Below are 288,358 nucleotides of genomic sequence, written 5' to 3' on the forward strand. Positions count from 1 at the left end.
ACGAGACCAAATCACCCATCCTTAGTAACAGTTGGGATGTGGCAGCCCATACACCACCTATCCCTTTATGCACAGGTCCCATCATGTATTTAGGAATATAAATTTCCCCCAGGCTGCATGAGCTGGTCAACTTCACTACTCAAAATAATAAACGATGACTTTCTCCTCTCAATGAACCTACCACGATCACTTATGGGCAGAATAGCTACAGTTAAAATGAGAATACTGGAAAAATACTGGAAAAATACTGGAAAAATACTGGAAAAATACTGGAAAAATAAGACACCAAAAATTCAACTGGCTACTCTCCAAAACAGGAAAACACAAGGAGGGCTTGAAGCCCCACATTTTTTTCCATTATTCCCAGCAAATCAACTTCTACAGTTTGTAAAGACATTCAGATTTTAGATTTACCATTTCTCAGCCTAGTCTATCAAACGTCATCTTTGTCTCAGAAGATTTACAATAGCAGAAAATCTAAAAGCCTGGAGGAAATTCCACAAAATCACAAACACCACTTTTGCACCTTCAAATTGTAATCCCATCTGGAACAATCCTGATTTTTCTAAGCTACAAGAAACCACTAAATTTCCACACTTGGTCTGATAAAGGCATCACATATCTGATACACATCTTCAGTAGTAATATCCTGGTTTCATTCACCCACTTGGTCCAGAAGTTCGGCATTGGGAGCAAACAATTTTTGGAATATCTGCAATTTAAATCATCTGATCAATCAAAACATTAAGACCATTAGAAATTCCCTCCTCAAAAAAGTTAATTTCAAAATGATGTAGAATAATATCACTGTCTGACAAAACACTATCCATACCATCAAGAAAATAGGAATTATCACTACTGCTGCCAACTTCTGGAACCGAATATGCTTCATGACTAAAAATGCCAATCTACAACTCATACTCTGTCAAAAAATGTCTAAAATGGGATTCACGTCAGACATCTGTTCACATTGCACGCAAAATAGCCCGGATAGCTATATTCACGCCACTTGGCACTGCACACCAGTTAAATATTTTTTGAAAGAAATCACTGAGCCACTAGTATGTGGCTGCCGCATCCCATTATCCTCTTCACTGTGCTTGCTAGGAGACATGTCAACAATTAATCAGAAAAACAAACTGCCGATTACTCCTTGTCAACTATCGTCAAGAAAAATATTTTCATGAAATGGAAGTCAAGGAATACCACACTGGAAAAACTTAATGATAGAATACATTTCAATGAAAAATCTAACCACCTCCATCATACACTATAACATCACTCCATTTGGTCATGCCAGTGGTCGGGGCGGCCCTAGTCCTGACTTTAATATTTTTGTTAGTGTTAAACGCACATGTTTATTGATTTTATTGTTTTGTAATGTCTGTTATTTCCCCTTTTAATTTACTTTTTGTCTACAGCTCACACACACACACACACACACACACACACACACACACACACACACACACACTGCAGCTGGCCTGTATTCACTGTTCTTGTCGTTCACTTGCTGTTCCGTTTATGTATTATAAATAAATGCATAAAAAATATTTTCTTGCCCTCCAAATCTGTTAAAATATAAATTCAGAACACAAATGTGATACATCTGATTTAGGTATCCGTCTTTAATCACAACATTTAAATATTTGGACAATTTAGTAAAATGAATGTACTATAAGTCTGTTTTTATATTTTTCTTTAATTCATTTTGGATTTGTTTCTTGCCATACCCCCAATCTAAGAGAAATAAATTGCATTAGTTCTGACTTCTTATGTGCATAACACTTATCCAGTACTTTGAATACATTGTTTCCTTAAAAAGGAGAAACTTGTTTGCTCTTGCAACATCAGAGAGTTTATGTAAAAGCTCAACCAGAGTCACAAACGGAAAAATACGACAATGCTGATTTCTGAGAAATGTTCTCCCTTTCCTGGGAGCATTTATTAGTGTCAACTTTGCAAGTCAATAGGTGTTGAGAACAAAACGGTCATATAAAGTACATGGATATTTTAAGGCCATATCGCTGATCAATGACATTAGAGTAAAAAAATTTAAAAAAAATCAGTAAAACAATGAAGTAGGAACATTGGATCAAATGAGTCAAGATCAATCATTCATTTCACTGGGAACATCACTGCTATGCCTTTGTAAAACACTGGGACATCCGTATCATTTCAGTAGCAGTTGATCTAAGGGAACATTGGGAATTTAATGTACACGACTATGTGGTTAAAATTGTAAACTAACCTTTAAGTATCAAGTTTCTGAGGTCATTACTGTCACAATAATTTATAATACAATTAATCTTTCAATAAATAAACACAACCATAATATTACATATTAAAAAAATGTTTGTGTTATAAATAGAATACAATAAATACAAAAATAAATTAATAAATAGATACATAAATATACTTAAAAAATAAGAAATAAATTAGAGCTCAGTCCTTTCTTTCAAAATGACTGTGGGGTTGATATCACTGTCGCGTGAGTGGGATGTGCTTGAGTTGATGATCATGGACCCCGTGTCTTTGACGTCGGGTACATGAAAAGATGCCACGGGACAGGGGCCCTGGACGTTATTGCACACGAGCCTCTGCAGGGAGGCGGTATTGACGATGTTGAAGCCCACGCTGCCTCCGAATGTGCTCGGCTTCCAGTACTCCGGGGAGCAGATGGGGTTCCCCAATAAGCCCTTGAGGGAGTAAGGGGCCCCCATCTCCACCATGGTCTCCCCAAAGATTGCGTTCGACCTGGGCTTCTCCACCAACAGACCCGGGTAGAGCTCCACAGCGTCGACGTGTCCGTAGAACTCCTCAAGCACTGCGGCCATTTCTTTCTCCCCTGAGTAACACAAAAGAGGACATCGTTTGAGTTATCTGGCTCCTTTCACTCACTCGGCAGCTGCAAAGCTTGCTGCTAGTCTAAATATGAGCTCAGTGTTTTGACTGATTCAAATCCAGCCCAAATAGTAGACGAGTGTATGTGCTGGTCTTTCTTACAAGCACACACAGCCTGATAAAATTAGTTTTTAATTAACGTTAAATCCTCCTTTCATTTTGAAACTTCTCGTCTGAAGCAGGAGGCCTCTCTCGTCTGTTTATGTGTTGCTCTCTGTGATGACAATCTGCTTATGTTATCTCAAGACTAAATGAACATCTGGTTCTCAGAGTCACGGAAATAAATTCCAACCCTCCACAGCTGCTGGACACTAAAACTAAGTCCATATCATTTCTTTAATATAAGTGATCGATTACTTTAAACTTCAAAAGTCGTTCAAGCTCACAACTAACTCCTGCAATTTAAATGACAATTTAAATGACAATGTTATCAATAATTTGGCCTGAGGCAACATTTCCTTACACTCACAATGATAATAACCTCTTCACTAATCCTCTGTCATCGTTTCCACCTGCAAGTACTGTACATATTGTGACTTCATCTCACCTGTAAGGTCTTCAAAAGAGCTGTAGGGCTTCAAGGAGAAGCGTGTCCTGTAGGCGTTCAGAGACTGGTAGCGCATTTGTCTGCTGTTTTCAATGGACTTAATGGCCACGTACACGAGAGGTCCTGGCACATTTCGGCCGCCGGCAACCTAAAAGAATTAATAGAGAGTCAGTAAATCAGCCTTAAAGCAACAGTGGTGTTACAAGCTGAATCTACATGTTGCTCAGACAGTTCTTACCCGTCCAGCAATCTGATTGGTAAACGACTCCACCAGGCTGCTGATGCCGTGCTCGGTGACTACGGAGGTGTTGAAGACAAACTGTTTATAGCTGTAATCTTTCTCCTCAATGTGGAAGCTCTCAGGCATCAGAGGGTGCCAGTGGTACAAGGTGTTGAACTCGGATGCAATGCGGTTCTGGTACTGGAAGGGCTGGTTGAACAACAGCTCGGGATCAAACTTGAGCTTGAAGTTATAGCCGCTCAGGTGCTGCACGTAGTCCTCGATCACAATCTTGATGGTCTCTCCTACAGGAAAAAAAAAAGAGGACATTTGTCATGTATAGCAGATATTATAGATGTTTGAAGTCCCTCTCCGCTTACAATGCGTGTTGCTTCTTGTAAGTTTGATGAGGAAGCTTGAAAGCACCAGTGCACAGACAATGAGAATAAACTTTAGGATTAGGAGAAATCTTGTCCAGCAGTTGATTTATGATTGTGCAAATATTTATTCTTCAAAAGTTTATGAATATTTCAATGAGGGAGTACATGTAGGTGTAAGAATTTTTAACGAGATTATTTGCTTTTCTGTGGAAAATCTATAGTAGACAAATAATTATTCAAGCAGTGTCGTTTATGTCTTAATTAAAATGTGTTTGGATGGGATCTTTAAATCATTCTGGTGATGAGTAATAGTTGGTGAAATGAAAAAGCAAACATATCCTCTTTCTAGTCAGTCATTTTTCTCAAGGTAGAGCTCAATTGCGCCACTGTGTACAACAGGGTTGCTGGTTGATGATTAACGAAACAAAAAGTACAACTTCCTCATTTCTTAACTACCACTGTAACTACATTAATACTAATACTATCACAAGTGCATTGGAAGCCTTTCTTGCTGTTGTTTTGACAGAATTTTTCCAGCAAAAGTTTTAAAAACTTTCGTACACAAACTCACCAATCAGAATTAGCCGTGTGGTCTGGAAGAGCCTTTCGTCGTCCCAGTCCGGGTGGACCTCCTTCAACACGTCACACACTCGGTTGTGTTCTCGTAGCCAGATGGTGGCGTACATCATCAGACCGGGGACTAGGCCGAACGCCTCGTGGCCCACAGCGAAGCGGTGAGAGTGAGGAACGTGGGGAGGGTAGTGCATCTCAGCACCTACTTCCTTTACTGTAGGGGGGTACACCTCTCCATCCAGGATCTGCAGCGTTACGCAAGAGAGGAAGCAACTTTTAGACACTTGTGGTTTGAAGCATTTGGCTGTTTAAACTACTGTCCATCGGTCGGTCTTCACATACCTGATATTTAAGCTTGCCATCCTTCAAGAGTCTGAGCTTGTGTTGCCTCTCGAGGCTGTCTCCATAAATGTGGTTGAGGTCCACCTGAAAGCAAACACATCACCATAAATACAAGTAATTCACAAATCTCTTTTCTCTCCTTCCTGACTAAAATCTGACAAGGCTTGAAACCTGCTGTGCTTACCCCGTGGCCTTTAGCTACAGTAAAAGCAGGTCCTTTCTTCATGTCAGATTTGAAGAACTGGTGGGTGAAATGCTGTGCGAAGAATGCAAACATCAGGCTGGTGCCCTGTGGATCCGGAATGAACTGTCTTCTCATTAGAAGTTTCTCAGCCAATAGCTTAGCATCAGGCAGCTCCTTTTTACCTGGGGACACAACATTACAGTATAAGCACACAGCACTATGACACAGAACCAAGCCGGTTTAACTTGGATGAAACACATTAACGTCATTGAAATGTGATGATTTACTTTCATGAAAAGCAACAATTGAGGTCAACTGTCATTGTAAATTCCTGATACACGTCCAATGTGGTTTTCTGTTCTTTAGTTTAGGCTTGTTGGGGCAGGTTTTTCTGTGCTCCCGCAGCACATTTTGTGTCATTCAAATCCAACATAATGTGAGCACTGCTCATGATGTAATGAGGCCAAGCTACTCTTGCTCATTAGTCAAGAATCTGAGAAAACTGGTTGTCCAAAGGCAGAGAGTGAAACTCACCTACTGCTCCCATAGGGGTTGGGCAATCCTCTGGCACAGGGGGGAGGGTCCGCGTATAGTAGGAGAGGTTAGAATATGCTTCCCAGCTTTTGTAACCATAATCTGCATTGAAGGTCGGAGGACTATCAATCAAGTGGGATCGAGCTAGAGTGGAAAAAAAGCATTTCATTATTAGTTACAACTGCTTCTCCACAAGCTGCAATACAAATTATTTAATGGGAAAATCCATCTTCTCATTTTGCATTCAGCTAGAGACACTTACATGTCAGCACATATCTCATGATGCCATCCCTGAGGAAGGAGATGTTGTTGATAATGTTCCAGAAGCCCTTGAAGTGGGTGAGAATGTAGTGGACAGTGTTGGGCGATGGCTTCAGGGATATTTTGACCCAGGTGAGAAATTCAGCTGTACAAGCCAAGAGGAAAAAGTTAATTGACCAAATTACCAGAATAAATAGATTCACATTTCACATTCACTTTTTGTGCCATTCATACTTACGTGTTGTGCAGTTTTGTCCATGATATCCTGTGCGAGTGCAATCACACTCGTAATTATCAGTTCCAAGCGCTGTGCAAACACCCCTGTTCTGACATGGCTCTGAACAACACTGGTTACCTGTGACAGACAATGTTGGACGTTTACTGACAGTTCACTTCAGGTACCAACTGTTACAAAAGCCTCAAATGTAATTGAACCCAAAAACTCTACAATATTCGTTATGCTATAATATAAACTTCTGAGCTAAGGCATACTTTAATGGTGTTGTTGGCTATCATATCCATTCAAATGCCATACAACATATTGAGTGGTGTATACTTGTCTTCTGATATAAAGATATACAAAATTACAAAAAAGTAATTAAAAAAAACGAATGCAAAACTTTAGACACCTAAAACCGAACTTTGAACAATGGTATCGTCTGTGTAATTTTCAGTTTCATCTACTTACCCCCTTCGCAGACAACAAAACCCAGAGCCAGGAGGAAAACTGCAAATGTAAATCTGTACATAGTCCAAAGACTTTGTCGGCTCTCGTTTTTCTTTCTTTCTCGCTCCTTTACGCCGCAGTGTCGCTGTGGGGCTAACAGTCTGAATGCCAACCTGCTCATTGGAGCACCTTTATATGCCTGGAGAAAGGGGTGGCGTCATTTAGTCTGCGCGTCCGTCCGTTTTTTCAATGAACAGACGCGGCTATGAATACATCGCCCACATACCAGAGGAATATTTGTTGTTTCACAATCTCAACTCCTCTACATTTCTAATGATGATGTTTTGTGTGATTTGACATCAAGCTGACTTTACCGGCAACGCTTTGGCAACAAATATTGAAAGTGCCAGCTGTCATTTGTAATTTGTATTTCTTCCCATACAAGGAAGGAGACAAGTTGTAGAGTTTGGGATTTTAATGTATCCTTATGTGCTAAAGACTGCAGCCACTTTTTAAACATTAAAGATACATTTCCCCTGAATATCTTAATTATTCAGACTACATTTCTACCAGAGGACGACTGTAATTCAAGATGATAATATGATTTCATGTAACAAGGGAAATATCTGACAAATGGAAATAAAGAGATTCTCCCTGTGTTGAGGTAATGCAATTAAAATGATTACATGTACAGTATGAAACCTCAAGAGCCACGGTCCCTGTTGGCATCAATGCCATGAGCTTTCTCCCTTATTCTTGTCGAAAATAATTATTACTTAAAATAGCTGTGCTTCTTGAGAACATTTGATGACAATACTGCATGAATAAATAGACACTTTATTGAATTATAATTGTGTCAAACCCAAAGGGTCTTCTGATCAATGTGTGTCTTAAAACAATGGTTGGAAATGACCAGCACAGTGATACAAATATGTTACTAATATGCTTATTTTAAGCGTCACCCCTCTGTCATGTTCTCAGAAATTCACAAAACAAAAAGTTTATTCTGTCAACACAGTCGGTCTTTACGCGCCCTCACGTGGACATCATTGCGCACTGGTGCGCGTTTGCAGAGGTGGAGAACTCTGGAGCCGACTGCTGAGTCAAAATCGGACACTTGAAGTTTTCCGTAACTCTTTCCTGTTCGTCATGTTTTAAAAATAAACATTTCAAACTGAGAGTTGTTGTTAGTCTTCTGCGTGTCGTTAGATTTTCGCGTAACTTGTAGTCTGGTACTGCAATCCTGCTGACTGCCGTGCGCTGTTCATGTATTGAGAAGCGCCTCCTCCTTCTTCAGTCCTGCAGTGTTGGATATTCTCGAGCATGACAATTTTCTGCATTTGCTCTACAGTTAAGGTACGTTTAAAGCTGTTGTTTTTCATTTACAGTGGATTTTTTGTGCTGATAGGACAGCAAGTTTGGAGAGGAAGGTCAATGCCAGTAACAGTTGTGGTTTAACCAGTGTCTTTCTGAGCCTTTCACTTTACGCAGCTCAGAAGATATAAGGAAACGCGCTATTGCCAACACTTACGGAGCATTACTACTTTATTAATTCGATTGGCAACAGCTTTTATTTCGCACTTAATATGGCAGACTAGAGTGAAGCGAACATCTCCATATTCATGAATATTTCTTTTTTTTGTGTTCACAACATTGCAGATTGATAGCTTACGCTACCATCCCGATTCTCTTACATTATCTGAGGCAATGCGTTCATTGCAGGTTGCAAACTCACCATCCAGCGTCTTCAGATCTGACCTTATTCTGCAGAGAATCAGGAAAAACCTGTTAATGTGGCCTCGTTTTTTTGTTTTGGCGAGAGATACCTTGTCATAACTTTGCAGTGTTATATTTTTTTTGAAAAAAGCAAAGTCATTCATAAGAGTGAGTTTTTTTTTCTTTGCTTCAACGACAGTTGGATACATTACTGTATGTCTTTAACCATAATCCAACCCCAGAGGTATACTTTTTGACTCACAAGAGCTATATTCTATCACTTTTTCAACACTTTGTCAATCAATCGGTTCCTAATGACATCATTGTTTTCTGTTTCTCTTTTAATTAGTGCTTTTGTAAATACCAATGTATTGGGGTCCTGGGAGCCCCTAGTCAAAACCACCCTGTTCTGCCTATGCAATTTGCCATTGTGTACTAATTTCAAGTATCACATACTGCAGGTCAGTCGTTTTGAAGGAGACAGACAAAGATGGAGCACACACGGATTTCCTCATGTGCACTGTCTATTTTCATTTTACACAATATGCAAATGAACTGTAACATTCCTAAAAAAACAATTATCTGTGCTTTTTCTTCAGATGACATTAATCAAATAACTTATAATGTTGTGAGAAGAAACAAGTTCATATTTCTGCTGTGATAGTCGTTTCTTACAGTAGTTTTTGGGGTCCCGAGTCAAAAGTAAAGAACGTAACATTACGTTCAATATGTTGGTAGGATCATTTACTGTAGCTGTTTTGCATCATGGTCGATCTCTTTCACTTTTTGCGTCCACACATGAAAATCTACTGTGGTGCTGTGGAAGCCTCTGGGTTAGGTTGGCACATACAGCACTCAGCAGACTGCACGCTCTCATTGTACACCGCAGAACAAGGGCAGAGTGAACTGGCACTTGCAAAAGTTGGACCACCGATGCGAACTACGTGCTCTCAGTCACCACAGTAATGATACGCTTTGGTGAACAGCTGAGAAAAGCCTTGCTGACCTTGATACGCTATCACCAGCACCGACACTCACACATACACACCCTGTATGCAAATTTCTTTTCAACATATGTCTGTCTAACAATTGTAAAGGAAAAGCCTGAATGTTGCTACAAATAATAATCTCACCACCTCTTCTGTAGATGCACACCATACATACACAGACTGTACTGTATTTTATACACACACCATCTTTGTTGATTTATATCCATCACCTCTGGTATTAAAGTTGCATTATTTACTTCCGTCTTTTTCTTTCTCTCTCTTTACATATGTGGTGTACTTACACTTACACAAATAGTCGCTATTGGCCCATGCCTTCTATCAGAGGTTTGTGGTTCAGCACACTTCCTCTTGCCCCTGTCAAGATATTTCTGAAGCAGCTTTGGCTGTTTTAAGAGAGTATGCTCCATCAAGAAGTTTCAGTAACATGCCTGATTGTTGATGGCGATGCAATGTTGTTGAAATCCAGTGAAAAAGTTTGAATGGTAATCTTGTCTGTCTGCTGAAGCTGTTCTCCTGCATTTGCACTGATGATAAACGTTTTTGTTTCACCTTCCAGGTTCCAAATGCTCCAGTTCTTGTCTGAGATGTTCTCATGAGTTAAAGTTCACATCTTGACGAAGGTTTTCCTGAGAATTACTCACCTGACAACACACAATGGCTTCCAATATAAGCGTGAGTATTGCCATGTACAGCAAAACCAAACAGAGATTCCAGTGGCTTCAATCATAGCCCAAATCACTCCATAGCAGGGCTTCCCTTATTGCTCTTTTTAATAGGACAGTAGAATAATTTCACTCGTATTGCTCCAAAGCAACAACTCAACAGCAAGGCCTTTTCATGATCACAGCAGCAGGCGGAAATGGTTAATGTGGGCTGTTTTAAGCAGCAAAGATCAGCGTAAAATAATCTGTGTGATAGCTGCATTCTCAGCCCTGAATGACAATTTCACATCTGTTAAAAGTCCCACAACACTTTCTGCTTTAAAGACTTGTAAATGGGGTTGAAATCAAATACACCCTCCTACATAAGGGTATGCAACAGTCAATCACACACAATCGTCCACTTGTGTCCCTCATGAAGAGTCACTCCTTAAATACAGTGAATACCAGATGTTAAGATTTCTTTAGAAAGCCAGAGAATTCTCACTGCCTGTCACACAAATCCAAAACAACTTGTTCATCCAACATGTGGGTTCAGTGATTGATATCTGTGAAGGAAGGACAAAGTAACATTGTTTAGACATTAATGACCTCCAAAAGATGTCTGTATTTTAACTGAAGTATCTCTTATTTTTCAACATTTAAGATTGGCACAAACTTCGAGGTGACCTTTAAACTTTGTTTGGGAACACTTTTTAATACAGCCCACAATTTACAGTGTAATTTTATTCTATAAATCAGACACCAATAACATACTTATTTAGGTACCCACTGGTACTTACATGGAGGTACAGTGGAGGAAAACAAGTCTATGGAGAACAACAACAATTTGGCATTTTAGAGGAAAGTACTAGTTGCCTTCCAGTTACAATGATCGGGTACAAACCTGCAGTTTGTGAAAAATATTATTGTATTTTGGAAATTATTAACTCATGTCACAATTACGATATGCTACCAAACCACGGGAGAACTCTGAGAGAACGGGTACAAATCTTAATTTACTAATCATTTACGGAGTACAGACTAAACTTGATGTACAGTTTATGTTCTTGGATTGACTACAGTGCAGGTGCTGTTCCTCATAATAAGAGATGAAATATATAACATACTTTTGCCATTTCTTCAAAGCAGTTACCAGTTAAAGCTTTATCAGGCAGAAATTCCAAAAATAGCCCTTCAGCATAATGCCATTAAAGTGAGAGAGAAAGCAGCTCCTCTTTGCTCTGTTTTTAGGCTTTAGAAAATCTAACTCATGCCTGGAGACTTTGGCCAATCCAGAGTTGCAGGAAGAGAGCTGCATTTGTTTAGGCTTTTTCTTTTTCCTTTTACTGATAACTGCTTACCGCAGCTTAAACATTTCACCGCCAAGAAATGTTGCTTTCACCTGCCAAAAACTGCCAGAACAAAGTTAAACAACTTGTTCCCTTGTATTCTCCTTAAGTACAAGAAGGCACTGGTCAGCATTTTATTGTTACCTGAACAAATGAACTCTATAAATCCCGAGCTTAATATTGTGAACACAGCTGGGAAGTTAACCCTGAACAGCAGATGTGATAGTCAGCCTGCCAAAACCCCAGATGTTCTCACTGATTGACCCGTGAATCCTGCATCACATTTCATCATTTCGTTAATGCAGAGGGGTTCATGCACCTACTGACCTGTGTGGAGGGATTCTCCCACATGAGACAGCTATCTGAACTGAATGAATGTTGCATTGCAGGTGGCTCAGCAGTTTTCTCACAAGTTCACAGTGACGGTGGTTCGAGCCGAGAACGTCACCAAGGGAGCGCTGGGTGACCTGTGTGAGTTTTGATACATTGCTGCCTCCATGCCTCCCCCATTTGCTTGACATTTTTTTCAGAACATGTTGCATGCATGCAGTAGCTATTTTCACTGGAATTGTTTCTATGTGGTTGTGAACTTTTCACAAAAAACTATTACAAATGTACACATGATTGGGATTCTGCTATTCAGTAATACTGTTGAATTTGTGTGTGTGTGTGTGTGTGTGTGTGTGTGGGCAGTGGACACCCCAGATCCATATGTGGAGCTGTTCATCCCAACGGCCCCAGAGAGCAGAAAGAAGACCAAGCACATAGACAACAACATCAACCCAAAATGGAACGAGACCTTTAACTTCATATTAGATCCCAACCTGCAGAACGTCCTGAAGGTTAAGACCTGCATTCATTGTCTGTATTGCACATTCTATCGCCGTACGGGACGACAAGCAGGGATGTAGTGGAGAGTTACATGTTATCATCATAGAAAGTAGTGTCAGAATGACTCGTCTTGGTAGTCATTAAGGTAATCTAAGAAAAAACGAATAAATGAAGTATTATTTTGAAAGTCGACATTGATCTTTGTGTAACTTCTTGACCAAACTGAACCGGACTTTAACACATACCAGCATGATAACTAACTATTTAACTGACAATGTTTACCCCAATCAGTTAACATTAATGGACGCCAACTATGTGATGGATGAGACGCTTGGGACTGCGACCTATGACATCACCAAGCTCAGCATAGGCCAGAAAAAGATGGAGCCTTTCCTCATTGGCAAAGTAAGAAATTCAACGGCAGCAGAGTGCTTTGGCTGTTTCACTATTATGAACTCATGTTGTGCAGGCGAGCGTTGGTAAAACTTACAGGACATTTAAATTCTAGTTCGGATTCCACGTTTTCCAAAGAAATGAAATATGTGAAGATGGATTACAAGGAAATGAAATGTTACATAGAATATGATATTGCATATTACCAACTGATGACATACTGCATGTGTACAAAGACTAGAATGTGGCAGCAGAATAACTCTTGACGTTTTGGGTGTTTGATTTTCACAGATTAATTAAATGATACAATTCTACACAATTATAAAGCGATTTATGACATTTCTATTTAAATAATGCAACAATTTGGGATATGATGATTTGCAGAAAGTTAACCATTCCTGTCCCTTTCCTTTTTATTGTCTTTTTCACGTCATCGATTTTGTTTGCAGAATTACCTATTTTGCTGCTTCTTTACTGGACGATAACCACATATTTTTGTTTTGACAGGTAACCAAAGTTTACTTAGAGATGTCACTAGAGATCTGGTATGTATTCCCTTTCGAAATCGAAATAAATGTATCAGTATATTTGATTAAGTTTTACAGCGATAATTGTTTTTCACAGTTCACTCTGTGATAAATCTAAAGGCACTTGTGTGTAATGGCGATACTGGTTAGATGTGAGTAAAGGCTTGTGAACAAATCCGTCACAGGTTCAACAATACACAGGAATTCAAAAGTGCAGCGGCGCAGTGTAAACTAAAATGAGCACTTAAAGCAGTGTGACTCAGTAACAAGAGGATACTTGTGCAAGATGACATAGGCTTAAAATGCATCACTACACAGGCGTGAGTGGGAGGATTTGGAAATGCCATACATATTTGAAGGGTTTATAATTATGAGAAACAGTAAAGGGTGTAGTTTATCAGTAGATGCGTGTTTCACACCAGACCATCCCAGAGGCAGATCTTCAGATCTTCAACTTCATCAGTAGTATCACATACACAGAGAGAGATCATATCTTCTATCTGCCTCTTAGCAGGAAATGTAAAACACAGTTTATTGTTTGAATTCCCACAATCAGATAGTATTAAACCTTATTTCCGTTGTTTGTTGCTGCAGTACCAATCTGGACCTGCGGTTCAGCCTGGCCCTGTGTGACAAAGAGAAGCAGTTCAGACAGACCCGCAGAGAGAGAGTGATGCTGGGCATCAAGAAGCTGCTCGACATGGAGAAGCCTTGTTTCCTCCCCAGCGCTCCAGAGGAGGTGGGAACAGAGCAACAGTCAAGTATTAACACAGATTTAACATGGCAACTCTAAAAACTCTTAAACAGGTTTCAGTCATTTGTGTAAATCTGTGAGGTGACAGCTTCATTTATTCAAGCACTCAATTTCGACATCAGTTTGAACTTCACACAATGCCTGATTATCAAAATGAATGTTTTACATGCGCCATGAAAAATAAGAGGCCGCTGTGTGCTGTCATGAAGGCAGTCAATGTCCTACTGTGCTTCTTACAATTAAATTATTTTGAAGTTTCAGCAAGCACGTTCATGCTAATTGTTTCCTGACTGTAGCTTCATATTTAGCGTACAGAGTGGCATCTCTTCTGAAGTGTATTTCCCAAAGGTTTAAACTATTCCTTTAACAAAGTCGCGATAATGAAGTGAGGCCTGTGAGCTCCAGCCCACAGCTACGCTCACATTTTGTACCATTTTTGTACCATGCTGTATCTAAAATACGTTTTTCATTATGTTGTCTCTGCTGGCCTGCCGCTCACCTGAACGCTATGCTGTGAGCTGCTGCTGCTATTTTTAATCATTTTAAAAGCCCCACCTCCAAAAAATGTAGGCTCTGAATCTACTTTCCCAAAAGGGAACATTGACATCATCACTCCCTGCTGTGCCGCATTGTCTTGTGAGTCAGAGCCTATAGATGCTAAATACCTTCGCTGTGCATATTTTACACTCACCGTCATAATTCATTTCACATGAGCTATGAGCTAGAACTGCTGTAGTCTCTTAACATTATACATTTATATTTTAAAAAAAAAGATGGGTGTGATATGCTCTCATTGAACAGATTCACTGTTATGTAGCACTTACTAGTTAAGATAACAAAATGTAAAAAAAAAAAAGGAACAATCAAGGAAATCTTTAAGGTCTGTTGTTCTTTGGTAATGTAATCAGACTTGCTAAATTCAAAACTGTGATTCACTTTTTCACAAAGTGTTTTCTCAGCTTATGATAACACTACGACATTCCTCCCACTGGGAAGCAAACCATACAGTGAGCCTCACAAAACTGCAAATTCTGCACTCCTGCTCTGCGCTAAGCTCAGTTTCATTTTCCCGTTGGTGTGGTTTTGGCTAGATGCCCTTGGGCCTGGCTGTAATCTTCCAGCCAGGCCTGCTCATGTCCTCAACATGTGCCGGAAGCTCCATAGGAATGAGATAACCAGCTACTCTCTTCCACCATGCTACAACACTTCTCAACGACCTATCCAGGATGACTCCTGTGGAAATATGTCTGTCAGAATATTCAGAACTGACCACGACACAAACACAGACTGCAGAAAGGAAGCAATGTTGCACAATGAGATTCATCAAATAGTTCAAAATCTAAAGGCACGAGTGAAAACATGTTGCAAAGGCGTTACGCAACTGGCTCCCTCACAGTTCAGAGGAAGTTACTCAACGTGAAAGAATGAGAATGAATGTCAGACTCATGCTCTAAACGGTGTAGTATGTAATTATGCGATTAAGCATGCTTTTGTCTTCTTCTTCCTCATATTATGACTGTCTCCTTGTGTGTGTGTGCGTGTGTGTGTGTTTGTGTGTGTATGTTGCAGGTGCCGGTGATAGCCATAGCAGGCTCAGGAGGCGGTTTCCGTGCCATGGTTGGCTTCTCAGGTGTGATGAAAGCTCTGTTTGAGTCTGGGGTCCTAGATTGTGCAACATATGTTGCCGGACTCTCCGGATCTACATGGTCAGTTTTTATTTCTCCTCTCTTTTTTACACCTTCTCTTCTACTCTGTGTTCCCTCCTCCTTTCACTGACAAACCTGCCTTCCTCTGCTGGTACGAAGCTGTCGTATTAAGCGAGCACCTCTGGCTTGTTTCAGTCTCCACCTGTATGTTTGTGGAGTGACCTACTGAATTTACTTTCCTTACAAAGGAATAACCTCCTTCATAAACCTGGTAAAAAGCAGTGCTTTTTTTTCAAGCATCTATTTACTGTTTTTTTTATCCCTTTAGGTACATGTCCGCTCTCTACTCTCATCCAGACTTTCCAAACATAGGCCCAAAGGACATCAATGCAGAGCTGATGAAGCGAGTTAGCAGTAACCCACTGAAGCTGTTGCTGCCTCAACACATCACCAACTACATCCAGGCCCTCTGGACCAAAAAGGCTTCAGGGCAGCCCGTTACCTTTACTGATATCTTTGGTATGCTCATAGGAGAGACCCTTGTACCTGCGGTAAGAACCGCCTTACAGCTGTTGTTTGTCTTCATTTTGATGGAATTACTTATTTATCCATCTCCTTGTAACTTCATGTTAAATGTCCTCTTTTCTTTGAACTGACGTCCCACCAATGCCTTATTTAAGCTTGTTTTTTATATTTTGCACTCTGTTTCTTCCCCTCCATTTTTTTCCCTTTTTTATTTGACTTCCACTTAACCAGGACAAAGACAACTCCAATGACCTGAGAGTGTTAGTGTTTATGACTCAAAGACTGTGTTCTCTCCCACTAGAGGATGGACACCAAACTGAGTGGAATCCAGGAGAAAATAAACCAGGCCCAGAGTCCTCTTCCTCTCTTCACATGTCTGCATGTCAAGCCAGATGTTTCAGAGCTCATGTTTGCAGGTAAATGTCTGTCCTTTTTGTAAAAATGCACGTGCCTTTATGTTTGTGTTGCATGCACAACACGTCCCTCAGAGAACAATTTTGCCGATATTTGGACCTTTAGATGATCAGATGGGTTTGGCCACATGCCAAACACCAAGCTCCGCCACCAGACAAGAGTCACGTCCATCAGCACTCGTTGTTTGCACTGTTCGCTAGCTGGGTTTACTGCGAGCTGCCGGCTCAGCCGTCGCCATGATGAGAGCAGTGTGGCGGTAACCCCTCAATCCTATGCTCTGAAATTGGAATTGTCGTTTTTTTATGTTTAAATGCTGCTGCTACAGTATCAACGTTTCAAATGAGGACAAAGAAATGTGTTTTAAACTGTCAGTTTGAAACACAAAGAAGCACTCCTGAAGCAAAATATACTGTGATAACAACACTTACAGATTAGCTAACAATGTAATTATGTCGCTGTGCTGACCAGAACAGCTGATATCAAGACTGACCGAACAATGCCAGTGAGGAAATTATGTGTGAGCTTGCGTGAGTGAATGGCAGAACAATGAGAAATAAACTACAGCCCTAGGCATGCAAAAGTATAGTCTTCCTGACTGAACTTACGCTGGAGCTTTATTTGGCGTAGAGAGAAATGTAGCCGGTGACTGAATAACCCCGCTTTGATCTTATTGACCCCTGTCATTCATCTTACTCTCTGTGATTATATTGTGCATGAATCCTGTTGTGCTTGAATCCCCGTCCGGTGCGGTGCACACTGCAGACAACACAGAGCTTAGCTCAGACTAATATTGAAGTATAATTACAAATTAGTTTTCACCAATTCAAATACAAATGATGTTTCTCCAATTTCAATTCAGTTGTCTTTATTCAGATTCATCTAACCTACCAGGAATTAACTGCACATGCATTGTAATTCCCGTGTAAAGATGCACATGGAGCAACGTGTTAGTCAGTGACAGGTACGTTTCTTTTACATTAACGCTGAGGCTTCAACCTGCAGACTGGGTGGAGTTCAGCCCATATGAAATTGGGATGGCGAAGTACGGCACCTTCATGACCCCCGACTTGTTTGGAAGCAAGTTCTTCTTGGGAACCGTTGTCAAGAAATACGAAGAGAACCCTCTTCATTTTCTGATGGGTGAGACAAAAGTTTGCATCTAAAAACAGTCAGAGCAGTTAACAAGAATACACCTACTAACAGTGTTGTTTTTCACTGTGTCAGGTGTGTGGGGCAGCGCCTTCTCCATTCTGTTCAACAGAGTGCTGGGAGTCAAAAACACAGCTGGTGGCAGCACCATGGAGGAGGAGTTAGGTAATCTTTATGTTCCTCTTTCTACGTATGCTTTGTTCTGAGCTGCACTATTTTGGTGAAGTGCAAATATCTCAATGAATTACATTTATTGTTGTTCTCTACGTGACAATACATTTTGAAATTGTGGATCTTGAAACATGCCTTGAACATATTCTGAAATATGTGTTTCGTCATGGGTACCTGGTACGTGTGTAAGTGGGTATAGGTGTTCTTTTCCCCAGATAATGCTTGTATGGTGCACCCGTCCACTGAAACTGATATTCAGTCGTGCCTGAGATCCTATTGCTGTCTGTATTTTCTTTCTTTTCATGGCTTTGTCTTCACACACCTGTAGGTATCCTCACACCTCTAAAAATAGCCAACCTAAAATTATCTCCCCAGATAATGTGACGTTACCACAACAGTGGGAAGGAAACTCTCCTGTGAAAATTCCAACAGCCAACCGTGTTTGTTGTGTTTGAATTCATTTGTTTGGGGTGACCTTTAAACCAGTTGTACAACCACCCAGTTTAAGAATGCTTTGTCGGGTGTATTGAGTTTCTCTGAGGACGTATTTGACAGAGATAGACAATAGACAGTGAATTTGACAACGTCACTTAACAGAACAACAGCATTCTGTCAGGTACAGTGCCGATATATGGTATAAATAAATAAATCGTGTTAAACCCGGTGAGTGAAGCTGTCTTGTGTCTTACAGAGCAGATCAAACCACAGCACATTGTCGGAGAAGACAGCCTGGACAGTGAAGACGAGCCACGTAAAGGTGATGTGCGCGATTCCTACGAGGAGCTCACAAACAGACATCGTGCAGTATGATTACGTTTGTTACGCTGAAATTGATATGTCTGACTTTGAATGGTGTCAGTTACCGGTACTATTTTGACACATGGGTTCGAGGGAAAGTCGACGCCTTAACACGTTTTCTTAAATTTCTTTGGTTATGCTACCACGGTTAGTGTGACTCAGCTACATCTGGAAATTGACTGTGGTTTCAGTCAGGCCAAGAAAAAATGCAGTAGTGCATAGAAACATCAGTCATTTAGAGTCGTACTTCTGACTGTATGATGACTGGAAGTCCAACATTCTTTCAGTTCTATTTTTGGTCTACTGATGGAAATTCCTGGCTCTTCATCAGCTAAATGCTAGTCAGTAGCTGTCAGTAGCAATTCTGGTGAAGTAGATTCAATTTCATTCTGGAAGGTCGACAGGTAATTTCTCTTTTTTTGTAAACTATATCTTATTTACTTGTATTACAGGTAATGCTTCATTGTCAGAGCCACATTTAAATTCTTTGCCACGACATATGATTTGACAGTATTTTCTCTGCCATTATTTTTGGTGCTCAGGTGGGACAGAGAACCAGTACGCAGAAGAGGAGTACAGTCGCACTGCTCAGGCTAGCTGGGTTCAACGAATGTTCACGTCACTCTTCAGTGACTCATCCTTATTCAACACAAGAGAGGGCCGGGCCGGGAAGGTAACTCAATATGTTCATTCCCCATGAAACCATGAAATTATGCAACACGTCATACAAAACACTGCACGTGCTCCAGCTGTATTCTCATTTCACTTTTCCTGTATTCAAATTCACAATAACCTTTTTTTTCTTTTATCTCACCCGTTGCCAGGTGCATAATTTCATGCTGGGTTTGAACCTAAACACCAGCTTCCCGATCTCTCCAGGCTATGAGATCATGTGCAACGCCACCACACCTGAAGACGAGGTGGACGCCGTCACAGGTAAGAAAGATTGTCACAATTAACTGCGTTTTCCAAGGAAATGAAAAACAGGACAGGACATGATGATTTTACATGTTCTGGTTTTGGTTCTTCAGTTTATTGTTAATCCTCTCTACCAATTTTTAGGAACTGTATTCAGTTGCAAAATACATCGATAAGCGCTTGAGCAACACTTCAACTGCGACTATTTACACATTTTCACAGCCTATTTACACATCTGTCTCACATAACAGATGTCTAGCAGCAACATAATCATTCATTTAAAGTTGTGTCCTTTTAGCGCTGGTTTGGTCTCCACCAATTCCTGAAGGAAACATCTGGATCTTTAACTCTTAAATGCTCCACTATGTTCATCGGCTAGTTGCTAAACTTGTCTGTCTGATGGTTGGTGCTGGGCAAGTAGCTTACAGTGGCCTTTTAGAACTTTTGTGCTGCAAATAGCTGTCTGCGCTGAGAGTGACGAGAGTCAACCAAAACAGTAAGGTTGGGGGCGGAAAACTGAAACAATGACGCGAAAGATGCCTCAATGTCCTTAGAGCTGAGGGGAATTGCAGAGTTGGGTGTTTGTTTATAACTGCAAGCTCCTTCTTTCACATTACATGAAGTCATTTTAGGCCATTGTTAATATAAAACATTATTTAGCAGCGTAAGGTAGCTTTACTATTGGTACTGAAGCCCTTCCATTGAAAATGACGTAGTTGAGTCATTACACAGTTATTTCGGTTTGATCAGTCATGTGGAATACAATTGTCCGATTTCCCAATCATGTTTCTGCATCATTTATTTGATTTAGTATGATTTTCTCAGACCCAGATGAGTTCAATCGTATCTACGAGCCTCTAGATGTGAAGAGCAAGAAGATTCACATAGTGGACAGCGGCCTGACCTACAACCTTCCCTACCCTCTCATTCTGCGGCCGCAGCGCGGCGTCAACCTCATTATCTCCTTCGACTTTTCTGCACGACCCAGCGACACCAGCCCCCCATTTAAGGTCCGACTCAACTCTTTTTACACTCACAAATTGCTAAAAACAATCTGTCCAGAGAGGGACATCATGAACATGTTTTTCTCATTTGTAAATGTATGCTACAGGAGCTCCTATTAGCAGAAAAGTGGGCTCGAATGAACAAGCTTCCATTCCCCAAAATCGACCCCAAAGTCTTTGACCGTGAGGGCCTGAAGGAATGCTACGTCTTCAAACCAGAAAGAGGCCAAAAGAACTGCCCGACTGTCATCCACTTTGTCCTGGTCAACATCAACTTCAGGACATTCAAGGCACCTGGTAAGTATGTGCATGGCGGTTTCCACAGCATGTGTGAGGAGGAAAATATGCCTTTGTATTGTAATATTGCTGCTGTTTCAGCGTCATGGCACATGAGGCATCTCTTCCTCGAAATTGCACACTGTAATTTCACCATATTCAGTCTGCAGCAGACAGTTTGTGTTCAGCCAAAAGTTGGGCCCCTCATTTGAATGACCCTGCTCAGGGTCTGTGTGGTCTCGTGGTGGAAATGGTGCGTCTGCCTTTAAGCATACCAGCAGTTTACTGAGTGTGTGTGTGTGTGTGTGTGTGTGTGTGTGTGTGTGTGTGTGTGTGTGTGTGTGTGTGTGCACATGCACAGATGTGGACTCCAATGTGTTAAGTGTTTTATGAGCTGCTCATTTGATTTATGGTTCCAAGGAGCCAGGTGCTGGTAGGGAATCTCTCGCTCCAGTGGGAGTGCTCTGTGTAAACAAACCATATAACATGAGTCCTGCAAAGACATACTGTCTTTGTAAGTCATCAGCCCACATACTTCGACTGTCCGTTTATGGACGTAACATAGGCTATTTGCACTCAAACCCAAAAGTCATGAGAAGGAAATATGCCATAAATGGACTTTCTGTTTGTGGAGGTTATACAGGCCATTATGAAGTCGGTTCACTATGGTATGCATGACATTTTTTTAATCAATTGACAGGAATATTATGTTATATAGTTGACAAAACTAGCTCATCTCGTGGTCTACTATTAGCATTTTTTGAGCTTTCAATTACTTCTCCTATCTTGTGAGCTGCATCAGCAGATGGGGTTTGCACAGATTTCCATTTTTCTTACCACTTAAAGGACTTTTAAATTATTGTTGACTTAAACGTTTCTATGTTTATTCTTTGCCTCATCGATCAGGGAGAGGTCCACAAAGTAGTAGGAAACATTGTACGTCTACAACTCCCCGAAAAACAGGCAAACTCCATCTGCTGATAGATATATGAAATTGGCTTCAGACAGGCTTATCAATCGTCCTTGAAGTGACCAAAAGGTTTTTTAAAAAGTTGACAATTCAACATTTGTCCCAAATAATCAGGTCTGCCAAAGAGTCAGTGGACCAGATTTTTGTGGATTCATTTCCTTCCTTTCTTACTTGTACTTACAGGTGTTCCCAGAGTGACAGAGCTGGAGAAGGAATTTGCTGATTTTGACATCTTTGACGATCCCGAGTCCCCATTCTCCACTTTTAACTTCCAGTACTCCAACGAGGCCTTCACCCGACTCCATGACCTCATGGAGTTCAACACTCTCAACAACCTGGAGGTCAGTTTTGTCCTCATAGTTTGCAAAGGTTTTTCACATGAAACACGAGTGATGTCTGCAGTTTGGAAGACTCACGGTCATCTTTGTTAATCCACAATCATTCAGTGTTGTCATTAGGGAAGTTTTACATTTTTGTTTTGTCACCATACAAATATCTGTTTGTTGTGCAACATCAAAACTTCAAAGGCCTTCAAGACCGGATACGACAAGTTTGGTCTCGTTCATAGTAGGTGTGTTGCTGTGAGAGGTCAGAATGACTTTCACTCACTCTATCTGAGTCACTTCCATGTGATGCAATGTATTTTTTTATTTCAATGGAAGGTCAGCTCATTCAGACAGACGAATACTTACTGTCAGCAGAGATGCCTCAGCCCTATGGATTCTAGCACAGTTAGGTAGCAGCACTCATTACAGCTTGATATTACGTCGATCCAAATTTATGTATGAGTGAGAATACCCAGCAACACCAAAGTTTGGTTATTCTTGCAGCATTAATTAAGATGGCCACGGCACTTGAAACATATGTGTGCATACTGATCTTTGTACGTTAAAAGATGTGTCAATCGACATTTTTAGCCATGCTGGTGGACGGCTCCAGGGATGGTAATGTCAGTTGGTCTGCTACCTTGGTCCAGATTGGAATATCGTTGGATGACCTAAAGACCTCTTCTTACAACAAACGATATTTAATGAAACCGCCCAACTTTTGATGTATGGCTTTAAGGCAGGGTTGGTTATCTTGAGAAACTACAGTGGTCACTAGATTTTAAATTTTATCCAACAGAAAAAAACTCTGCCCAGTGTTCCCAACTCTTTTCCAGGGAAAGCAGGTAGCAGCACTCTTTCCAAAAGTCCCTAAATTTAGCAAGAAAGTCGTCGAAATATTACCAATCTTAATTCAATGGATTCGAGATGGCATATATATTTTTCATTGACGATACAATATTCATTGCTACAGTTTGGCATTTTGTATTTAATCCCTGTATTTGTCCCCCGCAGGTGATTAAAGAAGCCATCAAGGATTGCGTCCTGTCCCGAAAGGAGAATCCCTCAGGCCTCTCCCTTCCCTTTTCCCTCAGTGCGATCCCGAACAAGAGGTTTCTCAAAAGAGATTCTCGGGGTAAAACCGTGGAACCTTATGTGAAATGACTACCACTAGCCTGATCTAAGACTAGGACATAGCGAACTTTCAGTCTTAAAGAAAAGCGTTTTCTTTTTGGAAAATGCCATCATGGTGATCTCTTTCCTGTACACTTTGAATCAAACTTTTAACTTTGCAAAGAACCATCGTGTGTACTGATTAAAGCCTTATGATTGCATTCATATTCAACAACACAGTGAGAATTTTCATCTGGCTTCATTTGCACGAATGTGACTTCTGGGGAAACTGTTTGTTTGTTGAACACAAACAGCTGATTTTTTTCTGCTGGCAGTGAGAGAGACTGGATGTTGAGCATCAACACTTATTAAACACTGCAGTGTGAATGGAGTGTTACAGCCAACATCTGGCTCCATCACAAACAGGAGATCGTTATTATTTACTGAAAATCCTGAACGATGTTATCTCTTAGTTCTTTACAAGTGAAAGAAATGCCCACTTCATTCACTTCAATTAAATGCATCACGTGAATTTTCTATTCCAGTTGCAACATTCCCAGGTCATATGGACGCCTCTTGGCTTTCATGCTGCCGAGAGCAAAGCTGCATTTGCACCTGTAGCTACTGTGACTCAGCCACATCTAAATCTAGCTTGGAGCTGTGTGAATGCACTGTCGAAAGCATCATCTGGACCTGTAACTGTTTGTCAGTTGAACTATTTCCATATTGACTGCAGAACATGCAAATCCCCATATTTTGTTTTGTTTTGTTCACTGGATGGCTTGTCTAAACATGTAATCATTTTTGAAAACATGGAAGAGGAGCTCGTAACCATTGGTTTTGTTTGATGGCAACTCCTAAACACACCAAGTGACACTCCCCCAGGATACCTCAAACATCTAAATGATGCTTAGAAGGACCACTCCCTGCTTCCCTCTAGGGAGCGTCTCATATTAAAGCCACCATTTTATTATAAACAAAACTTGATGCCATAGAAACGGCCCCGCTCTTTATCTGCCCCTCTCTTTCTTTGCTATCTCTAGGTGTGTTTATTTTCCTGATCATGTTTCAGGCTGCGTTTTAGACACGGGTTTTGTTTTTGCGGGCCATTTCCTCACCCATCAAACACAACTCGCTGCAGGACGCCTCCGACGGCCCCGCACGGTGAAGTGGAGTCAGGCTGGGTGGAGGTGGTGAGCGCGATCACGAGACACGCTCGCAGCTGAAAACGGCGTCTCTCGCCGGCACCCAGTGGAATTTTACACACTACACCTACACCTGCAGCAGTGGAGGCCAGGAATCTGACACGCTACACTTATACCTGCAGGGGCCCAAAGGCTGCACACAGAGCAGGGGAATTTTACACTGAAGCACCTCCAACCCCTATGCTCATGTTTCAGCCCCGCTGGTTTGGTTCATGACCCAACAAACCTATGGAAAGTGCCCTTCTCCTGATATCTTTTGTCACTTGTTTTCTGCAGTCAGCTGCATTGTCTTAGGTTTTCTTTCAAGAAATAGTTTTGGGAATACATTTATTCACTTTTGTTGACACCATTTGACACCATTTGTCTGTTACGTAAGAGTCAAAGTCATGACGTCACGTCTGATCTGGCTTCTGTTCTACAAGCTTCTGTTACTGTTACGTTTCTAGACCCTGATTGCTAGTGGTGAGCCGGTGTATTTTTGAGAGACCCATAAACAACATGGCTGCAGGGAGAAACTTAAAAAGAAAGAAAGAAGAACAAAGGGGGAAGGCAGCATACATGGCCTAAGTCTCTCATCAAGGTGAAGTGATTGCACCTGAGGGGGGCGGTTCCTTTCCTTTCTTCTCTGCCTCAGGTGTGATCATGTAATCTGATGGTATATGTTGTTTCCTTGTTTTCAATCTTTAAGCTAAATGTACCACCTGCTGTCTGTAGCCTTATGTGTTAAAGACAAATGAGAGTAGTACTGATCTTTACATCAATTAAGCACATTCTCACAAATGTTCAAATACTAATTCAAACTAAACTGAAGTTATACTCAAAGCAAAAAAACAACAAGCATTCATCTTTTTGATTGACATTTTGTCAAACTCTGTGAGCTATCACTTTTATTTTAGGCGTGGTCATTTTAAAAGCCCACACAACCTGTAGTAGTTTTATAATTCTCCTAATATTTGTCATATTCAATTTGTATGATTTCTGACAATGTTTACAAATGTTTAAGATGCTAAATGGTCAGTCATGTGATCATTTATGCGCATCGTAGGAAAAGGAGGATAATAAAAGAGAATTTATCGTGTGTGTAATGTTTTCTGTTAAAATATATCCTTCCTCCGAGATCGCTCCTGAAATAACACGGCAGATAAAGAAGTTCAGGGTCGCCATTCCAGCTGGTTTTGTTTCCTTTTGTTTGGATGATATTTTAAAAAACATTGGGTGGCAGGATTTGTCTTTTAACATATGAATTGTAAGTTTTCGTGTGTGTTGGACTGTAGCTCAAAGCAGAGATGTGGAATCCCAGCGTTTGTCTTCGTGGCTGCTTGACTGACATATTTAAAGCCTCAGTGATGTTGTCTCAGAAAACCTACAAATGAATACCTTCCAACAAAGCTCGTAAAGGGTTCTTTTATTGGAGGAAATAAATATTCTCTCACCTGTTCCTTTGTCAGATCGTCCTGTCTTACAGCTACAACAGATGTTTTAACTTAACTTAATGTTTTAAATTATTTTAACTCTGAAGCACATTTCAAATTAAACTGCATTATGTCATATCACACGACCCAGTCATTTTAAAACGGTTGTTTAATGTCTTCTGTTGCAGAGTAAACTTCTCTTAATAACTTCTTTCACTCTCTCAGCTTCACTCATGTATTCCTGGGAAAAAAACTTCTTTATGTTCATAGTCCATAAACGAGTTGTCTAGCTCATTAGCTCACTAAAGTGACAGGATTGAATGAAGCAAAAAACAAAATAAAAAAAAGACATGACAGTGTTGGCAGACCTTAGATATGGTGAAATATAAGAAATCCCACTGATGAGGTCTTCAAGGTTATCTTGGTTTGGGCTCGAAGACGACAATTTTACAACAAAAAGCGTGTGTTGCAAAAAGGGGTTGGATAAAGTTTTAAAGATGCGGTTGTTTACCAGACAGGGTCTAACAAAAAGATGCATTTGGTTGCATTATGGGAAGTTTGTAATTTGGGTGCACTGACCATTCAAATACAAATTGTGTGTTTCATACTCTATAAAGACTATTTTATAAATGATATTCTATTGTCAATGATTGTGTTCAAAATCTGTTCTCGCTGCCTCAAAGTCAGTCGGGAGCCTTATGATGACTGGTAATAATGTTGGGTGAGTGTAGGGTACACATAAACGAAGAACACGTCTGCAGCTGCTGAATCAAAACGCAAACGACTGAAGGCAAAAATCTGGCACAATGAAAGATCTACACACTGATATTTCCCAGTTGTTTTAGTTAATAGAGTGTAATAGATTTTCTTTAAGTCAAATCATCATTACAAAGCAGAGCAAACAAACAAACAAACAAACACTCATCATCAGGTGGTTGTGATCTGCTTAATTGAGAGTCAATCTACTCTCAGACTGGACCTGTCAGGACAGAGCAGGACAACACTGTCTGATACTCGCGCACAGGGGACAAAGCAAGCCTCTATAGAATGGCCCAAAACTGATGAAAACATAAAGATAAAGATTATACAGGCAAATATTAAATCCAACAACAAATTGAATGTATTGCATGAATGACATTAATCATCCACAAGAAACGATTATCGTAGAAACTAGGCTATCATATAGAAGAATAGGAGGCAGTCATATTAAATTGCCTAAAATAATTCAAACAACAAAAGCAATCTGGCAGTTGGCCAGGATTTGTATTGAGACGTACAACAGGAAAACTCTTGAGTGTTACGATGAAAACGTATTCATTAAGATGTCTGTAAAAGTCGAGTAGATCATATGTTTGCAAAACAAATCTTAAGGTCAAAAGCGTTTACTTTGAAAATAATTTATACTTTATAAAAAGTTAGATGACTCAACATGCTCTAACTGTGTAAATGTAAAGGGTTGGTTCATCAAAGTACAAAACAAATAACAACACATTTTTGTGTTACCTCAGGTGGTGTCTCTCACCATGAAAATAGTATTGGTTTTATTTAAGTTTTGAGTGTCCGTTTTAAAAAACAAAATATTGTCCCCGCTGTGAGCAATTCCATTTACCGCCAGTGTTTTGGGGAGGTTGCAGAAATCTCACACACAAAAGCCAAACCTGGACAAATAAAACCAAAACTGGGTTTCATGGGTTGAAACTAAAGTTAAGAGCGACGGTGTATGTGTTGTTTGTACTTTGGATTCATTGAACCCTAGAATGCACATTGAATTGTACATTTTATGTGCTGTAAAGAATTAAATCCTAAAATTATATTATATTATAAACGACACCAAAACTATCTGCATGGATACGTATACGTACTGTGGTGTATTCTATACACTAGAAAGAACATTTTCTTTGTATTTTCTTTGTCAGTGATTGTGTCCAAAGTCCTTACTAGCTTCATTACATTACATTACAGTCATTTAGCAGACGCTTTTATCCAAATCGACTTACAATAAGTGTATTCAACATCGGTATTCAAGAGAACTGCTATCACCAGAAGTCATAAGTGCATCTCCTTTTTTAAACAAGCATCTAAGAGCAGAAACCAGAGCAAAAGTACAGTGCAACAAACGGATATGAATACAATAAGTGCTCTGGATAGTACTTCTTGAAGAGGTGAGTTTTCAGCCTGATGAAAGATGGGCAGCGACTCTGCTGTCCTGACGTCAGCGGGGAGTTCATTCCACCGCTGTGGGGCCAGGACAGAAAACAACCTGTGACCGGGTCGATCGGCCCCAGGGACCTCTGAGCGACGGGGCAACCAGTCGCTTCCCTCATATCTAGTCAGAAGTCGACTGATAATGTGTTGTTTAACAAATCTGAAAGCATCGGCATCACTGTTATAATACTGCAAACATGTCCTAAGTAGCTTAATGTGATGTTACAAAGCAACACACCGGAACCACTTTCGCCTCCAGAAAGCAAGAAGCCGCCCACAGTCCCTCCCAGGCTGAAGACCTGCTCCAACGCAGCACCACTCATTAATTACATTCCCCAATTAAATCATCATCCAAGAGCAATATCCCCCTCATATGAAAGTACTTATTAAGTGCTTAGGATGCTTTGCAATGCTGTTCATCCTTTTCTCTGGCACGGAAGCACCTGGCCCGGCGCCCAACAGGTTTGACACTGAAATCAGTTTCTCGGAGGCTTTTTCAAAGCTCATCCCTTCTGCCATGCCCGTCTGTCTCAGTGCCCGCCTGTACGGCAGGAAGGTAAATGGCCTCAATTTGGAAATTTTCCAGGGCTTGTTAATTTGCACATTCACGTGAAGGTCATGTATGTGCCTGTATCCTCGCCTTTTGATGTGCTGAGTCATTCACATAGCGCAGACGGGTTGGGGCACCTCACAAAGCCCACAATGACGACACTCATGACCAATGCACGCAAGGCTGTGTGTGTGTGTGTGTGTGTGTGTGTGTGTGTGTGTGTGTGTGTGTGTGTGTGTGTGCGCGCGAGAGAGGGAGTGGAAGGTAGACGGATAGATTAGATTAGATTAGATTAGAAAACTTTATTAATCCCCAGTGGGGAAACTCATTTGGCACCCAAAAACTCATACATAGAGAGAAGGAAAATAAATGTGTATGTTTTCATGCATGAGTATCTATTGACTGTCTACAGGAGAGCAGTGGTGGGAGGTTAAATGAGACCCCTCAGTTTCCCAATCATGATATCCTCCTCTTCTAGTTGTGTTATTGAGCTTTACATCAACAGAGAGATGTCCGGTGCAGTGAGCAACACTTTCTTACTGTCCTGGAACAGACCAGTTCCTGAGTCAGATAAGTCAGATATGGTGTGTGTGTGTGTGTGCACGTGTGTGTTGGAGGGAATGGAAGGTCCAGAATGCGTAATACATAAAGTGATGATGGGCGCCTGGTTATGTTCTAAAATGGGGGAGCAAGCTTTGAAAGTTACATAAATGGCGGGAGGTCTGGGGTAATTTCAATCAAATAGCCTGCATTTCTACACCGCCTAACCTTTTGGATTAACCCTCCACTATATCCCAAATAATAATATCGGCAGGGCTAATGCAAAGTAGTAATAGCCACATTCCAATTAAAAGAGACAACTCCACAAACCAAGCCAGAAATCTATGTGTAGTTATGGATTCAGACCTCAACCTGAACAGCCATATCAAGACAATTACAAAATCAGCCTACTATCACCTGAAGAATATATCAAGGATTAGAGGACTTGTTTTTTTCTGCTCCACATATCTGGAACAAAGTCCCAGAAAGCTGCAGGTCTGGTGAGACCCTCAGCTCCTTTAAATCAAGATTGAAGACCTTTCTGTTTGCTGCTGCCTTTACTTGAACCAGATTCAAGGATATTAATCAATTTCCTGCATTTCTGAATTTCACTACTGTATTTTATTTCTTACACTGCTTTTTAGTGTCTTAATGACTGTTTTTAATGTTTCAATGAATGTTCTTAATTGTTTTTAAATCTCCTTTTTTTTGCCTTACGTTTTGATGCTTCTAATGGTTTTATATGAAGCACTTTTAATTGCCTTGTTGTTGAACTGTGTGATACAAATAAACTTGCCTTGTCTTTTGATTTGGAACTGAAAAATCAGTTCGGCATTATGGAGACAGCTACAAGCATATTTGTTTAGCTGATTTGAAGTTTGGCTGGAGTCAGTGGGCCACACAGGTTAAAGTATTTTCTTATGTTCTATTTTTAAATGTTAATATCGAAGGATTTCATTTAAATAAAACGCAGAAGGAGGTGACACAATGGTGTTTGAGCCTATAATGGCCCACTGATGAAAGTACTGCAATATTTATATATTTGCAGTATCATCAAATGGGTGTCAATGCCGACATTCCCGAAATAAATGCTGCATTTCTCAACAGTATGGACCTACTCAAAAAGACAAAACTATGCAAATAATTATGAAAAATGGAAGTGAAAGTATCAACAAAAAGCTAAACTCGAAGAACAATTCAACTCAGAAATAAATTCTGTATCAACCAGGACTGAAATCTCAAGGATTGCCACTTGAAATGTTTCTTACCGTCAGACTCCTGTGTGGATTGACAGACTTACGCCCAAAGCGACGGCTTCGACTGAACCAACTCAAAGGTTGGTCCAAAAAAATTGTATTACTTGTTTTTGTGATTTGCTGAAAATAGTAAAATGATCATTGACATAAGCTACTTAAATATAAGTACCTGATTGCAAGGATTGTTTGATGGCAGTTTGTTTTTTTTAAAGACAAAAAGTTGGGAAGCAAAACATTTTCTCCCCCTATTTGAATGATGGGAATCATTTCGCTGTACTTGCTCCATTGCTTATCCGTTTTGACCCCTTGAGGCAAATACCCAGCAGTCTAGACAGGTCAGATAAGGAAATAAAAAATTCCACTTCCAACAAAAAAAAGGTATCAATCAAACGTAGGCGTATCCCACTTTCCATACTTCCCAGAAACGGCCCGTGTGTGTCATAAACTAGTTTGTCTTGGTCAGGATCCACACACATACTACTGTGTGCCTGTTACCCTTGGAAACATCACAGGGCCGCCATCCAGACGTTAACATGAGTTCATATGAGTTTGATGAGTGTGTGCATTAGCGACATGGAAAGTGTGTCTTACTTCCTGCAAAGACTAAAATGCACTTTCATGTGACGCAGGAAAACCCTGACATCACGGAGTCGAGGAGGTGGTCTACATTAGTGGCCAAGTTAAATAAATACTTGCGCCACTGACCTAGTCAGTGGGTGCAGTGACTCAGTAAACACACACACACACACACACACGTACGTACACACACGTGCTGTTTGTGAAGATCATCTGTTTGGATTCCATCAGATAAAGCAAACTAAATCCTCATCATCATAGGGAGGAATCACACACTTACGACAGCACCGTGTGTGTGTGTGTGTGTGTGTGTGTGTGTGTGTGTGTGTGTGTGTGTGTGTGTGTGTGTGTGTGTGTGTGCGTGTGTGAATGTGTGCAATATTCTTGTACACATGTTTTTCTGGAAAGAGATATCTTTATCTCAATGAAACTAATTGTTAAAAATAACAGTTGCTGCTAAAAATGTACATTATGTAAATGGTGAAATAGTTTCACCGACTCTGTGGATTATTAAAATTGTTAATGGTCAAACTTTTTAGTATTCTTTTGCTAAAGGCAAAACCATTTGGTACTAAATGTTTTATGCGAGTTTATTTTTCTTTTTTCTTTATCCACCTCCTAATGATCCAGCATCTTAAAATATTTTGGCACCCAACTTTTACAGCAATTTATTGTATACTAATAAAACGTGAAACTATCTTGGAATATATGACTATTGTTAATTGTATGTAAAATGACAATAAAGTTGAATGTAAATTAGGGTATGGCCATGCTACTGTTCTTTTTGTATTCGTGTATGGGTTTGTTTGTTTTTTCCAAGGAATTTTTCATACCTGGCAGCTAAAGAAGACTCTGGAACAACACTTACTTAATTACTTAATTAATGACCTGCCGTTTCACATTTTGCCCGCTAGGGGCGATGTCGTATACGCGGAAGCAAAAAACAACACCCAGGCGACAAAAAGGGAGGAAGTCAGGAAGCTGCTTGCTTGTGACAGCCGTATCAAAGAAAAGCACAGTAGAGGAAAAAAAAGGCCGGACTTGAGCTTGTACCCTCGTCCTAAAAACTATACCGACATGTCGAAGAACACCGTGGCCGCCCGCTTCAGGCGAGTGGACGTGGACGAGTACGACGAGAACAAATTTGTGGACGAGGAGGAAGGAGGAGAGAACCAGCTGGGTCCCGACGAGGCAGAGGTGGACTCCCTCATCAGACAATATCCTTACATGATTAGCTAGCCGGTCTGTTAGCATGCGTAGGAAAACCAGACACAGCCAACAAAGTCTGCGTCTTTAGGGCTGCGATTTATCCGCATATTCCGTCTTTATGTGTCGCTTCTTGTTTGAATGGGCGTTTTAGTAAGCAGGCCAGTCACTGTCCAGACTTGCCTGGCCGTCACATTCCAGTCATTTCTGCTCCAAGACGGAACAGGCTTCTTTTTTAAATGTATGTACATGCAAGCTAGTATGGATTTACACAACTAACGTTAGAAGTTCACCATTTAATCGCATACAGCTTTAATTAACCGCCGTGTTCTTTGAGAACTCGTGCGACGTCGTTGTGTTTTTGCATGTTAGCTTAGTAAGAACAGGTGTTGCAGAAACAGAAGTTTGGCTCACGTGCTAAATAAATGTATTTTCTCTTTGGTACGCGTGTCTACGGAAAGGCTCGGAGCAGTTTCAGTCATGTAGGCCTTTATAAGGCATGAAAGTGCAGCACTTCCTCATTGCAGAAGACCGTTTCCTCCCATCATATGTTACAGTACAGAATAATGAATGTCTCACAATAACAATACTCTAAATAGGAACATGAAAACCGAACTGACCGGCCTTTATTTACACAAGTTGATTTAAAGAGGGATCTCTTCACAGCTGGTATGGAGAGGAGTTGTACAGTAAGTTAAAGCAATAACTCAACTTTCAATGCACACATGAACATGAGTATTGTTTCAAGACAGACTTGAAAAAAATGACATTTTCATTTGTATGCTTGTATAGAAGACAATGTTATTAAGTGTGTTTTACATTAAAATGCATGTGCAAGGACGCCAAGAACCCACAGCTATCCTAAAAACATACATCACACAGACAAACGCTGATCATAAACCTGCTTTGCATTTGGAAGTGGACGCTGTTGTCTCAGGTCATCAGGCAGGATCAGGATCTGATTCCAAGTACAGTTATAAAAACACTAGTAATGGCTCATGTATCATATTTGGGCTCGTAGCTCAACATTGTGATTAGGAGGCTGTGTTGCATCCTTAACCCTCCCCGCACAGGAAATCTCATGCAGGCTTTACAAGCCGTCTTGAAGAACCCGCCAATCAACACCAAGAACCAGAACGTCAAGGTGGGTTCGGTCAATAATGGTTCTTGTTCTTCTAATGATTCACTTTGTCGGCTTTGTCTTGGTAGTGTAGTTGATGGTGTGTATGGCCATTTAAACGTGGCGATGTCTGCTGATGGACCATTTTGAAATGCAGCGCTATACGTTTTTTCCTGAACTTTTACTGATCTGCCCTTTTTTTTCTTTTCAGGATCGTGCCGAGGGTTTGGTGCTGAAGGTGCTCAGCGCCTTTAAGAGCAGTGACATTGAGAAAGGGGTGCAGTCCCTCGACAAGAACGGAGTGGACCTGCTGATGAAATACATCTACAAAGGCTTCGAGAGGCCGTCAGAAAACAGCAGCGCGGTCCTACTGCAGTGGCACGAAAAGGTAAATGTTTGCACTCCTAAAAGACAAACTTTTGATGTATCAACTCTGCATACGGGATGAGCAACCAGAGTTTAACAGAAACTCAGTTTCAGATATATAAAAATAACCTGACCATATTGTTTTTTGTCCTGTGCCTTCAGGCTCTGGCAGCTGGAGGAGTGGGCAGCATCATCAGGGTACTAACGGCGAGGAAGACGGTCTAGAAGAGGAGGAGGATCTCTGAGGGATACAGGAGACCATGTAATCATAACAGATGGCAGAGGGACGAAGAGGAAAAACTAATTTAACCCAATGTGATCCTGCTGCGTTCAAAGTCCAATCTGGGTCACATTAGGTTTTAAAATTTGTGTTTTTCTTCTTTCGTCCCATTCATGATCACGGCCGACTAAATCATGTTCCTCACAGGGTGCTACAGAGAGCGTCACATGTGCTGCTTCCTTCATCTAATTACAGAATCCCCCCCCCCCCTCCCCTCCCCTCCCATTCTCCCCATGTCAGTCCTGCACACTGTGTGCTCGGTCCACACACCAGAGTTTCCCAAACTAGAGATAAATCTTAGAAAACACAATTGAACGCAGAAAACATATTCCTGCTCCACAAAATGTCTATTTTTTCTCTTAGCAATGATTCCTCCATTGACTTCCACACGAACACAACAGAGTGTTCCGGGTTTGCTCCTCTCAGGACAAAAACAACAACCTCACAGTATTTGTTTCCCATCTTGTATGATGTCATCAGTAGAGACTTCCTGATGGAATAAAAGCCCGATTGAGTCAGTAAATCCTCTCATTGCCTCTAACTGTTAACACTTAAGCAGTGGGAGGCTCTTAAAAAGCACAGTCACAGATGGAGTGGGGGGGGGGGGGGCACAATTTACCCTGTAGAGCGGGATGAGTGTGGGGGTTTGTGTCATCCATCCTTTAACACTGCCCCAGTTAAGGATTATTACCCATGATGCATCTCCACCACCACTCTTATTAATCCCATTTTACTGTTCCTCACATCCCTCCCATGTGCGAGTCTCTCGTGTGCAGGGAAGTATGTGTCTTTGCTTCTGTCCTTTCAGGAATGACGCGTCACCCTGAGAATCCTTTCTCAGCATTTATTTTGGTGTTTAACACAAAAAGAATCAGGATTAAATATTTTCCTCTTGGTTTTTCTATTTTATTCGCCTCGGGGCCAAATCCCAACCTGATCCAAATTAAGACTATTGCTTAAAAGTTTTGTGTGCTTGATTTGCAGGAGAGCCTAAGATAAAATAATTGATATTTTGTCTCTTATGCGATTTAAAAAATATATATATATTGTTTGCATGATCACACTTTTGAGTATTATGTCAAGCATTTCATACTTGTCTTTTGTACATGTTGCATGTCTCTTCTGGAAACATTAAGTGATTTTTGTGTTGAATCTGGGTTTAAATTAATGCTTGTTCATTCACACAGATCCGCCACACACGGTGTCGTCTGGCAGTAGGAAGTCGTATTATATTTCCATACATTTTATAATATGAGGAAAACTGGGAATGTAAAGTTATATCTGCCTTATCCGGTAGATTACGTCTGTTGCCAAATGATTTATTCTGCTTTTTGATGATTTTGTGGCTCCTGTGTATTAGAGAATAATGTTTAAGGCAATTAAGGCAAAGCGGTGGAGTGACGGCTATAAACAGTGTCAATGAACATACAAGCAAAGTGTGTTGTGGTTAAAAATACATGCCGTTTTGAAAACATTGTGTAAACGCAGCGATCGGAGGAATTCAGTTCCAGCATAATGTTTTTTTCGTGCTCATTTCCTATCAAACACAGGATGGATGTTGCTTTTTCTAAAGCACATCACAGCTGGTCTACTCAAGTGGATATTTAGACATGGGGTTGTTCATGTGTGAATACTGTCACCAGTGATGATTCATCCAGATATTCGATTCCTTTTCTAATGCAGTAAAGTTTTACATGTAAACAAAAAGGAGAACGGCCCGAGTTCTTCTGCTTCATGTATTTCTAGTGGGAGATGCTCGTTTATAGTGGCGGGAGCGTCCCAAACTGATGTACAAACTGCCTTACTCAATATCCCTTTTTTATGTTTGTGCTTTTTTGACAAAACTAATAAAGGTGTGACTGCTGATATCAACTGTTGTGACTTATTTTAAACAAAGTATGCTGAATACAAAGACAATCAGGGTTTATATTTCACTGTGAACAGTCACATATTTTTAAAGCTACAATTAGAAAGTTTTGAGACCCCCTTGTAATGTTGCAGCTGTATGTTACATTTAATAATTATGGAGGCCACTGTGATCTCACCCAGATCTGTCTCCCGACACAAGCTGGTCTCAGAGCTCTGCAGTCGGTTTCTTCAACCTCGTGTCCAATCAATTGAATTGACCACAGGTGGATCCAATCAAGGTGCAGAAACATCTCACAGATCACGATAAATGGAAGGCACCTGAGCTAAAGGTCTAAATACTTACGTCAATGTGATGTTTCAGGTTTCTTTCCTTTTAATAAAAGTATTGAGTGACACTGTGATGAGGGGGGAAATATAACAAATTGGAAAAAAAAGTAATGGTGTCTGAATACTTTCAGAAATCTGTGTAAGTTAAAGATAAAAGTAAAAATCCTTCAGCTTTACTTTTAAATTTAAGAATGATCTGTTCCTCCTAAATGTCTGCTGTACAAACAACTTCTTAGACGTGTTTCAGAGTAGACTACTAAACGTCATTGGTCATGATCAACGATTCGTTAACTGAAGCAAAATGATCATTCAGAACAGGGCAGTTTTAGCCCATTATGTTTTGCATTTAACTTCAAGATTTGACAGGATATTACACCTTTTTCATTTATCAGGAGTGAAAACATCAAGAATAATGTTTACATTATCTTTTTTTGCAATCACTTATACAGCTTCATATATTGAATTGTTGTACTAAATTATCCTCAAGATGTCCACCTGCTTTTTGTTTCAATTCCAGCTAATATTAGCATTATTTCATCCGCATTGATACATTATAAATATACAACATTGTTGGAGATATTAGAAATTCAAACAAATAAAATTGATTCTTAAAAGTTACAAGTAGAATTTTGTTATGGCCGACAAAAGATAAATCCTCGTCCGATTCTCTATTGCAGAGAATACATAAATGAATAATAAATAAATGATGTGATCACTGGAGAGTTACACTGGAAGGAGCTCGATCAATTCAGACTTTTTAAAGTATGAAATGCTTAATCAGGATCAGGGCTGTTTTATGAAGTAGCGCTGCAGACATACTTTATGCTTGATTTCAGTGAATATTCATTTATTACATTTTTTATTACAAAATTTATACAATACGTACAGTATGGCAATACATTATGAGAAAAAAACATATGTACAAGTCATTAAAATAAAATACATCTCGGTATCAACTATTGGATGGAGCAGTATATGGCACATTGATGATGTAATCAGTGTAACAATTAGATAGGGTTTGTTTTTGATGCACGTGTGTGTATATATTAGGCCGCTACCTGAGGATGTACAATATGTGACAGTCAAGTTTTCTATAGCCAAAATAAGCAACGTATCTGAACAGTCACTGCTCCACTTTGGTGACTGATGACACAAGGGCTAAACAAAAACTGCCCATTTTTCTCGTTCAAGCACTTCCCAATAAGTTAATAACAGGTAGATGTAAATAAGAGGCGAGCTACGATTTCTTGAGTAGGAATGAAGCCTACTTTTAGATCCTGCTGTGGACGCTTTGGCTTTGAGGAGCAAAATCTTATTGATCTTATCAATAAATCTGAAGGGGAAAATAACAAAATATAAATTGTTTCACTGAAAACGTTCTGACATATTGACGTGAGGAATCCAGGGATTAGAGCCAATAAATAGCCAGTTTCAACCAAGCCTCCTGTTGACCTCCAGTGGCCTGTATTGTATCCACTTTAAATCGACTTCCTTGTGTCTTCAGGGCTGTATGCACTCACTGGCCTCTCTCACAGTCTCTCTCAAGTCTTTTCAGTTTCTTTACTGATGTGGCTGCTCTTCCAAAAACCACACCCACTCACTCATTTAGGACGCAATTCATCTCCGCACGGTTGTCTTGTGTCGTTTAAAGTGCTCTCAGTAGGGGTAGGCAGAGACGGAGATATAGACGATAAAGGTAGTCTGGTACTCGATGCCTCCGTCTTCGCTGTAGGAGAGGGAACGGACCTTCATGCGGTACGTGTGGGGCTCTCGTAGAGCCCGCGTGGTGAACAGCACTCCCTTTAGGTTCTCGTCTCGCAGGGCAAACGGTAACGTGACGTCCCCGTCCACCACTAGGAACGTGGTCCTGGGGTGCATCACTCCGTCCTGTGTGTAGGCCACCAGTCTGATGAGGTCCTGGTTGGCTGCAATGCCAAAGGGAAGAGACAGCAGCTTGTACTCCAGGGCGTAAGGGCTCAGTGCACATTCCAGGTCATTTGGCGGGCAATTCTTCAGGCAAAACCTAGACGCAACATAGAGAGTTGAGTATAATGTGGGAAAAGCAGAGAAATAACTAATATTGTCTAGGATAGACAGCTAGAATCTTTACTAACCCCAAAGTCTGAGCACTAATTGTCTAAAAACCTTTGCAGATAAAACCCAAACTATCAGCATGATATCGCACCACAATCGGCATTCAGTTGCAATCTGCAGCCTCGCCGCTAGATGCCACTAAATCCTACACACGGGTCCTTTAAAGTTTGAAAATAACCGAAATATACAAACTGCTCCATAATTGCAAACCCCCTAAATTGAACAAACAATGAGTGGCAATGTATCATCACTTTAATGGATTAATCCTAATTGTATAAGCTAATTGAGTGTATTTCTGTGAAGGTTTACCCTGTGGCTGGATCCCTCTGGTAGTTCGGTGGACAGGGTGTATCAATACATTGGTAACTTCCTCTCATGTTAAAGCACATCTGGTTTACTCCACACTGGATGTTCTGCTCCAGGCACTCATCTACATCTGTAAAATACAGCAAACAGCTTCTCGTCAGTACAGTACACGCTATAATAACATTAAACGATGGTGATGGAAGGAAACGGGGAGTAGCTGGTGGTTCTCACCTTGACAGGTCTTGCCATTGGTCATGAGGCGGTAACCAGCAGGACAGAGACACCTGTGGCTTCCTGGTGTGTTCATACACTCATGCTGACAGGCATCCCTCACCTCACACTCATTGATGTCTGTTGGAGTTACACACGCCAACACACAGACAACCACAGAATGATGAGAGGGAAAATCTTACAACATAAATGACATATTAAGACACATTTTTAAAGCTTTCAGTTCTATATTCAAGTCAAACCCACAAGCAGCAAAGCAAAGTGACAGTTCCTCTATGAACAACTTTCATCCTCTCCCTCATCTCAACCCTGCCTGTCCTCCATTGTTACCTAAGCAGGAGCCACCCCTGGACTCAAACCCCTGCTGGCAAGCGAGGAAGCCCTGCTGTGAGGAACGTATGGGAGTCTCTCTGCGGCTCCGGCTCCTGTTGCGCCCCCTTGCGGTGGCCACGTGGGAGTGGTAGCTCTGAGAGGCCAAGTTGTGGTACAGTCGCTGGTAGGAGTTGCGCTCGGGAGAGGACTGTGATGTTCGGTAGCCAAATGAGTAACTTTCATGGCTGGGCAGACGCTCCAGACCAGCACAGGATTTGCCATCCCCCAGCAGCTGGCGTCCCGGCAGGCAGGTGCACTTGAAGCTGCCAGGTGTGTTGATGCACTGGTGGGCACAGGGCTGTGGAAGCCGCTCACACTCATTTATGTCTGCCCTCAGCATACAGAAAGACCAGCAGCAGGAATAGACAGACAAGAAGGAGAAAAAGGTGCAAAAGGAGTACAGAAGTAACAGGAAAGGTGGATTTAGAGGGATGAAAAGAACAAACGAGGTGGTGTGGGCCATGAAGAAAGAGGAGGGAGATGGAAATGAGGGGGAAAAAGGGTATATGTCAATTACCCCACTGTACAACAATACATTTCCATGTCCCTAAGACAGAAATGTATTGAGGCTATAAATACATTTGTCTGATTTGAATGAGAGACTTATCTCTTCTCATATCAAATAAAAGTAATGCTTTGAAGAGAACTTCAAATTCCATTTTAAATCTAGTTGACCTTTTATCTGAGTAAATAATATCAAATATAATTCACATTTGATATCAGGTACAAAATCCAATTCATGCCAGATGAATATTTGACAAAGACAGACATCAGCGTACAATGTTAATGATGTCACAGGGGGAACAGCGAATGTATGCCATTACAAAGCAACTCCAGGAAATAGCCAGATCCAAAACATAAAGGTCACAGTTTAAAAGTCAGAATTGGAAGAGAGTGAAATGGACAGAGTGACCGACAGAGATGTGAAGTCATGGTGCTGGTCTTTTTATGGTTGATGTGTTGCAGAAGGACACATTTATTTTCAGTTCCCTTCCTCTGCAATCCTTTCTGACCCTTTCTCTTCCTCCTATCTGACAGTGTAGGTATGTAGACGTAGCATCAACGTAGAGCTTTGGAGGACCTGATACCATGCATGAAAGCTTTGCAGGGTCTTTAAAGTGATCAGTTAGTCAGCGGTTTTAACTGCAGCATTCTAGAGATGTAAGCAAGCCCTGGCAGGATATAATGAGCTATGTTGCAGATGTCAGCGGAGTTATTTTAGTTTTTCAACAGGAGTGAGTCTCTGACACAAAGAGAGAAGAAGTATGCTGGTGGAAGCGGACAAGCTGACAGTGCAGTGCACAAATGTTTGACAGGTTCATTGCGTAACATGCTGTATGCTTTGGCAAATACCCTCAGCTCAACAGAAATACACACAAGAAAGTGGAAGTGCCACCTGCCTGAATACTGAAAATGAGGAATACAATATTGGATTTATGTTTTCTAATTGTTATAAGAGACATAACATGATGCACGTACCGATACAGGGCCGTCCCACTCCCTGAGATCTGTAGCCACGTGGACAGGTGCAGTGGTAGCTGCCTCTGGTATTCTCACAGATCTGATTGTATCGGCACTGATGAGTGCCATCTCTGCACTCATCAATGTCTACAGCACAAAGGACACAGAAGTTAATCCTGTTGCAGAACTAAAATCTTTCCCAGTCTGCACTTTATTAAATATTGTACTTCAGAGAAAGTTGAATTATGAATACTCACCTACACATTTGGTCCCATTGGCACCTTTAGTCATACCATTGGGGCACAAGTCAATACAGGTGTAACCACCCCGTGTGTTTTTACACTGCTGATCCGATCGGCAAACCCTCTGCCTGCACTCGTTTATATCTGGGTTGATCAGAGAGAGAAGTAGACAAGTGTTTTGTTTCAAAGGATGAAATTATATAAAAAGGAATAAAAAATAGTATCCCTATTATGATAATATAGATAAAGCACTATAAGGAGAGGCGAGGCTGTCTCACCTATACAGCGTCTGTTCCTGATTTGAAATCCTGGCTCGCAGGCGCATCGGTAGCTGCCAATCGTGTTCAGACAGTGTTGATTGCACGGATTGGACTCCTTGCACTCATTCACATCTAAGCAACAAAGAGGACAGTCATAAAAAAAAAAAAAAAAAGGTTCACATCAGCAACACTCACAACAAATCCTCAGTTATTCAATGCAGCTAGTTGATGTACCCCTGCAGCTGAGACCATCAGCTGTTCTCCTGAAGCCGCGCCCACAGTGCACGACACATCGGTACGAGCCAATGGTGTTCTCACAGTCCTGTCCATCGTGGCACACGGCCCCACCCAGTGAACACTCATCAATATCTACCAGAATGAAGAGCATTGAATTAGCTAAACAATGACCCGTGTGCGTGATAATAACGCTGAGAGCACTGATTAAGAAGTGATTTGTATACCCTGACAGGTCCTGCCGTCAGCTGAGATAGTGAGGCCTCTGGGACAAGAGCAGTAGTAGGTTCCCACGGCATTGTGGCAGGCATGGGAACAGGGGTTCCTTACCTCACACTCATTCTCATCTGTGGCACATAAATGATGCAGAAACAACAATATGGCAACAATCAGATAACATTTAAGCATACAATGACAAAGTTCTGCTCAGTTTGGATAAGCTGTTGACAGATATAAAGGCACTTTTCAAATCCACTATGTGACTTTAAAAGCACATTTTTAATAGACTTAATATATCACTATTATTATCGCGCGACTGACGACAATGTTGGTTCGCTGATTCTCTCTGAGATTTTGGGGTCGGAAGCGTTCTGATTTATGTTTGCAGTCCGAGTTTTAGTGACCCATCACGTTTGAGCAGGCTTTGGTTGAATGCAGGTAAGCAGTCTAGGAGCTTGGAGAGCAAAAGAGACGGAACCCACCAGCAATCGTCTGACGATGATTTTGATTTTTATTGCTTTAAAATGAGCTTGTAAACCGACTACTGGTGAAATAATCCGGTCGTACGTGTTGCCTCTCAAATCCAACTCCTGTCTTGCATCTCAAGTTGTTCATCGTTAACACCTGTAAACGATGAACAATGGCTACACCGGAACCCCAGAAATATAGCCCCTTGCCCCGAGAGGCTTATCCGTCGTCAGACCAATAGGCCGAGATTGGGGAGAGCATAATATGCATTAATAAACATTACCTGCACAGTAGGGCCCAGCAGACACCAAAGTGAATCCCTGAGGACACTGGTTACTGCGTTCTCCTGGAATAATAAACATTTCATCATTCAAGTTAAATTACATGCAGGGAAAAAAAAGCAAGATCACATTTAAGAGGTTGACTGGACCAAACATACAAAGGAAAAATCTACAGCCAAATATGAATTTAGCAGCCTTGTTGAATCCATCTCTCACCCAGTCAATTTATAATCCATAAATTCAGTAATTTCTTAGGACAGTATTCTCACCCTTGGCGATACTAGCTTGGATGCTATACTCCAACATCTCCTCCATGGGGTGGTACTGAGCGCTGATGGCTGAGGCATGCAGCGTCTCTACGAGGTAAGGCATCTTGCCCTTGGATAGGTTGTAGGAGATGGTGTGGTTCCAGGAGTAGGGCACACTCTCCCCGTCGATGCTGAACATGCGGGTGGACAGAGCGTACAGCTGGCCTGGGCCTGTCTGGATGTAATCCTCTGTGTAGTCCTGAGTCGAACAAAGGGAACATGCGAGTCAGCTTTAAAGTAGTTTGACATGTTATAGCTCCACACAATATGGCATCTGCAATGATGAAATGGATATGCCACTTGTAGTAAACTGGATAAAATTGAAAATACAGTATTTGTTACGCTCACAATGTTTGGTTTTTACTGCTTTTGCCTCGATCTTATACAAGTTGCAATTTATTACTAAGTAATAAACATACCTATCAAGAGGCCACAAAGTCTAATCACATGCATAGTTTATTTATTTACCTTGATGCTGATGTCAGCATGTGAGGGCAGCTGCAGGATGTGTCCGTTCACTGCCATGTCCAGTAACAACACTCCATCTGAGTCCAGGCCTCTTGCAATGTGAGTCATCCTCAGGATCTCACCTACCAAGATTACCCCACAGACAGTTTGTCAAGTTCCGTTTCACCCTGCTAGCATTATTCACATCCAAAATCATCAGTCAACATTTTCACAATTTCATTAACCATGTCATATTGTAGCAATAAAACAGACACACCAAGGCCTGTCAATTCTTACCCGTGGCAAACTCCACTTGTGTCTCTCGCCTGAAGATGCTTCCTGTTAGCGTGTTGCCATTGACAGCCTCTCCTACTTCCTGTGCAGTGCTCCAGTAGACAGGGTTCAGGATTGAGATGAGCTTTCTCATTGCAGGACCTCGAAATAAAAGGCACAACAAGAGCATATTTAATTTATGATTAGATTTATTGAGAACGTGCAAGAGAACAACTTAGGTGCTCTAGTTGCATGGAGGCAGGTACTATTTGCTGCATTTAAAGAAGAAGATTTCAATATATACGTCTATAACAGTTGGAAAACTGACCTAATGTCCTTGGTACATTAGTAATGGTGGCTTTGATGATCCTGCCACCGGACTTGCTGTCTGTGATGGTGGCATTGAGGATAGCGATGCCAAAATCAATATCGTTGATGTTTCCTATGATGCTTCCTCGTGCCTTCTGGGCTCCACCTGACAAAAGAAAGTATTCAAGAACATTTTTAGTGCAATGCTCAGTTACGAACATGCACAATTTGTATTGACAAAAATGCCTCACCTGGGCAGGCGGGGCTGTTACACCTGGACAGCTGAGAGGAGTCTCCTGGACACGGCCGACCACCGTTGCTAGAAGACGGGTGATTACAGAAACGGACACGTGTCCTCTCTCCACCGCCACAGGAAGCGGAGCATTCTCCCCACTGCTGCCATGAGCCCCAGTTACCGTCAACTGCAATAATATACCCAATATACAATAAGTCACCAAAAAACAGTTCTTGCATGCCTCACAATTTAGGACCATTTTCACCCCCAACACGGTCTTAAACGTGCTGACTCACCAGGACAGTTGGCTGTGCTGCATCTCTGTATCTGAGTATCTGCACCTGCACATGCTCTTCCACCATTGGCAGGTCTGGGGTTGTCACATGTCCTGTAGCGCCTCATCTGACCCCTGTTACATGTCTTGCTGCAGCTGCCCCAGCTACTCCACGGACCCCAGTTACCACTGACTGACGGTAAGAAATGAAAATGTCAAAGATAGAAAAGGAACAAAAATAAGCCAAAAAGAGCAGGTACGTTACTGGAAAGAAACCCAGAATCAAGTTACAAGACAGACATTTTTTACATTTAGATGTAAAGAATACATGTTTTTTTTTGCTGGAAAGTAAAAGATACTAGTTCGATTTTAGAAATGCAGCAAGAGTAACTAAAAGTTCATATGACTCACTGGGGCAGGGGTCGCTATTACAGAAGTCAATGTGCACATCGTTGCCTTCACACTGTCTGCCACCATGCTGAGGGACGGGGCTGGCACAGAAGCGTGTCCTCTCTCTTGTCCCGCCTCCACATGAAACACTGCAGGCTCCCCAGCTTACCCAGGACGACCACTTCCCATCCACTGGACAGCACAAGAAAAGAAGGAGGAGGAGGAGAAGCAGGTCACTTATACTGATTTCACACCATCCAGTAAAGAACAGACATATGAATATGGACTAAAATCTCTTTCAATTTGATTTTATCATTAAGTACAATCCCTGAGCCCTCACCAGGACAAGGTCTCTCCTTGCACACTTGTGTTTGGGTGTCTGTGCCCTCACACTGCGGCCCATCAAATGCTGGAGGAGGGCTGTTGCACAGCCGGATTCTGGAGTGCATACCCTTACCACAGCTCTCACTGCATGCGCTCCATGGTAACCAAGAGCCCCAGTTACCTGCCACTTCAGGAGTATAAACACAAAGTCAATATATACAGGCCTAGAGTCATATACTTAGACCCAGCGGTGGAAAGTAAGTACGTAAATAAGTGCAATTTTGAGGTGGTTGTACTTGACTTGTATTTCCATTTGCTGACACTTTATACTTAAGTACATTTTGTACTTCTACATATACAAGGACTATTTCTACACTGTGGTATTGCTCCTTTTACTCGAGTAGGATGTAAATAGTCCTTCCACCACAAACCGGCAAAATAAAGGAAGCTTGTTTCTTGAGACCTTGTGAAAATCAAGGCAAATAATAAAATCAGGCACAAAGCCTGTTCATTGTAAATGTGTGATTTATTACAGGCAGTCACACAATTGAGATGAATAGCATTGAAACATTATTTCAGTAAAGAACTGACTTTTGTATTTAGAAGATGAGAAAAGCGTGATTTTAAACAAATATGAGATGTTAAGATGAAACAAGCATTCCTGCCAGTTGAACCTCCTCATACCAACTATTCATACAGCTGACAGCCTTCTGCTGAACTACATCTGGTCACTCACCAGGACAAGGTCTGACACTGCACATGATGACCTCCACTGCCTTGCCCTCACAAGGCTTGCCTCCATGCTGAGCTGGAGGGTTACTGCAGGTCCGGACCCTGGTTCTGCTGCCCTGACCACAGATACGAGAACACTCCTCCCAGAGAGACCAATCAGACCAGTTCCCATCCACTGCAGAGGGACAACGGGAAAGATTTTGTTACCACATGTGCCATTTGGACAGTCTCCTGTACAAGTACTGAATCCTCTGATTTATCAAAGCACTCCCACCTGGACAGGGCTTTCCCTGACAACTGCGTGTTTCTGTGTCAAATCCTGCACAGTGGCGTCCCCCATTGGCAGGTAGAGGATTGTTACACTGTCTCAGCCTTTTTTGGGAGCCAACACCACAGGACACACTGCAAGGACCCCACTCTGACCACTCGGAGTAGCCCCCATGAACTGGAAAACAAATGACTGCACGTTAGAACAACACGTCTTTTGCCATTTGGTCCTTTTGGATGACTGTTTACTGTGCTTTTAAAATGAGAGTTGGCTCAAAAAATACAGCACAACGATAACAATCCCCACCACGTCCTGCTCACCTCGCACAGTAAGAGTGACCCTGGCCAGCACTGATCCCAGCAAGTTTCTGGCCACACATTCATATTGAGCTGTGTCCTCCTTCTGGGCACTGCTGATCCTGAGGGAACCGTTGGACAAAGCGGAGAAGCGGTCGTTGCCCAGCAGGGGTCGCCCCTGGTGGGACCACTGTATCACGGGGATAGGCTCCCCCTCCGCCTGACAGTTGAGCACAACTGTGGTGCCAGCATCCACCACCGTCTCCACTGGCTCCACTGTGATGGTCGGCGCACCTGGAAAAGGGCAGATCTATGTGATCTAACCTTTAAAAGGGGAATTCCACCGATTTCACACATTGAAATCAGTTTGGGAGCACTAAAAAAACAAAACCTGACGATGTCACTGTTTAAGGTGCAATACAAAATCACTGAAGTACGATGTCAATTTTTGCATTTTATTCAGAGAATCTGAATCAGAATCCGTTTATTGCCATTGTATGTTGAACATACAAGGAATTTGACATGACGGGAGGTGCGTAACATTTAACAACAATCAACAATGCAAAGTAGAAACAAATTAAATTTACAGAAAATATAAGACGAAGTAAAATATAAATAAAGTGAAATATAAGATAAAGTAAAATATAAATAAAGTGAAGTCGAGTGCACAAGCGGACAGGTAACAGGACTATAAACCAGTGAGATGTAAGGGACATGTCACAAATGTTACAAATGTTTCATGTCACAAATGCAAGACTCTACGCTAAATAGGACAGCCACAGATAAGACAGACACTTACGCTGCAAGGTCAGTGTAACACTCCTTTCCACCACTCCAGCATCATTTGTTGCCACACACATATAGTTGCCTGCATCTTCACTCTGTATTAAAGTTAATGAAAGCACAGTTCATTGTCATAATCACAAATATGTTTAAAAAAAAGTATATATATTAGGGGTGTAACGATACGCGTATTCGTATTGAACCGTTCGGTACGAGGCTCACGGTTCGGTACGCATGACGAACCGAATACGTTTGAATAAAAAAACAACAACAAAAAAAAAAAAACTGTTTTTAAAAACCTTTATTTAACCTTTATTTAACCAGGTAGTCCCATTGAGATTAAAAATCTCTTTTGCAAGATGTAACAATACTACATAACATTAAGGAGCAGTTTTTGTTTTTTATGCTTATGTGTTGCCAAGAAGACACCCCAGAAGACGGGTCACTCAGGTATAGTTCCATCATTGTTCAAAGTCAAAGAATAACTTTATGATGTTAGTTGTAATGAATGAATATATTTTAAAATCAAGTACATTTCTCTGGCATTTATAGTTTTCTACTGTACCGAAACGTACCGAACCGTAGCTCCACTGTATCGTACCGAACCCAACCGTGAGTTTTGGGAACCGTTACACCCCTAATATATATATATATATATACTTAAATGACTGTCTGAAAAGCTGCACAATATAAAAAATACTTTCCACTTAAAAGATATTTGTTTGCAGATAAAGACTTTGGTCTAACATTTGATGTAAACACAATTTCTTCACTTAGCCAACAGAGCACTTTCACTTTTAATCAACTTTTAATCAACTTTTAATCTCAATTTGCAGACGATTACACATGAGAGACCTCAGTTTAATGTGTTTTCCTACCACAGTGCCATAGATGGCCAGAGAGCCGTTGTACAGCTGACGAATGCGGTTGCTGATCCGGATGTTTATTCCACTCTTGCTCCACCGGATGGTGGGCGGGGGGTCTCCCCGAACCTCACAGTTCAGGATGGCATTACCACCCAGAGGTTCAATGCGGTTGGAGTGAAGGTCCCCATCGATGATAGGAGGCTCTGGAGACAGACAGAAGAAGTTGACATTATGGAAAGACCACTTGATTAGGATTGAGTCGTAAGTTAAATGGTAGCACTTTACTTTAAATCTCTCTGCTGAGCATTTATAAGCAGCATACTTCTAATACAATATAATGTAGTTGTATGTATAGCTATAGGGACATTTTTAAGTGGTAATGTACAATATTTGCCAACAATCTCTTCTACAATATGATATTTTACATTAACACAGCTGTGTTTTTCTATATTGTCATGCATCATCTGTTCATAAACCAGCCTCCACTTATGGGTGCCTTGTGCCTACAAAGGGGGCTATAGTTGTTAAACACATTGATTAACATGAATATTTGTGGTTTTACCTTTGACATAGACAAAGCCCAGTGACTTGATGATTCCTACGCTGTTTTCTGCCACGCAGCTGTAGGTGCCGGAGTCGTCTTTGTTCACTCGCTCTATCACCAGCTCACTGTGGCCGTTCATGTGGTCGTAGAGAACTAAAGCATGAACAAAAGGCAGAAAAAGACAATAAGAAAAAGACAATATGTCACATACAGCACAGCTACATAAAACGAGCATAGCTCTGATGGATTTTTTCCATTGATTTAAAACATTTTCCTAATCAATGGGGTCTTGCTGTACACCTGGGATGATGTTGTTGTTGAAGGCCCATGTGATTCTGGGAGGGGGGATGCCACTGACTCCACAAGCCAGCAGGAGGCGCTCTCCCTTGTTGAGGGCCACATCTCCTAGCAGCTCAGTGAAGACAGGGCGAGTATGTACAGACAGGGTTGTTGTCCGACTGTCCTGTCCGACTGCATTCGTGGCAACACAGGTATAACTGCCTACATCGTCAGGCTGGTACAGAGGGAGGGGAGATGAGGAGAGTGGGAGCAGAAAACAATCTTTAAATGCATCTTTTTGATGCAAGAGACCTAAACTAAATTTAACACAAGCTATTTTCACTTTCCAGAAATCTACAGACATAACCAAACATGTATAGATCATTTGTTGTTTTCCTTACATGAGCGATGTCTATTACCAGCTCTCCAGAGGGCAGGATGGTGTACTCCCCTGTGCTTTCACTGAGAGGATTACCGTCCTTCTCCCAGGACAGGCTGGGCTGAGGGACCCCCTCTGCCACACACACCAGCTGAGCCTGACTGTTTTCCACCACCGCTACCTGCTGCTCTCCAGCTTGAATGGAAGGTGGGACTGCAAAGAAGTCAATATCACATTCATTTTAGTCTAGTGAAGGTTTTAGAAAATATGCAAAGCTACTAATGCCCTCTACATTACATTTTATACATTTTTGAGGCAATTAACTGGATCGCTTTATTGCACATGGGGAAATGCAGTACACCAAAGATGGAAAAAGGCTTTGTTCTTCCTGCTTGCTTACACTCACAGGTGGTGTACCTAGTGAAGTGCTCATTCAGTGAAGTGAAACTGAAAACAAATGCAGTTAAAGCATAAGTACATGGGTAGTTACAGCTACATCTTTGCAATGGAAAGTGGTGCTTGAGATTGTATGTGAAATGTGGTTTTAAAATATTTGAAGATACCAATGTATCACATTCAGTTCGATCAGTTTCACAATATATAATGTTTGTGCGCTGTGTTCATTGATGTCGTTTGAAATACTGCACTAACTGAAACTTACTCTGTGCAGTGAGGCTCATCTCATGGCTGACTGTGCCGGCTGCATTGGCAGCAGTGCAAGTGTATCGTCCAGTATCACTTGGCTGGATGAAGGCGATCTGCAGGGATCCTGAGTTGAGCACCCGCTGGCGCACAGATTCACTCAGCGGCTGCCCGTCTTTATGCCATGTGACAGAAGGGGGAGGGGAGCCGTCAGCTTGGCAGTGTAGCGTCGCAGAGGAGTCCACAGGTGACAGATACCTTTGAGCCACGGAGCTGATTACTGGAGGGACTGCAGGACACAGCAAATGGAAAAATATTTAGAATATTTATTGACGTTATTCGGAAAGAAACAAAAACGCATCTAGGATGATGAATATGAATTTAGATGACTGAGGGGCTGCAGGTTGGAATTGAAGACTCATGAATGTTACCTCTGCGAGAATGTTTTAAAATAAGTTTGACGTTGCAGCTGAAAATTAAACTTTTCTTTTCAAAAGTAGTATTTAATGCAGCGCTATTGTCTCACAACACATGATTGTAAGGTGTTCTTATTACATCCCTGTACACAACTAATGAATATGACATAATACGAATGTTAATCTAGTTACTTGTACTTGAGTGAGTGCCTTACCTTGTACTCTGAGTTTGGTCTTGCCCAGCGCAGTCCCTGCAGGGTTTTGAGCCACACATATGTATGTCCCAGAGTCCGACACAGAGGCCTTATTAATCTGGAGACCACCATTAGGCAGCACGGTGAAACTTCCACCTGGCATGAAGCAAGAGACATGCTGTTATGCCTGATTACTTATGATGACTGACACACACACAGAGATATTAATTACCCGTGGTGGGTATATTGATGCCCTCCTTCTGCCAGGTGATGGTGGGCCTGGGCGAGCCTGTGGCCCTGCAGGGCAGAGTGATGGGGTTATTCAGGATCACATCCAGGGTGGAGGGATGAGACTGGATTGCTGGGAGTTCTGAGGAGAGGGATGGGAAAAGAGTGATGCTCAGAAAGATCTCAGGAAAAAAAAAAGAATAAAGTGGTACAGCAAAAGCATGCAAGAGTCTTATAACCGTTAAAGTCCTCTATTAAAAAAATGTAATCACTGAACATATATCACTAATGAAATCATCATCAAGCGAAAATGAATTATATTTCAAAACTATGATATGGAAAGCAGTTAAGTTCAGAACCATGATTATTTTTGCTCGTCTCCAGCAGGGAGTCTCTTGGTATATTGGTCCTCAGGATGTTCTTACCCTGCACTGTGAGCTGCACGTGGCGGTGGGTGGAGCCGGCAGCATTCTTGGCCGTGCAGGAGTAGCGTCCTGCATGACTGAGCTGAGCTGAGGGGATCTCTACTGGCCCTGAGCACAGATCATAACACACCAATTCAACAAAACTGACGAAGCTAATAAAGTAACCTGACACAGTTATCACTTGGTATAACCTCTAATGATGTATTAGATGACTCACAGTGGTAGCTTTCCTTCGAATATAGCAAGACCAGTGGAAGAATTAACTGAATACAAAAGCATTACTAATTCTCATAAAAGAGTTGGTGATTAACGTATTTTGCGAGCAATTTAAGTATTTTGGTGTCACTTTGTAAAATCATACCAAATAAAATGTGCGTACTATTTACATTAATCCTGATTCTGACCTGTGGGCAGGATGCTGTAGCCCTGTCCCTCTTTGGTAAGCTTCATGCCATCTTTAGTCCAGTGGATTGTGGGCACCGGGACGCCAGAGGCAGTGCAGGCGATGACCGCTGGGGACAGTCTGGTTACAACGAGCTCTGTGGGTTCATCTGCTGTAGACGGAGGAACTAGACGGACATAAAGTAAAACATGTAACAAATTAAATGTTAAAGAAGATTTACAACAGAAATATAAATCCAATCAAATCATGATATCGGAACAATTTCTCAACAAACGCTGTGTTGCTCACCGTGGACAGTGAGGTTGATGGATCTGGAGTCTTCCCCTGCCTCATTAGAGACCACACATTCATACACTGCTGTGTCCTCCACTGTTGGTGCTATAACTACCAGGGAGCCTGATGATAGTAATCTGGAAACAATAAAATAGACGTAGGCTCTATAAAAAGATGGAAAACTGAATAATATATACGGTATATATATATTTTAAACAGTGAATCTTACAACGAAAGGCTGAAGCAATAAAGCTATTAATGTCATCTAAGATGAGGAATTATAAAATGTTCCAGTTTTGTATTTGTCAGTCTTAACTCTTGAATCAGACACTGGAGAGGGAGAAAACCTGGATCAACCTGTACAAATTCTGCTTCTGGTCAGTATTGATGGCCCGCCCGTTTTTCATCCAGCTGACGGTGGGTTTGGGTATACCGGTGGCCTCGCAGGACAGCGTGGTCTGAACGTTGACTGTAACCGTCACATTGGTGCGGCTGTCAGCGATGGAAGGAGGGACTGAAAGATAAGAACCGACGATCACAAGATTACTGGGCGACTGTCTTTGTGGGTGATTGAGACAGTTTGAAGGTATTCATGCGTTTTGTTTTTGTATGCACATATTTACCACCCACCATATACTTGCAGATCCACTCTCTTGCGTTGTGTCCCAGCCTGGTTTGTTGCCATACACAGGTAGCGTCCGGTGTCGGTCACCTGAGAAGAGTGGATGTGTAATGACCCATCCTCTGCAAATGTGTACCTGCGCACATTTGTACAAACTGGATAAGGTACAGCACAGGGGAAATGCCAATAACTGAGCTGTGCTACAACATCATAATAATATATGATTTTTAGATTGTGGAACTTGGAAACCATTAATACATAATATTCATCAAATAGAACTGAAAATGCAATTGTTTTATGATGAAAATAGTACTGATTTGAGACAGAATCTGCAAAAAGGCATCATTGTTGCATAACATGTGGCTTTACCTGGCGTTGTTTCCTGCCAATACGGCACCATGTTTTCTCCATGTGACACGGGGCGGTGGCACTCCACTTACGATACACTCAAGCACTGCTGGCTTGTTTATGTGCACTGACACGGTCAGTGAGCCTTCCTTGATAGTTGGGGCCACTGAGGGCACAGGTGACAGATACATATTTGTTTACTCATTTGTAGCTGGGCATTGAGTTTTGCTCTGTAATTACAGAAGGAGTTGTAAAGAGAAAAAGAATCTCCTTTTCTGCTCTATAAGAAAGGATATAACGTATATCTATATGTACATTAGTTGTGGATACATGATGTTACTGTACCATTTACAGCCAGGTTAAACTGCCGCGTGGTCTTGCCAGCAATGTTGCTGGCCACACAGGTATACTGAGCTTTGTCGCTGAGCTCAGCCATGTTGATCTGGAAGTAGCGGCCACCAGACACAATACGCACACGGGCAGAGGCCTACACAAAGACAGTCATTTGTGAACACGTTTCATGAGAATTAATTGCATTGTGTGGATAGTTGTTTGTTTGTTTGGTTTCTGACCTGCAATGGTTGGCCATCTTTGAGCCAGGTCAGAGTTGGAGGTGGAACAGCATCTGACTTGCACTCCAGAGTCACCTGTCTGTTCTGCAGCACTGACACGTCCTGAGGTGTGCTCTCCCCAGCAATGTTAGGGGGAACTGTTACAGAAACAACAGAAAGAGACTGACATGGATTTTATAGCCCAATCTCATGTCACCGTATTATGTATTCATTACAGGCATGACAGTAGAACATATTTATTACCAATGTACAGATTGACTGAATCATCCCTTTTTGTACGATACGTTAATTACCTTTGAGTCAGAGATTGTTCCAACAATGTTATGTACAGCGTGAACAGCAATGTGTATTACACATCTGTGTTACCCACCATGCACTCGAACGAGGAACTCCTTGTCATCATCGCCTGCCGGACTGTTGGCTAAGCAGCTGTATCTGCCTGTGTCCTCCAACTGAGTACAAGAGACAAACAGCGTGACAAAGGGTGTGTTTGTAAATACAATGTGAAGCTCTACACTAAAATGAGAGCGCTGCTGTTCGACGAAACAGACCGTTCTATTTCTATATGAATTAACAAACAGCTAAGTTATAATGGACGAAAGAAAAACTTTGTCGCCAATGAGGATGCCAATGATTATGAAGAGACTTGAGATTGTAATATGCCTATGAAAATAACTTGGAAATTGTAGGCTATAGCCCAAAATTGCAGGACTTATACTATCATATACAGTATTTGATAAAAGTATGTTTTTAATTTTTTACAGATAAGAGAAAGATTCAATTAAAATTTAATATGTACCAGTCCCGTGGCACTTACCTGAGCCGAGGCCACGCGGAGCACCTCTCCTCCCCGGAGGAGGCGTAGACTGTCCGTCTGTGGGAGTGGGCGTCCATCCTTCAGCCAGGTCAGAGAGGGTGTCGGGATACCTGAAGCCTCACACTGAAACTCCAGCACGTTATTAACCACGACAGATACTTCTGCTGGTACACCAGAGCCCTTGATGTGGGGAGGGTCTGAAAATGAAAACATAAACCAAACGATTATTTATTTTCTTATCCATGAATCGCAGCTGAAGCTGGAGAATAAGAGCTTTAATGTGCTTTTACTCACCCAGAACTTTCAAGCTGAAGTGGCGACTAGCTTGGCCAGCGGTATTGTTAGCTACACAAGTGTAGCGTCCTGTGTCATTGACCTGGGCCTGGATGATTTGCACAGTGGTATTCAGATTGAGAAAATTGAGGTGGGGGTCAGGAATCAGAGTTACCCCGTCTTTGAGCCAGGACAAAGAAGGGGTCGGGGTCCCATCAGCAACACACAGCAGAGAAGCCAAGTTTCCTCTGACTACAGTCACATCCTCTGTGCTCCCTGCTCCGTCCAGGCCAGGAGGGACTGAGGAAAACAATAGAAGATACAGTTCATTGCCATTTATTGCTGAACAGTTTGCTTTTGTGATGTGGTTCTCAGATTGTACAAGCGAGGAACGTTTTCAGACTCACCATGCACCTGTAGGTTATAATGTCTGTTGTCCACTCCTGCTCTGTTTGACGCGATGCAGGTATAGGTGCCACTGTCGGACACCTGACTTCGTGTAATACTGACAGATACAAAAGGTATCGTGTTACATTTGAACTCTCACTAAAGGTGTAAAATAACCAACAAACTATTGTTTTTTCTTTTATGAAGGGTGAATTTCTACACCGAATTAATAGTAGGAAAACCTGCAGCAGAATTAATTCATGAAAAACATAATTGCGCAAGTCAACGCATAAGATTTCTTTGCAATTTTAACAGATACCAATTGCACCGATACCTTTCGTCTTACCCTAATATAACACACTGCTTTGCAATCATTTCAATTTATGTGCACATACAAAGCACAAGATGTTGTTGTTAACGCAGCACCATGTGCTACAAACTCTTATTGAGCCCTGTCCACTGACCTACCGGAGCACCTGTCCAGCAGAAAGAAGCCGTATGTGGGAGGACACTGGCAGAGGCAAGCCATTTCTCAGCCAGTTGAGCTGGGGCGGTGGAGAGCCTGCAGCAACACACTCAATGTTGACAGAACTGTCCAAAACCGTGGTCAACTGCTCAACTGTCTCACTGTTGCCGTCTATCAGAGGAGGCACTGAAAAAGTAAATGTGAAGCAAAGTCAGTGACATTAAAATAAACAAGACAAGTGACTCAGACTGTCTGTACTGGACAGTACAAGTAGTAAAATCAATTTGACCCACCATACACGTTCAGATTGAATATCCTGTCTTCCTGTCCTGCAGTGTTGGTGGCCACACAGGTGTACTTGCCACTATCAGTGGTGTGAGCTCCAGTCACAGTGAGTGTGCTGCCATCCGGACTGATTCTACACACAAAGGCAGCATCGCATCAGCAGTGACACCACTTTTATCATTAGAACATCATTTACCACTGGATTGGCCTGCTGTGAAATCCCATACATTTCCTTCTATTTAGTTATTTTCTTGCGGCAAGCATTACCTGAGCCCCTCGTCCCTCGTATTGTTGATGACTTCCCCATCTTTCAACCACTGGATGGTTGGAGTCGGAGTTCCCCGGGCTCGACAGACCAGCTGGATGCTTTCATTTAGCAGGACTCCCATTTCACTGGGCAGCTCTGATCTAGAGATACTGGGAGGGACTGAGAGAGAATTACTGGCCTCAGCACAATCCTATGAATACCATAAGAACAAATGAAATGGTAAATACATTTATCTGTATGATAAAATATAAGCTTGACAGCACAGTCGACACACAAAGCCAGACGAGAGTATGTCGTAATATTCTGAACTTATTTATAGTGGCTGAGGCTTTGCATGTACCTTGTATGGCGAGGTGGTAGCTCTTTTGTGCCTTGCCCTCCACGTTGGAGGCCAAACACGTGTAAGTGCCGCTGTCAGCAAGCTGTGACCGTGCAATCTGCAGCTTGCTTCCTCCTGAGAAGATGTGCATCTCCAGAGACTCGGAATACTCTAAAGAATCATATGAATGAAATTACAATGAGAACCTAGTCATCTAACGTTAGCCCTTTCCCTCATCCATACGTGTGTTTTTTTCTGTGTGAACTTGTAGAGAAGCAGGTCATTTCATTTAAATGTACGATACAGCTTAATAATGGATATCATTCCCAGGACGACATTAACAAACTACATTTTTGGGGGGGTTGTGTGATTCACAAAAAAATGTAAACTAAACGAAGGCGTACCGATGCGTCGTCCATTCTTCAACCAAGCCAGGCTTGGAGGAGGGATTCCAGTAGCATCACAGGCAAAGGTGACTGGGTTACTGATGGTTTCCACAACACTCTCCTCTGCTGGCCCGTCAATACTGGGAGGTACTGCAGAGGGAGGGAGGCGTTTCTTTAATATTATCTTGTAAGTGTTAAGCATTGTTTGAAAATTCAATACGTGTTTTTATGTTCTTACAGATATTTGAATAAATACATATATCGTGAGCTACCATAAATATTTAAGTGGAAGTTCTTGTCCACTTGTCCAGCAACATTGCTGGCCTTGCAAACATATTGTCCAGTATCAGACACCTGAAGAACAGAGCAGACATAAAAGCAAGATAAACAACAAAAATAATCGTCAGTTATCAATGAAAAGTCAAATGTGCCAGAAGCTCGGTCAGAACTCTTGTGGAAGTGAAGCATTCATGTCAAATGAAAGTTTTGACCCATCATCAGGCTCTGCAATGGGTATCAGGCTGGGTCACATGACATTCTCAGGCCCTGACTTAACAGCACCTTTAAGCTGCCTTTAGGTCCTACTCTCTCCAATGCAAAGAGCAGATACTTGCTCTTACATCTACACTGTATCTGCTTAGACTAAACTGCTGTGGCTGGCCCCACTGATGTGATGGGCAGGATCATTTTAATGTCAGTATCATCTTTATGTCATGGCCCGCTCAGTCAAGCGCGGTCAAAGTGTGGCTGTTACAAAAAACTCAAGCTTTCATCAAAATAAAAACAAAGAAAAAGACAGATCACAGTAATGTCCATACTGTTTGACTGGACATGCAATCGCTGAAAGATGTTGAAAACGAGAACAGACACAGCATTGCATCCATTCATCTCTTACCTCTGAGCCTTTGATCTCAAGCATCTGTCGTTCCGCCAGGATGCGCAGGTTCGCCGATTCTGTCGCCATCCTGCCGTTCTTGTACCAGGTGATGGTGGGAGGAGGTACAGCGTTGGACTCGCACTCCAGAGTTACTGATTTCCCAACCAGCACATTCACCACCACAGGAGAGTCCCCACTACTGTGCCGGATACTTGGAGGAACTGGAAAGGCAGAGGAGAGGGGAAAACATTGACCGTCAGTTTATGATGTAAAGTCAGGCGCTCCGTGTACAGTGCACACATTGTGGATGTGGACTGACCAAAAACAGTGAGGTAGATGTGTTTGAAAGCCTCTCCTGCTGCGTTAATGGCCACACAGCTGTACTTTCCTCCGTCAGATACTTTTGCTTTCAGAATCTGTAGTGTACGACCACCTGAAGGCACAAATGGACACAAATAAACATTCAGAACCTACTGTTATTTTTTTTCAATGTAAAATGGCTTCAATGTTCATTCTTTTAAATGTGATATTTTAAGCACCTGGCATGATGAGAGCGTGATTCGTGTTGGCCTGAATGGGGCCCCTATCATGTTGCCAGCTCAAGGTGGGAGGGGGGAAACCAGTGGCTTCACAAGAGAGAGATACAAAGTTGTTCACCACCACAGTCACAGTCTCGGGACTCAGGCCGATAATGGTGGGAGGCACTGAAAGGAAAAATACGAGAAACAAACGGTCGTTTTTATCTGAGAGAGCAGTCTTTAACAGTATTCAGGTGAAATCAGTTCTTTCTACATGAGAGTAAATGTAGATGCATCTTCAACTCACCTTTTCACAATTTGATCAAATTGAGCATTTAGAATGTAAATGTGATTCACATGCGACTCACCATGAACATTAAGGTTAAAATATTTTTCTGCACTTCCAGCCACGTTGTCAGCCGCACACACATAGCGCCCTGTGTCAGATACCTGAGCAGTCACCACCTGATGGTTGGGAAAGATGGAGACATGTAGAATCAAGTCAGAACACAGGGCAGACTTTAGAAAGTTGTGCATAAATAAAGTATTTATTGCATTAACCTCCTGTTGGACTGAATGACATTGAACAAGGGTTTCTGTGTGTTATATATATATAGTAACTTTAACTTGGAATGGTTTCAAACTAAAATGAACTACGCATGAAACAGAACATGTGCTTCCTGGTTGTTACCTGAAGTGTTCGCCCATTGGTCAGGATCCTATGTGGCCCATCTGAGCTGACTGGCTGGCTGTCCTTAAACCAGGTGATCTTGGGGGCGGGGTTTCCATCCACGTGGCACTCCAGTTGGGTAGTTTTGTTGACCAGGACTGTGACCTCATCAGGCAAATCACTGTCTGTTCCCCGTATGGTCGGGGGCACTGATGAAGGACAGAAATACACAATGAGAAACAGATCTATGTGAAAAAGACTTTCACCCAGCTCTGTTAAACTGACTGATACTTGTACCACAAAGAAAAGTGTTTTTACTCACATAATACTCGCACATCATATTGAATGGAGTCTTCTCCTGCTTCATTGACAGCCACACACGTGTATCTGCCTGAGTCTTCAGCCTGGGATCTGGGAATCTGTAAGACTCGCCCACCTGAGAATAAAACTGTCAAAGGTTAGTACGTATGAACTCATTCTGTCTTGCTCCACCTTTTTTTGTCTCTGTTTTTTGTTGTTGTCTATCTCACCTGGCAATATCAGTATTTTGTCATTGGAGGACAGCAGTTGTCCATCTTTATACCAGGTGAGTGTTGGAGGGGGTACGGCGTTGGTCTCACAATATAGAGAGATGGGATTGTTGAGTATCACATCTCGAACATCCCGTCCAAAGCCAGGGGAAGACGCGGGATCACCGACTCCACCAGGCCTGTTGAAATGAGGTGGAACTGAGTAGGGGGGGGGGAAAGGAAAGAGTACAAATGTTTAAGTCCTTCTTTGAGCAATTTGGAAACTTAATTTTGGTTTGTGGTTGGAAATATAATCAAGGCAATGGCTCTACATTTACCTAAAAGGATGTTGACATTAAAATAGATGTTTTTATTGGACAAGCCCAACATTTTTTTGCAGTTGTTTTCCCTTTTCGATATACTATTTTAGTATTAAAATAAAAACACATGAGAATACTCTGAGCCCATGAAATGCACAAATAGTCTCAGTTAATACATCGGCATCAGTCAACCCAGTTCACCTTGTATATTTACATCAAAGTCCTTCTCATCCTCTCCAGCTATATTAGTGGCGATGCAGGTGTAGCGGCCAGTGTCTGACACCTGAGCATGCTTGATCTGAACAATACGACCGTTGGCTGTTATGGACACATGGTCATCTGCACGCAGGATCTGTGGTAGAAACAGTAGTTGTGGCTTTTACAGGTTATTTTCTTTATTTTCACCCACAGTCTCCAATGGAATCAAATTAGATGTCTACCTGTCCGTCCTTGTACCACTGCAGTGCTGGTGTAGGAAACGCCTGAGCTGCACACTCCAGGGTCAGTGTGCTGTTGACCTTTATCTTGACCTCTTTGGGGGCCAGTCCTTCCCCTGGGATATCATTCTTATTGATCTGAGGGGGAACTGGAGTCAAGAAACCTGTGTAAGATTACACTCACATGTATATAGCTATGTTTGTATGATGATCCTTCATCCATCTTCAAGAATTTACAGGTTGCAATTTCCAAGTTAAATCTTTGTGAAGAAATTGATTACTGATAACTATCAGTTTACTTGTTACATGTTCATGTAAGCATATGAAATAGGCTGTGCAAGAACTGATATTTTCCACATGAAAAGCTTTGCGCTGTACTTTCTGGTAAAATAAAATAGAGCATGTAAAAAAAGATGCAGGAATCTCACCATACACCTTGATCTCATAGCGCTTCAGTGTCTCTCCAGCCTCATTAGTGGCCACACAGGTATATCTCCCTGCATCCTCTTCTTTAGCATTGATAATCTGCAGGGTTCGCCCACCTGTGAAAGTATGGGTGACGAATGACAAAAGATGCACCACACTACTGTGTTCTGTTTAGTTTGACTCGAGCGTAATGTACGTGTGATCTCAAACCTGGGAGGACTCGGATGTGGCGACTGGACTCAAAGGGAGTGCCGTCCTTGAGCCAGGTGATGAGAGCAGGAGGGTAGGATTGGACTTCACACACCAGAGAGGTGGGGTTGCTCAGAGTTACTGTCACCTCCTCTGCAGAACCGTCAGGACCTGACCCAGCAATGGTGGGAGAAACTGGCAAAAAAAAAGGAGGGACGCGCAGAACAATCAAATCAAAGACATGTCTCAAAGAGTTTGATTCATACTAGAAATGATTTTAAAGAGTTGTGTTTGTACCCAGGACATTGAGGTTGAAGTGGCGGTTGCGATGCCCGGCACTGTTAGATGCCAGGCAGCTGTACCTGCCAGTGTCTGCAAGTTGGGCCCCGGAGATTTGGAGGAAACGTCCGTGAGACGAGACTTGGTGGCGTCTGTCAGGCACCAACAGCTGTCCGTCCTTCAGCCATTTAATCTGTGGTGAAGGGTTACCTGGGAGATTAATAGGTGAGGTTAGGGATCAATGTATCTTTAATATAATCTACATTAAGGATCGATCAGGAGAATTTTCATCAGCAACACATGAGATTTGGAAGTCAACGTAGAGATGTCTGTATGATGTCAATTACCTGAGGCCTCACAGGTGAGCGTTATGTTGTGTTTCTCCCTGACTTTAGTATCCACCACAGTTCCCTCGGCCACAATGCTTGGTGGAACTGTCGGATTAGACTGAAAATCAATTACATGGTTCTCACTGTCTTCCAATGTATTAAAAAGGCTTTCACAGTGAGAGATACATGTTCATCACATCTCTTCAGATTGATGATAAATGAAATCAAAGGATCTTCAGACGAAAACAATGCTCACCCCTATAGACTTTTAAATGGTATTGAAATCTGTACACTGAAGTTGACATTTTTATTTAATATGATGCCGTCGAAACAGAATACTAAAGTAGGTATATAATATCATTACTGAGGATGTCGAGGTCAAAGTTCTTCCTCTCCTCTCCAGCGCTGTTAGACACAATGCAGGTGTACCTCCCAGCATCCTCTGCTGCAGCATGCATTAGACGCAGGCTCCGGCCCCCTAGAGATTTAACAGGCAAATTACTGACATGTATCTATTGTCATCATGGAATGTTTTCAAAGGCTGTGTCAGCATAAACCTGCCCCCTTTTCCACAAAAGACAATCACCCTGTGGATGTGTAAACAACATTTAAAGCCTGTTGAAAGTGAATCACCCCTCTTCGAAAACTGGGATCAATTACCAAAAATAGTTTAGACTCTGAGGCTCACAGCTGTTAAAACATTTACAAACCAGTATAATGAGATTCAAGACGAATTGCATCTGTCTTTAAACACAACTGAACAGGGTTCATGAGAATCTCCTGTGACAAACATTGACTCAAGGTAAATTCTACTTTCTACGCCTTAACAATCCAAACAATGGCATCCAATGGGTCAACTTGGCAGATGCATGCTACTTCTAGTTATGCACATCTAGGTAGTTTGCTTAAGTTAAGGGGCCACAGTTTAAGTTGGAAAAACCCAATACATCTGGTTAAATGTTTAAAAACACAATTCAAAGTAATTGCTACAGTTTGTCTTCTTTCCCAATTCTCTGTCTGTTGAGTTTGGCCCCAGTTGCAATAAGCCTATTACATCTTATTGCTGGTAATGTATTGCAACTGCTTGGCCTTTGAAACCCAGCTGGGTAGCAAAATAGTTTGAGTTTTACTCTTAAATTTAAACCATCATTCATATTGTGTGTTGGCTTGCTTTCCTCGAGTCTGTTCCTTCATGGATGGGACACTAAACTAAGAAGGAATTTTATCGACATTTGAAGACATCCAACATGACAGACAACACATGGGGGAAGAAGCTTGAAAAAACAATTTCAATTTGAAAGCCCAGAAAGTCAGACTGTAACTCACCCGAGAGGACGCGCAGTGAGCTGGTAGCTTTGATTGGCCGTCCATCCTTCAGCCACGTGATGGCAGGAAGAGGGATGCCAGAAGCTTCGCAGCTCAGCGCAACTGGGTTCTTCACGACAACACTCACATTTTCTGGCAACTGCGCCTGACCGATTATACTAGGTGGGACTGAACAAGAGGAGAGGGAATGAGTCAAAAAGAGAGAAAGAAAATTGAAGACATTGAAATGGGTTGTAATTCCCCAAACTTAGGAACAGAAAAAGATTAAAGCAAAAAAAAAAAAGAAAAGAAAACAGCTTCATACCATGAACACTGATGTCATGCTTGCTGTCAGCCTGTCCTGCCACATTAACAGCGATACAGGTGTAGCGACCTGTGTCTGACACCTTAGCATCTTTAATCTGCAGCAGCCTCCCCTCATTCTGGATCATTGCACCATGCTGGCCTGTGATAGGCCGTCCATCTTTCAGCCATGTGACGGCTGGTCGTGGTACGCCCTCTGCAGCACATTGTAGGGTCACATCGCCTCCTTTTGTCACAGCAACATCATCGGTGTTGCCCTCGCTGCGTCTAATAGAAGGGCGGACTGAAGTGAAAGAAGCAAGCTGAGTTGGTGCACATGCTCTATAGCGATATCTTTTTGCTGCATGATACAAACATGTATTCGTAAATTTGCACGCACGTACCATAAACCTGCAGGCTGTACTCCTTGGAAATGGTGCCGGCTGTGCTGGAGGCTGTGCAGGTGTAGGAGGCTGCATCTGTCCTCTCAGCGCTGGAGATCTGCAGCTGGCGACCTCCTGACAAAACCCTGAGCCGTTGGTCTGATTTGAGCTCAGAACCTGGGATGAACACAAAACACAGGTTAGGTATGGTGTTCAAACATGCAACCCTCATGACATCAGTGCATCACCCAATGTCCACAGTATATTCCTTTTTTCTCTTGTCGTCACGTTGTGAATCTACAAACTAAGATGCACTCACCGTCCTTTCTCCAGATAAGGCTGGGGGGTGGTATGCCACTGGACTCACACACCAGAGTGATGAGACTTCCTTCAATCACAGTCAGAGGAGACGCCTCCTCTGAGCCGCGGATACTGGGAGAAACTGTAATAACAACAAGACACCTAAAGGAGGCGCTCACATCTTATTCAAGCTACATGCTGGTGCATTTCACTGAGGGTGAAAAATGGAAAAAGGTACCCAAAGAGAATCTTAACAACTACAACAATTTCTACATAAATACATAAATATAATATCACACCAACCATCAAAACTCAACATAAAACAGTGTATGTATAACGAAACAAACAAGTCAAACACTGGCTTCACAAACATAGTTAGATACGGTAACAGGCTCATGCAGTCTTTCATCAAGAGTGGGTTCAGCAGAATAACAAAAGAATAGAGCCAAAAATGAAGTTAAACTCACCCCAGACATTGAGGTTATAGTTCTTCTCTGTTTTGCCGGCAACATTAGTGGCTTCACAGGAATACCTGCCTGAATCCTGCACCTGGGCACTATCGACCTACAAATAGATATACAGACAAATATACAAAAAACTCTGAATTATTAAGCCAATAAACTAGATATTTATTTCGTAAAAAAAAAAAGTACTTTGTACTTCAAGTTGATTCAAAACACTCCTTACAATTATTAATATAACTGTTTTATAATTTCTAACTCTGGCTGTACCTTGAGCACACTCCCATCCGCTGAGACGGTCAGACCAGGCTTCCTGAAGAGCGGGCGGCCATCTTTGCGCCAAGAAAGGGTGGGTGGAGGGATTGCATCGCTCTGGCAGTGCAGCTCCACTGGACCACCGAACATCACCGTGGCATTCACCTCCTCCCCTTTAATGTTTGGTGGCACTGTGGCAGACATGAAAGCAAGCTGCTGAAAACATTTTTCTGACAGATTACAGAGTATCATGGATACAAAATGAGACCATAAATGAGGTACGCATACACACTATTCAGATGCTCTTTTGCGTTTATTGACTTCGAAAGTCAGCCCGCTTGGCCATTCTAAATGCTGTAAGCTCTTCATATTACCTCATAAGCAAAACTGAATAATTGCTTCCTGAGATGCACAGGGTCGGTTAAGTTGGGCATCTGGTGCTCTTTAAGTACTAATTATATCTTGGGTTATGGCAGCATCATCAAACCTGTTGAACATTTGTTTGTGGTATTAACTATGAGAGTATAGCTTAATTTCCAAGAAGTTCATGAAACCTAATCTCCAAGGAAATTGCTAACATGCACTGAGATACATAACGAGGAGAATTCCCATAAGAATGTTTCTGTTCCCATGTGATTATCTAGGTATCATCACAATCAACGGGTGTCGCTGAGACCTGTTAACTAGATTTCCTATAACATTTCTGGGACCCTAATCTGAGCAACGAGGCAAACGGTGGAAAATGAAGTTAATTGACAACTTTCTGCAACAGCTCAGTATGACAATGTCTCTATTCTAACAGCAGACTGGATTCCTTAAATATAACATCTGCATCAAGTGGCAATTTCATTAATCTAAGCTTCTGAATGTCAGTACTTCATGAGACAGGACAGTCCTTTTTGGGTGAATCTGCCCTGATCTAAAAAAAGGCTGCTCGCCAATTTCCCCTACATTACGGTCATTGGGAAAGACAGAAACAGACCCTCAGCTCAGCCCAGGCCAGACACAGGAAGCTGCAGAAGAATGGTAGTAATTACCACAACAAATCTGCCTTTATTTCTCTGGACAAGCTCCTTTTGATCCTTCTGAGGAAACTCACGTAATCTGGATGTTTGTATCCCACATAGACATACAGCAACAGACACATACAAGCACAGACTTTATATCTAAACTACTTGTCTCCTATTTGCTCGGTAACATTAGACTTGTATAACAACTGATCTGCCATCAAGCACAGCTCTGTGTAGGGAAACTGACAAGGTTTATTGAAATGCTAAACTTAATCAAATCATACTTCCTCCCCATGCAGAGACTTGCTCAAGGTCTTGTTCAAATATTGTTTCAGTATTTCAATTCATGTTCCCTGCTGGAACTGATGCTCTGTTGAAAGACATACTAAAGTCGGCCAGAGCCATTACTCAGTAAAACAAGAAGGGAGCAAGGAAAAGACATTAAAGTCATGAACACAAAGTCCGAAGGAGAAGAATTGAATAATAAGTACTTTTCTTTCAACAGCACCTGCCAACAACTTGCCGAATCAAGCTAATGCTTAATAACAATTTTAATACCAAACGTTATGGGCACTTCAAAGCATCCCCAAAATATAATGCAGTGCAGCATTCGTTCAGTCTCTGTCATAATGATGATGGAGGTTATGTCATTGTTGGCTGAATCTGTGATTGTCAGCAAAACGTCACAGAATAGTAAAAACAATCCCTGAGCTGAAGAAGACATATTTAAATAGTTTTCAACACTTATGTTTGACTAACAGTCCAAAACAGATATTCAGTTTACTATCATGCAAGACATGGTAAAGATGAAAATCGTCACACTTTAGACGAGGCTCGTTCATCAAAATGTCTTGAAACATGGCTAAAACGATAAATCTACTGTCAAAACAGTTACTCATTTATTGTTTTGTATGTAAGCGTAAAGTATGTAGCTGTATATATATATATATGTTCAGAATTGTTGCCGTGCTGATTTACTCACCATAAACTCTCAGGTCGTACTCTCTATGCTGTTCTCCTCCGGCGTTGACAGCCACGCAGGTGTACCTCCCTGTATCACTAACCAGTGCACTGGTTAGAGACAGCACTCTGCCACCAGACAACACCTGGGAGGAACACATCAACAGGTCACACACAACACACACACAAATACATAAAAACACAGCAATCAACAAAAAAAACGACAGAATAATACCATGACACGTTTCCTGAAAATGTAGGCATATGTTGTATATGTTTGATTTAATTCAAGATAACAATTTAAGGAGACTTTATTCCCCATTTTGCCTCGTAAAAAAACAATTAAATAATCACAGTGATATGAGAATAATGTGTACACACCTGTATGCCATGTGACACACTTGCCACAGGGCTGCCATCTTTGAGCCATGTGAGGCTGGGCAGGGGAACACCGGTGGCCTCACACTCTAGCCTGGCAGCTTCATTCACCACAACTGTTACGGTCCCACCTCGGCTGGAGATGACCGGAGGCACTGCAAGGAAGGAAAAGGAAATGATTGCATAAATGCATGACAAATATTCAGACAGAGAAGTTGCTGGAGTTTTAAGTTGTTTTCAGAAATTGGATAAGGAGGTTGACAGAAGAGTATTTTAACCCTGTGTGACTTAGTCGTCTCCTAGAGAAACATTGTTATGTCTACTTATCTGATTTTATAAAAAATCCGCAAATCTCAGTTGAATGTATGTACTCACCGTACACCTGTAGGCTGTGGGATATCTCAGCAACTCCAGCTAGGTTGACCGCGAGACATCTGTATGTCCCAGCATCAGACAGTTGAGCTCGTTCAATCTCCAGCATCTGGCCACGCTTCAGCATAGTCAGGCCAGCTGCACTTGTCAGAGGTCGGCCATCTTTGTACCAAGTGATAGCTGAAGCACAATAGGTCATTCAAAGTGCTTTAAATAAAGCAAAAAAAACATGAAAATCAGATTTAAAAGACATCAGAAAGAAAAAGAAAGGAATAACAGATAAAGGGATGAAGGTTGGAGTGCAGAAAAGAAGACAAAAGAAAATGAAAAACAAAACCCTTGTTTTAGCCGTGATTAGCTTTGAGTTGGATCACATCTCAGAACTTACGTTTGTTCCAGATATTGGTGCACAGAAACTAAAAGCTGCTTCAGTATTTTTTGTTTCAAACCTCAGAAAAGTAAGCAAACACTGTCCAGGTGTGCTTAAAGGTTTCGAGAATTCAGAACACAGAAGCAGATGAGAGACGTGATGTATTTTGACCTATTTTACCATTTAGTGCTTTGTCAAAGTAATAGAATTTTATTATTTGACTATTTGTGGTCGTGAAATTTAATTTACAAACCGGATCTCTAATTTTGCTTTGGACAATGGAGCCTAAAACAAATATTTTCGCATGTAACATTTTCACAGATATCAGATTGTTGGAATGAAACACCTGCTGTAAAATGCAGACACAGCCAAAGAAAGGAGGGTTCAATAACACTGGAATGTGACTGCTTATCTGTACTGAACTTGTACTCAGGAGTGAAAGTCAGTGAGAAGAGAGTAAAGCTGCCTGTAGGGAGTCATCTGAGATACATTTTCTGCCGTTCCATTAATGGTTAAAGATAAGGAAAAGAGCAGAACAGCCAATTCAAACTGAGAGGAAACGTCGCCCTGGAGCCCGCAAGTGAGCACAGCAGGAAGGAGGACAAAGTTTGTGAGGCGTCTCACCAGGTAATGGGCTGCCTGTGGCCTTGCACTCAAGCTCAGTGGGAAAGCCTGACAGGATGGTCTGGCTCACGATCTCTCCAGAGTGGAGGATACTGGGCGGCTCTGAGGGACACACACAAGAACAGTCATTTATCAGATGATACTCTCCTGGCTTCACCTCGTCCCTTGACACAGAAACCAGGAGACGAGTGAGACAAGGGACGGAAACATGCAGAGATAGTGCTGTGTGTATCTCGAAGTTACCATGGACACTGAGCCGTGTGCGCTGTTGGGCTTCACCAGCTGCATTGGTGGCCAGGCAGGTGTATTTCCCAGAATCCTCTAGTCTTGCCTCTGTGACCTTTAGCATTCTGCCCGCTGACTCCAGCTGTGACAGATACAAACACATACAGCACACAGACAATTCAGACTGGTAACTACTACTTTTCATGTTAACATGTCAGCATAAAAGTGACTTCAATGCTTTGCCTGAACTAATGCTTCATTTCTGTATTCAGACATTTGCTAAAAAACACATCACAGGCCAAAAGTCAAAGACTCAACTGCAATTGACTCCCATTTAGAATAAAAAAACAAAACAAACTTGGCACAAACACTCAGTGACTTAAATGAATGTTGCCGAATATAACAGTGCCTTTTTTCCTTCTGTGTAGCATTGCATTGATTTTAATAACCAACCAAGGCCCACCCTTAAACAAAACAGTGTGTGTGTGTTTTAAATTCATGTGAAATTTAGCGACCGTTGAACATTTTTGAATGACTACATTGGTGCATTTCAACAGCATACGTCTGCATGTACTGTCGGATTTAACTGAGGCTGCGCCGACTTCAGTGGGATTCATATTCAGCCTATCAGCCAGTGGGATTCATATTCAGCCTATCAGCCAGTGGGATTCATATTCAGCCTATCAGCCAGTGGGATTCATATTCAGCCTATCAGCCAGTGGGATTCATATTCAGCCTATCAGCCAGTGGGATTCATATTCAGCCTATCAGCCAGTGGGATTCATATTCAGCCTATCAGCGAACCAACCTTAAGGTGCCCCTGTGTTGTGTCAACTGGTCGGCCATCTTTCAGCCAGGTAATGCCGGGAGGAGGGATGCCGCTGGAGATGCACTCCAGACTGATGGGCTTGTGGAGAACCACTGAACGTTCAGCCGGCCCGGTGGTTCGAATGGATGGAGGAACTGTGGAGATGAAAAGGATACAGTCATTCTCTTGATGACACTTGACAGCAAATTTGGAAAAAAGGACATCACAAAAAAGACAAAGTAGTATTTACCCAAGGTGGGAGTGTCTCTGTGGCTTGCATTTAAAGCACAAATTACATTTATTACAATTAATGTATGTGCATAACTTTCCTCTATATTCATTTGTTGTCAGAAAAATCATGTGACAAAGCATTTTAACATTTTACCATGGACGAACACATTGAAGTCCCTCTCGTGGTCTCCTGCTTCATTAGTGGCCACACATTGAAAACGAGCCGTGTCAGAAACCTGAGCGCGGGAAACGACCAGCCGTCGACCGCTGGCTGCTACCCGCAACCCCTCACCCTGTCTGACTGGTTGTCCATCTTTATACCACCTGGAAAAGAATAGTTTAACATGTGTGTGTATGCATTTTTATTTAAATCTGTGTGTCTGTATGCATGAGGTAGAGATCTTACGTGATGGCAGGAGCAGGTGTTCCAGTGGCTTGACACTCCAGCTCCAAAGGGCTGCTAACTATCACTGTGCTGTCTGTCACACCATCAGCTCCGTCAATGAAAGGAGGAACTAGGATTGAAAAAAGTGAATGTCTGTGTCGCTTTAAAGTAATATTTCAATGCATTTGACCCTGGAAAACCACAATAAATACCTGTGAAATAAAAAATGTATCTAATCTATTTGACACTCGAAATCCATGTCAAAATGAATTAAAAGCATATTTTTTACTCATTATAAAATCTCAACTTTGGAACTAGAATTTATTCCAGTCTTTCTCTATTTCTGCTGCTGCAAGTAATAATATCAAAAAAGGTCAGTGAATATAGTGTGCTTTTTGTAAAGAGTTATCCTGAGAGCAGGTGCCTGTTTCCCGTGTGAAAGGCCTTAGGACAGATTAATAGTGTGAGTCAAGTACTGACACAAGTTGTCGTGGCCGAGTGGTTAAGGCGATGGACTAGAAATCCATTGGGGTCTCCCCGCGCAGGTTCGAATCCTGCCGACAACGGATCAGTAACTTTTCCACATTGTATAGAACAAGCTGTCATGTCATTAAAATGATTAGGTTCGTTCTTAAATATGAAATACCGGAGAGAGGACTTAAAATCTGCACTGTGGATTCTTAAATGGCTGTGAAGTGAACACACTGCTGTTAATACTGTATAGTATACGGCAAGTACAGTACTAGTATGCTATTTTATTTATTTATTAACAATTTGAGCAACTAACTACGAACTAACAACTAACTAGAATTAAGACAAAAAAAACCTGTGCAAAGATAAGTGAGGTCCCAACAATTCTCGTTAGTTTGGGTCTAACACGCCAGTGACAATGATAAAAACATTGAGACATGAGTGTGTGTGTGTGTGTATGTGCATGTTGTCAGTTGGCTGTAGTGTTTCTGTACCTATAACTTTGACGTCGTATTTGACCTCCTTCTCTCCAGCGATGCTTGTAGCTACGCAGACGTAACGTCCCGAGTCTGACACCGTGGCTGAGAGGATTTCTATTTGACTCCCCTGCTCGAGAAGACGGACACTTTCACCATCACGCACAGGAACTCCATCCTTCAGCCATGTGAGGGAGGGGGGAGGGTGTCCCCCAGCCTCACACTCCAGAATCAGAGGCCGACTGAGGACCACTTTCCTCTCAGTTGGCCCGTTATCACCCCCTGCAATGGTAGGAGGCACTGGGGGGGGGGGGGGGGGGCATCCAAGAGAAACAGAACAAAAGGAGGAATAAGCTTGGAGGACTTTTTCACTTGACTGATATCTTACAGAACATTGTTTGCGCACCATCCACAGCTGTTTCAAATTATTCTTGACTGCTGCAAAGATATTTATGCTTTGTGAGTGAAACCAAAAGCCTTAAAGCTCTGATTAATACAATGATAAGCTTCAGAGCTCAGCACATATGAGAATGATTGCAAATGCAGACACACAATGGGAACTTATGTTCAGAGAGTTCCTCAGTTGAAAAACTAATTTCAATGTCCAAATGCGCTCTAGATATTTAAGAGGATTTTTTTTGAATGCTTTTGCTTCAAGCTGAAATACAGCAGCCCAGTAAAAAGGGATAATGTGTGTAGATTATTAGGTCTCAGATGTCAGGTTCTTACAGTAGACGTCCAGTTCATAGCTCTTCTCAGCGCTCCCGGTCACACTGGTCACCTTGCAGGTGTACTGGCCAGCATCTGACGCCTGCACCCGAGGGATCTTCAGGTAGTGGCCTCGCTCGACATACTGAAGTTGTCGGTGGGACAGGATGGCCTCACCGTTTCGGTACCAGGTGATGGTGGGAAGCGGCAATCCCCGTGCCTCACACTCCAGTGTTATCAAAGTGTCCAGCAGGGCTGTGACCTGTGAGGTTATGTTACCACCTTTGATGGAGGGGGGCACTGGAACAATGGCACAAAAATTACGAATCAGATATTTGTAATTCAGCTGTAGTTAGTCACATTAGGTTTATCGTATAAAGAGTAGGCTTTGCAAGTAGTACCTGACTGCATAGGATCTGTCAAAATCCACACTCACCAAAGACACTGAGGTTGAAATCCTTGGACTGTTTGCCGGCTGTATTCACGACACTACACTGGTAGCGGGCCTTGTCCCCAAGTCGAGCACTTTTTATCTTCAAAACCTGACCCCTGTTTGAGACCTCTAGGTTGGGATCACCGAGAAACACCAGCCTAGAAACATAAGTTTAACCCAGTTTATTCAATTTGTTTGATAATTCTTACCATAGTAGAGACAGTAAGTTCTCTCATATTAGAAGGCACTTACTTCCTGTCCTTGTACCACTGGATTGTGGGAAAGGGCACTCCTTGCACATGGCATTCTAGACTGATCTCCTGTTTGACAATGGCCGAAACATCTCGAGGAGAGCCTGACCCTAGAATGGTTGGTGGGACTGGGGCAGAGAGCGAGAGTATCATTGTATATTAGCTGACTCATCAAGAAACTGATTCATTGAGAAAGCACAAACAGTCCTAATTCTTTCCCCCGTAATTCTTGGGAGTTTCCATGGACACTGCACACTGCCCTCACTCACTCAATACGTCGAGGAAGAAGTCCTTTTCTGTGCTGCCAGCGATGTTGATGGCTTTACAGCTGTAGCGTCCTGTGTCTGTTGTGGCTGCCTTCAGTAGTCTCAGGGTTTTTCCCATGTCAAGAATCTGGATGCTGTTGCTAGCGACCACCTGTCGATCAACACCAATAAACTGAATCAAATTAAAAAGCAAAAACAACAGCAGAATTTAAGAAATACTGCTCGACAGTAATTATGGAGCTAATTACAAGACATCATGATAAAAGGATCTACATTTAAAAAAGCTGCAGCCTACAATTCAGGCAGAATGAAAGAGAGCGCCAACGATCCATTCAGCTGAGTAATATGATTATAAAACATGAAACGTTTTAAATTGTTGCTTAGAGCCAAGAAAATTCATAGTGCATTGTTCATTAGATTGCTCATAACTAACAGATTAAAGTAAGACAACTGATTTTCCCATCTGTGCTTTGCAGGAATAATTTGTAAGGCAGCCAAGGGAACAAAAAGCAGCCGGCTAACTGGGATGTTACAGCGAAGTCTGTGCTAATTCTCTGTTCTCGCATCAATTTATCATAATTACTCTGCCATTACAGCTTTAAACCATTGCTGCCTCCATGGCTGGCCTGGCTGGTCTTTGCTACAAACACACACGCATACACACAGGATCCACTGTGGTTTCAGGTCTGTTCTCTTGGACAGTGTACCCTGTGACCAGCGCTCATTCAGTCTTTATGAGAACTTAATAAATGAACGGAACGGTCATTATAATTTCTCAGTGATTTTATGGCGGTAAAGTTCGTAATCCAATCCTTGTACATGACCTACTCGACCACAGTATAAGTATAGGTTATGAAATTCATAAGGCAGCATGTTACCTAATCTCTCAGACTGTGTCTTTGATGGGAATGATGATGATGATGAAGATAGTGATAGTGTGTGTATTTACCTTAAAAATAAGTAACATACGTACAAAATCTTTTTTGTGTTCTAAACGTGAATGACGACTGTCAACATATTTTGTATAAAATATATGTGAACGGAATATTCTATGGGATTTCACCTACCGGGGTCCCATCCTTGTACCAGGTGATGACAGGGTTCGGACTTCCTATGACATCACACACCAAGCTGGTGGACTGGCTCAGGACCAATGACACGTTGCCAGGCGTTTCCTCGTCACGGAAAAACGGCGGCACTGCGGAGGTGTCAAAGGTGATTACCGAGCTTTAAGCATTTGTTTCCACGGAATCAAATGTATACAAAATGCAAGGCAAGGCAAGGCAAGTTTATTTGTATAGCACATTTCAACAACAAGGTAATTCAAAGTGCTTCACATGAAACCATTAAAAGCATAAAGGCAAAAGTAAAGGAGATTTAAAACATACATTGAAACAATAAGATAGAAGATAGTAAGACAGAAGATGCTTTTTAAGTGAAGTGTCAGCAAATATTCTAAAGACAGAAACAGTGGAGAACAGGTAAATCACCATTGACTTTGAGCTGGTACTTCCTCTCAGTGGATCCAGCATCATTGACTGCAGCACAGACATACTCTCCATTGTCCAGCGGCGACACAGCGGCCAGAATCAGCAGTGTACCGTCCTCCAGGATGGACACACCGGGCTCATTCCCCGTCAGTTCTTGGCCATTACGCAACCACCGAATCACTGGCTTGGGAAGACCTGAAATGGAGAAAAAGATAGTGAAAGGATAACAAATATACTATATTTGACAGAGTCATTATTACAGAGTATACTTTTATGAGAATGTTTATAATTACTCAACTAACTTTATCTTACTTTTACGATTTGGTAGTAGTGTAGGTACATTTTGTTATCCTACAAAAAGTGAATTATGTTCAATCCTCTTATTCCTCATAATATCAGCGGGTGGTTGGAAATGTTCCCTAACCTTTGGCAGGGCAGGGGAATGCAATACGCTGGTTTGCAACTCTCTCCTGCAGGGGACTATTAAAGGGCGGCTCCAACACCTCGACCACAGGGGGCACTGAAAACCCACAAACACATAATTAATGACAAATACGCACTCCAAAATACACGAACATACAGGACATTATGTCTCACTTTAGCATGTGTGCAATGGTTTGTGCTGCACATTTTTGTCATTTGGTTCGATCCAACTTTAACAGACATATACAACTCCGAAAACATTTCAACACAGTGCAAGGGTTTGGGATAAAGACATTAACAGAGACCAACCTTGCACAAGAAGCCGGACTTGAGCCTCGTCTCTGCCTGCAGTGCTGGTGGCTGTGCAGGTGTAGGGTCCTTCGTCAGCTAGCCCCACATTTCGTAGTGCCAGGCTGCCATCGGACGATACTGGGTACCTCTTACCGTCCTTTGTCCAGGTGAGGGTGGGCTCTGGGACCCCTCTCACCACACAGGGTAGCTCCACGGGGTGACCCACCTGAACCTTCATTACCCTGGGTCCCGCCTGGATACTGGGGGGCACTGCAGGACAGATGACAGAGGACCAGATTTAAAACGCTTTAGTTCCTCCTCTGCACCGGCATGTTATTTATCACACAGGTACATCGGCCTGGAAGTTTAGCTTCTATAGTATATGTGCTTCTGTCATTCAGTACGTCTAGACTGCAACTCTCTGAACTCTCATTTGGGTAATGTATGAGTATTGAATGGGCAGTTTTCAATGCTATTGTGGAAGCTTGAGTCTGTTCCACAGCGAGGAGGCCAGAGCACGTGTCCAGCTGCTGTTCACAGTGGACACGCTGCGATAATAAATCTACCGAAACTGGTTTACAATTAAAAGGAATTTAATCCCACTGATGCAAGCACGATTACAGTGAAGTACACTACTTCTATTAAATATTACAATGTTAACCCACTTTGGAAAAAACTCTCCTCTGGTCCCATGAGACACAGCCGTCCCTGGGAACCACACGCTAAAAGAGGCAGAGAAAAACGCTTCCTATCCCTGCCCTCATATCTGTTCGAAACTCCTCCCCTTCCGTTTATCCCAATTCCTATTGGCTAACTTCCAGGAGCGTATTCTCCTGTCTGTCTGTCCCTGGATTCTCTAACACATTCAATGACTGTCAGTTATGGTTTAATCCCTTCTATGATAATCCTTCAGTATAAACGTTAAACTCTGGCAAAAGCTTCATGTCTCAAATTCTACTTCTAGCTGCTAATCCTGAAACACTTTATGCTTATCTTAATTATGCATTTCCAAAACACTTATGATTATGACAAATTATGAATTATTAAATATGAATCATTAAACACTTTTATTATAACTACTAAACACACAGTTCTACGCTCAAATTTCTTACACTATTCAGCGATATCAGACAGAATCAATTACATGACAGCTAGGGATGAAAATCACAAATTTCATGAATATATCCAGAAAAGTTGATCCAAATGATTGTATGTTCATCGTGTGATGTTTTGATAGTCCTTTGAAATGTACCTAGACACAGTACACTCAGAAAAACAGGAATCCTTACATACAGAATGAAGTCATACTGCTGCTCAGAACCCTTGATAACAGCATAATTACATTTTTGTTTGTCTGCTTGTAATCTTTGAACTTACCCAAAACACTTAGCTCAATGGATAGTGTTAAGTTGCCAGCAATATTCAAGGCAACACACACATAAAGTCCACTGTCTGACACTCTGGTCTCCAAGATCTTCATAGAGCCGGAGGGAAGCTGAGTGTGCCTGGGAGGGACACATACACACACAAGCAGCAATACAATAAACTGTAAAGTGAAAGTCTGAGTGGAAAGTATTACGCAAGCTTCCCATTACAAAACAAGCAAAAAACACACTGATTTTTGTTTTCATTCAATGACTATTTCAGTCATTTCTGTCAACAGATACTCCATAATTCTTACCAATCCACCATCAACCATCATTGTAGGTGCAGTGGCAGTAGGTACAACAGATGACAGAGAAGAGTAAGATTACTCAGTCATCTTATAAAAACACAAACTTTACCCTGAGGCTATGAAGGGTCCAGAGACAGAGCACAGCAATGCAGACAGCATGGAGTGTCTTTTATAACTTTGAGCCTACAGACAGTCTAATATGATTTTATCGAATGTTTTGTTTATAGTTAATGTACAATATTATTCATAGGGGTTTACTTTGCGGCAGGTTCTGTATTTTAAGGTCCTGTATGTGTTTTACCTTGGAGAGAAAGGGGAGATGAGCTGCCTCTCCTTGGCCCAGCTTATGGTGGGAGGTGGGACACTGTGGACCTCACATGGTAAAATGGCGTCCTCACCCTCGATCACTGACATTTTCATCGGCTCAGCTGAGCCTCCGGCGCCACCAACATTGGACCTAGGACGGACTGGACATACATATACACAGAAACAGTGACTCGATTCAAAGTTCTTAGACATTAATGTGACAATTTCAGACAATGTTTAATAACCTTATAACGAAACAAACAAAGAGTAGATAAGAGAAAAATACTTTTTTTAATAAAGAGATTTTGATAAAATTGCCTCTTGTTGCAATGAGTGTTTTTTCCTTCCTCCTACAACCTACAACTCCTCCATCACCACACACAATACAACATGGGGAGCGGTTAAGAAGAATGTGGAGACAATTACCTGCTGAGCACTTGGAGCTCTGCTCATTTTCACGCCCATATGCATTTGCTATTGTAAGTGGGCCATGACTGTGACAGCCAAGTTTGGTCTTTAGATTGGCTTTACGAATCAACAACAGTCATTGAGGACACTGGATCTGCACATGGAGAAGCTAAACTACAGATGAGTTGTATCCATCAAGCCCAAATAATGGATATCAGATCCTGTTTTGTAGCGATCCAACAGCCAACACAGTGACATGACTTGTAATGTAGTTTGCCAGCTGGTAGAGGCTGCTAGACTTCTTGGCCATGATCATGATAGTAATAAATTGTTGACGTTAAATGCTACGTATAGCTTCTTCCTCTTTGCACTGACTTCATGCAGCCTTTAGCTGGTGATGAAGTTTACCGTAGACAGTGAGCTGGACCTTCCTGGCGGCGTAGCCGGCAGCGTTGGTAGCTGTGCAGATGAACTCTCCAGTCTCATTTCCAGAGGGGGAGGTGATGAGGAGGCTGCCGTCAGAATCCAGGGAGAATGCTGGACCACCCAAGTACATCAGCTCCCCACCCTACAAAACAAATCACAACAGCGAAAGGGCAGGGGCCAGAGTCGTTTCATTAACTCAGCTTCATTTACTTTATTTACACTTGTCACGGTGTCAGTGGTTTGACCTACTAAGCGTTCCTAAATGTATGGTTTGATCTTCTTTGCTGCTGTTGATTAAAAAGGCTGTAATAGAAATTGTATTCGTTATATATATATTATACAATCAAATAATTAAAAACACAAAGCAAATGTTAAGTCAGTGCCTCAGGATTGTGTTGTCAGCGGAAATCACATTTTAACAGCTGGTGCAAAACTTAGCAGGGTCTAGTTTCATGTGTCCCTCTAGCCCTGTTCACTTTAACAGCATCACTTTTACAACTCAGAGAAACTAGTGTAAAAGATGGAAAAGAGGGAGGAACTGTCCACATACACACACACTAACACACAAAAGTGCACATGTAAAGACTGAGCACCGCTAATGGACACGGGTAGAGCTGTTTTAATGGAGCGGCACATGATCGACATGCATGTAATCTCACACAGACGTTTATCTATCATGTGCTATCAATAGAGTAAGAATTGTACGACAACGCTGACCTTTGACACAAAACAACACAAGGACTTGTTCCCTTGTAGTTGAAAACAGTGCATCCACATCTGGACCATTTCAAGTGGAAATTGCTCACATTTCAAATCCAAATGAGCTGCATAAAAGCTTTAACTTCGCACCATGTTGTGGTGTCTAATCTGGTGATATTGGCCCAAAGTGTGACGCAACATGAGCAATCTTGGCTGTTGTACATTTTACCTGTCTGTTTTTTCTTGATTCACCGACATACTTTTCATTTGGTTTCACCTGATCTCCCTTTTATTATTTTGCCATTGATGAAGAGATGATTAAAGTCTTCAGTGGCAGGAAAATGGCACACCACTGCAAGCAAGGATAACTGGCTCTTACTTTGGCATATTTCATACTGAAACAGGTACTAAGACAGGTGATGCCAATCCATACCTTGGTCCAGGTAATGTCAGGGCTGGGTACTCCACTGGCACGGCAGGGTAGAGTGATGGGTGTGCCTTCAATTGTGCTGAACACCTGAGGGCCATACTGAATGGTAGGAATCACTGGAAACATAGGAAAAAAAGATTGTTTTTTTATGTGTGTACATACATTCATCAAGTATGTGTAAAATCTGGTTGTGACGATGAATTTCCTGCTCTGCATCTACTGAGCATTTGGTTCTCTCTGTGTATCATATGTTTCTTCTTCTCTTCCTTGTCCTTTCCCTCTCTCCTTCCTTCTCACTATTTGACTTGTTTTGTTGTTTGTTACAACTCTGGGAATCTGCAGAAAAGATCAGCCCTGGGAGGCTTGAAGCCTCTTCTTGGAAATGAAAAATGTGATTAAACAAACACAATCACACATGGTGTACACAATACGAATACAGTATTGCATGGTGGTCTTCTATCTGGAGCCTTTGCACATACATTGCATGATGTATGCTCTATGGAAAGTATATCTTAGAGGTTATGATGGGAAATGTAACTATACACTGACCTACATAGTGTAAATGTCCAGTGCTTTGTGTGTTTACAGATAGAAAGGACTGACCTAATTTCAAGAAGGGAGTCAGTGCCTTTACGTACATGCTGCGGACCATTCCTATTTAAGTTGGTAGAATCTGGCAATCACTGACTTTAATATAAATGGTGAGCAGATTTTCCCCTCTCACTGTGCTCCAAACTCTGCCATTACCCTCAGCTGCTCCTGGTTTTAATGCAACCTCAAAAATAATCCTAATCATGAGGCTAAGAGCCCTCTGCAGTGTAGAGGAGACATTTAAGCAGGGCAGTGAGAAACGGAGAAGGTAACAGAATAAAAGAAAAAGAAAAAAAACACATTTCATATCTAATATACATTTGCAATAAGCCTTTTTCACAGAAGTTTTGACCTGTCATAGCAGAAAAGCCCAAGTAATAATATCATTAACCATGGCTACGTCCCATGAAGTGACCCAGTATACACAATACCAGGAACCTGGAACTATAGTCTGTTATAAACAATGTATTAAATGTTTATATACTGTTTATAAATGTAAAGTAAAATGTCACTGTTTCAACAAGAGCATCATCTTTGGATTCTTTTTACTCTCCTTTTTAGGCACATTGCTACCGTTTACATCAAATAAATGGCACCAACTGCTGGTTTGTGAAATTGTGCGAGTAATTGATGATCTTTTTGCCCCTTTCATGAAACAGATGTTTAATGAAACATCACACAATGTGGGTCCAGTTAGTGCTCAAAAGGTCCACAAGGATTTCCATAATTTTTAAGCATGTGCATGTCTGTTCATAGTTTGTATTTAAGTTTTGTAAACTACCATAGACGTTGACAGAGGTGGTATGGTTGGTGGCCCCAATAACGTTTTCAGCCAAACAGGTGTAGTCACCCACATCGTCCAGCCGGACTCTCTCAATATGCAGACTGCCGTCCCTCCTCACTGTCCAATACTGGTCTGAGGTCACCTGAAAGATTTGTTGGTTGAAGTGGTTCAAATGAAATCATGGCTATTTAAAATAAAGACATGGAGGATATTTAAAAACTGTAAACTCTCTGTGTTCTCACCAAGCCGTAGTTGTGTAGCCACTGCCTCTCAGGCAGCGGATTCCCAGCCAATAGCACACACGGCAAAGTCACCTGCTGGTCCTCGATTACACCGAGTACAGCCGGACTCATCGCAATGACAGGCGAGACTGCAGATACCATGCAAGCAATTATACAGGGCTTATGTAATAAAATTATACAATTATACAATTATACAGGGCTTATGTAATAAAAACAAAAATCAAGGAAGCTGAGAAGATGACAGGAAAGTATTCAAGAAAATGATTAAGTAGATTCATATCAGCAGGGAGCTGTAAAAATCATTTGTGATTCGATGTTGTTGAGCTGTACAATATGTGGGTAGCAGCCTCTTCTGTGCATAGAGACCAAACACACACACACACACACACACACACACACACACACACACACACACACACACACACACACACACACACACACACACACACACACACACACACACACTCACACACAAAATGGTTTGGCTGTGTTCAGTCAGACAATGCTGATGCTGTGACAGACATACAGGGTGTTGTCAAGGGGAATTTGACGACCGCCCTGAAGGACCTGGGAACACAACCTCACACACACACACACACACACACACACACACACACACACACACACACACACACACACACACACACACACACACACACACACACACACACACACACACACACACACACACACACAAACATGCATATACACATGCATGCCAACTTTATTGGTCTCAACTTAATTTTCCAAAGAAGGTACTTTACATGTGCTTCTGCATTGGGTGTGTGTATTGGGTGTGTGTATCTCATGAGACAACGTTGTCAGTCGAGAAATGGGGCAGTAATACAGTGTATGTCATCTGGGTGGGTCTGTGGTTTCTAACTTTTGGCCCACATATAAGAGCTCAGTGTGTATCCACTGTAAAGAAAACCGTGAAACAGTAACAGTGGTTAACAAGGCCCATGTGTTCAAACACATCCACTGAAATGTGCTAATGAACTCACACTCACGTGTAAAGACTGAAACAGAGACACACACACACACACACACACACACACATCCACAAGGACATACAGCACATAGGCCCTCAACGGTACTGTATGCGGTTTTAGAAGATGTACTGGACATAAATGCATAATCAGCTAAAAGTAATGTGAGCATGTCTGAGAATGTATGTTTTTTATGACACACAGGCCTATCTAAGCACTTGTTCAGGTCAGCTACACTTCTGTATTCCTTCATTTACACATAACTTATTGCATGTTAGCCCATATCTAATTGCCCCTGGTGATTTTTAAGATAATTAATCAATCAAAAAGAAATCAATGACAGCCCAGATGGAAGTAAAACAGTACACAGCCTCATGTATTTCTGTGAATACTAGCTTTCATTTCAAGATTAAGAGACACTACCATTTAAGAGACAGTAAAAAAAGTCAGAAAGGCAAGACTTGCACTCACCCAGTCCAGTCACAGTGATTCTTGCCTGGGCCTGGATCCTGCCAAAGTGATTGTGAGCCTCACAGACATATACCGCCTCATCTTCCACCCACAGGTCTGAGAGAAAAAGGGATATTTATGTCGGCATAAACGTAGTGAATTTCATGTGTAATGTGTTTCCCACTCAAACACTCACTGGTGATATGAAGACCTTCCCTGCTCCTTGTAATAGTGCCATATGCGCGGCGCCTGTTGAAAATCGGAAGTCCATCCTCTCTCCTCCAGGTGACCTGTGGTTCGGGGTGGCCTTGGGCAAGGCAGAGCAAGGTTCCGTTGGAGCCGATGTCCAGCGCCACATCGGATGGCTCTCGGGTGAACTTGGGTGCGGCTGAAGCGATCGAGGTTGAAGACGGAAAAGGTCAAAGGTCAAAATATTTGGGGGCTATCCACCCATCTGTATTGCATTCTACAGACAATCAACCTGCCCATCATGTAAGCTTGGGTTGTTCACAACTGGTTTTAGGACCAGACGTACTGAACTGTGTGAATATGGAGCGTCAAATTATAGGACTCATAATAAAAATCGGTTTTCAAAAGTCTGCTTTGACTTCATAATGGCATTTTCCCCGATAACACTTGTATTTCCAGTCATCTTGGAATAAAATGTCTACAACGAAATGAAACTAATATCCAATAAAATGCAGTTATTATGAAAAGGAATGATGAAATAACATGATTTAAACAATGTCTTCAATTATTTTACAAATTGTTGGTTCATTTATATATTTTACACATTTATTTTTATAGTTTGTGCATGCACAAAAGTGTAGCTAGCCCAGTTAAAACTATACATGGATATTAACACACTCCTGTGTAACATTGTTTAGGTTTAAGTCAGACACATTGTGTCCCTGGCCGAGCAAAGGCATCGTTCATTAACTGCACCAAAGCAGCTGTGAGCCATGACACCCAATTCATTGACCGTTTAGGGTTTAAGGGTCTAAGAAGCACACCATGAAACAGACACCTGTAGCAACATTGCAACACAAGAAACAAGAAATGACTCCATCACTCCAAACTCTGCAGTCTGCACATTGACATCTATGGTAGGTTTGCACAAGTTGTAATCTTCCTATTTATTTTGTTGTTATTCAGGGTTAATTATTCAGATTGGTGCTTTTTACAACTAAAGTTGGTGCCACTCTCACCTCCTACATCAAGAGAGATCTTCCCTGACGAGGTGCCAGCAGCATTGACAGCTACGCAGGTGTAATCTCCAGCATCTACATCCTGGGTCTCCTGGATTGCCAGTAAACCTCCAAACGCGTCCACGTCCAAGCGGGATGATGAATGCAGCTGGACATCACCTAGAAATTAGACCAAACAACAGTGGAGGGTGGTCAGCTTAATTCTTATTTGGATTGTGTGATCAACTAGTGGGAAAAACTAAAAGTTTTTGAAATTCCAACGGGGCGTTATTTTAACTCAAGCTGAGCTTTTAATATTTTTTCATGGTTTTAGTCTTTTAATTTGTCCTGAATATACAAATGTCCAAATATTATTTTTGTTGTTTCCTTCTTCTGCTCAGGTGTTACCTTTGTACCACCAGATCTCAGGCTGTGGGATTCCAGACGCAGAACAGGCCATCACTGTGTTTTCTCCAATGCCGATGAGAATATCCCTCAAAGCCACTGTCACCACAGGAGACTCTAGGAAAGGAGAATCGTTGAACAGACAGAACATCAGCATGATAGAGAGAGCAAATGGAAATGCAGATGTGCATATTGAAGTAAATGTCAGTTTTATTTATTTCCATTTGACTGCATGTGCTTTATGTCATGCCATGCATTTTTTCTTTTTAGGTAGGTGTGAATGTGAGCGTTGCCTGTCTCTATGTTTGTATGTCCATGTGTTTGACTGGCGACCTGACCAGGGTGCAACCCGCCTCTCACTAAATGTCAGCTGGGATTGGCTCCAGCTCCTGGTGACCGTCTAAAGGATAATATATAGCCAATGGATGGATGGATGGATGCTTTGTGGCACTCACCAATGTAAGTGAGGATGGAGGTCACCGTGTCTGCTCCAGCCTTGTTGTTTGCCAGGCAGCCATACACTCCTCCATCCTTTTTCTCCATGTTTCTTATAACTAGCGCGCCATCAGGAGTCATCCTGTGTCTGAACACGCACAATACACAATTCAGTATTTTCATGAAATTTCCGCATGATCACGTGGAAGCATGACTGGAAAACTGGGAGACGTAAAGTAAAACTTGACATTTTTATTGATTGATATTATAAAATACAAAAACAATTGAGAAACGTCCTCAAATCTACTCATGTGAAAGGAGATGAATTCACCTGCTTGATGCCGTGATGAACATGTCATTGTGGGTCCAGACCAGGCGGGGTGGAGGGTAGCCGCTGGCCGAGCATCTGATCCTCATTTCCTCTCCTGCTGTAAAGGTTTGATTCCGGGGCTCTACTGAAACCCTGGGCACCTCTAATGGAAAAGATACAAGATAAGATAGAACTTTAATAAAGCTACAGAGAGGTACAAAGATACAAATTTGCCAGATCAAACAATTAATCAATATCAATATAATATCAATATCAATATAATTCAGTCACTCAGTTCACTTCGTATACTGTAATGATGATGATGTTTTGGACCTTTACATGCAAGTCAGGAACTTCTTACATCACCCTGAATGAAATCAGGCGCAGCGAAAGATGTAACAGAGCATAAACTTTTATTGTCACTGTAGCTGGATTTCTTCAATGTTTCACAGCATATCTTTCACCCTCATTTCTTATATATTGGTAAAACAGGCAGGAATATTGAACCCAGGCCCAGGGAAGCTGGGGAATTGGAAAAAAAATTCAATTGATTTATGTGTAACTGTAATTCATCCCTTCAAGGCCGTGTTTCCTCTGTTCTATTCCCACTGCTAGAAATATCTCCCGTCTCTGACCTTTCCAACCAGTAGAAAATACAGGGTGAGAACTAGTGGAGAAACAGAACGCTTCCAAAGCAAGAAAATAACGATCTGTGTCCATCTGAGATGCCAGAGAGGGATTTATTGTGTTATAATGTTATAACACCGGTGTGTTCTTAGTCTCAGCGCCTCAGGCCTCAGGCTGAACTGTGATTATACGACTCGGACGAGGTCAAAAGTAAGGGCGTCACAACAACTTTATTGACAGCCAAGCCGGCCTCTCTTCTCGATTGCTTCTTCCATCTCATGAGGTGGGCGGGGTGATATCTGAGTTCAGGAACAAAGAGGTTCCTGCGAGGGAAGACGCATTGTTCTACCTTAATGTTCAAGAAAGAAGCCTGTCTTCAGCACTCTGTTCATCACCTGCTCCATTTGTCCCTCTTCCTTCCTGCCTCGCTCATCTACATTCACTCCCGCTTACAATGCATCCTCCTCCCATTTCAACTTCCCCTGGTCTCTGACTACTTTCCTCTTATCACCAATGTGCATCCACAATAGCATTTTCAGGTTGCTTTCCTTGAGATTTCCTTCCACACTAAAACAGCAAGAAATCAGCTACGAATCCTGTTCATCCTATTTCTGTTGGCATGTGGCCATGCAGAACAAGTTCCACTGTGTTCTGTCCAAGTGTTGTAAGATGTCAGCAGACTTTACTCACTTCAAAGTGAGACTAATAACTAGGATGGGTCTCACCAGGGGGTAATTTGGAAACCCTAAGGGCTTGCTGACAGATGTTTTAGAGAGAAACAGAGATAAGGCCAAGAAAATAATCTGGAAAAAGCAGTAAGAAATTGGTTAAAGAAAAGAATAAGAAAGAAAGTAGTGACAGGATGATGTGAAAAATGATGAGCAGGTGAGGAGATATGAAGAGAAACATGATGGGAAAATGTTACGAACTCACTTATCAGTGAGACAAGCCAAATGACAGAGCTCCACTCCAACCATGTCTGCAGTACTGGTATTAAACCTGCAATTGTTCAATCTGATCTCTTAAAATCACAGGGAACTTTTCAATTACTCAGGAAAAATGTGTCAAGAGAAAAAGTCAGCTTAAGGTGAAGTGAAACAATTTCTTTGATGTTCTTTAAGAGATGTTTTTGTTTCAAAGCATCAAGACCTGGAAGGACATATAAGGAGGGATTTAGGCGACAGTAAGCAGCAGATGGTTTTTGTATTAACTTCTTCTGGGACTGATGGTTGTATGACAAAGTCAATACTGGATGTCCATTTGGATTGGATTGTGTAAAACAAAGCTTCTTCGCTGCTCTCACTTACTTTCTTTCAACCCTCTGTAACTCCTGGATTCTTGTCAATGGGTTCTGGCTGAAATCGTCTGTTAATGGCAGGTTTTAGTTGCTTTATTACATCGGCATTTCCTGGCCAAGCTCGGGCCGATGCTCTGCGGTGCTGGCCAGATAGCCAGAGATACTCTGTGCAACAAAGTGTTCCTGATTCAGTGTCAGTGAAGCATTAGAAACAGGACTATGAGAGCTGTCTGGAGATGGAAAACTCTACTTTAGCGCTGCCTGAGAGTCAGGCATAAATAATATTCACACGTCCCATGAAGCATTCGGGTGAATTATAGGGAGATGGTGTATTTGGGAGGGGGGGGGGATGTGTTTGCCAAGACTTCTGTTTCCCCAGGGTGTAAATCACGAACTAGAAAAGTCTGACAAGACCATGGAAGCACACGCACATACACCAGCAACAAGATGAAAGTTCAACTGTGCTCTTTTAGACCCAGTTGTTGTAGGATGATGTGTATTTGTCACTTCTCACACAATTCTGATCTTTAACCCCAGAATCATATCAAACACAAACTTTTCACCTTGCACGGTGAGGTAGATTCGCTCTGTCTGCGCCCCTCCTTCGTTTATAGCGATGCATTCATACCAGCCCGAGTGATCTGGGGTCACAGCGGACACCTGTAGCGAGAGGTTGGTCAACACGTGCACCTGTGGGTCCAGGCGGGCATCGTGACTTCCTCTCAGCCAGGTGAGGTTGAAGCTGACCGTGCTGACGACATGGCAGGTGAGGACAGCGCGGGAGCCAGGAGACACGGTCACATTACCCTCGACTGTGATGGCTGGAAGCGGCTCTGCAGGATGAGGAAATAATGTGGCTGAGAGGAACTTTACATCATAAAGAAAGCTAATCAGGGAGCCAGAGTTGTTACTTTCTTGCTATGAGACATGTCATATTTTCCAGGTTTGAATAATTTTGGAGCTGGACCTATACTTGGGGCAGGATTTCTCTGCATCTGCTGCTTCGATCTTGACTATTTAATCTGTCAACCAACTTTGTCACAATACAATAGAAAATTACTGGAGTATCCCTTTAAAAAAAAAGAGTAAATAAAATGTTATTTTTCACTTTAGAGGCTCTTGTCTGGGAGGAACATTCATCCTCTGCATGAGCAGTTAAAATAATCCATATTTCATCACCAAATGCAGCATATTGATGTCTTTCTAATCCTCATATGGTGCATTGTCTAAAACTACAGTGTGTGCTTATAAGTAAGCATTTTTTTTTAAGTTTGTAAATGTAATTTTTGAAACAGCCCCTATTAGAATGATGTTCATCTTCAGTCCTTTTCATATCCTAATTCTCTCTCTTTTCCGCCGTCTCTGTCTTTCCTTTCGTCACCACATTGAAAACAATCCCATCGGTCTCAGTGCGTCTTCCATCATTTTTCGTCAAGGGTGAGCCAAAGCAATGCAGGGAAAAGGAGAGAGAAAGAGAAGATGGGGGCGCGGAGAGGCAGCAGAGGCTTTGGCACTGATACAAGGAGGATGCTGGAGACTTAAGCATAGGTCCTTGGGATTAGGATGACATAACTTTGGCAACTGAGTGGCTATTATGTGTGTTTTTCTGTGTTCAAATGTGAAGTATGGAGGCCTGTCATACTCTTCAGAATATCACTGACAAAGGTTGGAGTTGTGGCTGAGAAGGATTAACTTCACTCAACTTTAGAGACGTCATAAGAGGTAAAAACGCTGGACAAACTAAGTCCCATCTCCACCTTTGGGCTGCCAACATGGTGGGTGTGTTACAATAATGAGTTACACTCAGACATTACACAGAGCTCTGCCTGGCTCCCTCTCTCCTTCTTCTGTTGTCCAAAGCCTCTTTCAACTACCTCTCACTCTCTTTTTCTCTGCACTCCACCTTCTTCCTTTATGCTTGGCATTCATCATGTTGATGGCGCTCCAGTGAATTTCACAAAGCAGGACGTTTTTTTGGAAAGCAAAATGTGGATAAGGAGACATGTGGTGTAATCTCTGGGGTCTCAAAATGGAAAGGGCTCAGTTGAAAAAAAAAAAAAAACCTCGCACTGTAGAGGATTTAGGAAAAGCCAAAAATGTATTTTTGTTTTTCCCAGCAGTGAAATTAAAAGTATACAATCACCACACAAGTCATTTATTACATGGATTATGAATTTCTCTGTGAGATCGTGAATTGTTACGCATTTATCATTGTGGTGCTGTTGTACTGAAAGTGTGAACCCGAGTCACAGCACAGCCTGGAACTTACTTACAACGTTATGTGTATGCTCACCTTACAGCATATTGATATTCTAATACTTATAAATCACACCATAAACCCCATGACATGATCGCTGTGAGGCATGGATTACAATATCATGGTAGGGTCAAATTTCCCTAAAGCTACATTCATTCTGCCAACATGCAGGTTCTCTGCGTGTGATCCACAGCAAGAGGCCTTGAACCCAGTGAAATGCAAGTCACATCAACTGCAACTTGGATTCCAAAGTGGAAGTGTGTGTTTGTGTGTGTGAACATGTGTTTCAACCTATCGAGCAGGACACAAACTTCTTGCTGCATCATTTCACTCAAAGTATTTTTGGCATCTTTATACAGTGAGTGTTGTTTTGTTAACATGAATCAGTACATTAAAGTCAGCCCTTTTTGATGTAAAAAATAATATCAATGTGTTTTTCCAAATGTATTATTGCATACTGGCAGGCTGCCAGAGTGCCGATGTTACACCATACGCATGCTGTAGCAGACAAAAGAAAATGCTATTTAATTTCATTTGGACTACAAATTGCTCACTTCCCTACACAAAACCCCATCACACACACCAATTACACTTGTTGACAGTCTAATGCTTGCCAGCCCATAAGTCTTACAATCTTGGCTCATTACACGCAGTGTTTATTTGTATAGCACATTTCAACAACAAGGTAATTCAAAGTGCTTCACATAAAACCATTAAAAGCATCAAAACATAAGGCAAAAGAAAAGGAGATTTAAAAACAATTAAGAACATTCATTAAAACATTAAAAAACAGTGTAAGAAATAAAAACTGAACGCTGCTTCTCCATGTTTAGTTCTGACTCTGGGAACAGAAAGTAGACCGGTCCCAGATGACCTGAGGGGTCGGGATGGTTCATAAGGTAGCAGCAGATCAGAGATGTATTTTGGCCCTAAACCATTCAGTGCTTTGTAAACCAACAGCAGGATTTTAAAGTCAATTCTTTGTTGGACAGGAAGCCAGTGCAAAGACCTCAGAACTGGAGTGATATGATCCACCCTCCTGGTCTTAGTGAGCACTCGAGCTGCAGCGTTCTGAATCAGCTGCAGCTTTCTGACGGACTTCTTACAGAGACCTGTAAACACACCGTTACAGTAGTCCAGTCTGCTGAAGATAAATGCGTGGACAAGTTTTTCCAAATCCTGTTGAGACATAAGTCCTCTAATCCTTGATATATTCTTCAGGTGATAGTAGGCTGATTTTGTAATTGTCTTGATATGGCTGTTCAGGTTGAGGTCTGAATCCATAACTACACCTAGATTTCTGGCTTGGTTTGTGGGTTTTAACATCAGTGACTGAAGCTGAGCGGTGATTTTCAATTGTTCGTCCTTGGTACCAAAAACAATTACTTCTGTTTAATCTTTGTTTAATTGAAGAAAATTCTGGCACATCCAGTTGTTGATTTGTTCAATGCAGTTACCCAGCCCTTGTATGGGATTATAGTCCCCTGGTGACATAGTTATGTAGATTTGTGTGTCGTCTGCATAATTATGATAACACACTTTGTTGTTTTCCATAATCTGAGCTTGTGGAAGCATGTAGATGTTGAACAGAAGAGGCCCCAGTATTGAACCTTGGGGAACACCACGTCATTTTAGTCAGCTCTGATGTGTAATCAGCTACAGACACAAAGTATTCTCGGTCCTTCAAGTAGGATTCAAACCAGTTAAGTGCTGTACCAGAGAGTCCCACCCAGATTTTTTGTCTTTCTAGGAGTATGGCATGGTCGACCGTGTCGAATGCAGCACTGAGATCCAGTAACAGTTCAGTAAGTTCAGTAAGACTGAACTTCTGCCATTGTCTATGTTCAAGTGGATGTCGTTGAAAACCTCCGAATATAGTAGCTCACTATACACTGCTAATAACATAAACTACAGCATAACAGTCCGTTGGCAAAAGTGAATACTGAAGTCTATGTAGCGAATCATTCTGACATGTTGTAATAGTGTCTTAATACATCATTTGTCTCATATTCTGCTAATTCATTTTAGCTCCAGTTACTTTTTGTTAATAATATGGTTACTAGTTGTCATTGTAGGACTCAACATAGTATATTTGTGCTGACAGAGAGTGTTCTGAGGACTGCATGTTGTGGCTGCTTGTAATCACACATGTTGAATAAATTGCCTGTTATCATCCTGTGACAGGGGGATTGAGTCTTGGTATGTGTGCTTACCTGATACATCTAGGAAGGTGCGAGCTCTCCCTGTCCCAGCGCTGCTGATAGCAATACACTCGTAGTAGTCCTCATCCTTCAGAGTTACCTGGGCTATCACCCATGATGCATTGTCGGACTCACTGGAATCCAAAGGAAGAACGTTCAATACACTATTTATTAATAATAATGTTAAATCCATTCTATCTGCCACTAACTCATCCCTCGATCTGGTGGAAATCCAATAAGATTTAGTCACACAGGGGGGCAGAGATGGAAATAATATGCAAGTTTTAACCTCCAACAGAGTTGGAAGGTGGGAAGGAAGCACAGTTTGGATCTTTCTGCCTGCTGAAGAGTAATCTCTCGGAAGGTTTCAATAGATTTGCATGACATGTGGTAACCATTGGCCAAAGTGTTATTGTTTCTCAGCATGTAATGATGGAACAGACTATCATATCGTCATCAAACTCTCAGCTGAGAGAAGAGGGGGCGAACCCTTCATCATTGTCCCAATCCAACACCACAGTGCATCTGTGGAGCTCATTTCCAGCTGGAACTTGACCGCATAGCTTTCCAAACACCTGCTAAGATAGTAGAAGGGCGGCCCATACAGCCTACTGAACAGATACAGTTCTGACTAAACACATGTTGCAAAAATTATCTTCTGAAATGCTTCAACGGTGGCTTCGACTTTAACAGATGTATTCCACGTCACAGTCATTATTCCTCTGACTTTAAACAGGTTGGCAGATGGGACATTGATAAAACAACCTCATGATGAAAGTACATCACATGCAACTGGCATATATTGACAGTTACTCAGTTTTGGCAGAGGTATGCACTTTACAGCATGTTTTTTTCTTCTTGATATCTAACTTTTGGGATTTTGCTTATATTTGAGAAGAGCAACAGAGTAGGTGTCCCTCATCTGTCTCGTAAGAGTTAGAATAGAGGGTTTAAGTAGAGTCTGTGAACCCCCTTTTAGCAAATTTGTTATATCAGGCTACATTTCAGCCCTGCTCACCTGAAAAACTGGTCCACCCCAAGTCGTCTCCCATCCCTGCTGAAGCGCAGAGTGAAGGGGATCAGGCTCTCTACCTGGCAGTCAACAGCCCCTCTCTGTAGGTAATAACCATGACTTATGGCTGGCATCAGCACCTTAGGGGCATCTAAAAGAGAGATTAAGGCAACAAAAACAATAAATATCTCAAATCACGAAATAATTCCACACAACTAAACATGGGTGACATCACTGACCAGGTATAATGCTTGAGAAGGAAACACTGGAGACTCTCTGGAACGTGTAACTGTCCCGGTCGTATCCCGTCACTCGCAGGAAGAAGGCCTCGTTGGGTGGAACAAACTCTGTGATGTTCCAGAGGCCGAATGGCTCGCGGTCAGGGTAGTAACGGATTGGCAAAGTTTTGATCACTTCGCCCTTGATTGACAGGAGCTGTAGCCTGTCGGCGCGAGCAGGAGGTGAAAGCCCGGTGGTGTTCAGAAGGATGTGTGTGGGAATACCTGGAAAGACGGTATGACATACGGTAAACTTTAATGTCCCAAAGCTAAAGGATAGAAGTGAGCACAACAGGTGAACTAAAGCAAACAGTTGTGGTGGTTTTAACAATTTGGTACGGTTGAACTCACTGACCTTGGACTGGCCTGCTGGAGGTCTTTTTGAAGTCCAGGGTGGGCTTTCTGGAAAACCCGACTCGGAAGTCAATGTTGCTGAGACCTGAGATACGGACTGAGTGTCTTCCTTCACTAGAGGTCTGTATTAAAGAAAGGGGACATATATATTTACAGGTATATATACGTGCAGGACTCGGGTTGTATGCCAGGAACTACTGGTTCGTACAATCTGTGTTTCTGGCGTCCATGATAAGATTCTGTCTTAAAATCCAGTGAAAGATCAGAATTTGTATTCAAAAAGTACAGTTTTGCGGTCACATCTTTATTATTTAAAAACAGTTTTTTGATAAGTGGTAGAGGAATGTTGGTACAAATTGATTTGGTCAAAAATCCCGGTTGACACATTTATATATAACTCAAGAAAACAAAAGATAGAAGAGTTTTCTCATCAAAGGCAGAACTGAGTGGTCTAAATGACAGACACAGCACTGGGACTGTTGTGTAAAAGCCTTTTGTACTTCAACCATCGCTGCATGTAGAGACAAGCCACTCTAAGTCTTGTCTGACTGTCGAATGCCAAACACCCGAGCATATAAAACATCATCAATTCAGAGATGACCCATTCAGTCTGACATTCATACTTTAATTAAACAAACACGACCACTATAATCACAGAGTGCATCATGTGGGGATCATCGCTTGGAAGTCCTTTGACGCACTGAAGAAATGGAGACAGAGTAATTACAATGAAATATAGGTTGGTGAGTGGTGGAAACTCCTCATCTGTGGTAAAACACCTTGGAGGTGTCACAGACATTGACTCACAATGCAGAGTGAGGTATGCATACCTACACTGTCATTTGCAATTGCCTAAAATGAAAGAGAATGTGTGGATTAATTGACTTAAATTCCCTGTGAAATGAAAGCCACCACAACAGCGTAAAGCGGTGCACTTAGGCAGGCACAGACCAAGCTAGAGATGACATCGCTCAAACAATGAGGTAATACCAGGACAAAGGGGAGCCGACAAAGCCTTAAATGCTAATGTCTGCCATCATGAAAAACAATACATGTCGTGGTCATCAAACCTGCTCTAATGGCTGCAATGGAATTACCCTGGGTCATTCGTTGGTTGTAAATGAGGCCATAATTAAGGGAGAGATCCCTGAAAGGTCACGCTCAAGACAAGAAGGGTCCCTGTCATTAAAGCTACTCATTTCCCAATTTCACACCCAACCGCACAGATTGACCAGTCTCAAATACACCATCACACAGTTCAGTCAGCACGTGTATGGCCGGGGTCAGATAAGTGATCGCGATTTTTACACTTTGACACTTTCTGATGTGTTTCCTTAGAAGACATGCAAAGAGAAAACTGTTGAAGTTGTCACTGTGCGTAGACACACTATTATGAATCATAGTGAAGTGATGTGATTTGAGATTCTTTAAAGGTTACGTTACATTTATCTAATGTGTTTTATGTAGCATGATAACGAAGTGCTTTTCACTTGATCTGTCACTGGCAACAGCAGTGCCTGCTTGATATACATTTCACTCTCAATTACACAGATGTATTCCCAGGGCTTTAAGGATTTAGCTCTAATGTGTTACATTTTCACAATATGGGTGGAAAATATAGCATAGCAATCTACAATCTAAGTGAAGCATTAAGACCTAATTAATAAAACATTATCTGAATCAGCAAGCCGCAGGAGGGAACAGGGTGGAGTTAACTTGAATATGTTTTGTAAAGTCTTTACATTGATTCATTGTCCAATTACATTTTTGCCCACCTCATTATTTATTCAGGGCGGCGCTTGCTAAACAGCCATGCTATTTTTTTCCAGCACCGCCCTGATTCATGGCTGCATACATTCACACCTGGGTGGTGCCGGTACAATTTGGAGCTCTAGTGCTGGAGACCTTTGCAATGCCAGCTGTTTATTAAGAGATGAAAGAGTCGTGAGCAAGTAAGTCAGCAGAAAAAAAGTGAAATATCAATGGTTTTGATGTAACAAAACCATGTAGAACCTTTTAGTCTCAGAAGGAAAACAGATAAACAAACACAAGTAAGTCGATACTTATATCGATATAGTTGTCTTCCATCTCTCGCCCCTTTTTCTCAGCTTCTACATGACTGTAAAAGGTATCTATGTAGCTATTCACAGTCTGCTGAAAAAATATAATGTATAATGGCAGAAATGTGATCAGGTATTTAACTAAAAGAAGGAAGATGCCATTTCATTTGAAATCAGTGGCAGTAACATGTCTACAAATGATTGAACTAAGTTCATTCATTCTACATATAGGTGATTTGATTAAACTAAACACATTTCATTGTAGGGTTATTTGGCTGTATGTCTTGTGTTTGGCAGTTGTTTCAGGTTTAATAATAGATGGTCTCAACATTTATCCACAAATGCACTCTTTCAGAATCATATTGGTGACGGGGATCATCTGATGATGGAAATCACAGAGGCCATGTCCAGACTGAGTGTAAGTGGCTCCATCCAACAGCCACTGATGATTCCACCTGAGGCCCAAAACAAGATGGCTACCCCAAAGAGGAGCCCAAGTCAAGAAAAATACTCCACCTACACCAATGGAGATTCAAACAACGTTTTGTGTTGTGCAAAAGTTTGGACAGCCCCGGCCCTGACAAAAAGAGGACACAAGTGAAGGTAGATCACGGTGTGAGCTTCCACCAGACTTTCCTCTGGCTTCGCCCTGTCCAGGCATAGTTCACTTTCTTGGTCCTTGTTTCAAGACGGGTTAGGTGGGTTGCCGACATCGCCACAGACCCCTGACGCCTTTTACTTGAGCCTATCCCCGCCCGGGCGATGCGGTTGGGGCGCACTGAGGACAGTCTGCCCCGGTCGACAGTCGCGCAGGGGCCCCCGTCCCTCCCCGCAGGGAGAGAGGGCACAGCGAGCACTTAGTCCACGGTCCCGGGACGCAGCGAGGTCCTGGCGGTGAGCGCTGAAAAGCACCTTCGCCCCGAGCCTTTCCAAGCCGACCTAGAGCCGGTCGCGGCGCCACTGAGGATATGCACCCGGCGAGGGCCAGCCAGCGCCGGGGAGAGGTCCCTGTTTACCTCTCAATGGTTTCACGCCCTCTTGAACTCTCTCTTCAAAGTTCTTTTCAACTTTCCCTTAAGGTACTTGTTGACTATCGGTCTCGTGCCGGTATTTAGCCTTAGATGGAGTGTAGGCTCCCACCTACTTTGGGCTGCATTCTCTAACAACCCGACTCCGAGAACACCGGACCCCGGCGCGACAGGGGCCGTCACTGGCATCACACCGTCCACGGGCTGAGCCTCGATCAGAAGGACACCGGGCAAGCGGTCTTCCATACACCACGTTTCCCCAATCCGCCCGGCGGACGGATATTCAGCGCTGGGCTCTTCCCTCTTCGCTGTTTTTTGATGTATTCTGTTGTATTGTTATGAATAAATATCAATTGTTGATATTCCCTCAACTAAAGTGCAGTGTTTGTGAAGTAGATCGGATGAACAGTTCCTTGCTTTATAGTGAGACGATGCTGCTGCTGCCATCCTTTGGAATAACGGCATCAAATTTGTCATGGTCACTCACACATCATATCCAACAACTGTGGTGCAACAGCACAAAGCCTTCCGGAGATGTTTTTTAGGGCCAGCTTTGGTGAAACTGTATTGCATAATCATATTGATCAATAATAGGGAAAGAAACGTGTGCTCTCAAGATATGTGAAGAACACATTTACATGCAGACAGAAATTCCTTGCTTTATAGTGACCTTTATATGGTTTATATGGTCTCATATAAAACAAGTTTCAGCAAGCTTGTTTCTCTTTTAATTGTATTAGTTGAAGATACACACACACACACACACACACACATTTCCATCTATTCACTTCTGTAACAGGTTTGACTAGCAACCAAAGGTCAGAGGTCACCTGTCAAATTTGAAGGTGTAGCTAGAGGCGCTATGAATTGTGTGTGAGGGGAGGTGTGTGATTAGGGGGAAGTAGGAAAATATGGAAACAATATAAAAGAGGGATTTGACAAGTTTCCTTGTTTTTTCCAAACCAGGCTTGGACACAATCACACGCACAAGTAGTTAACACCAGTGCACTTCCAGTTTTTTATTAGTGCAGAATGCCAAAACGTGATGTAATATTGTGGAATTGGTGCATAGCTGTTGGTAACCAGACATGTAGAGCTAGCAACAAGCTCATCACTGTTAATTGTTAGTATATAGTCAATTATTATAGGAGAATTGTAGAATATGAAGGCAATTAATCCACTGTCAAAATCCGCGCAAATGAGATCCATGCGCACGAGTGCAAATCAAACAGCCGCGCACGTATATTACTTTGGCATGATGGAGTCAATTGAAATCAATCTGTGCAACTTGACTCCAGTTTATTTACAAGAGAAACACATTTTTTATTATTGTATTTCAAAACGCTAACATAATTTGTATTTCGTCAGCCTCTACAGTCTGAAAAGTTTACAAAACCTGTCAGACAAATGTAGAACATTTACCTCTGAGTTGTAGTGGAGTAGTGTTTAGTGGCGGATTGAAAACCACCGCTTTACAGTCTGTGTCAGAGTGATATCCGGCCAATCCAAAGACGAGGATTGTAACCAATTAAATATACAATGGTGACTGGATCCGCCCACTTAGTGTCAAAAAGAAAATCTACTCGCGAGCGAGCAGGTTAAAGTTTTGCGCGCTAGGAGACGCCCCTCGCGCTCAAAGCATGGTTTTCTCCTCGCAGGCCGCAATTTTGCTCACGCGAGCAGAGATATTCTGCGCAGAGCGATGTGAAAGCACTCGCCAAGGTAAAATACCCTACACACGGATCTCATTTGCGCTTTTGAGTGATTTTCCTTCATAGTAGAATGCATGTGTGGTTGCAGTGTGTAACGATCTCTCACTGACGGGGAGCCAAAATGGCCACCAGAGGCTGAGGTTGACCGGGGTCTGCGGCTGCCAGCGGCCCGTGACCGCACTGAGAATGAACAGCGAGGGAGGGCAACTAGGGACTGCATTAGGATACAATGGAGAAAGAACGAGCCCTCATGGGTCCTCGTGTTACTACTGCTCACTGACTGCAACAATAGAGGCTTCTGTCGGCGAGGACGAAAGGATTCAGAGCGTTTGGTAAAGTCTTTGTTTTCTATGTAATTGGCCCTTTAAAATGACTGTCCTGCCTCTTTCCCCACATTATTCAAATGATTTGATGCTTTGTTTTGTGTTCAGCAGGATACCTGGCTGCTGTCTACACACTAGACAAAAGAATATAAGAGAGAGGAGCAGAAAAGGCAGACACAAAGAACAAGAGGTGGGCAGGTTACCAGCGTGCTTTTCAAATTACAGCCTTTCCAAACTACTTATCATGGGCAATGAAATGAAATTCACCTTAAATGTACAAGGTCACTGCTGCACAAAGAAGTCTCACCTGGATGACTCATATATTTAAACACATACACACACACACAAACTAACACACAGCCACAAAGCACGAATAGAAGAGCTGTTCACTACCAATGAAGATCTTGTTTTCACATTAGAAACTGAGTGACTGGCATCTGTCTGTGCACACCTGGTATCATTTCCTCTTCGTGAGAAAAATAAAATTACACAATTTATTGCACATTGATTACACTTATTTGCACACTGATTGCACTTAGTGACAGTTGTAGAATATACTGAATTCAGCAGAATGTGAAGTAGGCTGGTGAGGTGTAAAACTATGGGCAAAACAAAAGAAGCGGGCGGTGATACCGGGGTGAGCCCACCTTCTACACTCCACCACAACATCCAATTAAAGGCAGATTAAGATGGATCAAATTCCTTTTCACACACAATCTATGGCCTGGTTCTTACACTGGGGTGTCATGGTCTATTAGCCTGACTGAAACCCGGCATGGCAGAACAGTGAAATCCCCCGAAAGTATTTAGCCACACTTCTTTCGATGTCCTGGGAAACATGGCTGCTGATGAGAGGGAAATATTTTGAGCTTGCAAGCCAGAAAGAGTGGTGTGGGGGGGGGGGGGGGGGGGGGAGGGCTGAGGTTGAAGTGTCCAAGTTGAGAAATGGGGGCAAAAAACTGATTCATTGGGACTAAAGAAAGAGAGTACAGGAGATGCGCCTGGGCTTCTCTGAGGGAGATGATTAGAGGAGTGAATGCGTTGGCAGGGAGATGCATGAGGAAAAGAAGATAAGTGCCAGAGAGCGACTCATGATGTTAGATGACACAGGGAGCAAAATGAGAGGCAAACAGGAGGATGGTACAGCCCACCATATCTGAATAGAAAGCAAATACCCCAATCAAAGACCTCTGATATGGTGTTTAAGCTGATATTAAAGAGAGCACACAGTGATGCAGAACTTTTAATCTTTGGGCATCTTTTAACCCCAACGTTTCCATTTAACCTCCAATAGAAAAAAAAAACAGGGTGTTATAAAGGCAAAAAATCCAATCCAAACAATCAATCTGAACCTGAAAAAAGGTCTGCCAGAGTGTCTTCTAGTCTCTAAAACACAGAAGGAAAAAGACATCTACAGTAAGAAAGGTTGAGCTCCTGTGAGCAGAGAAAGGGCTTCTCACACCGGTGTTTAGAGACAGACCACAGCATGAGATTAACCCGTGGGTTAAGTGCAGACAAAAATGCATTCCTCATTCATGTTACTTTTTTGAGATACATTTACATCCCCAAAATGTAAATGCATGCGATTTAAACTTTAAACTTTTGCCCCATAAATGTCATTACTGCCTACTGAGAGGGAATTCCAAAAGCATGAATTGGCTTGGCAAGAATATCAATAAGAAAGAGATATTGTAATCGTTTTCGTGGAATTTTCCTGCTGTTCAAGCATAAACAGAGCCTAGAAGTGTAGAAGTGCCAGAACAAATCACAGGCAATCTAATCTTTAAGGCATCCTGTTCTCCTCAAAACTGCATGTTTCTTTAAAGGGAAACTCAAGAGATGACACAGTTTTCCATCTAATCTCTTCCCCTGTAAATCAAATGGGCACTAACACATAACACAGTCATGCAGAGATGAGGGAAAGTGTCCCAGAAGGAGTCTAAAGAGAATACAGGGGCCACCGGGGGCCCCTCCAACAAATCACTCAGGTAAAAATGCTTGTCATTTTACAACATCTGGCATTGACGGGTCAAATGTGTGATCTTTTTCTGCATTACCTCATCAGCAGGGTTCCAACACCTTCAACTCTGCAAGGGGCAAACAACAGCAAGTGTGCCCCAAACAAAACATGTCGTGTTGACAGCAGTGTCCTTGAACATATACTTTATCTTCTTCTACCAGGGCTGTCTTCAAAATTATCTCAGTGCTCAAATGTGTCTTTCTGATCATCTTTCTGTTTGCTCGGAGATGCTTCCACCAGACATAAAACGTATTCCTGTATCTCATGATATATTACAGCAGTAACTTAACTTAAGAACCAACTTAAGAACAGCTCCCTCCCGGGGTGTGAGTTGTGACCTCATTTCGAGGGTACACTGCTGAACTATTTGCAGTAAGTCCTTTTAACAGACAGCTTGGCTCTGGGAACCGTTAGGAGAAGCTTGTCATTTTACACACGCTCCCTGAAAGAATGAATTGTTTACCTTGATGGACCACATCCCAGGCTGTGGGTCCTTGATGTTGACAACTTTTGCAGAGTTGGGAATGTGCAGCAGCTCAGTCAGGCCGTCACTCTTCCCCATGAGCTTTCCTGGAGGCCAAACATGAACACTGAGATGTTTATTCACCTGCTCTGCAGCTTTGACTGATACAACTGAATTATTAACACTTCTTGATGCATGGCTTCAAGTTACATATCAAATATTGAACTTCAGTTGTCAACATATATAGATGCAAGATATGGTTTTAGCATTCACAGCATACTGTAGGTGAATGAAACAACAAGTGCTAAATTAGTGGACCCCAGATGATGTTGGAATCTATCCAATTATTTTTTGTTTTTTGCATGTATTCTGTCTCGCTCTGTCTGGTCTGTGTACTGTACTTCTACTTCTACAGTTAGCTTCATCTCCTAAAGGTAAAATGTCGTCCTCTTGTTCAAACTCTTCCTGTATGATTGTGGAACATTAATTCAAAATAGTCTAAAAAGCTTCTCTTTGATTTAGAGAAACATTATCATTGTTTGTATCATTATATATGACAACATACAATTTTACAGTGAATTTTTCTGTATTACAGTATTTTACTGCAATATTGTGCTCCTTGCTTTCACATGCTGAAGATGGCCTTCAATGACTGGACGAACTAAAATTAAAACACTACTTCCTTCATGTGCAAAACACCTATATTCACAGACCTATATGCATATTCATAACATCAATCACAGCGAACATACACTATATCAGTATATATAACCAATCGATGTACAATAAATACACACGTTCCAGAGAGTCTCCAGTGTTTCCTTCTCAAGCATTATACCTGGTCAGTGATGTCACCCATGTTTAGTTGTGTGGATTTATATATAGGTGAGCAACAAATCTAAGGAAGACCCAACATGAAGTGGCTCACTAAGATGTCGCGCCACCACGACCAGATACAACGACGTCCACGCTGCTTGTCACAGACTCCTTAAGTCGAACAGATATTTATTCCCTCTTCTGGTGTTTCCACAGTACGATGTGGTGGAGAGAGCTGTTTTACAAATCTCCCATAGATGTTAAGATGGGTTGCGATCTGGAGACTGTGATGAAGAGAACCAATTATTTAAATCATTTTCATGCTCATCAAAGCATTCAATGAGCCCTCTTATCCTGTATTGACGTTTTTATCTTTCTATCTTATTTTTATTTCCTTGTCACCGATCTGTATACACATATATATGACGGTAACTACATCAATCTCTGATGATGTTTTGGAATCCCACTGACAAACTATTTAAGTATTGTAACACTTTATCATACCCTGGGGGTTCGTTATCTCAATGTTAGGAGCTGGGCCGCTGAGGGCCACAGTGACTTCCTTGAGGCTCGGGTCAAAGGGTATCTGCCAAGTGTTGCTGGCCCCACTGAAGTGATCCGTGGACAGCAGGTGGACCTTGGATGACTGCACCGCCTCCTCCACCCATTTCAGAACCTACAGCGAAGGGAACGAAGTGTGAAGAACGCAGGATTAACAAATCTTTCACAGAGATTATATCATCTACTATGGTGTACTCTATTTTAAAACCACAATGTTTAAAAGATGAAAATAACAATAATAAACAAAGAGCAAAATTATACAGCACAATCAAAGCCTCAGGGTAAAGCTGGGCGTACAAAAAAACCAGATTGATTTGACTCAAATATACTGAATGCTTTAAAAAAATTTCAATTTCTTGATTTATTTCCTGACTCAAATAAACACTGCAAACAAACCAAACCAAGGGCCAGGATATTTGAAACTACTGTTTCTCAAAATGTCATTTCTAATTGACTTCCTCGCTGTGGCAAAAGCTGTAAAAGTAGTGTTGCATTTGATCCTGCAAATCTTTTAAGTAAAAAACGACACTGCTGATGAGCAAATGTAACAGAAAGACACAGCGAGAGAGACGGAGAGAGATCAATAAAATATAACAATATTAAGTAGTATTTTGAAAAAGACGGACAAATAGTGAAGGACTCTCATGCAGTCTTATAGAAAATTGTTCAAGATCGCAAATCCTTTCCTCCACTAACAAGGACTCTTATCTTACAGTAATAAGACAGCAAAGCTATTCAAACTTCAGGCTTTGACTCACTGCCCAGTCCATGACTGCTGATTTGTGTTTCTTCTTGGAAAGGTTAAAAAGAGCGACGGTATGCATCAATCAATTAAATGTTTCCAGCACATTTGATCTGGAGTCCAGACTTGAACATGGACACAGCAAAATGCATAAGGAGGGCTGTAAAACCTTCTACTGCCATTTCATTTACACAGCTTAAGGGCTGAACCCAGGCCAAGCTAAAATGATGTGAATACTGTGACCAAAGCACGTTCTTCTTGAGCAGGAGCGCAGTTTCCATTCAGGGATACTCTTACCTCATTGACCTGTTTCTTGTCTAGATGGAAGACCTGCCCTGAGCTGGTGGAGGCGATCTCCTCGTAAACCTTGTAGCCGATGTGACTCCTATCATCACAGTCTCCCGTCAGCACAAACACCACCTACACACACACACACACACACACACATATAGAAACATGTGACCTCTTTATCGCTAAACCTATATATATATATATGATATACTTTATACTGCAGCAATATCCAAACCTGTGACTGTTTCTGCTGAATGAGCTGCAGAACTTCATGGGCCAGCTTGAAATCTTTGGAACGGGCGTCTGTGAAAACGTAAATAAAGGATCCCGGCAAGGAGATCTCCAAGGCGATCTTAATGGCGCCAATGCTCATCTCCGGACAGTCCCCGCCTCCCTGAGACAGAGAAGGTAATATGTAATTATCAAGACAGTGTTCAAATAAAATTGTATTTGAGTGAATGCTTGGTATTTTAGCAGCGTCATTGAAACTCCATGATGACAGACTTTCCAAGCAGCAATACATCAACAGCACCAACATTGTGTCTCTAAAAAGACTGAGTGTCTGGTGGTATCCTTCTATTATATCCACCGCTACTATTACTATCGTTATAAGTCCTATTTATGTTATCATTAGAGCTGTTGTGCTATTGCTGTTGTTGATGTGCATCTCTGTATCTCTCTCTCAAACGGTAGATGGCCTCCCATCTAGAGCCTGGTTCTGCCCAAGGTTTCTACTCGTTCTACCGGTACCCAAGTTTTTCATTGCCATTGTCGCCCAAGTGCCAAGAATGTTGGGTCTCTATCAATGATAGAGTACAGTCTATATGAATTATAATTATAATCTGATGATGTATAAATACATTTATTGAATTGGAAGAAACACCACATCTATGAACTTTGTAGCTTTTAAAGATATATCGCTAAAAATAGTCAACGGTGTGTAAAAACGACCTTGTCAAACCATTACTGACAGCCGCAACCAACACGGTTAAAATAAAATGTGTGATTGTATGTGTGACTGTGAGTGTGAATGTTCTATTCTGTCTGTCTGGTGGGGTCAAAGACTAAAATGTCGTCTGCAGCATTCCAACTGACATTTCGGTCTGTCTGAGGGGTTCAACAGCTAATATGCATCACCCCAAGAGTAACATCTGGAATGGAGTGACCCATGATTGTTGGCTAAGGGGGGGGGGGGGGTGAAGAGACAGGAATCCTCTGTCTCTCCCTAACCCCAACATCCCCCCCTCCCCCCGCCACATTCCCCATTTGTCCCCAACACTACACCTGATAACGTCGCTGTGCACTTTTGTTCTTGTGCCTTAGTGTTGTCTAACATCTTCACCGTTAAACATTTCAATTTCACGAAAAAAAAAATTAAATTCCAAAGAGTATCTTTTCCATGCACTCTGGCCAAAAAGCTCTTCAGGGGCGGTGCAGGTGAAGAGGTGAGGGGAGGATAAAAGGGACTGAGGAATGGAGCAGTGAGTGAGAGGAAACTGGATCTCTTCCATTCTACACACAACACGCTCGAACACCAGATTAACTGAGGCACGTGCCAAGGATGCAGAGACACTTGCCAAAATCTTTTTCTTCAAAGGACAGCCCTCTGAATATGCTTCTTCTCTCTGTCCGTGTCTGTCCGTCTCTCTGTCACACATAGCTATGAAGAGTACCAGCTTTGCAGTTTTGGGGAATTTGTTCAAGTAGTACACAGCAAGGTTTCTGCTCAACTTCTTTTCTTTCTCCAAGTGATTACACAAAAATGTAAACTTGGCAGAACTCTGTTTAGCTGTCTAGCCATTCTCTGTTTTTGTTCATACATTTGTTTGTAATGGTGCAGGAAGGCAAATAAACATGGGATGAAGAAGTTATTTTTGTTTAATTTGCAACAGTATAAGGCCAACATATGACCAAAGCCATATCCTGAAGGATGAAAACCCACTAAAACTGGTTACAGTAATTGTAAAGTGAAGAAAAATAAATCATTGTTTTAAACTTCTTTTATCATCCGATGTAGACTGACCAATCAGGCTTGGTCTTAATCAGCTGACCACAGTCTACTGCTTTTATCTAGGCCGGATGACCCGATGCTGCTGCTGCTGCTGCTGCTGCTGCTGCTGCTGCTGCCGCTCCTTGGTTTGATGAATGAGAACTCTGAACCCACCTGAACGTACAGCTCTCTCAGCTCATGCTGGAACTTCTTGGGGTCTGTTGTGATTGTTACGGGTCCGATCTCTGCAAAGGGATGGAAAGAAGAGATGCTCTGTGATTAATAGGGCCACGGGCTGAAGTCTGCATCGGATGAATAACTGAAGCATTTTTTGCTTCCCAAATTCTTGTCCTTAGCCAAATATTGCTTTTGGCAGATGTGTACGGATGTCCAGATTAAAATGTCACAATATGAAACGGCAGCAAGGAAAGGAGATATTTTTAACTAACAGAAAAAGAAAGAGGGGAATGTGAGGAAGACACTTCGAGACTGACGGATGAGACGATAAAGAAAAAAACACAAGAGCAATGACAAGCAAGGCTGGAAATATAGTATTAAAATGTTTCTAAAGACAGATCTAATGATGAGGAACATTTGAAGTTCTGTACTGGTAACACATGTGAGTTCTGAAAACAGAGCAGACAAAGATGCTAATTAATTAATCGACTAATTGCAACAATCCTCCCTGATATTCCTTTTGTTATTGGTCATTGGTCATTGGTCATTCAGTTCTTGTAATATTATTATTGTGTCAATGTCTGCTTAGGATTTGGCCAAAGTGGGGCCTCTTCCACTGTACCATGAAAGCAGAGCACTACCTTGAGATAAGGACAACATGGCCTGCGCTCTGTACCTCTGCCAGTTTTGCTCGTCAATGCTGTTTCTAGCTTACTTTGTTCTGTCCATTAATGAGCTGCTAAGCCTCTTCTTGAGTCAAACTGTGTGACTTCAGCCACTGCAGCTGTGCTGTGGAATGAGCCTGATGAGGGGCTGCAAAAAGCACACACACGTAGGCACACACACACACACACTGCAGTTTTGCACATGCAAGCACATTGGAAAACAAGGTTTCCCTTGTTGAAGAGAGGGCAATTACAAAGGAACCCTGACTTTTGAAAAAGGATACAGTTTGAACTGTTTTACAACAGTCTTAAATTGTGTCTTGAGGCCAGGGCCCAAATTGAGTGGAGTGCTGAGACTCTTTAGACATAATTATCATTGAGAACCTTCTATTCTCCCTCTGTCTCAAGCGATTTTTTAAAAAGCAAAACATTTAAGGTTCTTGAGTTTGCGATGACGAATCGTGAGCGTTTCCTTTTCCTTGCAACCAGCATCACCTTTCATTTCTTCTTGAAAGCACTCCACATGCCATTTCAATTTATAATAACATACGCGAAGAAGCGAAAAAAGGCTTTTTCCAAATGACCCAGATTTTGGCATCCTCGTAAATCCTCATGGTGGAGAGTGAAGGAACATTTGCTGCGATCAGAGACGCTTTTTAAAACTAACATGGAAATGTGTCTGGCTGCTCTGAACGGAACATGGATCTTGAGCCAAACGTTTCAGAGATGGAAAAGATGACATCTCTCTCCCGATGGGAGAAGTTCCCATGACTGTTGTTAAGTATTCTTCAGACTGTTTTGGTTGTGGTGATCCGAACCACAGCCGCCGTCTTTGCACCTGGACTGTGGAAAACCACAGCGAATAATGACATATGATAATGACATTTCAACAGTGCGAGACGACATGAACCTAACTCTCCAAACTCTGCTTGTGTGACAATCTTTGACTTTGACGTATCAAGACATCGTCAGTATTTTCTCTTTCTTAATTACATTTAAGTCGAACAGTTAAAAACATCCATCCCTGGGAGCTTCCCTGGTCCAGCAGTCCAGTGAAACTGTCGGGGGGTGAAGTGCCTTGCCAAAGAGCACCTCGTGAATAAAGAGAAGGGAAATCATTACAGGTTCCTTTCAACACATTTTCCCTGCAGGTCTGGAGCATCAAACCCATGGTTTCAACATATCAGGGACCTTTTTAGGCAAATAAAATCATGTTTGAGGACGTAGGACAGCATCGATGACTACACAAATAAGGGAAATCGTCATGCTATGTTCTGGCTTCCACAATAGGAAATAGTTGTAATGCTTTCTCTGTGATGACAACAAGGAACACATAAGTGGCATGAACATGGCCAAGAGAATGAAGTCAGAGGGAAAGAATGCTCTAAAGTCTGACAAGAACGAACAACAAAAGAGAAAGACGACCTGCATCTCATCCTGTTCTTCATCTGTTGTGTAAATTGTTGAAGTCCTCAATGATCAAAACAAATGAACCCACCTTTATAGTCTTACAGCATTCATCCGTACTGCCAGCTGAAAAAGCATGGATCTGCAAAGCATCTGCGAGCTTAAACACTCACAGAACGTCTAATGGGATGGAACAAACTGGGGAACTTCCCAATGGCAAACTTAGTTTCACCTCCACTGACATTCGGCATCAAAGTAATTAGCTGGGAATCATTGTGGAGTGAGTTTCTCTTTTCTAACTTCAGCAGCGAGGAACTCCAAGAGCAATGCATCGAAAGGTCACAGCCGTTAAAGTCTTTCAACCGAATAAATTCTGAATTCTGGCAGCGGACAGGAGAGCTGCATAAGCTGCCACAGCACATGACAGATAACGGAACGAGGTAATGAACTAACATTTCTTCAAAGTTGTGACCGTGACACGATGCGACACTTTGGGAAAGTTCTGCTCTTTAAATACTTTGTGCTTCCAAGATCCTTCTGCCACAGTGGGGAGAGTTTGTACAGCAGCGGCAGTGATCACATTGACCGTTGTTCTTTTTTTATTCCTGCAGGCAAAGAACAGAATGTTCCGAACTCACAGTTTCTCTTTTTCAAACGGATTTAATGAGCTATGTATGCTAAATGAATGGTCAGGTAAAGAAGATTCTATGTCTCCCCGTCCAACAGAATCAGACAGCTTCCACAACATGTCGCTGTTACAGCACTTAGCAGCAACTGAGGCCGTAAAGACACATTGCTTTTTCTGTCATTCTGCTGACTCAGGGTAAAATCTGCCATCTGTCATCCCGACCGTCAGCTATGAGGCATAATTCACTTAATCAGCCCCACTGAGAAAACACATGTGAAACAGCACACGGTGCTAATAGTGTGCCTCAGTGAGGGAAAAGACTTTACATACAAAGGCGTAGACATGTCTGCAGACACATATGTGAGGTCAGGCACGCAAGTCCCCAAACACACTGGACAAATAAATGAACACACAAACACAAACAAATATGCTGTGGATAAAAAGTCAACAGCATAGTGCTCTGTAATTACCTCTGTATAAGCAGCCATCACTCTTCGGGCACACACATGTTATGTCTCTCTTGGGAAGAGACCACGGAAACTAAATAGGTGTGAGTACACTGCGTGCAAACAACAATGCGCAGTACTACTGAACTGTTAACATTCTTTCTTTGGTAATTGTTTACTCTCTTTTAATTCCATTTATTAAACTATTAACTTTATTTAAGTTACTGGAGTATATATTTGTTCTTAATGTCTGTTCCCCGCAAAATTAGAAAAAATTCTAAGCACGCAGCAAGTTCACCAAAACCTCCTTCAGCTCAGCCTCTGGCAGCGACCACAGCGTTGCACACAGACCCAGATCCGGCTTTGCTGCCGCCTTAGGCCTGCAGTCGGAAGGTGGAGAGCGCCGTACCTGGAAGCGACAGCTCTTCCTCCGGGCCAGGGGCAGAGCTTTGCCTCGCTGGTGGTCAGAAACTCCAGCGCTTTTGTCCGCAGGGACCGCCGAAATAAACACAAAACGAAAGTTCCTCGTAACTTTTACTGGAAATAATTTTATAACTTTCTGTTCCATTGTTTCCTTTTTAATTCCTCTTCCCTTTTGCATGAGGTATATAAATCCCTAATTGCATTTGGTTAAAACATCCAGCTTTACTCAGACACAATGGTGAAATCAGCCCAAAAGAATTTCCCGAACAGGAAATCGCAACCTTGTGAAAAATTAGATCATGCTTTTTAACCAAGTTCATATGTATTGCCTATTCATAAAGGAAAAGCACAGCGGAGAGTAAGTGGTTATTGTCCCTCTCACGGGATAACCTCATTTATTTCTGGTGGTCTCTTACCCTGCCTGACTGCACCAGCTGCCATCTAATTATTGAGCTTCAGCCCGGAGCGACAGCGCTGACGACAGGCTTGATTTCAAACCACCACAAACTGAACTTGTGATGGAAACTTCTTCCCACGACCAACTGAGAACGCGGGACCACCAGGCAGCTCAACTCTCGCTGCCTCCCTTGTTTCGCTTCATTCGACCCAATTGGATCTGTCTCGGGATGATGTGCCACAAAACCACAGATCTCTAATAGTGGCACTCATGAGTTCAAATGACCACACGCACACACACACACACAGCCTTTCACACATAAACATAGAGGGAAACCGGTGCACAAAAACACACAGCATGTAATCCCTCCCAGATGCACAGCCGGATGAGGAGTGTGTTCCAGAGACAGGTGACAGCTCTGAAACCTCCACCATCCTCCATCTGACTTGATAACTGGAGACCAGAGAAGAGGATGCAGTCCGAGGGGAAGTCTTAATTGAGTGCGTGCCACGTGTGTGTAAATGTATGATTGTCATTTATGCAGATGTGTGGTTCTGTGGTGTGGCCATTTGTGCAACAACGGAGACACGGCAACCTTGCAGCAAATGGAAATCTCCTGCCTGGGTTTGTATATGTTTACGTGTGTATATACTTCCATATCAATCTGCGAGTGTATTAAAGTAATGAGACAATGACATTATGAAAAAATAAATGCTGCTGTATTAACAATAGTAAATGTCTCATAATGTTCTGCCTCCTATCTTTCCTGTCACTGTCCACTTTCCAGGTAAGAAGAAATAAGTAATTGTATTTTCAATCAATATGTTCAATCTTCGTCATATTATGTCTGAATGCAACAAGAGAAAGATTTTGCCGTATGCTGAATCATATTTGTGATTTTGCGGCTGTGTAAATAAAACTGACTTGGTCCGCATGGGTGGAGATGAGACGTGTGTGCTCCTCTGTGGTATTCAAAGGAAGGCACCACAAGGAGAAATGAGTTTTAATTTTCGGAGACCCTGGGGTTGACTTTAGACCTTTACAGATCGTCTACGATGCTCTTGAACTCTGCGAATAGGCAGAATAATCTCTACATGAATCCACCTGGAGCACATTAGTTTACCTCTCTATACTGTTTCAGAATGTACTTTTACTTTTCTGAACTATTAAGTATTTTTATTTATATCATTTAGGATTTTTATTTTGTATTTTTGACAGCTATTGAAGATAAGTTGCTGTTTCAGTTCACTGTACTTTACAGAAAACACACTGAGGGTTCTGTTTTGGAATTTACAAAGTCCTCAATTCGGTTGCTTTTGTCTGACATGATCTGTTGCCAGTGACATTGACTCAGACGTCTAAAAGCATGCCGCGTAAAAGAGTTCGGGTCTGATTTATGATTATTCTTGTCAGAGGTGTGTTAATAATTCTCGGCTCAGCACCGTGCACTTCCTTCATATCAGGCACTAATTTATGTTCTTTTTTCTTTGGTTTCTGGGCGGGGTGACACCTTTACATCACTAAAACAACATCTCACAAAACTGACCCCCACCACTGATAGGTTGTGTTGTCCCTTACCCATAATGCATCACAGCGAATAGGTCAGACAGATGCTCATTTTATTGCCTTGACAACAAATTAGGGACGAGTGGGAGGGCTGGAGAAGAGGATGAAAAGGACAAAGCTGTGGCTTAAGGAGGCTTCAGGTTGTGTTCAGCCTCGAGATGCCTCTCAGTGAAAAGGCAAAACAACTGACACGGGCTGCAAACACACATTAGAACCTAGTGGCGTATCTACATATGGTCTCCATCGTAGAAACACAGGCCAAAGCCCAGAGGCTGACACTGACTTTAAATTAAATGTGGCCTTTTAACTGTATTACTTTGCCTCACAAATTAAGTAGAAGGCTTTTAAATGAATGGCAACAAACTCACAACCACAAAACTGTAAAAGCTCATGAAGTATTTTTATGAGTGATGCTATAATTCCAGAGTGCTGAAAAGTGACTGGGTGGTGTTTTCTGTTTTGTGTGCCTCTTTTGTTTTACTGAGGAAATTCTAATTGTGCGTGCGGAGCAGAAGAGCACTGCCGACCACACACAGATGCACACTCAGTGACTTCCAACCAGTGTGCCACACGAGTGCATGCAGACCTGCCCAGGTGTGTTGTTAAAATTAAAACATTAAATTATGAATGGTCCTTTGAAAAGGGAGATTATTGTTGAGTTTTGTTAGCCAGTTTTCCGTGAGCTCATCAGTTTGACACAGAATACCTGGTTCATTAAAACAAGCTTGGGTTTCAGGCAGAATTATCCTGTATTTGTAGGGCATGAACAAAGATTGACATGTGTACCTTAATCCGTGTCGTTTAAGGGCTGTATGTTGTGCCCAGGTGTGCTATGGCGTAGACAACATTTTAAAACACTGTTCTGGGGTGGTATTCATGATACATGAGATTCCCCCAATGCCCCTCTGAGGCAGGGGGCAGAGGGTACTGACAGCCTGTGATTCAGATTCCCAAAACACTTGTCTGCTTCAGACATTTGCCACAATTAAAAACCACACAGGCCTGCATGTCAGTCAACCGTCTATTGCCTAGTTGTTTCATCTCTAGTCTACTCTATCCCTTGTGTCTATCTTTACATCCTGTGCTCTAGTGCAGACACATGTCCTAGTTGTGCAGCCTTTCAGTAAATGCTTCTCAAGTTTGTCTGGAGGAGAAAAATAAGAGGACAAGAAGAAGAGGAAAGGGAAAAGAATATACCTGCTAAAACCGTGAGAAGGCTAAATGCACCAAGCACAACACACGACACACTGGTACAATGTTTTCTTGCACACCCAGAGAGCAGTTTTGACTCACTGAGAACACTGTCAGCAAGCTAAAACTGACCAGTCTTCTTTCACAGCGACCCATGAGATCATCGAGTACATACTGTCACTGAAAATGTCCCGCTCATACATGGCTGTAAACCTAAAGTCCTGGGATTAATAGGATCATTAAACTTGTACAAGGTTGTCATGGCCTCCTTGGTATTTTTCAGTGTAATAAAGCTGGCCCAGACAGAATTTAACTAACGTAACAATAATTAGTGAGTGTGTTATCAAACACTTTCTTATTCCCCTATACAGCAGACGCGGAACAATATTCGTATTTATTCGGAGTCGTGTCTCTCACAGTGACGTATAGTATAAGTCCAACATTCACACTCCTTTGACCTCTTTTATGGTCTTGACTAACTGCTGAGGGGAAATATCCAGCTCTTTAGAGCTAAATGCTTCATTATGTTCAGCAGCTAGCCCGTAACCTGTCTGCTCTGTAGAGCTGGGAAGTACAGTGACTTTATCTGTTGATCAAAACAGTAAAAACAAAACAAAAAGATCACATTAAAAAGTTCAAGCTAAGGGACACTGCAGAGTCAGGAGACAAGTATGTGTGGGTTTGTCACAATGAGCGACTGAGTACATTATAATTAGATCCCCTGTCAATATGAAGGTATTGATTAGTGTGCCTTTATTGGGTTAGGGTTGACCTATCCTGCTATCCTGAACATTCACGATGTACCGTACATGTCATGTGTTGGAGGATCATCCAGCTCAAATAAATGCCTGCATGTGGTGAAGACAGAATAACTAAAAAAAGCTTTCTATGAGACGAACCACATCACTCTGGTTTGAGAGTAAATGTCACTCTGAGCACACCAGCTAAGCTGCTAAAACCTTACATGTTTCAACTAAAATGTCCATAAACAGCTTACACACAGACAATGACGTCATGCCATACCAAACCACGGGAATGTTCAAATCTGGCACCTGATCAAGATGGACGCAAATCTAAAGTGTTGCAAATGAGTCCTCCAGACCTTGAAAGTACGACGTAAAACCTTTAGAAAAATGCTTCCTTAAAACAATAATAATGTCTAGACTTCAATCTGTAGAGTCTAAATTGACTATAAAAACTCTGATTTGAGGAAAGCCCTCATTTAAGGACCAATAGTAAAAGTGCTGGGGTTGTTTCTTATTATTATGAGTAATAAAGCACAGAAAATTCTGACTGGCAAATACTAATATTTTACACATAGTTTACGTATGTCTGCTGGCAATCAGCAGCTGGAAACTGTCCACTTGGATTACAGGGCAGTCATTTTAAAAGACTGGTTTGGGACCCACATTTTTTTTGTCGGGGCATAAAAATGGGTCAGTATGTTATTCATCATTATATCGTTATGGAACGTGTTCTGTGACTCAAGCCTTCTTGAGCCACTGGACAGCATTGGACAAAACAAACTGTGAGAGCAGCATTTAACCAACAAAAGGCAAGCAGTGGCTGCTGTCATCAAAATCACCTGACCTGCCTCGGGTGTTCAGCTCTCCTTGATAAATGGACTTGGAGTGACTGGCTAGTTGTGCTGTGGACACATGGTAAGAGTTAAGTATAGGTCATGTAAACATGTCTGCCCCAGAACAGGGGAAACACATCTTAAGACATGCAGAAAAATGTTTGTGACACAGTGAACTGCCTTCATAAGACAGTTTTTTTTTTAACTTGGGTTAGGGTCAATAACCCAAGGTATTCCCTCCATCATTAAATGATCCTGTCACAAAATAATCATAAAAGATCATAAATATTTAGTTTCCTATTCTTCATTTCTTCCTCTTTTAAGTGTCATCTCCCTTCCAGCCATGAATCATAATGTCTTCACCCCAACAGCTTTGTGTCATCTCAAGTTTTCGGTCTGTTTCTCCACTTTTTCACCACAACATGTCCAACATTCACTCCTCCGCACTCAGACAGTTAGCCAAGAGACGCTCAAACAAAAAATGAGGAAGAAAAGGGCAAGAGGATATTAATGAGCGCCCAGACAGTGACGGCAAAGAGCCCTGAAGGGCGACCTGGGCTCAGGAACCCTCTGGACCTCAGAAGAGTTTGAAAAACAAATCCAAAGCCTGGAGGGAAACAAAACCAACATGGGGGAGAGTACAAAGTAACAGAGACATTTCACACATGAGTCATTCATGTCAACCACTGCATCAAAAGGTCAACTACCTGTAAAAACCTTGGAATTTCTAAAGCTGTCATACATACATTTGTAAACAGGGAACAAAATGGACAACGTCTAAAGTGCCCGATGCAGCCCTCAGGTATGTGCTGCCTTCCAAGATGAAAGAGAGATAACCTCTGAGCACCGATTACAACGTCAAATAGAGTCGAAACATGAAACACACATTGTAGTACGCCACACTCCTCTCCTCCTCTAATCCCTCAAAAACCTCCACCTCTTTCCTTTGGCATTCCTGCCTAATAGCATCGTTATTGACTCTGTCCAGCTAAACGCAAGCTCCTTATAATCTCACACAGGTGGGGCGGTCCTGCTGCTCAGGGAAGAGGGAAGCAAAGAGAAAAGGAGATGGTGGAGAAGGTCACTGGCCACCAACAAAGGGAGCTCTGAGATAAGTGCCTTTGATCATGGCAGAGGAGGCCGAAGCAATCCCGTCATCTCCTCTCATCATTCCACGCCCAGAGGTGGTCAGTATGCCCCCACCCCCCCAAAACCTTTCCAATGACGCTATTGGGGGACTTCATCTGACCATTTTTGCAACTTTCCGAAATTATCAATCCAGCAGGCACTCACACTTTATGCAGTGATTGGCAATGTGTGAAGTAGACAGATTTTGATTATCTCTCTCAAGCTTTCTTAATAACTCTTCACAGTTCACACAGATACTTTCATCACTTATTTTACATACAAACGGTTGTTACACTATGAATGCCTTCCAAAAAAAGGCCGGTCCAAAAGTGGTCTCTATGACAGCGACTACCACCTTTTTTGCCTTCGACATGTCGGACAACAGGTTCTACAAACTAGCATACCTCTATCATTAGCTTTCACGATGTTTGAGAGTGTTCACGTCCATATTGGGAGCATTATTTGGGACGTGTAGCCACTCTGAACCAGTACAGGACCATGCAGAACAAAAGTCCGAAACAAGATAATCACGCAAGGCAAAACAAGCAAATAGATGGCAAGATGGCACAATCTGTGATTGAGGGAGATTGCATCTTGGACAAGGTCCACCAATTTACTGACTGCAAAAGGTTAGCAACCAAATATAATGACTTGATTTAAGTTGATGTTAACTTGTCCTTTGCTTTCTGACATTTAAAATTGGAGGATATTCCTGCTACCCTCCAACTAAAGCACCAAGTCAGAATGTTAACCTTACAGTCCTTACTGCATTTTAAATCCGTAATGCTGGAGTGCACAGGGTTCTGACCCATCTCAAACTCAGCTAATTAAACTCTCACAAAAGCACGTGCCAGACACACACAAACACACCCTCTCACAGCAAGGTAGTGTTTACAAGGACGAGCACGTGTGTGTAAGGACGTCAGCAGAGTCAGGAAGGACGTAGAATCTCAGACTCTGGAAACAAATCTGTGGACACATGCACACACACTCTTTTTTATTTCACATCAACCTCGTAGAGTGTGTATTTTTATATGGTTGATTGGAAAACTGCACAAATTAACATAAATCGGTGATAAATGCTACATTTCCTGTCTTGGTAGAGGAGTGTTGTGAAATACAGTTTACAGTTTGGCTGTAAACTTTCAAATAAATGTTCCATGTGTCCAGAGAGTCTGCTCGCAACACACCTTTGACTCCTCCGCCTAAGACCGGATTCCTCAATGACAGATTAGTCATCGTTCTCTGGACTGTATCTACCGAAGAGAGATGTTGATGTTTACAGCTGTTATTTGAACAGTGCAGGAAGGACATTTTACAGCGGATTCTCTCATAAAGTGAGTGTGTTTTTTCAAACGTACCACTGTTTCATTGGAGCGTTTTTAAACTGTAGCGCAGAATACACAACCCCTGTGACTTGTGAAGTATATTCTTGCTTTCTTTCTTTCTCCCCCTGCAGGATGGAGGAAAGGGGGGGGGGGGCTTCCTGACTGATCTTCCCACACAAGCCTGACCCCAATACCCAGGCATCCTCCTGACACTCTCGCTTCACACACACGCACACACACACAGGCCGAGAGAAACGCAGATACACAAACACACTCTCTAATGTTTACCGTGTCAGATTGCAGTGTAAATAAAGGGGAAGCTCCAGCCTCTGATTTAAAAGGAGCCAAATCAAACAGGAGGCACTGCGTTATCGCACCGGGTCGGATGGAAAGCGGAGAAAATGGATCTGTGTCAGAAACAAACCCGAAAATAAAAGTTCTTATGAAAACAGAACTGATTCTCTCAGTGGGTCCGGGATATTTTGTCGGGGAAGGACAAAGAGTGAGACAGTGTGTGCTGTGCTAATCATTCCTCTTTTCCCCCCGGGGCTTTGGAGAACACATTCTGACATCCTTGTAAACATTTTAAGAACAAACAAACGTCACTTGAGGGTGAGGGACAGACACAAAGACAAAAATTTCTGAATCGCGCTGTTGCTGCTTCAGTTTACTGTAAGAGGAGTATCGTATGATGACTTTCTAGTCACAGTAATTGTAACATTTGCTGTGAATCAAGCCTTGAAAGTGCACAACAGGTTGTAATCACAAGATTCTTTGAAAACTGTTGCTTTGTCCAAGACGCAATGCATCACAGCTCTCCTGTCATCTGACAGTTAAACACAGTCAGCTGTCAAGGCTGAGGTGTTCATCAGTGGTCCTCTTCCACCAGTCAGAGGAGGAGATGAAGGATTCAGCAGGCTGTTTGCACTGAACAAATGGCTGTCAACTGCATGTACTGACCATTCAGTACATTTTATCAACAATTTCTACCTTTTCTGGGAGCGCAGACATCTTTTTACAGCGCATGGAGTTTGCCTGAACAAGTCAGGGGTAAAACTGTTTACCTCAAACCTATTTTTCTCCCTGCGTCACTCGTCTGTCCCTACTGCCAAGGACAAGATACAAGAGGAATCTAAACAAGAGATAACCACACAGCATCGCCATGGAGACCTTACGGGAAGGATGCCCCCGCCTAACGACAGCCAAAAGGAGTCTCCAACCTCATCATCAGAGACCGCCTCCGATCTCCCACTTTCCCCACCCTTCCTAGAGTCTTTACCTCCCTCCCCAGCACCTACTTCAGGTCCATACTTTGGACTGCAACTCCCACTTTCCCCACCCTTACCTCCCTCCCCAGCACCTACTTCAGGTCCATACTTTGGACTGCAAAGTATGGACTTCCTAGACGAGGAGTCTTTACCTCCCTCCCCAGCACCTACTTCTATTTCGGGTCCATACTTTGGATCGCAATCCTCTCTCACACTCTCCCCATCCTCCCCCCACCTGGAGTTCACTGACCACATGGAAAAGCTGGTCATTGCTGGAACCAAACACACTCCTCTCCCCACTCCTCAACGGTACCACAATTGATATCTTCTGGGTCCAGGCTACAAGGCTAATGATACCAATGACTCTCTCCAGGAAAAGTCGGGGCCCTGTATGCAGCTAGCCGCTTCAATTCCTGTCTTGCAAGTTTATAGAAAAAGAAAGGTGAGGCTGCGAAGAAACAATAGTAAACATGCAAACTTATCAAACTTAGCATACATTCCTCGTCAGCCTGTCCAAATAAATTGGGCAAAGAAAGCTTTAACCACATTAAACTTAGCTTTATTAAATGTCAGGTCTCTGTCAGGAAAAACATTTTTAATCAATGATTTTATTGTTAGGCACAAACTGGACATTTTGTTTTTAACTGAAACTTGGTTAAATCAAGATAACAGTGCAGCTGTTCTTATTGAATCAACACCTCACAACTTCAGTTTCATGAGTGAAACAAGAGCGCATAAGAAAGGAGGTGGAGTTGCTGTTTTATTTAATGATTCTCTTCAATGCAAGCAGATGCCCTTTGGTCATTTTAGTTATTTTGAATATGTGGCTCTGAATTCCACTCAAGCTTTATTCCTAAACATTTACAGACCGCCTAAATACTGTGCAACCTTCTTTGATGAGTTTACTGAACTGCTGTCTGTAATCTGTATTGATTTTGACTGTGTTGTTATTGTTGGTGACTTTAATATCCATGTTGATAATCCCCAGGAGAGAGTCTATAGAACTATGTGGTGTCCTTGATAACTATGATCTGACTCAGCATGTGACAGGACCCACCCACAACAGGGGGTACACTCTGGACCTAATCATCACCAAAGGTGTAAACATTTCCAAGGTTGCTGTGACTGATGTTGCACTCTCTGATCATTTCTGTGTTTTCTTTGAGAGTGCAATCTCCTTGCACACAAATGTCCAAACCAAGGTTGTGACAAAGCGTTACATCTCTGAAAACACCAGTGAACTATTTATTCAGAAGTTCTCCTCCACACCAGCCCTCTCTTGCCTCTCAGTCAATGAGCTTGTAGATGGCTTCAATTTTAAAGTTAAAAATATTATTGATGCCATTGCACCCACTAAAGTGAAGGTTGTCTCGGGTAAGCAAAGATCTCCTTGGAGAAATGCTACGCTGGTCAGAATAGAGAAACGAGAGTGTCGGAAAGCTGAGCGCAGGTGGCGAAAAACGAATCTCCAGGTTCACTGTGACATCGATAAAGAGAGACTTCGCAATTATAATTTGGAACTTAGAAATGCAAGGCAGTCATTCTTCTCTGACATCATAACCAAAAACAAGAACAATACACGCGCCTTATTTGCTACCGTCGACAGGCTAACAAACCCTCCAGTGTCGGTAGCTGCTGAACTCCAATCCACCTGGGCATGCAATCAATTTGCCTCCTTTTTTACTGACAAAATTCAGAAAATTAGACAAGCAGTCAGTGCCTCCACACCAACCACAGGGTATGTGTTGTCCCGATCTCTGAATAACATCCATTCAAATATCATGACACAATTTCATTCAATCGACCGTAGAAGCCTAGAAGACATTATACAACATCTGAAGTCATCCTCCTGCTGCTTGGATATTCTACCAACACACTTTTTCAAAAATATTTCAAACTGCATGACCACTGATCTTTTACAAATTGTAAACACATCCCTTCTCTCAGGTGTCTTCCCACAAGCCCTAAAAACTGCAGTTATTAAACCACTCCTAAAGAAGGTTAGTTTAGAATCCGCAACGATGAAAAATTATAGGCCAATATCAAACCTCCCATTTTTAAGTAAAATAATTGAAAAAGCGGTTTTCCAACAGCTGACCGACTTCTTGGCCGTAAATAACTGCTTTGATGTTTTCCAGTCAGGCTTTCGACAGCACCACAGCACTGAAACTGCTCTTGTTAAGGTTTTCAACGACATCCACTTAAACATAGACAATGGCAGAAGTTCAGTCTTAGTGTTACTAGATCTCAGTGCTGCATTCGACACGGTCGACCATGCCATACTCCTAGAAAGAATAAAAATCTGGGTGGGACTCTCTAGCACAGCACTTAACTGGTTTGAATCCTACTTGAAGGGCAGAGAATACTTTGTGTCTGTAGCTGATTACACATCAGAGCTGACTAAAATGACATGTGGTGTTCCCCAAGGTTCAATACTGGGGCCTCTTTTGTTCAACATCTACATGCTTCCACTAGCTCAGATTATGGAAAACAACAAAGTGTGTTATCATAATTATGCAGACGACACACAAATCTACATAACTATGTCACCAGGGGACTATAATCCCATACAAGGGCTGGGTAACTGCATTGAACAAATCAACAACTGGATGTGCCAGAATTTTCTTCAATTAAACAAAGATAAAACAGAAGTAATTGTTTTTGGTACCAAGGATGAACAATTGAAAATCACCGCTCAGCTTCAGTCACTGATGTTAAAACCCACAAACCAAGCCAGAAATCTAGGTGTAGTTATGGATTCAGACCTCAACCTGAACAGCCATATCAAGACAATTACAAAATCAGCCTACTATCACCTGAAGAATATATCAAGGATTAGAGGACTTATGTCTCAACAGGATTTGGAAAAACTTGTCCACGCATTTATCTTCAGCAGACTGGACTACTGTAACGGTGTGTTTACAGGTCTCTGTAAAAAGTCCGTCAGAAAGCTGCAGCTGATTCAGAACGCTGCAGCTCGAGTCCTCACTAAGACCAGGAGGGTGGACCACATCACTCCAGTTCTGATGTCTTTGCACTGGCTTCCTGTCCAACAAAGAATTGACTTTAAAATCCTGCTGTTGGTTTACAAAGCACTGAATGGTTTAGGGCCAAAATACATCTCTGATCTGCTGCTACCTTATGAACCATCCCGACCCCTCAGGTCGTCTGGGACCGGTCTACTTTCTGTTCCCAGAGTCAGAACTAAACATGGAGAAGCAGCGTTCAGTTTTTCTGTTCCACATATCTGGAACAAAGTCCCAGAAAGCTGCAGGTCTGCTGAGACCCTCAGCTCATTTAAATCAAGATTGAAGACTTTTCTGTTTGCTGCTGCCTTTAATTGAACCACATTCAATTAATATATTAATCAATTTCCTGCATTTCTGCATTTTACTACTGTATTTTATTTCTTACAATGTTCTTAATTGCTTTTAAATCTCCTTTTATTTTGACTTATGTTTTGATGCTTTTAATGGTTTTAAGTACAAGTAAAAGAACTGCACCACGCTATTTTGTGTTTTAATGACATTAATTGTTTCAATGTATGTTTTAAATGTCCTTTACTTTTGCCTTTATGCTTTTAATGGTTTCATGTGAAGCACTTTGAATTACCTTGTTGTTGAAATGTGCTATACAAATAAACTTGCTTTGCTTTGCTAATGATTGAAAATGTGCCCCTCTCCCTCCCAAGCACACAGTATTGAATTCATCATTTGTTGCACTTGTGTATACTGAGCATATTTCTTCCTTCAATTTAATTATTATTCTGGGCACAGAATCGATGAGGAGTTGAGCTTCATAAGAATTTGTGACATGCTGAAAAAGTAGCAGAGGAGAGCAAACATCTGGAGAAGGAATCTGTCTCTTCCCCACACAGATCACCTCTGTTGATTCATCTTGTACTTTCTCTCTGCCGTTGCTACGTGTTCTCCAGTTAAAGTATATTGTAAACACAGTGAGGGTGATCATATGTTATGTTTTAGGACTTTTTAGATGTGCTGGCAGGATATTATACAAATACTACATTACAGAGAGTCTGTGGTAAGATAATATTGGAGTAGGTTGTACCTAAAATGCTTAAAAGGACACTATTGAGTGTGACACACTTTGATTTTAGCTGTCTCTGTTGACCTTTATAAGGTTTATACAGTCTACACTCGGGACACACTCGAGCATGAACCCTTTATTATGAACCCTTTATTATTGCTGTTGATGGAGCATTTTTCGGAGGTGGATGTCGAACACGTCTCACCTCCAAATCAGCACAGAGACCCCCATGACATGACATCACGGCAGCCTTTGATGGTACTTTTGCGAGCAGGTAAGTGACTTCTCCTCCCGCTCAGAAAATAGTAATTACAGGGACTTTAAAATACGAACACAAAGTCTCTCCATCACCAAAACTCTCAAACTTCAAACATAACCTTCAGTAACGTGGTTATGATAAGGATACGTTTTACTTGGAAAGAGCTATAACTAAGTCACTACATCGAATGTATGCTCTTCAATCGCTTTGCTTACATTGCCATACTCCCATGCCACTCCCCAGGAGATTATTTAACACTATTATTCATGATTATTTAACACCAATCATTTGGAAAGTCTCATTTTTACATGACAGTGCGCCTGCGCTTCTGACCTATAGCCAGGGTTACTGTTAAATAGCCCACTGATATACTGTCCAGGCTATATTAGCTGTTGGGAATGAGAGAGCACCCATGGGTGATAATACTCATTGAGCTGCATTGCAAACATAAAGCCACACACTAACCCTGGCGGAATACTAATGATAGTGACCGCCAGGCTGAACATCTGTGTGCCGAGACAAAATCCCCCAGAGTCCCTCCTCTGGAGGTGTGAGGAGCATAAGGGCGGATTGTGAGCAAACTATCACATTTCTCACTTTTATGTGTGCTTTTGTTGTCAGAGCAGAGAGTAAACTCAAAACAATCCCAAAGTGTGCAAAACAATCCCAAAGGTGTGCAGACATGTTTGCAAAAAAAAAAGTTACCACAATATATTTTCACTCCTCATACTTTCATGATATTACCTGGATCGTGGAAGGGGACCAGGGCAAAGTTATACAACGTTTTCTTCGGTCTATTGAGGGACGTTTCCAAAATCTTAGACGCGCCCTCGATGACCTGGACCAGGTCGTCGTACATGGAGCCGGTAACATCAAAGACGAATGCCAGGGTGGATGCCCCCTCCGGGATGTCCTCCGTCGTGGCCCCCGTCTCCGCGTCTTGCCCGGCGGACAACGACACCGACAGCACGAGGGACAGCCACACCAATATGCTGCTCATTTCAGATCCAAGATGCTTCTCAGGCAAAGTTTCTTGGATGTTTCGCTCTCGCCAGTCGGAACCTTCAGGGTGAGTCTCGGAATAAATATAGAGACATCGGGTTCTCAAAAAATGGACTGAAACGTATGTAGAACAATTAAAAAAAAAAAAAGGTGCAACAACAAAGGGAATCTTGAGTTTTCGTGTGCGTCTTCCTCTGCTGTGTCTGCGCGCACAAGTCGCAACCTCTCGCTTCTCTCTGTGAACAAAAAACTTCAGCGGTCCCGGCAGCTGCAGCAGTGGCTGTCGTCTGTTGTCTACGGAGTCAGGAGCCCTTGTTCAGCTCTGTCATACAAAGACCCCCTCTCAGCTGGGCAGAAGGTCTCCAAAGCGCAGGCACAACCCGTGCAGGAGGGCTGTGCTCTGATTGGACGAGATGTTTGGGTGACTTGGAGGGACCGTGTGCGCAATTGACTTCAAGGAGTTACACAAAGAGCTGCAGCGCTGTCATTGTTTCCCGTCGTTAAAAAGAAATAGGCTGCAGTCATAAATGCGCAATGTTGGATTTGCATGCCAGTAACGCACTTGTTGCAGGTCTCGTTGACTTTTTTGACTTTTTAGAATCGATAAGGAATCTGATGCGATAGATACAAATGATTGGAAGGGCAATTAATGTGGAACTATTGTGAATAAAACAATTAAGACAGAAAGGACGCAATGGTGTGAAATGCTGAACTTGCATGAAGCAAGCTGGTTTGAGACCAGGACAATCAAAAAGCAGCTCTTTGCTGATTTTGAGCTCTGTATTGCCACCTAGTGGTTGTTGTCTGACCTCACAAGTAAGTGCCTTAATAATAATGTTGTTAATAATTTATATTCGGTACGCAATTCGGTACGCATGACAATATACTTGTGCTTAAAAAGTCTTGATAGGAGATATTTTGTAAGTTAAAAGGTGGCAAAACATGGATACATAGAAGGGTAAATTTAACCCCAAATGAGTTTACTAAGGCTTCTGTGTACTTTGTGCCCATATTTTGTATTTTAAAAGCAGTGGTGGAAGGTAATTGAGTATATTTACTCTAGTATTGTACTTAAGTACATTTTTGAGGTACTTGTACTTCACTTGAATATTTCCATTTTCCACCCCGCTGCATTTTAGAGTGGAATATTGTATTTATTCCACTACATTTATCTGAAGTTTCTGGTTACTTTTAAAATTAAGATTTGACATTAAAAGAACATGTGATAAGTTTAAAATAAAGCATATTCAAAATCAAAACAGTGCTTCCCAGCCTACTTGACCTGTGATGTTATTATTGGGGCTCCTTGCAATACTTTAACCCAAGTAACGGATAGGAGTACTTCTTCCACTGTTTGAAAGATGATAAAGTGGATGCCGTTAATTAGGCACAAATGAAACACATATCAAGCATCAGTAGCAATATTGCATGCAGACATTAATGGGTTTGAAAGCCAGTCTTTGCACGATGAAACTTCAATTTGATCAACAGCTTATACTGATGATTTCAGCCCTAAATTACATAAATGATCCAGCTTGTCACATCTGAGGGACTATGAGACTCATCTGTAACCAGCCTTAACCATTGGCCTTTTTTCACAGCAGACATTTTGACCTGTGATAGTAGGAAAAGCACAGGTGTTTAAACACGATTAACAACAGCTCCAAGCCATTTGAAGCTATCATGCAGCATTTCGGGAGCGGAACCACTCCTCAACCGTACCTGAGGGCGTTTGGCGTGCCCGGGTGCAACGGGGGAATCCCTGTCGAAGCTCCTACTCAACGCATTTGACAAAGCAGATGAGCTAGTAGTTCAAACATCTTCCATCATATGTGTTTTTCTTTAATACATCTCTAAAACGCATGGGTTTATGGTGTGGTCGTTGCTACTGAATTAGATGTTCAAATAGCTATATTAGGCACACTAAATGCTAAATGGAATGTAGCCATAATTAAAGTCAATATGTCTGCTGTGAAAAGATCTAAACCGGCACCTTGGAACCAAAGCAGCTCAATGGAATTTAGCCATGAACAATTCTATTATGTACACCTGTGCTTTTCATGTAGTGAAATGTCAAAATAAAAAAGGCCTCTTTGGCTGAGAAGTAGTCCTTGTAATGTAACATCTTACTTCAATCAATATCTGTTAAAAGGTTAAACACCAAAGAGCTACTGCTGCTGAATATCGGAAGCCATTTGAACAAACTTTTATCACGTGTTATTTGCCCCAGCTTGTTCTGTCAAAACTGTGTAGCCTACTGGGTTGGGCATGTTTATTGTTACAATCATCACTAAATAAAATACTGAATCAACATCTAACCAGTAATGTCACATTCATGTCAGCCAAACCTCTGAATGAATAGGGAACAAAAATAAAGAAGAATTAGGGACAAAGTGACTGTGAATAATATCCTGGTATCCTAAAATAGATCTTTGTTTGGAACTGACAGCATTACCTGGTTATGAATTATCTGTGAGGCATTGCTTTAGTTTAAAGTAATCCAATTTAAAATATGTTGGGAAAACAAATACAAGTGTATCTCATGAATCATAAATCGCTAAAATGTCCGCACTAGCTGATTTCTTCGTTCTTCACTCGTCTCAGAGAATTATTGTAAACTGCAAACAATGGGCATATTTGGGCACTAGGGAGAGCTAGTACACCACTGATATATATCAACTATATATCTGTTTATAACTGAATAAGTGAGATCAGGGGGGAAAATACAAAAGAGGTAAAGGTAAGAGATAGTCATCAGTCTATTTCAAAATACATGGCTCTGTAAAGGGATTGGTATTAGTACCGTAAGTGAAGTGTCTATCACATTTTCACCAGGTCACCAGGTCTTTACTGGAGGTTGTGGACGGAGAGTTTCACGGAAACATTCAAATAAGAATCCAAACCTCACAAACCAAGGCACACTCAAATGACGTAGAAAGAGAATTTTGCATGGCAAACAAATAGGGAGGCTAAAGCCCTTCGGATATGGACGAATCCAGCATGCATGGCAGCGATTACACGACACACTTAATACATAAATTACATCTGAGGTGCATCTTGTTCCTAACAAGTTCATACAAGAACAAAATGAATAGCAACAGCAATAAGGGATCGTTAAAACAAGCAGTCACACTCATTTCATATCATTGCGTGTACAAGATGTCATTATTTTGATTGTGCAAGCTGGCGATATGATTCACTCATCCAGAGGCAATGCTGTGAATACACATCCCATCCCTGGAAATTGGGTAGAGAAATACTGTAGGTGTCTTCTCAGAAAGAGAGCAGGAACACACACCTACACACATACACAGTGCTGTAGGTTGTTTTCAAGGTAAACACCAGATTAAATCCTGCAATGCCAAAGGGAAGAGATTTATTATCAGCTGTGGGAGGTGAACACTGTTGGCGTTCAGAGGAAGGTCGTACGTCTGTTTCCAGCAACAACCCGGTTCAGCAGGCCCACATCTAAACGGACCTTCATTTGTTACTCATTAAGGCGAGAGAAGACATCAATCATTCATGACAGTACGATATTCCGTTTAAGTAGTAGGATCATACCCAACTAGAATAGAAAAATCAGTTTTCATTTTGCATGGGTTACCCTTAATAATCATAATAATGATGATAATATATAATCATCTGACAATTTGCTGTATCTAATAGATTTACTTTCTAATTACTACTGTGGAGCTTGAACAGTTTGTACAAACAGGATATTTGTTCACTGGCACAAACATTGTCCCAAAGCAACCGCCAAGGCTACCAGAGCTGTATCCAAAGACAATGAGGTCATGATTTACTTTGTTGACTACGGCACAGATCTGACTTTATCATTGCACCAGCTCCACACCTCACAATGACATCACAGACTACAGTCTTGTTTGACTGGTTTTGGTTTCTGACATCATTTGGATTCTGTATATATATATATATATACTAGATACTGTAGATACTGTAAATGTAATACCTTCCTTGTCTTCCTATGAATTGTACATACTTCTGCTTAGGTTTGAACAACAAAATGAAAGAATCCAAAAAACTCATCATTATAGTTGCACAACTTCCTTTTCCATTTCGCAATAAAAACCCAACCCAGCTTTTACAAACTCACATGAGACTTTCTCTCTCCATCGTCTACCAGCAGTTTGGGAACAACACAGTTGCATCAATAACTTTCTCCTGCCTGCATTGCTCTCTGCCTCTAGTAGTCACATCATCTTTCATCCACTGCTCTCTCTCTCTTTCTGCATATGCCAGGTGAACCACATTAAGTCGGTTCTTTCCCCCATGTGACTGCGTGTTTCTGCCGATGTTGGTCGTTTTTTTATCGCTGCCTAATCACTGGCTCATGAGTGCAGACTCACAGGACAGCCATGACGGTAGCACACAAACACCAGCCCCTCTGTCTTCCAAACATGATCCACATGACACATGGGCTCCAGCCAGTAAACCAACCAGAAACTCGCCCTGAGGCCTGGTGCTCTGTTGCCCAACAGACCTAATCCCTGGGTTTACTGCCTGTCATCTCACTAAAACTCACTCTTTTGTCGGGAACACAACTCATCTGGCCAATGAGGCTCACTGGCTGTGCACGTACACACCAACATATCCTTTGTAATCCCTCTCCATTCTTTCTTTTTATCTCTGTCTCCCACTCTGGGTCTCTCGCTTTCATAAACACACACTGTACAGTGTAGACATGGGTAACCACACAAACACCAGCATTTGTGTGCACACCAACATTTGTCCCCCATTCTCTTACTCTCCCATCCTCTCTCTCACCCACTCGGACGTCAGCAGTGATGAAAATGTGTCTTTGTTCCTTGCTATTTTTATCAGAGTTTGTTTGTAAATGATGGAAAAAAGAATGAAAGAACGGAGAAGTAGAGAACAGCAGATATACAGTATACAGTGTGTAGTCGGGTGATAATGGAAATAGCAGGCGAGGACAGAAGAAGCTTCTCTCCGTCTGACTCAGCTCTAACTGGACTGTACCTCTTTCTGTCACTCTCTTTAATCCGGTACCATTTGGTCGGCACATTCCTCCTTTGAAAGCTATACTGTTAATGCTGATCGCATAATTAAGCGTTCATTCAGGCTGTTTTTCACAGACCATGAAAACAGACTCTGCGAGAACGATGTGCGTACGTGTGTGCGCACGTGAGTGTGTGGGCGTATCAGAAAGTGAAAAGAGTGATACAGAGAAAAAGGGTGAGAGAGAGAGAGAGAGAGAGAGAGGCAGAGCAAACTGTGGTTTAGCAAAGACACTGACCGACAGTTATTCACTCTAACTGCTCATTCACATGAGAAGAAGTACCCGTTTGTCCCAATTCATTGTGCCTTGGTTGCCATGATCATGATTATGAAACTATTGTAAAGAGGCCATGTAAGAGAAACGTAAGATTACCCCCCCCCCCCCCCATACACACACACACTCACTTATTAATGGGAATGCAGCTGGGTATTCCCTTACTTTCAATGGTTAATGGTTCAACTGATTATTTAACTAAATACTAAATTTGATAAACATTTTTCAAGCAGAAAAGCTGAATATTTAATTCGTACCAGTTTCTTAATTGTAAGGATTTGCCACTTTTGAACATTAAGAAGATACCTGGTTTCACAAAAAGCAACAGGTAAATACAGAAGTCAAATACATTTACAGTAATAGCACAGCTGTGGGGAGGACATGATGCTGTTCATGTTATTGCAATATTTTTGTCTGTGCAGGATACATTTGTGTCAGTCATGTGATTTTTTCTATCGCGGTAATTACAGCTTCCACTCTTTACCTCTCTGCTAAATGGACCAATCGAACTGTGCAAACCGGCTATTGTCTATGTGCCAATCTGTCCGCAACACACAATGGACAAGAGTAGGAAGATGAGAGAAGAGAAAACTCTGCTGAATTGTCTGATATTTTCTGTTACTCTACTCCACTCTATTCATCTCACGGCCTCCATCCCATGCCCTTCCTTGTATCCCTCTTACCCTTATTGCTCCACTTTGTTCTTTCACCAACATCTCCTTTCCATGCCTTCCTTCCTGTTTTCCATCCTAGCGTGCGTGTTTGTGTAAAATAGAGTCTCTGTGGAAGTCAACGGACAACAGAACAGCGGGATATCAGGCAAAAACTGGCCAATAACGACAATAATGGGCTGTGGCATAAATAAATAAATTGGAAAAGGACGGTGGGATGGATGGATGATGGAGTGAGAGAGGATTTAAGTTGAAGAGAGTAAAGTAACAGCTGAGAGAAACGGGAGATAGAGGGTGGGAGGACATGCACTACAAAAGACTGTATTTTGCAATAAATACACTGTGTCTGTCTTTCTCAGTCCGGTTGATGAGCGCTTTGTTTCTTTCTCCCCTTTCTACGCAAGCCCACGCACCTGCATGTAGGCAGCCCCCTCTCATTCACAAACACACGATACAAAACAAGAAGCAGGCACACACACATGTGCCCTCGAATATTATGAGAAAGCAGACTTTATCTATTCCCATACAACTGTTTTCTCAAAACATTTCCCGACCATACTACCACAATCACAGTGGACCTTCGGACAATAAAGTCTTTCACAGCCCATTAAGCTTTCTACTGACAGAAGGCATTTGTGAGTGCATCAGGCATACTGTGTATTCATATACATTTAGGTGTTTGTATGTAAGGGAAGATAATGTCTCAAATTGCCACATAACAAGGAAGCGTCAGTCAGAAAATACTTTCAGTAAGTCCCACTTCCCATCAACTTGAGGAAGCTGACTCGTGGATGTTTATCTTACGTAAGAGAATGGACTAAAATGCTGCTGTATGTTTTAAAAGTACAGGCTTTTTACAGTTGAACAGACACGTAATAAACAAGCCGCAGCATGGAACATCTGCTCAGTCAACTGAACCAAGGCTTTCTAGTACTCGTAGAAAGTCATGACATTAATTCATTCAATGTTATCAAAAATGGTTTTAATCTTTACTTGGCTTGTGTTGCGCAAGGTCAAGAAGCGTTCCATAATGTGTGCTATCTTTCTCTAGGTAGCATGTGAGTCCCACCACATATTTTCCTACAGCCTTTCCACAGAATTGTTGCTCTTTGCAAATGAAATGAATATGTGCTCCAAAAGAAGAAAGACCACTATGCACAGTACAGTGCAGCTATCGACACATCCAGGGTCAAACTTACCACGAGCAGCATGACGGACAGACCTGCAAGTCAAAATGGATAACGTTACACGCAACATCGTTTCTTCATATGATTCAAAAGGGTAGTGAAGTATGTATCCCTGTCAGTCAAAACAATAAACATTCACAAAAGCAAATGAATGGACAGCAAGGTGAGCTAGCTCGAGGTCATAATAACATCATTTTTACTCTGTAGCTGCAGTCATCAATGCTACATTTGTCGTGCATGTCAGAGGCTAAACAAATTCATTTTAGCTCAACCAATGTCTGCACCAGTGTCTTGGTTTTTCTCGAAGCACCAAAGTGTGATGGCTGAGTGTTATGGAAAAATAAATACTCTTAATCCTTTGCATTAACAAGGAAATGATGGCAACCCTGACAAAACATGATAGTTCCAGCTGACCTCAAGTCAAAACCTGCAACCTGAGGACTGTTTGTGTGTCACGATTCCACCATGAAAACAGCTTGGTGAGAGCTTTAGGAAGGCCAAAGAAAGTATTGTGAAAATGTGAACTATTGTTTTTGACCAACACACAAGATCCAGGCCAAACTATCAACACTGTCCCTCACTGCTGGAATGTGACATTGAGAAGAATTCGAGATACACGTGGAAGCAAGCCACAATACGTGACTATTTTTAAAGATGCCTCTCCATCTGAGGCGGTTGCATTACTAATGCATCCACAAAAAAGGCTGAAAAATACATCTTAAGAAGCACCGCACGTTGCTGTCTGCCTGCTGCAATTTATCTGCTGTTCTCTTTCTGATTGCTTTGTAAATACAACAACTTTACTTTGCTCTCTTCAGCTCTTATTATATTTACTTGTTCCAAACAGAAATATAGATGTATACATAAATAGACTGTACACGTAACTAAAGTGCACATTAAGCAGTGTAAAAGGTACAACCTTGAACCATAAAACCAACGGGAACATTTATCAGTGAATAAAGAAGAGCATTTCTTTAAAGCAACAAATTATATCAAATAAGTGACACCGAAACATTTTTATTTATCAAGCTTCTGTATTACTGCCCTCTAACCTTTCCCACAAGCCACATTTTTTACAATAATTACAGTTAAAAATGCTAATGAATGTAATGTATTATATAATGTATGTATGTAAGATCTATTGTATAATATTTGTTTTATTATTATGTTTTATTTTATTTTATGTGTATTATTCATGAATATGTAATTTTCCAAAATGCAATGTTATGGTGCATTGTCGTGCCTTGTTCAATGATGTACATTCATGATGCTATATAGAGCGAAACAGCCATGGATTTGTTTTGATCCAATTTCCAAAGTAAATATTATGGTCTGCCACGGCGCAATATGCCCGCTGACATTGACAGTTGCTACCATAACAAAGCAGATCACAGATAGCAATGATGAATCAGAAGCTGCTAGGATAACAGCACGAAGGTGAGCTGCAAACTTTCCACAAGATAAGCACATGTTCCCGTCATTGTATACTTGAATTGAATGAGCGGAGAGGGCTGCCATACGATCAAGGCTACTGGCTTTGTGTCTGTTTCGGCTGCTGAATTTAAACAGGAAACAATGCCAATCAATGCTAGTTATGACCTCAGGTCACAAACAGAATGCTACCTCTGTTTACTCGCACTATACTGTAGCAGTGAAAGCATATTGCGAATGTATTTTTCTGGAGTGCATATATAGTATACAAAAGGTAGACAGGGTACCACCTATTTAGCAACATGCTTTCGCACTTCAGTCTCTCCACAACTCCACAATTGTTTCACTCTCTCCAGCCCGGACTGTAAATGGCATGGCCTCTCCTGTTACAGCACTGCTCCATTGGGGACGTCATCGACTTTAGTTGATTCTCAATTTTAACAAACACAAAAGACTGAAGTTGAGAAAGAAGTAGGTTCGAAGCGCTGACTGAATTTCTAAGAGGCAAACTGTCGAGAAGCGGTGAATATGATCAGGCATTCTATCTGTGAAGCATTGAAGCAAGAGTAGGCATGAAGCATGTTTCAATATTATTACAGGTATACTTTGTTTTTTTAAACATGCCTGGCCGTGACACTCGAGTCAAATGACTGAATTGAACGGGGTAAAACTCCCTTTGAACAATACTGATTGTGAACAGAATAATGACTGTGTATGCAGTTACAATCCATATTACCTGTTTAACGTATCATCTTAGTTATATTCGTTAAATTCACAGCAACAATAAAATCTGCAACCCAAATGAACGTTGAAGAAACCAAGTCAACTGCCCAATAAATAACATGGATGCAAATGTCCAGATCTACATGTTCTGCCACTCAATTCTGAAGCTCTAACATGTGCCTCTATGTCGAGTCATTTCTCCTGTTAATCAGTAGAAAATCTAAAAATGTCCCATTTATTTTGGTGCCCTTGATTTTTTCTGAGTTAAGCTCCTCGACCCAGACAGCTGAGCTGATATGGGTGAATCTCCGGTAAAACTAATACGAATGTTCCGCTAAAGCAGTTTGATACAACTCTTGCCAGTGTGACGAGATGGTAAAATGTACTTTGTATTTTCTGCAATCATTCTGCGTCAACAACAAGGTTGTTGCTGGTTTCTGTAGAAAGTAGTAGCCTTGCTGGGATTGAATGATTAAATGTAGGCCTACTACTGCTACTGTGACGCTGGTGGTGTGAGTTGCCAATCACTCCGGCTAAAACTGGATAAATGTGACCGGGGTTGAAGTGAGCGAAGGTTTCCTCGCTGGAGGCACACTGGTTAAAAGTTAAACCGCTTCAACAGAACACTGATAGCAAACAGCCACTGTGTGTGTGTGCAGATGTGTCCCTTTTTCCACGTATTGAAGTTTGACCTATGATGTTATCCAGGTCACATTTCATGTCCACCTGTTTCAGAGTTAACCCCTCTCAGCAAGACAAACAGAAAAGTCCCATTGCAACATCAGCAGTACGGCTTGAGGCCCCAGTTGTTGACACTCGCTGTCACGGGGTGCGAGTGTGGACCCAAATGCAGGCACAGACCAGGGATTGTAGGTGAAAGTGGATGAAGAACCGGGGTAGATATACTGTTGGGTTGATGAGTTGATGGAGTGCAGCTGGTTTGACTGGGCAGGTGAGGTGAGTTGTAATTAGGAGAAGGAGCAGGGAGGAGACCAGGTCGGAGCCCTGCCAATACGACACACACACACACACACACACAAACACACACGACAAGCAGGAGGCACGGCCTGGTCACTCGAGTCAAATGACTGAATTGAACAGGGTAAAATTCCCTTTCAACAATACTGATTGTGAACAGAATAATGACGAACTGTGTATGCAGTTACAATCCAAATGACCTGTTTAACGTATCATATTAGTTATATTAGTTATTAGTTGGCCATATATGTGCCTTAGTTTATAGGTCGTTGACATTTACAATTTTTTTAAGGAAATTGAAAATAAGAGTGGAGACTGACTGGTGTTCATAAAGCTGTCCATTCACCATGGCCTCCACAAAACAGGTTTCTGACGATCACAACAATATCGTTGTGTATCGTTGTACTGTTCCTCAAAGGGGATATTCTGCTCACTAGCTCATTATGGAAAGCCCAGTATGTGTGACGAGCTGGCCATTGCTACACGACCATGGGTGCTAAGAGGAAAACCGTGCGATACCAGATCTCGTTAAGAAAGACACAGAGGAATTAAACAAAAAGGGAAGAGTGGAGTGCATGGAGTTCTGTTCCACCTATCAGAGTGATGTTCACTGAGTTTAACAAAAATAAAAAAGCAGCAAATACAGTGCTTAACCCTGATTATTTACAGCAATGTTATATTCTTTTTATCGAGGATGTTAGAGAATAAGAATAAATGGGTATTTCTTTACTAAAGCGATGAGTTTACCATTCACACAACAGACGTTGTCTTTAAAAGCAGTGTAAACAAAGGAAACATGAGAAGAAGAGAGCTTCAAGGTTGAGACGGGAACTGTCGAGCCTCTTTTTTTTTTTTTAACATGTCCTCTCTCCATCCAGCTACTTGTCCTGGAGGAAACACGAAGCCCTAAAGGAATCTGCTGTACATGTGGGAATACAAACATTGTAGTCCCGTGATATGGATTTTTATGATGAATAATTTACATCCACAGATTAATTTCTGGTTGTCAACATGTGCTTGTTTGATGATGCATTGCGTTCGTTCCTGACTTGAGGCTTCCATGTGATGTGTTGAGCTTTTTTCGACAGCTCAGTGAGAGACAGCATCTGATTTAAAAAAAACGCCTCGTTATGTAAAGAGTAAAAAGGATGACTGATGTTATTTTAGTGTTTCAAAAGATTGAGCCTTTCACAAATCATCAACACAAAAAGAGAGAGAGGAAGAATCACAGGCTAAAACAGAAGGATGACCAGAGATGAGACGGACAGACGGAGGAGCAGTTGGAGCAGCCAGTGATTAGAATTATCTGAGACCAAACAACTGCCTCTGTTTAGTCAATGTCATTGGCCTGTCATGACAAGGTTAACTTAATGATTTTCCCAGTTTATCAGCACCTTTTCAGAGGACAATGTAACTCCACACTCACGTGGCGCTGTTCTATTTTTCAGAGCCCCGGGGTGAGAGGGGTCGCGAGGTGGAGATATCAACGAACCTTTGCAGGCTGCTGATACGCCAAAGCAACCTGACTTTATAGATATGAGAATATGAGAATACTACTAGTGTAAAAATAAGCCGCACTGATGAGAATAGAATGTATGATATCAGTAAATGAATTCCAAAAAATGCTCAATGAAATCCTTGACACTATGCATTTAGTTAATTTAGACAAAAAGAAGAGAAACTTTACAGTGTTCAATGTTACGAAATAAAAATCTGTATGTAGCCTGTCTATTGACTAAGTATGCTGAACCATAAGCACATGTTGAAGTTTACTCCAAATTTTTAATTCTAAAACAAACTTTTTGCAAAAAACAACATCTATAGGCACGCTTATCTAAGAGACTCAAAACTAAAACCCTGTGTGTGCTGGTTACTGAACACAGTCATTGAAATATACACTCGATTATCGATCACCTGCATCCAGAATGTGAAAACAAATGAAAATACTTACATCAGTGTGCAGTTGACATGTTTCATATTTGTGTGTATACAGTTGCGATGAAAAAAACACAATTTTACAAGAGTTTATATCGTTTTCAATGATGCTGGACGAGATGTGAGATTTTTTGTATTTTGTGCATGTTTTTAGTGAAAGTACGTTTTTTAACACTGCAGTGTCCTCACAAGATTTAAACCTCCTGCTTACACCAACACCGTCCACACGGCAGTGCAGTCAGGTGTTACTGCCGGGCACAGATACCTAAAATATTCATAGTGTCCTTGTCAGAACACATTTGTGCAGCCTCAATGAACAAATCTCAAAATGAAGGCTTTGTCCTTTGTTTTGGAATCGGACGAAGTCAACACACACATGCACAGTTTTTGTTGTTGTTCTTTCAATACTTGATCATAATTTAGAGATAAAACCCAGCAAAGCTAAAGTGTTTCATAAAGATGTTTACCTTCTATATGATATCTCATATAAAACAGAGCCATATGTGACTATTGGGGAGTAGAAATGTTAACCATGAGGGATTAAATTGTTCAACAGCCGCGCTACAAATAATATATTTACAGTGAAACACATTGTTGGCAGGGACAGGCAGAGGATGAAGATACAACTTAAAACCTGGGGGCTAGATTGACAGGATGATATCTCAGAATGGAAAGGTAAGCTTTCTTTCCCACTTTTTGGTCGCAATCCAATTCCTAAAAAACAGCCACTTAAAAAAAACCAAGTCAGGCTGCTGTCGGTTGGCTGCACTCCAACAGCTGTAATCACCACTTCCCTGTATGAGACTCCAGACGCTGTGCTTGCCAGAGGTCTTCATTCACCTTTGCAAATATCAGAATGCTGCAGACAGACAAAGGAGCGTTTGCAAGCACAACACTTAAAATGATTAGAGAATGAAAGACACCTTGAGATGAAGGAAACTGTTCTGATTTGAGAGTTCGCACTGTGTAATTAATTTGAAGCCATGAATATAATTCCAACTTAATTTTTTTTATTTTTACATTTTCATGTTTGGCAATCACTTGGAAGTTGCATAGTGATGCATCGGTGATGGCATGCACTGCATCATATTTCAATTTGTTTTGTTGAAAACATCCTTGGTGATACGACCTTATAGCCGGTTGGTTTCCTGGCCTGTCTGCATGCTGGCTCTCCCTCTGCAATCCAGGCACACATAGGCACGGCTTCAAAAAAAAAAGAAATAGGGGCGAAATATGATGCAGGTGTCCATCCTTGGAAACCAGCCATTCATTTTCATGCCCATGAGCAAGCAATAACTTCTTTAACCTTGTCAGGAATGTCACCCCCACATGGATGGAAGCCCAACGTGTCGTGGTAATAATACCAGCACAAGAGCTGTTATGAGGAGATTACGTTGTGTTGATGAACCTAATCTGCGTTGACTGGACCCCTGGCTTTGGTTGTTAACACTGTGGTTTTCAACACAATGGTCAGCGTGCTTTTAAGGCTGCGGCCAAATGCTCTGGTGATTCTGTCCCCTAGTTACATTTGGTGCCAGGCTTTCACCAACAACATCACACGCAGACAATTAGAGACACACACATTCCCCACGCGGATAGAAAAGCTGGCTGACACGTTGGTATTGAAGCGATTCTTATCCTCTAATCGGATTCCTGATGTACTGAGGTATAAGCTCCATTCAGTAAAGGCAGGTGAATAGGTCCTTCCACCTCCAGATGACGTACATGTGCAGTGGTGGAGAGGGTTGAGCCCGGATGTCACTTCTTAATGGACATCAAATGACTCATGTCGCTGTGCTGTCATGACCCACAGACGCATGCAGAGGAGAATATGACATATGGGAAATAAATGTGGAAAAGGGCCAGGGTAAATTGAATGACTCATGTATTCCAAAGACAGGAGACAACAAATATAAAAGAGAGGCCTCCATACAGACAAGTCAAGCAAAAGGCAAATGAGCGATGCTTGGCCCGATTTAGCCCAAGGACCAAGTGGGCTTAACTCAGCAAGCATCCTCCTCGCTCAAGTGTCCTTAAGCATAAGCTGCTGAATCTCAGCACAGCGGTGCTGGTTTCCAGCTCAGCGCTCTCTGACCTCACTTGAGATCAAAGTTGGATATTCATTACTGAACATTCATTGTTAAATATCCAACGGGTCAAGAAATCTACTGTGTTCAAATACAAGTTTGAGGCACATGTCATAAAATATTGCTGATATTGTCCATCGTCATTTCTTTCTTCCTTCCATCATTTTCTATTTTATTTCATTGAAATCTTCTTTTAAATTTCCTTCCTATCCTTCAACTTTTACACACGTTTACTGCCTTCTTGTTTGAATGCAGCACTTTTACTTCTAATGGAATGTTTTTTTTACAATCTAACTTTTTCTGCTACTGGTTAAATTCGGCTTACATTTTCACGAAAGCTTTGTTTTATAAAATATCTGGATTATCAAAAACCAAATAGTTTGTAATATCAGATTATACAACAGTACCATGATGGAATGTAACAAAGTACAATTTTAACTAAATTATTTGTTTGGTACTTTATACATCTACTTAAATGTTTAATTATCTGACAGCCATACAAATTATTGCTATACTATACATACTATATTGTTATTTTTACACACAAAATGCACATAATAAAATATGATGCATTTTTGTGGTTTAGAATACCTAACAGTGTATAAACGACGTAAAATGTGATCCAGCTTTACCAACTAGAACAAATAAAATGCTGATAACACGTATATATGCGTCAGTAAAAATAATAAACTGTAGGCTACAATAACATTCACAGGGGACATACTTCAACTAAATTATGTACTTTTACAACGTTGCATTCATAGAAATACTTGTATGTAGTGGATGAAATATCTTAATGTCAATATGAACCATAAATTGGCCCTATACACATACACACAGCACATACATGCACTGCACCCTGGATTGCATCGCTTCCACAGTGCGCGTGGGCGTTGTAGGACCGCCCACCGTTGTTTACGTCGTAGGTGGCGAGGCGGTCGCACAATTTTGTCGGGAGCGCGCTTTCCCATCAGCCAACCGGCCATTCCGTCAGAGCGAGTCCAGACTAGCCTGAGAGTGGACGTGCTTCTCCTACAGAGAGGGATCGGACATCTACCGCTACAGCCCAACGAGCCGTGCCTGGAGTCGCCTTGCGTCTTTGCTTTAACCCGAAACCAACCAACTCTGAATTCGCATTAAATATGTCTAATATCGTTTGCTGTCAAACGCCTCAGGTAAGATGTTTTCTCTTTTTTTAGAAAAAGTCAAAGAGGAAATGCTTCTGTTTGGTGGCGAACTCCATACATCTGTCACTGGTTACAGCTCATGTGCCTTTTATTTAAAAAATGACGCTATTGGGAGATATTCATTTTGCGCTGTCTCGTCTCAGAGTGTGTGGAAGCGGCTGGAAATGCCTATTATAGCGTTACTGACGCGGCCAATATCGCAGCCCGCGTCGAGCACGTACTCGAGAAAACGGCCGAATAAATTCGCCACGGACCAATTTAATGAATTCAAAACCGGCATGGCTGTCGCATGGCGTCCCATCCTAGCAGCAGGTTGTCTCTGGCTAACGTGGAAGGCTAACACGCGCTAGCTTCCGAAGCGTGCCCGACCTCTCCATCTCTCGTCAGGTTGCGCGCAGCTTTGGCTCCAAACGGGGGGACTATTGTTAGCGTTTCCGCGCTTGAAAGCGTAACGTATAACTGTATTTATAATCCGTGTAAAAGTTAATCAGATTGTTGGAGAGGTGTCTCGTTCCTGACCCAGTTTCTGGTGGCGGGATGTATGTACAGACTAGCTGCTGGCCGTGGTATGTCACTCTACCAGAGGCGGAGACGGGCCTGTGAATGTCATTGCTTTGCAGCGAATAGACGCACACGAGATACTGGGCAAGCCAATTGTAAGACTTGCCCATTTGGGGGGGGGGCAAAGCAGCATGAGTAACGTTACATGCTTTCCTTTTAGTGCCGTATTGTGACCGATGTTGTGAGCCCTGACCAGCCTTGGCATTATATTGATGCGCCACTGTTTCTCTCGACGTTCAGCATGATTGGCTGTACTGTATCGATTCTCTAGTAAAAGGAAATTGTCTTTAACGTTTCAGATTTCCTAAAGCGCTTCAGCGTTAAAGCGTCTCCCGGTAGCAGCGCGCCTCATGTCATGGTGGTGTAAGTGTTTGACCCACTGTGCTTCTTAATCTGGTTCTGAAGCTGGCAACCACGTGGGTGATTTACAAATGACATACTGTAGAGTAGTGACTCTCTAAAAAGGGTGGAAAAACCGTTTAGCATGCTCTTTAATGCGCATCCAATAGGTCATTAATACAACATTCTGTCTGTGGTCATATTCTCCTTTTTAATTACTTTAGTGGTATCGAAATGAGTTTGATTTGAACGTGTTTTCTCTGATTTCTAAAAAGTAAAAAAAACTAAAATAAATACACTTCCTCATTTTCACTGTCAATGTTGTTGCATTTAAGTTATCATAGTTTCTCAGCTCTGCTGGTGCTTCATCGATGTTCGCATCTTACAGACGCAGCCTTCGTGTTTTATTGTCTTCATAGATTCCCCTTTTCAAGATGTGTTCAATCTAAGCCTGTAACTTTCCACACAGTTACACTGGGTAAAGGATCCAGCGATGCGTCTCTTCACCACTGGAGGGGTGTCTAACAAGCATTGATTGTTGGCTGTCAGGCCCTGCACTTATGTGACTAATCAGATGTTAAAATGGGAAGAGAAAATACACCCTCTGTGACAGTCGCGAACAAACTCACTTGTTCTCTTTGGTGCTATTGTTCTCTCTCCTGCTGTTGCCTGGTGTATGCCCAAATATCCACATTTACAGCCTGGCTTTTTTTTGTCTATATACACATTCCCATATGCGTGGTGACTGACCTGATCTGGTCACCGTTATTGCCCCATTCTAACTCTAGTTTTAGGACGTTCATCTTGTGTCCACACAAGTGACCAAAAGATCAACAATTTCTCTAGAAGGCAACAATTTGATATATAGACGGCGTGTAAATGCCCAACATAGCAGTTCCTGAATTGCCATTTGCCGTAGCATACGATTTTTTTTATTTTTATCAGTATACAGAAGACTTTTATTCAATCACGGCTGTGATTAAGGCGGCGACTCTGCGTTAAATAATTATCCAGAGTCCCGAGGGCGTGGCAGTGTTGGGTTAAGAGGTGGAGAAATGTGAGGGGCAACAGGCGAGCGTGGTGGACCCAAACATTTGGAGGAGTTGAGCTTTTGAGCCTTCACAAGAAGCCTTCTGCCAGTTATTGCATAACTACTCATAACTGGGTCAGCATTTCCTCCGTCCACACACACACACACACACGGTGAATTATAGCTTTCCATGCTGTTCAGTGCAACACAAAAGACTGTATTCTAGCATTTGCCATCGTGCTGGAGCAGTTACCCATAAAATGATCTGGCACATCCAGCAGTCTTAGCTTTGCAAGTTTAACACATCCGCCTTTCACACACAGTAGTGCAGCACAGGGTGTACTTATATTCAATGTGTGTAACATTCACACTGCTTATGATTAGCATCCTTCTCGATGGATAAATACAACTCCTCTGACAGTGATTGTTAAATAGTGCGAGGTATTCCACCAGAGCAAAGCAATTCATTACCAGCGTGTGGCTGGTGCTGTTTTCACCGTCCTGCATAGATTTTAGAAGTAGCAGGGGGAAAAAATGAAGCGGCCGGTAGAAATGTCCAGTGATTTGACAGTAGCAGTTGATTTAAAAAATAAATTAAAAAATCCTCATTTCAGACACTGCGCCTACTGTAGTGGGAACTACCACAGAAGAGATGTTGCGTACTTTGCCAGATGCAGTTGCAAAACTTTGTGTCGTTGAGATTAAAATGCTGATTTTGAAGTGTGGAGAAGGGGTCGCTGGCCATCCCACGTTATTGCCCCCAGCCCGATTTAGTGTTGCATCTGGTGTAGGGCTGGGCGATATGGCCTAAAAAAAAAATCTCCGATTTTTTTACAAAAAATCCGATTCACGATTTAAATCGATTTTTTTCCCCCAAAATTTTTTGCAGATGACAGAAGCTGTTGAAAACAATTTTTTCTTTTATTTTGTGATGATTTTCCCAAGTAGGTTGATAAAAATAAAGTGCAAACAAAACCTGAACATTGTAGAAAGGTGCCTGTAGTATACAAAAAGTATTTGGTCACTCTTTTGTTTGCCTGAATCATTTAAATATAAAATTAAATTAAACATAACATTAAATGGCATTAAATAGTAGCCTTCCATTGTAAACAACTGTGCAAATGTAACTTTTTACAGTAAGCTTTTCTAACTGAATACACTGATACAAACACAGCATGAAATAAAATGTATGTGACCCTTTAACATTCACATTTTCAAAAGTGCAACATCTGACCTAACATCAACATAACATATTTTGCACAGTAAATAAGTGCATGTAAACAAAATCAAGTGCATTCACAACATAACCAACAGTATTAAACAGTAGTGCATGTTTTTTCTAAATATTTTTTGCCAGGAAGACAAGCCTGTCTACTACCTCTGGCTTCAGGCATGCACGGTGGCATGTAACAATGCCCCCCCCACACACTGAAAAGCCTCTCAGAGGGGGCACTTGTAGCTGGCACAGAGAGGTATTTCTTTGCTAAAGTACTTAGCCTTGGAAAGTTAAGTTGGTGACGCTTCCACCAGTCAAGTGGATCGGTGTCTGGGTCAACCTGCTGGACCACAGGTCAGTTGTTGCGGAGTAGAATGACATCCCCTCCAGCTCCGCAGAGATCCTTTGGCGTGTACTATTGTACAGCCGAGGCAAGGCAACGTCAGAAAAATGTTTACGGCTTGGTAGCACGTACCTGGGGTCCAAAGCTTTGAGACGGTGAATAAACCCCGGCTTTTCCACGGTGTATATGGGCACCATATCTTTTGCGATATACATCGCGACTGCATCCGTGATGGCTTTCCACCGGGCACTCTTCTTCTCATGCGGAGTACAGTTGGTGAATGTCTCCAAAATGCTGGGTTGTTGTTGTGAGGTGGCGGCGGCGGCGGCGGTGACATTGTTTTAGTTTGTAAACAATGCGCGCGCACTCTACTACGGGAACCCAACGGGGGGGAGGGGTGGGGGCGATTTTCTCGATTTTCAATAAAACACATCGCCTTAAAGCACACATTCGAATTAATCGATTTATCGCCCAGCCCTAATCTGGTGTGATCCCATCACAAGATGGTCTCTAGTTTCACTTCCTTCCTTTTTAATTCTTCCCCTCTTTATACATGTTGTCCTTATTGTCCCCTTGACTCTTTGTCTTGTGCTGTGTCAGGGTTGTCAAAAGGATAATGAAAGAAAACGGGTCTGAATATAATTCCTCCTGTTTTCTTTGTGGTACTTGATTTATGACTTTTAAATAACACTGTGTGGTCTTGAGATAAGTAGGTCAATGGATTTCAGTATTTGAATGATTAGTCGATCAGCCACAGTGCTTTGTGGGTGATTTTAATACAGGATTGATGTCGGCACGGTGGTAGTTTCACATTATTGGTGTCCAAATCATGGTCTTGCATAATGTTGTGTAATCTGGAAAGTGTGATATATAAGATTAGCGTTTTGCACCTAACTGGTATTGTGATTTACTTGTTCAACCAGTTGCTCGGCACCTTTTCCACACATCTAGTGTGAAAAATCACAATGCACAATGATTCACACGAGGCTACTGAATGTGCTCGCTGACAGCGAGCTAGAGTCACACGTACATTATATGCGCAGCAGTTGAGTAAATCACAGCTTTTGCAAAATGAGTTTGAATGGCATGCGAGTTGGAAATGCAACACTCATAAAGCTGGCCAACGCAGGAAAGCCTTGGCACGTGGAGTCTGGATACAATTTCAGAGTATGGGCAGCTGCTGTGGTCCGTCTAGACCTCTCTCCCCATTTGGTACGGCGGTGAAACTGTTGGGACTGCAGCGCAATTTAGGTATTGAGCTTCGGAGAGCGGTGAGGTGGTTCAACCTTGAATTATGTCAGTTGTGTTGAATTTTTTACTGTGAACCTCTGATTGGTACAAGGTGGAGAGGGAGCGATATGGGATGAATGGTCTCTATTGGATGTGACATTCGGGTGGGTGGGTTATGTGGTGTAAGGACAGCTATGGTGGCCAACCACAGTTCAAAGCAGAGACTTCTTCATAGGTCAGTGCTTGAATGAAAGGGTTCCTATAGGGAGGAGCCAGTCAGAGGAGCTCGTCACATAAGAGAGTTCAGAAAGAGCACGAGACGGATTAAACGGTCTTTGCTCGGCCTGGTGGGACGCATCAGCAGGTGTGGAGATTTAAAGCGTTCAAGGGAGAGTGTTGTAAGAGGGGAGGCGATGAGGATTGTGTGATCGGATGAAGTGTCCTGAATCGGATCGTTTCATTCTTGAATTTTGTATGCCTGTGGGGGAAATGTAGCCTCATGTCCCCCTTTTTTCCTTGTCTCCTTTTCTTCTAGGTTATAATGTATGACCAACACAGAATAAGGACAACTCTATAGCCAACGGGATCCCAAGGACTTGATTACAGTCGCTTCAAGCCTGATAGTTTGTCCGTGCGGCTGCTCCCCCTCTCCCTTCTGCTCACGTCCGTCTAGTCCGCTGGCATTTCTTCTAACGACGTCCCGTCCCTCTCCTCGGGGGAAGAAGTCTCGAGTTCCACTGTGATCTCAGTCTGCTTTGCCTGGCGCTTACCTTCAGTTCTACTTTCAGCAGTGGTGCTTCCCTGGATTTGCATTGTTCTGTATTAGGTAAGTTGGACAGAGTGCAGAAGACGAGCATGCGGGGTGTTGTTGCTTTACTTGACAAACATTTGTATTCATTTATTACCTTTTCTCTGCAGGCATACCATCGAAATTCACCAAGATGATTCCAAACGGTTATTTGATCTTTGAGGACGAGAGTTTCCTGGATTCCACTGTGGCCAAAATGAACGCTCTGAGAAAGAGTGGTCAGTTCTGCGATGTTAGACTGCAGGTATGGTTAATCCAAACACACTCGCACACGTAAGAGGCTGTGATGCACTGTCAGGGATAACATGACAAACATGTTGGGAAACAGTTTGAGATGTGCAAGATGTTAATACTGCCATTGGGTCTCTGTGAATGTGCGAGTACACAGTATAGTTCACTGGGTCTGAGTGATGAATGTCTTTTCTCTCCATTCACTTATAAAAACATGATCTATAACCTGGTTCTGTGTATTTAATGATTAATGTCCATTGAATTTGACAAAGTGTATTTGATTAGAATAAAAAATGGTCATAGTGGATTATGACGGAATTTAACAACCCTGTCTGTCAAAATGATGAACGAGGAAGTGCAACGCAACCACTGTTCATGCCACACTTGGAAACAGGGAAAAGAGGTCGTATTTACTTTGTTTCCTGTTATGTTTCCGTTGCTCTCGTATCAAGTGGGAGAACCTGGCAGCCAATCAGGAATCAACATTTCGATATCTCCATTGAGGCACGAGGGAATCAAATTGCTTTGATTTGTAGCTATTGATCATCGTCGCTTTTTATTACCTTCTCTCAATCAATATTGGGTTTGTTTCTCAAGTTTCCTTTCACGCTTTAAAGTCTGAATAACGTGTTTGGAAGCAGTTTTGACAAACTCCGAGACATAACCGTTTGTCTTCTTCTTCCTCTTCATGTTTCCAGGTGTGCGGTCATGAGCTGATGGCTCACCGTGCTGTGCTGGCTTGCTGCAGTCCCTACCTGTTTGAGATCTTTAACAGTGACATCGAGCCCCACGGAGTCTCACATGTCACCTTTGAGGACTTGGACCCGGAGGCTGTGGAGGTCTTGCTCAATTACGCCTATACTGCCCAGTTAGTAGCATTTTGGCTTTTGTCCTTTTGCCTCTTTTCTTATCACAGCAAACGTTTAAATGACACCGTTTAAATGATGAGCAACCTCCTATTCTCTTTGTCTTGTGTGTGTAACGCAGGCTAAAGGCAGGCAAGGAACTGGTCAAGGAAGTTTATTCTGCAGCCAAAAGGCTCAAGATGGAGCGAGTCAAACTGGTTTGTTTTCACTCGTCCAATCTTTGGTTACATATGAGAAAGAAATCATTACAGGAGTAAAAAATAACTTATTTTTATTTATTTTTTTATTACACTCAGATTTGTGGCGACTACCTGCTGTCTAAAATGGATTCCCAGAGCGCCATCTCTTTTCGTAACTTTGCCAGCTCTATGGGAGATACCCGAGTTTTGGCCAAGGTGGACGCCTTCATCCAGGACCATCTGCTGGAAGTGTCTGAACAGGAGGACTTCCTCAAACTTCCCCGTCTCAAGGTACTTACATTTGCACATACTGTATATCGCAATGTTTTAAAAGTACTGAACTGCTAAAAACAACTAGTACTAGAAGTCGTTTATTAAAGTGTTTTATAGTCTAAGTGGTCCTAGTAAGTTATAGATGGTGATGCTGACCATGAAGCTACACTGGTTGTCTGTTGTAGTCCCTCGTGGCTCCTGGTCTGGAGTTGAATAACACACACACTGGATTAAGCTTTGAACTTTTACCTTTCTGAGTTTGACAAGAGATTACCAATACTTATTTTATGAAGGTGTGCCTCTTATAGATTTAGCTACTGCTAAAGCCAGCTGACAATGTATTTAGGGCAGGGGGTTTAAAACGTAAGCAGCCTTAAAAGCAACCCAAGCCTACAACACCTCTTTTAAATTTATAATCAGCCAGTAAAATCACGGTACTAATTTCTTCAGTTCCCTTCATTCCTACGGTGTGTACGTCTAACTCCTGTTTCACCCCGTGTGTGTGTTTACAGTTAGAAGTAATGCTAGAAGACAACCTGACTCTGCCCAGCAATGGCAAGCTCTACTCCAAGGTGCTCAGCTGGGTGCAGCGTAGCCTTTGGGAGAACGGAGACCAACTGGAACGCCTGATGGAGGAGGTCAGTACCAGGGCGTGCAGTCTAAACGGACTCTTCTTCTCTCCTACCCTGCCCCTTCCCCTCCCTCTGACTCCTGTTGTTGACGTTAAGAAGTCATTAAGGGGGCTGTAGTAGAGATGGCATGCCATTGTCATGCTGCGATGTCAGGATTGTTCTTTTTTTCCTCTGGTTTGTTGAGGTTTTTGCAGTAAGAATCTCTGTACCCCTGAACCATACTACAAGTTAGAGGTGAGCCGAAAAAAGAGCCGCTGTCTGCTCTTGTTTATTTTGTTTCCACTGTTCTCTTTTGGGTCTGTGGTTGGTTTACATGCAACCCATTTGAGTATTACAGTGCTCGTCTCCTCTGAAACACAAAAACACAGGTTCTCAAAGGTTGATTCTGCTGTCTCACTGCCACTTTACTATCTGAACAGGTTGGTGTTTGTTGCTCCAGCACTAACAGACACTCCTCCCCGTTGATTTATCTCTCCTGTAGGTTTATTAGCAGCAGCAGGAGACCAGACTGAAGAACCAGGACTGAGGCACCAGGGTAATGAGTCAGAGAAAAAGAGAGGGAGGAGAGGAGCACTGCTGCCTCTCGGCAGCCTCGCTTTGCAGCCAAGCAACACTGTGCTCCCATCTGTCCATGCCACATATCTACAGACGCATCCCATTTCTGCATTCACCAGAATACATTGCTCACAGACCTGAATCATTATGAACATCTTAATTGAAGGCCCCTTTGCTGCACATAACAAGATATTCTCATACTGGCCTACTTATCCACCGACATATTCAAGAACCGCTCAAATTGGGCCGTTGCTTTTTTTTTTTTTTCTCAAAACTTCTCTGATGTGTCCTTCAGATGGGCAACCGAGTGACTTCAACACTCATTATATCATTTTGTCCGGTGTCAACGGAACACATGTGGTTTGCTCTTACTCCTTGCATTTAATCGATAATGTTTAAGATGAGCTTAATCGGTGCTAGAATGTCAATAGTCGTCTGGATTTGACGGCCTGTTGTGGCTGCCCTCTCAATGACTCAAGTTGTTCAGTTAGAGGCCCGCTTTTCCGAGCAGCAGAGGTGGAAAGACTCCTCTTCTTCATTCTTCACTGAGGATCTTTCCAGATGCAGCCTTTCATTCTTCACCAGCTCCCTCTTTTTTTTTTAAGATGCAAATTAAGGAAAGCCTGTCTGACACCTTCTTGAGCTCTCACACACTTTAACCCACTCTATGCGGTGGCAGCAGCAGCGTGTGTCTTTTTAAAGGAAGCTTTCCATGCAAGCGACTGAAGATGCAGACCTTCGTCCCTCCTCCCCCACCCTCTTCCTCTTCACAGCACTGCCCCCCTCTTCTTCCTCCTCCTCCCCCCTGTTTTTGTTGGGGTTCTCAGTGTGTTGCCATGGAGACAGCCACATGGGTGTGTTGTTTCCTGTTTGTCTTTCAGGTGCAAACGCTGTACTACTCACCTGACCATAAGCTGGTGGATGGAGGGCTGCTGATTGATGGGCACAGTGAGGTGTTTGGTGGCGAGGAGGACCACCTTCAGCTTGTGCAGGTACTCAACAGCTTGTGCCCGGCTTCACTGTACCGGAGTCTCTACTACATGTTTACACAGCCTGTGCCTGGCGAGAAGTAGAGACGGCTCATTTGATACCACAGTTTAGCAACAGTGTAAAGACTAATGTCAGTAGATGAGCTGTGCCGTCTGCCTGGCTTTGCTGTTGAGCATATATTAAAACCACACTTTTATTTTTAAGCTACTCTCAACCAGTTGTGGGTGGGCAATAATGGCTGCCTCGGATTTGTGCCTGAACTGTGCCGTTAGCTCTGATCGCAGCGTGGTCTGAGACTGTTGTTTGCAGTGTGGAGTTGTTTGCTTCAGATGGCGTCTCAATGCAAACGTCCACATTAGAACAGCTGGATCAAAGCGTAGTTCGGGGTCCGATTACCTGGTTGTTGTGGCCACTGGTGGGCCTGTGGTGCAAGCTTGGCTTCTGTAGCTGCACTGTGCTCTTGCAGAAGAAACCCGTAAGGGAGAGCACCCAGAGACAGATGAGCTGCAGCTCCTCGGGAAGCCTGTCGCCCTCCAGCCAAGCAGCAAATGCCCTAAAACCGCCTGGCAGGAGAGAGTGGAAGTACATCGCCTCTGAGAAGACCACAAGTAAGTGTGTGCATGAACTACATGGGATTTGTCACAGTACACCCCCCCCCCCCCCCCCCCCCCCCACAGTGGCTCAAACAATCTCCAATCTTACTTCTAGACAACACCCACCTGTGTCTGGCTGTGCTGGACGGTGTGTTGTGTGTGATCTTCTTGCACGGTCGCAGCAGCCCCCAGACCTCCCCCTCCGCCACCCCCTGCCTGATGAAGAGCCTCAGCTTCGAGGCCCAGCCCGAGGAGCTGGAGGAGCAGCCGCTCTCCCCCATGCATTACGCTCGCTCTGGCCTGGGCACCGCGGCCCTGAACGGAAGAGTCATCGCAGCAGGTTAGCACTCGGCATGACCGGACGGTTGGAGGAGAGAAATATAGGGATTATGCATATGAAACTAGTGTGAGGGGGAAAAGTCAGACCACCGAGCTCAACCGTAACCTTGATGCATCCTGGTGTGCCTGCAGGAGGCTACAACAGAGAGGAGTGTCTGAGGACTGTGGAGTGCTACGACCCCAAAGAGGACCGCTGGACCTTCATCGCTCCCATGCGGACTCCAAGGGCTCGATTTCAGATGGCTGTGCTCATGGTACAGTTTACTATTCGTCACAATCTCAGATTCATTGACATTTGAAGTGACATTTTGAACATTATCGTAGGAGTGCACTTGTCCAATGTTTAAACAAGTTTCGTGCACGTTTAAACAGGCACTGTTTTGTGCAAATACTTGAATGCTTCCCTACAACCCTGTCCAAATAGTTGGCTTTCTAAATTCTGGTAACTTAATGTCCTTGTACTTCCAAGTGTATATAAGGCGGTCAAAATGTACATGAGTGTTCTTAGTGCCACGTTTATGTACCGTCATCTAATGACTAGTTCCTTTGCACCTCGCAGGGTCAGCTGTACGTGATCGGAGGGTCAAACGGACATTCTGACGAGCTGAGCTGCGGGGAGACGTACGATCCACACGCCGATGAATGGGCTCAAGTGCCAGAGCTGAGGACCAACCGCTGCAATGCAGGCGAGTCTGTCCTGCAAGGATTTACAAAGGGATTAGGAAAACGCTTCAATAAAGTAGCCTCTCTGTTACTGACTTCAGGCTTCATTCTTGTCGTCTCTGTCTAAAGGCGTCTGCTCATTGAACAACAAACTGTACGTCGTGGGAGGGTCGGACCCCTGCGGGCAGAAGGGCTTGAAGAACTGTGATGCTTTTGACCCTGTGATGAAAACCTGGTCCAACTGCGCCTCCCTCAACATCAGTACGTGGCCACACAGTCTCGCACACGCTCGAAACCTTCCGTTTGATGCGTATAACGCGGTCTAACCTCAACCATAACGCTAATGGGGGCGACCGTGGCTTACTGGGTAGAGAGGGTTGTCCGCCAACTGAAAGGTCACCGGTTCGATCCTCGGCTGCACCGTGTCCTGTGTCGGAGTGTCCCTGAGCAAGACACTGCACCCCTAACTGCTCCCCGGGCGCCTGTCATTGGCAGCCCACTGCTCCCTACATATACAGGGATGGGTCAAATGCAGAGAATCATTTCCCCACCGTGGGACTAATAAAGGAATGTTTCTTCTTCTAATGGAATCTATTTTCAGCATGCTCACAAATGTCTGTCTTTCATATCAAGTTGTAATTGTTCCCTCTGCAAAATTCGCAGCCGAGGGAACGTTATGTTTTATTAATGAGACCAAAAGTAGGATTTGAATCCATCAGAGAACAGCTCGTGCTCTTGCTATATGTGCAGCTTGAGGGGACATTTGAAAGTTGCATTAATTTGTTTCCAGGGAGGCACCAGGCTGCGGTGTGTGAATTGGATGGCTTCATGTACGTGATCGGAGGGGCGGAGTCGTGGAACTGCCTGAACACCGTGGAGCGCTACAACCCCGACAACAACACCTGGACCCTGATAGCCCCCATGAACGTGGCTCGCAGGGGTGCCGCCGTCGCTGTCCACGCAGGTAAGCCCACGGGGTGTGAACAGCGTGGTCAGCCGGCAGCTTCTTTAGCGCGCCGTCGTACGAGACCGTCATGTTGCGCAAACTGTCAGGCATTTAAACCTGGGTGATTCAGTTGTCGACTAATATCTGTCACTCTTGTCCAGGCAAACTGTTTGTTGTCGGCGGCTTCGATGGCTCCCACGCGCTCCGCTGTGTGGAGGTGTACGACCCCGCCCGCAACGAGTGGAGGATGCTGGGTAGCATGACGTCGTCCCGCAGCAACGCGGGTGTGGCCATGCTGGGAGAAAGCATCTACGCCGTGGGCGGCTTCGATGGAAACGAGTTCCTCAACACGATTGAGGTGTACAGCGCCGAGACGGACGAGTGGAACGACTGCACCAAGGCCCTGTCTCCACTCGCCAACTGAGGGGGGGGGGGGGGGCGCGGGGGTTCACAGTGCTACACCTTTTTCCAAACTAACAGGCTTAGTGACGTAATCGTGTTTCGTGATGTTCTGTGTGAGTGGGTATGAGCGGATGTGGGTGGGGGGGGGGGGGGGGTTGGGATGAGGGGTCTTCAGTGAAGACTGGCTTATATTTGGGGGGGGGGGGGTTATTGCCCAAAGCAACATGACTCCTTTGCATATTGCATACAATGTTTTTCATGCTGTATCTACTTTGTTTATTCCTCATTTTTGTCCGATGCCAACATTTAAGACGCATTTCGTGCTTTTTCTTTTCTCGGAGTTGAACCGTTTTTTGTCTCTTTCAGCGTTTTTCAGATGAGCTAGCAGTTATTGGTCACTTGGAATGTGGCAGTATGGAGTGGTGACGATTAACTTTTGAAAGTTAAAAAGTTTTATTTAAGAATATTTCTGTTCTCTCTCTCATATTTACAGGTCAGTGGTTTGAAGCCTTACTCAGAGTGTGAGTTGATAAACACCTCATGGTTTTTTGTGTCCTTTTAAACAAGCTGGATTGCTTTTTGAATCTTAAATGATGGCCTTTTTTATATTTTTTTTTATACACTGCTGATTTACCGATAAAGTAAAAGTAGTAGCAGACAGCTTAAAGTCAATGAATCTAACCAGTGCCAGTAGTTTTTGTGCGCACACTACACACGCACAACCATGCTTCTGCTAACCACACTTTTGTTATTGTGATTTAACTAATTGATGTATGTAGAGATGCAGTTTACTGAAGATCCTTTTTCTCTTTTGTGTTTAAAGTGTCAGGCATTGGCAGATTCATCTGGAAGGAATGTTAGAACAAGAAATGATCACATTTGTAACATTTCTTAATGAATAAATCATTTAAATCAGCGCTTTGTCTCCAGCCTACTTTCTAAATGTCATTAAGTGATGGTGGGCAGCAACTTGCCAGGGTTAACATTGAAGTGTCTGGTTGTGATTGTATTATAGGCTTCAGCATTTTGAAGTAGTTGATCAGCAGCTGGTGCTTCAAGCCTCTACTAAATTTCCAACAGCTGATTTGCCGTCCCTAAATTTAGCTTTTACTGCCACCTCGTCTCCCCGTGTTCTGCCAAGTAATTGCAGTCTCCTGATCACTGCTGTCTAAGCTTTCAGTGCCACCATTTTCCTCAGGGACTACCACACTGAGACACTTTTTTTTTTTTTTTTTGTGCTCCAAGTGTCTTTTTGGAGAAATTATACTAAACCGGCTAACGGAGCTCAGCAGGAAGGCACGCTGACACTCTCTGGGCTGTAGTAGTGCTGAGACGGGACCGGCTGCACGTCGGATGCTTTATGAAATCCCGAACCCTGCACTCATTCACAAGGCTGCCTCTGATAACCTGCTGATGCACCGGACAGTCTCAGCAGAAGGGTCACGTGATCGGAAGCAGGGACTAAATACTTGGACTCTGATCAGTCGACCCTCTTAGATGTGGCGAGGCAACAAACTACCGGGATGTAGAATGTCCAGCCCGCCTTTGTCCCTTCACAGTTAATTGGGAACAGGTTTTGCAGACTTCCTCTTGGCTTCATACAACCCTTGAATGGAACAGACTGAATCAAGTGCTTGGTAAAATAACAAAAGACAGAAAGGGCAAAATCTATTGTAGAAATGTGGAGGCAACCAGGCATGCAAATGGATTAGAAACAATATTCAGTGATTTTTGGATCTTTCTGTTAACACCAGCACTGGAAACCAAATTTAGGCAAAACTAAGAGGAAATAAAGCTGGTGGTTGTTCCTCTAAAAATAAATGTAAAAATTCCATCACATCAACAATCCTAAATAAAAGCCAGGCTGTTGATAATACAGTATCTAATGAGACACATGGTCCCTTTTGACTCAAAGTGAGATTTAAAATTCAAAGCACACAAAACAAAAACGTTCAGTTTCAGCTGTGTCTGTGTTCTGCAATGATTTAATGAGACAGGAAGTTCACTGACTTCAGATCATCCTTGGCCCTTGTTTCCTGTCCTCTCCCCTGTACTCCCTTCACCTGTGTGATGTCTGCTGATGCTTTAGCCTCTCTCTGTGTGTGTGTGTGTGTGTGTGTGTGTGTGATCTCAGTCTGTTTGCTGGCATCACCTGCGTTGTAATCCCCTTAATCTTCATGCACACACACACATGCGGCCACATGCATTCACACTCAGGCTATCGATCACAGCACACATCCTATAATACTAATATTAATAATAATGGTGAGCCTCTCCTACAAACTGCAGAAAGCAGCTATACAAGATGAATCTACTGTAATTACTGTTGCTGAGGATAAAATCATTTCTACTCGAAGATCAACAGAAGCAAACTATGCATATAAGAAAAATAAATCGATAAGACAAAACTTCAAAACATTTAATTTGTTGTTGAAAACATTTAACTCCTTCACGTAAAATATATTTTGTGTTCTCCAATTATTTACATTTCTATTAAAAAAGCAACCAAAACTAGCAAAAGCTGGGCCGAGGGGTAAACCTAGAACTTTGTTGCATCATCACACATTCACATGGTCCAAAAATATCAAAATACATCGAGATATCTCAAATTCTATTGTTGCACACTATTAAACAATGTTTCAAAAGCAAATATCGTTGTTTAAATAATGATAAAAGCCAGCACTATTTAACTCATAACTTTTAACATTATAAAACAATGTTTAAATGTTGAAAGACTGAAATGAGAAATCCCTGCTCAGCTGTGATTTGGCAGGATATGTTGTGTCTGACAGATTATTGGAGGACATGGAAAGCAACACTTGATGCAGTGGAAAACAAAAGGATTGCCTCTTACAATGATGGAGAACATCCAAAGACATCCATTCATCAGACAAGCAGTACAACAATGTGGTTTTTTTTGTACAATAATTTAAAAAAAAAAGGTAAATAGCTCCAGTCACCAGAGACGTCCCTTCAAAATAAGAGTCTTTAATTCAAGTAAAGGATTTGAGTTTGGCTGCAGATGCCCAGATTGTGATCCAATCAGGGCGCTGATGTGGTGAAGGCGACGTGTTGACCCGTGCTCCCAATACAACAGTCCAGGGCCTCTTTAAGCCCCATCAACTGGTTCCCTCCCACTCTCAGCTTCTCCCTGGGAACACAAGCAAAGAGATGAGTTACACACAGAGACAGGACAGTGTGTGTGTGTGTGCGCTTGACAAATGGTGAGCCTTCCTGTTTCTAAAAGCCACCACGTCCTACATGAACACAAACACCTCTGCCAGAGTTTTGTCTTTTGCTGGGGTTCATTGTGTTTCACCTGCTTTTATGCACCAACATAATCTAAATCTGGTGACACACAGTCACGATAAAGTATCAAACTCTTAATAAACAATAACTAAGCGCCTTTCTTGCCCTCAAAACTCGAACCTTTGTTGCTCATTGCTCATGGTGACTATTTAAAACAATCCTCCAGTGTTTGTTGCTGCTGAATCCTGACTTGATGCATTTGCTCTTCTACAGTATGTCGTCATGCATCTGTTTGTTTTCACCAGTGTACAGATGTGAACATGTCTCGCTGCATCTCTATTTGGGGTTTTAGTAAAAGCCAAAGCCTGTTGGTTGAGTTAATATGTATTGTGTTTTTTAAACATCCCATTGAATTGTCCAGTGAATAGTACGACGTCCCTTCGTAGTCTCTGGATGAACCTGGATAACTCCACACTGATCGTGTTCAGCACACAACGTCCACAGCAGACAAAGGAGATTCTGTGTTGGCTGCAGCTTCCAGAAGCTCCGGGTCTCCATGGCGGCTATTTAGGAACACTTCTCTCCCGCTGAGGTAGATTTATACCCGGTTACAACACCTCATACGTCCAAGCAGTTAATAATGTTGCTAATAATGGGGCGACCGTGGCGCACTGGGTTAAGTGAGGTCGTCTGGGAACCGGAAGGTCAACGGTTTGATCCCCCATGTGTCACGTGTCGAAGTGTCCCTGAGCAATACACTGAACCCCCGGCTCCCCGGGCGCCTGTCATTGGCAGCCCACTGCTCCCTATATACAGGGATGGGTCAAATGCAGAGAAACATTTCCCCCTTAAAGGGATCAAGATAGTATAAAATCTATTCAGTTACAAACGCACAGACAAAAACACATGAATGGTCGTCACCGTGAGCACGAACACGTATACGGATCGTTCTGCTAGAGTCTTGGCAACAGCTGCCTAGCAGCGGAGCCACTGAAGGAGCTTGTTGCTTGTTTGTTTCCTCCTCGGCTTTGTTTCCATTGGAACATTATGTAACTTCAGGGCGGAGAGACGGACCAAAGAAAGAGCAGCATTTCACGGCTGTTTTCACCCTACATCCATCAACCCAATCCATCTATTCTTCATTCAAGCAGCTGTGTGTCCTCATAAACTGTGGAAATCACAGACTTTTGCTAGACCGACGAATGTGTCGTCACAAATGATCTGCTTTTGATCTGCTTTTGTGTTGAAATCTTGTTGCACATTTTGATTACACGGTAAAGCCGAGGCTTGTTTCCATTCGACTTTCATTTGAAAGCAACAACGTTGATCGTACAGGTGTGAGTCACAGAAAGGCTTATGAAGGAATGCCGGTTAATGATAACACGGTGGCACTGCGTCTGCTTATGAAACGTTTGACCTAATAAGACTCGCTGCAGTTCAATCAGAAGTGATGAAATCGTTGAGTTATGATATGGAGTAGAGGATGAAATGAATGCTTCTATACGTCTTCTCCTCTATTTCTACAGCTTGTGAATGATCCGTCTCATCAAACACAAAGCAGCTCCTCGTCAGTGTAGCTTGTGAATAACAAATATCAGTAAATGAATTGATGCAAGGCTTTGGGCTTTTCTCTGTAGGTTGGGTAGTTTTATGAAACAGCAGTCGGTGTTTGCCCCTGCTCATTCTGTTTGACTGAGTTACATAAAAAACATATTTGTGTAAATATTATGATAAACGATAATGCTGAAAGAGTAATGGATGAAGAGCTGGTGACATGATATGCAAGTGAAACACGCAGGCTGGACTTCACATGCACACAATGTAAGAGAGCGGTGAGGTATTTGTTCTCACCTCATCAGCCGCGATAACCGGCAGCGGAGCCGTATTCAAACCCCGATGACACGTCCACCCGGTGACAAGAGCCCCGCTGTAGCAAGACCAACAGTCTCACAATCACTGTTCCACTCACCAGCGGCACACACGTGCACAGAACACTGGGCAGGTACAGTGGAAAGACATGCTGCGTATATTCAAACAGGTCTTGGACTTAAAGTTATTCTAGCAGACGGCTGACACAGCAAACAGGTCTCGTTTTGTTCAATTCACACCCGCTCTCCTACAAACACTGTGAAATGGACGTGGCCTTCAGAAAAGGGGCTTACGTGACACATGTTCATGCATGTCGTTCTCCACTGTATTGCAAATCATTTAAGAGTGGACCATACACACACAATAAGCTTGTCCTGCATCTAGCATGTAGCTAGTTGCACACAAATTACAAAAGACTCCGATAAACAATCTGAGATTAGTGTACTTGTTCTTTACCGATTGTTGAATAGCTGCTGTTTCTATGCCTGTGGTTTTATAAATAAATATGTGCAGTTGTTACTTTTGGATTTGTGTGTTTTTTTTAAAGCCAACAGGCGTTTATCGAGAATAATAAGCAACACAGAACAGCTTTTACTGAAAGCTGTCTGCCGGTGACCGAACACGCTCCCCCCCCCCCCCCCAGGCTTTATATAACCGATGACATCATACCGCCGCACGGAGCACCGAAATCAAATATTTAACACGACGGATAATGCGCTCACTAAGTAAAGGCCCACATCACTTCACAGTGAATGTACTAAATCAAATATTTACAATCAGCGCACATTCAGCTGAACTGTATCTGTCAGCGGCGCCCTGCCGCAACCACAGCTGCACCGACGGGACCGCTGAGTGACGCAGCAGATGTGCTACTGATGTCACTATTCCAAGCTAGGAGTCATACTTCTATCAATATAACAACAACCGCAGTACTCATTTAAAAATTCTCTTTCAAGTGATCAATAGCTGTAACATCACTTATACTATTAGTGAAAGTCAATATCTTTTATGTGGTAATGAAACCATCAGAAGCAGCTTCCGACGGCCAGGCATTAAGAATATGACACATAATGGCCGGAACACAAACAATCCGTTGAATACATAGAAGCGTGGCTTGTTTCCATGGAGGCTGCTGGGTTCAACCTGCAGCTTTATGCAGCTTCAGAGCTGTGTTATGATGGACCTGTTGTAACAGTGTTACATCCCGGTATGTGTGATCTTTCTTATCAAACAATCAACTGATCATCAAAATTGTTGGTGATAAATTTTCTGCAGTTCAACTCATTTCAGAACAGCAAAAGTTGAACACAGTTTAGTAGCATTTAAATCATATCATCTCTAACATTTAAAGACATGTCGTAGCTCAGCACACAACATCAGTCGGTATCAGTGACAAAGCTTTTAACAAATCCGGAAAAATTTATGTTCAACTGTGTCATATTACGAGTTACAAGCAGCAAAATAGAAAAGGAAAAGTAGGATAACCGTGTACTTGTATGTGTTAATATTTAAGGTGTAAAAGTTAAGCCTGTGTCACATGAGGTAGTCCTTCAGGCAGCGTTACTCTTTTCTCAAGCTGCACACAAATACCTCCTTCCAAAAGATTCTTATAATTTACTTCTTAAACATAACGACAAGTAAGCCACAGGTTAACATCAGGTGTTCAATAATGACATTGACAATAGCCTCGTGAAGTGACAGCTGTAACCCAGACCACGTTGGGTAAAGCAACACTAAGTTAACTTCATGAGAGTTTATGGGAGTCCTGTTTAATCTCCATGTTTCAAATAAAGTCAACCGAGCGTTTTATCTCCAGTTCACACTGCCGCTTGCAGCAGATACATCCTGATTGATTAATATGTGTTTATCAGATTACAGAAGTACAGAGATCTATTAAGCACTCCTTCGACAACGAGTGACATGCCCACTATTGTTATCAGAGCTCTGCTGGGGATGTCTTTGAGGAGCACTATTGTGACACATCAATGGCTGTGTGACGCTGGGTAAACAACACATACCTGCCCGGGCATGCTTCCACACAGAGCACAAGAGTTCGGGGAACTTGAGACGGTTTGATCAAAAGAAGAATGTCATTGCTCAGGGGATGAATCACACTGTGTGGGCAGTGCTGGATCTATTCACTAGTTTCAATATGCTTGTCTTCCGAAGAAAACGGACAAAAACATATGTATATATTAGTGCTGGGCAAGTTAACGCGTTCATTTCGCGTTAACACATTCATTAATTAACGCCGACAATTATTTTATTGTGCGTTAACGCATTTTTAAAATTTATTATGATTTCTTTTTTTCTTCTTTTTTTATTGAAAGACAAGAGACAATACATATACATAACAACAAGAGGATGACAAGAACAGTGGGATAAAAGCCAGCAAACATCCTATAGTCAGTAATTTGAGTGCACCTATATGCTGAAATTCACAGTAAACGCATTTAAACGGCACAGATCGGGAGCGAGCGAAGGACTTTGAAAGTTAGCGGAAAGATGACCGTGAGACAACATCCGGTTTCTTCAGACGAACATCCGGTTTTCAGAATAAGATGCCAACAAAGTCTGAATTATATTCACATTAAGTATAAAACATGCTACCTGCATCTCGTGAACCAAATGCTATTGCACTTTTGTTCATATAGCAGTACTTATAAAATGAAAGTGCGCAATACACTTTTGAATTCATTATTGAATTTCCCATAACAATGCGATTAATCGCAATTAAATATTTTAATCGTTGCCCAGCACTAGTGTGTGTGTATATGTGTATATATATATATATATATATATATATATATATATATATATATATATGTTGGGCTTGTCCTGTATGTTAAAACGTATGGAAGGGAGTAGATCAACTTTAAGTAGAAGTTTATATTTGTGAAAGATTTAAAAGATCTGCCGCATTTGTCAGTAAATACAATCACAGACAATCAAATTCACTAGAAAAGATAATGAATTCTCTGGAGTTGGATTCCAAAGAAAACAGAATGAGCAATAGGGAGGAATGGAGGAGGGTGAGAGTTAGAAGTATGGGCTGAACACAGTAGGCGATTGTCACAATCAGGCTTTGCCGTGTGTGTTTTCTGTAGCTCCTCACCTTTCAACTCAGTCACTCTCTCAGCACCAGTCCAACTCCCTTCACCTGTCCCTTAGCTGTAATCAAGCACTCCCTCATCAGCACATCTCTCCTCACCTGTTCTTGTCACTACTTAAATCCCCGTCTATCACTCACTCACTGCCAGATCATTGTTTCTAGTGTTCATTCCGACACACCTGTTTTTTGCTGTTCCTGTTGCCAGTTTCCAAGTCTGTCTGCCTGCCTGTCCGTGGACTACCTGTTTTTGTGCATGAGTAATAAAGGACCTCTTTTCACTTCACCTGACTGTCTGCTCGTGAGTCCTCATTATGTCCCGTGACAGGCGATGATTATAGTGTGTGTATGTGTGTGTGTGTCCTACCTACCTGTAGTCTTGTTGTGAGAAACAATCAAGAAGGTCTTTGGTTGTCAATCTGGAATCCCTGTCAACAATCTGAAACACAATGCATATGAGCTGAGCTCACAACGAACAGGCCGAGGTGAGCTAAACGTGACAAAGACCACTGCGGCGGGAAAAAAAGTCAAATTACTTGAATAAATCCTACATGTAATTTTACACCGATAACATGTGAAATGGCACCCACCTCATTAGAGTGGATGATGCCGAGCAGTGCCTGAACTTCCTCTAAACCGGGGGCTGAAGACAAGATCCTGAGATGGACAAAAACACACATGACATATTATAGGGATCATGGTTTCTTCCAGCTGAAGCTTGAAGACAAAATGAACACACAGCACTTGTTTTCGCTCCCTATTATCCATCACAATGCACCCAACCCAAACGCACAAACACAGGAAAAACTAAAACAAAGTAACGGACAAAAAGAGAGGAAGGAGGGACAGTGAAGGAGAAATAGAAGATTTACCTCAATGATCCATATCTAGTGTCCACAGAGAGAGAGAGTCTGAATAGAGTGACTCACAGCTCTGCTCAAACATATCAAAACATGAGACCTACTGAAGCAGCTACAGGTGACAGGAAATGATGGATACACACAGCTTTACACCCGAACACACACATGGTAAGAACATGCCATGAAATGAAAAGTTCACGGATGTGACTGCAAGCAACATGGAGATTTTATCAAAGAAGACAGAACAAGAGCACAGAACCCATAAAAGCCCGCAATTGATATGTCATTTTGCAGATGCCACTGCAGGCCCAGGTAAACACGAGGAAAGCCGACTGGAAGTGAAGAAATCTCAAGGATAACTGTTCGCATTCTTCGTTTTTCAAAAGGCGCTGTGAGAAACTAGACTGTGCGACAGTGTAGCGCTGTCTGTTGCGTCACGGTAAAGGTGATAAGGCAAAGCTACGAGGTCAAGCAGATTAACATTATGTGCCAAACAGAGAGCTGAGAGCTGAGAGCTGAGAGCACACAACCAGGACACAGGAAGGAGCAGGCTGGTGAAGGACAGTTTAAAGGGGCTTTTAGAGGGACTGGCTGTTGAGACAAAGGCGAGAGACACCTTGTGAAGGCATGAGGAGGGTTCAGGGCTTAAAGCACATGAACAAGTGGGGGACAATGACGGTTGACACAATAGTTGTGGAGGGTGTTAAAGGAGAGGTGACACACAAATTCCTGCTCAGAAACTTCTTTCTAGACTTCAATGTATTCTCATGCTTTAGAGCTCAGGCTCTTTAAACCCACCGAGGATGTTGCATAATGGATACAGCTATGGAGTGCAAGTTAGCAGGAGGAGATTAGACCATTTAAATTTTGCAAACACAGATCACCTTTAAAGTTAATATAAAAAACTTCATATTTACACATCCAGCAACACTATCTTTCATTTGGAATCATGTTTCTGGTCACCAAGCAAATCTAACTTAAATATTCACTATCTTTTGAGCTATTTTTGGACTCCAGCATCTCCTAAGTGAAATATGTGGTTGTTTGGCTGCTACGTTCACCAGCTAGTCGCTAACTTTGCAGTCGGTTTTTAGAGCTTTTTTTTGCTGAAAATAGCCCCACGAGAGCGGCGAGAGTGAAACAAAACAGCAGAAACTGCAGGCTGTCAAACTAAAGGGATGAGCTGAAAGGTGCTGCAAAGCTCTATAGAGCTGAGGGAGAACTGCAGAGCACAAAGTTGTGATGTGATTCATTGTTAATATAGAAACACAGTATAGCCTCTTCAATACGAAAATACAAAAGTGAGACTGAAGATATAAATTGACACAGATGGCAAGTGGCCACCAGGTAGAGAAGCGGAACGTCTGACAGCCGTGATGCGAGTGGGCTCACATACCTGCTGAAGGCTTGGAGCAGCTGTGAGACCATGGAGGACAGTTTGTGCAAACAGACCAAGGCGTCCTGTGGTGGCGGAGGGCCTCCCACCGGCTGAGGTCTTTGCATGGTGTGAGGGTCAAAGCCCAGAGCTTTGAACACTTCCAAGCTGAAACATGACAGGAAACACAATGACCTCAGGGGCCTACGGAATGCAATACAAAACTAGATAAACAACCTCCGAAGAGTTGTTTTTGCTCTTGGAAATGTTCTCCTTGTTTTCCTTCACAAATCAAGGCTTTCTTTTTGTGAGAATCTGTAAAAAAAAAAACACACACACATCATCCTGAAATCTTCTCTACAGTATAATCCTCCCTGCACTGCATCAGTCAAATCCCTGTGACACCCACCTTGTTTGAAACACATGAGACCAGATGTTCTCAAACAGGGCCCACACTTCCTGGTGAGAGACCTGAGCAGACGAGGGTTGTTTCTCTTCATCGTTATCGTTCATGACAACATCACAGGCAGGAGGTTCCCACTACACACACACACACACACACACACACACACACACACACACACACACACACACACACACACACACACACACACACACACACACACACACACATCTTTAAAATCAAACAGTGTCAAATAAAAACCTGTGTATAATATGAATCTGCATCCTGCTGTCTGAGTCATTATTGTTTTGGGAATCATTATCAACTTTTTCAAATCTGATTTCCCCCAAGAGCTATCGCGACACAAACACAATACACGACAGAAACAGGGTAGAAAACATATCGTTGTGTATTTCTGTGCTTCCAAACAATGTAAAAGACAATTCAGAGGGTGTAGTGCTACAGTAGGAACAGAGTTAACTTGTGATTGCATGCAGCTCCCAGCTGACCTGCGGCTGTAGCTTGGTGTAAATGTTGTCCAGTATGGAGATGGCACTGGGAACAAGTCTGGAACTTTTCCCAAACACTTTCACCAGCTCCTTAGCTTCTTGGAGGGCTGCTGACGTAGCGCTACAGTTTGCTGCTTCACCTGAGTAGACACATGATAGATAGATATGAGCCATCATATGTGTGCCAGTAGATGCATATCAAGGTATGAGGACGGTTTGTGTCTGTAACCTTTTGAGAAGAACTGTTATGAATATAGAGATGTAAAGAAAACCAGCCAGAGGGTGAGAGACACAGTCAGCTCAGACTGAACTTGTGCGGATGTCTTCTGTCCAACTCTGACTTTCGAGATACTGAATACTTGAAAGGACATTGTATGGTCTTACATTCATTCCCTTGGGACATACTGTGACTTTAAACGTAACATCCATGATCCTAACCCACTAGAAGTGTGTGGCAGCATCTGTGTCTGCAGAGCCCTATGCCTGTACTTTGCAAGCACGCATCCAAGAGGAAGCTACAAAAATGGAGGACACAGCATTAAAACAAATGGAGGTATAGGGAGGCGAGTGACAGTGAATCGGTGTGCGATGCTGCAGGTGCTACACTGGGCTGTTTTCTGTTAACTGCGGTCAGGGGGATGTGCACTTCTGGTGTTGTTGAGCCGGGGAGAGGAGGGGTGAACTTTGAATGTTGTGTTTACAAATAGTACGCGACAATTCCTGCACAGCATGTCTTTAAAACTCAGCCTTTGTCACTTTTTAGGAGGATGTGATAAGTCTGTCCTCACAAGTGTAGCTACAACTGACCACATGCACGCTCACAGCCTGCTTAAGGGAGACCAGAAAAATCGCATGCAGTACTTTTCCACTCCAAGATTTGTTCTTCGCCTCACATCCCTCCTTGCCCTCCCCCTCCTACTCTCACAGTCCTGGCACAGAGCCAGGCTGTGTGGTACCAAGAGACTGAATGAGAGGCTGAGACCAACCACCCCCCCCCCCACGCACGCACGCACGCACGCACGCACGCACGCACACACACACACACACACACACACACACACACACACACACACACACACACACACACACACACACACACACACACACACACACACACACACACACACACACACACACACACACACACACACACACACAGAACTGTAAGCGTAATGTAATTAGATTGAGTCATGAGATCCAGGGCAAGAAGTGCTGCAGTGGACAACTCAGCATCTTTCTGACACACATTTGAGTGTCCTGCCTTAGCAGACGACCTGATTGTGTATGTGGTTCTGTAGGGTTCTAGCGCAGTGCAGGGAACACCACGTCATACCCCAGCGGACTAAGATAACTCAGTATCTTAACGTCGCTGTCCGGAGAAACATAAAAGGAAACAAATGCAGCATTAAAACTATTACAGTGGCACAAAGAATACCTTTGCATTTAGATCCCTCTGGAGCTTCCACAGATGTGAAATGTTGTATCGTAACTCATGTAGTAGCTCAAGTTAATTTAGTTTTCTTTCTTAATCTATTGTTCACATTCAAAGGAAGATTAAAATCTGCTCCGAGAAAACTGGTATCAAATGTTTTCATCTACAGTGTGTGACGTCATCGAGCCTCACTAAACACCAGCAGCAGAGATGATGCTAAATCAAACAAAGTAAGAGGTTAACACACACTCTGTAAGCCATGTTAGAAAGCACAGCTAAAAACAAGAACTCGTTTCTAACCAGGCATGATTTATTTCTCTGGACGATGTGGAAAAGATTGTTCATTTTTTCACTGAGTTACATATTAAGTTTGGTTACATTTCTCAAGTTACTGTGCAGCTGCACACTGAGTGCTTGGACTATGGCCAAGACAGTGACGTGCGATGAGGTTCGTGGCTGGTGAGGCACTGACTCTTACAAATATATGAACCCAAGAGAGTAGCTTAAATCACCATTCAATTGGCAGCTTGCACATTGACTGCTGGTTGTTTTTCATATTTCATATCAGCATTCTTTACACACACACACACACACACACACACAGGTACGGTACATGTTTGATTCCACCGGGAGCAAAATACAAGAAGAAGAAGAGAAGTGTAGCAGAAGAGCAACGACAGAACAAGCATGAACCCGACCCGTGGGCCTTCATTGAGGCAGAGGTACTGTTTGCCTCCCCTCTGTGCTTTTTCACTGCGGCTTTATGTCAGACCAGCAAGACTAAATAGGTTCTACAAATACCTGAAATACATGACCTATTCTATGGAAAGAAAGGACGTATAATAAAAGTGTCTACAAATATCACAGTGGTGACAAACAATGAGAAAGCAAAAGGCGTGCGCTCAACCCAGTTTGTGAGGGATTGCACAATCTGAGGTGACGTGCCTCCTCTCTGTTTGAACAGGACGTGCGCAAATTCAGCGATTTTGATTATAGAAATGATTGGAATAATACAGAAATTACATTTACAGCACAGATCAGTAGAGAAATATTCATATTTTATTTGATCATTATTTGTTTTTTTACTTTTCATGATGACAGGTGAGGCTCTGCTACCATTATTATCCGTTTCATGTATCATCTATTTGTTTTATCATATCTTTACTAGCTTTTATTGAACATGAGATGTGTTTCATTATATATTGTGGATTGTTTAGTTAACCTTGAGGATGGTGCCAGTTGCAACAAGATTCAAGAAAAAGCAAATGTGTTTTTGTTCATAGAAAGAAAAACATTGAAACAAATGTAGGCTCACTAGCAGACTGTTGAAAAGCACCCATAGACATAAAAGCCCCTCCCCCTCTTCCACCCACATACCTGAGTTGAAGAATTCTATGAGGTTTAGAACAGTTTGCAGCTTCGTCCGTGGGACAACGTGCCCAAAGACAGCAATCCAGTGCTTTTTCAAACACTGCAGGACATCTTGAAGAGTCCAGGGTGGTTTTCGGTAAACTATCTGTTAACAGAAGAAACGACACAATAAAAATAAGCCAAAATTAAAAATATATGTTCAAAATGACGAGCAATCTGGCCTATATATACTCTCTGATAGCGCACAAGGGGAGATTTGATCCATAATTTTCCACCCAAAAAATATAAATCTGACCTAAAATGACCGACCAGATGCCTTGAAATAATGCAAAGATAAACCAAATAAGCTCCTTTAATCCCTTCATGAGTCCCAGATATCAGTTCTCAATGTTTTAAATGCATTTCGAAACAGTAATTCAAATATAGTCTAAAAGATAATGGGAAATTCCAATTCACAATTTTACCTCCAGCCAGAGGTCTTCGTAGGCGGCCTTCATCTCCACCTCCAGCGCATCGGACAGCACGTCTCGCAGGCAGTCCTCGAGTTCACAAACACTGCTGGGGTTCCATCGGGTCTTCTCTTCATCCTCCCGTGTGCTCAGTCGCTTGTTATCTGTGTTACATACATACGGTATATGAGTGGATACAAACAATAAACCCATAATGCAGGGGAGCAGTTTTTTTTTTTACAAAAGATGATATGCACATATTTGCAGCAGAAGAGCATATGGCAGCACAAAATACACACTCGGTGATATGGCAGCTGTTACACGACAGATACATCCTCCAGTCTGTGTATGTTTTGTTTGTTAAAACTGCTAAAATGTCACCTGAATGGACTTGAAGTGAGGCAAATAAAACATGGAAACTAGAAGGGCTGTGAAGAAATGGCGAGGGCATGGATGGTATGTGCTGTGAACTATTACACCATGATGGAAAATGGAAGGTCATTTCCTGTTTTGCCAAAAAAAAAGGTACACATTAGTCGTTGGCTCACCTCTCTCTTCTACAGAAAGGCCTGTCGTCTCCTGACTGTGTGTACAGCTCCCGCTCTGCATTGGTGACGGGAGGTGGGGGCTGACGTGGGGCAGCATGGGAGTCTTAATGTTTCGCAGAGGATGAAAGCCATGTCTGTGCTTTTTAATCTCGGCCTCCAAATCGTTCTTGCTCAGGGCCTCCACTCCACTCAGGAGGGCCTTACTGCATAGGTTCTTATCATTACTAGAGAGGAAAGATAGGATAACATGTTTTAGCATCAAATTCAGTGTGATCTGACCTGTAGCTGTGCAACATTAATCGAATGTCTGCCCACTAATTCTACTTTAACTTAGCAAAATGATCAGTAACAGCATTTGGAAATAGTGGCAGTCAGAGAAATAGGTCAAAAGGAAAAAGAAGGTGAAACAATACAATGGCCGCCCCACTATGCAAGCCAAAAGAAAATCCCTGAACTGAACTCTCCATGCTCAGCACATCTATTCTGGCCTGGCCCTCTCTATCGTGAACTGGAACTATCTGGCTGGGCCCACTCACAGTCACATGCATGTGCATTATTTCCAGAGGACACAAGACTCTGCAGCAGCAGCAGTATACGCCACAGGGGGGGGGGGGGGGGGGGGGGGGGGGGGAGGAGTGGGAACTCACGTGCATAGAATGAGAGCACACTCTGGGTACAGACTTAGGTATTGCAGGCAGCACTGCAGCACCCGGTCATCATTATTCTCAGCATTTAGGCCATCTGGGGACGAGGAGGTACAAAGAGAGAGGAAGAGACCGACGTGAGTGACAGAGAAAAACACGACAGTCTGTTAAACCACACTGTACAACGACAAAGTGAGAAGATTCAAAGATGAACACGAGATGGAGATTTCAAGTCAATTTCAAGAGATGCACTAATTCTCCTAAATAGTAAACAATACCTCTGCTAAATCTCTATCGCACATCTTTTTGACGAGAACCTTACACCACTGTTGGTAAAAACAACAGCTAAGAAGTGAACCCTGCCTCACAATATGTACGCATTGATGATGAATTCTGGAGGACTGGCTTCGTGATGGTGTTGGGCACGGATGCACGGCAGCTCTGTAGCTGTGTGTGATAATTGTAATACCTTACTGTAAAGGTCGAAAAGCTTTATATAAGTGCATAATGCAATAGTGTCAATGGTCAAGTCACTGACGCTTTAATACACACCTCAAACACTGTACCATGCTCAATAACTAATTTATTTTTAGGTTCCGTGCTTGGTTGTAGTTAAACAATGCACATAAAATTCCCTTATTTTCCTTAAATAAACACTCACTGCTGCCCTCAGCGGCCTGCTGCATCGACTGCCCCCACAGGTGATGTCCTCGGTTCTTCAGGACGTTGTATATGTACGAGATGGCAGGAGTTGCCAGGTGCGCCACAGAACCTGACATGCCCCTCCCCCTTTTTAGGGAATCCAGCTCCTGAAGCACCACCCAGGGGATCAGGACTGTAGGGACGCCCAGCGCTAAGAGAACATGAAGCAGGGAGGAAACAAGTATTGATGATTCCATATTTCATACCATTAGTGCATTTTATTGTTACAACTAGAAATAAATCCCCTAAAAAATTGGAAATCCTACTTTCTTGGAGTATGTTTTTTATGATAATTCCTCAAAAATGATGTCCTTTTCAACTTTTGATTGTGTGATGAACTGATGTCTTTGTGAGCAGATGGACAGTTAAACGTGTATTTCTCCTTTTAAGTGGAGATGTGTTTAGAAGGGTGGGAAGATCTATGGATGATGTATAACAATAGCTAAGCCTCTGCCGCAGAAGAACTTCTAGCATTTGGCTCACAACTGGACAAACTTGGGAGTGAAAACTAACTGGATACTTTCTATAATGGCATTATATAACATATGAAATAATCATAAATCATTCTACAAGAAAAAAATCAAGTATTAAAATCATCGTAAACACCTCCAAGGCCGTGAGACCTGATCGTTTTCACATAATCCAGGTGACTGAGGAGAATGTTGGTGTCCAAAACAAGGATTAGGTCTTGCTGAGGCGGTTTACCTGTAAAAAAAAAAAAGCAAGTTCATATATACAGTTATATAGTTTGTTGTTAATTGTCAAAAGTTAACAACAGAATCAAATTGGACATAACAATTTCAGGCAAAGTGTAGTGCCTGTGTAGGTTACAGATCAGAATTTGAATCTTGTTTTGGTATATAATCATTTCACGTGTCATTCTGAGGCAAAAGCAAATCAAATGTATGGATCATATTTCATGTTAATCACACTAAGTGAGGCCACTACAAGGCTTACACTTTGGAACTCAGTTTATAGTGCCTCCATGTGGCCATTTGAGACTACATTCCACAAAGAGTTTATATTTACACTTATGACGAGCGCACACAATTTCAAGCGTCTCTCAACTAAACAATACAACGTACAGTGCGTGTCTGCCGCTCCCTCTTCCGGAGGGTCTATCTCCATACAGGTGAGCTCCCCATAGCTCTGCATCACGTTCACCTCCAGTCGCTTCTCAGACCGGGCGAGATGAAGCTCTTCAACCACTTGCATCTACAGAAAAACACATTTTAGAAAACAAATAAAATATAAAACAACTAAAAATATTTTAACAACATAATGCGGATGAAATTCCAATATACTAGCTGACAAAATGCTTTCATTAGAATCGTTTCTGTTTGAAAAATGAATAAAGCCAACATTGGCTTGTTCAGATGAAATGAATAATGCTTTTTATTACCTGGGCATACCACGGCTCAGCAACCGTATGAGCCGGGGGTTGGCTTGACGGAAACGTCCTCTTATCTTGCCCTTCAGATGAACAACTAGGTGTAACATCCACACAGCGGTGAGCTTGTTGGACAGTCTCCTGCACGGCTTTGCTTCTTGAGGCCCCAGAGTCTGGCGCTTCAGTCCCATGCTTGAGATCTCTGTTTGAGGAACTAGCACCGTTATTGTTACCGGTGCTATCTGCTGGTCTTGGTTGAACCTTTTTGGATATCTTAAACTGGAGAGGCGGAGCTGACACAGGACAGCATCTTTGTTCCTGAACAGATGAGGACTTGACTGTTTTAAATGACATCGATGTGAAACTCCCTGGGACAGTTCTGACATTCTTCCCCACATTTGAGCGACTAACTGAGGTGGTCTGCTTGGATGAAGTGGAGGAATGCTTTGCAGTAGAGACAGAGGGAGTTTTTGCCTCTGTACTCGAGCTCCTTTTGGCCTTATTTTCTTCGTGCCGTTGGCACATCTTCTTGAACAGTTCTGTTCTCTTCTCCCATGAAGTATCCGTAGAGACAGAGGCCTTGCTTGGTTCTCTGGTCTCGACGGTGTTGCTTTTATTTCTAGTCCTTGGTGGTTCCTCAGCTCTGCACTTCTTCTTCTGTTCTTTCTGATCAGCAGAAACTAAAATGGGAGTCCTTCGCTGCTTTTTCAATTTGGATGTGCTGCTATGGGAAGATTTACGATCTGTGCTCCCTTTAGACGTCTTCTCTGTCCTCTGAGGAACTGTCCCTGCATTGTTCGATGGTTTTGAGGGTCCGCTTTCCGCAGTCTTACACCTACTGACAGCGTTATCTTTACCTGAAATTTCACGTGTTGGTTTTGTACATTCTTCTCTCTTATGAACAGGTTTCTGGTCTGTTGCTTGTGTTTTTGAGCGTCTGTAGACAGGCGTTTTGATGAGGCGGGTGCTTTGGGAAACATCTTTCACGGAAGGCAAAGCACACTTTTCTTGTTTTGCTGTAGAGCTACATGTAGAAGAACAGAAGAAAATATCACATTCAGAGATAATAAATAAACATTTTAATTCAGTGAATGATATTCAACAAGTAAACTGTATCTAACCTCTCCCGACTGTTTACATCTCGCTTCGTCCTTCCACTTTTGTAATTCTTAGTAACATCTTGTTCCTTGGATGACTGAAAACATGGAAAAAAACATTACATTTATTTCGCTCACCATAAAATTATCTGAAACAACTTTAAAAAATGAATTAGTTTTATTCAAAAATTCTAAATATTTGTTGGTTCCAGGTTTATTTATAAACCTGGAACCTTTGGGGTTTGGATTATTTGGTCGGACAAAACAATCAATATATTTTGATTTCTTCTTTGGCAAACAGTCTATTATTCACAAGTATGTTTGGACGTTTTATAGACAAAATGATTAATTGCGAACATCATTTCAGATTAATTGACAATAAAACTTGTTTTTACTTTCAGACCCACTGCCTACAGTTAAGAGATTTTGCCATACCGTCTATATTGTGGTAGCTATCCCCGTAATATCTCTGTTTGTCGTCTATTTGTCTGCCTTTTTGTTTTTGCATGAATTTAACGAAGCACTTTGATTTGTCCGGTATCAGCTAGACTTGCCAAAAACAAACATTCCTGATTGGTTACTTTATCCATGAACAATTGTTCGAGCGGTTTCCGACAAATTGATGTGGATATTATATCACCATATGTATTGATATCATGACTTAAAGTAACATGCATTGAAACCGAGGAATGTATCCATATAGACAGCCCCTAACACCAAAACACTGTAGAATACCTTCTTACCTTCTTATCTCCTTCACTTGAGGATGACTTCTTGCACGACGACTTCTTACGTTTTTCTCGTTTTGATGCACAGCTATATGTAGAAGAACAGAAGAAAATATCACATTCAGAGATAATAAACAAACATATGAATTAGGTGAATGATATTCAACGACATAATATCAACATTGATTTGTTGTTAAAAGTCAAGTAAACTGTATCTAACCTCTCCTGACTGTTTACATCTTGCTTCGTCTTTCCACTTTTGTAATCCTTAGTAACATCTTGTTCCTTGGATGACTGAAAACATGGAAAGAAACATTACATTTACAATCGATATAGGTCTATTTCTTCTTTTAGAAACAGCGAAGGCTATTTTTCAGTAAGTATCTTCGGACGTTTTATGGACAAAATGATGAATTGCGAGCATCATTTTTTAAGATGAATTGATAATGAAACTTGTTTTTTACTTTCAGTAAGACATTTTGCCATATTGTAGTAGCTATCCATGGAATATCTCTGTTTGTCGTCTTTTACTCTGCCTTATTTCTTTGCAGGAATTTGACGAAGAACTTTGATTTGTCCGGTATCAGCTAGACGAGCCAAAAACAAACATTCCTGATTGGTTACTTTATCCATGAACAATTCTCCGAGGGGTTTTCCACAAACCATGTGGATATTATATCACAATATGTATTGATATCATGACTTAAAATAACATTGCTAGACAGCCCACAGCAACAAAACACTCCTGAATACCTTCTTACCTTCTCAACTTCTTCACTTGAAGATGAAGACTTCTTGCGCTTTCTCTTTTTTGATTTTTTTGGCATTCTCCTATAAATGTAATTTTGAAAAAGCAGGTCTTCAGTGACTATGCATCATCCTTACACAACACACAACAATCCATATTAGAAATACTGAATTATCGTTAAACTTCTCTTCATGAGGGACTGCCAATATAACATGGAAATATAACGTTACCTTAATAACATGATTAGATGCTCTGTCTATAAATACCCGTCATAACGTGTCTTACAAGGTTAGACCCGTTGCTGGTGTAGCTGTAGCGTTAACTGGTAACGTTAGCTAACATTAAGTTAACTGGTTTGTATTGGTTTCATTGATCTTACGTTGACAATTAATACACAAGACAAACTGGGGCTAACACTGTGTAGTGACACAAACATAACTATTACGTTTGGGTACAATTTGTATTAAACTCACATCTAATGTAAAACTATAGAATAGTTATTAGTATAGAAGTTTTGAGCTGACTGTTAGATTCACAACACACAACCAAGAGATAAAGTCAACATCTAATGTACCCGTAACTTAACTAGCGTTAAACTTGACGCTAACTGATAAAAAAAGAATACAAACCCACAAGCAAAGTGTCTTCTTTGGTGTCTGAAACGTTATGGTACACGAATTTAGTGGCTTAAAGCCCGTCTATTAGGAATAAATGTGTCATATACAGCCAAATACGTCAAATTGACATACTTAACGCTAACGTTACTCTAATCTGAGAGATTCCCTGAAAACACTGTAGCGCTTCCGCATCTTTCTTCTTCTACGACTATTTCTTCTTCTGGTTGCTAAATTACCGCCACAGACTGGACTGGAGTGGAAATCGGCGCGCCTGGACGTTGATCTGGTGATAAATACAGAATCGTTATTAGTGTAGTAGAAGATGCCCACAGCGTACCAGTGTGTTCTCTAAAGAGAAAGACAAATGCAGTCATGAACAAGGAGTAGACAGTACAAGATCAGCTGGGAGTCAGTATCGTAACTGAGTGGGTTATCTTGACCTCTTTACACAAACATTCTTTTTATCAACGTTCCACAACATTTTAAGTACAGCAGTTCAGCGAATATTTTTCCACTCACCTTGTTACCTTTTAAAGCATTACAACCAGACAAATGTACAGCAATTCAGCAGAAGGGCAGCTTGTATGATGGAGAGTTTAGAGTTTACATTGCTTCTTAAAATTTCATGATTAAAAACAAGAAACATACGAGTAATGTGCTTCGGGAGCTTTGTAGTATTGTATTGTTGAACTGTGTTCCTGCACAAAGTCACAATAAAAATGCTTACATGTTCAGTTGATCTGCTGTGCACTGACTGAAAGATTGGCTGGAGGTTACACAAATAATTATCTGGAGAGCAGAGAGAGGAGAAACTGTCTATCCGTCAGTAAGAAACACTTTTTACATCATTTATCTCAGTTTCCATTGACTCACGTGAGGCTGATACTGTATATCCTGAGAATTTGGTTTGATATGAGTTACATCATTTCAATTTTCTCTAAAACATTAACCCTAATAAATAATGCCCCGTGTTTAAAAGGTGCCAGTGTGGTGTACTGTGTGATAACAATATTGCAAACGATCACCATCATTCCTCTAATGCTTAGAGTTTACAAAAAGCTAACCCTCAAAGTAAGATTGTCAATCATGCAATGCCAAGTTTAAATAAACTCTCTGAAACCTCAGATGTCTACAGAATGGTCCTTTATGAAACCAATACTGAAACAACAATTGCTGTAATATGCCACACAGTGACACTGTGGCTCCATTCAGAAAGCCTGCCTTCCTTTGCTCTTGATATGCTCACTCACTGTAAGCATTCACATTGAGCCACCTTTGGGTCCCTGGACCATGGCTTGAGAAACAGTTCTGTTGTAGACAGACATCAGACGACTAACAGATGAACAGTGAGTATTACCAGCTGCAGGGAATAATATCTGACCACTTCAATAATCTTGGACAGGAATAATAACAACACGTACGAATTGTGACAGAAACAGTTAATAAATGCATTGGGATTCAGTAGATGACACAGTTTGGATTAGATCAGTGACATGTTAAACACACAACGATTATATTTGAAAATTGGAAACAGCTTGTCTGTTACACAGTTCATAGAGTCGGTTCATAGAGTTCTGCTGGGTTTAGTTGTGATAAGATGTGTTCATGTGGTGCGTTGTGATGAAGGTCCAGAAGTCTGATGTCAAACAGACCGGTTCATAAGATTTCATCATCACAGGGTTACATATAGCCTCCCTTATTAACACCAATCATGAAACTCAAGCTTCTCTGTTAACATGAAAAGCCATTTCACAAATTAAATCTGTCCTTATGTTATAAGAACAGACAGTACAACCCTATCACTCCCCACACAAAACCGGCTACTGAGTTCCTGAGTCCTCATTGAGCGACCCAAAACACAGGGAAAATAATACGGCGCCTTTATAGATTTACCCATCTGTAGTGAAAATCACTCAACATGTTGTTGTTATCAAAAAAAGTTCAAGTTTGCGAAAACATTCTTTCACTGTTTATACACACAAATAGGCTACAGCAGTAAATATAAGAAATAACACTACATCACAGTCTGTTTACATGTAAAGGGGTTTTTATTCCAAATCCTTTTTTAAAGTTTGTACGCCATTGACTATCACTTAAAATATGAATAATTAAACGTTTTAAAATGTTCTTAAAATTTGTGTCCCTCTTTCTGTTTGTCCCTCTTTCTTTCTGTTTTTCTGTCTCCATCACTCTGTTTCTCTGACTATTTGTTTCTCTCACATTTGGCTTTAATCAATGAATAGATTTGGACAGATGGTGAATGCTTCTGTTGTGTGCACATGTGTGTGTGCGTGTGTCTGTGTGAAACGGTGTGATGTTTGAGTATGTGTTGGGGTGTTGGGGAGGGTCTTTGCTCTGCTATTAGTTTATTCAGAAACCTGAGCATATTATTTTGGTCATTTAAATAATGGGCGACTACTGTGTGTGTGTGTGTGTGTGTGTGTGTGAGTGGGAGGAAAGAGAGAGAGAGAAAGAGTTTGTGTGTACGAACAGATGTCTTGCTTTCTGATTTAAGGACTCCATAGTTCCTCTGAGCTCAGGTGCGCAAATACACACACACACACAGCCACACAGACACACACACACACACACATTTTGAACACGTGTCACATCACCTATTCACATATTTGTCTCTCTTGTCGTAGTGATGCAGTTTAGATCAGGGCATGGTGTAGCAGTAGTGCTTCCCAATCTGGGGGTTGGGACCCCCCTATGACCCCAAGATAAATCACAAGATGTCACAGGATGATTAATAAGGAACAATACAAAACAATACATCTGTTATACAAAATTGTGTGCATTTTTTTCCCTAATTTCACAAACTTGTATCTGTTTAGACCTGTACAAGAATTTTGAGGGTTGACAAGCCAGAATGATTGTAAATCACTCTTGAATATTATACTAACCTACAGTACGCAGTACTTTCTATATGGGTCAAAATCAAGTCTGGTTTGAACTGCAGGGCCAAGAACAGTCCTGCCAGTACGTACTAAATATTTACACATTTCCATTTCCCCTAAATCAAAACGTAGGTGATTTTTTCTACATCTCCTGGCCAACAAAGACCTGTGAGGATGATGATGAAGGTGACAGTGATGCTTGATGACCGTCAGCATAATGTTGGCATGCAGGGTAATGATAATGTGCACAGAGTGAGTGAGTGAGGGAGTGAGTAAGAGTGTGAGGTAATGGTGAAGGTTAATGTTGACTTGATGATGGTCGATTGCATAAGCACCAATAATGCATTAGAAAATAAACATGAGAAGGAAGGTGAGAGAGGTGAAAGTGAATCTGATGATGATGATCATGGTATGAGCTGCATTTATGGGAGTGATAGTTTGAGGGATGATGATGATGATAATTGATAGACTAATTGGAGGAAGTGAATAAAATCGAAGAGGCTGTGAGGATGAGGATGATGATAAGGATATACTGAAGTTAAAAAGCCCCCATTATAACTCCGCGTGGTGGGAGTGTCCGCGAGGAGAGCCGCTCCACTAACTGCTCGCGCGCGCAGACAGGAGCAGCGCTCAGATGTTTTCATTCTGAACGTAAAGGGTCGCGAGAGCAGGACGTTGACGAGCCGCGGACACGAGGAAGAAAAGTCTGCCGTGTAAATTTGTAAAATCTCTTTCGGTGTCATGTCAGTTTGTCGGGCCGCTTTTGTGCTCCTGTGCGCGGTGCTGGCGGTGACTCGTGCCCGCAGGAGTTCACCGGAGCAAGAGGACGATCAGGAGAAAATCGGCAGCGCAAGATGCACGTCCAGGTGCCTCACTCTGCACATGACTCAGCTAACGACTGCCTTCAGACACCTCCAGGTACCTACGACCACGTTGTCCCTTATTTAAAGAGTGTTAACCGAGCCTCAGGTCAGATATGACCTGCAGTCAGCGGTCGACAGGATCACCTGTGTATCTACAAATAATACGAGAAGTCATAAAATATAAGACAGAGAGCCGTGACTGAGGATTGTAATGCCATTTACCACTAAAACAACCCTCTCATCACGTTAGTTGGAAAGTTACTCTCTAAAGTGAGTAAACTGTTTGGCTGCATTTGTTTTATTTGTTTCTTCAGGTGCATTACTGATATTTTTACCACTTTATCCATCACTGCATGTGTTGTTGACAACACACTATTTGCTGCATCTCTCTCAGTATTATTCCATATAGCTCAGTGGGGTCAGTGTAACAGTGGGAACAGAAATTGGGGCAGGCATGAGCCTCCTGAATCAATCAGGTGCAGTGAAGTGTCAAATTAATAAGCACATCAGAAGGATTATAAATACTTTCTCACAATCCACTGACATGATGACCTCAGTGAAGCAGAAGCTACAGCGCATGGCTGTTCCCAGTGATGTATGTAGCCACAGACATGAAAATTAACTTTATCAAAACATGAATAATCATATTTCTTTGGTCTGATTGGTGTAAAGGCCACACTGATATTGCTACACCTCTGACCCATTATGTAGTCATTACAATTTTGTGGCTATCATCAAAATCTTTAAAAACAATTCCATCCAGAATGAATGGCCACTCAATGCCATATTGTGCAGATACAGTAAGAGCACAGTGGAGCACCATAACAAACGGCGGGATCGCACCTAAAACAATGTTTCCAACATGGTTTTCAGCAGGAACATTTGAACAAATGTTTTGATGTTGCTCAGATTGAAGTTGCCCTGTGTTGGTACTCAGAAGGGCCAAAGGTACACTGAAAAAAATGTAGCTTACTGGTTTATAGTAGTTGACAAAATTGCTCATCCCAGTGAAGTCGCTGGCCCGTGTTCTGTGGCCTTTGTAGTGAGGAATGTGATTAACGGGGACATTAGGACGTTACCAAGTTCGAAAAGCCACTTATCGTTAACGGCTTCAGCATGTGCATGCTGTGTAGTGGGTGGGGAAGTCACTAACCACAGAGTTCAGCCCCAGTGGCTTTGAGGTGTGTAGAAGAAATTGTGTGTGCGTGTGTATATATATGTTCATGTATAAAACAAAAGTTTGGTCTGCTCCGTGTCCATCCAGAATAGACTCCCGGCACCTGTGCATTGGGTAATGAGGGTGGCCCCTGGATGACTCTCGCAGTGGTGTGTGTGTGTGTGTGTGTGTGCGTGTGTGTGTGTGTGTGTGTGTGTGTGGTGGGGTTTCTGGAATGGAGGTGTGACAAAGGGAACATTTGGTTTAAACTTTATGAAGTGCAATGAAGTAGTCAGATGTTGAGCATCAAAACGACAGCGATGGAAGTGAAACCAACTGACTGGGAGGTAGCAAACAGGCCAGATATTCACTTTCTACCTGGGTTTCATATGCAATGAAGTTGTAGAATATTGCAATAAGGATATTACTTACTCAATTCTTGCATCCACCGTCACATTCACAGCTGCGGACACCACGGACAAGTAGTATTTATTTTTATACTACTGTCTGGAGTCTGCTTGGAGAATGTGTTCAAACTCCAGACAATTTGCATGCATATGCCTCTGATGACAAAACGTGCATCCCGTGGACCCTAGCTTACTCGCAGATGCGGAGAATAATTTCAGCTTCTGTCTCTCACTCAACCCCACACTCGCTACGCACATAACATCTGTCCTCATTCTCAACCTGATGAATGTTTTTTTGCGTTGTTTTAGGATTCACCCCCATTTAATTTATGAAGTAAACGACACTGCCTGTGTCTGTCATGGCGCATGTCAGACAAAATACAATGATACTATATTAAAAGTAAAAAAATGCGGTCTTTCGCAGCCTGTTTATCATGCAAGTTGACATCACAATGACGATAAAAAACAATATGTTGTGGAACTCTTTCGTTTCTTGTCTGAAGAACATATCACACTGTCACACTCTTAGCATTAGTTGACTTGATTTTCTGACTTTCTGTATGCTGATATCTGTGAACGAATAATTATCAATTTACACGTGAACATGAAAATATACACAAGCCCAGATAGGACAGAAACATTTCGTCATCCCATTTTGTTTGGTGTAGCCTTTAGGGTCCGTTTTAATCACTTTAGGAGGAAAACTGGGTTATAAAGACTCAATGCTGCATGGAATGATTCCTTCAAATTAATCATTTTAACTTTTCGTCATTTAAATTAGCGTTGTGCAGTCGATTAGTTGACGATTACTACATTTTGAATGAACTTTTTTTGATCATCAAATAATTATTTGAGTAAGCAAAAATGACAACATTAGCTTTTTCAGCTTCTCCGATTTGAGGATTTCATCCGTTACTCTGTTTTTATATCATTGCAAAACTGATATCTTTGGATTTTGGATTATTAGTTGGACAAAACAAGGCATTTGAAGTCATCTCATTGGAATTAAATTGAATTGAGAAATGAAAAGTCAGATTCATCAATAAGGAAACTAAACATTAGCTGCAGCCCTAATTGAAATATGTATAAGAAAAATAACAGGACAGTGACGGTACAATGTTTAAATCCTGCGATTTAGAAACTCATACTGGGATATAAAGGGGCACTGAGAACTTTGTGTGTTTTATCAAATTAAAAAGAGCCTCTAAACTTTGAGCAAACAAGGAAACAAGTTTCCTCTGAGCCACATCCTGGGGAGCAGCATCACTCCCTGAACCTATTATAGGACAGTGTAGCAGAACACAGAGTGATTAATGTGTTTCATTCATTTAAAGTACATCACGTTTGAAAGCAACAGCTCCAGTAACTATAACACCAGTGACGGCAAATAGAGCTTTACTCATCCTACTCTGTCACCACACTCGGACACAAAGACACAAACACACACACATTGCTTCCTCTGGCTTCATGTGGCTGGACCCTGTGTTTATGGCTTTTTCTCTCTCAGTGTGTGTGTGTGTGTGTGTGTGTGTGTGTGTGTGTGTGGTGTGTGTGTGTGTGTGTGTGTGTGGCTAGTGTGTAGCCACAAGAATGTGAGTCACCACTTTTCTATTTACACCTCTCTTTCTGCTTCTTCTCTGGGTTTTCCACGACTTTCCCTTGTATGGTGTAATAGTGTAATTATAGCTCTTTGTGTGTGTGTGTGTGTGCGCACATGAGTATATATTTGCTGGTATGTTGTCATATTCCCAAATTCCTCCTTGATGTAAACTCCTAAAAATAACGAAAAACACTGCAGCCTCGCCTGCGGGGCTGGATCTTTTTTGCACATACGTCGTGGATCAGATTAGTTTGCGTGTCTTAAACACTCACAGGGCTGTGGTGCTGATGAGCTGGTTTGTGGTTCGAGCCAGGGGCTGAGGGCCAGTGTGAGGCTGAATGAACTGCCTGTGCATTTATGCTTATGTGTGTGTGTGTGTGTGTGTGTGTGTCCCAGCTGCTCTGCGGTAGGTAACTCTAATCTGCCCAGAGGTCGGTAAGCCAACCAGTCACGCTCTGAAAAAGACCAGAGACAACGGTCAGGTTGCACAGAGACAGACGGGGAGATAAAGTCAGGTAGACAGACGCGGTCAAGCACAAAGACAGACGGGGGGGTAGAAGACAGACAGACAGGTGTAACAAACACACACGTAGACGGATAACCTGACAAACTAATACGCTGGGTTAAAAAGTGGACTGACATGCAGGCAGACAGGTAAGCAGAGAGACAGGCAGAGGGGTGGGTGACGGCAGGAGACAAAAGGCTTGTTTGATTCACCTCAGAGATAAAGCATCTGCCTCTTTCTGCGGCTTTGGGACTGCCCTGTCATTTGATAAGCAGAAGCAAGGGTTAGATGGTGATAAAATTGTGGCATTGTAGGAGTGACTCCCACCTGAAACCAGGACATTCCAAGTCAGTAAATTACAGCTGGAATGGCATTGCATTGAGCGGCATGGCTTTGATAAAAAGAGATGGACAAGACGACTGTTTTACCACATAAAAACCTTGACGGCATATTATATCTGATACTTGAGCAATTAAATACATTGTTCATCACTCCCATATCTGCAGCCCGAATATGAAGCTACCGCCGCCGGGCCGGTTAACTGACCCTCCTCACATATGGACGCTGGGTCATGGTTTGGGTTAAAATAAGTATGTTTGTTGGGTAACTTCAGTTATGTAGCCCCTGTTACGTACGTGAAGGAAGTTTTTTACTTGACATACTTGTGTCGACTTTTGGTTTCCCGCCGACACAAACGGTGGTCTTCTGGGTGAAAGTCGTGTGTTTGTATGACCCTTCCATCTCTCACAGAGTTGCTCCTTATACTACGTCACCTGTCTAATAGTACTGCAGATGGCTTTCCATCGTCAGACTGTTACTTGGTCTGGACCAGTAACTTCCTGATGTCTCTACTGGTCGCAAGGTAACAGTCTTTTTGCTAAGCTAAGTTAGCTGGCTTCTGGCGACAGCGTCATAATTAGCATAAAGATATGTGAGTGGGAGAAATCTTCTCATATAACTCGCGGCAAGAAAGCAAATAAGCTTATTTCTAAAAACATTGAACTTTTTCTTCTAACTTCTTGATCATTTTGAGTATTTTGTTGATCGACGGTGTTTCACCATCGCTGCCGTTGGAAGTGACCCGAAACAGAAAGACAGATGCCGTAATTGTCGGATGAGGCAAAGTTCAGGACCGTGTAACAACCACTTTGTTGTGACTCTTGTTTACAGGATGTGGGGCACCACAAACACTAACGTTGACACACTTGCACAGAAACACACACACCACACACACACACACACACGGGCGTGTGCACGCACGTAAGCTAATTAGGGGCTTCTGTCGGGAATTCGAAGACCTCAACATGGGCTTTTTTGGAAGAACTTCATATTCTGTTTCGTGGAAGTTAGTCATGATGCACTCACCGCTCGCACTCGCACAAACAACGCGTACAACACACACGACACACACAACGTAGCTGTGATTGCTTCTGGGTCATCTGGGTGTGATTAGCAGAGTTAATGCCTCGTGTTAAATAGACTTTCTGCTGCGCCTGACCACAACACACATAATATGTACACACACTCTGCCTTTGTTTCTCTCACACACACACACACACACACACACACACGCACACTCACTTTTTATCGCTGCATCTGGTCGAAAGTGTGATTTATATCTCACTCTCTTTCAAACACTGAAGGGTGTGTGCAGCTGTGCGCGTGCATGTTGACCGTGCACATGTTTCTGTCCGTGTGTGTTTGCGTCCAGTAATATCAGGTCATTCTTCAGCAATGATCACCGTGGAGGCAGCAGTCATCAGAGCCATGTGGGAGTCCTTTGGTGCAAGTGTTTCTTCCTCCGCGGATCGGTTCTGGTTCCGACGTGTCTCTTGTGTCTCAGGCTCGGACACATTTCTCAGGATGGAAAATAAGTTTTAAGGCCTTGAGTTTTTAGTGTTTTAGTGTGGAAATCAATCATAAAAATGAAATAAGGATTTTTGCACATTTTCGTTCTAAGTCATATCATAGATCATGAACTGTGTAGGAGTGAAATTCTCTTGATATTTTTCATGCAAGGCTTCTTGTGAGCATCAGTGCTTTTTTGGTGCATGCACCATAAACTGCACACAAGCTTTTGGATCAAAACGTTTTGTTGGTTTTTATATCAATTTTAATATTTTTAAATACAGAATTGTACTTTTTTTGTAATTAAACACCTCACATACAACTTCATCCACAACCAGAAATATAGTGCCACATAAATGCACATATCCATTTTAAAATGTTCTTCCACTGTGGATGAAAGTACAATTATATTTTTTTTAAGTTGGCTGCCTAATAATACAATAACTCCAGCCAGATGAAGAGAGTTCAGCGAAATTTATTGCGTCCTGTTTCACAACGAGTATCCGCCGCTCCTTTCTGCTCCTATTAACTAATATTTCTTTTGTCCGTCTCCCTCTGCTTTCCTCCCTCTCTCCCATTTCCTCTGTCTCCCACATCCAACTTCTCTTCTCTTCTCCCAGTCACCTTCATCTGATCCTCCCTTTTTCCCTCCCAACTTTGTCTCAACTTTTCCTCAACATGTGCAGCTGTTTTGCCGCAGACACACACACACACACACACGCACACACACACACACACACACACACACACACACACACACACACTGAGACCCCACAAAACTCAACTCTGACCACCGTTTAATAGCCATACGGCGCACAGGCCCATCAAAAGGGCCTTGATTGGCTCTGACAGCAAATATGTCCCATGAAATTGACTTGGGATCAGTGTGCGTATGTGTACGTGCACTAATGTGTGTGTTGCAGAGGGTTCTGAAGCGGAGTGACAGAAACAGGGGGATGTTATGGCGGGGAAGACAGAAAAAGAAAGAGAGCGTGAAAAAGATTAAGATAGTGGATGAAGATGTGAGGCCAGCAGTGGGGAAAGCAGCTTTCTATCTCCAAAGTGAAAATCTGGAGATGTTTAGCTGTCCTCAGTTCTTTGAGTGGAGCATCTACATTATGGCATTGCCATCATTCTCAAGTCCTCTCCTGTCATTTTTTTTTTTGGAGACGTTCGCAGCAATGTGGAGATGATGAGGTCGAGGAGTAGGAGGGTAAAACAATAAAGACACAAAGAATGACAGAGTGCTCTTCTGTGGCTGCTTTTTCTCCACCATCAATGGTTCAATTTACCATCCTTATGCTGGAAGACAAAATAGTTCAAGCCACCTTGATCGAGCATACAGGAGCAGGAGAGAGCAGAGCAATACTGCAAATTTATATCACAATATTTATGTCTAATTTATATTAGAACATTAGTTAACATTTGTGTTTTTGATTGTCTTCAGGTGGGCAGAGGAAGGAGGAAGGTGTTTCTCTGTAGCGATACCATGACAGCCTGTGTTTCTGCTCTATTCCTCTTTCCATCCTTCCCTCCCCACAGACGTGTTCCTATATTCATCAGAGATTTAAACATTACTTTCACGCTCTTCTGCTTTCTTCTTCTCCCTTATCCGAGGAGGCTTGTTAGGCAGCAGTCCCAGCATTATCCCTTTTTAACAGATTATTGTTAAGCCGAGGGTTTTAAAGGCATACTAGCATTGAAGGCATTCATGTTCAAGCGTTTTTAAACTCAGAGTAAAATTGATGTGATCTTTGTTCAGAATTTGATCCTGATTACGGTTGCAGTCCTGATGTCTCCTCTCTGAAAACTAACCACCTCAACAATGTATCACTCTTGGTTCAGACTGTTTACCATGTGTCTCGGGAACATCACCAAGGTCCTCATCTTATCTTAACCTCGAGACACTCAGAGCCTCCTCACATAAGGCATGCCAAGTGGGATGGACTCTGAAGCCTCCCAAAATACCAAACCATGACAATGAACCAATTATTCCCTTCTTCATGTCTAAGACATTTCTTTCACGACAGAACGTCCCAGCCTTAATCTTATCTTTAAGTGAGACTTCAGTAAAAATCCTCGGCTGTCCTAGTGACGGTGAATTCTTTAAGCTGTTTCATGCAGCATCTTCACAGGGCTTATAAGGGGAATACGTCCTCATCTTCATACATCAAAGTCCATTTAGCTCCTTCAGCTGTTATTTCACCAAAATAGTCAGTATGCATCGAATGGTACGAGTGAATGAGTCAAATCAGCATCTTTTGTTTGTACCGTTAAAGCCCTTAACCCCTAATCTCTAACCCTTAACCTCTGCACTGTTACCACAACTCTAACCCCTTAACCCTCATCATACCAGCAGCACAAAGGCTACTGAAAAGAGGAGAAGCCCTGAAAGGTGTGTGTGTGTGTGTGGAAAGAGATGAGCTTGGTTCAGGCTAAATACAGCCAACTCAGGAGAGGCTTTAGGAGTCGTTAAGAGGACTTATCCCCCCCCCCCCCCACACACACACACACACACTCCCTGGAGGCACACACACACATGACAACAGACAGATACACAACTGCGCACACACCAGTAATGGTTGTTTTGATGTTGGATGATGGCATCGTGATTGTGCTGAGGATGACAAAGCAAAGAGCAGCCGTTCTGCCACACTGACTGACTTTCTTAAAAACAGCTGACAAGGTTTTCAGTTTGCATTCAGTAAAAAGTGTTGAAAGTGAATAAGGTAAAGATACTGTAACATCCAAACTGTGAAACCAACAGGGTTTATGGGAAGCTTAAGTGATTAATTACCGGTAATAAATGAATTAGTGGACCGAGAGATAATAAATCATAAAACATTTTGATAATTGGTTGTTTAAGTCATTTATAAAGTCAAAACACTGAACATTATTTCGTCAAAGTATTGTTGTGCTTTACTCTGTTTTATGTCATTGTGAATTGAACATGTTTAATTTCTATACTTTTATTTCAACAAAACAAGCAAATTGAAGATGTCTCTTTGAAGCATAATTGTCGGATATAGGATAAACTGTTTTTGGATTCACCAAATATAATCAATGGATTAATTGATAATTAAAATAATCATAAGTTAACACAACTTACAACAGAAGCTAGGAGTTATCTTGACCGTGGTATTATTTGTTTATGGAAATTGTAATAAGAGAATCATAATTTCACAATGATGTCATTTTGCAAAGAAAATACTTCACACATGCTTCTTTGTGCAACACCTTGCAGGTCTGTGTGGTCTTGTGCATTCAATATCAAGTCTGGATACGTTTCTTTTAAGCTGTTTTATGTGGATTGAAGACGCATTTGTTTGAGAAGTGGGAGGGACTTGAGGACGAGGGGTTGTATTTCTGTCCCTGTGGTCATGAGATGACGTCTCCCTTTGTCACGGTGGTTATAGCAGCCATGTTTACTGGTGGTCTTGACTCACTTAGCAGTAACTGTACACACACACAAACATACATCTCACCAATTGACGCAGCCTCTGTCTGGTTCAGCGACCCAGTGTTTTGAGTCATTTTGCACCCCGAGGATAATTATGTAAATAAGAGAAAGGTTGAGAGTGTGTCTGTCAGGTTTGCTCCGGTTATGCAGACCTTTTTACTAACAATATTTAGCTTTCTGTCTCCTTGTATGTTCGACAGAGGGCTCACACGAATGGGTCAAATGTGGGCAGAATGTGTCAAACACAGGATTTGTCTGTGAAAGGTTTATTTCACTCTCTGTGTTTGTCTTAATCCTCATCCTCTCCGTGTCTTTACAGAGTGACCAAGTTCTGGTTTGGTGTGAAAACCACAGACGCTGCGCCCAGGTAAATACTCACACACACACACACACAAACTTGTACGGCTTTACTTCTAAAGATATTTTACTGACTTGCATTCAATTCCCTGAAGGCTTACTCAGAAATGAATCACTCTGTGCCTAACCCCAACCATAACCCTGTTCTTAAACCAGTCATTTACCCTAAAACACAGTCTTCGATGTTGGATATATATATATCGATATATATATATCGATATATATATATATATAGATATATAAGCATCATGTCTCAACTGTACCAGGGCCATGGAAACTATATGCGTCTGACTGGCTGGCACCTACCTCAAACTAATATCTGTTTAACTGTTTAAATCAACATGCAAGCTACATTCAGATGCACATAATCATGGCAACAGCAGTATGTTTGCTTTGTGCTACATTACCATCTAACTGTCATCGGTGTAATGGTCCAAATCACGGGGACCGGTGTAGCGCTGTCTTCGACGAAAGGCATTCATAGTCAACTAATCGATTAGTTGATTGAATCGAATGATCTGTAAAACTCCAGTTTCTCTACGAAGAATCATGCAAAAGCACCACTTGTAAATCTTGTGTTTTAGAGCAAAGTGACGAGTTTGTCGACGAACCCACTAAAAGGGAGCAGCCCTGAAAAGACATTGATGATTTGAACCCATCTTGTATTTTTGGCTGTAGTAAGTGGCCATAATGCAAACACACAACGAGATAATCCAACAAACCTGACGCAACAACAGGACACGCAGAGGCAGAGTGTCGGTCTTCAACTCTGCCTCGAGAGGTAAAGAGACGGAGAGAGAGTCTTTCTTCTGCCTCCCGTATGTGTGGAATCTTAACTCCCCGTCTCCTGTAATAGCAAAGGTTGTGTTTTTAGTTAAAATAACGTCCTCCCCTATATCGCCATTATCCATCCACCCTGGAGCAAAACTTGGTGTGTGTGTGTGTGTGTGTTAATTCATTGTTTGATTCAAGAGGAGTTTCCATGCTGTGTATATTTAGCCAGTCCCTGCTGCAGGTCCAGCTTGTTCTGTTGCTGTTTTAGAGCGCTATCCACAGTTTTTGGATAAGACAGAAACGGAGTCTCCATATTAATTCAGACTGTTCCGAAACAGAAAAAGTGCTTCAGTATTGTAAAAAAAAAGAAGATTTTACACTAAATAATGTAAGTTCAGGAACTCTTCTATGGACTGAATGATGATGCTGTGTAATCAGCAGCCCAAAGAAATCTCTGTCCACCGTGAAGTTTTACTTACTGACCTTTACTTACTCAATATTAATGAGTTGTTGAAAGATTCTGTCTGGTTTCTTATTGATGTGTTTTCTGAACTCTCCGTTCAGGTTCAGACCTAAAAGCTTCATCACAGCTGAAAGCACACCTGAGTCATATTTTACTTCTTGTAACACTTCCAAGCATTTCTACAAATGCTCAGTTGGACAGAGAAAAAGAAAAGCAAGAAACAGACGTGAGAGCGAGCTTTTTTCTTTCTTTCTGTGCAGCGCGTACATCAGTCGTGTGTGTGTGTGTGGGTTGAGGTTAGTCGGGGTTAATATCAACAACAGTCCACAGCTTGCCCCCCATCCAAATCTCTCACCAAATCTCTCACCAACCGACCGTTTCAGTGGAGACCGCACTGAGCAAACTCACTGAGCAGACTTCAGCGATACCTAACCCCCGCGCTGCCTCAAACACAAACACACACCGCTCCTCTGACCTTACCCGAACGGATCTATATCCGTTCCTTCCTTCTCTCCCGTCCTTTGTTTCTGTTCCTGATATTTAGAGTTCAACAACAACACCGAGAGGATGAGAAAATATTTCCACCGTCCACATTTTATTACCTTGGCTTGGTGTGTTGCTGTTGTGCATGTGTGAATACCAGTGTGGCACTGTGCGGTAACCAACGTCCAACAACAGTCTCTGAAACCGGCCAGTGGGGGCTGCCGCTGTGTCGACCACAATTTTCCTCCCAGACAGGCTGATACTGCACAGACGTGCACAGTGTCTCTCCTTGCTTGTTTGAATTGCGGAGTTATTAATTCTTACCGTTTTTACAGTCTGTTGAAAGTGGACTCAGCCCAGTTGGTAATAGTCAGCAGAGCAGGCCAACAAAAATAAATTAGAAGAGAAAAGCAAGTGTCCCAGCCCTCAGACATGATGTCCTCAGATTAATCAAAGTAATGAATTATAAAGTGGAGAAAGTCCAACTCTGTTTCATGCAACAGGGAGATATTTAAGGCTTGCTATTTTATTTAAAATCATTATGGCCTTTGGGGGCATTATACAATGAGCACAGTCCACTGTGTTATTGTTTCATTAGGCTAACTAATATTCCTATGTTTCAATTATATTCTGGATTCTGCATTTGTTCAAGTAACAGTTTTGTTCTAAGAAGGTAAACTACAGATCCCAACAACAGCTTCTAATGAACTATAGAGAGAGACAATATTGTTTTTTGCCATTCGGTTGGTCCACCATCTTTGCTCTGGCCTGAAGCAGCTATTACAGATGTTCATGTTCTCCTCGGGACAGATTGTCATAACTTTGGTGATCTCCTGACTTTTTATCATCATCCATCATCAAGTCAAAATATATATTTGTTCAATTCTTGGACAAACTCCATGCATTAACAATGACCTTCACAATAATGCTGTCAACAACTATTCAAAATTTAAATGTATTTTAGAATTGTAAGAAAACAAACAGCCATCTGTATATGAAAATAAATATGCAATTTTTTAAATAAAAGTAGCACAACCACGGCTGTCTGCTTGGCGCACGCAGAATGCATTGAATGATGGGTGAGTAGCACTTGCTGTCTTTGAAGGTTTTTAAACAATTTAAATAGAAAACACACGTTTCATATTGTGAGACTTACTGGAAATTACATACAATATTTAGAAACGTCAACAACAAGAAACGTTCAGCTCCCTCCGGCCATGGCTGCCACCTTATTTAGCTTTTTGTAGTGAAATGAGGAGGCATCATATAGATAAGTATAGAGTCTCGGTAAACAACGCAGTACTTTTTATTACCTCGATTTTTAGAAATAAACAGAAGCCAACATGATCAAATGTTAAATGTTGTCCAACTGCAAGCAGCCAGAAAAGAGCTTTACCTGTATTAAACATCGTCTAAGACTGAACAAATTTAATTTTAAATTCAATAATTATCTGATTGTAACATAAACAAATCTGACCAGACATCTGGTTTCAGTCCTTGACAATTTCTGGTCCTACGGGCAGCATTAGTTGGTACTAACACACTGTTAAGGTGCAATACTCGGCCCTTGGCTGGACCATGCTCTCTGCAGGGAGACTGAGAGAACGAGAGGGTCAGAGGGTCAGAGGGGAGGAAGGAGTGACTCCGCTGGTCCTTAGCTGTGAATCTGTTGGAGGAAAAACACTCCTCTGAACAGTTTGAGTTTCAGACCTTTTCTCTGGGGGAGCTGCATTTTTCTTGTGTTTATAAACCCAGTTTAAGGGTTTTTAGTAATCAAATCTCACAAAATGTGACTTGGTCTCAACATGCATTCCATTGCAGGATCCCATAAAGCCTCTTGGCAGTGTGGCATACTCTATAACTTTTGACAGAGATTTTTACCGAATAATTTAGGGACTGGTATCACTTTTCCTCAACTCTATTGTGGGTCCTTACCCAGAATTGGAGCAGTACTGAAAGAGGTTGTCTCACTGCGTTTTTAGTTAATCCGCTCACTGCACGCACACACACACACACACACACACACACGCACACACACAAAAATGACACAAAGTTGTTTTTTTTATATGTTATTATTTTTAGAAATGTCATGGCCTTTTCTTTAAGTAACTTTAATCTCAGAATGTACAGGGGAGAGTTAAGTAGATCTGCAGGACATGTAGTACATTCTCCGTTATACGTGAAGAATGTTAAAGAATAAAATAAGGCTACTCTCAGGCTACAGCACAAATAGGATGCGATAGGAAAAAGAGATGAAGGTAAGCATGCTTCCATTGACTGTGGTGCTTTATCTGTTCCTTTGTTACATAAGGGTCCGGAGTCTCTCGATTGAAGACGCACAAACACACACCAGGCAGATGTTGCCCCAACACATATGGTTTGTGTCACATCATGAGTGGAAACACACATGGGAGTTCACTAAAACTGAACTACAGCCCTCACTCAATTCCTCAATCTGTCCATCTCTCGCTCTCTCTCTCTCTCTTATTTCTTTCTTTCTTTCTTACACACATGCAAAGTAGACAGACTAATGTGTACCAGGTGTGTGTGAGGCAGCGGGACGTCCACTAACAAAGAGGTCTGATGCAGAACAAAGAACAGAGCTATCAAGTCACTGTTGCTTTCTCTCTTATCATCTCTTCATTGTTCATTCCTCATGTGAGGCCAAAATCTGTGAAGAAAACCTTCAGCTGTAAAGCTTTGTCTTTGGGGCTCGGTTCCACCTTCAACACAACAGTCGCCATCACTACTGCAGTCAGTGTGCACCAGTCCACCTTTGAACACATGCTCCATCATACCCTCACTTATGAACAAGATGTTAGAACTGTGGGGGCTGTTCTTTGTTTACTGGCACACCTGAAGGGGCTGACTCTCGCCTCAATTGCGTCTCACTCAGCTGCAAATCAAGTGTTGGCTTAAAATGAAATCGAGCGCAACGTTCTTATCGAAAGACAGGAGGAAATGATAGAAGAGGAAAATGTTGGAAAAGCAGTCATCCCTGTGTGCCAGGCCAAAGCACTCTCCTCCACAGATTTTAAAGTACAACTCAACCCAGCTGCAAACAACAGATTCTCCGTACAGCTGCAAACAACAGCTTGTTAGCCTGTTTAAGCTTGCGACTGCCTTTCTTTCTTCTCCTTTTCCCACAATCATTTCCTTTCCCTCTGCTGTGCAGGCCTGTCCAGTAGTTTGATAAGATGTCTGGTTGAGATATGTTACATTTACTTGGACATAAGTTGGACAGTTTCGTCAAAATATTGTTAGAAATGCCAGCTCATGCTCGCAGGGCATTGAGGGTTTTCAAATCTGCCCCTGATTGATTCTGTGTTTGGATTTTTGCCTTTTTAGAAAGTTAACTAACCAGCTGATCTTCCAGTTTAAAACCATTGTGCGTTCTTAACAATGAACCTTATGTAGGTGAAGTGTTTTGACCGCCACCTGCACCAGCACATCCATTTCTTTATTGTCCATACTTCAGGATTTTGTCTGAGGTTATTGTGGGCTCATGTGCTTTGAGACGTGAGGAAGTTAACCACCAAACTATCTCGAAGCATCTGTCTTTTTGACTGTCCTCCTTCCTCTGTTTTCTTTCCTCTCCTCCCGCAAGCTGCCGACTTAAGTTAGCTCCGGTTGTTGTACATGTTTTTCTAAAGGTCTGGCAAAAGTCGAACATGCTTTTTAGAGGGATTTGTGGAATTTGTTCCGCTACTTTTCGCTTACGTTCCACACAGCCTGACGTGTGTGTGTGTGAGTGTGTATGCATCTCTGTGTGTGTGTGCATATGCAAAATATAAAACAAACATGCTTGTGCTTGTTTATCATATAAGTGCAGTTATAAAAGTCTATAAAAATGTGCTTAGTGGGAATAGAATATATTAATATTTTAATATTGAGGGAGAAAAACTATTATAATGTAGATTCTTTAATTAGGTTTGTACAGAGTAAGACACTTTATTTAGAAAGTATTTAGAAACGCGTAGTTTAAGTCAGCTTTTCTCAAAATCACTTTTGACATTCTATACGACAAAAAAAATTGCAATTATATATTCTAGCAGAATTAGTCACAGACTATTAGCATAGCTACAATTATTGTTTCCATACAGTTACACTCCTGTCAGTTTGTTGTTTGGGGTGCTCCTCTACTTCTCTCACTACAACTTTAACCTCAAATCGATGTGACATCAGTGAGTCTGCATCAACCACTAAACTGCATGTTTGCCACCAGGTCAGATTTCGCAGGAAATCTGCTGAATTGCTTTGCAGGAGAGAATGAGGATGCTATTCTTCACTTCAAACGGAGCGGTCACGTTCTCAAAACCGCTGCTGGGGGAAGATGAGAAAAGCTGATGGAAAATCACTTTCAAGTTAATTCTGTGTGTTTAAGATGGCGAATAAAAGAATAGTTTATAGAGGAAGAAACATCAAACAAGCTTTTGTTGTAAGCAATCAGATTTATCTGAAATGTGGTTCTCAACTAATGAGAGATACTTGGTAATTGGAGGCGACCTCCATTTCTGAAATGTGAAGCTTATAAGGAAGTGCCTTAAACTGGCATTATTTCTACTGGCCAGCAGGGGGCTCTGGTTGCAAAAGGAAGTCTGATTGTATGGTAGTCTATGAGAAAATGACCCTATTTCTCACTTGATTTATTACCTCAGTAAGCATTGTAAACATGAGTTTATGGTCTTAATCGCTAGTTTCAAGTCGTCTTCAATAAAGCCTGATGTTTATGGAGTAAATGATGGTCCCATTTAGAGTAAAGTAGATGATAAAGCAGGGTACCGTAGGGCACGGCCACCTTGTGATTGACAGTTTGCTACCACAACGTTGTCCGGTCTTAGAGTTGTGTGTGTTTTTCGGCTTAGAACTTAAACCCTTCCACAGAGTGTATTCAATTCATGAAAAACTGTTGGTCCCCGAAAAATGTCTTGTTGTGTATAGCCAACAATTAACTTTTGAGAACTGTGACTTCTTTTGTTAAAAAGATAGCTGGTTAATGTTTGTCAAATTAAGGTATTGATATTGATAACAATGATATTGGCACTGGTGTTTTGCACCAAAACTAATACGATAAAAACGATACCCAATACTAAATGCTACCTACATGTACCGTATGTTAGAGAATATAAAATAGACTCTGAACAACTGATGAGAAGCTGAACACATGAATGAACATACATAGTTTTTCACATTGCACCCACTGAACGAACCGGTGACTGTATATGCAGGGTGAGCACATCTGGTGTGTGGCTGTCTTTCTTTGTCTCGCTCTCTTTCTCGCTCCCTTTTCTCTGGACCTGTTTCACTATTTGTCTTTCATCTCTTCTCTCCTTTTCAACTGACACTCACTTCTCTCCCCCCTCCATCCACTCTGAAACCATATCTCTCCTCCCCTCCCTCGCCCATTTCCTCTCCTCCCTCTACGCTGAGTGTGGCTGTCATCCCTCTATCGTGGCAGGTGAGGCCATAAAACAGCAGGGGAGGCCAGAGGACGGGCGAGAGACGAGGTGTGTGTGAGTGTGTGAGTGATTGATTAATTATTATACAGATATCTGAGGAGCTCCAATGCAAACTGTGCACACAAACAGACGCGTACGCGGCCATTAATCTCTGCTCTGTTGCTACAGTGTGTTGGTGTGTTGAGCAGTAACATCTCTGACCTCTGACCTCTGCTGTGTCTACCGTTCTCTCTCTCTCACACACATAACTCATCATGTCGCCTTCAAGGCCAAAAGTCTCTCAGCTCCTCTTACATACAGAAAGTGCATGTGCTTTTCAGGGATTTACAACATCCAAGTGATATTTGAGAGAATAAGGTGTCCACCACTAACATACCACGAGTGTTTTCACCTTCAATCCATTTGCTTTGACTCTCCCTTTCCCTCCTCTCTCGCTGTTCTCTCCCTATTGAATGTATATCCTGTTGTAAAAATAATAAATACTTACATTTATTACCGTACTTTACATGTAAATGGTTTGCATTGAATAGGCTGTATTGGCATTCGTAAAAGAAGGGATTATTGGTATTACTAGCAAAATATACGTTAAATATCAAACACTAAATTCATGATGCAGAATAACTGAATATATTATTGGATTACAAATACTACTACCTACATATGGAGTAAAAAGTCCAGCATTTCTATTTGAATTATGGTGAGGAAAAATAATAAAGTAGCATTAAATGGAATTTACTTCAGAACAGTACTTTAGTAGTACTTATTTACTTTCAACCACTGTACAGTACAACAAATCTTTATTCTAAACTTTGGTGGAAATTTGTCTTAACTTCAACCACAATTAGTTCCTAAAAGTAAACAGAGAGCCATTTAAGACAACAAGTAAAATGTTAAACATTCACTTCATCAAGACAGATAACATGCAGAGCAGAAGGAGGACGGGAGGAGAGGTGTTGAGGTGAGGCAAGGAAGGAGGGAGAGAAAGACTGCACGGAGATGAGGTCAAGGAGAAGAAGAGGAGTGATAATGTGAAGACAGGAGACAAAAAGAACAGAGGATTACAGAAAGGGAAGAGAGGAACAGGGGACAGTATGAAAAATGAAACATGTCTGTAACTGATCAAAGTGGCAGCAAAGGAGGAAAAGGGTAGAGTACAGAGTGGGCTGGGTTTGGATGCAACATAGAGTGGTGTTGGTTGTGCTGTGTGCATGTGTGTGTGTGTGTGTGTGTGTGTGTGTGAGGTGTTTTTAAGTAGATTTTGATAACCTGAGCAGCACGTGGTCGAGTGAAGAGACCCACGAGAGCTCCTTAAAGAAACACATCACACTACAGGATCTGGTTACAATACTGTCTGTCTGTCTGTCTGTGTGTGCGTGTGTGTGTGTGTGTGTGTGTTTCTTGTATTATCTCTCTGTCTCCTCATACCCAGACTCCTTGAAGAATGCATGGTTCAATTACAGAGGAAGAAAAGAAAAGTTAAAGTTGCAATGTGTGGCCAGAATTTTAGTTTGAAGAACTCTTTGTATTGTGTTGCAGAGATATCTTTTTGAATGAGCATGAATGAGCATGCTAACCAGTTAGCTCCGGTCCGTCCTGTCTTGTAATACCACTTGTACCTCGAGAGGCGATAGCAAGTCAAAGCGTCCAGTCTGCCCTCAGTCCAACATGAGAGAAGGAAGAAGCAGAGCTGCCCCGAGGGCTTGTCAATCACGAGTCTTTTTCTAAATCTGCCACTTTGGATTCAAATTCAACAAACCAACAATCAAAACATACACTGACTGTACAGACTCCAGTAAGTGGCACAGTAAACACAAGCACTAACTTATTACATCAATATTTTACAGAATACTAATTTATACTTAGCTTTTACAGTCAGCAGATTAATGCACATGTGCGTACACACAAAGTCTTATTAGAACAAGCATGAAGACGGAGGCAGTAAGCTGTACATTAGTCAGCAAACCAGCTATATTCATACAGTATTGTTTATATGTATCAGACAATATTCATAAGAAGGTGAGATAATGGGAACCACCAAGTTTAAGCGATACAGTCATGGAACATAGTGGACATACATATGGACAGCGGAGGTGTTTTAGTCATTGCTCTCCATATTTAGATTTTTATATTGTCGTTTTTGGAATCCATTGTTGCCTTCGTAATTCTAAGCTGACCTGTGGAGAATCAATCTACACACTTTTCACGACCACACTTCAAGCCTACAGAGTGTTTATTACTCAGTAGGGAGACTTCGGGGGTGGAGTATCACTTCACGCTAACCCAAACTTTTTCTTCCATGACTTGAATGAAATGAGCCGACTATACAACATTAAACAGCTTTCGTGCTTCATGCTGAGACTGCATTTTATGTCCTACAAGTTAAGAAACCAGCACATGTGGCTTCACTGTCTTTGGTTTGTTGATGCTAAATGACTCCCAGCAACAAGTTACTATGTAGTGTTTGTCCCTTATTTCAGACATAAAATGAGATATTACGTGGTTACAATGCAGTGCTCAAGTGGGATGATTACCCCAACAGTATCCAAAGCCATCATTCTGCAAATGGGTCCATTTGGAGAACATGTTTTCGTCCAACAGTAGCTATATTTGTGCCGTTTTTATGGCTTTTTGTTGATTCCGTTTGTTCCCCTGGAATCAGTGAGATGGAATAAATTGTAGAAATGATTGAAGCCAGGCACACTGGGGAGCTGAGGGAGACAGAGGGAGGGGGGGAGAGAGAGAGGGGGGGAGGAGGTTTGGGGTGAAACCGCAGTTTTTATATGTTGTCTGGATTTAATTTGGTAAGAGCCATCATTCACCAGTTCACTGAGGTGGCAAACCAGATGAGTGTGTGCATGTGTGCTGTAGGAGTGTGTGTTTCCTCTGTTCTTCTTCTTCTTATTCTTGTTCTACCGCTTTTCTTTGTTGTATTTCTTCAAACCTCAGCAACTTAAAGGAATAGACAATTTTGGAAATATGCTTATTTTCACTTTCTGGCATTGAGTTCGATCAATACCACTCTCATAAGTGCCCTTTAGATATAAGGCTTTAGTTAGTAGCTTGTTAGCTTAGCAAATAGGCTGGAAACGGGGGACAGAGCTCACCTAGCCTAATGACAAAATCTGTCTTTAGCTGCACCTCCATATGGGTCTGCGTATGTAACATTAGTGAGCTTTAGAGGTGCTGGAAGGTGGATTCGGTTTCCTTTGGACGGCGTCAGGCTAGCTGTTTCCAGTCTTTGTGCTAAGCTAACTGGCTGCAAGCTGTAACTATATATTGAACAGACAGACATGAGATCCTCTCAACTAGTTCACTCTTCATCAAGAAAGCAAATAAGTATCTTTTCCAAAAATGTTGAATTAATACTTTAAGATGCTGTTGATTTTCTCAATTTATCGTGTGTGATGAAACAAGTGTGGGTTGTGAAACCCTTACTTTATTGTGCCTTAAGCCTCATATTTTGTTTATTTCTATTTGTTTGTTTATGTGTAGTGCCTTCAGCCATGCAAAGAACTGTGGGAAACAAGGAAGGTGCTTTCTCCAAAGTCCTGTGAGGTAAGACAGAAAGTGTGTGTGTGTGTGTGTGTGTGTGTGTGTGTGTGTGTGTGTGTGTGTGTGTGTGTGTGTGTGTGTGTGTGTGTGTGTGTGTGTGTGTGTGAGAGGGAGAGAAAACCCTTGGTGGCTGTGTCACTCCTGCATCAGAAACTTGCTTTTGTTGGCACCATGAAGCTGTTTTCTGACTGTGAATTCCATGAATGAGCATTCCTGTGTGTGTTTATGCAAGCTTTCGTGTGTTATGAATAACATGTTTGTGAGCTTTTGAATGTATATGCGTGAGTGTATAATGTGGTTGTGTGGGGCCCTAAATTATTATTTGTAAAGCCAGCCGCTGTGGTCTTCAGATTAGTTTTTCATCACAATAGCTGAAGCATGTTACAGGCTGGATGGCTGACTGGCTGGCTGGTTGGGAACACAGGGTAATTCAGAGCTATTAGCTAAAGCTTGTGTTTACATTTTGATGATCTGCAGCCATGTGCACACACACACACACACACACACACACACACACACACACACACACACACACACACGCACACACACACACACACACCCTTTCAGACCAGGCTGCCTTGAAAGAGTCAGTAGGAGTTTACCAAAGGAAACACTTTCACCTCTGCTGTGTGTTTTTCTGCCCTCCTGTGTGTGTTTATACATTACGTATTATTTCCGTTGTGTGTCAACTGTAATTATAACGATTCCCCCGTTGTCCTTTCTCTCAGAAGCAGACGGAGTGTGTGACGAGCAGGGAGTTTCTGACCTCTCTGAGGTCGTCTCGTCAGGGGGACTGCCCTCCGCCTCAGCGAGCCACCGGATTCGCTGCAGCCTGCGTGGAGAGCTGCTCGTTAGACCAGCATTGTCCTTCCCCCAGGAAATGCTGCTCTAATGAATGTGGACACACTTGCCAAGCCCCATCCAATCTATACAAAGGTAAAGAAGGCAGGTTGGGACTTGTTTGTAACATTGCATGGGCTTTCTTGTAAGAGGTTGCTGCACTGATGGAGAGAACTTGTTTAAAGAAGTTGTTTTTGATTGTTTCAAATAGCATGACACTGATGATTAAAAGTGTCATTGCTGGTGTTAAAAAGGATCTCTGTTAGCTGAGTGCTGTCATTGGCCCCCTGTGCTTGTTACTCATAGCACTGAACATGCTTTGTTGTTTCTTTGGGAGGGATGCCCTTCCAATATTTAATGACATCTAGCTCTTGTTCCTATGGTGTTTAAATGTACTTATTGTGAGTTGCTTTGGTTAAAAGGGTCGGGCTCAATGAAAGGAATGCAATTTAATGTAATAAATATCCTTAAATGTTGCCTGCTTGACTGCATCTGAAGTCCCAGACGGTTAAAAGCTCCAGCTCAAGTCTGCGTGGAGCTAGTCAGGAGTACAAACTGCCTCAGACGCCTATGTGACGACGATTGGGCTGCAATAATATTCAAACACAAAGAAAATATTGTTTGAGTGATGACATATTTTGCTTTACCAATGATGTATTTTTTATGAAGTGACTCAACAGTTTTAAAAGCACTGACTATATACTGTGTGTTCTCCAGTAATTAGATATGATGGTGTTTGAGACATCCAGTGAAACTTGTCTATGTATGTATCCCTAGTGTCACTATGTTGGTAGTCAAGTCATTTTATTTACATGTCCCGCCAATCACAGACTCTGTAAAAAACAATGTCAACATACGGTACACTTGTATCCATCAATCTCACAATCAGTTTGGGTTATTTGATGTAATGTACATTTCTTTCCTGTTTTGCCCTTTTAAATAACAATCCCATGATTTCCTCCAGGTGTTCCTCTGAAGCCTCGCAGAGAGATGAGCTTCGTGGAGGATTCAGAGGGACGCGTGAAGGTAGTGTGGGTGTCAAAGTTCAATGTCAGCGTGGAACCGATCGTTTACATGCTCCAGTCCCGCTGGAACGTCGGGATTCATCCCAGTGAAGACCATGCCTCTCCATGGACTACTGTTGCAATGGTAACTACTGTACAGTAGCCAGCACCCAATCACCTTTCAACCCGGGTATTTATATTGAGGATTAGAATGTTTGAGATATTGCGATCATAAAGAAATTCGTATTTTCATGATTTAAAGAGACAATTCTGTTAATATCACCATCTCTATGTTATTGGGGGAATAATAGTTGATGTAGGAAAGCTACATCATGTACATTGATGCAACAACATGGCACTTATCTAATTCTGTCTAAGAGTCATTGAAGCTATACAAATTGTTCCCTGTGCCTTTAACGGTGGAACAGCGCCACAGTTTGTAACATGTCTTTAACTCATAACTCTCAATTTGCCTCGAATGATGAAACTTCTCAACTATGGAGATGGATGTTAGACTCTGTTTCCACCTCATCAGTCTGCTGCCTCGCTGTCTAAACCTCTCCAACCCAGCCAGTCTCCTATTCTGCCAGGGTAAACCGTACATCTGTGTGTGCGCGTACGAGTGAGTTAGTGTGTGTGCACCGTACGTCCGCGTGTGTGTGTGCCTGTGTGAGGTTAGGTAAATAAGCAGAGCTTAAAAAGGAACCACAGGCAGCCACAGTCGTTCCACCGGCTGACTCTGAATGACTGAACACTCATTATAGACTTAAATAGATGGCAGCTCGTGTCTGTCTGTTTGTGTGTATGTGTGTGTGTGGATCAGTAGATCTTAAGCAGTTGATTACATTTGCACTGTCACGGAGACAAAACATGTGAATCTTTAGCAATTTTAACCATAATTCTGGTAAATCATTTCATTTCACCATTATGAGATGGAATTCCAATCCGACTTTCCACCTCATTAACTTGTAAAACGTATATGTCTTAATGTACACAGAGCTCTGTCATGTTTTTGATTTGTGAGAGATGGCGAAACACACGTGCCCAAAATGGGCTTGGATTGAAGCAAACTGTTTTGTTATACTTATTATTTAGAAAATATCGTGGTTTCCATAAAGAACAGCGAGTTCAGTGTCGTAAAAAATAAAGTAGTTTGACATTTTGTGAAATAAATGTCAATTTCCTTTCTTGCCGAGAGTTAGATTGTTAGATTTATACCGCTCTCATGTCTGTACGCTAAATGTAAAGCTAACACCAGCAGCGGGTTAGCTTAGCGTAGCACAAAGACTGGAAACTAATGAAAACAGCTAGCATGGTTCCGTCCAAAGATGAGACAACCTGCCTACCAGCACCTCTAAAGCTCTAATTAACACGCTACATCTCATCTGTGTAATATCTGCACTATTTCTTAGCTGGATGCAGTCACTTCCAAGAAATAGTCCAGTAGACTTCTGTGTGCACAGCTTAAACAAATGAGAGATAACTTGTTAGTTGTTGAGCTTTAGAGGTGCTGGTGGGCAGATTGTGTTACTGCTGGATAGAGACAGTTAACTGCTTCCCCCTGTTTCCAGTCTTTATGCTAAGCTAAGCAAATCAGCAGCTGGCTGTTGCCTGGACAGATGAGCACAGACATGAGAGTAGTACCAATCTTCTCAAACTCTCAGCAAGAAAAACTGATTGTGTATTTCCCAAAATATAAAACTATTCCATTAAATGTTTGATGTTCATATGCTCTCTGAGGAAAAAATACCTGTTTGTCAAGATTTAAAGTTTAAGGCCTTTACACACCGACGGCTTGACAAATAACCATCACAAAAATCTGAAATGCTATACTATGCATCAAAACCATTCATACCAGCAGCCATGCAAATTTGCGACACTTTTTCAATACAATATTTAAATAGAGTCGCACACGTGTGAAAAGGCCTTACGGCTGTGCAGGTTGTTGTCCCCTAAGGATCGATATTTTCTGTATCTTACCCTCGAGGATGTGTTTTGCTGCCCTTGCTGGTTGAACATGTGAAGCCTGTTTCACCTGTGACCACACCCAGCATCACTGATGGTTGTAATGTCACAGTGTCATGGAGTACACCTGTAAATCACTGTAATAAAGTAAGAGGTTAAACCACTGGAGGTCAGCAAAATGAACAGGGTTGTTAAGTTGCTTTTACATTTCTAAATCTGTCATGAATCACGTATAATTTTATCTGTTAGATGAAGAAAGGTAATGAAAATGCGTTTGAACTGAAGTTTTTCTCTGACATGCACGTTGTCATTGTTGTATGTGATGTGTTTGTATTTATAGCCGCTTTCTGAAGATGTGGTTCTGTCAGATTTGAGACCTCAACGCTGGTACCAGTTCAGAGTAGCAGCCATCAACAGCCACGGCAGCAGAGGCTTCACCACACCCAGCAAACACTACATCTCCAGTAAAGGTAGTACAAACACAGTCTTAACACATGCTCTCATTGTCTTTACGAGAGTCCCACAGAGAGTGATGATTCCTCCTGCATGTTTCCCCAACTTATCTGTTGAATTTTGATATTCTGTCACGAGACACTGAGCAAAAACACAGGCTCTTGCGTTCCATTTGTGTCATTTTATGAGTGATATTACACTTCTCTGAAGAAAAGTCAGAACCTCAGGGACATTTCCTGTCTTCTCCTTTCCCTCTCTTTAACTCAGATTTGATGGCTAAAGTACACCCAGCTGAAATGATCAGGCAGTCCATAAAACACAGACAGGAAACAAAAAATACGCAATTTCAAATGCACGTATTCACACACATATTATATACAGTAAGGCAACGCATACTCATTCAGTTGGTTTAGTGCCAAATCCCTGTTGCAGGTCTGTCAGACAAGACACACACACACACACAGGCACACACAGTAGGAGGTCTTCGCTCTAATGCTTAGCAGGCTTAGGTCATATTGGTGTTGTGCCAGGATTGGCTAGGGATATGAATCCCCTGCCATGATTGGCTAAAGCTTGTCAGCATTTGAATAATGACTTCAGGTTGGACCGAGCTTTGGAAAAAGGTTCTTTATCAGTTGAGCTCTTATGGGAGATTATGAAGAGGTGTCTGAGATAGCATTCTCCACAGCCTTCAACAAAACACCAAATAGTAGAATTCCTCATGTAATGAAGTGAAGAGAATATACAAGTTGTCCATGTTGTACTGAAACTTGCCCATCAACATATTAAAGCAATAATTAATGAGACATGTGGGAAATACTCTTATTTGCTATGAGTAGTTAGATGAGTAGATTCTCATGTCTGTCTATTATATATGATTACACTTTTTTGCCTGCATATAAGCCAGTGTGTATTTTTTTTACTTTTACGAGGATTAAGGATAAAGTATGTGTCGATCTGGAAGCAGTGTCATGTTAAGCAAACCACAATGTAAAGAAAACAGACAAGAAATCAGGAAACAAATCTATTTCAACCCAGTGACGGCGCATACAAACCACTACATCCCTGAAAAGAACGTGAAAGAATTGGATTTATCAACACAAATTATGAACAATATTGAGTGTCTTGAAGAGGAATTTATTTCCTTGTGCTCTACTAGAAGATCACAAATGGCAGTGACGTTACCATGCTGACATGTACACACAAACTCAAAACAGCCGACTGGGTGCTCTGCTCTCTTATGACTGGATTGAGCTTCACAGGTGGTGGTCTGGTGGATTTTGACAGAGCCAGGCTATCTGTTTCCCCCTGTTTCCAGTCTTTATGCTAAGCTAAGATAACTGGCTGTTTGCTATAGCATCACATACAATAGACAGAAATTAGTATTGTATCGATCTGCTCATCTAATTCTGAAGAAAGCAAGTAAGCTTATACCCCAAAATATTGAATTAATCCTAAGACACTGTGTGTGTGTGTGTGTGTGTGTGTGTGTGTGTGTGTGTGTGTGTGTGTGTGTGTGTGTGTGTGTGTGTGTGTGTGTGTGTGTGTGTGTGTGTGTGTGTGTGTGCATTTTAAGGGCCAGGGTTAAAGGTTAAAGACACACACTTCAACATTCGAAGGAGTCAGAGTCTTGTGTTTCCAGGCCATTGGTCTGATTAGTCAGGGGCTGGAAGTCAGGGGTCACAAATCAGGAGGTTTGCAGATACCAGGATGGTTGGAGTTCCTCCACTGTGACCTGATGCTAACCAGAGAGAGAATCAGAATGTTCAAATCCCCTTTCCTATTTGTTCAGATATTAGGGTTGCACAGTACCTGCCAGCAGTAATTACGAGGGAATGTCTGGTTCAGAAAACTCATCTTGATATCGTCATCTAATGAAACAATTGACTGAAGTCCACTCATTTATAAAAGAAACAAACAATGAAAAAGGCCTTGTGTGTTTTGGTTCTGATCTACTCCTGGCATTGAGATACATCCTGCTTATTCCAAAGACAAACCACACACACACACACACACACACACACACACACACACACACACACACAGAGGCCAGGTCTTGCAGACCTACTACGCTGCCTTAACTTTGATCTCTGCATTGGGTCAGCCGAGCACTGCACGAAGCCTGTGGGAGGCCTGCCACGGGGGATGTAGTTCTAATCAGATACATTTTGTTGTTTTAATCAAATACAGGATTGGGGTTTGAGTTTCTCATGAGATACAGAACCAGTGTTGAAAGAGCAGCAACCTCAGGATTTAATCTTGGAGGCAAACAGTGACTTGTGGAGGTTGTCTTTAGTTTGTGTCGCGGTAGCTACTGAAAAGGGCAGCTTAAGGCTTCTCCAGTATCGCTCACCTTTGATGCTGTAAATCTAATTGACTTTGCAGACTTGAATGAGACTAAGAGGAAGAGGAAATTCTCCTTCCCCCCCTCCCCCGGAATGGCTTCTCTATTTTGCTGCGCTGCAACAAATTAAGCATCGAGCTATTTGACAATTCAGTCAAGCTGGTGAACGGCATCTGCTTTGTAGGAATCATGATGTTAACCCCAATTAGTCTTCACTCAATCTCCATATATGCTTCCTCGCCATAGGGGCTGTAGATGACCTGGTATTGGATGTTAGCAACAGTTGGGACAAACAGGTTCAGGGTGTGATTTTCACAGGGAATGTCTTCTCCGCTGTTACAGTTTAATTGTGATTTATTTACTGTCGTCTCTCTAAACAATACCCTCCGACTGTCTACCTCCCAACTCCCCATGAGAGAAGCTCTAACGTGCAGGCACTACCCAGGGCTGAGAAAAGTGCCAACAACTATTATTATTTTGATGATCATTGCTGCCATTTCTCTCTTGACAGCATTTCTCTCTCTCACTGCAGACCCTTCACCTCCAGAACTTCCAATAAACGTCAGAGTGAGCAACCAAACTCTAGACCGGACGGCTTCTCAACCAGGCACCCAGCTCACGGAAAGGTATCTCATCTCAATAGGTGAAATATGATTAGATAGATTAATGCTAACTTCCCTGCTGGATTAGTAGCTATGCATCCTTTCAGGGCTGCAGGCTACCGGCAGTCAGTCATAACATGTGGTCAAGTAGATGTCTGATGGTGTAGCTGCATGCAAATGACAGTTCATCCCTAACCTTCTTCCAATCATACATTTAGTCTTCTATTTGTGTGCCGTAATTCTAAACAAGGTCAGGCGAAGTTCAGACCATGTCTTAGATTAGCCGGAATATTCCAATAAAACATTTAATAACAGAGGTGAAGACTTAAATTGTAGCTTCTGTATGACATAATGATAAATTGTGTGCACATACATAAAACGATAGAAAGATAGGAAACCTGACATTAAGTTGTTGCATCTATTTTACAGGCAATCAGCATGAGGAAACATTTACTTATACTTTACTTTGTCTACTTTATTACCACAGATGTGTTTACATCCATGTTGTGGTGGTGTTTGATGACTTGTTGCTGTCTCCCCTCAGGTCGGGGGGAAGTGGGGTCACAGTGGCGGTGTTTTTAAGTTGGGAGCCCCCCAGAGAGGCAGACCTGCCTGTCCACAACTACAGAATCACCTGGATGTCTCGACAAGCACACACAGCGCACAAACACACACACACGCTGCATACACACACGCACACAGTGCACAAGAAGGTGCTTACACGACCTACACACTCACGCACACCAGAACAGGGTAAAAAGGAAAGCAACAGCAGAGTGACTCAAGGGGTAAGGAAACATTTTTATAAATGTAATCACACTAACTGAGATAATATAGAGATGTTTTTTTTTCACCATTCAACAAGTTATGTCTCATCTGTAAATCTGTCCCAAAACAAAAGTGTAAAAATGCCATGTTGTGGTTTCATGGAGGGTTATGTGCTGGACTATTTCTTGGCCAGGACCATTGACTCTGTGTTGTCTCCACTGGTCTTCTGGCAACCTCACGGTGCAAATAAGACTGCAGGCCAAGAAAAGAGCTCTTCTCAGTTAATTCATGGCAAGAAAGCGAATAAGCGAATAATATTAAGCAACATATCGAACTATTTCTTTCACCCTAAAACCACGTTTTAACCCTAAAACAGCCCTTTGAAGTGAGTAACGGTCTCCACTCTTCAAACACACACTTCAGTTTGTAGGTTTAAATCAAATGAGTCCTTTTAAAGAATACATTAAAAGCACACACACACACACCACATGCACAAGATCTATATAGCTGCACCTGAGAGATTTTACAAGGTCTGTAAACCCATGCACCAAACACACACACACACACATACATTCCTTGTTTTCTCCTGGTTCTGATTTTACAGGTCTCTGCAGTGCTCAAACAGAACAGCTACTGTATGCCAGTGGTGTTGCAAATTGGAATAACTGATTTCATATAACAGCAGCAACTTCTATGTTGTGTACGTTTGAGATTCAGCATCACACAATTAAATAGGAAAACAACACACACCATAGGAACGGATTACCTCAAATAAAGAAATGTCCCGCTGAACGACTTGTAGCCAGTAAAAAAGCCTACAAATGAGAATTAGGTGGAGGTGCTCAGACATCTCAACTAAGCGTTTTGATTCATATAATAAGCAAAAATTTGGTGCATATTGTTTTGCATTCTTAAAACTTGCATCCCATCAAAGTGGATTTGACTTTTTAACGATAATTCAAGTTTTTAGATGCGTTATGTTTCATGATATTTTACCTTTTTTTATTTATTATTTTACATCTAGATCTAGTTTTCACATATTCACCCTGAAATTAACAACGATTTGTGCACATGTTCCTTGTGGATCTGCAAATGCAATATTGTCTTCAGACAGACTTGCCATTATCTTTATGGGTCATAACTTTGTTAAAGTACTATGACAACATGTAGGTAGGGCTTCACAGCGTTGAAATAACATGATAACTTAGACATGTGGAGTGACTGGCATTTCCTGCATTTAGATAACATGTACTCAAGTCAAAGCATCTGGGAATGTACTGACAACATGCTAGTCATTACAGCACGGGGGCCTTAGTGAGTGAGTGTTCAGTCACCATAGAAGTAAAGCATGAGATCTGTGCAGAGGTTGGATTATATGACTGATGTCTAGATGATTATTGATTACTGTAGCTGCTAGCACAGCATGTGTGTGTGATAACACAGCTTCGATAAAGAGACTGAACCATTCCTGTCTCGTTGCTCAATTCAAAGAGTAACTTCTTCAGAAATACAATAGGTTTCTTGCTGTATTTTTGAAATTACATGTAATGCTTTTAGAACAGTCAAGAGGGTGGATTTTACAATCATGATTGTAGGTGTGATGGTGATGTAATATGTTCACAATGCAACCAAGTCTCGTCAGCAGCACCAAAGTACCCATAATCACAGTAAACAGCACCGGTATCACAGCTTTGACGCAACAGTGAAGATTGCCTGTGTAGGGACCGAACATTAAATCCTTAAATTAGTGTCCTCTTTGCACAGGATCCATCAGCTTTAGACCCTCTTAACTGTTCAACTCCAATATGAGTATTCACTTCAAGAGTAGAGACAAAATAATCAAAAAACATCAACATCAAAGTTTGGAGGTTTGAATGCACGCACGCTCATATGGACCTAGCTATCCTAAGTAGTGATGGCGATCCCAGACTGAGCCTGGTGGAGCCATTTATCTCTAGTCTGCTCCGCTGTTCTGCTTGGCTGGAGAACCTGGAATTTAAATGAGGCCCCCCTTACTAGTGTGTCCTACTTGCAGCTGCATCTAGACACACACACACATGGACAGCAGCATCACAACAGGTAGGTAGGGACCAGAATAACATTTCTGTGTGAATTAGTTTTCATATCACAGGAAGACCTAATGTTGTATTCCTTCCCATTGGCACATGATGATACTTTACCTAGATGTGTATAAAACATACATCCTGTCAGTTAGGAATGTATGCAGGACTGGAGGGATTCAGCATTAAACCTGAAGTAAAAGGGAAAATAGGAGGAAGTATTGAAACATAGAAAAACCTCTGCTGAATCAGTGCTTTTAAATATACATCAGCCTCTTACAATGTTCACTGACATTATGCACCTAAATAGAAATCCAGGCTTCTCTCACTCACTCTGTTTTACACAGACACACACACACACACACACACACACACACACACACACACACACACACACACACACACACACACACACAGTTGTACAGGCCATATGTTTTGTCTATCTCAAGTGTAATGGAAATACTTCAACCCATTTTGTCTGCAGGTTACCAAGAAACTGCTTTTAACTTGCTTTTGTCTCATTCTGTCTTAAGTGTGTGCACACACACACACACTTGTTATCATCCAAGCATCTCTTTGTTGTGACTAGCTGAAATCCACGCTGACAGACAGACCTGATTGACTAAAAGCCTGTTAATGAGCTGTCAGTCAAACAGTAGGGTAATGCAGAACAGGTCTGGACTGACACACAACACTCAGGATGATGGTGATGAGGATTGTGATGACAGAAACGATGATGAAGATGGCGGCAGTAACTGTGCTGGCTAAAATGGTGATCCTGAGTTTGTGTCTTGAATCAAGGACACAGGTTCATCAGAGCTATTTGTGTTTGATTTGATACCGTCTCTATCAGACCCCGGTCAAATTCTAACGAAGTGGAAGGGAATTAGGACAGACTGAGATGTAGCCAAGAACCACCGTTCCCAAAGACTAAGAAAACTTCTCTGTCCATGTTCCCATTCTCACATGTGTTATAGGCACAGTGTGAGCTGTGGCTGCAGGGTTTGCTGCCTGCTACTTCCTACTTCCTGTCTGTCCAGACGGTGGCCTACTGGGGTCAGAAGAGGTTGAAAAGTCCAAGAGCCCAAATTGTCTTCTCCACCATAACTCATACAGGTAAACAAATCAACCACTTTCCTCATTATGGTATACGTTGTATATTTGTCACTAACACTGTCTATAGTAAATGTTCTCTTCATAATTGCAGTAGAATGTGATTCATTGATTATTTTTCTGTCTATTAACTATTAATATCCTTGGTTCTAAAGAGTTTTATAAACGGTGCAAGGATGAATTATTCTTAATGGAATATATGTAGCTTGATTTTACATACCATGAATACAGTATTTTCACCATTGCATCTCTCTCAGCAGTTTGGATGAACATCTTATCTTTAGATCGATGAACAAATACAGCCACGTGTAAAATCACGAGAAATGTGTAACTTTTAGGAAGGCACCAAACCTCTCGTAGTTTTTTTGTTTTTTTTACAGATTTGTTTTGTTGGAATAAACAGTAAGGAACTGCACGGCTCAGATTTGCTCAGTAGATTGAGGTTTCTTCAAGCACACATTTCTGAACATTTCATGAACTCATCCTGACATTAGTAAATACTGCATGCAGAATCCACAGCACACATTTGTTAACAGAGCCATGCATTATTGAGTCGATTATTTTAGTTAGTAAGTAGTTTGTTCAGAGCCCCTGAATTTACTGGTTGTCAGCATATTTGGTCTCCCTGCAGCTGCACTGTTTAAACTGTTTAAAGACGTATTTATAGGTGACCTGTCGGTCAGCCCAGCAGAGGATTATAGCCGTCTGCTGCTCAATTATCAAACCACATACCAACAATTTAAGATGGAACATATTGCCATTTATGATTTAGCAGCATTAACGTTTGACACCATCCACATATTTGCGATGTTTTCCTCATGCGGGTCAGTTAGGCCGGATAAAACCAGTTTGTGTTTCTGAGTGAGTGAATTACAGGAAATCTAGCTACCAGCTGCACTCTCGTAGACCGGTTTATGATATTCCTGGCACAATATAATACATTTATAAATTCCATGTGTTCTATAACAGGTTTCATACATCCAGTCATTCATATATTATAAGCATTCAGAACAGCTACTCAATAAATAATACTTACTTTAGAGTGGTTAGGAAACCACGCCTGCATTCAAAGTTTTATGTTTCAGAACACGTAAAAGGTTTATTGTGAAAATGTGCAAGAAATATGTCAGATATTTATGAGCTTGATGTTCAAAATGTTTTTACCTTTTACTGCCCTCATTGCAAAAGACAGCGTCAAATCAGCCATAGTTTGAATTTGTAACATTATTTTCTCTCCACCAAAGGTGAAGACTTCTCCAACGAGCTCCCGTCTTCCTCATCTTCATCATCCCTTCCCTCCGTCTCATCCTCCTCCCCTTCTTCCTCTGACCTCCCCCTCTCGTCCTCTCTGCCTCACCCTGAATCCCCCCTTAACCCTGTCACTCCTGGCAATCTGCGCCTGGAGGTCGCTGCCCCTCATTATCACAATGACCAGCTGCAGGTCAAGGTGTTCTGGAAGTGGCCTCACCGAGGTGAGTTGAAAACACAGCAGAAGACAAAAGAAGGATGCAAAACGAATTAATTGCATTCAACGATTTTTTGAAAGTTCTGTTTTTCCTCTTGTGACACATTTCTAGTTGAATAGCCTGGCTCTCACTGAGCAGCTACTACTATTACACTCAAATAACCCTCAAATACTAAAAATGAATCCACACATTCCAGCCGATCAGAATCTGTGATTTTCAGTGACCATGGCAATGTACTCTGCATATACTTAGGCTTGAGATGCAGATATTGCAAAAATATTCATCTTTAGAGAGATAGAACTCAGAAAAAACTAAAAAGATTGTTAATCATCAATCAAGAATTAAGACAAAATACGAGACTTTTTACCAGAAAATGGTAAAAGGAGTAAATATAAAAGAGAAATGTAGAGAATAGTAGGACGTGTATTCGATTATATTTGTCTTATTCATGATAATAAACACGTCCACTGTCTGTCCGTCTATCTTTTGCTTCACAGGCAGGCAGAGACATCCCGGGCCGTACATTTTGCGGTGGCGTCCACATACTTGCAGTACTAATGTTACAAGCACAGAGAGAACAACAACTGTGCAGGTACAACTACCCTGGCTGAGTTTTATGCGTCTGTGTTCGTGAAATTGTGTAGCGGTGTCTTGTTTCTTTGTGAGCATTGTTGTTGTGTCTTTTTGTGTATATGTGTGTATCAGAGATCGGATTTCAGCACCATAACTCTGATCAGTCTGGAATGCTATGATCCTCCGTCTGTGTGCAACTTTGTCTCTGCCTAACATCACTTTTACCATAACTCTGTCAAAACCCTGGCTGAATTATCTTATATCTAAATGTAAAAGAATGAAATATAGGGAGGGCTTTGAATGAGAATGCTCTGTGGGAAAGTAATTTGCAGAATTCAATTAAATGTGTCATCAAAATTAAAAAAGGCAAAACAAAATCTACTTTAGATTCAAATTGAATCACCAACTTCTTAAAAATGCAGCTATTTGAAACCCAAATCCCGAAGTGAAGCTGCAATGAAGGGGCATTTTAGAAGAAAACCTTTTATTGAATGTATACAGTGCACTTGATATCTGCCCATAGCCCATTTATCAGGAGAAAACTGGCCTCGCCAACATTAGATCTTGACCCACTGTTGTCCTGGTGTCACCCTCTCATCTGAAATGATCACAGACACAGTGGCTTGATGAATTCAGTGCTGTGTGCAATTTTGCTGAGGTCACAGAGCATGATTTCTGTTCACTGACGTTCAGCCATTCCTCACCATTTGAAGCTGCCAAGCTGCAAAGTGCCACTTCAAACTGTCGTGTTTATTTTACCATGGAGCTAACAAGCAGCTTATGTCAGACAGGTTTAGAAACAAAAGTAGAGGTCGTGTGTATATTTTACGGAACCTTGTAATATGTCAGTTTTAGAAACCAGCCGTGTGCCGTTTAAACACTCTTTTAAACACTTTTTGATGTTCTCTCTCCAGGGCACCCATCACACCATCACAGGCTTGCTGTTTGCCTGTAAGTACCGGGTCGCCGTGGTGATGAAGGCTGACCAAGGGTCAGAGGCTGTTGCCTGGGTTACGACCCCGACTTGCTCCTCCATCAGGGTCAGAGGAGGCAAAGCTTTGACCTGCAACACTGAGGGTAAGACTAGATATTATACTAAATAACCTTCTTGTACAGCCACACAATAAGCTTTTTAAAATGCACTTCAAATAACCATCACAATGTTCAAACTGTAGTCGTGTTTAATATACGGAGACAAAATGTGAAAGAGTGTTCTGTCACAGATGAAGGACATGTGTTGTGTCTTCTGGTTGTGTCAGAGCGCCTCCTGGCCAGCAGAAAGGTGGTACTGCGTCCAGAACGACTGACGGCTGACTTTCAACAAGTCAATGGCACTCTGCTCATGAAGCTCCGCTGGAGGATATCCCATCATGCACTGGACCCGGCAGCTGTGGAGGGGTTCCAATTCACTTGGACACTGCAATCAGGGGTTACCGCGGCAGTGGAAGGACACGAAGACACACTTATCTCCCAGACACAGACAATCGCACCGGTGAGACACAAAGAGAGGTCGACAGTGACAGCTTTAGGTTTTACCAGCAGCAGAATGAAAATGCCTTAGAAATATGAGAGGGGTGTGTGTGTGTGTGTGTGGGTAGGGATAATGAGTCAATAAGTATTTTTATATCTGTTGAGGAGAAAACTCGGATGAACAGACTGAGTTCGAGGCGTTTCGCTCAATTCAAGCAATAAAGTTTATTTGTAACAGAAGTATTATGTCCAGCAGTTAAACGTGCACGGACCTAAGAAAAGCTGCTCTGTAGGAGCAAATGAAACTAAAACAGGCGCTTAGACAGAATGCGCATGCGTTTGTATAGGTTCTTCTTATGGAAGCCTATTGGTTAAGGCAAAGTTGCAGGTGGAGCTGTGTTCAGCTGAGCAGCGACCTGGTTGGAGCACTGGGCATTTCCGCCCACACTGGCTCACGTCCTGGACCGCCTTCTCTGCATCGTCAGTGTGTGTGCATGTTGTTGCAGCTGCATATTGTTATGTACGAACAGCTAGATAAGCTAGGCGCTAGATAAGCTAGGGCGCCTTCTCTCTATCTCTGAGACGGCGTAGGCAGAAGAGACTGGTTCTCTGTAAGGCTATGTGGCAGTTAACTGGAGCAAAAGCTATCTCTCGGAGTTTAGTACGTTTCCACTGTGTTCAGGCGAGCGCGAGAGTGCCCCGCCCGGAGTATTTGACCTTCGTGTACTTAGAGCTCGCATGTCCGCGTATCAGCTGTGTTTAACATTGAATGCATATATTTTTTTCACAGTTCCTTTTTCTTTCTGTTTAGTTAAGTTTAGTTCGGATAAGTCTGGTGATACTTTTGTTAGTGGTACTCTGAACTTACTCTGCTTCATCCTCCTCAGTCTCAGCGGTTGGTGACAGTTCATGGTCTTCAGGCTGACAGTGTTTACCAGCTGCAGCTCCAGGTGCTAACAGCAGAGGGCAGCGACGGCGCCTCAGTCTCCAAGACCATACATACTCCAGCTATCAATGCCTCACTTTGATAGGTAATGGTGATTTCATGTATGTAGGTGTGTTAACAACTAATAGTCACTCTTTTTTTCCCTCTACATGAAAAAATATGTTTATAATGTCGTGTTTTGAGAATATGTTTCTATGGAAGGATAGAAAAAAAAAGATGAAGGGTAGTACCCTTTTGTCCACTTAAACTTACCAATCATCTCTTCCAGGCCCAAACCCCACAGCTGTTACCGTCTGCTGCACCAAGCTCATCTTCACAAACATCAACTTCTCCAACAAAATCTTGTACAAATTGTAAAAAATAACTTGATGCCAGTTTAATAAAGCACTAAGTACTTACAGTTAGTCTAAAACGTATATCCTTAAACCATATTTCTTCCATTTTTTATTAAAGCTGCAGCATTATTAAAATGATTCGGATTGGCATTATTGCCACAGCAACGCAGGACATGTATGTGCAAAGAAAGACCCCTTGTATGACTGCATCTGTATGTTTGGTGATTAAATGGGACCAATCAGGTCACTTCTAATCATCTGACATCACTGGAGCCAAATGACACTTGTGAAGAAACTTATAATGCCTTTTGTTTTTGATCATGTAAGTAGAGAATGATAGAGCACTGACCATATGTACAAATGGAAATGTATAGCAACAGACTGTGTTCATTTTAATGCATAATCTGCTGCATTCTTTTTTGAAGCAAGTGGGCTGAGTTGGTGAAGCCTTGAAGTAAGCTCAAATATATTTTGTTCATATGTTTAAAAAAGCAAAATGTTCACTTAAATCTCTTTGAATTTGCTTGTTTTATACATTTTGGGCCTTTTGCAACATTACTTTGCATCACGGAATACCCACTTCACTACAATATGACATTTTTACATCGTCAATATAGATATTCCTGTGGTAGATATTTCTTTGTTTTGCTAAAGTCATTGCATTACTTTGAAATGGTTGGAAACTACTGCTGTCAAGCAACCAGTAATTATCATGTTAATATTCTCTCTATGTAACCATTTTTGGACATTTAACTGTTGATCATTTTGGACTTAATTCCTTTACTTTTTGACCATTAGTTTTATTTATTGTTTTCCTGTCTTAGTTTTTTGTAATTAAATATTACCAAGATACATTGTGTGTTGTCATTGATCTGTGGGTTAGAAATGATGATACCAGGGATTATACCATAATAATACCAGTTTGTGTTATATTTTGCATTGTATATAATTATACAGTATTCAAAATTACAATTACAATCATCCTTCCACTACTTTCCTGTATTTGATATGGCAACACAGATTAATTTACATGAAATGCCTAAAAAAGCTAATTCAAATAGAACAATGTCAACAGGAGTGTATTGCTGTATATCCTCTTTCTGTCTCTTATGAGGTTAAACATTCAAGAAAGGTTGGTGTAATATTGTATGGGTATAGATAAGAAGAGGAATTCGAAGGTTACTTGGGGAGATTATCCGGACGCCATGACGCAATCAACGAGCGACGACAGCTTGAATTGTTGTTTCTTCAAATCGTGGACAGATGAAACTCAGTTTGTTATTTCATAGACAAGGTAGTGTATGATTATGTTTGTTTCCACTTTCCCGCATGCGTTTTTTGCTTATACTCCATATTACCTCAGAAACGGATTCGCAGCACCGCTTTTGTCTTTCGACGCCTCCAACTTCCTGCTGAAAATGGAGGAAATGTGTAGTCGATGCTTTGTGTTTACGCCTGTGTTTTGGCTGCAGTTAGCAGACTTAGCTAGCTAGCTTCAAGGGAATTACTAACTGATTCAAAACGTTGTACAATTCTGCGAGTCTAAATGAAATTATGGGATCGTACGTCATATTCTGAAATATATGTCGGCATGATCTAGCAGCTGCGGCGGCCAATGTCGCACTACATGAGGTAACGTTAGTTTTATTAAACTTCTTAATTTAAATGATTGAGGGACTTTAAACACACGTTGGCAAAGATGCTAATGATTAGCAAAGATAATAATAGCTCATGTATCTGCGCACACTGAATATTTGCAGCTCAAGAATGCTCGCTGCAATGTTGCTAACATCAGCTAACTACGACTGTTGCTTCTAAACTAAATGACTGCTCTATGAAAAAAGTGATGCGATGGCACAACAGTCAGCTAAGTAACTTGTTGTCTAACGTTAGACATTACATTGTGAAAAAAATGGAGTTAGTTGCAAGCTAAAACGAATTAGCAGTGATCCACCTGCTAATTGAAGATGTCACTGTTGTTACTTTGTAATTGGCTCGTGCATTAAATAATATCTCCCACTGAAAGAGGAATAGATTCATTTTAAGTGAGTCCTGCCTTGCACATTTACACTGCAAATGTTTAATGATACAGCTAAATGAGATGTGCTTGCTAACATTTCTTTCATTGGCTCTTATTCTCTCTCCCTGTGCTGTGATTAGGGGACCATGGTGGAGTTACTGGTACATTCAGAGTCTACCCGTCGCTGAGGAACACCGTATATCTGACATGTGCTAGTCTGTCTGGTCAAGTCAGTGACCTCTGTGGTGGGACAGGCTTTTCGACACGGCAAAAGTACTTTGCAGAAGAATTCCTGGAGGGAAGCGTCAGGATAAAACACAAGGAAGGAACAAAACACAACACGTAATATTCAGAGGATCAGAAGGAAGGAGAAGTAAAGCGTGTGGAGAGGGGGGTGATGGGGTTGAAGAGCCAAAGGAGGACGTCATGGTTCACAGCGGCTCTGCATCCCCAGTGAAAACATCAGCATCACCTCATTTAACTGTTCCTGCTACAGCACCTCCTCCTCTAGCAGCTCCTCCTCTTGTGCCTCCCCATGGGAATACTACAGATCAGGACCTGAACCCTGCCAAACTCCTCGCTACAGACCTTACCTCCAACTCGGTCTTGACCCAGCCCTCTACTCTGACTCCTGTCGAAGCCGAGCCCCCCACCTCAGCAAAAGCACTTGCTACTAACTCAAGCCGAGCGTCAGCCTGGTCCTCCACAGAGACACCTACCACTACTCGGGGCCAAGTCAATGGCCGTACGTCTGGCAGGAAGAGGACTCCTAAAGCCTGTGACTGCTGTGGCCCCAACAGTACAGGACACAATGTCAGAACCTTGGGCAGAGGGAGGGGGAGGGGGAGAGGGAGGGGGGCCGGAAGGGACCTCAGAGACACCCCAAAAAGGAAAGTGGAGGGCCAGCTGACACGTACCAAGTGTTTTGATTTGACCACGGAGAATGTGGAGGAAGCCGAGGACGAAGAAGACTGCTATGAGAAGGCGCAAAATACTCTAGTTGTGGCTGATACTCAGTCACAAACGGCTGTTGCTCAGCCTGTCGCAGTCTCCCTGCAGGATGAACCAATAAGGAACTCTGTTGCTCCAGAGAAAAGGGATGTGCAGAAAATGGAGGACATGTCGATAGAAGGGTCAGGGGTTAAAGGAGGTGTGGAGATGCTATTGGGAATAGCAGGCAGGGGAGCACCAGTGTTTAGAGGGAGGGGGTTGGTGGGAGCTATGTTAGCATCACACATGGATGTAGAAGGTGGAATAAAGAGGGGAGGTTTAGGTGGAGTTGTCATCAGTTCTACAGTGGATGCCCTGGCTCCATTAGTGTTCGTGCAGAGGCAAAACAAAGATGCAGATATGGACCATGGAGGGCAGACTGACCCCGGCTCAGTTAAATCTTCACGTGGAAATGGAGACACGGTAAACCTGAGTGACACTGAACCTGAAGAGGATACGAAGGACGGTAACATGATGTTGAGGGAAATGGCCAATGGGCTACTTGCTATCTCCCAGGACCTGGACTCTGATATGCAGGTGGACAAGACTCCCGACAGAACAGACTCGACGTCTGTACCGGTAGCTCTGTCCAACGGAAATGTCCCCACACCAGCAAATACTGACCACTGCTCCACTCTCATGGAGGTGGAAACTTCTCATCCCGCTGTGGTTGCTCCTCCATTCCAGGGCCCGATTACAGTGCTCAGCATGCAGTACAGCTGGGCACTAAGAGACCACAGGCTGTACTGTCAGCCTGCAACCTGGGTGAGGGCGGGGATGGAAGAGGTGTCGGATAAAACAAACGGAAGTGAGCTGGATGTAGAGAGGCTGGAGCAGCTTACTGAAATGGTCCACGGTAAGAGATGTGCTCTCAGTTCTGTTGAGATGACGCACGGTGAATCATTGAGCTTTTTACACAGAAACTAATGGAAGTGCTGAGGACGGCGCCTTTTCTGTCGCAAGACATTGGTAAAACGTGTGGCCTCGTGTAAATGTTTAACTTTCATGGGATATTTTCTTGTTTGAATTATATGGGTAAGACCTAAATGTATGTGTAGTCGAGGCAATTTCGAAGCTGATACGCACATTTTTTGACATGTTTTGTTTTTCATCAAGTACATTACAAAAATACTGTCCAGAAAATAAAACGGGACTGCAGCTTTGACACAAACGAGCCAAAACTGTTTCAGTGACAAGTGTTAAAGGATTTGCAAATATCAGCAGTGTGTATATTACTCGACTTAATACATTCATAAAAATGTGAAATGCTCGAACTTATCAACGCACAAGCCTGAACAGACAATTCTATTATTGTAAGCAATGGATTCTGAATTTGTTTTGTGGAGTTGGGATGTTAACATCTTCCAAACAATAACGTGTTTATGTTATTAAGCTGATCGATCACAGGATTCAGTCATCGTGATTTCCTCTCTTTCAGATTTTCTGGAGAGCTTCTACATGAAGTACGGCAGTTTCATTCCTCTCACTGAGAGCGATGTCCTGGAACACCTGAAGAAGAAAGGCAACTCTGACCTCAGCAGCAAGTAAGTCTGCGCACTCACACTCACTCTCTGCCTGAATGCTTGAGGGTTTATCAGATGTTTCAGCACTAAGCCTCAATCACACAATTGTCCAACGATACAGATGAAAGAGTTTATGCCAGCAGCAGTTGACATAAAACATAAAAAAAATATATATAATTTACATGCTGCCTGCATCTCGTGAGTTAAAGGGAAAATACACCTAAATTGTGGGTAAAGTGTCTTTATTCTTTGATCGCTGGGTAACCATCATTACCTCTGAGTTACAGCATTATATTGATGAACAGTAGAGCTGCATTCACATGCTCTGACTGTCATGAAGACACACATTTTTGCTGAAACATTGTATTCCTGTTGCACAGCAGTGGAACGTTTCACATAAAGTCAGCACACTGAGCACAGATAGTGATGAGATAGAACTGCTGCTGTGTAAAGGGAATACTGCTGTTAAAAAGCACCTGATTTGTTTAAAGTGTTTGCAAACCAAATGTTATTGCCCTTTTGTTCAGATAGCAGTACTTTCAAATAAAAGTGCACAATACACTACTTTTTAATTCATGATTGAACTTTGCCATAACAATGAGATTAATCGCGATTAATTGCAATTACTTACTATTAATTACTATATTTGTAGCCTTTAAGTGCTGTAGAATAGATTTTAATTTTTTTGGCTTTTTTTGGCTGCACAACTGGGAAAAGTTTTTTTATATATATTTTGGATATAGAATATACTGTTACTGTATATTGACATTTTAGCAGAACGTTTTTTATTCATTTATTTATTATTTATTTGGGGCAGAATACGGTTTTGTATTTAAACTAAGGTTTTGTTACTGTTATGTTTAAATCAGTTCCAAGTTACACAAATGTTAATATATTTTAATAAAGTTTGCCTGTTCAACATAATATCAACCAGTGGCGTCGTTCGGCCTATTTAACATGCTACATATGTGCGTGCGTTCTGGTTTGTGTGTTTTCTCACCCTTCAAATTACAATCCAATAGCCCATCATCATACTGAACGATATAAAGTTGACACTGTCAGGTCCATTCTCCATCCATTGTGTGCGGTCCCTTTAAGAATTAGGATTTGGGAGTGACGCGGATATTCTTTGTTTGAGAAAAATTCATATTTGTGTTGTCAAATTTCACTATGACCCTCAAATTCTGTCTCTTGTGTTATCATATACTGAATGCAAGAAAAACTACAGCGCAAAATCACACTCTTTCTGATTGAACCAATCTATGAACTGTCTGAAACAATGAATATCTGTGGCCCCAAATGGGCCCCAAAAAAAATTGCTGCGCGCGCAAACATGACCCGACCCTTGGGGCTAAGCCCCCCCTTTCTTTGAATCCTAGAAACACCCCTGATATCAACGAAGACTTTTTTAGATGGCGGGGGGGGGGGGGACTGGCAGTGTCCCTACCAATGCTGAGACCAAACCTACGCCCTTGATCTGAACCCATCATATTCTCTGAAATGTCCTTAAAAGTCGAATGAATACTTGAGAGGTTTGCATAAGAACTTCTTGTCTTTGTTTTAGGGGGCTGGACATTAAAAGGGAGATGGCTCGGTACAGGGCAGCGCTGGCCTCGGCTCCCATCGCGGGCTTCATGGTGTCGTATAACAAACACACCCTGGGCCTGGAGGACCTTGGCATGCTGGAGGAACAGAACTGGCTTAATGACCAGGTGAAGACAGAAGTCTCGTACAGCTACAGATGTTTGTTTTTGTTCTTGGGCCATCGTCACTCTTCTTCATGCGCTGTGTGGCCCTCTAACACAAAAGTCACTTTAAAAATAGAATTCAGCAACAATGAAAAGAAGGATCACGTTTGTTGTGTCGGTGATATCGGACGGTCTTACATTGAATCTTTTTCTGTTCTTCTCAGATTATCAACATGTATGGAGAACTCATCATGGAGGCGACGCAACACAAGGTAAGTCAGGGTGTGTTTGTATGCTGGAAATGAAAAATATAGCAAAAGGATATACAACTTATGAAATATAAAATGGGCTCGCTGTAGGAGTGAGGAGAATTAGTTTTGTTGTTTTAAGACTTGGGATAATATTCAGATTTCTAGACATGATTTTATTTATTAAATGTTGACTGTAATGTGTTAATGCACTTTATTATTTCTCTCTCAGGTTCATTTTTTCAACAGCTTCTTCCACAAGCAGCTGGTTGCCAAAGGTTATGACGGTGTGAAGAGATGGACTAAAAAAGTGAGGAGGAGGAAGAAGCCATTTTTCACTTGTTCTGACAGTAGAGTGTCAGTTGAACTTTAATGTCACTATTTTATTTCCGTTTTTTTACTTTGCCTTTCAGAGTCTTGGCTTGTCAACTATTTTTTTTTTTGTGGAGTCATTGCCACTGTTGGCAACCACAGTCTAAATTAAATTAACTAACTACACAAAGTATGTGAAGTACGTTCAGTAATGCATGAAATCACCACCAATCACATGCAAGTAAAGAAGAATCTGTTGGTCCTATAGTCTGACTCTTGGTCGTATTGCCCAATCATCTGACAGCAGTAGACACGTGCAACATGTTGTATCTTGGATATCTAGTGTGTGTGTGTGTGTGTGTGTGGGATGATTTCAGGTTGACCTGTTCTCCAAGTGGCTGCTGCTGTTTCCCATCCATCTAGAGATCCACTGGTCTCTCATCACGGTCACCATGGCAACCAAAACCATCAGTTACTACGACAGCCAAGGCATCGTCTTCAGACACACCACGGATGTGAGGGCCCTCTGCGCATGTCGATGTCTCTGTAGAGGTCATCAGTTAATCCGGCTTCTCTGCTCCGATGCGCTGTTGGACCATAAATACAACAATGTATTAAAGAAGCAGATCGTACTTTGACAGTGAATTAGTCGATTAACTAACTACTGACACCAAAGCAGACATTTTGCTCATATTCTCACCTTCTGCTTAAATGGGCTGAGACGTCTTCCTTACCCTCCGCGTTCTTGTTGGAAGTATTGAAACATTCATAAAATCGAATACATACTGCCTCACAGTGGCCAACGGACATGTTTGCTATTCCTTTGCATTCTCTGCTCAACATGACTCAGTCCTCGGTGTGTGTGTTTCCCTGTCAGAACATCATGAAGTATCTTCAGTCTGAAGCCAGAGAGAAGCAACAGGCAGCGTTCCAGAAAGGCTGGAAGATTACCATCATCAAGGTAACTCTAAACCCTGACTGTAATCCTGCTGTGTTGTTCACCCTGTGTACGCAAAACATTTATGTAAAAATTACAATAACGTCCAAGATAACTCTTAACACGTCTGCAGGACACTGAAAATGTTGTTTGTTCATGCAATACAATTTCTTTGTTGTCTTTAACGTTGTCGCTGGAGTCGGGAGTTACATTTGATTCGCAAATGAGCCCTGAACAACACATCAAGTCTCTGTTGCATGATACATATAGAGACGTCAACTATTCAGCCCAGTAACTGAGTGTGACATCTTTTGCCGTCTTCATGACTGTGACTTGTTGCCCCCTCAGGGTATTCCTCAGCAGAAAAACGACAGCGACTGTGGAGTTTTTGTCCTCGAGGTGAGACATTTCCCCCCCCCCCCCCCCCCCCCCCCTCTTTCCTGCACACATTTGTCCATTGCGCAGTCTCGAAAGACGCCGGAGACGAGCTTCTGTCATTGTCCACGTTTAATATGGCAACTTAACTGTGGTTATGAATCATTTTCCCTCACTGTGTGTGTTTCATTTTTTCTCCTGTCTTTGTCTGTCAGTACTGCCGTCGTCTCTCTGTGAAGCAGCCTCTTCTGTTCAGTCAGGAGGACATGCCGCGTATCCGCAAGAGAATCCACAAGGAGTTGTGTGACTGTCACCTCAGCGATTTGAAGGACTGAAGAACGGCCGCGTTCACTCGCTGCAGCTCGCCTCGTAATACGAGACGGTCTGTCAGATGGCCTGTGTTACTGACAGTCTGTGACATAAGCTAACAACGCGACCCTTTGTTCTCTGGGGAGCTCTTAACTGCCACTCTGCCTGTTCGACAGCACAGCTCTTTTAGAGTTTTTTTTTGGTGACTTTTGGAGTTCAAAAACTTTTGCAAGGAACTACTGACGTGGCCCCCTACTGACCCACAGAAATGCTGGACCTGTACCCATCGGGTTGTTTTTGCGTTCGACATTTACCTTTCCTAGTGGATTTCAACCAAAATGGACACAAGGGAAGGGAGCTCTGACTTGGACCAGCCTCGCCCAATGAGACGGACCTCTCGTCCCAAACGGAGTGGCCTTACATCCCAGATGGCCATTTTATCCGGAACAACATTTTTAACTGTTTATTTTATGCTGACTCTACAGCAGCGTCACACCTACATTTGAAATGCGTGTTTTCTAACATGTTTAATAAAGTCAGGATGTTTTGATTCAGTGGACCAACTGTTCACTTAAAACTTGAAGGTTTGACTTGGACTTGGATGTTTGCACGGTTAGAGGTTCGGTCCATTGAAGAGTCTAGAATATCAACTGAATGTACTGATCGCATATTCTTCCTGACTGCCTCACACGGTGCAGACTCGGCACCGTACTGCCTAATGGCACATTTTGGCTGTGGCTTGAAACCATAATCCAAATCATTTTTTATTAAAATTCCAGCGTTTCCACCACATTATTTTCTGCCTTTTCCTTTTGTTGTGATCATGTTCTTCTGATAGATTTTGCACGAACATTTTCCTTCCTTTTCAGCTGAATGCCATCGTATGACCATGAACCCATCAATTTCAGTTGAAAACTCAATGCTGGTTTTCAAAATTTCATCCAGCTGCTGAAATGAGCACCGTTTCATTTCATATTATCGAGGCCTCCTCCTGCGCACGGACGCATCAACATGGGTGCAGACAGTCATAGTTCCAGTGGGCTCTTGACAGAGAAACAAGTGGACCTCAGCTATTTTGATTAAATCTTCTGTCCAACCTAGATTTTGTTGTTATATGTATTTACAGATTGTATTGTACTTTTACTGGCCTACTACTGTACATGCTTGCTTTGGCTAAAACCCATAGTTGTTTCTTGACTGTTTTTATTGTTATTAAAAAGGCCAATGCTGCTGGGATGAGCTTTTGTCTTAAGTGGTTTTGAATGACTAGTGCAATGGTGTGAATAACAAAATCACAAAAATGCTGAAACATAAAGGCAACGATCTATAGTTTCAGGATGAATGACGTCTGTACTTGTATGTAGTCGGAGCGACGGACCTGTTGTTCTAATGTTACTGTATTCGGAGCTACATTGAAAACATTCAAGGCTTAAGACCTGGCAAAATGACCCGGCTACGCTGCTGGTCCACTTAGGAAATACCAAATGACTCGTGCGCGCAGTGTCTGATGGTCACAGAAATACACGGCAGTGTCAACGAGAGTCCTGCCAGTACCATCGACGTGCGTGGAGGTGCGAGGGCCCGAACAATGCTGATTACAGCTTTAATTGAGGTTTATTTCCCCCCCCCCAAAATATCCCCTTCTAACCAATTTCTCTGCACAGATAGCTGCATTTCTCCAGCAGGGACTGTTTCAATCTTTTCTCCTTCATCAGATCCAGTACCAATAGAAAATAAATGGAATTGACTCAATTCTGTTCAGTCTGTTTTTCTGATTTCAATATGATTTTGAAGAATGTCAATTAAATTATTGCTATGTAGCTCTGGTTTCAGTAATTTATGACAGGAGGGACCTTCACGTTAAATATGTCCCTCCACCATTGATAGTATGCGAGTGACTTCGAAGATAATGTTATTTACTTATTAACCTTATCTCTGCATTAAAGTCTTGAGTTAAATGTATCTTTTTCTTCATGTGGAAAATAATCTCTTGTCATGATCAGATGTCTGAATTAGTGGGTGATGGAAGACCTAAAGCCTCCATGCGATAAAAAGGATTTTGTGAATTATGTTCTGAAGCTCGGGCCTGATGAACGACTGCATTTCTACATACTTACCAGAAGAGGGAGCTCTCTATCTGCAATTATCTTGCTGTACTTGTCCTCTTTTTCTTTGGCACCCATCCAAAGCACAAGGTCAGAAACGGTGGCCCTGGAGCTGGATTGAGGTTAAGCGTGTTGCTCAAGAGCTCTTCAGTGAGAAACGCATACTGAGGCGCTTGACCTGCCAACTTGGCGAGGGATGGTCTTCTAATCATTATGCACGTCTGATTATCTTGGTGCTGCGTACTTGTCATTATTAGCTTTACACAGGCCTGAAAATGTGTTGGCTTTTAAGCACCTCTTTATACTAATTATGTGCATTATATAAAGGTAAATTGCAGCTTTAGATTATAATGATCAGGCGTCATCAGCTCAGCCTGTGGGGAGTGTTTTCTTCAGATATGCACAACTAATGAGGGCTGTGCTGCCTGTTTTGCACTTGATTCTTTGATTGAGTTGAGCACTTTCACTTAAAGTCATGTGTAGTATTGTTATTTTATGTGAGCTGAAGCTTTGAAGCTCTGAATTTCTGAAGCACAAATGCAATCATCATAATAGGCTAACGTCAGGCTGTAAAGGAACTACACCACAGTCACATGACCGGTTTTGTAGTCTCATTTCGCCACTTGTTGACAACCGCCTGTTAAGATACACAAACGCTTTAAAATTCACAAATGAGGTATTTATTGACGTATTTTGTGACGTAGAACAAAACATTAAAAATCTGCTAAACGTCCTTATTTCAGGCATCTAACCAAAAACCCATTCAAAAACCCCACTGCCTTCGAGGAGAGGGCACCAGAAGTGTGAAGTCATTTCTGATTTTAGGAATCATTCCTGCAGCACTCTATTAGCTGCCAGAATGGTGGATGTTTTTTGTCTCCAGCCGTTGACTACCATCTATATTTTTTGCAAAATAAGGTACCATAGTTTTCCACTGGAAGGGGAGGGACTTTGCCTCTATTCGGTCAACAACGAAAAAATGATATTCTGACCTGATGATAACAGTGGATAACTAAGGTTAATACAACTCATCCCGAGGGGGACATAAATATCTGTACCAAATTCCATGGCATTGTATCCAACATTGAGACAGTTCACTGGAAACCACCAATGTCAACCTTTCCGACTAAATCTATTTAAGCTCTACTCTGGCAGGTTAAGTGCTGCAAAGCGCTGCTTTATCCCTCTAACGTAGGATGAGCTGACACGAGGCCGGCGGGACGTGCGTCTCCCTATCGGTGAGAGTTGGGTAGAAAGAGTCTGATATTATCCCTCAGTTGGACTTGCCCTTATCTTTACTTTCACTCCATTTTCCTCTGTTGGTCTTTCTAAAAAATATCCTCTTGTCTCCCTGATGCCTATGTGTCTGGAGCCCCCAACTTCAACTTCAGTTTTATTGTCCCTACAGGGACATTTGGTTTGCAGCCAGGGATAAAAATACTCAAAACAGCACATTAAACAAAAATATTCTCCCACAAACAGGACAAAGAAACCAAAGTATAACTCAAATAAATAACAGAGATCAAGGCCAAAATATAGTCACCACTGCTGATAAATAAAAACTCCAAAAGACTCAGATGGATGACTTTGAGTTGCTCTTGTCACATTGACCTTTTAAAAGCATTACAGTAAGAACCGGTCCAAGTTAAGTGCTTCAGTGTAAAGAACCGACTGCTTGGAGCCAGCTCTCATTACATTTAGTTCATTGGAAGAGCCACTGAGTCTTTAAGTAGTTTGAACAAGTTTAAAGTCCAAATGTTGACCCTATATGCTAAAGGCATCAACTTCAACGAAACATAACCCAGAAAAAAACAAACCATTTGATGTTTTTCTCACGTCATTACTCGGCTGGACTTGAGTCCAATTCACAATTCTGTTCTGCTCCAGAGGAGGAACATGTACTGTGGACATGTCGAGTCCTGCAGGGCTGCATTGACTGAACAGACTGCTTTGCTTTTGCATGAAGACTGTTAATGAAAGGAGGTTCACTGTTCAATCATGTTTTCTAAGAGATTCACAAATATTTTTATTTCAGCAAACACATAAGGCTGGAAAACTAGATATGCGGGGGATTGAAGGGGGCTCTGAATATGAAAATAAAAAGGTAAATGATCTTCAGTGACTCCTTATTTTTTCACCGTCTCAGCTTCATCACCAGGGAAGTGAGAGCACCTGTTCTGAAGTGATTTAGAGCTAAGGGGCCCTCAGCCTCTTGAGCACTTTCCATTTAAATCAATTGTAGGAGCAGACCTGGAGAGACCACACAAATTATAATCTCAGAGGTGAAAAAATGATGAAATAAAAATGATTCAGGTCATTCTCCTCACCATGTCTCCTCTGTGACAGCAGATTCGTTCTCCGTACAACAAAATAAATCTTTTCATTTGTTTAGTACCCATGTTTTTGAAGTAGACATGCAACACATCTGTCTGTTCCTTAAACGAGTCGTCCAAGACGGAGCAGTCTGCACAGTTGAAGCAGCCGTAAAGAGCATCTTGACTTGATGTCTCTATGGTCCGAAGAAGCAGAAGCAGAGCAGACTTGTGTTGGGAGCTGCAAGAACCAAATACAGAGAGTAACTCTGAACTCAGTAGTGTTCATTTATTACTTGGACTGATGAGCGATTGCTTAGTTGCATTGTTTGAGGAAAAGAGTAAGATACCACAGTGTGTGGGCAAAACCTCTCAGCACGCCTCGCTCACTGCACGCAGGATGAAAGTAGGTAGAAGCTCTCCAAACTGATCTGCATGTGTGTGTGTGTGTGTGTGCCTAAATAAAAAACAATTACATAAAACACAATACATATTGTGATATGTGTTTCCTTTCCATGTACACATCCAGCCTCCTATTTAAAAGAAACTCATGTTAAAAGAACAATTATGTAGCGGAATGAATTGTGTTTCATTGTGACAATTTTCTATACCTTACTATATCATGCATAACTGATGAATCCTGCTACCCTGCCCCTGTAATCAGATATAACCTAGAAGAGGAAGTAGAAGAAGAAGAAGAGGAAGTAGAAGAAGAATAAGAGGAAGTAGAAGAAGAAGAGGAAGAAGAAGAAGGTGGGCACTGACTGAAAAAGGTTCAGTAAAGGTCAGCTTAGAGCCAAAACCCCAGTGTTACAATAGACTTGTTTGTTGTGTTATTTGTTTGACAGAATAAATACTGTATAAGAAAAGATAAATGCAAAGACATTTGCTGGAGAAGGTTATGATCGTTACCTCTGCTCACTGCCTACCAACAAACTATTTGTTGAACTTCTTGACCTTTATCTTGGTCAAAATGTGACCCATCTTTACACCCCACATGGGCAATTATGGCCATAATGCTGGACAACCACAACAAGTGTGCTGTGATGCATCAGCCCGGCTCAGTGGCTTTCAAGGCCAAACTAATCTTAAACGCTGTGCACATAACCAATGGGAGGAAGTTGTTTTTGTGTGTGTGTGTGTGTGTGTGTGTGTGTGTGTGTGTGTGAGGCAACAGTGACAAAACAGAAGATGTTTGCCTTTATGTCTGAGTTGTGAAAATACTTATTCAATGCAAGAGGTTAACACGTTGCCTCGAAACATTCAACTCTTCCTTACAGACTTGATGTTTTACCTCACAGGAGTCTACACATCACCACCAGAGAGAAAATGAAAGCAGCCTCTTTAGGAAGTGAGAGGAACTTTGAAAATCTGCAGCGTCTTGTAAGAACAAGTGAGTATAGAAGCACCATCATAGTTATAGTATGAGATGGTGGTCGTGTTGTTTACGTATGTGCCTGATTGCCTGATACGGATGGGGAGGGAGCGATGGACATTGCTGCCTTTTTTCTCTCTGTGTATTTTAATTATGTATTACATGCTGATATGTTTGTGTGTGTGCACGCTCATGTGCACATGTCTCAGCACCCCTCTCAAAGTACCAGATGGCAATGTTTTCTAATCACGGCTGTGTCACTTCAGTCGTAGATCCTCCTGTCGAAATAAAAACAACACACACACACTGATACACGCACAGTCTGCCGTCTTCCAGTTTGTATGCATATATATATATATATATATATATATATATATATATATATATATATATATATATATATATACATACATACAGTAGACACACCTTGTTGATGTAGTAACCTCACTGTAACATGCACACAAGTCATACACATCATTACTTAAACACAAAACAAACATCTTGGGATTTGTGGGGTCGAGTGGGAATCGACAAAGAAGCGGAGAGTCTCTGCATCCAATTAGAAATATACAAAATGCACCGTGTCACAGCTTAAACAAATGCAATTGCTCACCCACAGTGACATAATCTCTCATCAATACGGAGGAGACCAATTCTCATCTGCCTTGGTGCCCAGTGACAGCATTTCAGACAGTAAGGAGAAGAATAATGTCTGTAAAATGCAATCAGTGTGGAAGGATGATAAAAATAAATTGGCTGCATCATAGTAGTGGTCGTATTTTAACAGCCTCGAGGTCTGCTTTGCATATTGTGATCTAGAGATATTTTAGTTTAACACATATAAATGTGAGATTGAGTCTATGCAGGGGTATAGGCATTGTAGTGATTTGAATTTCATTTTCTTTCCGTCTTTGGTTGCAAATAAAATGCAGCTCAGCTTTTGGAATATGAATAGAACTAAATAGATTCATTTCATCTCAATCTGTTGTCACATCCTTGTGAAGTTTACATCCCAGCAGATAAATGTTTTCTCCTGAAAACGTATCTATTCATCCTATGAATGTATTCAAAGCACAGTGGAGCTGCATATATCATCAGTCAGTGTGAGGGCGTGTATGTGTGTGTTTGTGTGTGAGCGTGCTGTGGGTTTACAATCCATGCCTCCACAAAGCAAAGGGCAATCACATGTTCACCCTCAGATAGCGGGGCCTCTCCCTGCTCCTCTCTTCTATCACCATGAACTTTATGGGACAGACTCAGACCGCCTATACAATGTCCGTAAAGCCTGAGCCAGCAAGTGGTTTGAATAGCTTTGTGTGTGCAGCTGTGTGTGTGGACGCAGTAAAGGATTGTGTGTGTATATATATATATGTGTTGTCTTTTCTCGCAAGAGTGCCCAGAGGCTCAGATAAGAAAGAAGATGGATTGTAACTGCTCGGGGTCTCTGCGCACTAGAAAGAGAGACAAACACACCTCAGGCTTATTGGCTTCAAGTAGATATTTCACTTTGGTGCAAATTGCCAATACCTCTGTATTATTGTTCTGTATGCTGCTGTCAGTACCACAGCTGTCAGCATAGTTTCATCTCATTTAAAATAAAACGTTTTTGTAAATGTGGAAAATGAAGTTTTTTTTTATTTTCAAAGGAATAGTTTGACATTTTTGGGGTATATGGGTGTTCGCTTTCTTGCTGAGAGTTAGATGAGAACATCTAACTCTTGGCAAGCGATTAAGGGGATTTCCCAAAATGAGTATTCCTTTAGTCAAGATATTTTTTCTGAATGTCCAATATTGAAAAATGGAAAATGAAAGCCTGATACCATTCAGTTTCACTTCCCTGTTCATCCTGACAAAGTCTGAACGGTAGCCGTTATCTGTCTGGATTGGATCATTTCAGTCGCCATGGAAGCTGCACGAGCCAAGTGTTGTTAGGAGCTGCTATCTTAATGTTTTTCATATCAATAGAAAGAGTTGTTCCTGTAGGCCTACAGCTGTATCACTCTCATCACGCTTATTGCCATTTTTAAATGCAATTTCTCTGTCGCAATTCTTCACACCAGGAGATGACCTCCCCATTCCCAATCCCGCCTACAAGTCTCTTATTGGCTCAGTTGGTTTTCCCAGCAGAGAAAACGGTTGTCAATGAGCACAGCACAAGACCGATTGAAGCTGAAAGAGCGTTTGTTACTGACAGCAGATCCCAAAAGATGCTGAGCAAGAAGACTAGACTGCCCATGGGGGATTTTCTGATATTGTTCTAGTGGGACTGAATTAAACAATTTCCCCCAGAGGCCTTCAACAACTCGCTCAGACTAATGTGGTAGAGGTGGTAGCTATGTGTGTCTCCCTTTAGATATTACTGCTGACTGATCAGAGCTCGGCTTGGTGAACGATAAATTGATGAAATGTGATGGCTGATTCCATCAACCTTCAAATCACAATACGTTTATACGACCTGGAAAGAAGCAGCTGCGGTAATGATGGGCACCAGAGCACCAGATGCATTGTTATACACAGTGCGTACAATAGTATTTGGCGGCACAATAGAAGGATTTGAAAATATGCCTCTCCTCCTGACTCATTTCTCACAATCTGAAGCCCTAAATACTATATTTACATAACTCGGCCTCAATGCCAAGAGCTCTCACGTCTGTGATCCTCCTCTGTAACATAAATCAAACCTTGATACTTGAAACAACGGGTTGAAAGGATCAACGAGCCATTGCTTTCAAATCCTCATTTCAACAGAAACCTGCTTTTGCGGTCACTTGAGCAGATTGGAAATGCTTTGTGGTGGCAGAGACAAGAGATTTACAAAAAAAAGGAAAAATCCAATTCTTTGTGTGAGGGAGGAAAAAAGGAGCGCCATGATGAACTAATGTATTAGTAACAATGTCGTTACACAGCTAGTTCTAGCCTGGTTTTCATTCCAATTCAACTAAAAACTGAAAAAATTAAGTGAGAAATGTACCGTACTTTTCGGACTATAGAGCGCACAGGTATATAGGCCGCACCAGCCGATTAAAAAAAAATAAATAATAATTTGTACATAGATAAGCCGTACCGGTCTATAAGCCACAGGTGTCCCCGTTGAACATCAAGATGCTTTTAACAGTACTAAAGTTGTCTTCTTCAACAAACATGCATCAGTGTGCAAATGTGGGAACCTCAGTCTGTCTAAATATGTGCCTGTGCCTGTGTCCGCCTGTGTCTCGTCCACACACACTAATCAGTATTTGCTTATCGATTCTCGCAACCCACCAGAACACAAATGGGGGTTGATTCGACTTGAACTTTATTCAGATAGTTAAAAGGCCCCGTTGGGTATTCCTTTCGTCCACATGATGCCTCGGAGGGGAATTCAAATTCGGCAAAAATAGTGTATTTGTGTAACTAGAATAAAAAAGAACTGTTTCAGGCATATGTTGTCACGGTTTAGGCTTTGCCCCCTGTGTTCCTGTGTCTGTTTCCCCTGATTGCACTCATCCAACTCACCTGCCGAGTCCACCCAGCTGCCTTCAATCTTCTCATCACCTCACACGGCTTGGACCTGTGCGGAGCGCGTGGCGACGCCTCCTAGTTGACGTATTACCGTTTATTACAGTTTTTTTTTTTTTACAGTTCTACAAAACTTGTTCTACAAAACTTGTTCAAGAGTTTTTTTGTGTGCGTGTTTTTGAGTGAGAGAAATAAATCATTTTGGTTTGCAATTTAACTCTGCTGTCCTGAGTCTGCATTTGGGTCCTTGAACACATCTTGAACCGGTAGGTAGATGTCCGACTCGCTAAGACAGACTAAGGTCTCTCAAGGCTTTTAGATTCTAATGAGAGGACACGCTGCTTCGTTTCACTTCTTCCGTTTGGTAGCCTTGAGAGACCTTAGTCTGTAAGTATGTCTGCATGAAAAGATGTACGAAGATATATTATATTCGCTAATGCTAATCGCGGCATATTAGCCAGCAGGGAGCTAATGCTAACTGTTCTGAATTGAGTGAAGTCGCTTACGAGCAGCGTGCGCAATACAATGAAAAACAGAGAAACGGACGCTGGCATACAAAAGAGGCCAGAGCGAAACAAGGTGATGAGGGACACAAATGTTCTAGGTGTGGCAGAGTGCATGCTAAAGAAGACAGTTGTGCCGCACATGATGCAGGATGCCACAAGTGTAAGAAGCTAGGACATTTTGCAGATATGGGGTTGGTTGTCACAATGTTATTTTAATTGGAAAAATCTTAAAAAGAAGGCCGAACTAAAATGATCTGGCTACGAGTGGATGTGGAACTGCGAGTGGCTGTATAACTGGGTAGATATACTGTTCAATGATGAGTGGATTGAAGGCAGCTGTGTAAACTGGGCAGGTGAGTTGAATGAGTGCAATCAGGAGGAAGCAGGGAGGAGACCAGGGCGGAGCCACACACACAGACACAGGGACTGAGGAGGCAAAGCTTAATCGTGACAAGTTTATTGCATTGTTGACAAATAGGTATGCTTCCTCAATACAGAACCAACCATTTCACATGCATGAATGGAACTCTCCGTGAGGATGTTACAAACAATCTTGATGTGAATCATTGGCGCCAGAAGTAGCAACTTTACAGCCCTGAATGACTTTCATTTTTAAGTGTCAAATCACTGGATCCCCACAAATATTGCCCTCATTAAAAAACCTTTCAATAATACCCGTCCAGCCGGTGCATGTCTGGACCAGAGGGTGTCAGAGGTGTTTTTAACTTGCACGTCCCATGCATGTAGTGCTGGACTGAGTTTTATGAAGATAATGCAAAGATATATTGGCAATTTTATTTGTGGTGAAGTTTGAGAAATCAAACCATGTCAGATTAGTCAGCATTACGTGTTATTAAAACGACTGCTTTTAGTTTTAAAGGATGCTGGAATGTGTGACAGGCTACAAAGATGGAATGCAGTGAAGGTCCTATGCCCAGAGACAATTTCCATAAAATTACAATTTCTCTCCTTACTTGACAAAAAAAAAAAGTACTTATTTTAACTACATCCAACTTTATTTTAGAATAAAAATAACAAATATCTGAAATTATTATCTTGATCAACTCTAAAGACAACTCAGCAGGGTTGACCCAGTCATTGAAACAGTGGAATTTCACTCATCTTTAAAAGCTGTCCTGTATATCTGTTTGACAAATCCATGCCAAGGCCAAGTGACTCATGGGTTTTTCCCCCATCAGGCATTTATAGCCGCTATGACCGGTGCGCATTACAACAGGCTGCATTATGCAAGTACAACGGTTTATTGTGTCCATGTAAAATTGTTTCACAAAACTGCAGCACATGCAACCAGAAACAAACTTTACATTTGTTTAAAAAATCGATGACAGAATCGATGACAAGCGATCGGCCCACAATGCATGCCGGTTCGATTTGTGTCCAACTTGATCCCGACTTGCTCTGACGTCATGCACACGTGGGCAACGATAACCTCACGAGAGCCAGGCGGCCGCAGAACTTTGCTCTCCCCTGACTGCATGACCCCAATGCATGATGGGAAACGTCTGGCTGTCTTCGGATCAAAGAGCTGATTGGCTCTTAGATTTGCAAACAAACACGTTTAGTAGAAAATCCAAATTGTTTGTGTAATTGTAATATGTAACGCTAGATTGTAATAATAATACCAATACTAATATATAAGGTTATTTATTTAGCATCTGTAAATAAAGATATTTATTGAGAAAGCCTACATCCAACTTGATGTCAACATTTTTTCAGTCAGAGAACTGGAATGTGAAATCGATTAACGATTGTGAAGCATCACACAACGTATTAAAAGAAAAGCGCAATTGTCACTGATGGAAACTTGCAGCGTTGCTTTTCCTCCGTGTGAAGCCTGTTCATGTAGCTGTGATGTTTGGACTGTTGGTTCAGTTTTTGAATTTCTTAAATGTACGGTTGTATGATTTAGAAATGACACTATCTTCACATATATTTATTCATATAAATGTTTAAATAAATATGCCCAATCCTATATCCTCAATTATATTATAACTAAAAAATCAAATAGACATCCAAACTTAAAGACCACTGTGAAAAGTAGATTTATTGTTTTGAAAATCCCATTTGTGTGTGACCTCAACATATTGAAAATATCATAAAAATCTCACATCACAGATTTGCTTCCAGCGCCCCGGAATAGTATGCAGTTAATTAAATGCATTCATATCCAGATATTTATATTTGGATAGTCATACAGCGTGAGAATAACACACAACACAAGGAAGGTATTTTCAATTTCATTTTCTTTTAATATAATCTTATTTACATTGTATTTTTTCATAAATGTTTAGTACATAGTAAGTTACAATACTCTTGCATCCATTACACAGTGAACTCAGAACCTAGTAAATGCAGATTGAAATGGTACTGCTTAACAGTCTTCAACAATCAACCGACAACAAATTTAAACTTCTTCCACAATGCTCGCTCATCATTTAGATATTTGATTTCATTCACTTTGTTGGAGGATCAATGGCTGCAAAGAGACTTTGTTCATTCATGGTGGTCTCGAGGACAGGGACTACTGTTCTCTAACATCCAGGTTATGGAGAATAAGAGACGGGCAGAGAAACCTCAGAAAGAAGAAAAGATGGTGAAATGGATGATGAAACATGTACGAAAAGCTTATGAGATTTTATTACACATGTAACATGAAACCAAAAGAATTCCTGAAGCCGACTCCTTCTCTCCGTCCTCGTGGCTCATTTAGATAAATATCCAGGTCACGCCCTCTGACCTCTCCAGAACATCAGTAGAGTTAAGATATGAAAATTAGGGCCGGGACGATCTTTCCCTTTCACGTCGAAGAAATGTAACATGGTATTTAAAACACCAACACAGTTATCATACACTGACAAAAGTATTTCTTCCCAATGATATGAAAAAAAAATAAAAATTAACAAAATTCAATAAAACCCACTTTGTGGATTACTTGAATTGACCCTTGAACTCTGATAGAGGGATCAAGAGATTAGTGTGGGCTCTCTGTAGAGCAAATAGCAGCTTGGTCAGTAATCACTTAGTAATAAATAATAAAATATCAGAGTGGTAGCAGATACAAACGGAAGAGACAAAAGGTTACCAAAACAGAAGAGCAGGCTCATTTGATCATTTTTACAGCATTTTTACAAAAGATCACTTTCTGAATGATCTTCGATAAAAGACCAGGGCTAGTTGAACTTAAATGTTAGACAACTTTTCACTCCCCTTACGAAGTCATATTTAGGATTGTCTTCAGGGGAAAATATTGATCCGTTTCTAGGTAAGTAGCTTTTAGATGGCTTGTTATTTATGTCATCTGACTTTCAAGATGTGAAAGAAAGGCAGAATAGTTGTTGAGATTTGTTCACACATGAATGCTTACATTTGGTTACATTGCTATTTGCTGTGTCATTGAAAATACAATCATTAAATAACAGTGTATTTATAAGCAACTTATATCGTTTAAAATAATGTCAGCAGGGTCTGTTGGCCCTTGGGCATTTTCACATGATCAAATCTGGCCCTCTTTGAAAAAGGTTTGGACACCCCTGGTTTAGAGAAAACAAATACATGAGAGACTTGGTGTGCATGTCAGGTAACACCCCACCTTTAGCTATTAGAGACAGCTGATGTAGGTGCTGTTTCAGTGAATGTTGATACAAATCCAAATCCATTGATAAGATGCATTCACTAATAAATGTTTTAGCTAAAATGAGAAGAGTATTTGACAGCCTTGATAAATCTGTGCCCTTGAGGACTTTTTAGTGTTTATTCAATGAAATAGTGTTTCAACTCGTCCAGGCCCCGGGCCCGGCCCGCCGCCCGGTCTGCATTGCACCCGACCCCGATGCTTGTCCCTGAGGCTGGTGGGTCCACAGGGTGGCTGCTCCATGTTGTTTCTTCGAGCTGAGCCCCATGGGCGAAGGCCCGGCCACCGCTGACGAGCTCCCTTCCTGGGTCTGGCTCCGGGAGGGTGCCCCGGTTTCCCTGGTCCGGGCGAGGTGGCTGAAGTGCTGCTATTTATAATGTTTGAACCGCTCTTAGTCTGGGCTCTCCCCTGAGACCTGTTTGCCTTGGGAGACCCTACCAGGGTCCCCGGACAACATATAGCTCCCAGGATCACTGAGCCACGCAAACTCCTCCACCACGTTAAGGTGGCGATTCACGGAGGAGTATCAGTGTGTGCCTATGTGTGTGTGTGTGTGCGGGGGGGAGGGGGGGGGGGGGGATAGGGTAGAGGTGTGTGTGTAGATAGGGTGTGTGTGTGTGTGTGTAGACAGGGTAGAAGTGGGGATAGGATAGAAGTGGGGATAGGATAGAAGTGGGGATGGGTGAAGAGAAGAGAAAGGAAGTTGATTCTCTCTTTTCTACTTCCTCTCCTTCTCTCTCTTCTCCATCAATTTCTTTTCTTTCTTTTGCCTTTTCACTTCCTCCTTTTCTCTTTCCTCATTCTCCTTCTTCTCCTTCTTCTGTCTTTTCAATTCCTCCTTTTCTCTCTTCTCGTTCTCATTCTTCTTGTTCTTCTCCCTCTCTTTCTCCTCTTTCCTGGCCTTCATCAGGGTCTTTTCGACCTCTTTCCTGGCCTTCTTCTCCTCCTTCTTAAACTGCGCCTTCTCTTTGTCAGTTTGTTGGGCGAGCTCTTGAAGGCGGAGGTTATGTACTTGGAGGTCAGCGCTTTGCTGTTTCAGGAGATTGATCTCTTCCTGCTTTTGGTTGCGCCACTCCTCCTCCTCCATCTCTCTGCTCTGTCTCTGCAGCTCCTGCTCTCTCTGGAAGCTCTCCTCCTTTGCAGCAAGCTCGCATCTCATCCGATCTTCCAGAGCCGTGAGTTTTATTTTCCACTCCGCCTCGGTCCGGATGAGATTGCTGTCTTTCCGCGTGGTGGAGCTCTCCTGGTCCAGGAAGGTCTGCTTCACCTTCTTGTTGAAGTTCTCTTCCTGGGTTTTGAGCGCAGTGACATTCTCCTTCTCTCTTACAGTCATCCGTACGTCAAAGTCCATCACATTCTTTTTATTCATGCCAAATATGACATGATGTGCCTTTGTCAAACAGTTCTTCCTGAAGGTGTCGTTCTCGTCTGTCACAGACTCAACAACCTCGTTGAACTTGGCACTCCAGTGGCTGTTGATGGACTGGATCTCATTATGCTTTTCAAACAGACTTTGACGCAGAGAATTGATAATTGTGTCCTTCTCTGTGTTCTTGTCCGCCTGTGCCAGCTTCCTCAGCTCTCTCTCTGACTTGAGAGCCTTCATTATCTTCTGTTTTTCCAGCTCGAAACTGAGCTGTTTGGCAGCGATCTCCTCCTTCAAGGCAGCATTTTCTGAAGCCAGCTGGTTGTCTGCTTTCTTGCCCGTCTGTGCCTTCTTCCTCAGCTCTCTCTCTGACTTGAGAGCCTTCATTATCTTCTGTTTTTCCAGCTCGAAACTGAGCTGTTTGGCAGCGATCTCCTCCTTCAAGGCAGCCATTTCTGACGCCAACTGGTTGTCTGGTCTTTGAACGTCCATTTGAGCTGTTCTCAGGTCCTGCATATTTAGACAATGGTAATACTCAATTGTTGTTGTAGTTTGAGTAGTTATGGCTCTGTTTGCACAAGAGGTCTCTCTGGATGGATGTCCGATGATAACTAACTCTCCCAGAGGATTTCAGGGTATACCTCCTCTTACATCAAAGGAACATTCCGTGACATCACAGAATGTTCCTTTGATGTACCTCCTCTTACATCAAAGGAACATTCCGTGACATCACAAAAGAACATTCATTCTGACAAACATTCCGTGATGTCACCAGGATTCATTCTGACAAACCATGATGTCATCAAATGTTCTAGAATGTCAATGACTGCAATGTTCCGAATTGTGGTCACATGACTACACTTGGTCACATGACTTCTCCAGACTAAAAAACCTGCAAAATAGAATTACAAAAAGGGTTGCTTAGTTACAGAAAATATATTGTATTGTTTGTCTTCCTCTATAATCTTCCTCTATAACTTTTCAAACTTAATGACAACGCTGCAGGCCATTTCTCTCTCACACACACACACACACACACATCAAATCTGCTTCAAAATGAACACTTACAAATCAAAGTTTACTAGATTATGGGTCAATAAATGTGGTCAACACACGTCTCTCACTCTGTTCACTAATTAATTGAGATAAAAAATAAAGAATAAATAAATAAAATAAATTTCTTCAGTAGCTTTGGAGAAGGATCAGCAGACAGTTATTATGGTTGTGATTATCTGCTCTCTAAAATAGTATTTCAGCAATTAAGGTGATTAGACAAATCGAGAACAATGAGAATCAATAATGATTACGCAACGTTTTGGGGTAAATCACTCGTCTTGGAAGCTTTATCATACTGTTGGAGAAATACATCACATCATGCAGAGTGACAGAAAGCCATTCTGTTGCCGAGAAGAGAATGGCAATGACTTCAGGTCACAGTGAGGTCATGAGGGGGTCGAGATAATGTATCATCCTACGGATGGTCATCTTTCATCTCAAGGCTCCAGGTAAAGTTGACTTCTGCTCTGAAGTCACACTGCCATCATAACAAGCTTTTAAACTGAGCGTGAAGGTTCATTTTTAACAAAAACAATTGTAGCTCAAGGTAGCTTCACTGGCTTTCTCCCGGGCATTAAACCGCATCTCACCGTCGTAATCAGCTCATTAAGTTTGCTCAGTTTGCATCATGTGGCTGCAATACGACATGTCGGTCACATGATAACAGGTGGTCGTATATAGGGGGAGAATGTAACCTTCTGTCTCCTCCGCTTCCCCTCGGCACTTGGTACTACAGGCAGTGGTGTATAGTAACGAAGTAGAAATACTTTGTTACTGTACTTAAGTAGTTTTTTTTGGGTATCTGTACTTTACTTTACTACTTATATTTCTGTTGACTTTTACTTCACTACATTTTACAAAAGAAAACTGATACTTTTACTCCGATACATTTCCCCTGAAACCTTCGTTACTCGCTACAAAATCAAATCTATCTTTAGAAACAAAATGAATGATGAGACCAGCGTCGGGGACTGTGGTGGAACACAGACTGCAAGCAAGCAGCTTTGGTGAATCAGTGGTCCAAGCAGCAAGTTAAATCATTGGTTAAACACGTTAATGCACTATAGAGTGGTCTCGCCGACGTCACGAATCTCCTTAGTTACGAGGTCTGTCCGCCATGTTGGAGTACATACAGATCCTACATGGCGGCGAGTAAACAAGGAAGTGCGGCGAAAATACCATACTTTGAATCACTGGATAGTGCATCAAAGGTTCGCTACCTGGCCAAATTGAAGGTTATTGGTAACTTGGATCCCTATACGATGAGTGCAGATCGTTTCAGTGCCGATCCTACTTATCTTCCATCGGTAAACTACGCCAACATCTACACGTATCTCGTGAACACCCCCAGTCCTTACACAAGTAGAATATGGGATGTGTGGTTCTATAAAATGGTATAGAATTTGCAGGGTTGAGAAGTCCGGCAGTCCAGTATAATATCTCACTTTTTCATCATTATTTTCGAAAAATTCAGAATCAAACATGGATCGTTCATCGGAAAGTTCCTTTTTCAAATTCAGATTTTCCGAGAGTCGGCGCTGCATCTCAGCTTGCATTGCTGCAATCGTGGCCCCACCGAGGTCTGTCTGGTTGGCTTGGTTATTCTTATCCTCGTCCTCATCCTCTGCTGCTGGTGGGCTGTCATATGCATGATCCAACGTTAAACTCATATCATGCAATGCTGAGGCTGCATCTCTGTGTTTCGCCTGTTGTACACGCTCGACGGTCTCTGGTACCGACTGCTGTCACGGGCCGATGAAGCTTCGGTAACCTTCTCATGTCCAAGTTTTAGAGACGGAGACCAGTCTGGATTATCGGCATCTTGGAGAGTAGAGGGTTTACCTGAAACAGTTTGTAATAAACATTGAAATACAAGTTTACCGAAGTAGTCTTATCGGATTAATTTATATTTCCTTTATTAAATACTGTTCACAAACAAATTTGTAAATAAAATCACTGACCACTTATAAAGTGATCCGCACATACTCTAGTGTACGCCAAATTCCATTCCTTTATATCTCGAGAGATGCGTGACAGCCATTTCTCGCGACGTCGCTTGGATAGCTCCTTCGTGTCATTTCCTGGTTGTGTAATGACCGCTGGCAAACAAAAGAATGATTTCTTGTCTCTATCAGCTCTGCTGCCACAACCAAAGACAGCACAAAAGTTCACCATGATCGATAGGTTATGCGACTCAGCCGTGCATGCCAGTGGCTTTGGGTGTACTCCAACATGGCCGACTGCTAAAACTGTGACGTCACACGAGACCACTCAATTGCAAACAAGTGCTCTCAAAGCCGCGGTGTTTTGATTCCTGTAATGTAATGGTACTACTTTATCGACATGCAGAGCGGAGTGATCAGGTGTGTGTGATGTCAGACGTGGGCGTGTACAGTCCGCAGTCCGCACTTGGAGTTGTACGAATCCAGTCAGTCAACAGTCTCGGTGTTATGCTAATGTTGAGCTAATAAAGTTAGCCAAAGATATGATGGTCTCCTAACTTCATTCTACACATAACACTACATGGTGTCAGAAGATGGCCAAATTCCCACCTCCCGAAAACTTCGACTTCTCTCGCCCTGATCAATGGCCGGAGTGGCGCCAGAGGTTTCAAAACGTTCACGTTTATGGAAGAGGACGAGGAAGATGATTATGATACTGTAATGGCGAAACTGGATGGTTATTTCGTACCGAAGGTGAATACAATTCATGAAAGAGCACGTTTCCATCCGTGCAGTCAAAAGCACGGAGAAACCTCGGAGGAGTACATCAGAAGCCTGTATGAGCTAGCTGATACCTGTGCATTTGCAGGTGTGAAAAATGAAAATATCCGCGACAGGTTAGTCATAGGGATATTAGATAAAGCGCTATCAGAGAAGCTACAGCTAATGCCAGACTTGACGCTCGATAAAGCGGTAGAGCTAGTGCGGCAGTCTGAACAAGTAAAAGGGCATATTAGCCAGCAGGGAGCTAATGCTAACTGTTCTGAATTGAGTGAAGTCGCTTACAAGCAGCGTGCGCAATACAATGAAAAACAGAGAAACGGACGCTGGCATACAAAAGAGGCCAGAGCGAAACAAGGTGATGAGGGACACAAATGTTCTAGGTGTGGCAGAGTGCATGCTAAAGAAGACAGTTGTGCCGCACATGATGCAGGATGCCACAAGTGTAAGAAGCTAGGACATTTTGCAGATATGGGGTTGGTTGTCACAATGTTATTTTAATTGGAAAAATCTTAAAAAGAAGGCCGAACTAAAATGATCTGGCTACGAGTGGATGTGGAACTGCGAGTGGCTGTAGAACTGGGTAGATATACTGTTCAATGATGAGTGGATTGAAGGCAGCTGTGTGAACTGGGCAGGTGAGTTGAATGAGTGCAATCAGGAGGAAGCAGGGAGGAGACCAGGGCGGAGCCACACACACAGACACAGGGACTGAGGAGGCAAAGCTTAATCGTGACAAGTTTATTGCATTGTTGACAAATAGGTATGCTTCCTCAATACAGAACCAACCATTTCACATGCATGAATGGAACTCTCCGTGAGGATGTTACAAACAATCTGGATGTGAATCATGGGCGCCAGAAGTAGCAACTTTACAGCCCTGAATGACTTTCATTTTTAAGTGTCAAATCACTGGATCCCCACAAATATTGCCCTCATTAAAAAACCTTTCTTACAATCTTACAATTGGTTTGTTGTAAGACCGTGGTTAAAATTATCAAATACGTGAATTCTATACTGATCGAATAAAAATCGTGATAAATAACTAACGTGAACTTCAAATAACATTTGAAATAAGGTATTCGTGATTTTCCAACATAGCGTGAGTTTCAAATAAATTTGAAATACGGTATTCGTGATTTTCCAACATAGCGTGAGTTTCAAACGAGGTTTTTTGCAAAAAGTTTTCCTTCGAGAGAATAAACATACGCTGTATGGTGACGACTATATTGTAAAGGTAACGTTAACGTGTCCACACCTGAAAGATGGGTGGAAAAAGTGGTAAAAGCGCAGAGCCCTCGGGCCCAATAATTGATATGATGCAACAGAAATATGGAAACGGGTGTTTAGAATGCCTCACGTACTGGTCAAAGGAGTTTGGTTTTCCTGAAAACGGCTCATTGAGCGCCGCTAAGCTCAAAATGTTAAGAGGGGATTTAGAAGGAAATTGAAACAGATTAAAATGTACGAAGAAAGACCGAGTCAAAGACTTCGAAATAAAAGTGAAACATTTGGGAATGATAAAAGTCATAGAATGAGTCTGAGCAGCCCGATGCCAAGGTCTTACCTCCGATAATTAATAAATGTGGGACAAGGACAATCAGACTGCCAAATAATTGAAAGAATGAACAAAATTGGGATTCCCTGAAAGAGGCAGTTTTAGCCTACCATTAAAATTTGATCAACTCAAAACGTGCTTGGAGCAGAGAAAGTGGTGAAGCAGATACAAATAAGTTGATGTCCAAGAGGAATGCAGGGGTGACACACACACACACACAATGCTCGCTCGCAGCAGCTGAAAGAGGGTTCACACACACACCCACACAGAAACACGGAGATCTAAGAATTGTATCTCTACATGAGACAACGTTGTCTAACATTTACTGCTGAACTTTCGGCAGCTGTTTTGTTTTGTTTGTTTTGTTCATTTTTAGTCCTTGGTCCTGATCTGGGGATTCTGCTTCCTGCTGTATGCTCCCCAGCCACAAACAACTTGAACGACACCCACCACTCAACACGTCGAGGATGAACGAGACTCGTCAAAATCTACAGAAGGCTTTCCGCCATCCATAAGCCTGGAGAACATCACACAAGAGAGTTGTGTGACATGCAGCATGCTGAACATGAGGATCAGTTCAACAACGGACAACAGAGAAGTTTCGTCAGCACAGATGCAAGCATGCCCAGCTGATAATGTATCAGCGCATGAGAGGAAGCTGAAAGAGACTTTGAGACTTTGACACACACCAACTGAAGACTTTGTGTGCCATACATGTGGCAGCTTGAACATTGAGGAACAGATGCTCACGCTCCATGAACAAGGAGTGGTGGGAGGGCTCGACAATCAGCCATCAGGGGGGGTGCAGCAGGTGGAGGAGTGGACCCAGAGATGGACCAACGACGCGCACACAAATACAACACAGAGGGTGAGTTAACTTTAGATTCTTTAGATGACAAACTTGTACATTTAATACACACATTAGAAACTAGACAAACACCACTCACACCCACATATGTATTCAAATGAGATTGAAGGATTTAGATGATTTAGAGAAGTGGAAATGATATAATGGTATAATAAGAGTCTGTTGGACAAAAAAGTACTGCTGCTGTCTGTTTCTCTGTGTCCCACACAATCTGAGTTTGTAAAGGGGGAGGATTCCACATGTTTACACATGTTTCCACATGGTACAAGCCCAGGAATGGTGTGAAGGACACGTCTGACTGGCAGCAAGTCAGACTCAATTCACTGACTTCAGCAATATAGAGGATCCTGGTAATGTACAGTAACAAAGATGAAGAGCCCCTCTCGACACGTGTTTATGCCAACAAACACAAGAAAAGGAGAACACACCACAAAGATGAAGAGCAGCCACGACCAGCGCAACAACACGACTTTTGACTCAGACAATGACAACTCAATGACGCATAACTGTACCAGACGCACCGCAGTAATAAAAAAAACTTGAAACATGATCTCTCAGCTCTTCGCCAAACAGCTGACTATGTATTGTCGTGTGGCAACTAACGACCAACAACTTGCCCTGTTTCCTATTACTGACTATGCGGAGGACTTTGACAGCGACACTGATTCCTTTGATGATTTTGATGCGCAGGTCTAAAGACAGTTTTTGATTTCTATCTTTTTATTCTTTTGTGTTAATTGAATTATATTGCCTGCTACATTCATGGGATCTTTCATCTCACAATAACTGTTTTTCTTCAGATATTTCAAGTGATGTATTTTCAAATCATACTTTTGGGTAATACTTCTGTTGTTATTGAAATGTCCTTATAACATATTTTTACTATATTGTGTGATTACTATGTAATCAAAGAGTGGAATGTTATGGGAAAATATGTCATCGTCTTATGCTTTAGGATTGAAGAATGTAAGTCTTTAAAAGTGCAGGCACAAAACCTATTTGAGTAGATGATTCTATCAGTTTTGCATCCAGGTGTCTTGTTATTTGTTATCTTGTTATCTGTTTTCCTGTGCATTGTTTCTGTCTTCAAAGACGGCGACACACAGAGGTCTAGATTACGGTACTTCCTGATGAGCATCAGCTGAAGGGCATGACCCTCTGTATGTATATGTGATGTGTGATGGTAAAACAGGCTTATTCAGACTGTGTATTTCTTGTGACTGAACTCTTTGATTAGGTCACAGTGACCAAATCAAAGGAAGCAGTATAAATGTCCATGTATCTGACTATGTTGTCAGAGCACCTCGTGCAGATGACGGTGATGTATCTGTGAGACTGTGCTCTCTTTGCTTGCAAGCAAATAAATTGACTATTACAACTTTGATCCTTCATCAAGAACTCTGTTTCATTTGACATTGATTTGATAACACTTTGACACTCTTCTCCCGACTATTCATAGAAATATTCCACAACAATTGTGAAGCATCACACAACGTATTAAAAGAAAAGCGCAATTGTCACTGATGGAAACTTGCAGCGTTGCTTTTCCTCCGTGTGAAGCCTGTTTATGTAGCTGTGATGTTTGGACTGTTGGTTCAGTTTTTGAATTTCTTAAATGTACGGTTGTATGATTTAGAAATGACACTATCTTCACATATATTTATTCATATAAATGTTTAAATAAATATGCCCAATCCTATATCCTCAATTATATTATAACTAAAAAATCAAATAGACATCCAAACTTAAAGACCACTGTGAAAAGTAGATTTATTGTTTTGAAAATCCCATTTGTGTGACCTCAACATATTGAAAATATCATAAAAATCTCACATCACAGATTTGCTTCCAGCGCCCCGGAATAGTATGCAGTTAATTAAATGCATTCATATCCAGATATTTATATTTGGATAGTCATACAGCGTGAGAATAACGCACAACACAAGGAAGGTATTTTCAATTTAATTTTCTTTTAATATAATCTTATTTACATTGTATTTTTTCATAAATGTTTAGTACATAGTAAGTTACAATACTCTTGCATCCATTACACAGTGAACTCAGAACCTAGTAAATGCAGATTGAAATGGTACTGCTTAACAGTCTTCAACAATCAACCGACAACAAATATAAACTTCTTCCACAATGCTCGCTCATCATTTAGATATTTGATTTCATTCACTTTGTTGGAGGATCAATGGCTGCAAAGAGACTTTGTTCATTCATGGTGGTCTCGAGGACAGGGACTACTGTTCTCTAACATCCAGGTTATGGAGAATAAGAGACGGGCAGAGAAACCTCAGAAAGAAGAAAAGATGGTGAAATGGATGATGAAACATGTACGAAAAGCTTATGAGATTTTATTACACATGTAACATGAAACCAAAAGAATTCCTGAAGCCGACTCCTTCTCTCCGTCCTCGTGGCTCATTTAGATAAATATCCAGGTCACGCCCTCTGACCTCTCCAGAACATCAGTAGAGTTAAGATATGAAAATTAGGGCCGGGACGATCTTTCCCTTTCACGTCGAAGAAATGTAACATGGTATTTAAAACACCAACACAGTTATCATACACTGACAAAAGTATTTCTTCCCAATGATATGAAAAAAAAATAAAAATTAACAAAATTCAATAAAACCCACTTTGTGGATTACTTGAATTGACCCTTGAACTCTGATAGAGGGATCAAGAGATTAGTGTGGGCTCTCTGTAGAGCAAATAGCAGCTTGGTCAGTAATCACTTAGTAATAAATAATAAAATATCAGAGTGGTAGCAGATACAAACGGAAGAGACAAAAGGTTACCAAAACAGAAGAGCAGGCTCATTTGATCATTTTTACAGCATTTTTACAAAAGATCACTTTCTGAATGATCTTCGATAAAAGACCAGGGCTAGTTGAACTTAAATGTTAGACAACTTTTCACTCCCCTTACGAAGTCATATTTAGGATTGTCTTCAGGGGAAAATATTGATCCGTTTCTAGGTAAGTAGCTTTTAGATGGCTTGTTATTTATGTCATCTGACTTTCAAGATGTGAAAGAAAGGCAGAATAGTTGTTGAGATTTGTTCACACATGAATGCTTACATTTGGTTACATTGCTATTTGCTGTGTCATTGAAAATACAATCATTAAATAACTGTATTTATAAGCAACTTATATCGTTTAAAATAATGTCAGCAGGGTCTGTTGGCCCTTGGGCATTTTCACATGATCAAATCTGGCCCTCTTTGAAAAAGGTTTGGACACCCCTGGTTTAGAGAAAACAAATACATGAGAGACTTGGTGTGCATGTCAGGTAACACCCCACCTTTAGCTATTAGAGACAGCTGATGTAGGTGCTGTTTCAGTGAATGTTGATACAAATCCAAATCCATTGATAAGATGCATTCACTTATAAATGTTTTAGCTAAAATGAGAAGAGTATTTGACAGCCTTGATAAATCTGTGCCCTTGAGGACTTTTAGTGTTTATTCAATGAAATAGTGTTTAAACTCGTCCAGGCCCCGGGCCCGGCCCGCCGCCCGGTCTGCATTGCACCCGACCCCGATGCTTGTCCCTGAGGCTGGTGGGTCCACAGGGTGGCTGCTCCATGTTGTTTCTTCGAGCTGAGCCCCATGGGCGAAGGCCCGGCCACCGCTGACGAGCTCCCTTCCTGGGTCTGGCTCCGGGAGGGTGCCCCGGTTTCCCTGGTCCGGGCGAGGTGGCTGAAGTGCTGCTATTTATAATGTTTGAACCGCTCTTAGTCTGGGCTCTCCCCTGAGACCTGTTTGCCTTGGGAGACCCTACCAGGGTCCCCGGACAACATATAGCTCCCAGGATCACTGAGCCACGCAAACTCCTCCACCACGTTAAGGTGGCGATTCACGGAGGAGTATCAGTGTGTGCCTATGTGTGTGTGTGTGTGCGGGGGGGAGGGGGGGGGGGATAGGGTAGAGGTGTGTGTGTAGATAGGGTGTGTGTGTGTGTGTGTAGACAGGGTAGAAGTGGGGATAGGATAGAAGTGGGGATAGGATAGAAGTGGGGATGGGTGAAGAGAAGAGAAAGGAAGTTGATTCTCTCTTTTCTACTTCCTCTCCTTCTCTCTCTTCTCCATCAATTTCTTTTCTTTCTTTTGCCTTTTCACTTCCTCCTTTTCTCTTTCCTCATTCTCCTTCTTCTCCTTCTTCTGTCTTTTCAATTCCTCCTTTTCTCTCTTCTCGTTCTCATTCTTCTTGTTCTTCTCCCTCTCTTTCTCCTCTTTCCTGGCCTTCATCAGGGTCTTTTCGACCTCTTTCCTGGCCTTCTTCTCCTCCTTCTTAAACTGCGCCTTCTCTTTGTCAGTTTGTTGGGCGAGCTCTTGAAGGCGGAGGTTATGTACTTGGAGGTCAGCGCTTTGCTGTTTCAGGAGATTGATCTCTTCCTGCTTTTGGTTGCGCCACTCCTCCTCCTCCATCTCTCTGCTCTGTCTCTGCAGCTCCTGCTCTCTCTGGAAGCTCTCCTCCTTTGCAGCAAGCTCGCATCTCATCCGATCTTCCAGAGCCGTGAGTTTTATTTTCCACTCCGCCTCGGTCCGGATGAGATTGCTGTCTTTCCGCGTGGTGGAGCTCTCCTGGTCCAGGAAGGTCTGCTTCACCTTCTTGTTGAAGTTCTCTTCCTGGGTTTTGAGAGCAGTGACAGTCTCCTGCTCTCTTACAGTCATCCGTACGTCAAAGTCCATCACATTCTTTTTATTCATGCCAAATATGACATGATGTGCCTTTGTCAAACAGTTCTTCCTGAAGGTGTCGTTCTCGTCTGTCACAGACTCAACAACCTCGTTGAACTTGGCACTCCAGTGGCTGTTGATGGACTGGATCTCATTATGCTTTTCAAACAGACTTTGACGCAGAGAATTGATAATTGTGTCCTTCTCTGTGTTCTTGTCCGCCTGTGCCAGCTTCCTCAGCTCCCTCTCTGACTTGAGAGCCTTCATTATCTTCTGTTTTTCCAGCTCGAAACTGAGCTGTTTGGCAGCGATCTCCTCCTTCAAGGCAGCATTTTCTGAAGCCAGCTGGTTGTCTGCTTTCTTGCCCGTCTGTGCCTTCTTCCTCAGCTCTCTCTCTGACTTGAGAGCCTTCATTATCTTCTGTTTTTCCAGCTCGAAACTGATCTGTTTGGCAGCGATCTCCTCCTTCAAGGCAGCCATTTCTGACGCCAACTGGTTGTCTGGTCTTTGAACGTCCATTTGAGCTGTTCTCAGGTCCTGCATATTTAGACAATGGTAATACTCAATTGTTGTTGTAGTTTGAGTAGTTATGGCTCTGTTTGCACAAGAGGTCTCTCTGGATGGATGTCCGATGATAACTAACTCTCCCAGAGGATTTCAGGGTATACCTCCTCTTACATCAAAGGAACATTCCGTGACATCACAGAATGTTCCTTTGATGTACCTCCTCTTACATCAAAGGAACATTCCGTGACATCACAAAAGAACATTCATTCTGACAAACATTCCGTGATGTCACCAGGATTCATTCTGACAAACCATGATGTCATCAAATGTTCTAGAATGTCAATGACTGCAATGTTCCGAATTGTGGTCACATGACTACACTTGGTCACATGACTTCTCCAGACTAAAAAACCTGCAAAATAGAATTACAAAAAGGGTTGCTTAGTTACAGAAAATATATTGTATTGTTTGTCTTCCTCTATAATCTTCCTCTATAACTTTTCAAACTTAATGACAACGCTGCAGGCCATTTCTCTCTCACACACACACACACACACACATCAAATCTGCTTCAAAATGAACACTTACAAATCAAAGTTTACTAGATTATGGGTCAATAAATGTGGTCAACACACGTCTCTCACTCTGTTCACTAATTAATTGAGATAAAAAATAAAGAATAAATAAATAAAATAAATTTCTTCAGTAGCTTTGGAGAAGGATCAGCAGACAGTTATTATGGTTGTGATTATCTGCTCTCTAAAATAGTATTTCAGCAATTAAGGTGATTAGACAAATCGAGAACAATGAGAATCAATAATGATTACGCAACGTTTTGGGGTAAATCACTCGTCTTGGAAGCTTTATCATACTGTTGGAGAAATAGATCACATCATGCAGAGTGACAGAAAGCCATTCTGTTGCCGAGAAGAGAATGGCAATGACTTCAGGTCACAGTGAGGTCATGAGGGGGTCGAGATAATGTATCATCCTACGGATGGTCATCTTTCATCTCAAGGCTCCAGGTAAAGTTGACTTCTGCTCTGAAGTCACACTGCCATCATAACAAGCTTTTAAACTGAGCGTGAAGGTTCATTTTTAACAAAAACAATTGTAGCTCAAGGTAGCTTCACTGGCTTTCTCCCGGGCATTAAACCGCATCTCACCGTCGTAATCAGCTCATTAAGTTTGCTCAGTTTGCATCATGTGGCTGCAATACGACATGTCGGTCACATGATAACAGGTGGTCGTGTATAGGGGGAGAATGTAACCTTCTGTCTCCTCCGCTTCCCCTCGGCACTTGGTACTACAGGCAGTGGTGTATAGTAACGAAGTAGAAATACTTTGTTACTGTACTTAAGTAGTTTTTTTTGGGTATCTGTACTTTACTTTACTACTTATATTTCTGTTGACTTTTACTTCACTACATTTTACAAAAGAAAACTGATACTTTTACTCCGATACATTTCCCCTGAAACCTTCGTTACTCGCTACAAAATCAAATCTATCTTTAGAAACAAAATGAATGATGAGACCAGCGTCGGGGACTGTGGTGGAACACAGACTGCAAGCAAGCAGCTTTGGTGAATCAGTGGTCCAAGCAGCAAGTTAAATCATTGGTTAAACACGTTAATGCACTATAGAGTGGTCTCGCCGACGTCACGAATCTCCTTAGTTACGAGGTCTGTCCGCCATGTTGGAGTACATACAGATCCTACATGGCGGCGAGTAAACAAGGAAGTGCAGCGAAAATACCATACTTTGAATCACTGGATAGTGCATCAAAGGTTCGCTACCTGGCCAAATTGAAGGTTATTGGTAACTTGGATCCCTATACGATGAGTGCAGATCGTTTCAGTGCCGATCCTACTTATCTTCCATCGGTAAACTACGCCAACATCTACACGTATCTCGTGAACACCCCCAGTCCTTACACAAGTAGAATATGGGATGTGTGGTTCTATAAAATGGTATAGAATTTGCAGGGTTGAGAAGTCCGGCAGTCCAGTATAATATCTCACTTTTTCATCATTATTTTCGAAAAATTCAGAATCAAACATGGATCGTTCATCGGAAAGTTCCTTTTTCAAATTCAGATTTTCCGAGAGTCGGCGCTGCATCTCAGCTTGCATTGCTGCAATCGTGGCCCCACCGAGGTCTGTCTGGTTGGCTTGGTTATTCTTATCCTCGTCCTCATCCTCTGCTACTGGTGGGCTGTCATATGCATGATCCAACGTTAAACTCATATCATGCAATGCTGAGGCTGCATCTCTGTGTTTCGCCTGTTGTACACGCTGGTGACACAGTGACAGACACCCAGATTTATTATAGAGAACTTCCAGAACGTGAGAACAAAGCATAATATATGAACTCACAAGAGAGTAATACTTCCTTTTTTCCCACATTATTTGTCCTCTTGTGGACTAGAATAGCACAATCTTAAAGCGCAGATGATTTACTGCAACATGGAAATCTCTTCAGAAGTCATCTGTCGTTGTAAAAGGAGACAGATATAAAATGTAGGTTATGGGAATTCACTGAGCTCTCGTGTCTGAACAGCTCTGGTGATTTTAATCATACTGTGAAACAACGTTATCTTCACATGATGTGCTCACAATCATCACACAAGCTCCAGATCACCCTCATACAGGGCAAATGCCCTATTTACTAACCCAACACTGAATGATTCTCTCAGGACATAGAGTGATCTCTGAGAAGATGGCTGTTATTTGGCCTAATGTATGTTCATACAATATTTAATCAAAAGAGTTGCCACATTCCAATGGCTTTATGCTTCAATACATCTTTCAATTTCTTCTCTTTGTCTTTAGTAGAGCGAGGTGGACATGTTAAGCCCTGTTGAGCACCCAGAGTGACTCCAAGTAAAAACAGCTGATCCATCTGAAGTGTTAACTGCACCTAAGAGTAAATTGGGTTTTGCTAATACAGTTTACACTGAGAGGTAATTTATCTGAAAGGTAAGGCAATGCAAGAAACAAATGCACACATTTCAGTGTAATTTTATATTACACTTTATATGTAAAAATAAATCCTACACATCATGGCTTTAAAGGTGCAATATGTAAGAAAGTGCAGCATTGACAAAATTAACATTATCAACTGAATGTGAAGAAATAACAGTTTTGACTTCATGCCAAAGAAGTCTATGTATTGTGTTGCAGCGATATCTACTAAGCATGCTAACCAGCTAGCCCCGGAGCATCCTGGCTTGTCATACCACTTGTACCTCGAGAGGCGATAGTGAGTCGCTGTAGTGTTCAGTCTGCCCTCAGTCCAACGTGAGAGGACGAAAAAGTAGAGCTACCAGAGGATTTGCCAATCACGTTGAAGGTACAGTGTGGGTGTGCATGGTTTATTTATTGGATTAAACCTAAAGAGGCAGAAACAAGAAAATGGTGCATCATTTTAATTTGGTCTTCCCTGCTACCAGACTCCAGAATATGGACCTTCAGTTAGCAGAGCTGTTGCAACTTGAATACAGGAATAAGTCTCTTGAAATCTCTGACCGTACACAGTTGTGAAACTTAAAAATGCTTCCAATGTAGGCTATGTGTATGGTTTTAATGTTAAACCCAGATGCTGTTGAATGTTGCAGAGTTTAAAAGAGTATGCAATCACCACTAGTTGGCAGTGCCAGCAAGATGAGTTGCCTGGAGGCAGTTACTCTTTCAACACACAACACTTTGTTCCAATAAAATAGTTTTAATACAAAAAGAACGTTCATTTTATTTCTATGCTTTATTAATTAATATGGCTAAAACACATTTATTGTCTATTGTTGAGTTTACGGTTGCATCAATGTTCATTTCAAAAATATTAATATTTAATTATACAATCATATTTTATCATTAACATGTTAGACAATATTAAAATATCATGTATAAATGTAATATATCATTTAAAGCAAAGGCCCTATTTTCTACCACATTGACTGAATGTGTGAACAAAATAATTCAAATTACGGCAACGCAGTATTTATTAATTTATTAAGCTGAAAATGAAAAGAGCTAGAAATTGTTGAGTTTACAGATGTATAAATGTTAATATTTATTTATTTCATATTTATTTATTTCATATTTATTATTTATGTCTATGAAATCATATTTCACAATTAAACAAAATCAGGCAGGTGAAAATCCCTTGTTTACAGTCCATTCCAAATCATCCTTACCAATAATTATAAAGATTTAAAACAATAACATTAGATGCTTCTTCACGATCTCATTGCTGTTCATTCTGTAGTGGAGTGCTCGCTGATCCCACATCAGACTGAAGCTCTGCTCGTCTCTCGCGCTTTCTCTCTGCCTCTCAATTGGTCCACACTGCTGGGAGGGAGGGAGGGAGGGATGTTGGAGGGGATCGCCGAGTTTCAGATGCATTTGATACGCGAAAGCCTTCAACCCTCTACTCACGAGCAGCTCTGTGCTGGAAGGGAGAAAACAACTGGGACGAACAAGAATCGGTTTAATTAAACGAGCCAGTTTTGTTTCTATTTACTTTTAATCGCGGAAAAAGTGGACAAGCAAGAAACCTCAGATCATGTGTGCACCAGAACCCGACCGCGGAGTGTGGATCACCCTGCTCATTGGGGGCAGCTGTACAGTAAACATACTCCTACAGAGGATGGTGAAAATACACGCGCATACGGAATAAAAGATCTTCAGCTGCTGTTTTCCGTCAGAAAACAACGCGCAAAAGGCGTCGGGATTCCCTTTGTCCCCACGTGTGTGTATGAGCAGTGGAGAAGGTAATCAAGAAGCTTTTCCTTTCAGGTTGTCGAATTTAGATTTTTTATTTCATTTGCCAGACGAGCTTGTGTTTTGATCCTGAAGAAAGGGGCTGGGTGAAAATGGGGAGATTTTTGGAGAGAAGATTTTGCTTGGCTTTGTTTGGCTCCTGTCACCGTTAAGTTCACCGAGCCTCCCCCCTTTCTTTTATTTATATTGGCAGACTGTATCTTATCAAAGGAGTGAACACTTGAACCCTACAAATTACAGTATTCCTATCACATCCATGCAAGGGGATGTAATGCATGCCTTTTTCTAACTCTCAAATATCCACACTAATGTATGGTCTAAAAATACTTGGCAGGTTGTAGGCTGTAACATGTCACCTTTCATTTTTAATTGGATATTGGTGCAGAATATCATTATTTGCTGGGCTCTAAGTTTCGTCTGCCCATCAGCCATCGATTCATATTAAACATGCTGGGGTCACTTTTCCATCAGCAGTATTGAACAGTATATAAATGTCATCCACAGTGCTCATAAGTCCCGCGAGGGACACACTGGCTATGTGGACGCTGCCTGTACAGCCAAACAGTGTTGATTTGACCAATTTCAACAAGTGAATTCTGTTATTATTATCCGAAAGAGGGCTAGCTGTCAGAACCACATTTCCTCACACATAGAGCTGTCAACACTTCCGCCTGTCACTGAGCTCGGCAACTTGATTTCCAGTTTTGCAGCAGCTTCCCTGTTTTGCCATTTTTGGCCCTGACTGACTGTTTGACAGACTTCGTGGACAGATTGGTCTTGGCCTGTCTGACTTCTATGATCACATAATTGCCATTTATTTTTTCAATCTGCAAACAGGAGCGTGTTTATGTATTCAGATCCTGAACTGGAATGCAGACTTGATTTAAGGGGAATTGCTCACAGGTCTCAGTAGTGACTGATTCAAACCAGCCGGGTATCCTGCCTTGTGAAGGAAGCTGTGAAGAAACACACAAATCAATCTGCTAACGGGCCGGCTGGCTGACATATTTTTTATTTCTTCCAGCAACTCTCATTTCTGTCTCTTTCTCAACTCACCCCTTTGTCTTACTCATCTACCTCTGATTCTACCTCACCGATGCCCTGGCACTCTCTCCACGCTTCCCCGCTTGCCTTCGACACTCCTCCACCTCTAAATCCTCCAGCTCTTCTCACATGCATCCCACATCTTCAGTCTTTAACTCTTTCTTCGTCTCAGTGGAACAATTACACACGAGACTGACTGTCAAGATCGACTTGTCAAGATCGATAATTACTTGATTGGTGTCATTATGGGGCTGAGAGTGGTAACACTGACTCACTTTGAGATCATAATTGAGTGCTGTGTGATGTGGGCACTTTGATTGCATAAAACAAGTGTGTGTGGTGTTCATGTGTGATATGCACGCACATTAAACCTTTTGGATATTCATGACAGTAATCGTACATTCAGTAATTTAGCGCTCGGCATGCGTGCCATCCAATGAGCCGGCTTAGAATCGTGTACTGTACATTCACACAGTAAGTGAGCACACTGTATGATTAAAACGCATCATTGCTATTCTGCAGGAATATCATAACAACAACAAAAAAAATCAGGCTTTCAGACGCTGATGAAAACCTGCTGGTGCCTCCTTTCTGCATGTTTTATTCATTTATTGATTATTTTAAAGAGAGTGCACCCATCCACTCACCTTTTTGTAGTTTTTATTGTGTCGATGACACGCAACAGAAATAGCTTTAGCAGGATTTAACCCGGAGTAAGTCAGTGAGTGCACATATATAACAACTGTGTGTTTACCTCTGGGCACTACAGTCTAGCTCCTTCTTGAACTAGCTGACCTATTACTGTCATGGATCATGTTTTATGAACCTTAAAAGCAGTCAGTTAACCTGACAAAGTCAGACGTCACCTTTTGAGCTCCCTTTTGTTAAAATATTTAAGTGTGAGAACCGCTTTAACTGGACTGATCTATGTTGGAACGATTATTGAGTTCTTGTATGTCTCAACGGATCTTAAAACTGCCAAACCTTGTGAACTGCTATTTCAACTCATGTAGGTGTTGCTTTTGCAATCACATGGCCTAGTTCTCTTTTTATTATTATTTGAGGAGCATTTCAAGCTATCATTAGAGAGCTGACAGTAGAGAGATGACAGGAAATAAGGGGAGAGGGGGAGATGAGGAATGATATGCAGCAAAGGTCCAGGCTGGAAGAGAACTGGGGACTTTGGGGTTCACGGTCGACGTCTGAATCAATAAGATAGCAGGGAGCGCCGCTAGGCTTATCTATAGCTCCCACTGTATTCATCAACAGAACTCGGTGGTTAGAAATTTGATACATCTGAACACCTGCTTTATTCTTCAAGGTTCAAAAATCTTAAGCAAACACCATTGATGTGTCATTGAGAGGTTTGTTCATTCAGACGTAGGAAGGGTTTGTGGTGATGTGAGGAGGCAAAAGGAGAAGACTCATTCATCGCACATCCTACTCAAAAAAGATTTACAGCATCTGCTGCTTGTCAGACTACAGTGACATTGTGGGCTGCCATTGCAAAGTTAATTAGAGATTGCTGCATTTTTTCACTCTTAAAGGTGTATATTTATGCTTTTGGCCATCGACAAGTTCTGCCTTTCAACTGTCCACTGCCCAGTAGGCTTCCACCACCGATCCTTTAATACATGTGACATTCTTCTCTGTAATTAAACGCCATGTTCCACATCACAGTTTTCCTTACTCTGCAGTCCCTGCCTGTCACTCAGCCAATAATCCTGTCATTTTAATTGCAATATGGATTATTTGAACGTGCAACTCAATGGCAGGGCTCAATTCAGATCTCACTGGGTATAATAAAAGGTCAGGTCACTTTCCTTGGCCTGGCCGTGAGGATTAGGTTTTTTTTTGCCAGCAAGGTGTAGTTAAAGCCAATTTATTGGTTATTGAAAAATGTTATTTATGCTACCGTTTGTTTGAGTGACGCCATCACTATATTTGGCCCTTTTTTTTGGGAGTTGGTTAAATACGCTTGGTAGCTCTCCCAGACAGAAGATGCATCTGTTAAATATCCCTCATCGGTATAAAAAATCTATTGAAAACAGGCCAACGTGGGGCTTGCCAACAATCAGTTACCTTTGTTTTTGAGAGTTTTCAGGGTGGGCGTATGACACTTTACGCGTACACGATTCTGCGATGGCTTGTGTTTTGTAACAGTCATATGCCTGCTGCTGTTTTTTCTTGAAGGTGGAGTGTTAAAGCTTCATACATTAGGCCCCAGGAGAGACCGTCTCCTCTTGTGTTCTGCATGATGTTAATATCATCTGCATACATTGTGGCTATTGTGTGAGCAGTAGATACTCATGGCGAATGGTCTTGAGGTTTTGTTGATTAGAATCAGTAGTAGTTAAACCTTTCTTCCAAGTTTAAATGTTTTACTAAGCTAAATATGTCACGGGAGTTCAGGGTCAGGACCCAATAGCAACCACACGACACAGAATCCAGTACAAAACAGACTTTATTTAGACCGGACAGATGATAGGAACAGCTGTGTGGTACCTGTGGTCCGACACAGGATGGCAGGCCGGATCGACGATGTGATTCCCGTGGATCGACACCGGAGGGCAGACACACTATAACTCGTAGCAGAGACGACAGTGAACAGGAATCTTCAACCGCGAAACTTACAGACTGAGGTAACGGAATACCGAGGCAGAAGATGGTACTGACTGACCCAGGTCTGCAGGACCAGGTTTGATATACTGCCAAGATGTGATGACTGGAACCCAGGTCTGGTGTGTCAGCTACAGGAGGTGATCAGCTGGATTGTCAGCAGCTGTGCCCCAATCAAGGTGTGTGGCTATGGGAGGTGTCTGAAGGCATGCAGAGGAAAACACAGACACATGGCACACAATAACAAACAGGGCAATGACCGAACACATGAGAGGAGATCCGGGGGGGGGGGGAAACAGAGGTAAAACACACAAATGGTCAGACAGGGATCCTGACAAAATATTGCTAGCTCAATATGTGCAAACTGAAGTCAATAAAATACAGGAAAGCTAAAAGCAAGGTAACGAGATCCAATTTGTCGAATAGTAAAATTGGTCGAGCTCGTCATAAATGCAAGGAATCTAAGTAATAAGGCATAAGATAATGCTAAATGATATGCCTTTTATATTTATGTGTTGTTTTTATGGTAGTTAATGGCTGTTCTGTTCAAATACTGCGAATATCATGTGATTGAGGCAGATCCACTTTCCTCTTCTTCTTGTAGCAGGCATTTATAAATCTCCAGATCCATCCAGCCGTCATTGTATCATCTTCACTGGGCCTTTTTAAGTGGGCTTCCACTTTTCTGGTCGATAGAGGCACGGCAGGATCATGCCCACAGCTCTATATGCCAAATGGAATTGATATATAATGGTGGACACGCAGGTGGAGCAGAGACAGCTGTTTCAGCCCATGCATTAGTGTGGGAAAATAGTTGAAAAAGAAATGTAGACTAAGAGGTTGTCAGCCAACTATAATTGCTACAGTGACAGTCAGAGCACATTTCATGGTAATTGGGTTTTTGTTGTATGGAGCGGAAACAAGTGTTCCCATTTTCATTGAACTGTCAATGCCACATCTGCACACTTTCATTCTCCCTTTTGTACATAATGCTACCTGAAGGTTACAGTCTACCGAGCTGAGATAAAAAATAGTTCTAAGTTCATTCTTACCCTTATCTATACTTGTTGAGAAAAAACAATTTCACCTCAAGGTCCATGTCGTGGTCGTTATCGAGTTTTCGATGAATGCGGTACGTCAGCAGATGAAGATTACCCTGTATACGTTTCATGCACACTGTGGCTCCCTGAGGCTATCTCTGGGAGGTTTTGTGAAATGTGTCATAGTTTGACACATTTAAAAATATGCGTAGATTGCTTCTTTGTTACACTATCCAATGTATCCTGTCTGTATATTTGCTCTGTTGTAATTCTGTGGGTGAGCAGTGATGTGTATGGAATTACAGCTGTGGACGAAATGATTTAGTAACTGTGCACCATTTCCTCTAAAAGCCAATCGGAAATTAGACAAATTGTCTCACGAATGTGATTTGAAGTGAGCTCATAAATGAGATTTTGAAGGGCTTTCATTTTGAAATGCTACATCAGAATGTCCTGGTTCTCTATGAGTGAGACTATATGGTGTTTACTCCAGAGTAAACATCATATAGTAGCAGATGTGACACTATTATCTTGTCCCCAGGGGACAAAATCAATAATGACACTTTTTAACACAAATTTATAGCTCAGCCAAGATGGGCCCTTCCAACTGAAACAAATTAAAGTTACCTTGATGGCATGTTTAATAGTACACATTAAGTCATATTGCTACACTGTTTGGGAGAGTTTGTGAAATATTTGGAGTAGATTTGTGCCAATTTTATGCCAATTATTGCAGCCAATTTTAGATTTTATCTGTGGTCGGGTGAACTAGCCTGAGGCCGCTATAGTATGAGGGCGGTATTTACAGCTGTAATTACTCCGTGTGGTGACTCCCACTTAGGTGGTAACCTAAATGTCCTGTCAGGGACCACATGTTGTACTATTGTAGGTGTGAGGTTCCTAATGAGCATGTAGATGAAGACTTTTCTAAAGTTAGAAAAAAACCTAGCAATAATCCGTTAATGATTTTTCTACTTTTGCTCCTGTCTCTGCACATCAATGAAGAAGAGTCATGTTACACATCTTTTGCTCAAGTTGAAGCATTACTAACTTGAGGATGCTTCTGCATCTCGCTTTGCATCACCTAAGATGATTATTGTCTCTGTCTGTATGCATTAAAGGAGCAGTTCTTTTAAAAATGTGTACAGCCCTTTAAGGCTCCCTTCAGACAGCGCTACCCTTACACTCTGGTGGACCAAAGGGCTCCCATGAACGTGTTAGCAGTGTCTCGCTTTACTGTTCAGACGATGCATCACAAAGAAAATACAAAACATTCAAAGATTTGAAAAAAAAAAAGGCTGTTACCGCCACCACAGGAAAGAAAGAAATGCTCGTATTGATGTGTATTACTACAGGAAGTGAATTTTAACACAGGGTTTACCAAACCGAGATGATATCCCTGATGGAAGCTTTTCAAAGCACCGCTGCCTGGACATCCGAGTGCTGGATTGGTGCAGAGGAACATAGTGGATGAAGAGGATTCAAATCACATAACAATTTTTTAAAAAATAATTTGTTGAAAGGGTTGTTCTTTCATTTATGCAGGAAGGAATATAAGATTGCTTTTCTGCCTTCAGTACGGTGTCATGATCAAGTCTGTTCCCCCGCATTCAATTATTTTGTGCTGTTGTGAGACAGCAATTTTATACAGTTTTACTGATTTTTGCTTCATACCGAATAGTGTTATGTTTATCTCTCTGATATCTATGTTGAATATAGAATTGAATATAGTATGACAGTAGCATAAGGTACACTGAATAAATCAGTATTTCTTCCAGCCAGTAAACCTTATGTAAAAGAAGAACTGAAGGATGAAATACTGCCAAGCTGCTCCGTGTCAGCTTGAGACTGAGAGCAGTATGCTTCTGCTGTCAGTAAGTTAAATAACACTGAGCTTTTCATGAGGCTTCATAACTATGGTAACTGATAAAGATAGATTATTATCCATACAATCAATTTACTCATACTCTATAGACATGTATGCATGACTTTTGATGTAAAGAGGAGGGCATTCTTGCTCTGCTGAAACTGAGCCCAAAAATATCAGGAATATGAAAACTGAATTATTTAACAAGAGGGTGAAAAAAGAACAAGTCCGTTACACATTTAGAATACTCATTTTTCCAGCAAGTATTTAATTCATGACAGGTTGTTCACTGATGTGTAGTGACTGGCTCATGGACTTCCATTGTTTACCATACCCTCTCCCTCTTGTCTCTGTTAGTGGATTTCGAAAAAATAAAATGTAATCTTTACTATGTTCAGGTTTTATGACGTCTATGCTTGCATGTCAAAGGGGAGTTTGCACTGCTGGATTTTTCCACAGGATTTGTAAGGATTCAGAATCTGTGGAGGATTAAATTGTATGTTAAGGGTGTTCTAAGTATTAATTTATTCAAGACCAAAACATCACAATACTCACAGTTCTTAGAATTTTGTTAAGCTTCTTTGTGGAATCACGTTATCAGTGTGTGCACTCTGCCTCTGTTGCTGTCTCCCTTTCACTCACAGACAGACACAGTCATGCACCCACACACATAAAGACGTATGATGAGGTAAAAATGTCAAGATCACGAGCATTGTGGATATTTTCTGACGTTATTATAAATCACGCTGCAGAACCAGTCGTAGCATGCTTTATTATATAGAGAAGGAATTACAAAGAATATCATACAAATAGACATTATTGGATTTGTCCAATAATGTCCATATTTTATGTTTTTTTATTGCACGCCTTTCGTCTACTGGCATGATGCAAGAGCATGACAGATTATAGTGAATGAATGAATGAATGCAGACAGGCTGAATGCTCCTGCTCTGTTCCTGAAGAATCTGATTTCCTTTCATGTCCACCATGGATTGACACTGCCACATTAATTGTCACTTAATTGTCATCTTTCTTCAAGTCTATGGAGTCTTTCAACCATTCCATGGATCACTGTGTTTTACAGCCTCCTTACTCAGGCTTTTAACTCCTGAAGTAAATTAAGCAAAAGGTAGAAATTCCAGTAATATTCAAATTCGACACTTAACAACATGTAATATAATGACTAAAATGGAAATATAGGGGTTGTTTGTTCAGGTAGTGTTAATCATGTCATGTGCAATGTTTACCATTATGATCATTGTCATACATAATTGTAAACTTTTAGATGTATTATAGATAGTTTCATTATAGCAGAACAGGCTTTAGACATAAAAAGGAGCGACAGCACATCGTTGCATGAATTTAGTAGCAAGCTCCTGCGCAGAACATGAGCTATCTAGTGGACCAGAAGCTTGTGGTCTGAGAAGTTATGGGTGGAAAGTGGCGAGGGCCTCTGGTTTAGAGACCACAGCCACTGGAGGAACTTTGAAAAGGACAGAAGCATGGTCAGAAACAAGCATGTTGATTGTCTGGAAATTAAAATACCCTCGTTCAAAATGACCAAAGCTTAACTCCTCTTGGAAAATGTCCGGTAGTTTCCCAACCCTTTGAGACCCTATGGAACCGAGAAGATCTAACGTAAAGTCAGGCAACAGATATGTGAACCAGAGGATGGGTAGACTGAGAGGTAGACAGCCAGCTGCTTAGATTCTGCTTCTCCTCCTCCAACAGGTGTCCCACTGCGCCAGTCAGTCAGCAGGACAGTCAGGTGTGGAGCTTGTTATCGCCACTCTATTTGGCTGATACAGCCAAGACACCTCCCAATGACGTTGCATGTGAACCCGAGTGTGCAGAGATCAGATGTGACAGAACATCATGTCACATTTTGCCATGACACCTGCCTGAAAGTGTCTCCCACGTGTGACATTTGAAATGAAATACCTGTGAACTGCAGTCTGGGGAATTGGTTGGGTTTCTTAAGTATTTCTGTGTGATCCATTGACTGCCTAATGGCTTGGAGAGGAAATGTTTGCCTTATAGCTAAGCACCACTTAGGTAGACTCTCTCGTTTGGACGGTAAGATACTGCACTTTGTACCTCGAATATTAGGTATGCCTGCCAGGAAACAGGGAATTGTTTGAAGTTGGGTCAAGAGGCTCATTCACTTCTAGAATTATACATGAAACAAAAACCATAGATAGGGACAGTTTTGTGGTTCAGACTCTTCAGTGACTTCTAGTTAGTTTTGACAAAGCAGTACCATATTACTTCAAAACATTTAAAACATTTTACACAACACTTGCAGCAAGCCAATCTGCCTTTTTAAATTATGACATTACACAGCAGTGTATGTTTGCTATTACAATCCCATTATCAGAGTTTTCTATCAGATTCTTTAATGTGTGGGTTTGTCGCCAAGCAAAAATACTTCCAACAGCTCTGTTCAGAATTGCATTCACACCAATTAAGTCTGGTGTGCTTACTTTTTAATGGAAAGTTTAGGATGTATACATCACGTCGAATGACGAGTGAGGGAACAAATTAATTTGCATCTATTTCAACAATATTTCTTTCCTAAAAAGTGATTGTTTTCGAGACATACTGCTACCAGAGACAATGTAGGTTCAAAAAAGGGAAGTTGCAGTGCAACTTCCTTCAAGACCATTGACATTTGAACTATGATCATTCGTCAGCAACTTTGCTAACTATAAAAGGGATGTACACATGCCTTTGAGCTATCCTAGAAATCACTAGCGGACAGTTCATGTTAAATGTCGTCTTTGCTGTAAAGGTTAGACAAATTACACTGTGAAAGGACATTTGAATAGAAATTCATTATCAGTTGAAGGTGCTGACTTGAGCTCTTGTAGCAGCCCGGACACATTCATGTCCATGCTTTGAAGAGGAATCCTGCATGTTCATTCACAGTGTTTGCACTTCTTTTACTGCATTTAGGTGGCGTCATGGGAGTGTTTTTATGTAATGGTGGTGTCAAGGTTGTCTTATCCTTTCCAGCTGAAAGATGCCCATCTGCTTCAAGGGCAAGAACCCTCCTTTACCATTTGATTATGGAAAATACACTTGTTCTCTCATAGAGAGTTTGATGAGAAGATTGATACCAATCCCATGTCTGTATGGTAAATATGACACTGGAGCCAGAAGCTTAGTTTAGCACACAATGGGATTTAACAAAGAAAATATATGACATATTTACCAAATTTGTTGAACTATTCTACTAAACAGAAAGACCTTATCTAGTCGTCCGACTGAGTCTCCCTCGATCTTCCTCTGCTTCCTAATTTCGCACCTCATTCGCAATAAATAAATCCTTCTTACTTTATCCTCCAGCTTTTTTGTCTTTATTTCATTAAATCCTCTTTGACCTGCTTGCGTGTAGCTCTCTTTACCATTCTCTATTCTCCATCTCCATCTTCATATCGTCTTCTGAACCCCTCCTCCTCTAATTTTGCCTGTTCTTCCCTGAAACAGTCTCTTTCATCTTTTACCGTCAGTCCCTCCCTCTGTATTAATTTTTCCGCTGCTGATGCTAATCTCCCCCTCTCTTTTCTATGTTGAAGGAAAAAAAACAAAAACCTTCATGGGTCACAAGAGAACATGAGTTCTTGGGGCCCTTTAACGACTGAATTGGCTCATTAGAGAGAAAGAGGCTCAATGACTTTTGAGTCACTCTTGTCTTCTGCTTTTGAATGATGATTAATTATATAAAATGATATTCTTACAGCGACTCAAAAGCAGAGGCTGTTTCCTCTAATTTGGGTCTATTAGCAACACAATCAGATAAATGTCAGGACTGTTGTTTGTAATTAAAGTATTCATAACCTGTGACCCAGTTCAGACTGGGTCACAGTCAACCTGAGTAGCTCTTTAGCATTCACACATGACATACTCTCTTATTCTTTAGGTTGTCATCCTCTGCTGGCGGCTTCCTCAGCTCTGCCTAAGCTGCTGGTGCTACACCTGCGGGGAGGAATCATTTCTATCGACTTTACTTTTGTAGGAACCACTGTGATGTCAAGCCATTTTTTTATTTTACGTCTGCAAAAAGTTACGATAAATTGTTGACCTATACTTGTCAGTGCAAAATGTATAAAATGTAGTTTGCAGTCGACTTTCAATGCTTCAATGTTTCTATATTTAGTTGCCTCATATACTTGATTTCATTATTTGTATCAGGGCTGCAACTAATACTTGTTTACATTATCAGTTCATCTGGCAATTCTTTTTTTGATTTATTTTTGGTCCATAACATCAGAGATTAACAACAAAATGCCCATCACAACTTTCCACAGACCAAGGTGATGTCTTCAAATGTCCCTAAATGTCTTTGATATTCAGTTAACTGTAACAGAAGACTGAGAAAACCAGAAGATAGAACTGAACGTTTCTTGCATCTTTGCTTTAAATCTTTGCTTTGTTTAAATTTAAACAACTAATTCATGATTAAAAGTGATGCACTTTTTTTTCTGTAGATCAAATAACCCATTAATAAAGAAAGTATTTCAGCTCTACATGAGTCTTGTTAACCCATAATTCAAAGCCGATTAGCAAAGTGAAGCCTGCCCTATAAAAGCTACTACACGACATGTCAAAAGAATCACTCTGATTGATTAAAAAGCTGCATGATTAAGGATTTCGTCTTGCTTTTTTATGCATCGCTATTCCCTATATTCTGTAGTTTTCAGAGCTGTCCTTTTTCAGCTACATCTATTAGTTGAAGACTGTTTTTAGTTATCTTAAGTTGAATACACTACATGCGATTTGCTATCTTTGTTTTTTTACCATAAGCGGATGCTGCAGTATCTCTCCTGTTGTCACATAATGGTAATTTGTGCAGAGAGCCGGACAGCCAGGACGCCTGGAAAGCATTAAATAATCACAAGGTTCTACACAACCTTACCAAAAACCATTGTTTTTCAGAAAATGTGTTTTTTAGTTGTGTTCCCATGTTCCCTTTAAGCTGTAGTTTTTCATCCATGGATGCTTATGTGTGCACATTAGTCGCATACATTTACAAAGGACTGCAACCATTAGTGGATCAATTGATAAGTCGGTCAACAGAAAATGTGTGGTCATTTAAAATTCTCTGCTGCCGCTTCTCTATTGTGAGGTAATTGTAATTCGAGTATTTTTAGGTTTTTACTTTTGGATGGACAAAACAAGACATTTGTTGATTTTAACAAGGACTCTGAGAAAACTGCATGATTTCATATGATGTCGTGCAGAATCCGACCCGGTGGCACCGATACCAAGTACTAAGAATAAGTACATAGAAATAGACAATCTTCTCCCTGCTGGCCTCGTTTACTGATGGTCATATAGAGGCATCAGTATTCATTTGAGATTGTTTAAAAGTTCCTCACAGCAGCTTTAAGGTAAACATGTTGTATCCCCATGTCTAGCAATGAAACTGTGGCATTTGGAAAAACTCAACAGCAACAATTTTTCAGAGACAATGTTTCAACATCCATCAGCCTCAAGGTCAACCGTCTCGTAGCAACGTGTTCTAAAAAAACAACATATTTGTCTATTTGTGTTTCCAGGTGTTCACGTGAAGCTGTGGTTTGCCAGCGAGGGAGATACTCGAGGAAAGATGAGGAAGAGCAGGAGTGTTCTCACAGTGTCTCTCAACAATGTAAGTCATCATGTCACTATCGCAACACTTACATAATAGGCTGTATACGCCAGAGATAAATCAAACACATTTTGATGATAGGTGTCATCACTGGAGGAGGGTTTGAGTGTACTGTGCTTAAAAAGCAGGACAATGTAAGCTGTGACTGTGTGTCAGAACAGAGCAAAATGCAGAGATGAGACATTCTCCACATCCACAGAGAATACGAGATGGTACACTTCCTTTGCAATGCTCTCAATCTTTCCTTTCTTTGTTAGTCACCCTGTGTTTTGAAAGCTCTGTTCTCTGCTTTGTCTGGCTCTCTCCTCCTCCATCATACCTCTTGCTCAAAGTTTCTCCTTTGTTAGGTCCCATTTTCTCCCCATTCCATTTCCCTCTGTCTCTGATCTCAATCTGACTCACAGGTTTGCAAAATGTTGTGTGTAGTCTTTTGCACCTCAGCACAACACATCCTGCATCTACTTCTTAGTTGTATCTGCTACTGATCCTTGCCACCAACTTAAACGTATACATGTGGAGAGCTAATATTTTATCAACACATTAAATTCATGTGTCAATGTTGTTTTTTAGTGAAAACGTAATGCCTTTTTTCATCACAACAATGTTCGCACTGAACATATATGAAAAGAATCTGCATTTTTCATTACTTGTCCACCCAGCACACAGTCTCACATAATCCTGTGGGAACAGTGGCCTCGTTTTAGGCCTATTTATCTTTTGATTGAAAAAAAACTGCTAATGTGCTTAGGACTGATGATTGCAGGTGAGCTCGCAAAGTTCTTTTTTTTTTTTTATCTATTCACTACAGACACTTCACTACAGGACTTCTTCGTAAAAGTCCAACACTCTTAGTGCTTGTATTGATGGTGGAATCCTGATTTGATGTATAAGATAACACAAAGATGCAAGGCTCCGGTAAAAAGGTTGAGTGCTTTTAACAGCCATCGACCTCCTTGAATTGCACAACATTACCAGCACACTCTGCATGCACCACACGTGCTTTTGCAAATCAATTGCATTCACTTGTAGGAGAAAGGGTTGAGAAAGCTCATGTGTATGGCACCTGCAGATTTATACTGTACGCTCATACTGTATGGGCAGAAACATGCAGGTGCACTTAACAGTTGCTGTGGATGATCCATTGCTCCAACAGTCCTGAGGGTGTGGGTGTGCATTGATCAGTCTCTCTTTCTCTCTCCGTGTAAGTTTGAACATTGTTTGCTTTTTTCTTTATTTGAGTACGTTGTGTCTCTCACTTGATTACCTCACCCGTGTTTCCACAGCATGTCTTCTTAACTTTATACCTCTTGTCTTGAATATGTGTTGAGCTTTCAGCAAAAACACATTCAGTAAAGTGACTCATTAGTGTGTTTTTCAACCTCTGGATCAGAAACAAAGATCTTAAAGGCAGGCTGATCCAAGAGCAGATCGCAGACCTTTAAGGTGCAGTGATCGCAGTTGGACTTCCACACTCATCACAGCGACACATCTTGGCTCAGGTTTGGGTGTCTGACGTGCCGACCTGAGCCGGCCGACTCCATCTCTGTAGTTGTCAGCAGCGGTCTGTGGGAGGCAGATTATACGAGTATGAGACGCTGTGTGTGTAGAGATCTTGATAATGATAATAATAATGACACGTTAATGATGGTAATGGTCATAGTTGTTTCATCAAATGGAGGCGGAATGTGAGAACAAAAGACAGATGAATCAGCTGAGTATCTGCTCTCTGCTTTGACAAGGGCGGATGCAGATTTTGAAGCTTAAAAGTAGTTTAGTGCAGGAGTGGTGGGTGGTGTTACCGTTCAGACGGTTCAGTAAGTTTATGATGGCACACCTGGTATTGGGTTTCTCTAGTCACAGCAGGGGAGGCCTTTCACAACAAGCATTTGCACTGGAACCTGGGCAGGCTATTGTGTACTTGACTTCTACGGGATTTTTACAGGCTCCAGACTGTACTTGTACTTTCCTGGGGAGAGGGGAGAGAAAAGGGGAATGCTACTTCAGAGACCGGTTGGATGTTAAAAAACAGATACTGGAGTTAGTGAACAGATGCATGTAGAGGCTTTCAAACAGGACATTTAATGATACAGAGCGACACTGAAGCATGTGTATATCCGCTTCAGATTAACACTAGTATGTGTCTTTAAAGTACATAGAACTAGGTTTTACATATAAACTCAGAGGTATAGTTCAGAACTGCAGGGCAATATATCCTTGTGTAGCTTAGCATAAAGATTGAAAGCAAGGGGAAATGGCTAGCCTGGCTCAGTTCAAAGTTCAAATATAAAGCCTACGAACACCTCTATAGCTGTCTAATTAACATGTATCTTATTTGTTCTACATGTACACTTAAATAGTTGGTCAACAACTTGTTGTCACAGTGAACAGATGTTCCAGGCAGATACGTTTTTTTAATAAAGCACATAACTCCTCCTAAAACCACAGATTGTCTTTTTCCATTTCCATTTCTGTTCGATGCAATGTGAAGACGGAGCCAGCTGTTTCTCCCGGCTTCCTGTCTTTATGTGAAGCTCAGCTAATTGCCTCCCACGTGTAGCTCCATAAATTAACCAAAAATCTGGAAGTATTCCGGTAAAATGTGTAAAACGTCAAAATATTCCTTTTAAAATAAGCATATATCTTCTGATCTTTTATTTGTTCGAGCAATGGCTTGACAATTTATTCATGAATACATATCTACAAACCCCACAAAGTCAAATCCAGTAGGTGGCTTGTTATTGGACTTCAGCTCTAACAACAGGGTTTTGGTTTAGCTGGTAATGCTCAGCAGGGATTAGATTTGAGTGGTGCAGATGTGTCAGTGTGTGTGTGTGTGTGTGTGTTAATGATTTGGCCCATCATCACGCTAACATTTGGTGGGTTAGTAGGCTGTTTGTGAATGTTGATGGTGTGTATGATCAAGTGATTAAAATTCAGTATGCCCAAGGATTGGATCTTTATAGATTCATATGATTCTTGTGGTGTGTGTGAGTGTGTGTGTGTGTGTGTGTGTGTGTGTGTTTCTGTCTCTCTGTCTGTTGTTGGACTGAGGTTTCCTGAGGGGTGCACAGATTCAATAATGTCCTTGCCTTCCACAGACCTAATGACCTCATTCTCATGCAGACCACAGCTAACAATCCATTTGTGTGTGTGTGTGTGTGTGTGTGCATGCCACAACTGGTATGTGACTGTGCATTTTTATGGAAGTGTGTTTCTATGCTCATCTCCATAGGCGCATACAGAATTACAGGTGATTTTAGTATGCAGCCAACCTTTCACTCAGTCAATTGAAATCTATTTCCTAAGGTTTGCAGGGAAGTGTGTTTGTGCACACATTACTCTCATCAAGTCCTGTAAGATATCCATATGAGGTTATAGCTTTAATTTAACCGTTAAACCCCTCACTGTCTCATATCAGCAATTCAGTTCATATTTTTACTATGGAATTGAAAGTGTTTTGCTCAACCAGGATGTGTGCAGGTCCTTCAATATAATATATTATCTTCAGTTATATATTATAAAATGAAATGACAAATGAATTGACTGACATAATAGATCATATTTTGAATGACACCGACCAAACACAGTTGGTAGGTGTGTCATTTTCACCGTTATCTAGTCATCAATTTAGCAAATATGCAAATAACAGACTCTTACAGCTATTAGTACACATATGAAATTATAAAAGTATTTGTAGTTTACAGTTTTTAATGGTAAGTGCTGTGGTAGATGTTGTTTTTGTCAGTTAACCAACAAAACACTTTTACATTTACCCGACTGTGATTGGGCAAATTATGACTGATGTGTGTCCGAATCAAATGAGGGCGTAGTCTGATGTACTTATACCTTCTTTTAACCTTCCCTACCTTCCAAGTTTTGTCCTTCATCCAAATAAATGCATATTTTTTCCAACCTTACAGCAATAGCTCAACATATTTGGAAATATGCTTAGAGAGAGTTACAGTACTTTGGAGTGAGCCAGGCCAGCTGTTTCCCTCTGCTTCTGGTGTCTATGCTGAGCTAAACTAATACGTATCACACAGTCATGAGCGTAGATCTAATAACGTAACTCCCGGAAAGAAAGCAAATAATCATATTTCAAATCATGCTTGTGGTCATACTGTAACGGTAATCTCTCCCTGTCAGTTTCTCTCACTTCTTTTAGCTTCCATCTCTTTGTCATTCTACAGCTCTCTCTCTCTCTCTCTCTCTCTCCCTCCCTCTCTGGCAGTTGAGATTGTATTTACAGCTGTTCATTTTTCAATTGGAGAGCTTAAAAGCTGAAGGTTAAATCTTAGCCAGCGAAAGCAACAGTTCAGTCCTTTTTTTTGCCCTTCTTCCCATCCTTTTTAACGAATTTTTGTGCACACATTACTCTCCATCCATCCATCCATCCATCCATCCATCCATCCATCCATCCATCCATCCTCTCTGCTCTGTCCTGTTCTCTTTCCCTCTTCTTTCTCTTTATATGTATCTAACCTCCCTGCACTGTCTCTGCGCCGGTCTTAACAAACACTGTAATCTTCTTCTGACGCCCTCTCTATCTCACTCGTGTGTCTGGTCAGGGGGAGGAGTCATGCTGGTTACCACAGCAACTATTATTCTTTTCTCCGGTGGTGGCACCGTGGGATTACACAAACTGTGACCTCTTGCACTTTGGCTGTCAGTCTGTTGGCCAGCATTGTTTTGAGTTCACTCCTTGTCATTCTCTGAATATCCTCCCTTTATGTAGTCAGTTCCCTTCACTTATTTTAGTTCCTACCCACAGTTTATGTTATTTTTGAAACACCATAACTCAAACGTTTGCTAACCATGCGAAAATGAGAGGGACAGTTCTGAAGTTAGAAAGCATCTCCTAAAGTCTAGTTTTTTCCTGAGGCTGAGAATAAAGTGAATATAGTCAAATCTGAATACTTTTAAAAATCCTGCTGCATCTTCAGTAAATAGTAAATAGACTTGCATTTGTATCGCACCTTTCTAGACCACTTAAAGCGCTTTACATCATTCCACAGCATTCACCCATTCACACACTGATGGCAGTGGCTACCATGCAAGGTGCCACCTGCCCATCATGACTACACTAATTCACATTCATGCCCATTCATACACCATAACCTTCGGAAGCAATTTGGGAAACTTCGACATGGACGAGAGAAGGAAGAGGACCATTTTTTAGAGTTAACTTGATGTCAACAACACATGGAAGCATTGATGGAATAAATAAGGTAAAATGATTCTTTGGAGGGGGAAAGGGGAATGATTCTTGGACACATGAACAGACGAACAGCATGGATTCAGTCTGGATCTCAATCTGCTTCTCATGCTTTGTTACATCTCCAGTAAATTGTCCATGCATACATACGAGATCAATTAAGCTCGAAATGGCTTTGAAAATAGCCTCCAGCGAATTACACTGAACATGTTCTTGTGCTCAGCCGTCCGACAAGCAACATGTACCGCACATCACATGTTACGATATAAAGAGGGAAAGTAGGCAATTCATGGTATTACTTGTCTGGACACGGGGATCGGGCTATTTCACAGCAATAAAGAAAAGATGATAAAAGAAAGAAGAGATAATAATTCACCAAACTGTTTTATTAATATCCTGTTCTTTTGTCAACCTCGGTGGCAATATTTCATCACTTTTAGCAGCCGATAAATCAAGTTTATTTGTCCTGCAATGAATGTTTATTCCAAGGCGACAACCCTATGTCTGTTCTAGAATGAAACGTTTTATATTGTTGTTTATTTTTTTCCCCTTTTAAATCTGTTAATTCATTTAAATAACTTTGACAATAACTCTTATCACACAAAGGAATGCATCAGCACACAAACACACTGACATATTTGTTTTGTTTATCTGTTCTAACAACCCTTAAGATGCAAGCCATGAATATATTTGCAGTAATGCTAATATATGTCTGTGTGCTGGCACTGTGCATGCACATGTGTTTCTATTCATGTGTGTGTGTGTGTGTGTATAAAATGCACAGTATGTAGTCTGAATGGTAGGTTTGCATGTGCACACTGCTAGAAGCTATGCTCAGCTGCAGATGAATATGTCTTATTTCATACTGTACCAATCAGTCTCTTTCAGTGACTCTCCCTGTGCTCCCCTCTTGCCCTCTCTCTTCCACTCTCACTCATCTTCCTTTCACTCTCTTCTCTCCAGCTATCCCCCTCCACCTTCTCTCTGTTTTACTCCCCCTTCACTGCAAGTCTTCCCTCCCGTGCCCTGCCCCAGCTGTTCGAACCTTTTCTTGCTGTTATCCTCTCACATATTCACTGGTCTGTCAGATATTTTCCCCTCCCGTTCCTAACCAACAGCCCCCTCCATCTTTCCTCTCCCACTCTCCATACCTCCCCCTCTATAACGGATGGGAAGCAGGTGTTGTTTTCTTATCTCATCTCCTCATCTCCTCCCTGTTGTTTTGTTGCCTTTGTGTCTAAATGGCGAGAGTGCAGCGGGATTCGTGTGTTGGTGGGGGCGGGTGAGGAATGGGAAGGGTGCCAGGCAAGACTGCCCTGAGATGCATTATGCTCACAGAGACAAATCACAAAAATAGTACAAATAGTAAAGAAAGCAGCTATTTGAAGACTGGATGGTTTACAGTCTAATCCCTCAGAGGGAGCGAGAAATATATAATTAAGCTTCTCCAAACTAAATACTTATCTTTCAATAATCCCAAATTACTCGCAAAAGTATTTGCATTTTTGTTCTAAAGAGGGTTTTAGAAAAAGTCTCCTTTCTGCCAAAACTACCAAATATAGTTTTATAGAAAGTATATTTTATTGTATAGCATAATGTAGTTATTGGGTGTCAATGCTAGAAGCATTCAAATGAATGGACAGAATGTTCAGAGTGGAAATATTACCAATTTTCATCCATATAGTCTTTCACATCTAGAAACTCCAATCAAACTTTAAAATGTGTCTCATCTTGCATACATTCTGGATATTATCCAGCTTTGAAATCCCATTAAAACTTTTAAAAACAACTTTTGTTGAAATGTAAAAATGACTGATGATTTTGCCATTACTTAAAACGTATCTTAAAGTTGCTCTCATTCTTACAATGTGCACTCTTCAGACATGTTTGTAGCTTTAAAATATAGGAACATTTGTGTTCTCAGACGTTCACATTTGGCACTAAGTCTGAAAGCAGTGGTTACTTGTGTGATCACCATGGCGACCTTTGATTGCAGCTCGGCACATCTGATTGAGATGAGCAAATTTATGTAATTTGGCACAAACATACAGGCCAATTTTCACACTTTTTCAAGCATCAAGTGCTCTCTACTTATTCATACAGCTGGAAACTGTTGAAACCTTGCAATTTTCCTCATATTTCATACATTACGGGCATTATTTATCTTTTAGCAATCCAGTTTAGCATTCACACTGCAATTTCTTTAGAAATGATCTTCTTTATCGGTACGCAAACTGGTGGCTATCCACGTCCTCCCAGCAGACCTGGATAGCCACCAGTTTGCGTACCGAGCAAACAGGTCTACGGAGGACGCGGTCTCCATCACTCTTCATACGGCCCTGCCTCACCTGGAGCACCCTAACACATACGTCAGGATACTCTTCATTGACTTCAGCTCTGCCTTCAACACCATCATCCCCCATAAACTGGTGAATAAACTCAAAAACCTTGGACTTTCTACATCACTCTGTTCATGGATTCTGGACTTTCTCTCTAACAGACCACAGAATGTCAGGATAGGGAACCTGACAACAACAACCACCATCCTGAACACTGGAGCACCGCAGGGCTGTGTGCTCAGCCCGGCCCTCTTCAACCTCTTCACTCAGGACTGCTCCGCCACATATTCCTCCAACACAGTGGTGACGTTTGCTGACGACACCACTGTGGTGGGACTCATCTCCAACAACGACGAGACGCACTACAGACAGGAGGTCCAACATCTGGCTGAGTGGTGCTCGGACAACAACCTGGTCCTGAACACCACCAAGACCAAAGAAGTCATAGTGGACTTCAGGAGATCCAGGAAGACCACACCCTCTCCTCTCTACATAAGTGGGGAGGAGGTGGAGAGGGTGGACAGCATCAAATTCCTGGTGAAGAAAGCCCAGCAGAGGCTCTTCTTTCTGAGGAAGTTCAAACAAGCTGGCCTGCCCCCTGCACTTCTGGTTAACTTCTACAGAAGTGTGATCGAAAGCATCCTGTGTCAGTGCTTTACTGTGTGGTATGCCAGCTGCACAGCAGAGAAGCGGAGGGACCTGGCCCGGGTGGTTAAAACAGCACAGAGGATTGTGGGAGTTACCCTGCCTGACCTGGACGCTGTGTATGCGGGCCGTCTCCAGAAGAAGGCCAGAAACATCTGCACAGACACCACTCACCCGGGTCACTCTCTGTTTGTTCCACTGCCATCAGGAAGGAGATACAGGACCATCAAAACCCGGACTAACAGGCTGAGGAACAGCTTCTTCCCCAGAGCGGTTTCCTACATCGCCCCCCTCCCACGCACCACCCCCACACAGCTCCCACCAGACAGTGCTGAAACAAACAGTCAATAACACGACACTGTAACCAAGCACATTTTTCACTTTGGAGCCATTGATGCCTGTGCTTTATCTTGTTTTATCTTGTATATATTTATTTAATGTCTTGTTTTTAAATCGTCTTGTCTTAATGTTTTTGTACACTTTTTAACTGTTGCTGCTGTACTGACACTGTACCGCCAACTAAATTTCGTTGTATGTTCATACGATGACAATAAACATCCTTATCCTTATCCTTTATTTTGACTTTGCTATTGACATACTACATCTGGACACCCAGTTTTCATCAGTTTTTATACAAAACCTGTATAATTGGCAACATTAAAATTGATTCTTGGGTATGGTCTTGTTCATTAGTTTAGGAAATTAACTGTTTTTCAACTTTGAATTTTAAACAGACCTTTTAAACAATGCAAATTGAATTAGATAGAGTTCCTGTTAATAACTTTCTGTGCCTCCGCTCCTGACCAAAACTACTTGGAAGATTCATACTGTGTGATGGTTAGAAAGCCATCTTCAAAAGGAAACCAGTACTGTTTTTGTGAGACGCAACACAAGTCCTCGTCTCCTGTTTCTGCCTTGGTATAATACAACCTGCTCATTCCTGCTTTGTTTTTTTTCTTTCATAGACAAAGGTGACCTAAACCTGTGCTGTTTGTGTTTCTGCAGAGGATAGTCATTAATCACATGAGAGCAAAAGGTTGCTGAAGGTCGCTGTTTGAACAAATAACCAATGCTTTTCTGGTGATGAAAGTCTCTAAGCGCTGTGACAGTTGTGTGTCGGGAATAAATTTAGTGTTGACAAGGCTGTAAATGTACATTATTGTCTCTATTAATCTTATCCAGCAGCTGAGGCCTTGTGGCCTGGCTGCTCGGACTCTGTGCTGTGTTTCGGTGTGTGTGTGTGTGTGTGTGTGTGTGTGTGTGTGTGTGTGTGCGTGCATGAAGAATAGACATTGTTCTCATGATGTGTGAGAGAGGAATGAGTCTTAATGGTCCCAGGAAGACATAGAGGCCACGGAGGTTGTGCTGCTCATGGGTTGATGAACTTCTGCACGTGACCAATCCTGCTCCTGCCCCACGCACGCACGCACGCACGCACGCACGCAATACAAGACGTTCAGTCTTTATTCAGTACTCTTGAAAAGATATCTTTACTAACGTTTGTCGAGCATAAATTGTAAACTGTAATGAATGGCTAGAGGCAAACGCTGAGTATGCCGAGGTTTATTTTGTTCACCAAACAGCATGTCCCCAAATGCATCTGCTGTATGTGGTACCGCCAACATGCAAGTTGAGTCTAGTATTCAGTGTCCTTGTTTACCATTAGCACTGATCGAACAGGGAAAATAAGTCACCACCCACGCTGACAAAAAGGCCGCTTCAATTTGTAGCAAGAATGGATTGAGCCGCCATGCTTCAGTCACGATCAGTGGCATCGTGTAGTTTGGTAACTGCTGTGAGTAGGCGGGGGAAGGTAAATGGCCAAGAAGAGCTGTTGTGGGACCACGAGTGGAAGGAGTACTTGCTACTGGAGACCCAGTAGGTATTGCGCTTAAGAATAAAGAATCAGTACAAATTATTCAATAATTCATTTTTCAAACACATCTCTATTTCAGCTATTTACTGTAAATGCAGTCTTACACTATCAACAAGGAGCAGAGGTTGTTCTTTGAAAGAGACGTCCCTATAGAGCTGCAACTGGCAAATGTTTTCATTATCAAATAAAACATCACAACGGGGGAACTTCTGGGTTCAAACCTGTGTCCTCCGGGGGCTTCTCTCTCAGGCAGGTTAGGTTAATTAGCGGCTCAGAATTGCCCGTATAGGTGTGATCATGAGCGTGACTGATTGTCGGTCATCATGTGTTGTTGTCTCTCACCCAGTGTCAGCTGGGATTGGCTCCAGCCCTCCCGCAATCCTGAGGGATTTTGTAGTTTATGGATGAATGGGATTATCTTCACATTATTTTCTCGTCATATTTCCTGAAGTATAATCTATCAGCTACAAAAGTCTTGTTTTGACCAACAGCAAAAATATTCGATGTACTGTTACATTTAAACTATTCATTTATGATCAAAATACTTGAGTTAGTTGACCATGCTAAATCAATAAAATAAAGACCCTGTAAAGAAAGTGACCTATCTCTGCTTTTTAAGAATGGTTTATATCGGGTCAATCATCAGCGACAAACAACATGTTTTATCATACAGTAAAATCCAGTCATTCCCAAAGACTGGGTCAGGACCTTCGGGAGATTTTATTAGAGTCAAGTTATATTTGCAGAACTTCTTTCATAGTAGTCTTTTATTCAACATTCATTTCTGAGTGTTCGTATTGTTCTGATAGTTGTTGCCTGAGTCTAATATGATTCTGGCGTACATTCTGTTGCAGGGGAATGCTGCTGAGCATATGATGTTGTGCTGCCAAGAGTCTTTTTTTAGCTGCTGCTATTTTAGCTACTTACTCAAATCTGAGCTTCCCAAAATAAATAACAAGCCCTTCCTACATTTCATGGCAGTTTATCACTGGTTTTAGGGTTGTCGAAAAGAATACATTTAGCATATTGGTGCACTGATTTTTGAATAACCATGGAAAGAAGGGGAAATGCATTGATTGTAATAAGAGTAATAATTGTGGATAAAAGCTAAGGGAAGAGGGTATGAAGGAGGTATTATTTGTCCTTGTCGAACTTCTCTGAGATGCTCAGTAAAAACAGCTCTGGTTTTCAGAACTATAAACGCTATCTCGTGAGACAACAGAAATACATATTTGCCATTCCCTTCTGATTTGATTTCTAGCAGAGAAATAAAGGTGTTTTTTTTATGCCTTGCAATCAGTTTTCTACAGAGAGCACACGCTAAGAAGATAAATGAAGCCAGTGAAAGAGGCAGAAGGAAAGAGTGCAGTCTTCGGAGAAGAGATATTGCATGTAAAGAGATGGTCGTCAAAGGTTTGCTTGACGTTTTTAAGGCAGAAACAGGCCTGTGGCGCCCCTTGGTGGGCAAACAGTTGCAGAGCAGGAGAAAGAAGTTGTGTCTGTGTAATTAAACACAGGATTCACTTTGAATTAAGGGGAAAAAATAGTTCTGCACTGTTCCTTTGATCTCCTATTATCTCTATACTCTCATTTTCCACTTCTCTTTGACTCTAAATGAATATTAATAGTGTGTTATTTCATTTTGTGCACTTCCTCCTTCATTTCTTTTTCTTGTCAGGACTGCAAAGAGCCTCCAGATTGCTGCCTCAGTGAGTCCTTCACATCTCCGTCCTGCACACTGGGGGTTGACCTGCGCCATGGCAGACGCCGTTTCTCAGGCAACCTGCAGCTGCCACCGCTGTCATGGCGGCAGGGGGAGAGGTCGCGGACGCCCGACGAAGAAATCATGTCCAGGCCAACGTCCTTGCCCTTCGGAGCCCCTCCTAGGATAGACATCACGCCAGTTGATCCTGAATGGTGAGTGGAAAGTAAAAGAAACGGCGGAACACAAACTTGCTCAATGGAAGCATTACAAGCTTGTTGTTGATGACACAACGTGAAACACCTGGAGTAATCAATCGAAACTGCTTTTCTTGGTTCCTGAGACGTTGACGCTGTGGAGATCAGAGCTGTTCGCGTATTCTAATTAAAGTGCACAGGCTGCACTGCTGACACGTTAGATAGTTACAGAATACATATGCTACTCTGTACTATCAGTAGAGGAGGCGGGCATGCCTGACAATGTGCTTAGCTTCTGTGTAACTGGATAGGGATATGCTTTGGCTGATGTGGGTATTGGGTGTCTTGGGTACATCAGATAGATATAGCACTCACTGATGATTGAAGGTGAGTTTTTGTACCAGAGTTTTCTGCAGTCACATCACACAGGTCAAAGGTTAAATAAATATATTTGGTTATCTGAGCCAAAGTTATTTTATAGCAAACCACGGGCTTCAAAAAGCTTGTTATAATCCCTGTCTTCATCAGTGGCTGATCTGTCATGTTGCATTCAGCCTGTTGAAGATGACACTGCCTTGTTTCATTATGTATGCTCTGTGCCTTCAGACACAGTGGTACACGCACGCACACACACACACACACACACACACACACACACACAGACATCAACAGGTACAGCGTGCAGTTTCAGATAACAAAAACAGCAAGTGGCCAGCAGTTCATGGCGGGCAGCCAGGTGTCCAGTTGTTTCAAATTCAGATGTTTTTAATGAACTAATTGGCCCCGAGCTCCAGTATTGTGTGTACGTGTGTTAGTGAGTGAATAGATTGAGCTAGTAAGAGACACACTTTAATGAATAAGGGCTGCTGGAAAGGTTATTGCTAATTGTACTGTGTTCATGTGTCTTTTTTTGCTCATCGCCTTTTTAGCAAAGTAAGGCCTCCTTGTGATCCACTGTGACCGATTGTATATTTTTACAAGCAGATCAATCGAAGACCGATTTTCCCATCTCTGATTGTTTCTTTTCGATAGTTTTTTCCTCGGTCCTGTCTTGTGAGTTGTGATCCAAAATATATATATTTTTTAAATGTTGATGTTTCACATTGAACAGAAACTCCTGCTCATTGAGAAGTCATTGAGTGAATCCTTGAAGAGCTATAATTTCTATTTCTACCAGAAGAGTGCAGTGTGGGCATGGTTGCCTGGATGGGTTTACACACACAGACACTCACTCACATATTCACACATACAGACAGGTGACAGATTAAAGGAGGAAGCTGAATAAATGAATAGAGAAACATAAATGCAGATGCTTCCACACTGGGGTTCACTGAATGCTTTGATGAGTGTCACAATTATGTGAAGAAGATGCTTTGACCTTCAACCCAAAATCTCAAAAACAACTGTGGGAGAAGTTCTAGGCCAAGGAGCTCTGAAGCTGTTCGTGAAGCTAGTGGTGGTCATTTGTTACCCATCTGTTTTTACATTTTTATAGAATCTGACGACAACACCCATTTCTTTGTGTTAACAGCGGGTTTATTGGCGGTTGTACAGTCCGCTCGGGCAACCGCAGACTTTAAGAAAGAAGAAGAAACATTCCTTCATTAGTCCCACGGTGGGGAAATGATTCTCTGCGTTTGACCCATCCCTGTATATATAGGGAGCAGTGGGCTGCCAATGACAGGCGCCCGGGGAGCAGTTAGGGGTTCAGTGTCTTGCTCAGGGACACTTCGACACAGGACACGGTGCAGCCGAGGATCGAACCGGTGACCTTTCGGTTGGCGGACAACCCTCGCTACCCAGTAAGCCACGGTCGCCCCCAAATACAGCAGGTGACGTGTGTATCAGTCCCTGGTGGTAGAGGCAGACATGCCCCCCCCCCTATGCCTTTCCCTCCTGGCCTTCCTCTCCTTTAAGAAGCTATCACACTACGTCTCCATCAGGCATCACTGCTGCTACAGTGTAACGCCAGGGTCAGCAGAACCTTCCTCAAGGTTCTCAAGTCTGATTATTCCCTGGTGAAGCCTAAAGCTGGTCGACGTGCGTGTGTGTGTGTGTGTGTGTGTGTGTGTGTGTTATATGTGTGTCTATATATGTCTGTCAAACCATTGAGGTGCCCGTCATCAGCACAAACTCCTCGTCTCCTCTCAATCCCGTCTGTTTGTTGTACTTCTTTAAGTGCTTTCATCAATGTTTTGTGGAAGGACGGACTGGGAGCAAGAAGTTATTTTGGGATTCAATTATTTTTCCTGCTGATGGACACAATTGTTTCAGAGTGCCTCATGAATTGTGTGTGTGCTTGTTCGTGCCTGTCCCACTGCCTGAGAAAAGCCAGTGTAGTGCAGAAGGAAACTGTGAATGACGGCGCCTACTGAAAATACTGTGGGTTTGTTTTTTGCGTTAATATTTGTGCATATACAGGACAGAGACATTGACAGTTAAAACAGAGCTAAGTGAAAGCCTGTGGATGCAGTTACAGTACATGCACACTAGTAATCAGAGCTTAACGTGATGTCAGCAGCTGCCATGAACACTTCATCTAGATTGTCTTAATCAGGCAAAGAAAGGTAATCACAAGTAAAACAAACAAACATGCCTGTTAGTTCTGTAATCATAATAGAGTTGAGATACGCCAATTCCCTCATGTCTTTTGACTGCTGCCAATGGCCAGCCACAGGAACAAACGAGTTAGTAGTATGTAGTGTGTTTGTTGGACGAGACAAAGTAAACGATCTTACCATGATAATGACGCCTTCACAATGCTACGCTGATGAAATGATGAAACTGACACTGTCAAGTTTTGCTTAGCTTTGCACTGGTGTCATTTAATGTTCCCTCTTCACTTGTGCAAGATTTATCCGGTTTTATGTCATGTCCTCCACAGTTTCATCAGCTTTGGAATAGTTTTGGTTCAGAGGAAAAAGAATCTGTTTCTATCTGTATTTACCTCGGCTACTCTTGTCAGTTTGTGTTGCGTGGCAATCCTCTCGTGTGAATTAAACCTCCGAGTAGTTTAGTCTGTTCGGCGGTGAGTTGACAGGGATGTTAATAGGATAACTGTCGTCATGCTACAATATACTCAAACATCCCAGGGGGACGTTTTCCGCAAAATCACTCATTTTCTATTGGCTAGGATTGTACAAAGAAGAAAGATTGACACGGTCGCCTTCAAATCATGAAGCACCCTTTTCGTCTTTCTCCCCAGTGGTTTTAGATTTCTCCTCAAACCACCTGTAACCTCTTTGCTGTTGTTCTCTGCTGTCTCTTTACTCTGATTTTCACTGTTTGTTTTTCCATTTCTATAAGCTTTTGTGCTTTTGTTTATATTTGCATCATTTGCGTGGATATCATTTGTATGGATAAATAACTCACAGCCTCATTTCACCTGAGTATGGCACTTCAATGTTTATTATCTGCTTTCTCTTTGTGTTCGAGTCTCTCTCTGTTTCTCCATGAGCCTTTGTAAATGAGTATAGGTCTGTTAATCTGGGCCACAATGCAGTTTTTTTTTTTTATTATTTGGGAGAGTGTGAAAGAAGTGGTAGGCAAAAGATGGTTTTAAGTAGCCAGAGATGCTACATTTAGGGCTTTCATCTCAATACCTAAACCCAACACACACACACACACACACACACACACACACACACACACACACACACACACACACACACACACACACACACACACACACACACGCACACACACTCCTGATCAACCCCATCTGACCCACATGCTCATGATAAACAATATAGGGCTGCAGCTATTGATTCATTTAGTAATCAAGTATTTTACCAATTAGTCGAGTAATTGGATGAAAAATACGTTTGCAGCAACAGTAAATCTACAAAAGAAAGAAAAGATTAATTGATTTCCTGTTAAGAAGAATCAACATTTGTATTACTTAGATTGCATACAATAATGTTATAAAACTAAGTGCCATGTTACATTCTGGGTGTCGAGGCTACAGACTAAATTTTTTCATCACCGTACTTAAAAATGATTTCAACCGTCCAGACGTCAGTGTAAACCAAATGAAAAATTCGAAATGTTATCTTTTTACTTTGTTATTGTCATCTACAGTGGTTATTTGCAAACAAACCAGCAATTCAAATGACTTGCTTAAATGAATGAACTGGAAGAATCGTTTCAGCCCTGATAAACACACCGAGACATACAAGATCCCCACATACTAACAGGTCTTAAGAATGTTCTTCACTGTGGAAGACCAACGACTAAGGCAACACGGGGCCGGCTGAGGCATCTTTCTCACATGTTATGACTTTATGGAAAGTGACAGGTATATAAATTATTTAACCCTATACTCATTGAACAATGTAGGGAGATAAGATCAAAAATTGGCAGGATGTTGACTGATCAATTCTATAATCTGCTTCCTCTTACAACTATATTGTTTCAAATCAGCACGTGGAGGAACGAGAGAACCTAACATGGGTCTTAATGAAGCTAAATCCAGTCACCAAGGCCTATCAGCAAAAAAAGCACAATACAGCAAAACAAAATAGCCTTCGGGATGCTGATAATGATTTATCAAATATTGAATCTGATTCATCATTTAAATAGATCAGTAAAATGTAAGAAAAATGCTCCTCACAGTATCCCAGAACCCAATGAGACATCTTCAAATTAAAAAAACTAAAACTCCAAATGTTGGCAAAGGCAAAACCAGCATTTTTAGCCATGAAAATGGCGTGAAATGTCTTGACGGTCAGTCTGCCAAACACTTTGGTGAAATATCTTAACATATGAGATGAGAGAACAGAGGACATTTTCAGGGGTTGCACAGAGGCCTAAAGAATGCAGCATCCAGTCTCCATTTGGACAGATACCAATGTTGAGGTCCTTGATCAAAGAACAGAACACACTAGCAAAGAGCTGCCTGAGCTCCTTTACAGTTGGCTGCAGGGCCGATTGTATATCGCTGTTGGTTCTTCCTGTGCTGTGACTGTGCATCGTGCGCTTTCATTCAAGCTCTCGAGGGTGTAAAAAGACAAATTTAATGTGGAATGACATGGCCCAGTCACTCTCTAATTCAATCTCTTTCAATCTTTCATCTCTTTGAAAATGGTTTTCTGTCCTTCTCATTTGTGCTTTGTCATTCCTCTTTTGTCATCGACCTATTCAGTGCAGAAATGTCAAAATGTGCAAGAGCCAGCAAAAATATTTTCAGTTTTTTATTTTTGGTATACAGGTGTATTTGGTCTATTCTCTTTATTTATTGTATCTTTAATATTAAGTCTACCGCATCGTCAAGAAGACCTGTCAAGCAGATGGAGAAACTGTGAGAAGAGTCTTTCTTTTTCAATTCTTTAAAGAGCTTTTTCCGATGGATTGCAATGTCATTCCATCCACCACTGAGGCTTAAACATGTCAACAACTTCTAGGCTGATTGCTTTCCATGTTGTGCAGCAATCAGAAGTCATCTCAGTGTTCCTTGATTGTCTCTTGTAGATTCCAGTCTCTGGATTCATTGATTGCTTCCGTGGAGTGCTGTCTCGTTTGGTTCGCCAGATCTCTTATTTCGTTTACCCCCGTAGAGAATGAGGCTGTCCCTCATGTTTTGGCCCAGAAAGGCTTGACTAGAGGTTTCAAAAGAGCCGCCAACTCACAGTCAGGTAATTCTTTAGTCAGATTATCAACTGATAGAATTGCAACCTGTTGCCATAAGAACAACCCCTTTTAAATCGTATCTGCTGTTTCCCTCAGTCTCATTGGCTGAATGTGACAGCTTAACTTGGGACGGTTCATGTAACTCATCCCTCATTCACTGAGGAACCCTGATAAAGAAAGGAGGCCCCTGTATTTAGCCATCCACACATTTGAGTGTGATGATGCATCATCATTTGCTGTTGAAGAAATGACGGGCTAACACAGGAAGGTCCTTCGGCACTGCTTTCACTGTGTTGAAGCTGCCTGCTGCCCATCTTACAGTGAAAACCTGTCTGATTTTCAGAATCTGGGTATTCAGTTCTGCGGTTTTGTCCTTTAACTCTTTTGATTTTCGGCAGACTAGTGGCACAGTTCATTCAATTTAGAGAGGAAAAATAAACCTTTTTAGAATACAAAGACTTGTGCACTGCCAACTTTAAGCGACGAGCAAGGCAGCGCACTGACTGGACTTGAGGAAACAGTTCTCATCTTACAGAAACAATCGTGTGCGCATCCATGTAGTACTTTCAACCAAAGTGATGCTGCTGGGAACATAAAATGATTCGACATTCGACACAAATGCTGCCTTTATTTCTTTGGCTAAATGCTGTGAAGGAATGGTTGGATCTGTGTGCAGTGCCGACTAAGCTGTTCTAAATGAGCGGATTGTTTCCTGCATCAGACTGGCGCTCGTGTTAATCTTTTTGGGAGTGTTTCGCTTTTTATTCCGCTATTTCTGTTCCTCTTTTCTGAGCGATGATGTCACGGTGCCTGTAAATGTTTTTGCGCAGCTGCTTTTGCACACAGCCTCACTGTCCCATGAATCCATTCCTTTGCCGAATGCACACCTTTCACCTTGTCATCAAGCAACAAAGTCTCTGCTTCTTTGCACACAATACATCCATCATTCCCATCACAAACACAAATCCACAGGTTTTTCTCCCTTATTACTGTGTCCAGTAATGGGGAACATCAATGGAAGTTGCAGCGGATGGTAACCGGCCGTGTCACACACACCTGTTTATCATCCTCTCATTTTTCACATTTTGCAATAAGGCCTCAATTTTAGCTTCGATAGTGACTCCAACCGTGGGAAATGTGGCTTAACTTTAAGCAGATATACTGATAGTGCTAGTAACAAGACAACAACTAATGCCAAGGGTACGTCATCCGGTTCTGGTTTTTACTAGACACGCCAGAGTCCTTGTTTCCTCCAGCAGCATTTCTGTCTTTGACCTTCTTTGTAAATCCAAAATTAGTGAGAAGCTTTGCTTGAACTTTCCTCCATTTTGACCTTTTTCCATGCAAAAGTGACTGAATCTTTTTGCTTCTCAGAACACTGTGTATTACAATCAGTTCACCAACCAGTATCGAATGCTTCTAGTACATCTAAGTAAAGGAAATAAAAAATACAGGTCCATTATTTTTTGTCCTGTGTTGCAGGTTTGATTATTTGTACGATGGAGGAAAAAGAGCCAGGGAATGCCATGCCATGCATCATTGGCTGATTTTAGACCACTCACTGATGCACACTTCAGCCTGCTGCGCTCATGACGCATCATATTACTACAAGTGATTTCTTCTCCATATACCCGCTTGGTAAGACTATTTTCAAAGGTTTTATTGGCAAGCATTTAGTGAGAAAGCAGTCCATGCTTCGATGGCTCAGAATCATTGGCGACTCACAACCAAAACAAATCAAGCAAGCAGACACGCAAGTGCTCACATTTCCAATACTTGTCACGCTGCCATTCTGCCTCTTCTGATATTCCTTCAGGATTTTTCTCCCTCATCTTCTCTGTCTCTCTACCTTCAGGGCATTGCCCCTCTTTTTCTCTCTCTCTCTTCTTTTCATCAGTCAGAGTAGCCCTTTGTGTGTGTGGATATGTATCTGGAATGAGTGTATCTATCAATTCTTTCTTTCTTTCCCCCTTACATACAGTGGCAATCTCATGGTTGGTTTGCTTCCATTCAGACAGCATTATGGATGGGTAAAAGTGTGTGTGTGTGTGTGTGTGTGTGTGAGAGAGAGGGAGAAAATGTTAGATTGTAGTGGAATATACTGTGGTTGCCGACTTTTATGTACAGGCAAAGATGCAGGCTTGAGACTGTTAATCTGAATCAGTTGACCTTTGGTGCAGTGTGTATGTTTCCCCTCACTGATGCCCATTAAGCTGTTTGGTTTTATCTCCATTCCAATTTTTTTTTTTGTTGGCTTGCACTCACCAGCTCCCTGCCTATCTAAAGGTCACAACATCATCAGCAACATTACCACAAATCCCGGCTAAACAAAAAATAAATAATAAATCCGACAACCTGTTACTGTGCCTGCCTGTTTGTCGTCACAGCCACCACCAGCCAATCCTTGACCCGGGGAGGTGTGGCTTGCACACGTTGCGTGCCTGCTCTGAGCTCCTTGTGTATATTCTGAATGAAACGGCAAGTGAAGCATTTGCCTGCGTGCTGTGCTCTGCTCCGCTTGCCGCCCTCACTGTGCGAGTGAAGGGAAATCTGACTTGAGGCTCGGCATAGTGGGAGTGACTCTGTGCCACACCGGGAGTGCCTTTGGGAGACGTGGGGGTTGTTTGCAGAGAGGGAAGGTCAGTCAAGCAGTTCTTGATGGAGGGGAGAGCAAGTCAGGAGGAGGCAGAGAGCAGTTTCAGCCCTTCTGAATCTTTCATAAGGGAAATCCTCCAACATCAAGCTGCCTGGATGGACTGAGAGCAAGAGTTTGTACCGAGGTGTGCATTCTGAGGGCACCATCAGTGACAGAGGGACACAGAGACAAGGAAGCAGAGTGATAGAGCACTTTACAGTCAGTAAAACCAGGAGGGAGGGAAATGGGAGAGTGTTGGGAAGAGGAACTCGTCTGTCCTGGAAGGAGCTGTATGTGACCCTGCTGTGGGTAAAGCTCTGCTAGGAACCTCTGATGAACAGAAGACCAGCAGGAAAACACGGCGCATTAGCCAAAGGAAAGCCGTGCAGAACGAGGAAGAGGATATAAAGCACAGAGGCAACACAAACAACAAAAGGGTATGTGTGAGCTGGCCTTTTCCTGGGTGAATGTTTGTGTGTGAGGTAGCCTCAATCTTTCTGCTTCAGCATTTCAACCCAGCATAAACTTCTGGTTCAAGGAAACCTGCTGTACATGCTGATGTGACTAAATTAGGACGAAAAAGGGGCAGGATTTTGAGGACAGAAAGACTCGACCCAGAGTGCAGGGATGTCTTCCAACGAGCTGAGCGTTGACATGGACTCATGCATCCGGACATTCAAGGAGCACATGCACCTGGAGCTGGAGCCGCCCAAAATCCCAGGTGTGGTGGGAGGGAAGAGGGGCGCCACGTCGCCCAAACTGTCGCCAAGAAGCTCCCCGCGTCTTTTCCGCAAGCTGATGGTCAACAAGAGCATCCGACAGAGGCGGCGCTTCACTGTAGCCCATACCTGGTAAGGCCTGTGATGGGGAGGGGAAGCAGGGGAAAACAGGGTTGAGACATCAAGGAAAGAGAGAGAAATCAGGGATTAAGATATGTGACATTAGCGTAAGGAGAGAAGAGACGGAGAGGGGAAGGGTATGGATGAGAAGAGGAAACCGAAGAGACATAATGGGATTGAATTGCTGAGGGATATGGTAAGATTAAGAAAGATGGCAAGTAACAGTGGGTGGTTGAGGGGCTGAGAGATGGACATGTAAGATGAGAGGTAGTAGAGGGGTTAACCAGACAGCCAATAAGGGAGAGAAGGTACAGAAAATGAGGTAGATGGTTAAAAAAAATGAAGATGCTTGATGTCTTCTAAACATAAAACTGTTTTCTGACAAGAGTTTGAGAGAGGCCAAACTATGCTGTCTGGTGATTTGTCACTGGGTTAGATGATTACATAATGGAATGAAATCACATTCATCAGACTTCCCTGTCCTCCATTTTGATGAACTGTATCCCTGCCCTGTACCTGGGTGAAGTGTGTGTGTGTGTGTGTGGATCATTCCTCGTTTTGGATGGCTGCATTGATGTGGAGGGTTATGCTGTATGTGCGTTATGCAACCTGGTGGTCCTTAACCTTTTGTGGTTCACACAACCCCAATGAACAAGTCCATGTCTACACAACACAACACACGCTCAACACAAAATGACAAATGCATTTGCAACATCACACAACATTTTGTTGTGTCATTCACATTGATTTTATTCCTAGAAGAAGCCCAGAAGATGTGGGTCTGACTTTTTTAATTTAACAGGATTACAGCATCATGATAATATATGTTCACATTCATATTATTTGCATCATTTTGCGCCCCATCCCCCACCCTCTCCCCGAGTCTACCTCTTTATTTTGCAGCAGTTAGGCGTTATTAGGGCTTGCTGTGTTATGCAATGTATGGATTAGAGGCGAGGAAAAGAGCTGCTGGGATTTCACTACAAAGGCTCAAGGTGACTTTAGTCCCTCATAAAAAAAAGCAGTGACAGTGAATTTGTTCAAATTAAGCAGCAGCAGTCAGAGATACTGTTTTCTTAATTTCATGAGGTTTGTGAAGGTTAAAATCCTCCAAAAAACAAATAAATCAGCATATACCAATAAACACGTACTACACATCTCTTTAAAGCTTGACATGTATACACATTGGTGGTAACATGAAAAAGCTTGGCTTGTCACTGCTTGTATGGAAAAAGGAATATCGGGAGGGAAAGGTAAAAAGTCTAGATGTGAATCAGCTGTTGTATGTTGTGTTAAAACACGCGGTGTTGTTTCTATGGTGGAAAGAAAATCACGTTTGTGTTTTCCTCTGTGGATGAATGCAGATGTTGTTTTGTTGAATCGGTATGTGTGTTTTTAGATGCACATTTAGCATTTTTAAATGTAATGGACGTGTATTCTCTCTGCTGTCTGTCTTCTCCTCCCTCCACAGCAGCAGACAGAACGGGAGCTCATGTCTGTTTATCGCTCCTCTCTTTCATTGTACAGCCTATTTCTGAGCAGACGGAGAGATTTGTGGGGGTTGGGTCGGTGCAGGGGGAAAAAAGAAGGCTAACGGCTTCATTTAGAAATCATTAAAGATTTCAGTAGTGTCCTTCGCCTTGTTTGACCACAGTACATGGGCTCGATTCCAGAGTCATGACAGCACCCATCATACCCATTAACTGCCAGTCCAACCCATTAAAAGCCAGAATCATGACAAAGCGTCCTTAAGCGAGATGCGGAGGTCTATCTGCTCACTCCCTGTAATGCTTCGAGAGTGGCGGGTAAAAAGCTAAAATTAGAAATGGGGGAAGAAAAAGCAGACACGGCGAGAAAGGGACCAAAGGGAAAAATCAATCAGGACAGCGAGGATAACATTGGGGAGATAACGGCACTTGCCAACTAGTATCTGGTGTTTTAAACTTATTTTTCATGCTTGTTTTGTTTTTTTATCAGACTCCCAGTACATAGGTTACAGTTAATAAAAGGTAAAAGGAATAAGTAAGGATTACAAGATTAATCACAGCACTCCACTTCATCCCATGACATTAAATACACTGTGTACTGCCTCCGAATATCATTATCCCTTTTGCCTTAAAAAAAACAAAAGTCACCTGTCCTGGGAATCGCTGGCCTAGTTGTCTCCCCACCTGTGCCAGACGTAAGCAAAGTTACGGATGATGAAAGATTAATACGTGTCGTCCAGGCTTTTCTACTGTTGGAAAAATTCACAAAGCAAAACTCAATTATGTAATCCTGTTTTTATAAATTCTCCAACACTTAGCTCTGCATTAATTATCACTGATTATCACTAGAATGGAGAAAAATAAACAGCTCTTAAACAACTTAAATATTTAATAAAAGTAGATGAATCTTATTTACGGTTGCAATTCAAGATGTTAGTATTACAGTATGTATGTAGCTCTTTAAGTTTAAGTTGTCATTTTAAGAGTGCAGCATCAGAGTTTAAAAAAAAATCCCATTTCATATTGGTAATACAGTACTTAATAGTTGTTGTGTTTAAATCCACTATCAACATATTCAATATAACAATGCATTAAATGTGAATATTACAGAGAATCATTACCTGGATCTGTAAATGCTCTCTGCTTTACAGAGCTTTAATAATGAGTTTCAGATCATTATTTCAGCTGTTTAACAACTTTACTGTTCAAGTTCACTCTCACCGTTCTTAGCATCGTTTTTAGCCGCAGCAGGCAGCTGTTATAGGCAGCAAAAATAAAATCTAAAAACCGAACACACTTCCTGCTCAGCACCAAACAGTAGATTTATTTTTCAACAGAAATGTCTTACGTCTTTTTAGACGACATAGACATGCTACGCATTTTGTATTTTGGTCTCGAGACATAAAACAATCCGTATTTTACAAGAAATAAGCAACAACTGAAGAAAAGTCAGACAAAGATTTGAAAGAGCATGTAGCAAAGCTATGCGTTGTTGTCTACTCTTAGATTTATCTTGTGAATCTACCCTTTGGCGCCCATCGGCCAGATTGGAAACCACTGGTTTAGAGGGATTATGTTTTCTTTTGACACAGTCACAAACCTGTATTTGTCTTGCTCTGGGCTCAAATCAAGAGTTTACGAGCCGATCTTGAGATAGGGTGTAATCACAGCTATACAGAGACATTTCACAGATGTATTACGTGATTCATTATCTGCCCTCAAAAATATTCTCACTTCACAAGTGCGACGGGCGCAGACACGCACGCACTTTTATCTCGCTCGACAGACTTGCTCACCACCTTTCCTTCTGTTGAAGGCCTGGGCATTGTTTTGATGTCGCTCTGCCTGGAGTTTCAAATGAAAATCTGTTGCCAATCATGAATCAGCAGCAAGTTTTCCAAACTCTTATATAAATTCCATCCTTGCTAGCATTATTTGACTCTGTTGTGGTCTCGTGGCTGATGAACTCCTGACCTACTCGCACTCAGACAATGATTCTTCTGTTTGAGCTGTTCAGCTGTTGACTTATCTCTTTAGTTGTCTGTTTGTGTCTCCTTTATGCTCTCTTTGTCTGTCTTTGTGTGTGTCTTTCCTAAGTTTCACCATCTCCGTCTGCTTCTTTCTTTGGATGACAGTCTTCTCTTTTTTTCTTGTGTTTTTCCATTTATGTCTATGTTTCTTTTGTAGGCATCCCCTCTCCCTTTCTGTCTGTTCTCCTCTGTCGTTCGTCTCTTTTGCACTCCAAAGCACCACATGATGTTAAATCTTTGATGGCTGGCAAAGGCGTATGACTGCTTTGTTTTCCACTAGCACAATAAGCACATTGAGGAGAGGGAGAGATTAGCGGGAAGTGAGAAACTGCCATGGGAATAAGAAGATGGGAGAAGACAGGAAATGTGGATTTGTATAATAAAATGAAATACATGTATGTAACTGCTAAACATTACCTAACAACTAACTAAAAACAATCACACCTACATATCTGTGAAATGTAAAACAGTTAAGGCAGTTGTTTCTATCTACAGTTCAATTAGATTATGTCCTCCTGTGTGTTGACGTCCCTCAGATGTGAGAGATACCAGAGAAGGCTAAAGGGACAGATAAGAGGAGGAGGAAGGAAATGCACATGTGTATATATATAGAAAGAGGGAGACAGATTAACAGATCTCATTTACCACAGAGGAGTCAGCCCCAGCAACAAATATAAACCGAGGTCGCTCTGCACAGAGGGTTATTTACTTTAGCTTAAATGTCAACCTACATATCCATCCCACCACATTATTCTGTCCAGCACTCCGGCTGCTATTGATTTGTTTCTTTTTCTATTCGGCTCTGTGACGCGCCCACCAAATCATCTTGATATGGACATCAGCCAGTGTCTTTTTGCCAAATGCTCACTTGAGGAAGAGTTGGATATGAAGAAAAAAAGAGAGATCATTTCATGACAGTGGAAATGGACATCTACCGTAAAGTTGAAATATGTTATGACATCATGCTATACATGTAGCCTTTTTCTTTGTAAACATACGAATAACACCCTAGTCGCTTTCTGTTCTGGGAATGGTGGCCACTGTGGAGGGAGAAATCTCCTCACAATGAAAGTGGAGCAGGCCAGCACACGTGGACTGATATCTTTTCAGTCACACGGCGCTAAAAACGTTACCGAAACTGATTTACAATTATAAGGAATTTAATTCCACTGATGCAAGTATGATTACAGTTAAACATTGGAGTACATACTCCTATGAAATATTAAAACAATAAAACCCCATTTGCAAAAAACTCTACTCAGCTCCTCAGGTATAAAACACGTCTGTCCTCTGCGAGCATTCACGGGAGAGAGAAAAAGACTTTAATTCAAACCTCCCACACATTCGTTCGCGACTCCTCCCCTTCCGTCTATCTCAATTGCTATTGGCTAACTTCTCTACGCACTGCAACGCCTGTCTCCATGACTCTCTTGCCCTGAGTTTAACACATTCAATGATTGTCAGTTATTGTTTAATCCCGTCTATAATAATCCTTCAGTGTGAAAGTTAACCTTCTGCAACTTGGCAGAAGCTTCATGTCTTTTAGCTACTATTCCTACATCACTTTATGTTTATCTTATTTATGCATTCCCAAAACCCTTATGATTATGACTAATTATGAATTATTAATTATGAATTATTAAACACTTTTATTATATCTACTAACTACAGTTTTTTGCTCAAATTTCTTACACCACTGTGTCGCGTATTGACTCGTAATTGTTTTTGTTGGTTTCGTTTTTGTTCGAACACATAAGGGCTTGGTGCTAACAAAGGAGCTGCTGTGTTTAATTTACAAATACTGAGCCTGCTTGATGTATAGATACCAGCTAATGTGTTACTGCTTTCAAGAGACAGGAAATTAAAGCTTCTACGAGCAACTTTAATTCTGTTTTGATTTTGGCAGTCTTTGTGGACAAAGGATAGTATTTCCGAGCACCAGAGTCCCTTTAGAGTCTGGTCTTTGCGTGGAATCCGACAGCATGGAAAAAGCCAATCTTCTTGCTGATGGTGTCGTTTGCTTATTTCGGTCATTCATAGAGGCGTCGGTATTAAATTACGTCCGTTTCATAACCAGTTCAAAGTTCCTCGCAGTAACTTTCACTAAAGTTAGTAGAACATTGGTGGGCTGTGACAGGAACAGACTTTAGCCGCTGTCAGTGAGCAGCAACATGACAGAAAAGCAGAAGCTGATTGGTCCTCTTGTGTGCATTCAAAGTGCTGATTGTCTCACAAGTAGAACCTTATAGAACCAAGTTAGAGTTTGACTTTGGATATATGTATTTTTTTGTGTTATAAATAAAAAAATCCAAAAATGCATACAACTAAAGAAAATGTTGAAAAGAAATCAACCTCATATGTCCAAGGTGACATTGTAAGGGTAACATGTTAGATCATTGCAAATTGTAGAAGCCAGCACAGCCAGAATTTTACATGCAGTTTAACATGGTACAGCGACCCAGCAGTCCTCAGAATTTAGGGATTTACTTGGTCAATGGCCAATTTTTTAAGGCAATGTAGATCTATGTCTGTCTGGATCTGGCACTGCCTCGTAACGTCACTTGCATTTGTCCCGCCCACAAAGGTTCTAATTGGCTCGGTTGTTTCTCTAAACACAACACAGCCATTCACAAGCGCAACCACATTTCTTTTTGAGTCACTGATGAATTTGGTGATGTGGGCAGTGATTTAGAGGTCTGAAACCAGGC

At 41.8% G+C, this 288,358-nt stretch overlaps 9 protein-coding genes across 12 annotated transcripts in view; 6 read left to right on the forward strand and 3 right to left on the reverse strand.

Moving 5' to 3' along the window:
* Nucleotides 1-1,942: 1,942 nt before the first annotated feature.
* Nucleotides 1,943-6,764, reverse strand: ptgs2b (prostaglandin-endoperoxide synthase 2b). The gene is made up of 10 exons (XM_079267867.1): nucleotides 6,634-6,764; nucleotides 6,184-6,300; nucleotides 5,947-6,090; nucleotides 5,685-5,828; nucleotides 5,151-5,332; nucleotides 4,967-5,050; nucleotides 4,623-4,869; nucleotides 3,690-3,976; nucleotides 3,452-3,599; nucleotides 1,943-2,848 (listed from the first exon to the last, which is right to left on the reverse strand). The coding sequence occupies exons 1-10, from the start codon at nucleotides 6,692-6,694 to the stop codon at nucleotides 2,439-2,441; spliced, it is 1,824 nt and encodes a 607-aa protein (XP_079123993.1). The 5' UTR covers nucleotides 6,695-6,764; the 3' UTR covers nucleotides 1,943-2,438.
* A 1,154-nt stretch (nucleotides 6,765-7,918) lies between these two features.
* Nucleotides 7,919-25,997, forward strand: LOC306776378 (cytosolic phospholipase A2-like). Its single transcript, XM_079267039.1, has 19 exons — nucleotides 7,919-7,968; nucleotides 9,895-10,010; nucleotides 11,718-11,799; nucleotides 12,022-12,170; nucleotides 12,451-12,564; nucleotides 13,060-13,097; nucleotides 13,674-13,818; nucleotides 15,403-15,539; nucleotides 15,808-16,030; nucleotides 16,306-16,420; nucleotides 17,421-17,558; nucleotides 17,643-17,732; nucleotides 18,430-18,495; nucleotides 19,079-19,209; nucleotides 19,361-19,472; nucleotides 20,280-20,464; nucleotides 20,566-20,755; nucleotides 21,888-22,045; nucleotides 23,045-25,997. Exons 2-19 carry the CDS (start codon nucleotides 9,993-9,995, stop codon nucleotides 23,192-23,194), a joined length of 2,241 nt encoding a protein of 746 aa, XP_079123165.1. The 5' UTR covers nucleotides 7,919-7,968; nucleotides 9,895-9,992; the 3' UTR covers nucleotides 23,195-25,997.
* Nucleotides 25,998-31,847: 5,850 nt separating this feature from the next.
* On the forward strand, nucleotides 31,848-35,725 carry arpc5b (actin related protein 2/3 complex, subunit 5B). Its single transcript, XM_079267984.1, has 4 exons — nucleotides 31,848-32,104; nucleotides 33,165-33,237; nucleotides 33,425-33,601; nucleotides 33,742-35,725. Exons 1-4 carry the CDS (start codon nucleotides 31,965-31,967, stop codon nucleotides 33,802-33,804), a joined length of 453 nt encoding a protein of 150 aa, XP_079124110.1. The 5' UTR covers nucleotides 31,848-31,964; the 3' UTR covers nucleotides 33,805-35,725.
* Nucleotides 35,726-36,941: 1,216 nt separating this feature from the next.
* Nucleotides 36,942-120,865, reverse strand: hmcn1 (hemicentin 1; the record flags this gene model as incomplete). The annotated part of the gene is made up of 107 exons (XM_079266635.1): nucleotides 36,942-38,078; nucleotides 38,459-38,585; nucleotides 38,687-38,806; nucleotides 39,017-39,385; nucleotides 40,538-40,666; nucleotides 40,777-40,905; nucleotides 41,040-41,153; nucleotides 41,256-41,390; nucleotides 41,483-41,602; nucleotides 42,226-42,288; nucleotides 42,493-42,730; nucleotides 43,000-43,121; nucleotides 43,276-43,413; nucleotides 43,580-43,726; nucleotides 43,812-43,982; nucleotides 44,092-44,262; nucleotides 44,481-44,651; nucleotides 44,800-44,970; nucleotides 45,520-45,690; nucleotides 45,790-45,960; nucleotides 46,104-46,373; nucleotides 46,879-46,960; nucleotides 47,741-47,931; nucleotides 48,291-48,425; nucleotides 48,573-48,786; nucleotides 48,953-49,143; nucleotides 49,592-49,861; nucleotides 50,204-50,338; nucleotides 50,415-50,552; nucleotides 50,836-50,943; nucleotides 51,240-51,404; nucleotides 51,527-51,648; nucleotides 51,869-52,025; nucleotides 52,142-52,269; nucleotides 52,503-52,647; nucleotides 52,827-52,968; nucleotides 53,054-53,190; nucleotides 53,424-53,505; nucleotides 53,871-54,067; nucleotides 54,165-54,443; nucleotides 54,551-54,648; nucleotides 54,999-55,182; nucleotides 55,290-55,414; nucleotides 55,549-55,708; nucleotides 55,890-56,039; nucleotides 56,273-56,404; nucleotides 56,527-56,608; nucleotides 57,150-57,352; nucleotides 57,451-57,564; nucleotides 57,671-57,835; nucleotides 58,018-58,114; nucleotides 58,341-58,528; nucleotides 58,642-58,755; nucleotides 58,850-59,047; nucleotides 59,350-59,500; nucleotides 59,589-59,734; nucleotides 60,014-60,127; nucleotides 60,222-60,395; nucleotides 60,498-60,689; nucleotides 60,827-60,913; nucleotides 61,173-61,286; nucleotides 62,135-62,302; nucleotides 62,439-62,720; nucleotides 62,821-62,976; nucleotides 63,119-63,241; nucleotides 63,567-63,663; nucleotides 63,831-64,006; nucleotides 65,808-65,931; nucleotides 66,167-66,318; nucleotides 66,539-66,715; nucleotides 67,530-67,631; nucleotides 67,773-67,896; nucleotides 68,563-68,717; nucleotides 68,948-69,117; nucleotides 69,200-69,308; nucleotides 70,144-70,425; nucleotides 70,855-71,133; nucleotides 71,270-71,424; nucleotides 71,519-71,645; nucleotides 71,787-71,934; nucleotides 72,851-72,981; nucleotides 73,274-73,468; nucleotides 73,698-73,793; nucleotides 74,006-74,257; nucleotides 75,365-75,492; nucleotides 75,964-76,129; nucleotides 76,785-76,944; nucleotides 77,935-78,047; nucleotides 79,304-79,448; nucleotides 79,549-79,676; nucleotides 81,009-81,104; nucleotides 81,184-81,375; nucleotides 82,196-82,354; nucleotides 82,583-82,696; nucleotides 83,035-83,162; nucleotides 83,346-83,487; nucleotides 85,812-86,081; nucleotides 89,719-89,840; nucleotides 90,725-90,869; nucleotides 90,958-91,221; nucleotides 91,352-91,472; nucleotides 98,957-99,063; nucleotides 100,277-100,448; nucleotides 101,373-101,495; nucleotides 101,602-101,760; nucleotides 103,531-103,601; nucleotides 120,610-120,865. 107 exons carry the CDS (start codon nucleotides 120,863-120,865, stop codon nucleotides 37,712-37,714), a joined length of 16,881 nt encoding a protein of 5,626 aa, XP_079122761.1. The 3' UTR covers nucleotides 36,942-37,711.
* Nucleotides 120,866-136,197: 15,332 nt separating this feature from the next.
* ivns1abpa (influenza virus NS1A binding protein a) lies at nucleotides 136,198-148,595 on the forward strand (the record flags this gene model as incomplete). Its single annotated transcript, XM_079266637.1, has 15 exons — nucleotides 136,198-136,365; nucleotides 141,632-141,922; nucleotides 142,015-142,148; nucleotides 142,834-143,003; nucleotides 143,123-143,198; nucleotides 143,298-143,471; nucleotides 143,966-144,091; nucleotides 145,522-145,632; nucleotides 146,097-146,238; nucleotides 146,339-146,563; nucleotides 146,695-146,816; nucleotides 147,122-147,248; nucleotides 147,355-147,486; nucleotides 148,016-148,189; nucleotides 148,333-148,595. Exons 3-15 carry the CDS (start codon nucleotides 142,038-142,040, stop codon nucleotides 148,593-148,595), a joined length of 1,953 nt encoding a protein of 650 aa, XP_079122763.1. The 5' UTR covers nucleotides 136,198-136,365; nucleotides 141,632-141,922; nucleotides 142,015-142,037.
* Nucleotides 148,596-150,978: 2,383 nt separating this feature from the next.
* Nucleotides 150,979-169,826, reverse strand: swt1 (SWT1 RNA endoribonuclease homolog). Of its 3 annotated transcripts, none has more exons than XM_079267011.1 (19): nucleotides 169,690-169,826; nucleotides 169,070-169,139; nucleotides 168,529-168,602; nucleotides 168,324-168,396; nucleotides 167,605-167,678; nucleotides 166,496-167,507; nucleotides 166,179-166,308; nucleotides 165,700-165,798; nucleotides 165,053-165,244; nucleotides 164,395-164,488; nucleotides 163,748-163,971; nucleotides 163,215-163,363; nucleotides 162,757-162,895; nucleotides 159,948-160,087; nucleotides 159,445-159,575; nucleotides 159,057-159,203; nucleotides 157,391-157,457; nucleotides 157,172-157,239; nucleotides 150,979-151,724 (listed from the first exon to the last, which is right to left on the reverse strand). In XM_079267011.1, the coding sequence occupies exons 2-19, from the start codon at nucleotides 169,133-169,135 to the stop codon at nucleotides 151,616-151,618; spliced, it is 2,988 nt and encodes a 995-aa protein (XP_079123137.1). In that variant the 5' UTR covers nucleotides 169,136-169,139; nucleotides 169,690-169,826; the 3' UTR covers nucleotides 150,979-151,615. The 3 variants fall into 3 exon arrangements, with proteins under 3 accessions (XP_079123137.1, XP_079123138.1, XP_079123139.1); XM_079267012.1 differs by having other exon boundaries at nucleotides 151,700-151,717; XM_079267013.1 differs by lacking the exons at nucleotides 150,979-151,724; nucleotides 157,172-157,239; nucleotides 157,391-157,457; nucleotides 159,057-159,203 and adding an exon at nucleotides 159,223-159,350.
* A 3,426-nt stretch (nucleotides 169,827-173,252) lies between these two features.
* Nucleotides 173,253-210,254, forward strand: LOC306776484 (anosmin-1-like). The gene is given in 17 exon segments (XM_079267193.1): nucleotides 173,253-173,491; nucleotides 182,732-182,779; nucleotides 193,441-193,503; nucleotides 194,232-194,436; nucleotides 195,305-195,387; nucleotides 195,389-195,410; nucleotides 195,413-195,489; nucleotides 197,650-197,779; nucleotides 200,639-200,732; nucleotides 201,253-201,496; nucleotides 204,514-204,652; nucleotides 205,894-206,121; nucleotides 206,613-206,707; nucleotides 207,603-207,765; nucleotides 207,948-208,180; nucleotides 209,046-209,189; nucleotides 209,373-210,254. Coding segments are annotated over 16 exon segments (2,142 nt in total). The 5' UTR covers nucleotides 173,253-173,314; the 3' UTR covers nucleotides 209,187-209,189; nucleotides 209,373-210,254.
* Nucleotides 210,255-211,885: 1,631 nt separating this feature from the next.
* LOC306776053 (uncharacterized protein) lies at nucleotides 211,886-219,122 on the forward strand (the record flags this gene model as incomplete). Its single annotated transcript, XM_079266638.1, has 9 exons — nucleotides 211,886-213,305; nucleotides 213,888-213,993; nucleotides 215,537-215,684; nucleotides 215,885-215,932; nucleotides 216,141-216,218; nucleotides 216,598-216,735; nucleotides 217,098-217,181; nucleotides 217,506-217,556; nucleotides 217,748-219,122. 9 exons carry the CDS (start codon nucleotides 211,886-211,888, stop codon nucleotides 217,865-217,867), a joined length of 2,193 nt encoding a protein of 730 aa, XP_079122764.1. The 3' UTR covers nucleotides 217,868-219,122.
* Nucleotides 219,123-248,490: 29,368 nt separating this feature from the next.
* Nucleotides 248,491-288,358, forward strand: part of pde4ba (phosphodiesterase 4B, cAMP-specific a) — a gene marked incomplete at its 5' end in the record, with an annotated part of 131,841 nt that continues 91,973 nt past the window's right edge. Inside the window, 3 exons of one of the 2 annotated variants that reach the window (XM_079267108.1) lie at nucleotides 248,491-248,824; nucleotides 260,966-261,057; nucleotides 272,811-273,049. In XM_079267108.1, the coding sequence (XP_079123234.1) occupies nucleotides 248,809-248,824; nucleotides 260,966-261,057; nucleotides 272,811-273,049 (347 nt within the window). Of the gene's footprint in view, nucleotides 248,825-260,965; nucleotides 261,058-272,810; nucleotides 273,050-281,921; nucleotides 282,146-288,358 lie in introns of those variants that run through there. The other variant, XM_079267109.1, reaches the window with a different exon arrangement.

The sequence above is a fragment of the Melanostigma gelatinosum genome (assembly GCF_949748355.1).
Source record: "Melanostigma gelatinosum genome assembly, chromosome: 4".
Taxonomy (NCBI): domain Eukaryota; kingdom Metazoa; phylum Chordata; class Actinopteri; order Perciformes; family Zoarcidae; genus Melanostigma; species Melanostigma gelatinosum.

What these genes read in the sequence shown, in the direction of transcription:
- LOC306776378 (XM_079267039.1), top strand. An exon ending in TCCCCAGCGCTCCAGAGGAG is followed by an intron (nt 13,819 to 15,402) that starts GTGGGAACAGAG and finishes TGTATGTTGCAG; the next exon opens with GTGCCGGTGATAGCCATAGC. An exon ending in CAGGACATTCAAGGCACCTG is followed by an intron (nt 20,756 to 21,887) that starts GTAAGTATGTGC and finishes TTGTACTTACAG; the next exon opens with GTGTTCCCAGAGTGACAGAG.
- swt1 (XM_079267011.1), bottom strand. Translation starts at nt 169,135, where the DNA reads ATGCCAAAAAAATCAAAAAAGAGAAAGCGCAAGAAGTCTTCATCTTCA. An exon ending in GCAGGCCGCTGAGGGCAGCA is followed by an intron (nt 164,489 to 165,052) that starts GTGAGTGTTTAT and finishes CCTCGTCCCCAG; the next exon opens with ATGGCCTAAATGCTGAGAAT. An exon ending in CCTTTCTGTAGAAGAGAGAG is followed by an intron (nt 163,364 to 163,747) that starts GTGAGCCAACGA and finishes TATGTAACACAG; the next exon opens with ATAACAAGCGACTGAGCACA.
- arpc5b (XM_079267984.1), top strand. Translation starts at nt 31,965, where the DNA reads ATGTCGAAGAACACCGTGGCCGCCCGCTTCAGGCGAGTGGACGTGGAC. An exon ending in GTGGACTCCCTCATCAGACA is followed by an intron (nt 32,105 to 33,164) that starts ATATCCTTACAT and finishes CCCTCCCCGCAC; the next exon opens with AGGAAATCTCATGCAGGCTT. An exon ending in CCAAGAACCAGAACGTCAAG is followed by an intron (nt 33,238 to 33,424) that starts GTGGGTTCGGTC and finishes TTTTCTTTTCAG; the next exon opens with GATCGTGCCGAGGGTTTGGT.
- ptgs2b (XM_079267867.1), bottom strand. Translation starts at nt 6,694, where the DNA reads ATGTACAGATTTACATTTGCAGTTTTCCTCCTGGCTCTGGGTTTTGTT. An exon ending in CTGTAGCTAAAGGCCACGGG is followed by an intron (nt 5,051 to 5,150) that starts GTAAGCACAGCA and finishes GTTTGCTTTCAG; the next exon opens with GTGGACCTCAACCACATTTA. An exon ending in ATGGCAAGCTTAAATATCAG is followed by an intron (nt 4,870 to 4,966) that starts GTATGTGAAGAC and finishes GTAACGCTGCAG; the next exon opens with ATCCTGGATGGAGAGGTGTA.